This window comes from Girardinichthys multiradiatus, chromosome 17 (genome assembly GCF_021462225.1).
Source record: "Girardinichthys multiradiatus isolate DD_20200921_A chromosome 17, DD_fGirMul_XY1, whole genome shotgun sequence".
NCBI lineage: Eukaryota > Metazoa > Chordata > Actinopteri > Cyprinodontiformes > Goodeidae > Girardinichthys > Girardinichthys multiradiatus.
Window position 1 is genome coordinate 24,201,986 of NC_061809.1, and position 243,099 is coordinate 24,445,084.

The window sequence follows — 243,099 nt, forward strand, 5'->3', positions numbered from 1 at the left end:
GTGCGTTGCATGCTCTCAAGACTGCAAAAACTTACTAAAACTGGGCAAAAAACGGTTATTTCCACTCAAAGCAAATTAACATAATGGCCAAGCAAACAGAGCGGAGTGGAGAATGTCCATAGTGTGGAAAAAACTGCTCCATCAGACTGGAGTATTGGCTCATGATCAGAAAGAAAACCAAAAATAAAAAGAATACTAGAGAGCTCTAGCAGGTTCTCTAGGGGAGTTAAATAAAATGTTTCAAAAATGCACTGGTCTCCAAATTAGTTCAGTGGTCGTCTGAAGTAGCTGTATTCAAGAGTAATAAGCTTCACAGCCGTTACTGGACCTGTACAGGCCGTCAGCCGACACCGCTATTCTTATTACCCGTTAAATACATTCACTTTCTTACAATATCCCAGGGGTATCCTAGGTGACCACTCGGTGCCTCAAATGGAGTACTGTGGTCATCTCAAGTTGAAGTATTCATGAGCAATAAGCTTACAGCCGTTACTGGACCTGTACAGGCCGTCAGCCGACACCGTTGTTCTTATTACCCTTTAAATACATCAACTGGATTTCCAGTATCCAAGCGAATCATTGAGGACATTTGATTCTGATTATTTGTTCTCACTTTGGTGTTTTTAAGCGGAAGACGACGAACGAACTTTGGTGTTTTTGCCCAAGACGGAGTACCATTAAAAATGACAGGACTATTGTCCTAGTGTAATTTGTTTCCCAGCCCTCCTCTCAACTTTCCAGTTAAACAGTGTTCAAAAATAATGTTCAGAAGTCATGGTGAAGATGCAGCTGAAAATGAAGCCAAAATACAATATACAGGGTTGTGGTAACTGTAATAAGTCTGCAACACACCTGACTGAACACAATATTCTGGCTGAGATATGTAAATGTGGTCAATGAGAGTCTGCCTTTCCGTTGTTGGATCCGAGATGAGTTGAGTAAATCCTTTGCTTCCAAACAACTCCTTGATTGCTTTTTTCCCCGGAGAGAGGAGGTCCTCGTTGAAGTCTCCCAATACCACAACTGGCTGAATATCCATTGAATTCAGGCCATCCAAAAGATTTTGCATGTTTTTCAAAAACATAGCTAGATCATAACTTGGTGGCCTGTAAACCGTGGCAATGAGGGCTGTGATCGGAGCATCCACTTTCACAACGTTGTATTCAAGATCGGTAACATTGTGAAAGTATCTCCGCTCCTGGGGTTGTAGAAGACTCCTGCAGTAAGTGCCTACTCCTCCCCCCTCTTTGGTAGACATGTCCACTCGGTTGGAATAAGAAACATGTCTGTTACGTGAAAAGAAACAATAACCCTCCATTTGGCCACAAGCTGGAGCAGAAGATCCAAATAAATGAGTCTCGGTAAGGCATAAAATATCTGCCAATCTGAGTTCATGATGGTGTTTCATGTCCTCAGAATGAGAGATGAGACCTTCGACGTTGTGATGAATAATTGTTAAAGTTGCACTTTGATGACGTGATTGAAAATTCAAGAGCGGTCTGGCGTTTGAGAACGATGCTGTTCTCATTGAATCCATAGCTGCTCTGATATTTTCATCGGCGTAGATCTTATTCTCATCCAAATCAATGATTTTAAGTCCTTCCAGAGAAGTTGTGCGACTGAGGGCGACGTATGCCATTCCGTGTTCAAAAACTCTCTTCAAAGAAACAACTGCAGACTTCATGGTCATCCCTTGTACTTTGTGTGCTGTACATCCAAATGCCAACTTGATTGGAAACTGATGTCGAACAACTCCTTTTATGCTGGTTTGTTCCTCAAATCTCTCGGCTGTGGGACTATCCAGTTTCAGTCCTATTAACTTCACGGTTCTGTTTCCATCTATATTCCTGGTGATGATATCTGCAATAGTGCCAAAGGTTCCATTGACAAGACCATCCTCTACGTCCAGGTTTCTTATGATCATGACTCTGATTCCCAATCCGACCGGTAGATTGTCAGGCAAATGTCGTTTCTTGGCTTTGACGCAGCTACCTAGATTTGTCATGTTTCCTGTTTTTGTATCCCTCTTGTAGTCCTCTGCCTGAACATCAACTATTACTGTTGATAAAGAAGCCACAACTGCTGCATTGTGAGCGTCCACCTCTTTGTTTGTCGCAAAAACATGCAGCACGTCCATTGGACACTCTTTGGGGTCGGTAATAGTTTGCGTTAAGAGAGATCTGTCGTCGTCGCTGAGTAAATCTGCTTTCCCTTTAACTCTAATCCGGTTCAAGAGCTCCGCAAATGCTCTGTCGTCTTTGTCGCATGATTTCCGTCAGACTCACCATGTGGAAATTTTCGTTCCAGATATCAAGGACGCCAGCCTCAGTGACACAAAGAGGTTTTGCTCCTCCCACTGGTGGCAGCTGGTAGAAATCTCCCACAGCCAAAACAGAAATCCCTCCAAATGGTCTTGTGTTTCCCTTGATTTGTTGAAATCTCCAGTGGACATATGAAAACAAGTCTTTGGAAATCATGGAGATTTCATCAATGATTAAGATTTCTACATTGGAAAGAACGGCTCTCACTTCATCCAGTGTATTTCCAAGTCCTTTGTATGGTGGCTTTAAGCTTTTGGGTAGCTTCAAAACTGAATATAAAGTCTTGCCTGAGATGTTGTAAGCTGCAGTTCCAGTAAAAGCTGTGAGGAGTACCGTGGGCTGAGACATGTCACCAATATCGCGAAATCTGGGAAGCTGGCGCAAGAGCTTGGTTGCTTCCTGGTAAACACATTTGATAACATGAGACTTGCCGCAGCCCGCCCCTCCAGTCAAAAAATAAAAGAACAGGTCTGGATTTTGACCAGAGACACGTTGCAGACACCAATGGCGAATGGCGTAAAACATGGACGCTTGAGTCTCATTTAAACTACAGTACATTTGTCTAATAAAATCAGGGCTCAATTTGGGTATTTCGATTGCTGGCATGGCTCCACTGTTGACATCAACTTGGTATTCTGGGACAGGATCTTGTTCTTCATTTTCATCGATTGAGGGTCGCTCTGCTACGCATTCCAAACGGTCCAACTCAACTTCAGGAGCAAAAGTGTTCCAAGCATTGCGAACCGGTCCTTGCTTTGTCAGTTCTTCCATAATCTTGTCAATTTTCTTTCCTTCACCTTCGTATCTTTTGCGGTTCCACTCAACGTATTGTTTAACTTGCCACCTATCACAGAGTCCATTGTCGTATAAGGCTTTGTAAGTTGTGTGTTCCTCATTTTTCAGGTCCTCATCTCTTCTGTGTGGAAAGTACAACTTCAGAAGCCATCTGTAAAACGTTTCTGGTGTTTTCTTCTCTGAGAAACGGGTAAATCTGATAACTGCTGGTTTGCCCATTGTTCTCTTCTGGATGTATCCGGCATCATTTAGGAGGGGTATTGCATTTGGTCCTTCAATTTGTTTTCCATAAAGGACCCTGCATTCTGACACAAATTCCGCCAGGCACATGTGTTGAAATTCTAACGTTTCAGGTCTGTTGAGATATTTTTCAGGCAATCCTGTCATCCAAACATTCTCTTCATCTGGGGCCATGTTCATTAGTTTGCTCATGGGAAGGCTCATTTTCACACAGTCTTCATCAGTTTGGATAAAAATGACACTGCGTGATGACTTTTTAAGGGGTAGACTACATGTACGGGCTACTGACTCTTGAGCACTAACTTCTCTCTGTTTTAAATAGGCCTGCATGATCTTTTTCATCTCGTCCTGTTGGTTGACATCGGACTTCTTTAGATCCTCAACAACGGATTTGAGGAACTGCGCCATTTCATGCTCTGGCTTGGCTATGTAGGACATCATGTACTCAATACAGCTGTACTCATCAATCACATACTGAATGTCCATGTTAGCATTCCAAGCACGCAGGAGATCCGGGTTGTATCCATTCACCCAGCTGTCTTTGGGATCACGCTTCATCATCACTACCATTCCAGAAGTCAGAGCATCCATATAGTGGTTGTATTCTTCTTTGGTCATCTTACAAGCCTGGAGTAATTCTGACAAATCCTTGAAAGAAGATTTTTGATCCATGAGCAAATCCCTTATTGATTTCAGCTTCCTCTTTGCTTCTCTTTGTTGGTTTGAGATGATTATTGGCTTAGATTTTCTGGACTTCTTCTGGACATCCTTTGGTCTGGATTGCTTAGCTTTTTCATCACAATCATTTTCAAAGTCAAATAAGAGAGGGACTGTGATTCTGGTGCGGTCCATGGGTAGTTTGGGAAATCCAAATCTGCATTGCACATTTCCTTTCTTGCATGATTTGCAAGAATGAATGCTTTTTGCTGTGCATTTGAACCTCCGTTACAATTTTGTGGAGCTCAGGGTCTGTGGTTTCATCGGGCAACTGACAGCATATGTAACGGTCGATGAAATTGATGACTTGGTCACAACATGAGGGGTCATCCATCTCAGGTGCATCCTTAATCCATATCACAGAATGTATATGCGGGGAACCCCTTGCTTGAAATTCCACACGATAAAAGTAATCCTCAACTGGTCCGACGGGCTGCGCAGGGGACAAAATGAGATCTGTGAAGAGAGCATCCACCCTCTTGGAGAACATTCTCATCACAGTAACAGGGTTGCTCCTAAGAATGTCACACTTGGTGTTCCAGTCGAGCTCTGAAAAGTTGACTTGCTCTCCGTGTTGAGCTTTGATGGCCTCAATGACTTCCGGCCATCTCATTTCAGCAGCAGAGAAGGTACAAAAGAAGGTTGGCTTTCCCAGCTGCCTCACCATGGCGTGCAAATCGCGCAAACCTTTCTCCCAATAAGCTGGAGTTCCTCTTATGGGCTGCATAAAATGAGTGGCCTCTTTATTTTGAATGAGTTTTTCTAACTCTTCTTTGTCCTGTAGCATCTTGCTGGAAATGTTTTGTCCTTCTTTGCTCCTGGCTTTGCCTTTTCTTGACTGAATTGACATGCTGTTGTTGGCCATATGAGTCTCAGTAACAAACTGAGCAAAGAAAAGATAACTCTGGTCTTTGGCAAATCGAGTGTCTACAGAGAAAAGCCTGACATTGAAATACATACTTGGTGACAGTATAACTCGTCTGGCTTCGTCTAACGTGTTTTGGCCAGCGGGGAACTGCACAGGAAAAGCCTTGGCTTCCAGCCTTGGAACAGTAAAGAAGCCAACGGGTTTGTTTCCTTGGGCGGGAGCGACACTAAAAATTCCATCTCCATAGGAGAGCACTTCTTGTGCTATGTCAAGTGGCTGCATGCAAGTGTCCAAGATCAGACCCGGTCGAAGAGCCTGATGTTCTTCCCCTATGTGGTCAGGTTGGTCTGTGACTGCATCCTCTGCTTGGGTTTCTGATTCCTCAACAGGTTGGTCCTCCTGGAAATCCTCAAATGTTGCACTTTCATTTATATTTACATCCTTGTAATCCGGGTGGGTCTCTTTAAGCTTTCTCAGTGCAGCCAAAACATTTTCCATGTTTACTGTGTAAAAGTATTGGTATCCTTTGTATTTAATTTTCCTTTTCAGCTTAACCTGTAAAAGTTGTGCTTCTGTGCTGGGCCTGGGAAGACCGTTCACGATTGTTTCCATTTCTGAAGGTACACAAACAACAGCTCCATGAATTGCTCTCTGCTGTCCTTTGGGCAATGAAACAATCTAGGCAAAAGGCAGTATTTTTGCAATTAATTGCCTCTCAAGTACATTCAAAAACGAAAGCTCTGTGGGAATAGGTGCCAGGTCCAGGTGATTGGCAGCAGCGATTGATGGCATCTTTCCTCTGTTTACGTAGCTGTCACATGTGTAGCAGATCCTCTCCTGAGTCCACTCTTTGGGTACAGAACACGGGGCGGAGCATGCAGAGTCACACATGTGAACATACGTATCTGTCAGGCATTCGGCCTCCACACGAATGTTCTTGGTATATTTGCCTCTGTTACAATGCTTGACTTGACTCGGGAAAAGAGCTCTGTGACAAACCGTGCAGACATGTGTGGGTCCAAGTTGAATTTTCTCTTGAAATTTCAGAATTGCAGCTTTCATTTCGTTGCTGATCAGAGGCTGTGGAGTTCCTTGGAGAAAGCCTAAAGTCCTTCTGTATTTTCTCCTGATTCTCAGTGCACACTGCAGCATTGTATTTTGAGAAAGTGTATTCTTTGATAGCCTTAGTCTCTTGTTGACAGCACATTTTTTATTATGTTGCACCTGGAACTGTAACTTGCTGTACTTTTTCTTCATATACGTCCTCATAAATGTTTTTTGTCTGGCTGTGAAGTTGGGATCGTTGCTGTATCTTTGCTTCACATAGTTCTTCATAAATGGTTTGTGTCTGGCTGTGAAGTTGGGATCGTTGCTGTATCTCGCCTTTATATACTTCTTCATGAATGTTTTCTTTCTGGATGTGAAGTTGGGATCGTTGCTGTATCTTTCCTTCACATATTTCATTTGTCTCCTTCGGAAAGCAACATCGCGCTTGTATCTAGCAGTGAACTGGATCTTCCTCTCTACATGTTGAAGAAGATATGCTTGTTTCATTACCCGTAGTTTTTGTACCTTAAATGTAGGCGATGTATCATATTTTTCTTTCTCAGATGTTCTTTGTTTCATTTTTTTAACTACATCCTGTCCCAGCTGTGCTTTGACCCTGTCTTTTACTTTTTTCCTCCTGGCTTTCGGCATTTTGGACACATCTGGCACTGTTGGGACGGTTTTCTCTAATATGTTGCCAACTTCAACAAGCCAAGCTGGCATTTCCTCTTCATCCTCTTCATCAGAAGGGCTCTCTGATTTCTTAGCACCTGGGCTTGCTTGTGTGGATCCAGGTGAAATATTCAGATTGCTCAAGGCCGGAGGAGGGGCATCACCAATGTCGTCGCTGACAAACGATACGGGTACAAACTCATACGTGGCATAGGGGCCACGGTTCTCAAAGAGTTTGTACAGATGTTCAACCATGAGCGTTAGGTTGCTAAAGTTCATGACTACTGCAGTTCCGTTAGGATGGGGCAGGCCTGCTGAGTTTCTTGAGTGAGAATCAAAAACTCCAAACCTACCGTCTCTGTCCCGGAAAACTGCAATGCACTCTGGAGTCACCAAAAGAAAAGCATGGGTGACATTTTCAGTCAGATACTCTAGTTGTGAAGCAAGAGGCAATCCCATTTGCCGTGATCTTTGAGGGCTATCATTCTGACACAAAACATGACCAACTCTTACACCCGTTGTGTGTACAGAGTAGATGTTCCCGTCTGTCAGTACTTGTTGGGGCATCTCTTCAACTGTCAAGTGATTATCAACAAATCTACCATCCAACATGAGCTGCTGTTTAATGCCAACATAAAGTGCATCTCCTTGCTCAAGTGCTCTGTCAAGTAACACTGTGTCATACTGCAACCCCTCACTGTGGTAAGCTAAAAATGTCAGAGCCATACAGGTACACTGGTGATTACGGAAAAATGCACCGTATCTGTAGTCAGCCTGGCAATGTGTAGCCCTCACAGTCAGGACAGGTGGACTGCTGGCGCAGGGTTCCAACGAAAAAGCCTGAATCATAATCAGAAAATTGCATAAATTTAGCATTTTTACATAATTATTTGGCTCATAAGTTAATGAATTAAAAATATACAACTGTATTAAACAAAAACTTTTATTATCCTGTTAACAGGTCAAACAAAGTTTAGTTTCCAGGGTGTAGATATTCAAAATATTTGACATTACAACAGTAGATTATTCACGAATGTTACCTGGCAGCTGTCATCCCTCCAGAGTTACGAGAGAGGACTCGGCGGGGACGTCAACCTCCAACGTGGGGGCGGCTCTCCTGGGCTGGCGACGGGCTGGCCTGGTCCTCTCAGTCGGAGCTCCCTCCACCTGAAATCAAGAGGAGCTTTAAATTTGGTGGAAAGTACAGAAGATGCACACAACTCTATATCTTGAGGTCTCTGATTTAGGCTCTGTTGCAAATATATTTTAAATAATTTAAGACAACTTACATCCACTACTATTCAACTATTGAAACTACTTTAAAACACAGAAAACAGTTTGAAATTCTTTCTGTACCAGAAACGAGGCAAGTGTCTCACAACACCGGCTTCAGTAGTTTTTGGTGATTTTGGTGCTGCCATTTAAAAGGTTAATAAAGTTTAGTTTCTAGTATTTACATATTTAAAATATTTGACATTACAACTGTCATTACAGTTGTCAGTTATTGCTGGGTTGAATGTGATCAGCCATGGCAGTTCTGGCCTAAGGTCATGCTCAGAGTCACTCTCTGTCAGAGGAAACTTAACTTCACTGACAGCTGTGTTCTGTTGCTTTGGTAATGAATGAGCTGTGTGATTGACTGCTTAGGACTTCAATCTCCATGTCTGCCCCTTTGATTCGACAGGATTTACTCAAAACAGTAGTCCGAACAGATCCATTGCAATTGAAAGCAATACAGGCTATTGTAAAAATTTTGTAAGCATGAGAGAGGCCAGTCTTTTGTCTTCTTCTTTTGTCTTTTGTACAATCACTAGTAATTATTAAAGATTCAGGCTTTTATTTTGAAAGTTTCAGTAAGCCTTATTTTAAAAGGGCCAACATAGTCCCATTTCCAACACTTGATGAGCCTTAAAAATAGTGTATAGTTTAAAACATAAGACTTTTATTTTGTAGATCATGTTTTGTCTTATTTTGAAAGTCCAGCATGGTTGTCCCTTCAGGTCTGGGTTAGTTCCATTAGTTAAATAGAACCCGCTTGCTATTTAAAAATCATTTTCTATGCTCTTTTCAGCTCACAAAATCCATAGTAACTATGGGGGGTTGAGGCTTTTATTTTGAAAGTTTCAGTAAGCCCGTTTCAAAGGACCAGCATAGTCCCATTCCCATCAATGGGGGAGATCCAACAGTAGTGTGAAGCCCACTCCTGCAATCATCTATTGTTTAAAGGCTTTTATTTTGTAGAGCATGTTATGTCTTATTTTGAAAATCAAGCATGGTTGTCCTTTCAGGTCTGGGTTATTTCTATTAGTTATATAGAACATGCTTGCTATTCTAAAACCATTCTGTATGTTATTATAAGCTTTAAATAATCATTAGTAAGCATGGAGGGTTGATGAAAGAAATTGCCCTTTAGGGTCAATCACTGTTGTCTGGATGTTGGAACAGCAGTACATGCTGTTTAAGTTCCCCACAGAACATGGCCGCCATGTAGTTGCCTCCTATGAAGATGGTCAAAGGGTTAGGGGTCGGGTCAGGTTTAAGCCATAGAAATGAATGAAAATCAATGAAAGTCAATGCAAAGTCCTCAGAAAGATAGTAATCCATGCATGTGTGTGTGTGGGTGTGTGTGTGTGTGTGTGTGGGTGTGTGTCTCAGTGTGAGACACAGAGAGGCAGAAAGAAAGACAGAATCACATCCAGACATATACAGTAGGAGATACACAGAGCTATAAATAGAACAGTGAGGAATGAATCAGCCAATCAGCAAAGAGCGTCAGTGTAACGTGACACCTGCTGTTTCTCACTCACGCAGCACCTCACTCTGTGTCTCCCCTGGTCTAGGCTTTATAACATGGAGGCGCATGCTCCCGAACAACTGGCCATAACTCTGAAACCGTAGGGGCGATCGATGTCATTCTTGGACCGTTTTTATCAGAACGGACAGGGGAACATCAATATTCATCCTTTATTAGTGAAAATATAATAATAAAGACACAACACTGGGTGAAAAGAGAGGGAAAATGGCAAAAAAGACAAAAACGCCTGAACATGCTCCCGAACAAAGTCTAATATCTTGGAAACCGTACATGGTATTTGAATAATTGTTAAACTGTGGGCGAAAGCCATCCCTCGTCCCCAATCGTGGAGATTTTCATAGCTCTATGTCATTTACAGTATAAAATAGTAGGATGGAAATACATGGTGTCACTCATGGATTACTGGTCAAACTGTCATTGAAAATACATGGGAGAAGGCCTACAGAAATCTGCTGACTCTTGGCGATAGAGGGGTGTTTGACAGAAAACTATGAGACTTGGAACAATTTTGAAGTTATTGTGTGAAAGCAGAGGCCCGGCCCTACAATTTGACCGAAAATTGTGACTTTAGAGCGAAATCTGTGGCCGTGAGTGCCAGTTAAAAATCATTTTTTCTTGAAAAAATCCCCTTTGTACACTAGTTAAACTGCCATCTGCAGAGTGCGATTTTCTTGCAAACTTTGTGTCGCTTGGAGTGTAATTTTAGAGAAACCGTAGCAGTTATCAACAAACCGTTTTCACTTCCGAAAAGCCGGCGGATTTTTCTACAAACTGAAAGTCAAACTGTGTTTCTAGGCGAAAGTATGGCGAATTTTGAGGATTCCTCCGCCCCTGACTTCATTCATTCCTATGGGATTTTGGGGGGGGTGGTTTTTTGTTAATTACGTCGCCACGGTAACTCGAAACGCCAATAAAAGTAATAGCACACCTCCCGGGACCGAGCCGGACGTTTTGATGTATATATTGTGGGGTTGCGCGCTGCGGTTCGGGCCGCATTAACGGAGATATGTTTTGACCAGGTGAATAGTAATGCACTGCTCTCCTATGCATTGCATGGCAGGCCCCAATAAAGAGTCCAGTTTAGAGGTGAATAGTAATAGGTGCCTCCATGCAATGCATAGGAGGCATTGAATGCCTCCTATGCATTGCTATGGCTGGCCCCAATAAAATCCTGATAAAATCACCCAATATATCAAGAATACATTTGTGGACCTCATAAATCTGCTTCATCTTTGAGATCAATTCACAGATGCATTAAGGTACAATGCTTATCTGTTCAGTTATAGTATAAACACCATTACAATTATCTTACGGTCCTAATGTTTAGGATGGAGACATTTTCTTTGTCTTGGAGAGGAACGTATTTTTGTGTAAAATGTGCGCATCAACCGCAGAACAAAACCACAGTCTTTAAGATGCTAGCTGAAGGGGGTAAGAGAGTGTTGTTTTCCCCAATGAAACCAATCCTGTGTTGACATGGGCTGAAAGCCCACTCAGCTAAAAAAAGCCACTAGCCAAAGAACAACATGAAATGACAGATTACAGTTGCATTCAGGAAAAAAAAGACCTTATTCTTTGGAGACATGATCTGTAATCTAAATAAACTAGCATTGAGGTTTTTAACCAAATTGAGCATTTTTACATTTGAAAGGAAAAGATGGATTCTTGCAAGCCAGAAAACACCACCACAGCTGTGAAGTACAGCGCAGTGCAGAGGTTGCAGCATCATGTTGGGGGGGTGTTTTGCTGCAGGAGGGACTTGTGGACTTTGCAAAATAGATGAGAAAAAAACAATATATGGAACATTGAGATAACCTTTTAAGATCACCAGACAAAATTGGAAGCTCTCTTTAAAATTAACATGTGATAAACGTAAATAAAAAAACGAGCTAAACCTGTTTTATTAAGCTAGTATACGACTCACCTATGATTCAAATGCCAGTTATGGCACTGCAGACGTTCAGTATGTGTGTATCAGTTTCTATTTTGTTCTGCACTTTGAAGCCTTGCATAGTACTTTCTTTGAGGCAAACTATCCATACATTTGCTGCTCTATTTGTTGTTTGTGTAAAATGTTCTTACGGTGAATGAATCCCACTGAAGTATGATATTATAAGAGGTGCCAATATGATGTGTTTGATTGTCTTTCATTGGAAGATTTTTTGATTCTGAACCACGTTGGTTTTCTCTTTCTCTTGAAGTCATAAATTCAATCTTCATTTCCTCCCAGACATGCTGCACAAATTGAATACTTGTTTTTTTCTCAAGAAAAAAAAAAGGTGTAGAAAAATTACTTTTCTGCCAGTTCCTGGCACTCTCGTCTGTGCGTTGTGTTAGGGAACGATGGGATGAAGAGGGAAAGCCATTGGAATCTGTGGCTGGAATGTGGTGAGTGACTTTGACAGGCTGATTTCATTCTGTTTCATCAGACTCTCACCAAAGAGAAGCCCAGTCACTGCCATTCCTGTTATTGGACTGCCGGTGGACATGTACTGGATGAAAGGTATTACTGAAGCCTAACAGAAGCTTCATCCACAGCTCTGTTCAGACTCATAATGACAGCAGCCAGTTAAGGGTAAGCAAAAGTGAGGCAGGTTCGACATTATATAAATATTGCTTCTATATTCTCCTGATAAAATGGTGCCAAGAACCTGCATTAACTAAGATAATTAACCCTGTGAATTGTGATAAAAGTCAATTCAAGTCTTTGCATAATAGCGGGCTTGAGAGAGTAAGTTGCTTGGTTTTGAGTTTCACCGTGAAAACAACATACCTGCTACAACCGCATACACTACATTTACGTTTGTGGTTGTAATTTAAGTGTGAAAAAGTTAAAGGGGTATGAATACAAAACAGTGGTTCCAATTTGTTGTAAAATATCACTTGAGAAGCTCTGTGGAGATGGTGGTGAAGCAGTTGTAGGTAAGGCTGAGTGGGATTTCAAAATCTATTATGTATGAGTTGATAGGATGAGTGTAGGTTTATCAGCAGGAGTTTATGAGTCATACTAATTACTGACCATCTCTGGGGTTGATGCTGTAATCCCCAACAGTGCATATGTGGAGCTGCACTGTTTAGTACAGAAGCAGATTTATCCCAACATTTTTACAGTTCAGCTTCATAATTTACATCCAATTAAGGTCTTTTGTAATGAGTCTAGAGATAGAAGTAAACAATTGTGTATTTTGCAGTTGAAAAGCAAGTAACTGCCGTTTATTTATTTATTTCTGGAAGCTCTGAAACGTCTTGTTTTTTGATACCATTTCGCCCTCAGTGTCTTATTGTCAAAAATCAGTAGTTTACTCCAGGGTTCTACTTTCATTTCACATTTAATTAAAGGACCTTCTTGGTCAGTTGCACCTTCTTACTCACCATTTCTATGCTCCTGCCATTTTGTCCAGTAAATGTAGACTTTTTTCCACTTTGCACTTTATTTTGCCCTCTTCCAAAAGTACATTCTATTTCTGAAGAACTGAAGAAAAGAAATGTTCACGGAGTGTGACTCATGGCTTTTTTTAACTTTAGGTTTAAAAAAAAACTATGAATGAGTGGAAGCCTCTTGAAATTTGCACTGTCAACTTTCACCCCAATCCTCTTGGTTCTTTATTTATATTATTGTGAAAAAGCCACAAAACTACATGGAAGAAATTTGGATTTTTAGACTTTAAAAAGAAAGTTAATCTACTTCCATGAGACAGAAAATCAAACACAAACATGCAAGAGAAACAAACTGATTAAAGAGAGGCTGAAAAATCTATCTGTGACAATCCCCATTTGCTGAAGGTTATGTGATGAGGTTGTGATTTAGATTTCACTCTCTTTAGTGGAAGGGCTCAGTCAGATCTTTTTGTTGAGAACATTTTAAAGCAAAGTTGAGATGTGGTTAAAAATGAAATACCTTTAGTATCTGATGGAAATAGTGGAGATAGTTAAATTTAAATATTTCTGCTAGTGTATACATATATGATATTGTCAGAGCCTTAGAATGTACTCACTTGCAGAAAAAGCTACAGTTCTCTATGGGAAGAAACTTATGCCATCAGAAACTGAATTTGAATTTTTTTGCAGCAATTTTTAGAGATAGATTTGCAGCAATTCCTCATACTGAGCATGCATGTAGCGACATTGGAGAGGAAAAACTCCCTTTTAACAGGAAGAAACCTCCAGCAGAACCAGTCTTAGTGTGAGCGGCCATCTGCCACGACCGACTGGGGGTTTACACAACTACATTCTCGTCTAGAATTCAAATTCAGTTTCTGATGGCACAAGTTTCTTCCCATAGTTCTCTTCACAATTATTAGCATCCTTGATAAAATGAGGACTAAAGACTTGGTGATCCACCAGATACCACACTTTGCTGTACTTTCAATGGTTACTTTGACAGCAGATCTGTGCAAGTTTAGGTAAGTACCTGTTTTTTGGAAGCTGTTTCTTAAATAACAAGCAACACTCAATCTTTTTTGGTTTGTCACGCTACTCCACAAAGTAGTGCTTAATTGTGAGTAGAAGGAAGAGGGTACTTGGTTTACAAAAATATTTCACAGATACAGATCTTAAATGTGTGGAATGCATTTGTACTCAACCCTCACGAGTCAATATTTTGTGGAACTATTTTTGCTGGAATTACAGCTGCAAGTCTTTTAAGATGTGTATCTTCCAGCTTTGCACATCTAGAGAATGAAATTGTTGCCCATTTTTTGCAAAATAACTCAAGATCAGTCAGATTAGATAGAGATTCTCCACAGATTGTCAATTGGATTTATGTCTGAACTTTGACTGGGTCAATTTAACACGCATCCCTGTCACCCTGCTCAGTGGCACACCTCTAACCCATGCAGTGTGAAGTCATTTTCTTTGCATCAAACTAAGTATTTTTCTCTATTTAGCTCCCTCCATCTTCCTGTCAACTGTGTCAAGCTTCTCTGTCCTTTATGAAAAAGGCATACCCACAGCATAATTCTACAGTCACCATGTTTTACTCTGGAAATATTGTGATTAGGAGGTTGTGCAGTGTTTGCATATGTTGTGACTATGAATCTGAAAATATTATTTAATATTTAATATTAATAATTTAATATTTTATCAAATAATATTTTGGCCTGTTAAGGGTTGTCCTGTGAATACCAGCCCAGTAAGGCGGTGGTATTAGGACAAAATAGAAAGGTGTGAGACGAGCTCTGACATTATTGAACAGCATAAACTCTGCACACATGGAATTAATTCACACAATTTCTTAAAATACAAGAATTTTTAAACAAAAATAAGTCAACTCAAAGTCAAACATATTTCAATCAACAAACTCTTTACTATGCTAAAACAATCCAACTAACTACCAAGCAGAATTAAAGAATAACGAAGACTAATGGGTTATGTACAATATAAACAAGTTGATTAAAGATGGTTGAAAATCATGACCAAAAGAGTGATGCAACATTACCATGCAATGTTTATGTTTGAGAACCAAGGATTATCTTGAAGAATCTGGAAATGAAGTCAAGTTAGTCTGGGAACCAACTTAGGCAATAATTGGCATACCTTTAATTCAATTCAATTCAATTCAGTTTATTTATATTGCGCCAATTCACAACACATGTTGTCTCAAGGCACTTCATAAAAGTCAGGTACATACATTCCAATTAATCCTAACAACAGTGCAGTCAGAGTCAACTTTTTATTCAAATTGGATAAAAAGTTTTTCTATCTAAGGAAACCCAGCAGATTGCATCCAGTCAGTGACTTGCAGCATTCACTCCTCCCGGATGAGCATGTAGAGACAGTGGACAGTCACTGGTGTTGACTTTGCAGCAATCCCTCATACTGAGCATGCATGTAGCGACAGCGGAGAGGAAAAATTCCCTTTTAACAGGAAGAAACCTCCAGCAGAACCAGAACCAGGCTCAGTGTGAGCGGCCATCTGCCACGACTGACTGGGGGTTTGAGAGAACAGAGCAGAGACACAAAGAGAACAAAGAAGCACTGATCCAGGAGTACTTTCTATGGGAAGGAAAAGTAAATGTTAATGGATGTAGCTCCTTTAGTCGTTTCACCTAGAAAGAAAGAACAGATAAACTCTGAGCCAGTTTTCAAGGTTAGAGTCTGAAAGAGAGCACATAGAGTTAGTCACGGTAAAAGCTCAGTCAATTTCCATGTCTACGAGAGAGAAAGGGTTGAACACTAAAAGACAGGGCTAAGTGGATCATCGGTAGAGGGTGAGCATTAAGTTGTTGCCAGCAGAAGCTCGGACAATTCCCCTCTCCAGAAAGGTGTCACAGGCAGACACAGAGTCAGACCAGGTGTAGCTTCTAGGAAGAGAAAAGAGAGAGAACAAGGTTAAAAGCTGCAATAACATCAAACAATGCAAAATTGGAGAGTAGAGTGCGAATGTAGCAAAGAGGGTGAAAGTGGTCATTATGTCCTCCAGCAGCCTAAGCCTATAGCAGCATAACTACAGAGATAGTTTCAGTTCAGATTATTTAGTTAAGCGGCGCTTATTTACAACAATGTCGTCTCAAGGCACCTCACAAAGGGTCCCACTGATGGTCATTGTTATACTAAAAACCACAAGGATTGGGATACCTCCCTCTGTCAGACTGATTATATACATTGGAAAAGAGAAGGGGTCATACAGGTAGCAAAAATGGAGGGTGTGTTTGCACCTCAACCATAACTGAGCCGGTTTAGGTTAAACCTGACTCCCCCTTACTCCAACCAACAGGGAGGGAAGAAGACGGAGGTAAAAAATAAGGAAGATAGCTCAGGATAAACTAAGCCACTCTAACTATAAGCTTTATCAAAAAGGGAAGTTTTAAGCCTAGCCTTAAAAGTAGACAGGGTGTCTGCCTCACGGACTAAAACTGGGAGCTGGTTCCACAGGAGAGGAGCCTGATAACTAAAGGATCTGCCTCCCATTCTACTTCTAGGGACTCTAGGAACCACCAGTAAACCTGCAATCTGAGAACAAAGTGCTCTGTTAGGAACATATGGACCAATCAGATCTCTGATGTATGATGGAGCTAGATCATTAAGGGCTTTATATGTGAGGAGGAGAATTTTAAATTCTATTCTGGATTTAACAGGGAGCCAATGAAGGGAAGCTAAAATAGGAGAAATATGATCTCTCTTTTTAATTTTCATCAGAACTCTTGCTGCAGCATTTTGAATCAGCTGAAGGCTTTTAACTGCATTTTGTGGACATCCTGATAGTAAAGAATTACAATAGTCCAGCCTTGAAGTAACAAATGCATGGACTAGTTTTTCAGCGTCACTCCTAGATAGGATATTTCTAATTTTGGCAATGTTCCGGACAACCCTTCACAATGCAAGATCAGATAAAATATTATTTTAATAAAATAATATTTTAAGAATGATTTTCTGAATATGACCAACCTTCTGGATGACTAATTCTCAATGGTGTCTCATTATATGCCTTTATTTATTAAAATAATATTCAAAGAAATATTATTAAGGAAGTGGTAAAATATTTAAGGAAATATTTTGGAAAAGAGCCAAATCTTTCTGGGGAAATGGGCTTAATGGTGTTTACTTAATTATCACGTTTAGCAAAATAATGTTTAGGGAACTATTATTTACTGGATTGAAAGCTAACAACCTTTCTGGGTAAATATTCTTTAGCAACAAGCACGTGTTCTAAGCTGTTAGCAGTTAAATCTAACAAAAGAAGCTGATAACTTAGCACCAGAATCAAACACACACCTTTAAAATACTGTCAATAAAAGGGTTAAAATGCATAAGCGCGGACGACGCGTTATGATCAATCTTCTGTGTTTAAAATCACCATTTAAATAAAGTTTGTCTTAACTTTAAAAACACACAAAGAACACTAAAAACGGAGCACGTGTGCTGCAGATAGCCTGCTAGCACTAAGATAGGCACAACTGTTAGGCGTCCCAATAATTGCTGCATTGGATTTCTAAAATATTATTTCCCAATTTCAGAATTTTCCTCACTTAATAAATATACATGTTTTTATTGTTAGCTAAGTTAGTTAAGAGGAATGCATCTCTCATTTTTGAGTCAGAGTTTAGAAAACATTTGAACAAATTCTGATAGTGATTAATATTTACATTGTGAGCAGCTTTGAATAGCTCCTAAGAACAATTTTAGTCAGTAATGATTTTTCTCTCTCCTTAAGAGATGTGTTTTATGACTCTCAGAGGCATTCTAATCCAGTAGAGAATTAAAGCACTCAATCAATATCCCAAGGATAGTGAGACAGCCTTATCATGCCATATACAAGGCCATTCATCTTTGTGTGGACTTGAAAGAGTTTATAAAGGCAACCTGACATCAGTATACAGGGTTTTGTGGACAGAGCTAATGGCACATTTTATTGATTATGTGTGGTGTAATCTGTCCATCAGCGCTTTCAAGGCTTTAGCGAAAAGCCCTATAGGTTCATTTTCAACCATCTGCCATTCCCAGCACCCTGAGAGCATCCTGTTTTTATTGGCATACTCCTTTTTAAAATAATCTTTCAGAAGGAATAGGAGAAGATTACGGCAGGAAAAAAATGTAAAGATAGCAACTTTAGATACATTCATGAGTAGCTCACAGTAAGAGATTCAATGAATTAATAGAACTTATCTTATTTAGCTGAAACATCAAAAAGCTGCTAGCTCCATATCTCATCTAATGCTTTGCAGTCTGTAGGCAAAATTCATTGAGTCTTGCCAGCAGACGCTGTATCAGTGACCCAAGTTGTCTTCTCTGTAAACTGCTTGCTTATTCTTTTCCACCCTGGGGCTGGAGCCAGTTTAAACAGTCAACACATGAGAGGCGAGGTTCACCATCAACAAGGGGTGTAATGGGAAAGTGGGACAGGATTTTGCAACATTAAAAAAGCCACAGTATTTAGTGAAGTTGCTGTCCAAAGTTTGTGTAGTGAAATGAGTTTAAACTAATATTATGGAATATAAAGATGTGTTCTTCAAGTTAAACTCTATGTATCTTCTGTATGTTTACTCTCTTATTTTGAAGTTCAAAACAAAGTATTTCTTGAGCTGCTGCCTGATGTTAACAGAGATGACTTATAAAGACTGCTTTTTAGAAGGTTGACAAGTATTGAAGAAGCCAGCATGGAGTCTTTCAGTGTTTATCATGTGCCTTACCCAGGATGGTGAAACCTCAGTGGCTTCTGCCACCAAGTCTTGCTTGCTTTGAGAGTTTATGACCTCCTGATATAACATATTTAAGTGTTCAAATCGCATTTATGTAAATAGTGTAATTTTATATATTTATGACTGATTTCTACAGTATTATGTGTAAGACCAAAAATGTTTTACAACAGGTCCAAAAGTCAAGTGTTAAAAAAATTTACTATTTAATTTACAATTTTAATCACATTTTATCACTATTTTAGAGGTTTTGGATAGTCATAAATATGTCATGTCAGGAAAACACATTGGTTTGTTATTTATTCACTGTAAGAGACCATGTGTAAAATTATACATTAGTAAGATGTATTTTAAGTAAAACTATACAAAAATAATATATTTAACATGACAAAGTAGTTCTGTTTAGTGCTGACAGTCCATATAAAACCTTGAAAAACAAACCAAGAGTCTTGCTGTTTTTTTCAGTTTTGGTCAATATTCTATTGATTGGTTTCCACCCAATTTCCCATGGATCAACACAATATTTTATGTAACTGTTTGGTTTGACTCAATAGGCTCATGCAGCATTTTGTTGTGTTTGCTCACTCCTGAATATCTGCCCTCTCTGTTGGCATTTGGATCAGTGTCCCTCATTGTCTCACTTTTCCTTTTGTTTATCTGTGTGTGTCTCTCCTCCACCAGCTCCTTCTTCCTGGTCCCCATGGATCCCCCTGTGCACTTTTTTTTTTCTCTTGCTGTCTCTCACACTCTCATCCTGGACCTCACATCTTCTCTCCGGTGTCTCGGTGAGTGCCAGGCAGGGTGTCCCTGGAGTGACCTTGGGGGGTAATGAGCTCTTGATCACAAGTCAGGAAACTCAGAATTTAACACCCCACCCCATTACCCTCCCCTCAGCCCATGCAGTCCTAACAGAAAAGAAAGAAACAGCCTACAGAGCCATCGAGTGCTCAGCCCACAAAGAGAAATAGTATTGGAGAGACAGGACAGCAGGGCAGAGGTGTAGATAAAAAGAGACTTGAGAAACCATTGTTTTAAACCCTGACATACAACTACCAGACCTCCAGAGCAAAGTAAGTGGATTCTATTTTTATCTTAGATGCACACATACTGACAGATTGTTTCTATAGGAATGATGGGCTGGTTAGATAGTCACTTGATCAGCCCCAGAAGCAGAAAAGTTCTATGTGCAACAGTGTGTGCAAGTCTTGGGTTTTGCAAATAGTTTAAAGGCTTTCAGTCTGTATCTTGAGGTGCAAACTTTTGAATTTTCAATGTTGCAACTGTGTCCTCATTTATTTAAAGGCTTGCAAAAAGAGAACTTTTGCAAAATTTATACAAGTGAAGTCTTATTTGTTTTGCATTTGTGGATCTGTACTCATATTTTGCCTTTTGGTTAACTATGTGGACATGCTACTAATTGGTTTTTGCTGTTTGTCCATGTCAAGCATAATTTTTCCCTTAAAGCTGTTGATACAAGATAATAAACATATGAAAATATAAAAGATTATTAAGCTTGAATGCTAAAGAATTATGGTTGCAGATAGAAAATGGCTTGTAGACAATTGGGTAAACAACTGGAAAGAGCTAATAATCTGACAGCCATGGGCTAAGGAGTGTTGTGTTAAATCATTAACAGGCCCGTTTTTTTCAGTGATTAGACTTCAAACATCCATATGTTTATTATTGCTATCAGCCAAAAAACGTGAAAACCCAATTAAGTCGGCTTTTGCATGTAAGCCGGTAGATGTAGACCACTTTTATTTTCCCAGGATATTTGTAATTTGGGTCAGGCCTGACTAGAATGACAAACCCTTCTCTTCTGAATTGCATCAGCGCCATGTGATCCAGCAGACCTTCTGCTGGTGTTGCCATGGCGTTATTCAGTGCCCTGTAAAGCAACCCAAGTCAGACTGAACGGGGTTCCTCTCCGTCTTATGAGCATTCCTTCAATGGACAAAAGCTTTCTCCAGTTCATTCTTGCTTAAAATGAAGTGTTCACTTCATTTCTTTAGAATCAACACATGGTGTGGTCCTAATGAAAGGGCAGGGACAGATTAAACATGAAGTGGAGATGAGCTTGAGAAACCCCCTTTGGTCTGCAGGAAGTTGGAGCACAATGTGGATTAAACTGGATGACAACCAGCAGGGTCAACCTCATAAAACTGCTTTATTACAAAGTGGGTCCTGGTATTTTTTCCTCCAGGATGGTCTCTCAAAGGCCTTAAGGTGACATTTTACATAGTCTTGCCTTTTCTCTTGTTTAAAGCTTGCCCCACATACTTTACCATGCAATCTTGTCTATGTGTCACTGTTTTGTAAGCACAAAGCCAGTTCATTTCCTTCTGTATTCTCAAAACCTCTTTGATGAGACTGTTCTCCATGGAGGAGCTGGAGCAATAAGGCATAGAATTGCGCTGCTAGGGGCCAGAAAAGTCCACTCCAGGGGGGAGGGAGGCACTGTGAAAGGAGCCAGTTCTTGTCTATAGGGCATAAGTAAGTGAAAAAGAGAGAGGAAGAAGGGTAGGGGGGCTTCATATATGCACAAAGGTCCTCACATTGAGGGCTGGTTTATTTTTTTTTGGGTAAACACTGACCCTTCACATGTGAGATGAACAGAATAGGCCTTGATGGGGTCTGGAGGGCCTCCACAGAAAAGGAGGATGGGATAAAGCGAAATGGAAGAAAGAAGGAGGAGAGGAACTCCAAAGCAGAGGCCTGTCAATGAACCATCCATCTAACATCCAGTTTCCAAAGACATCCTGCAGAAATGACAGAAAAGCTGAGCTTCAAAAGGCAAGCTGCGTAAAGAATATTTGCCAATATAAGTCAATTGTTACGTTATTTATGTCCCTTTGGCTAAATAGCAAGTTCTCCAATTGTTGAAGGATAAATAAATAAAAAAACAACCATGTTTAGGCACCCATGTTTACCTTAGTTTTATTACAAAGGCATTTTGAATATTTATTTATGATTACATTGTTTGTAAAAGACCTTTAAACTACACAAGTGGAGATGTAAGGTCATTAAAGGACATATGTTACAACTCTTAACAATTACATCAAAAGCAAGCTGCTGATTCATTACTATCAAGTGTAAAACAAAGAGTGTCTTGAACCACAAATGTTGTGTGGTGCTGGTCTTCCATTGTTGGAAGATGTTTGTTGAGAAGGCTCCAAATGTCTTTTTTTTTTCGATGAAAATTTCAACGAGTTATGTTTTTCTGAAGTGCAGGTATTGAAGGTTGTCCATGCCATCTTTTAGCTTTTTGCCTTTTTTTTTTTCTTTTTTTTTTACGTGTCCAAAATGTTCACTTTTGCCACCCTTTATTACATTGTTGGATTTTTCTGCTGCTTGAATATCGTTGGGTGAAGGTTTCAACTATTTGTGTACTGGCTATCCAGAAGTAATAGGAAAAACCCCAATTTAGCTGCAGTGGGGAATAAGCATAGAGGTATTCTGCTCCGTATGTGTAATCACCGTTCACCAGCTCAACCCCAGCTAACCCCTTTACCTCCACGTTGGTCTCTCTGGACTAGCTCGGGGGTGCTTTTTTTCCGTCATGTTTTCTTTCCTCTGTAATGAGTCAGCTCATTAGTGGCTCATTCTGCAGCCCCAGTCTCTGTACACATGCCCAAATCCAGACAAAGACTTCCCAGACCTCCCAATAAATGACTGAAAGAAGACAGAGGGCAAAGGTCTCATGGCTGGATGTAAGGTTCTGTGCCTACTGAGGAAGTGAACACATAGCTACAATTTAATATTTATTTGGATAGATTTGATTGTATTTTTCGGTGAGTCACATTAGGAGCAAACAAATTTAACTCACACTTATCATTTTTTATTCCAATAATGTCAAATAAAACCATTTTGTTTAAGCCTGTTGCATCTTACATCCACAGAAAGCTGACTCAGTGGCCACTGCAGTGGTGAAATTAGATACCAGAAGTAAGATGAACATGCTAGGTTTACTTTTAGTGGAATGACTGCTCTCTAAGAGGTTTTGTGACTTGTCTTTGAGAACAAGCTTGTAGACCCAATTCATGCGGCTCAAAACATAGTTGAGTGACATAGGCTTTCAGACAATAAATAACTTATATTCCTCTCAGATTATTATCTTATTCACCTGTTTTATTCCTTCCATCCAACATTTTGAGGGTGAGTTTTCTTTGGAATTTCTAATTTTTTGTCTCTATAAATCTGAAGGTGGAGGTAGTTTTGATGAGTCATGTGTGTCACATTTCCATATCTGCTTTGCCTCTTACACAGCTTTTAAAGGAGTGATTCCCCAGTACAGATTATATCTGCCAGTTACTGGCACTGGGATCTGGTACCAGTCAAAGCACACAAAACCTCATTCAACTACAGCTGACTGAAAACATATTAAAACTCTGTCAACACAGAGATTTTCCTGTAGGATCTGTCTGTAGCTGTTTGAGGTGAATTGGGAGTATTGACCCTATTGTTTTTATGTAAAGTACAATGAGATGACTTTTGCTTAAATTTGAGAATGTATAAAAAAAAATACATATATCGAATAATTTATTGCATAGGATGCATTTCTCCTACTTTGAACCTAGTATATGAAAGTGTAAGTTGCAGACTTTCTAGAAAGTTCAAAGTTCCCAAATAGTCTGAGAAATGTTCTGCTAAAAGTATTTCAGACTGATAGTAAGAGTACAGAGAGAAGGAAACCAAAAAAGTAATAGTAATGGTGAAAGTGATACTTTTATATATTTTGCAAAACTGTTTGAAGGGGAATATAAGTCCTCAAGGTGCTGCCGTAATTTTTGAGTTTTAAGACTCCAGTGTGTAAAATATTTGGGTTATAGAAGGTACCAAAGTTACAATGGGAGATCAAATTTAAAATATCTGGATTCTAAGAATATTACAAATAAACTGGAATGGTAATTTTAATGGGACCCATCTGATCTTTCCTCTGTGAATACATTTCTTGTTAAAATGCTGCAAAGATATTGACTTTGAAGGACGCAGCGTTTCCTATTGCAGAATCCTGCTAAATTGCTCACAAGTAAACCCTGAAGGCGCTATTCAACAACATAAAGCCAATATTCTGGCAAAACCCTCCATAACTGCTATAATCTATTGGCACAATCAATGCACTCTTGTATAATTTAGAAGTACTCTGTGATTGTTTTTAAGGTGGGGCTAAACAACACCCCACCAGCAGAGTTTGCCTTAAAACCACAACTGTCACAATGAATGTAATATCAAACAAGGATAAGCACAATCAATAAAAAAAGCTGTTTTCAAGAGATGATTTTGGAACCTTTTTTTTTCATAAATCTTATTTTTCTCCACATACACGTTTTTTCCTTCTTTTTAAATACAGTTTTTTGATTTCACCCAGGTTATCTTAGTCTGAAACTACAGTTTGTTTGTGACAAGAAGAAAATGACTAGGAGAAATCTGTGAGGTGCAAACCCATTCTTACAACCCTGTACTTGCAAAACAAGGTCTGGCATGGCCAGAAATTGTACAGTGCTGTGATCAAACCATCCCCATGGTAAAACATTGTGGTGGCAGCATCATGCCATAGGGATACGTTTCAACAACAGAGACTGGGACGTTAGTCAGAAGTAATGGAAAGTTAGTTAAATATAAGGAGGAAAAGCTTTCAGATGCTGCAAAATACTTGAGATTGAGGCAGAAGTTCACCTTCCAACAAAGAAAAAAACCCTAAAACATAAAGAAAAACATTGAGAATCTGTGACCAGACTTGTATATTTCTGTTAACAGATCTTTTATCCAATAATTTGTTTTAGGTTTTTGTAGGTAAAAAATGTAAATGCATAAAAAACAAAAACTGATTTTTTTTTTTTCTCAACTTTTTGTAAGGATCACTGTAAAACGCTGATAGTGTCTCTATCCCTGACTTATTGCTTGTTAAACTAATAATGTTTCACACCACTGTGGCACTTTTTCAGTCAAAATGAACACATGGAAATGAAATATGATTTATAATCTGACTCAAAATTTTGAATATGATTAAACAGCTTTTTCTCCTCATTTAGATTTTTTTAATTAAGCTGGACAGGTGTTACAAGGCATCTTCAGGGGACAAATTTTTATTAGTTAATGCCAAAATGATTAAAAATAGTTTATATCTCCTCCTTGTGCCAAAGGGTGTGTGTAATACCCAGCTGGTTTTAATCATCCCTATCGGGCAATTGCTGTTGCTGTTCGATGTTTTCTTATTCCTGCAGGGCAGCACAAATGATGAGGAACTAGGATTTGATTAGTTAAACACCGAAGATGGATGCAGAGCAGATTAGATGGGCTGATGGTTACCAACAGAATAGATGGCTTTAAGTCCACCCACCAATGAGTGATGAGAGAACAGGACCATCTAACATAAGTGTGTAATTGCTCTGCACTAAATACCCTAAATGTGTGTGCATTTCACAGCATAGTCAGTGGTGAGTTATGTATTTTGAATCCTTGACTTTTAAACACTTTATCCATAAGGAGGCAAATGGAATAGAAGAGCAGCATGAGAGGAATAGGAAATAACATCTGGAAAAATGGAGAGAGAATCATTACTCATGTGCATTAGTATTCCTTCCACAGCTTGTGCTGTGAGAAAGCCGGTCTGTCCAAACAAACCACAAACAGAGGGGGATGCCTCATTATAACGTCCCTTTTTTGTTTCATCCAGAGTTCACATTCCATCTGACCGTGAACACTGGGCCGGAGCTGCGACCTTGCCCTGTGTCTATGCTGGAGTTTAGACTTGTACGAAGAAAGTAAAGCTGCAATTCACATGCTGTTGCGTTCCATGAGGATAACAATGCAGCAAAAGGCAGCAACGAAGGAGAGTGAGGCAAAAACATATTATGAATTTCGATGTTTGAGTCCTTGAATAATTTTAGGCTTGCACTTAGGGGGCGACCAAATGGGATGATAAATGAATCTGAGTGCAAAATTCCCAAAGCCAGTAGCTTATATGTCCACTTAGGTCTGACTCAAAAAGCAAGTCATTTCCTATACACTGTTAACGTTGTAATTGCGGTTTTGAAACTTTTTTTCTGCATTCCCATTTCCCATCAACTTTCCAGGAGTTAGAGTGCCTTGCAAAAGTATTCCACCCAAAAAGTTGAACATATATCACTACTTAATTCCAAAGTAACACAACATTTTAAAATTTTTATTATTAACAAAAAACTGAAAACTGTGGGGAGCATTTGTATATACATGACTTTGTAAAATCCCTTTTTATCTGCAACGTTACAGCTACTAGTCTTTTCGGGTTGTCTGGGAATTTACCAGCTTTGCACATTAGGGGATAAAAATTTAGACCATTCTTCTTAGCAAAATAGTTAAAGAGCAGTCAGATTGTACATAGATTTTGAAGTCTTGCTTCAGATTTTTAGTTTTAGATATGGATCTTAACCAGGTCATTCTAACACATGAAATATTTTAATCTAAATCATTCCATTGTAGCTTTTGCTGTATTTTTAGTGCATTGTACTGCTGGAAAGACAACGTCTGCCCCTGACTCAAGTCTTTTGCAGCCTCTAAAAGGTTTTCTTCTATCATTGAACTGTGTTTAGCCCCATCGACCTACCCATCATTTCTGACTTGCTTCCATGTACCTGCTGAAGAGAATCGTCCCCACAGCATGATGCTGCCACCAACATGTTTCTCAGTGGGCATGGTGTGTACAGGGCTATTTGCTGTGTTAGTTTCCTGCCACATGTTGCAGTTTTGCATGTGGGCCAGAATGTTTTGTTCTCATCTGACAAGAGAACCTTGCTCCATGTATGGTGTATCCCTTACATGGCTTGTGACAAACTACAAACACAATGTGCAATGGCTTTACTTCAACAATGCATTTGTTCTTGCCACTTACATAAATGCAAGGCTTGTGATGTGTATAATAGATTCTCCCATCGGAGGGTCTCTCTGCAGCTGCCTCAAAGTTGTCATGGTTATCTTGGCTGCTTCTGTTATTAATACTTTATTTGGTCTTCATGATGCTGTTTTCTTTTAAATAAAGTTGCTTAGCAGACCTCTGAGGGCATCACAGAACAGCCAGATTTATACTGATTAAATTCTACACAAATGGATCAGGTGACTTCTGTAGGCAGATGATTACACTGGATTTTATTGTTGTAATATTGTAAATGAATCATGATTCTCAATAACTAATATCCCATCAAAATACAATGAAGTTTGTGGTTGTAATGTGTCAAAATATGAAAAAGTGGCATCAATACTTTTGCAGGGCATTGTATATGATTTCCCTTGTAGTCAGTTTTAGATGAAGGTCCTGATAATTATTCTGTGTTCATATTTAACTTTATTTGCAGACCGGTTTCTAATGCATACGAAAGACACATTGGTTGTACAAAAACACACACCTCATGAGAGATGCACAATGCTCAAAATAGGCTCTAAAAATCAACAAACTAGCACCTAAAGCCTGGAGAATGGATGCATTGAAACCAAGGACCTGCATGATCACAAAGAGATAAAAACAGCCAGAACTGAATGCAGAAATATGACAAGAATTGTGACGAAGAATTGAGAACAAAAAGAAAAACTAAACTGATCTTATCTAGGTTTCATGAAGTGTCTTAGGTACCTTTAATTTTTAATGTACAAAGCAAGTATTCAAGTTTGTCTTGAAGATGGGCTTTGTAAGAGGATTTTTGATCAAACAATTTTGCTATAACTCAGGGCAAGTAAGGAAGCCCTAACATATCTTTGCCCAGAGGTCCATTGTTTCTCTTATGTCTCCTAAAACCAGAATATGGACAGCCAAATGGGGAATTCTAGCTGTGTTTATATTTGATGTACAGTTTTTGCATGCACCCCCTGGAGTCTAATCAGCAATCTGATGGTGATGACATTGTTCCACCTTTAAGAAGTAGCTTAAAGCTTATGCATAAAACTTTGACAGTCTTTGCAGATGCGATACTACAAAAGCCTGCACAGAAATATGCTAATCAGTTTGCCTCAATTGCTTTTGCATAAAAATATACATGAGACCATGTCAGATATTTGTTTGCCCTCCATCCCATCTAGAATAGCATTTATGTCTTATAGGACAAGATTGTCCCTTCTGCCCTGAGGTAGTGTTTTCAAATGAACAAGGTTTCCCCTCTGGGACTGAACTGCAAATTTTGATGTGATGAAAGTTGTCTACTTCAGTTTGTGCTTTTTTTTCCAAAAAAATAGTCTTGTACAAAGTAAGCATGGATGTACAAAAGTAGACAAAACAATCAAACATTGCTACAATTATTGCTTCATGACCTGCTTTGCACTCAAGGTGTTGGCATTCCTACAAGGCCTGAAGACTTTAACTAAGCAATGCAAAAAAAAAAACATTTTGAAAGCACTCAAGACATGTAGGTTTTACATGTTTGCATTGTTTAATATTAAAGAATATATGCATGAGTGAGGACCTTAACAAGTACATTACAGCTCATTTCCTTCAAAGTCAACCTTTAAAAAACTACTATATGTAGAATAAAAAGTTCAGATGAGTAGCAAAGTGACCTTATCATCTGAACATTCAGAAGCAAATCTGGGTGCTGCATAAATTTAAATGGCTTCCAACCCTGTGGTCCGTTCTTTCATGTTTGGCTTTAGGAGGCAATAAACTGACCAACCAGAATGACATGTCAGGACTGTGACAAGAACATCTATGCTCTCCGGCTGCTAGCATGCAAACTGCATTACTGCATGGAATTGAACCCAGGGACTTTACTGTGTGACCCCTTCTGTTCATACGCCATTATTTAAAGAGGAACTGATTTGATACTTTTTAATGACTTTGCCAATTTATTGTGGCAGAATGGACTCTTCTTTTGTCTTAACTCCCACTTATAGTAAATGGACTGAATTTATACAGCACTTTTCTATTCATACGGACCACTCAAAGCTCTTTATACTACATCTACGTTCCACCAATCGCACACACACTCATACACAGATACACATCAGTTGGACTCTAGGGGTCAAGTGACATGTGGCAGGAAGATGCTGGAATTGAACCCACAACATTTTGGCTGCAAGATGACTGCTCTACCCTCCCTCAAGACTAAACGTTTAAGTTTTCCCTGTGCTAAAGTTTTATTTTGTTATACTTTAGTTCCACGGAGCCAGAGTTTGTTACAGCTAAGTGTTCTTGATCAATAGTTTTTTTTTGTTTTGTTTACTAAAGCTCTTCAACAGATTTCCATTGTATTTTGATTGCTATTTTACTTATTTTTGGTCCAGTCCTTGTAGCTTACAATGACAGCATATTAGGCTTGTGTAATTAAAAAGTTAGGAAAGTGAACATATTGTGGACAAAAGAAGTACTGAGATAATACAACAAAGACCTGACATAGGACTTGAGAGGTGCATCATCATTTTACTGATAGTTATTGCATTGAGTCATTGAATTCCCAGGATTGCTCTTCCTGAGCAATTGAACAGGAACAAACCTTCAACAGAACTGAGCTTAGCATGAGAGATGATCTGCTTAGACCATGTGTGATTTGAAAGAAAAAAAGAGTTTACAAAGTTAATGGCAGCAGTAACTCCTTTAATACTCCATCACGGAAAGAGACACAGCTTAAGACAGCAGAAGCGGTGGGCCACTTGTACTTTATATGGAAATAACAAATGCAGAATATATACACTAAGTAAGTGAGAACAACTGATTTGTCAATGGCTTCAGTCAGTAAAGAGACACAGCTGAACACAGGAGGTTGAACATCTTTGGAAAACAAAGAAAAGACAAACAAACAGTTCACACAGCTTATGAACATGACTGGAACCAAAAATGGAAATGTTGATCAAGATTTTTTAAATGATTACTACAAAGTGTGACTCATCGGAAGACACATTTAAAGACTTTTAAACTGTACTGTACATATATATTTATATTATTAGTTTTAAGAATAAACTTATCTGATACATTTCTATTTACTATAGATTACTGAAGGTCTCTTAATATTTTATTGTGCAACATTATCTCTATACAGGGAAAACTTGTACTCCCATCAACTGCATTCCAGGTTTAAAAATGTGTCACATACATGGTGAAACTACCTCCTTTACAATGTGAATGAATAGATTTGCTCCTGAGGCAAAATACAATCCCTACCTTATTTAGATTTTCTGTCACATACAATATGAGGTTAGTGATGGTTTGGTAAATAAAGCTGGAGCAAATATTTTTTTGGAGAGATGAATATGGCCGTTAGTGTTACTTATGAGAGGACATACCCTTTTCCAGAGGCATAATAATGGTAAATAGGTCAATTCTGTGAGGTGAACTTTTTCACACAATGCAATGGACTGTGTGAGCAAAGTAGTTAGCTCCTAGAAAATAAGCCATTCCTCATGGTTCATGCTAATTTTAAAGGTTCAAAATTACATCGTAACATGAGGTTTAGAGGTTAGACTTTTCAATTCTTAATACTTAAGTAGGCTCATTAGGTGGAACATTAATTATTTTACAGTTCTGCTTTAGTTAGGGTTGGAATTGATAGAGCTTTCAAACTTATTTAGAAAAAGAAATGTAAAAATTTAGCAATTTTTTGTACAGTCCCCTTAACTTGGATTGCCCTTTATAAAATATAGGGCTATCACTTCTCTTTAGTAGTCAGTTTGTATTTACAAACTGTGTGACACACTGTGTATTTTAGTCTCTGTACATTTGAAGGCATGAGCGATCTGTCAGAGAACATTAGAGAACAGCTTCATAAAGACCAATGAATACAGCAGACAGGTCAGAGATAAAGCTGTGAAGAAGTTTCAAGCAGGATTTGGCTATGAAAAGGCATCCTATTTGAACATTTTGTTAAGGAATTTTGGTAGGGGTTCGTCCTGTAACCGGTGGGTTGGCGGTTCAAACCCCTGCTCCATCTGTCTCATTTAGTTTGTCCTTGGGCAAGACACTCCACCCGCCTTGCCCGCTGATTGTGGTCAAAGGGCTCAGTAGCGCTGATTGTAGCCTCACTTCTGTCAGTCTGCCCCAGGGCAGCTGTGGCTACAACGTTGCTTACCACTGTCAGTGTGTGAATGTGTGTATGACTAATTGTAGTGTAAAGCTCTATGGGGCTAAATCCGAGGACCCCAAGTACAGGACATTTACCATTTACTAAGACATCGTCCATCTAAACTGAGAGCATTATACAGAATAGTAGCTAAGAGCTCCCTGGAGGAGCTGCAAGGATCCATCGCCCAGGAAAATAGGTCCACAACATACCTGTTAGTTAAACGAGTGGCAAGACATTATAAATAAGAATTCCCATTTAAAATTTGCCACAAGCCTTGGATACAGCAAGGAAGAAGGTGTCCAGTCAGACTGAATCAAACTAGACCTACATGCAAAATACTGTGATAAATCCAAGTTAAAATGAGTTAGGTGATATGGAAAATAAACAACCTGAACGCACCATCTCCATGATGAACCATGGTGTTGGCAGCCCCATGCTGCATGGATGCCTTTGTTCAGCAGGGATAGGAAAGCAGATCAGATTTGATGGGAAGATGGATGGAGCCAAATCAAGGGCAGTTGTTGAAGAAAACCTTTAAGAAGCTACAAAAGACTCGAGACTGGAGCAGTGGTTCGTGTTCCAACTGGACAATGACCCTAAACAAACAGCCAGAGCTTCAATGGAATGGTTTAAATCAAGGCCTTTTCATGGGTTTAAATGGTCCAGCCAAAGTCCAGATCTAAATCTAATTGGAAATCTGTGGCAAGACTTGAACATTTCTCCTCACAGATGTTATCCTTCCTATCCGAGTGAGCTAGACCTAATTTGCAAAGAGGAGTGGGCAAAAATTTTATTTGTTTAAAATGCAAAACTGAAAGAGACATACCGCAAAAGAGTTGCTTGCCACACTTTTAAGATTTTATTTAATTTTTTTAAACAAATGAAAACTTTTATTTTATTTTGCTTCCAGTTCACAGTTATGCCTGTGCAGATTTATCAAACAAAATCTGAATAAAATTCACTGAGGTTTGTGGTTGTAAAGTAAAACATAATACAAAGACATATGAATACTTTTCATCCTACAAAATCTATTTTGCTCAACTTGTTGTTACATTTCTAACCTCTAGCATTCAGTGCAATGACAAGCAAACAAGTAACAACCAATTTCATAGTTGCATATATTAGGTGGTATGGAGGCTTTGTATTGAATTCCCATCAGCCAGTCCAGCTGAGGTTAGAGGACCTCAGGCGGTAGGTCTCTGTGGTGCTGCACATGCCTTCCTGGGTGACTACTCTGTTCCTAACTCCAACACGCTCGAAAACAGGAAAACACACAGTCGTTGCATTTCAAAGCAGTGTGCTTAGGTCCTTTGCAGATTTGATGAGTGCATTGTTGTCCACTGCTTGTTTAATCAATGTTAGCACCTTTAATCTTTATCGCATTGTTATTTGTGACTCTACAAGTAATAAAGTGGACTGCATGAAAACTCGGAGAGCTTAGCAATTGGTAAAGCTCCATGCTGGCATTTCAGCTTGATGGCCAAGATATAAACAGACCAAAAGATGATGCAGTACAGTGAGGGATTTTATTTCGCCAAAAAAGCATTAAAAATAAAACAATTTATGTCCTTGACAGATTTATGATGTCCAATGTCTTCCTTTTTATCACTGTTTTCAGTAAATAGACTTTCCTGTTTTTCTGTGTCTGGGAATAAGATTGACACTGAGCTGGGGAATGTAGTGTGTTGCAAGATGTTTGATTCAAGGTCACAAAGAACCTACTGGAAAAATGAAGTGACACTGCCATTGCAAACTAGAGTAAACAAGTTAAAATAGTAGTCTCTTTATGTTGCAGACAAATTCTCCCAAACATTTTTGTTTTTACTCACAGCCCGAAATGATAAATAAATTTAATATTATACCAATATAATTTAACTAAACACATACCATAATACAAAAGGTACAGCATAAAAAAAACAGCCCTTAATAATGAGGAAGTTTTATACACATATTTTTCTTTACAATGCTCAACCATATAATAAACCTGCTAGAAATGTTTTTATTTACAGGATGGTGCAGGGCAGGTGCCGCCATTTATAATAAACCCTCCTGCAGGTTGCAGATTTGTTCATATTGCTACAGAACGATGTCAAAATATCTAACAAATCAGAGCATTGACATAGATTAAAAATGTATTTATAGAACACTTTTCATATAGTCTGATGCAACACAAACTGCTTTCCAGAGGCTACAAACAGAAAGACAGCCAATTAACCACTAGAGACACACTGTAATGAGCAAATTAAGTAATCATCAACAAGCCATTGGTAATAAAACAATGAAGATTTAAAGTGACAGAAATCCATAATTTTTTTATTTCCATCCATCCATCCATCCATCCATCCTTTCCCCCTATCCTCTGGTTTTGCAGGTTCCACATTTAAATCCAGCCCAAAACATCCATAAGTAAAGACATATGGGTGTGGAAAAATAGGGAATTTTTTACAAAGAATATATAGGAACCCTGGAAAAGTTGGTTATGCATACATTTCCTCTAGTGATACTTCCACTGGAAACCGTGAAAAGTATGTAAGAATTCAGTATCACTAAAGGTTTCTTCAGAACAAAACCTACATAGAACATTTAGAGTGATTTTTAATTAAAGTGATGTGATATGTGATTTATGATGCTTTCAAGCAGTGGTATTATATTTATGTTTGAGGAAAACAAAGTTTAAGTGAAGTAAATGTTTCATTCCTCAAATGGAAGAAGCTCTGTGTTTTGACACCTTTTCTAAAAAGGAGTCTGGAGTGTTGACATTTGAGAGATTTTTGCACTTGGCAGGTGTTTCATATGTCTTTCAGGGAATAAATAATGATGGGCTGCTGTGGTCTGGGCATCTTTAACACCGCCGGGAAGCCTTTGTTCTTTCTCTGTTTTCATGTCTGATCCCCAACAGCCCACAGAGGAAATTCTGCTGGCTGTATGCTCTAAAAAACCTGTTTCTGTTTGATCAACTTCTAAAATATTTTAGCAATTTAGGCAGGCATGAGGGGAGATAATTCAAAGCCTGCCAAAAGGGATATTTTTGGGGGAAGATAAGAAGACACCCAGGTTCACAAGGAGTATCGGAGGATCTCGCTTTTCTCATTTCTTTGCAGATGCACACCCTAAATTTTCCAGTCAACATGGATGACAACTTTCAAATGAACCCATAATATGGCTAACATCTCCCATCTACAAAGACTGGTTGAAATTACCCTCAAAATCCCCCTTAAAAATCAGTTTTCTCTGCTTTTATACACTCAGGCTATAACTATTTTCACCCAGTAGAGGCCAGTATGTAGTTGATGAGGTCATCAAGTGAGTTTGATTCCCAAACAAAGATTTAACACACCTTAACCTGGACATTATAGGAAAGAATACTATTAGTATAAAGTTGCAGAAAATCATTGTACAAACTCCAAATACAGACAGGAAGGAAAAAAAAATCTATTGAGAAATCCTCCATTCACTGAAAGAAACTGTTTGAATTTAAAAACATTGGTAACTATTCATAAACATTTTGTTTAAGTTTCTCTTAATATCAATACTTTGGAGCAGAAATTATGTAGGGTGAACAGCTGAAAGACACCTATTACATTTTTTTTTTTTAAATGTATGTTCTCTACAAAATTAGTCAAATTCTAAAATATTTAGGATTTCGTTTTACTCAGTTATGTTAGTTAGGTTCTAAACGTTGTTGAAACTTTAGACATAGGCAAATTTGTCACCATATCAAAATATAACCCATTTTTGATGATATAATTAAAATGTATCATTCAAGAGTCAGCCTCCTAAATACACCACTGAATCTAATTAAATTGGAATATAATGAACAATTCTGTCACTTATTCCATTTAAAAAGTGAATTGTATGATGGCATGGAGGCAAATGGCCTATGGTTCTGCTGAGGTGTTAAGGAAGTCAAGTCCAAGTTACTTTTAAAGTGACTCGCCTACATCGTGTGTTCTGGTGTCTCTCATCTTCCTCTTGACAATAGCCCGTACAGTGGGAAGAACAAGTATTTGATAGACTGCCGATTTTGCAGGTTTTCCCACTTGCAAAGCATGTAGACAGTCTTTAATGTTTTATCATAGCATATCACAGCTGTGACAGAATCTAAAACAAAAATCCAGAAAATCACATTGTGTGACCTTTAGGTAATTAATTAGCATTTTGTAGCATGGCATAAGTATTTGATCACCTAACAATCAGTAAGGATCCTGGCTCTCATGGGCCTGTTAGTTCTCCTTTAAGAAGCCCTCCTGTTCTCCAATCCACAAATTAACTGTATTAACTGCACTTGTTTGAACTCGTTATCTGTATAAAAGACTCTTGTCCACAAACAAACTCGAACCTCTTCACAATAGCCAAGAGCAGAGAGCTGTGTAAGGACAGAAGGCATAAAATAGTAGACCTCCACAAGGCTGGGATGGGCTACAGGAAAATAGCCAAGCAGCTTGCTGAGTAGGCAACAAATGTTGGTGCAATTATAGGAAAATGGAACAGGTCAAGGTTAGTGTTCATCTCCCTCAGTCTGGGGCTCCATGCAGGATCTCATCTCGTAGGGCATCAATGATCATGAAGAAGGTAAGGGATCAGCCCAGAAGTACACAGAACTACTCCTTTCCTCAGTAAGGGCATTAAAGATGGATCGTGGCTGCTGCAAAATTCCTGCTACAGTGTGTGCAAACCTCAGCAAGAACTACAGGAAATGTCTAAAATCTAATTGCAAACAAACGGTTTTGTTTTTCTGATGTATCAAATACTTATGTCATGCAATACAATGCAAATAGTTACTAAACAAAATCACAATGTGATTTTTCTGGATTTTTATTTTAGATTCCTAAGAGTACCTATGATAGAAATTAAAGACTTTTACATGCTTTGCAAGTGAGAAATCCTGCAAAATTAGTAGTGTATCAAATACTCCCCACTGTGGGTCCTTCACTGGGTTTAGATCAGGCCAGTTTACAGTTCTATCAAGCACCATGGTCATTAAAGCAGGCGCTGGTACTTCTGGTACTGTGAGCAGGTGGGAAACATTAAAAGCTCTAAGATTCTTTGGTACAAGCCTACACTGACTTTGGACTTGATAAAACACAGCTGATGACATGGCACCCCATATTATCATTGGTTTTGGAAACTTCACACTGAACCTCAGGTACCTTAGAATTTCTGTATCCCCCCTCTATTACTACACTCTGACACCTTGATTTTAAAATGAAATGCAAAACTGGCAGAGGAAAAGAGGACGATTAACCACTAACCAAAAGTAAAATCCTTTTACCCTTAGCCCAGGTAAGACGTTTCTGAAATGGTTTCTGCTTCAGGAGTTACTAACAGATGCAATGGAACAGTTGTAGCCCGTGTCCTGGATTAATCAATATCTGGTGGCTCTTGAAGCACTGTCACCAACAGCAGTGCATTCTTTGTGAATATACCTAAATGTTTTCCTTCCACTCAACTTTCCAATAAAGTGCTTGGATACAACACTCGGTAAGCTGTTAGCTTTTTCAGCAATGGCCTTTTGTGGCTTGCCCTCCTTGTAGAGGATCTTGGTGGCTGTCTGTATGACAACTGTCAAATCTGCCAGCTGTCAAATTTACTAGCATGCTAGCATGTCTGACCTTAGCAATAGCGATGTTAGAAAGCTATTTGAACTGAACACAAATTTACAGTAAATTCCCAAATTATTCTTACACCTGTAAGATTTACGTTTAGTCCTTTTAATTTCATCAACAAGTTTCTTCTCACCGGAATATTAAGGTTTTAGATTGGTCCAGTCAGACTGCCGACTTGAATCTGAGAGAAACTATGGATGAACCAAGAGATTAAGGTGGTGGCAAAGATGGCTTCCAATCTTAAAGACTTGAAGCTCATTACCAAAAACAAATGTTCAAAATACCAGTGGAGACATGCAAAAAACTGCTCAGCAAATATAAGAAGGGTTTGTTACTGTAATGCTAATACAGATTTTTCCAATAATTATTGAGAAGGGTATGATTAATTTTCAACTTGCCAGTTTTGATCATATTTTAAAAACTAAATATATATATATATTTTTCAAAATAAATACTCCTTTTACATTTTATCATCTTTAGGGAGATGCCTGTGTCATTTTCTGTCAGAAACAAGCTTTTGTTCAAATTATACCGATTTGAAAACTAAAGGCTATAAATAATTTTGGGCTTAAATAAAATAGCTACATTTTAATTGAACATTTCTTTTAAACTACTGTGCGCTAAACTAAAATAATTTTTACAGTTAATGTTTAATGCACATTTCGAGCAGGGGGGAACGGTGTGCAGCAATGACGAGTCCTGTTCAATACTACCATGACTGCATGCTGGATGGCGTGTGCTATTCAATACACTTACCGCAGCAGAGGTCAGAGCCATTACAGATAGATCATGAGAGCCCTCTGCTGACAGTTAAATCTACAGAGACCAATGCAGTGAACATCCAATCCAGCTCCCCTGTTTGTAATGTGTGCTGTACATTAATAAGAAAAATAGGCATTACTGAATGTGTGATAATTCTGCCTCATTAAGTCATCTAAAATAAGTTGATTTTTCACCCTTCATTTGAGGAATTGGTGGTAGGACTGGGAAGTTATTATCTTCACTCGACATTAAAATTGTTTTACCCACCCAACCAGTGTTGTAAAAGAAATTAAATAATGATTTAGTGATGTGAAGAGAGGTGTGGAGGTGATGAAGATAACAGTGAGAATTTTCATTTTGTCTTTGCAAATGACCTGTGAGTCAGTTCTTGCCATTTATTAGTTGAACCTTTGCAGCTTTACAGTTTTCAATTCCAACATAACTGTTTTTTTGCTATAATAAAACATTTCGGCCTTAAAAATTACATGTGATTAAAATTATCTACTGATGTTTTCTTTCAACTTTGAGAGTGTGTTCATATTTATTATGCAGTTTCAGTAAAACAACGTGGGAAGTTGAAATATAATTATTTGCTTACTTTTAAACAGGCCTTACACTTCTGAAAAAGGTGCATCTGGCCAGTTTGGAGACAAGAAACAGTATGAATAGATTTAGAGCAAATGTTTAACTGTCCTAAGAGTTTGTCTTAACATGTTTAGAAGAGGCATTTAGTTTAGAGCAGCGGCCCTCAAACTGGGGTCCGCGAACCATAGGTTGGGGGTCCGTGAAACACGTGTTGTCGAACCCGAGGAGGCACTGGTGTGGATCTTCCGGGCTTGAGCTAATTAACAGAATGGACAAATATTTAAGTCCGTCCACTTCATCAAGTAAGGCAAGAGCCAAATCGGCTAAAATTAGAAAGTATGACAGCAGTTATATCGAGTTTGGCTTCATCGAGAATGAGGATGGAAGACCAAAATGTGTTATGTGTCTTCAAGTGCTAGTAAATGAAGCCAACTAAGCTAAAGCGGCATCTCATCACAAAGCACCCGGGGTTCAAAGATAAAACAAGATAATTTTTCCAGCAAAAGGGTGAGAATTATATGCGGCAAAAAAAACAATTGCTGAACCTGGCCACAACATCAGAAAAAGCTCAGAGGGCTTCGTATCTGGTGGCACAGCGAATCGCAAAAAGTAAGAAGCCACACTCAATTGGACAAGACCTTGTGCGTCCAGCTGTGGTGGACATGTGTGAAGTTCTGCTTGGCACAGATGCAGCTAACAAGGTGAAAGCTGTCCCGCTTTCAGATGACACAGTGAGGAGAAGAATTAAAGAATTGTCAGCTGACATTCAGGAACAATTATTGGACAGACTGCCTTCATGTGAATAGTTTTCTATACAGCTGGACGAATCGACAGACATTTCCAGTGCAGCTCAACTGATAGCTCTGGTACGCTATCTGTGGGAAGGAGACATTTTAGAGGATTTTCTGTTCTGCAAGGAGGTCTTGGGTAGGACAACTGGTGAATAAATATTTAAACTTGTTGATGCTTTTATGACTGAAGCAAGACTGAGCTGGGAAAAATGTGTCGCTGTTTGTACGGATGGTGCAGCAGCAATGACCGGCAGAAAGAGTGGAGTTGCAGCACGGATAAAATCCATCAATCCAAAGGTTAGAGCTACCCACTGTGTCCTGCATTGGCAAGCACTAGCTTCCAAAGACATGGAACCAGATCTTCACTCCATTTTGAACACAGCTATCACTGCAGTTAACTTTGTGAAATCCAGAGCTTTGCAATCAAGATTGTTTGGTCAACTTTGCCAAAATCTGGATGCTGAACATGACGCAATGCTTTATCACTCGGAGGTGCGATGGCCATCGTGGGAAAGTGTTGCAGAGAGTTTTTGAGCTGCACAGAGCAATGTCAGAATTCATGACAGAGGAAAAACTGGAAATTGCACATTTCGTTTTCTTTATCCAGACTGCATTGCCAAGTTAGCCTATCTTGCAGACATATTCAACATACTGAACATCCTCAACCTCTCAATCTATCCTTGAAGTTAGTGACAAAATCACCGCCTTTATGAAGAAAACCGACCTCTGGAGAAGAAGAATACAAGATGGAATAACAGACATGTTCCCCCAACTGACTGAGTTTTTAAACAAAGAGAACTTGTCCGTTGCTATTGTGAGGGATGTTGTAACTTCACACCTAACATCACTGTGTGAGCACTTCAGCTCATATTTCTCTGATGTGAACACCAATGCCTGGGATTGGGTGCGTGATCCATTTTCACCTGCTGCAACAGAGAATGGCCTAACAGGTAAAACAGAAGAACAGCTGTTGGAGTTATCTTGTGACAGAACATTGAAGACCAGATTCCAACAGGCAAGTCATGCAAACTTTTGGACCTCCCTCTCACATAAGTATCCTGAACTGGCTGTTGAGGCCATGAAAATATTGCTGCCCTTTCCTACCACTTACCTCTGTGGATCTTCATTTTCCACTCTGACTGTAATGAAGAACAAATACAGGGCTCGTTTACTAGTGGAAGATGATCTTAAGAGTTTGTTTATCATCTATACCTCCAAGAATAGAGAAACGGTGTGGTGAGACAGGCTCATCCTTCTCACTAATTTTAAGGGGTTATTGGTGTAACTGATGACTGGTTTTACTGTATGCAACAAAGCCTAAAGCAGATATTTTTCTGAAGGTTTTTCAGTTTTCTGCCAAGAGTTTGAATAAGGTGTTCATTGTGTTAAAATGAACCAAATAAGAGCTGTTAAACTGTTTTTTCCAGTTTTCACCTTTTTCGTGTGTGGAAGCTTTAAGATATATTTGAAGAAAACACCCTAGGAGTTAAAATATAACTTAATTTTTTCCTGTTTAAAGTGTTCAAATGTTTTTATTTTTTTTTATTTTTATTTCTATAAAAGATTGGGTGTATGTACATTTAAAAAATAAATAAATAAAAAAATTAAATATACAGAATTCCTACAGTATTTAAGAGTACAAAACGCAGTTTAAAAAATATTATCAGTATGAGGAATCTTAAGGGGTCCTTGGAAAAATTCTACCACTTTTAAGAGATCCCTGGCCCCCAAAAGTTTGAGAACCCCTGGTTTAGAGATGGGGCTCTACATAGATATGACTGAGTACGGTCAGATGAAAGCTATCTTGAAACTAATAAATGTAAAGGGAGATCAAAACCAGTGACTATAGGCTAGAGTAAAGGAGGTTGATATGATTTAATGCAACTGCGATGACTGGGAAACAAGAATGAGGTTTGAAAGAAAAACAAAAGCCATTAAGCTCATTTTCCCTGTCGAAATAAAACATAAGTTTAGTTTCTTATTTCTTGCGTTCCGTTCTCTGTGGGTTTTTGTTTATCCTCTAGATCAGAGTTGGTATATTTTCCCTCTTGAATTGTACTTTCCTTTGTGTCTAGTTTAGTTCACTCTGATATTTATTCACCTTTCCTCAGTTTCCCTGTTTTCCTCTCATCCACAACTGTTTAAAATCCCCCTGATTAGCTTACCTGCATTCAATGTCATTCGTTGTATGTAAGCTCTGTGTGTCATGTCCTGTTCTTCTCATTCCATCCCAAAATTCTTTCTTCTTTTTGTATTAAAATCTTCAACATATTCCAATTTCATGTTTGCATTTTGGTCTAACTCTCAACATACAAAACATGACAGAAGTGGTGTGTTCAAGCATCACCAAAAGGAGGGATGCCCAGTTCTGATTCTCAGCAGCCAGTGATCTAAATCAGTGTTTCTCAACCCTGGTCCTCAAGGCACACTGCCTGTCCTGTCTATCAATCAGCTATCAATTGAAATCAGATGTGCTGAACCAGGGAAACATCTAAAACATGCAGGTCGCTGTGCCTTGAGGACCAGGGTTGAAAAACAGTGACCTGGCTGTTTTAAATATGCCTCTGCTCCACTGCAGCTGATTCAAATGAATAAAATATCTACTTATCATATCAGCAAATTCTGCAGAGGCCTGCTAATGACTCATTCATTCACATGAGACATGTTAAAACATTTGCAGGACACTAGACCACTAAAACATGAATTGCTTACCCCAGTTGTTGATGGAGACATGGTTTAAGAGTTGTAGATACTTTGTGCTTTTTGCTGTACTTCCCCTAGACTGGGAAGGAAAAAGACTGCCCAGGTTCTTTGTGTATAGTATGTTGGAATGAAATGGCAGGAGAAGTAAGGGAGTAAAATAACCTGGGGCAGTTTCTTTGACACACTGTTTCTATCAGGATCTCAATTCCTTTCTGTTAATGCAAATTACTTGTGGCGGAGGAGTTGGAGGATGCATAGTTCCTTCCACTGATGGTGTTTTGTTAGGGTCATGATCTGCACAAACCATATGGGATTTTTTTTCTTCTGTTTATGTTCATTAAGTTTATTACACTCAGTTTAATCACAATAAGACATCATTTCAAATGAGCCCAAATGTTTTATCCATGTCATAATGGAAACTGGCTTCTTTCTATCCCTACGAAAATCTGTCATAATTTGTTGGTATTTGAGTTTGGATCTTGCTCATGATTGTTTGTTTTCCAGGAATGCTTTACTTCATTCCATTTTTGATTTAGCTTCATATGCATTTCTGTTAAGATTTATCTTTGTTTCATTGTCTTTATTTCTCTGTTCAGTTCCTATTGTTTCCACTCTTAGCCACTGCTTCCATAATCAGATTCATTCGGTCCACCTGTTTCATGCTAATCGGTCTCCTTGTTTTCACTTGTGCCAGCTAATTTATATACTCTGCTGTTCTGTTTACCACTTGTGGATTCAATCTGTTTGTTCATGCCAAGCCTGTCAATGTTCATGTCTGCATCTGTTAGATCCTACCTCCTGTGAGTTTTACATTTTGGTAAATTTATTAAAACGTTTTTCTTTTTGACTGCACTGCTTCCTGATTGTCTGGATACTGGGCTCTGATCCAAGAACCACTTCTTGACAGAAAAACAAAAACTCTAAAGAAGAGAACTGTATTGAACTTGCTTATAATACTAAAGAGTTTTCAACAATAAATGCATTATTTTAATTATGAAAACAGAATTGGAGCTTTTGAAAAGCATCTATAATCATTGTGAAACATTAATTAAAAAATATTGAAGAAAACATGTTAAATCTTTAGCAGCATTTCCTGCTAACGCTCACAATCCTGACCTGATGTACTGTGTATTTAAATCTTTTCTTTTAAAATTGTATACAAAGAGATCGTAAATTAATTTTTTGTTTTAACTCTTGACAGGTGGGGCACACTCTTTACTGGTCACCTGAATGTTACACACACTGCAAACACAGACAAATGGAAAATAAAGGGTATATGAAATATAACAGATTAACTTCATCTGCTTGTTTTATCAGCTAAAAGAGAGGAAAAAAACCAAAATCTATATAAAACCCAGACTTGCACAGGGAGAAATAAACATCTCTCAGTATTGGGGGGAAATAAAACAAAAAAACAAAAAAAACAAAAAATGGAGAGAGAGTTCAATTTGCATGATCTGCATTATTTTTTTTTCCATCAAAAGCTTCTCTAGGGTATTTTAATTGAACAAAATGTTTTTATAGCCCTGCAGCACAATTCATTAGTTGAAGGAACAATAATCGGGTAGTTTTTCTCTGTTAAGTTTAAGCAAGAAAGGAAAAAACACCAGACAGAAACAAATCCCTTGATCAAAGAAGTTGAGAAGCACCAGTATTCCATGCAACAAAACCTGCCACATCTTTGTGTAGATACTCCTTCTCATGTGAGTAACACATTACAGCAGGGCTGCCCAAGTCCAGTCCTCGAGATCTACCACCCTGCAACGTTTAGTTGCCTCCCTTCTCGCACACACTTGACTCAAATGCCTGAATTCCCTCATCAGCTGCTCTGCAGAGGCCTGATAATAAGTCATTCATTTGATTCAGGTTTGTAAGGAAGGAATACATCTAAATGTTGCAGGATGGTAGCTGTCATGGACTGGACTTTTGCACCTCTGTATTACAGAATATAAATAAAGCAACATTTTCAAAGTAGAGATTAAAATTAAACCAAGGGTTTAGATGCTTGTCCAGTAATTAATAAAATTCACCTGGTGCTAATTAAAGGGTCCCTGATGGGTGTGAAAAAATAGATGAACATCACCACTCACCAATCACATGGGTTAGTAATTAAGACTCCTCTTACTTGGCAATGGTCACCCTGAAATTCAATGGGTTTTCAGATAATGTAGTTTGTCAAAGTGCTGTAGACATCAAGTCACACTGCAGTTTTAAAATCAATAGGGTGTTTTTGACTCCACATGCAGGGGGCTACTAGTCAGAGATGTGTGACGTGCATTTCACAGATGTTGAGTTGTAAGTTATTTTCCTTTCGCTGCTGGTGTCGTGTGATCTGGGGTGAGCCTTAGCCTGGAGGAAAATTTACTCCTGTTTGCCTCTGTCAAGGTTTTGTAATGCTCAGCCAGGCTTTGTTCTAGTACCACACAATCTTCAGGAGGACCACAAGGTTATGGTGCTTTAGAGATATATACAGGGGTTGGACAATGAAACACCTGGTTTTAAATCACAATTTATTAGTATGGTGTAGGGCCTCCTTTTGCGGCCAATACAGCGTCAATTCGTCTTGGGAATGACGTATACAGGTCATTCTCAAAATATTAGCATATTTTGATAAAGTTCATTATTTTCCATAATGTCATGATTAAAATTTAACATTCATATATTTTAGATTCATTGCACACTAACTGAAATATTTCAGGTCTTTTATTGTCTTAATACGGATGATTTTGGCATACAGCTCATGAAAACCCAAAATTCCTATCTCACAAAATTAGCATATTTCATCCGACCAATAAAAGAAAAGTGTTTTTAATACAAAAAACGTCAACCTTCAAATAATCATGTACAGTTATGCACTCAATACTTGGTCGGGAATCCTTTTGCAGAAATGTCTGCTTCAATGCAGCGTGGCATGGAGGCAATCAGCCTGTGGCACTGCTGAGGTCTTATGGAGGCCCAGGATGCTTCGATAGCGGCCTTTAGCTCATCCAGAGTGTTGGGTCTTGAGTCTCTCAACGTTCTCTTCACAATATCCCACAGATTCTCTGTGGGGTTCATGTCAGGAGAGTTGGCAGGCCAATTGAGCACAGTGATACCATGGTCAGTAAACCATTTACCAGTGGTTTTGGCACTGTGAGCAGGTGCCAGGTCGTGCTGAAAAATGAAATCTTCATCTCCATAAAGATTTTCAGCAGATGGAAGCATGAAGTGCTCCAAAATATCCTGATAGCTAGCTGCATTGACCCTGCCCTTGATAAAACACAGTGGACCAACACCAGCAGCTGACACGGCACCCCAGACCATCACCGACTGTGGGTACTTGACACTGGACTTCTGGCATTTTGGCATTTCCTTCTCCCCAGTCTTCCTCCAGACTCTGGCACCTTGATTTCCGAATGACATGCAGAATTTGCTTTCATCCGAAAAAAGTACTTTGGACCACTGAGCAACAGTCCAGTGCTGCTTCTCTGTAGCCCAGGTCAGGCACTTCTGCTGCTGTTTCTGGTTCAAACGTGGCTTGACCTGGGGAATGCGGCACCTGTAGCCCATTTCCTGCACACGCCTGTGCACGGTGGCTCTGGATGTTTCTACTCCAGACTCAGTCCACTGCTTCCGCAGGTCCCCCAAGGTCTGGAATCGGCCCTTCTCCACAATCTTCCTCAGGGTCCGGTCACCTCTTCTCGTTGTGCAGCGTTTTCTGCCACACTTTTTCCTTCCCACAGACTTCCCACTGAGGTGCCTTGATACAGCACTCTGGGAACAGCCTATTCGTTCAGAAATTTCTTTCTGTGTCTTACCCTCTTGCTTGAGGGTGTCAATAGTGGCCTTCTGGACAGCAGTCAGGTCGGCAGTCTTACCCATGATTGGGGTTTTGAGTGATGAACCAGGCTGGGAGTTTTAAAGGCCTCAGGAATCTTTTGCAGGTGTTTAGAGTTAACTCGTTGATTCAGATGATTAGGTTCATAGCTCGTTTAGAGACCCTTTTAATGATATGCTAATTTTGTGAGATAGGAATTTTGGGTTTTCATGAGCTGTATGCCAAAATCATCTGTATTAAGACAATAAAAGACCTGAAATATTTCAGTTAGTGTGCAATGAATCTAAAATATATGAATGTTAAATTTTCATCATGACATTATGGAAAATAATGAACTTTATCACAATATGCTAATATTTTGAGAAGGACCTGTACAAGTCCTGCTCAGTGGTCAGAGGGATTTTAAGCCATTCTTCTTGCAGGATAGTGGCCAGGTCACTACGTGATACTGGTGGAGGAAAACGTTTCCTGACTCGCTCCTCCAAAACACCCCAAAGTGGCTCAATAATATTTAGATCTGGTGACTGTGCAGGCCATGGGAGATGTTCAACTTCACTTTCATGTTCATCAAACCAATCTTTCACCAGTCTTGCTGTGTGTATTGGTGCATTATCATCCTGATACACGGCACCGCCTTCAGGATACAATGTTTGAACCATTAGATGTGCATGGTCCTCAAGAATGGTTCGGTTGTCCTTGGCAGTGACGCGCCCATCTAGCACAAGTATTGGGCCAAGGGAATGCCATGATATGGCAGCCCAAACCATCACTGATCCACCCCCATGCTTCACTCTGGGCATGCAACAGTCTGGGTGGTACGCTTCTTTGGGGCTTCTCCACACTGTAACTCTCCCGGATGTGGGGAAAGCAGTAAAGGTGGACTCATCAGAGAACAATACATGTTTCAGATTGTCCACAGCCCAAGATTTGCGCTACTTGCACCATTGAAACCGACGTTTGGCATTGGCATGAGTGACCAAAGGTTTGGCTATAGCAGCCCAGCCGTGTATATTGACCCTGTGGAGCTCCTGACGGACAGTTCTGGTGGAAACAGGAGAGTTGAGGTGCACATTTAATTCTGCCATGATTTGGGCAGCCGTGGTTTTATGTTTTTTGGATACAATCCGGGTTAGCACCCAAACATCCCTTTCAGACAGCTTCCTCTTGCGTCCACAGTTAATCCTGTTGGATGTGGTTCGTCCTTCTTGGTGGTATGCTGACATTACCCTGGATACCGTGGCTCTTGATACATCACAAAGACTTGCTGCCTTGGTCACAGATGCGCCAGCAAGATGTGCACCAACAATTTGTCCTCTTTTGAACTCTGGTATGTCACCCATAATGTTGTGTGCATTTCAATATTTTGAGCAAAACTGTGCTCTTACCCTGCTAATTGAACCTTCACACTCTGCTCTTACTGGTGCAATGTGCAATCAATAAAGAATGGCTACCAGGCTGGTCCAATTTAGCCATGAAACCTCCCACACTAAAATGACAGGTGTTTCAGTTTCAGTGTCCAACCCCTGTATATACAGTACAGACCAAAAGTTTGGACACACCTCATTCAAAGAGTTGTCTTTATTTTCATGACTATGAATATTGTAGCTTCACACTGAAGGCATCAAAACTATGAATTAACACATGTAGAATTATATACTGAACAAAATGTGTGAAACAACTGAAAATATGTCTTATATTCTAGGTTCTTCAAAGTAGCCACTTTTTGCTTTCATTACTGCTCTGCACACTCTTGGTATTCTGTTGATGAGCTTCAAGATGTAGTCACCTGAAATGTTTTTCACTTCACAGGTGTGTCCTGTCAGGTTTAATAACTGGGATTTCAAGCCTTATAAATTTTTCTTTTTCTTTTCCTGCTCTTGGTGGAGGTTGATGCTTTTTCTCTGTCTCCCGCACCCCTCCCATATGTGCCCTGCTTCAGCTCTGTGTCTTGTCTTTTTTGGAGCCTCTTTTTGCATATCTTCCAAATTCTTCCAAAATATAGATTTGGTCAGCTGGTCTCTCAATGCAATTGATCAAATTTTCTCGAGGAGAAGACAGGGTGAAGGAGAGCCCAACTTGTCTGGACTGGAAGTTTTTCTCTGGATACACAATGGACTCCTGGCAGAAGTGGAGGATTGTGTGTTTGTCGATAAAGTCAGTTGAGGATGTGGAAGATGTGTATATAATTGGATGTTTGATATCAGGATTTCTGCTTTTTGGAGTCAGCGGTTACCTGGCATATCGAGAAATTCGGAGAATGTCAGCAGCTGTTCTGGCCATTGTAAGGCTTCGTGGCATGTGTGATGGGATCTTCAGGGCGATCAACACTCAGACTGAAGGCAAAGCCTCGGTGACCCGTCCCCCCCTTGTCTTGTGTCATGATGTATGTTTGGATGGGTTGCACTGGAATTCTAATTTCCCCTCAGGGATCAATAAAGTATCTTTGAATTGAATTGAAATGGGGTTGGGACCATCAGTTGTGTGAGTGAGTGAGAAAGCTTTTTGAAGAAAACTTGTCTGAAGGATAGGTATATAAAGCACCAAACTCAAATTGCTTATATTTCCTAAAGTTTTTCCTGCAGTGACAATAATGCTGTTAACAACTTTCTGTTTCCTCCACACAGCTGGAAGAGCTGTCAAAACTGTCCAACAGCATTTGTTTTGCTAAAGTGAGCAAACGAGCCCTACTTTCTTAGTTTTTTCTCTCACGTCGATGTCAGGACATACAAAAAAAGCGTCACATCAAGTGTGCATCTGAGTTTAGCATGCCTCATCGACTGCCTGACTTCTCTGCAAAGGCATGGGAGAAGATCCACATGCAAGTTGCGAGATTTTTGGAATTCTTTGACAGGTTTTTTCCATTTTCGTTCTGGATGATGAGATGGAAGTACCAAACATAGCACTCAATATTAATCATTCTATCCAGGTGCTCTGAAATAAGATGTTTTTGTGAAACTTCCTGCATTTAGCAAATGTCATTTTACATACTGACTGCAGAGAGAGCACCGTGAATAGCACTTTGATACTTAAAGCACTTTTGCACTTTTTAATAAATCAAATTTTGACTGGCTTTAAATTATATATATCACCAAATCACCTTCCTAATTGTTTTTTACAATATCCATCAGATTGACAAAAACATCTGATGTGTACACTCTTCATTGTTTACTTTGAAATCACATCTAGTGGTTTTTCTTGTATGAATGGTGCCTAAGGTAGGCTATTCTTTCTGCCCCTAATTTTATACTTCTCTTGGACTAAAGGCCAAAAATGCATTTTTTTTGTTTTCACAAATATCAACAGGTTAAAAATATCTACACCTTTTTTAACTATTTAGGATTTTTTTAGAATATCCAGGTCATCCATGAGACTTTGGGAGTTTGCTAAAAAAGATTTCAGTGTGAAAAAAGAAAGTGGTTATGCAAAAATCACAGGTATCTAAATGGGTTATGGATTATTAAAGACAATATTTAAAATTCCTTTAATGTGCACGCCAAGTCAAATAGAAGACAAACTGATTGAAATATGAACAAGTGAGTAAAAACAGAGGTTAGTTCTTGAAAAGAGATAAACAATCCATTTGTTTTGCTCTTAATTCAAAGCTTTCAGAATCACGGCCATGTATTCTCACACAGCATCCACTGTGCACAACACATAGGACTGCACACTGCCCATTTAAGGACATGCAAAAAACAGTAAAAAGTATTTCATCTATATTAGATTGATAATTTAGTTTTTTATGTGCTCATGTTGCTCCCTTAATAGACTGGCACCCTGGGCTCTGAGCCATAGGGCCCATATAAAAAAATAAAAAAACCCCACTGTTTATAGGTTAACACTTAAATGCATACATAATCCTGCTACAACATGCTGGGTTACACATTGCAGACCTAAAGAAAAATTACTAACCACAACCCTAACCCACATTGACTCAAACAAGCATGTCCACATTCTCATTATCATTCTAAAGTGTTTCCTTCATCCATCAACAAAACCCTCTCGAAGGATACCTATTATTATTTCCTGTACAGATATATTTTGATCACTAAAGTACCAATTATTTTCTCCAGACTATCATTGTTCATCTTGCATGCAACTATTTTAGGGAAACATGCTGTAAAATCTGAATGCACATTTACCAAGATAAAAGCACTTTAGATTTCATTCACTCAGAAGCTCTTTCACAACTATGTACTACACTTTGCCTCTTCATTATCTTTTGATTTATATTGTGCATTTAAGCATAATTAATATTTTGAATTAAGAACAAAGGTTTTAAATGTGGTTTCTCCAATTTTATTAAAAATTCTTCAGCTCAGAGTGAGGAGAAAAAAAACCTCAAACGCTATTTAGCGCAATATATAGGAAACGAGAGGACAATATAAAGACGGGTATAAACATACCATACATACATAAACAAATAAGCACTTTGTTTTTTATTCATTCAGAAAATTAACATTCACATTTTTATTAGAGCATAAATGCCTTTTTGTATTTCTAATTTGGTAAATATTACACTTAATCAATTTTCAAAATACTATAAAGCAGCTTTTAGTAGTTTTTTGTATGCTGAAATAAATGTTATTAGATTTAAAGATACTTGTTCAATGTTCATGGGGAAATTTAGACTTGAGGACAAAAAGCAGAGGTTTGGATTACTAACCGAATGTGATACAGAGTTAAAGGTGTACTAGATATCATGGATTTGATAAAAATATGTTGAGACTTGACTTGGACTTGGCCCTCAATGACTCGAGACTTGGAAAAAAATTATTGTAAACATCTCTAGTAGACATACAGTACAGACCAAAAGTTTGGACACACCTCATTCAAAGAGTTGTCTTTATTTTCATGAGTATGAAGATTGTAGCTTCACACTGAAGGCATCAAAACTATGAATTAACACATGTAGAATTATATACTGAACAAAAAAGTGTGAAACAACTGAAAATATGTCTTATATTCTAGGTTCTTCAAAGTAGCCACCTTTTGCTTTGATTACTGCTCCGCACACTCTTGGCATTCTGTTGATGAGCTTCAAGCGATAGTCACCTGTAATGGTTTTCACTTCACAGGTGTGGCTTGTCAGGCTTAATAAGTGGGATTTCAAGCCTTATAAATGGGGTTGGGACCATCAGTTGTGTTGCGCAGGAGGTGGATACAGTACACAGCTGATAGTCCTACTGAATAGACTGTTAGAATTTGTATTTAGTAAGTAAAAAGCAGCTAAGTAAAGAAAAACGGGTGGCCATCGTTACTTTAAGAGATGAAGGTCAGTCAGTCCGAACAATTGGGAAAACTTTGAAAGTGTCCCCAAGTGCAGTCGCAAAAACCATCAAGCGCTACAAAGAAACTGGCTCACATGAGGACCGCCACAGGAAATGAAGACCAAGAGTCACCTCTGCTGCAGACGATAAGTTCATCCGAGTCACCAGCCTCAGAAATCGCAGGTTAACAGCAGCTCAGATTAGAGAACAGGTCAATGCCACACAGAGTTCTAGCAGCAGACACATCTCTAGATCAACTGTTAAGAGGAGACTGTGTGAATGAGGCCTTCATGGTAAAATAGCTGCTAGGAAACCACTGCTGAGGACAGGCAACAAGCAGAAGAGACTTGTTTGGGCTAAAGAACACAAGGAATGGACATTAGACCAGTGGAAATCTGTGCTTTGGTCTGATGAGTCCAAGTTTGAGATCTTTGGTTCCAACCACCGTGTCTTTGTGCAACGCAGAAGAGGTGAACGGATGGACTCTACATGCCTGGTTCCCACCGTGAAGCATGGAGGAAGAGGTGTGATGGTGTGGGGGTGCTTTGCTGGTGACACTGTTGGGGATTTATTCAAAATTGAAGACATACTGAACCAGCATGGCCACCACAGCATCTTGCAGCGGCATGCTATTCCATCCGGTTTGCGTTTAGTTGGACCATAATTTATTTTTCAAAAGGACAATGACCCCAAACACAACTCCAGGCTGTGTAAGGGCTATTTGACCAAGAAGGAGAGTGATGGGGTGCTTCGCCAGATGACCTGGCCTCCACAGTCACCGGACCTGAACCCAATCGAGATGGTTTGGGGTGAACTGGACCGCAGAGTGAAGGCAAAAGGGCCAACAAATGCTAAGCATCTCTGGGAACTCCTTCAACACTGTTGGAAAACCATTTCAGGTGACTACCTCTTGAAGCTCATCAACAGAATGCCAAGAGTGTGCAGAGCAGTAATGAAAGCAAAAGGTGGCTACTTTGAAGGACCTAGAATATAAGACATATTTTCAGTTGTTTCACACTTTTTTGTTCAGTATATAATTCCACATGTGTTAATTCATAGTTTTGATGCCTGCAGTGTGAAGCTACAATATTCATAGTCATGAAAATAAAGAAAACTCTTTGATTGAGAAGGTGTATCCAAACTTTTGGTCTGTAATGTACACCAAATGACTTCCAGCTGTAATTCCAGCAAAAGGTGGTTCCAAAATGCATCGAGTCAGTTTGGTTGACTGGAATGCATTCCATTGTTTGTAGACTTTTTATTTGCAAATCACCCATTCTTTTTCTTCCAAATGGCATATGCACTATTGTGTTAATCTATCACGTAGGAGGCCATAAGATAATCTGAACGGATATCATTTGAGACGTCACTTGCAGTTGTCCTTACAACTAGCTAAAGTTGCAAATTCTTTAACGATGACTGGATTTGTTCACAGCATGTTGAAACAACTCATGGCAGAGTATTTTCAGTACAAATAAACTGCATTTTGCACCTCATCTGCTGTTCAGCTCAGAAAATATTTGCTACTGCCTGCTGCAGAATTAGGTTACTTCAGGTTTTTCTAGATATTTGGAAAAAATCCAGACAAGTTTTAAGTGGGTTTGCTGAAACTGTCTGTTTAAAAGCAATCATACCTCAGCAAACAGCTCAAAATCTCTGCTTGAGGCAACCTGTAGAAGCACCGTAGAAAAGGATTCGTGGCACTTTTATTATTGATGGTTTTACTGTATATTTTGAAGTACCTAATCTGGTGTTAACCCCTGACCCTCTCGGCTGTTGAGCATTTTGGGGTCATCATTAAGTGTGCAGAGAGCTCTTCATTTCTCCACCAGCAGCTGCAGTTGTACTTCCACCACGTAATCATTTGAAATGAGCTGAACAGTCCAAACATTTGACTTGTACAGCTGGTTGGCCCAGATGGAAAAACAAGTGTAGCTTAAACCACTTATCTTCAAAGCTGAGTTTTAACATTTTATTCCCAGAACAAGGGTACAGTTCAACGTTAAAAGCAGCAGTTAATCAAAGATTGTAAAAAACACCTAAGTTCATATGGGTGAGTCCTGACTCATAAAACTACGAGAACATCACAGGTACGAATGACACAGCACTTACTCTAGGAGAGCTGGAGAGGGCCATCCGAAGTCCTGAACCCATCAGCAGGGCTGGTATCTGGTCCTTTGTGCAAAGAGGAACATGATGAATACTGCCAGAGCCCTACAAAATGACTGCCAGCAGGCCACTGGTGTGAAAGTCTTTGACCAAACCATTGGCAAAACATTTTTTGAGGGTGACTTGAGGGCCCAACGTCCTCTAGTAGGCCCTGTGCCCCCTGACCTAAACCCAATAGTACATCACTGGGGCTCCATGTTTAGATGCTGCAGGGTTGCACCTCGGACTGTCCAGGAGCTCAGTGAAGCCCTGGTCAGGATTTGAAAGGAGACACCCCGGGACACAGTCACCTCATGAGGAAAATGCCCCAGTGTTGTCAGGCATGCATACAAGCATGTGTGGGGCATACAAACTGAGTACCCTTTTAAGTTGCTCTAATAAAATTTCAGCAAAATGGACTGGCCTGCCGCATCAGTTTTTCTGTTTAAATTTCTCTTTAGATTAAGTCCTTTGTGGACTGATAATTTTTATTTTGATCATATGATCTGGCATAATTTTGTTTATAACACATTACTCATTCCATATTGAGATCTGATTTGTTTTCATAGTGTTCCTTTAAATTTTTGAGAAGTGTAGTTATGCCTGATCTTTGGAAAATACTTCAAGCTCAGTCACACTGAATGGAGAGCATCTGTGAATAGCAACACTGAAGCCTTACCACAGATTTTCAATTTGATTACGGTCTGAACTTAGACTAGGCCATTCTAATACATGGAAAAAATTGGTCTAAGCCATGTCTGGATTTATTTTTAGGGTCATTGTCCTGCTGGAGGTAGCACTTTCTCCCCAGTCTAAATTATTTTGCAACCTGTATGAGGTTGTCTTCCTGGATTGCTCTGTATTTAGCTTCATACATCTTCTTAACTTTGATCAGTATCTCTTTTGCTTCTTTAGAAAAGGATCTGAACAGCATGATGCTGCCACCACCAGTTTCAAACTGGGGAAAGTGTGTTCAGGTGGATGTGGGGTGTTAGTATTCTGCCAGAAGGTCAAAAAGGTAAAAAGGTCACAATTTTGGTTGTATTTGGAAATAGCACCTTGTTTCACATATTTCATTTGTCCCCTACACATTTTTTGGCAAACCACAAACTTGCCCTCCCATGGCTATTTTTTACAAGTGGCTTCCCAGACTTTTTATGGTTCATATAATGAACTGTAGAATGTTTTTTTGAGATGTGCAAGCTTCCAATAATGTTTTTTTTTTTTTACCTAACCATGATATAAACTTTAATTAACAACAACTTTATCTCATACTTGTGTGCTGTATTCCTTGGTCTTCATGAAGCTGTTTGTTCACTAATGTTCCCTAACAAACCTCTGAAGCCTTAAAAGAAGACCTGAATTAATCTTGTGTGTAGCTCACCCAATGACTGCTGGAGATAGCTACCAGCCCCACCAGCACCCTACATCAATCAGCAAATATTGAGGATGGATAGAAGGATGGACGGATGAATTGTTTACCACTCTAACAGATTTCAGGAACTGTAACAAAATTTATCTGCAGCTGCTCTCAGCCCAGTATTTTATTGAACTGATGCAAGTTGTGATCGTTTGATATAGTGTAATAAGTGCGTACACCTCTGGGACCATACACACCTCTGTGGGCGACAATCTACAGAGGATCTGGGAAACCTCGATTTGTGATCATTATTTTTCACCTGTGTCAGATTCATGTAAACAGGTTTTCATCTCCAAGTCAAATCTCGAGGAAAGTTTTTCACTAAACTTTAAAAGACATAAGTCCTGCTGGCTGTGGGGAGCTACAGAATGCCAACATGTACTGTGACATACTGAAGCAGAGCATGATCCCCTCCCTTTGGAAACTGGGCAGTATTCCAGCATGATGACAATCTCAAACACACTTCCAAGATGACCAATGCCTAGCTAAATAAACTGGAGGTAAAGGTGCTGGACTGGCCAAGCATGTCTTCAGACCTAAACCCTATTTAATATATGTGTGGCTTCCTCAAACAGACAGTGGAGGAGTACAAAGTCTCTAACATCCACCAACTCTGTGATGTTGTCGTGGAGGAGTGGGAAAGTGCTGGAAAATAATGGCAACACAAAATATTGACACTTTGGGCACAATTTGGACATTTTCACTTAGGGGTTTATTCACTTTTGTGGCCAAGAGTTTATACATTAATGGCTGTATGACTTATTTTGAGGGGACATCAAATTTACTGCGGTTTACTTTTGTGAGATACTGTATTCAGTTTGCATGAGTTTATTCATAATCACAGACGTATATTTTAGGTTTTAAAGTGTTGTAATAAATGAAATAACAGCCTATTATGTGTGGTAGTATTGCATTGGTTGGTACCACTGAGTTTCATAGAGACCAACTTGAAATCGGAACGTGAAAAAAAATGTAGCCTGCTCTAACAGTGTGACACAAACAGGAGGTAAAACACACAAACATCTATGCTTTCTAAAGCGTGGGAGTTAGACATCACATTAGATCTCGGACGCGACAGCAGGGCATTGAGCTGCACTTCATCTGTTTAAAACAAACATGTTTTGGAGTCAATCAAATCCGTTTATGAATGAGGAAATCAGGAAATTTAACAACTCATGATGTACGGATTTAAAATCATAACAGCTCAGTGAATGCACCAAATTATGGCACATCTTTTGTCTCTTTCAGACATACTTTATATACTCCTACTGAGACTGATTTTACTCCACATTGTTAAAATTAACCTCTCAAACAAACATTTCTACGGGGCTGGCCACATATATTTGCAGTGCTTGTACTGATGTGCAAAATCCTTAAAATCCTATTTTATTACAATAGCATGATATCAAGCACTTTCAACCTGTAAGTTTCACATTAGTGCAGTGCTAAGAAATTGTTTTTTCTTTTCAATCTGGTCATATGTTTTGCATTATATTGCTCTTGAAATAAGTTGTCACTTTGATTTTAAGCTCTGTGTAATTATGAGTTTATTTCTATTGGATTCTGCTGTTTAGTCATATTCCATTCAGTCTTTTCTCATTATTCTTGCATTTGTCTTCTTGTCATTCTTTGTTTTTAAGTTTTAAATTTAGTAGATTCTTTTGGCCATGTTTAGTTATTGCTTTAGTTTTCCCAGATCCCTGTGTTTTCCTTTTCTAATTTTGCTGTACCATATCCCTAGTTTAACTCCTCAGTTCTCAGACTTCATGTCTCCTCTTAACTGCAACCTGTTAGTTAATCACATTCACCTGATTTCCATACCAGTAACCAGTCTTTTTTTTTATATTCTCCAAGTTCATTCAGTCAGTTATCAGTTCTTCTTGCCATCTATCATCCTTGTATCCCTCCCTGTTTGTTCTACCTTCTCTTTAAGTCTCTCTCTCCCCATATGTGGAAGCCTGATCACTGTGACAATATTTGTTTTCAAGTGATGGTGAATTTTTGTATTTATAGTTTAAAAGGAGTAAAACTGAAAGCTCTGTAATATTTAAACATGAAAACACAATAGCACTTTACAAACTCTGTCCTGCATGTTTTAAATGTCCTGCTTTGTCTCTGTTCCAGCACACCTGATTGAAATGATTGCATGACCTTCTCTGCATGCCATCAAGTGCTGCTGCAGCCTGGTAATCACCCAGTTATTTAAGTAAGGTGTGTGGCAGCAGAGAGCCACCTGAAACATGCAGGACAGGGGCCTTGAGGAGCCAGGTTGGGAACCACTGCTCTATAGAAACCCAGGATTTTTTAACCCCAAGGTGTCCTTCTTTGTTGCAATTTCTTTTAATCAATGATCTTAGGTGTTGTTTTCTCATGTGCCACCCTCCTCTTTGTTTATAGAGGCAAGATAAATATGGGTCCTGCATTATGGCCAGTGGCTGCAAAATAGGTGTCTGTAAGTCATATTTATATGTTAGCGCAGGGGTGCCCTAGTTTATTCCTGCAATTTTTAGCAACATCCCTTCCCCAGCACACCTGAATCAAATCAATGGCTCGTTATGAGGCCTCTGCAACGCTGACTGACTGAGTGATGATGAGGGAATTCAACTATTTGATTCAGATGTGTTAGAGCACGGTCACATCTAAAAGTTACAGGATAGTAGCCCCCAAGGAATTGGGCGCCCCTGAATTAAAGAAACTCTAAGTTCCTAGAAACTCATATCACCTTTAAAAGAGTATAGATAAAAAAAAAACGTCTGCTACATTTAATTTAAAGAGTCTTTCACTGATGTCAGTTATCACTGTGATTGTATCACTGGTAATTTTGTGTTTTGGTTATTTTAGTGAATACACCTATTAAAGCTTGGATTTTAAGATTTTTTATACATCTTTACCAGGGGTGCCAATAAATGTGCCAACCACTGTTTTTATGTACTGTAATGGTCAAATGTGAGACGTCTGCAGCTACAATAAGTCTATTGCAACTAGACCAGCTGACAATCGTGCCTGGGACCCCAACAAGATAATCTTAGATGACCCCCCCACCCTTTCTGTAACTAGTAGAAAATTAATTCATATTTACTATTTCAAGACATGATTCATACTGCATTCTAACGCCTCCTTCCATATTCTCCCTTACTCTCCTCTTCCCACCTTTTATGCCCCATATTTGCTTTTTAGTTTTCCTCCTCACAACAGACTAAAGACAATATTCCTGCACATAGAAGGCTAACAGTGACAAAAATCCCCAAATAAATAAATATTATTTTGAATATATTTTAAAAGTCTCAGTTTAATACTCAATTAAATAATTCAACTGGGAAATCTCACATTTGAATCAAATACGGTAAAACCATATATATGTATATCAAGTTTTTTAAATGCTTTTATTTTTCCTGTGCTAAAGTACATAATTAAATAATTTAAACTGCTGCTTTGTCTCACTAAAGAAAAACCTCACATCTGATTGTTATCCTGCACAGCAACTAAACTGTATGCCAATAACTTTTTCTATGGTAGTGTTAGCTCCACTGAGTGATTTGTTAAAGTAAAATAAATTTAAGATGTTCTACAGCACATTACCATAAAGTAAAAATTAAGTATTTATATAGTTTATTTATGTAAGATAAAGAAATATTAAATCATTTTTTTTTTATTTCTCTGTGTTTAAATATCAATTTTGGGACTTTTTAATTGATTGAATTGTGGCACTTTTGACTTTCCAAATCTGCTGGGTGGTTTCAATCACAGCTGTTCACCTCCTGCCACAAAACTGATGTACAGGTGGAGGAGTGAGGATGTGCCTGATGGTAAACTCAGTCTACCTTGGTTTATGAAACACCTCAGCCATTAACGTTTATCAGCCTCTCACCGTTACCCATCGGACCTGTTCTAATTATAACTTCCACTAGCAAAGATACACAGCATGTCTCTGACAGAAATTGCTGAGTTTGTTGGCTTCATCAGGTCACAGAACACAGAAATGAGAGAGGTCCAGCTGCTCATGTGACAGAAACGGTACCGTTTATATCAAAGTGATGGAGCAGCTGCCTGACCCAGAATGGACAGATTGAAGCTGTGTATAAAGTATCAAGCACTTTATACACTTTATGCAAAAAAGCCTATAAAAAAAAAGAAAACAACTTCTTCTTGACCATAATTTGATGGTCCATGGGAGAACTGACCTGGTAGACAACCCCAAACACAAACACAGCTGCTGTCATTGTAACTTTCAAGAAGACTATAAGAATATGAGTTTATTTACAGGTAATATTAATGTAGGGCATCTGCACTGCGATGTCCAAGTGGAGAAGATAGTTGATGTGAAATTCTCAGCTAAATATGTCCCCAGGATTTGAGGAAATGAAGAGGCAGGAGAGGAGGAGGCAGACATGAGGAGAGGGAGGTTGGATGGCTTAATCAAAAGGCGGACACGACTGCCCGCGCTGTGTGAGAAAGCTTTCTCATCCAGCATTCTTTAATGAACAAGTGGCTCAAGGTGCTTTTAGATGGATCCTGGGAGAAACATGCTCACACACACACACACACTTAAAGATAATTGTGCCCACTCAATTAAACAGACACCTATAAATTGGCGCCTTTGGAGAACAGGCAGCAGAAAGCGTCTCAGAGTGGAGAGGCGGGGGTGGTGACTGTTGATGCTAACAGTGAGGGGGTTTTAGGAAGAGAGTGGGATGGAGTTCTGTTTATGGGCTGTCAGTGCGCTGCCGGGGGGGGGGATCAAGGCTGCACAGGTCCACCAGCAAGCCTGTCAGCATCTGAAGGGAACAAGGCCAGCTATTTCTAGGTGGTACACAGGTGTTTCTCTGTAGCTGTGTTCACTGAGAGAAAGGGAGATTAATAGATAGGATGGGAATAGGTGGCTATATGAAAAACAGCATGTTCACATGGGAGTGTTCTAAAATGGTCAAAAAATGTCTGGCAGAAACATTAGCTTTTTTCTAGCCTGTAATAAAAAAGAAATCTTTGTTTACCATAAAGTACATTGCAGCATCCTGCATGCAGAAGGTATATGCTTGTGAGTACTTTTTGTATTTAATGTGTTGATTGTGACGAAATCCTGTTTTTTTGAAAAAGCACGTCCAACTGTGGTGTGTTGATTGTACAATGAATAATTTCTCTTGAAGAGTGATGGAAGAATACCTTCATTTTGTAAATTATTTTGACAAATTGCAACTAAAAACATTTCCATGATGACACTTGGACATTAGCACTTTGCATCAGTTTCAAATGAACTTACTGAAGTAAATTTATTTTTACTGGTTTGATATTGGCTGAAAACACCAGTATTTGTTTTATTTATTATAAAGAGTGCTTTGCAAAAGTAGTCCTTCCTATTGAACATTTTATATCTTATGAGATCACAGTCATTTATTTGTTTCACAGTGCATTGTATTGTAATTTTATGTGATCGACCAACAAGGCGTAGTGCATAACTAAGAAGTGGTAAAACGACACAGGGTTTCCAATTTTTTCCAAATGAAAATCTAAAGGCAAGAATGTGCTCTGATCAGATAAGGTCACAAATTGCCTATATTCAAAATATTAATTGTAGAGGAAAACTGCTAACTTCACATCACCCTGCAAACACTGTCCTCACGGCGGGACATTGTGGTGGCAGCATCATGCTTTGGGCCAGCTTTTCTTCAGCAGTAACAGGGAAGCTGGTCAGAGTTCGTGGGAAGATGAATGGAGATACTTTATGATCACACTTAGCTACGTCCCTGCTACTAACCCAAAGCATTACGGAGTAGTGAAATGTTTTGCTCAAATTAAAAATATGTTTTGATTATTATTATGTTGCTAAAACATAATGTCTTAATGTCTTTACCTAAACTATGCACACTGCAAGGCTTCACAATGTTAGTTTGTCAAACTTGATAATATGGAAATACCCTTCACTGTGCTGATTAAATTTAACTAGGGTGCATTAGAAACGTTGCTAAAATGGCATGAACTTATTTGTATGAGTCTCCCATTTGCCTAAAAAAGTTTTCAAAATAGATTCATATATGTTTAGTTATTGTGCTGAGACCATGCAAAGTCACATTATTCTCAAGAGAAAATACAAAGGCTTATCAGACAACTTAATCTAACACCAAAGGTTGAGGTAAGTTGCTGTCCACTTCCAATATTACAAAGCCATGATCGGTCAGTTTACTCAACAAACATTCAGTCGTCACCACAAAGTGCAAAACCTAATGTAGTATAAAATGTGCCAGTAGAGCATACAAATTTAAATGACCAGAACAAAAACATCCACATTGGATGATGCTAACAAAGGAGATGCTTCAAAAGCTCCAGAAAAAATATCAAAATGTATAATTTAAGGCAGGTAACTGAAGCATTCCAAAACGTCAGCAAAAAAGAAAAAAAAAAAACAGCCCTTCCCTACACAGTTCTCTAGATACAAAAAATCTTTAATACTCTTTTTAAAAGTTTACCCTCTGGGCCTTTAACCCTAAAGTAAGATAACTTTTTTCCACTGACAAAGTATACCCATTTAACAGTTGGATTAATTAGTGACTCTGTCTCTCTTTGTGTATGTTAATACTTTTCATAAAAAAGAATTAAATACAGTAATCATCGACCGGCGGATCATTCTGCGTGCGGGAAAGAGGCGAGGCAACAGAATGCAGTCGAGATGGCTTTTTATTTGAAACTGCAGGTCACATTTTTCTACCCCACCTGTGAACAAAGAAGCTGGCTTTCTACCTTAAGGTAGTTCCAACACTCCTACCAGCTGAAGGGGTGACAAAATAAAACAAGAAATAATATACCACAATAATTCACCCCACCTAACACAAACAATAAATGGTACCAATACATGTTTACATGCATGCAAATCATTAGACTAAACTAAGTTGCAATCAATCAAAAATTAAATTTAACTTAATCTAACTCTGCAGAGCACCTCCCCTCTTAGTTGACAATGGTATGCTCCACCCTACCAAGGAGACACACCCAAAGGTAAGACTCAACAACTAACCTGACATTTCTCCACATTCCCCCTGTCAAAGGATGGCTAGTCCTTCTGCCTGAAATAATGTTTTAACTAAATATCACTATAACTGAAATAAAACTAAACAAACAGCATTTGTTCTATTAATAAATTTAATATCAATAATCACTTATAGGGATGGAGCCCCTAATCTGCATCACAACAGTAATTTGGGATGTTGCAGTTTTAGATTTCATTAAAAAAAGACATTGTCACGGCGTGGAAAAAGACAAAACTCAGGTTTAGTTTGGTCAACACAGGTAAATCCATAGTCTACATAGCATTTCCAGCATTTCATAAATAATACTGTCGTGATCAAGTATTTTGCTTTAAAAAAATATCAGGTTGGCTACTGAGCTTAAAGCTCTATAACCTACTGAATACGTTCTGATGTGCAAAATACAAAATTAGGGAAAATTGTGCAAGAACTAATAATCAAAAATGACATTGAGATGAGTTGGAGGATAAATAAACAAGTGGATATTTGGAGGCTTGGATAATGTGATCAGCAAAATGGAGGCATTCATGCCTAAACTGAACTCTTCAATTTCAGATGTTTCAGCTCTGATGCTCTCACAGACCAATTGTTTGTCATCCATATTATGTTTTCATCATTACCGAAGCCCAGAACTGCTGTTAAAACGTAGCTCTCTTATCAGGACTTAGCCTTCTAAAGAAACACACATACTGTACTAGGAGACTGACACACAGCATGCCACACATGGTGTTTTTGTTCCAGAGCTTGACTCCCTGGGGGCTCCTCAGGGGCTGTTCTGAGAGATAGCAGGGACCCACTCCACCCCCCACTGTCTGACCTTTACAAAACGCAAGTCAGAAATGTGTGGCATTTTGCTCTAATCATCTCCACCTAAACACATGAGAAACGGTGCTGCGCCTCAATTAAGGAATCCTACGGCCCCATGAGAAAATGGTTTTCTTCAATGACAGTCATTACGAACCCTGGAGGCGTTATTGGACTCAGCAGCATTTTCATTGCTTTCACTCACATGATTATAAATACAGTTATTCATATTTCTGCACCATGCCTCTGCATGGCTGTTAATCTATTTTATTTAGCTTTTTTGTTGTTTTTGTCTATGCTTGCCTGCGTTTCTGCCTTTTTCAATAGACCCCTCCACTTTTCTCTTGTCAATACTCTTCTTGTTTCATCTGAGCCAGCTCTGTTCAAAGAAAACACACGAAGAGAAACTCGTGAATAAGTCCTTTAAGTATGCCTTCTATATCTTTGAGGGTTTCTTTATTCTTCTGAATCATAACAGCTGAGATAGGGGAGCTGCTCATAACTAGATGTTTCTGCCTGACTTTTCCCCAAGATCCTACTGCTCTTCTTTGTAACTGAAGATAAACAATAAACCAGAGAAAAACATAAGTTAGTATTTCTTTTCATTTTGTTTTTTCAGCACCTCAGAAGTGAGTTTGTAGGAAGGTGGAGGAAAAAACAAAAGGACCTTTATTTTCAATGTTTTCCACATTAATTTAATCATCACTCTCTAAAGGTCAAGAGATCCTCACAAAAGAAGATAAATGGTATTCCAGTTGACATTTTTAATGAGCCACAGCAACACTAACATACAAAAAATAGCTTAACTAGACTGTGTGTAACAATTATCACATCTAGCAGTCAGTTTGAAGATAACAACCATCTCAAATGTCAACTACCACCTCTCTACAAATTGCCTCAATATTGTTAGGCAAAATTACCTGTCGAGGACAAAACAATCAAGGCCCTCGTCAATCTGAAGACCTTTTGTTTTTTGTCAGCAGCTTCAATAGAACCCACACCAATGTTTCTGATTTTGCCTTTTACTAATACAGGTCGTTCTCAAAATATTAGCATATTGTGATGAAGTTCATTATTTTCCATAATGTATTGATGAAAATTTAACATTCATATATTTTCGATTCATTGCACACTAACTGAAATATTTCAGGTCTTTTATTGTCTTAATACGGATGGTTTTGGCATACAGCTCATGAAAACCCAAAATTCCTATCTCACAAAATTAGCATATCATTAAAAGGGTCTCTAAACGAGCTATGAACCTAATCATCTGAATCAACGAGTTAACTCTAAACACCAGCAAAAGATTCCTGAGGCCTTTAAAACTCCCAGCCTGGTTCATCACTCAAAACCCCCATCATGGGTAAGACTGCCGACCTGACTGCTGTCCAGAAGGCCACTATTGACACCCTCAAGCAAGAGGGTAAGACAAAGAAATAAATTTCTGAACGAATAGGCTGTTCCCAGAGTGCTGTATCAAGGCACCTCAGTGGGAAGGAAAAAGTGTGGCAGGAAACGCTGCACAACATGAAGAGGTGACCGGACCCTGAGGAAGATTGTGGAGAAGGGCCGATTCCAGACCTTGGGGGACCTGGAGTAGAAACATCCAGAGCCACCGTGCACAGGCGTGTGCAGGAAATGGGCTACAGGTGCCGCATTCCCCAGGTCAAGCCACTTTTGAACCAGAAACAGCGGCAGAAGCGCCTGACCTGGGCTACAGAGAAGCAGTACTGGACTGTTGCACAGTGGTCCAAAGTACTTTTTTCGGATGAAAGCAAATTCTGCATGTCATTCGGAAATCAAGGTGCCAGAGTCTGGAGGAAGACTGGGGAGAAGGAAATGCCAACATGCCAGAGGTCCAGTGTCAAGTACCCTCAGTCAGTGATGGTCTGGGGTGCCGTGTCAGCTGCTGGTGTTGGTCCACTGTGTTTTATCAAGGGCAGGGTCAATACAGCTATCTATGAGGAGATTTTGGAGCACTTCATGCTTCCATCTGCTGAAAAGCTTTATGGAGATGAAGATTTCATTTTTCAGCACGACCTGGCACCTGCTCACAGTGCCAAAACCACTGGTAAATGGTTTACTGACCATGGTATCACTGTGCTCAATTGGCTTGCCAACTCTCCTGACCTGAACCCCACAGAGAATCTGTGGGATATTGTGAAGAGAACGTTGAGAGACTCAAGACCCAACACTCTGGATGAGCTAAAGGCCGCTATCGAAGCATCCTGGGCCTCCATAAGACCTCAGCAGTGCCACAGGCTGATTGCCTCCATGCCACGCTGCATTGAAGCAGTCATTTCTGCCAAAGGATTCCCGACCAAGTATTGAGTGCATAACTGTACATGATTATTTGAAGGTTGACGTTTTTTGTATTAAAAACACGTTTCTTTTATTGGTCGGATGAAATATGCTAATTTTGTGAGATAGGAATTTTGGGTTTTCATGAGCTGTATGCCAAAATCATCTGTATTAAGACAATAAAAGACCTGAAATATTTCAGTTAGTGTGCAATGACTCTAAAATATATGAATGTTAAATTTTCATCATTACATTATGGAAAATAATGAACTTTATTACAATATGCTAATATTGTGAGAAAGACCTGTATGTCTGGTGGCCAACAGCTCTATTTGATAAGTTTGATTTTTCATGTGAAAAATAGGTACCAAAAAACAAGTAAATCGTTTTTGAATCCTTAGTGAATATTGTATTTATTTGTCATCTAAGGAAAGAAACAACAATGCATTAAATAAAGCACTAGGAACTATTCAAGTAATAGAAGACTAACACTAAACTGAAAAGCAATGGCCTGCGATGAAAAAGTTGCTTGTCGTCTTCTGCTTCATCCGAGACCGGGTTGCGGTGGCAGCAGGCTCGGTAGAGACACCCAGACGTCCCTCTCCCCAGACACCTCCTCCAGCTCCTCCAGGGAGCCCAAGGCGTTCCCAGTCCAGCCGAGAGACATAATCCCTCCAGCATGTCCCGGGCCTCCTCCCGATGGGACATGCCTGAAACACCTCCCGAGGAAGGCGTCCAGGAGGCATCTGGTACAGATGTTCAAGCCACCTCAACTTGCTCCTCTTGATGTGGAGTCGAGCTGCTCGACCTCTAAGGGAGTGCCCGGCCACCCTACGGAGGAAGCTCATTTCAGCCACTTGTTTTTGGGACAGGTATGACAAAACTGGAGGGGGCCATCCCCAAACTGACCCCATGTAGTTGGAAGAAAGAAAATTACACAAAAGTATTTTTATGCTGCAGGATTAAGACTTCCTTTCACAAGAGCTAAGGGTCCAAGCCCAACATCTGATAAATAACTCACACAATAATCACTTCTTTGCGAAACTTTAGACCTGACACAATGCAGTAGGGTATGTACTGTTCTCCCAGCAGCTGCTAATCCTCACTCACTGATGTGACTGCTAGACAGGGAAGTGTGATTCATCTCTACAAAGAACACATCTCCACTACTTTAAAGTCTCATGGAAGTGTGTCTTACTACATCACTCTATTCAAAACGTTGCATTGCACTTGATGATTTAAGGTTTGAATGCAGCTGTTCAACCATGAAACTCAGTCCATAAAGTTTCTTTCTTCACTGTTTTTGAGCTAATCAAAGGACCATCCAAAGTTTGGAGCTCTGAAGCTATTGACTGCAGATACTTGGTGACTTCTGCACAATGTCTACCTCAACACGTTCTGTCACCGCTAAGTAATTTCAGTTTTTTTTTTACAGATATTTTCAAAGCTGTCTGCATGTTCAGATACTCGATTTTATACATCTCTGTCAATGAAAACAATTGGATCACCTAAATTAAATGATTAAATGAGGTGTGCCTCAATATATTTGGGAAGGTAATGTAGGTTGTTTGGCTTGTCAAAGCAGATTTTATGCCATTACCTTTGTGTTTTTGACATAAGTAGATGCAAACCCCCCCATTTGTTTACAAAGCCAATGCAAACCTGAAAATGACAAACTTGCAGGTGTTAACCTCACTAACTTTGCTTTATACATTTTTGCACAATTATCTGTGTTTTCTCAACATTCTGTGAAGGTTTACTCTAAAGTGATCCTGAGCTTTACCCCCCTGAGAGTTTCTGTGGGTTAATGACAGTTTAACTGTCCAGTTCACAAAACTCACATTGAGAAAGCTTGTAGTGTCTGACATTGGGTGCAGGAGGAAACCAGACATCCCTCTTCTGAGCTGGGGTGTTCCCACAGCATTATGTTGACACCACCATGTGGTTGTTGATTTTTCACTGCATACATTTTTGAATGTTAACCTAAATGTTTCATTTAGGGTTTCATCCGACAAGAACACCTTCTTCCACAGGCTAGCCGTTTTTTGATCTAAGAATCGTTTCAAACATTAAATGGGACTTTTTGCAACTTTCATAAAGATGAGATTTATGGATTGCACTACTGTAGATTTCTTGTCAACAGATTCTTCCACCTGCAGCTCCTCCAGAATCACTCCATAGGCTGCTTTGCTGATTAATGCCATCCAACTCCAAAGATAGCTTGTCATTACTCCTGTTAGGTTGAAGAAAAAATATTTAAAGAGGGGCTGAATACTTCTAGTGAGGTATTTACAATCACTGTAATTTTGTTTTACGTTATCCACAGTTTAAAACATGTATGCACTAAATGATTGTCTATCATTTTCTCTGGGATATTGTGTGTGTTCCTTAGTGTGAGCAGTGAGTTGAACAGAGAGGATGTTCTTGTAGAACCGATCCTTGAATTTTAACGGAGAAGAGTATTTTGTTCTCATATAAACGAACACGCAGTTTTTTTTTTGCTCAACACTCCATGGCAGGGAGGATGGATTTAACAGTAGACTGTTCAAAGGTTGTGATGTTGTTTTATAAACTTCCTTACTTTAAAGTTCTCCACAACTTTATCCCTGACCTGTCTGCTGTGTTCCTTGTTTTTCAGGATGCTCTTTGATTTCTAATGTTCTCTATCAAACCACTGAGGCCTTCGCAGTTGTATTTATACTGAGATTAAATTATGCACAGGTCAACTTTTTTTTACTAATTTGGTGACTTCTGAAGGCAAATGGTTTTACTACATTTTTTTTTTCTGGGGTATGAGTAAGGGGATGAAAAAAATCACTCCACACTTTTCAGATTTTTATATGTACAATATGTCAAAAACCATGCCAAAACAATTTCTCCATTTCATAATTGAGCACTTCTGTACGTATTAAAAAAGATTGAAGCTTGTGGTGTATAAACTGTGATTAAGTTGAGGAGTTTTAATACATTACAGGCACTATAGGTTTGTAGTACAGATAAAAAAAATTACCTTGCGTCCTCTCAATCTTTGAATGAAGTCAAATATAGATAGATGACAGTCTTGGTTTTAAAAATTACATGACAATTATTGAAAACGTACAATTTATCTGCAGCTCAGAAATATTAAATACATAAATCTATATTATATTTGTATTCATCATTAACACATCACAGAGTGGTAGGTTTCATTTCATGCTCCCTATATATTTATATATGTTTATTTATGTTCTGTCACTAAAATGTATTCTAATCTTAGAGCTTAATGGATTCAATTATAAAGCCAGTTTATGCTCAGCCGATGCAGTTAACAGCTCAGGCTCCCTTTTTTATTGGGCCATATAATTGATTCATTAAAGGGGTGTATTATTTCTCATTTACATCTTTACATTTTTATCCTGGGACTCCATTAAAGTAGCTTTATGTCATTCACAGTTCAATAAAATCTATTTTTATGACTTCTTTGTGCAACTCCTCCATAAAGCTGTTTTAGTTTCTCTCTGGCACTTTTTTTTCTCATTGGTCAACTCATTGAGGCTTTTTAAAGGCAGCATCCAGAAACTGTTTCTCATTCATGTGTTTCAATGAAATTAAAAATATTCCAGGAATATCAGATTGTTGTATTTAAATGCTTTTCTTGTCAACATAAATGATTTTGATCATATCTCAATATATCATTCTCGCTGTCTGTGAGTTGTACATTAATTTAAGGATGTCATGATCCTGCAGTTAGCTGTTTGGTTCAAGTTTTGTTCATGTTTCTGTTTCATTTCTCTGTTGTTCATTGTGTTCTATATTCCTCCGACATTTGTTATTCCTTTGCATTTAATTTCTTAGTTCATTCCTTTATTTATTTGAAATTATTATTCTGCGTTAGATTCTTCACAATTTCTCCCCGTTTTGATCCTGCTCACTTTTCTCTTTCCCTCAGCTCCCAGCCTTAATTCTGCTCAGCTGTTACTCATTCCCACCTGATTGCTCTACCTGCTCTCCATGCCTTTTCTCCGTCCTTTCCCCAGTATATATGCTCTCTGCTATCTCTGGTTCTTGCTGGTTTTCTTCTAATAAATGGAGCTATTTTCAGTTTAAAGCAGATATTTAGATACAGTATAAAAATAACTTAATGTTTTCTTTTTTTCTGTTTTAAGTAATTTTTTCTAATTGCCAGAATAATGAGGGAACATTTTGAGTGCAACTTGGATGCAATTTCGAAATGTTTGGAAACATTTTTACTCTTTATATGTAAAAATTTATGCATGTATAAACACCATGGGAATGTCCAGCCATCACACCATTCAGAGCAATATATGACCTCCATCCCAGAGATAAACATGGTTTGGTACTAAATGTGCATATCGACCATTGAACAAGAGCAGAAGACCTTTTTAAGAAGCTAGTTGAAGCTGATTACAGAGTGTTATTTTCACAATGAAAAGGACACTCTGTAACCAGAGTTCTTGGAATCTGTAGTTCTTGGAATCTGGGAAAGAAGACATTGCTCCAAAAGTGACATGAAAAGCCTAATTACAGGTCCTTCTCAAAATATTAGCATATTGTGATAAAGTTCATTATTTTCCATAATGTCATGATGAAAATTTAACATTCATATATTTTAGATTCATTGCACACTAACTGAAATATTTCAGGTCTTTTATTGTCTTAATACAGATGATTTTGGCATACAGCTCATGAAAACCCAAAATTCCTATCTCTCAAAATTAGCATATTTCATCCGACCAATAAAAGAAAAGTGTTTTTAATACAAAAAACGTCAACCTTCAAATAATCATGTACAGTTATGCACTCAATACTTGGTCGGGAATCCTTTGGCAGAAATGACTGCTTCAATGCGGCGTGGCATGGAGGCAATCAGCCTGTGGCACTGCTGAGGTCTTATGGAGGCCCAGGATGCTTCGATAGTGGCCTTTAGCTCATCCAGAGTGTTGGGTCTTGAGTCTCTCAAAGTTCTCTTCACAATATCCCACAGATTCTCTATGGGGTTCAGGTCAGGAGAGTTGGCAGGCCAATTGAGCAAAGTGATACCATGGTCAGTAAACCATTTACCAGTGGTTTTGGCACTGTGAGCAGGTGCCAGGTCGTGCTGAAAAATGAAAGCTTCATCTCCATAAAGCTTTTCAGCAGATGGAAGCATGAAGTGCTCCAAAATCTCCTGATAGCTAGCTGCATTGACCCTGCCCTTGATAAAACACAGTGGACCAACACCAGCAGCTGACACGGCACCCCAGACCATCACTGACTGTGGGTACTTGACACTGAACTTCTGGCATTTTGGCATTTCCTTCTCCCCAGTCTTCCTCCAGACTCTGGCACCTTGATTTCCGAATGACATGCAGAATTTCTTTTCATCCGAAAAAAGTACTTTGGACCACTGAGCAACAGTCCAGTGCTGCTTCTCTGTAGCCCAGGTCAGGCGCTTCTGCCGCTGTTTCTGGTTCAAAAGTGGCTCGACCTGGGGAATGCGGCACCTGTAGCCCATTTCCTGCACACGCCTGTGCACGGTGGCTCTGGATGTTTCTACTCCAGACTCAGTCCACTGCTTCCGCAGGTCCCCCTCAGGGTCCGGTCACCTCTTCTCGTTGTGCAGCGTTTTCTGCCACACTTTTTGCTTCCCACAGACTTCCCACTGAGGTGCCTTGATACAGCACTCTGGGAACAGCCTATTCGTTCAGAAATTTCTTTCTGTGTCTTACCCTCTTGCTTGAGGGTGTCAATAGTGGCCTTCTGGACAGCAGTCAGGTCGGCAGTCTTAACCATGATTGGGGTTTTGAGTGATGAACCAGGCTGGGAGTTTTAAAGGCCTCAGGAATCTTTTGCAGGTGTTTAGAGTTAACGCGTTGATTCAGATGATTAGGTTCATAGCTCGTTTAGAGACCCTTTTAATGATATGCTAATTTTGTGAGATAGGAATTTTGGGTTTTCATGAGCTATATGCCAAAATCATCCGTATTAAGACAATAAAAGACCTGAAATATTTCAGTTAGTGTGCAATGAATCTAAAATATATGAATGTTAAATTTTCATCATTACATTATGGAAAATAATGAACTTTATCACAATATGCTAATATTTTGAGAAGGACCTGTATGTGTGCAAATGCACACAGGGACATGGACCTTATTATTTGGATACATGTTCTGTGGACTGAAAAGTTTTGCATTTGCAGCCAAAAGTGTGTGAAGTACAGGATTGACACCCTCATGTGGACAACCTCATGTGCTTTATAAAATTGTTGTTTTGCAGAGGCCATTACAAAGCCCTCTGTCCTCTTGAAAATTTGTGTGCAGAGCTGAAAAGGTGTGTGTGCGTGCGTACAGGGTGGCCTACAAACCAGACTTAGTTACAACTGTTTTATCAGATGGAATGTGCCAAAACTCAAGCAAATGTTTGTGAGAAACTTTTAAAATGATATCAAAAACGCTTGATCCAACTCATACAATGTAAAAGGAAATGGAAAAAAAGTCCTGAAAAAATCATCTGTCTCATTATTCTGGCATTTAGCAAACTAAAATTATTTTAGCAATATTTACTGACCTAAACATGAAAGTTGTCTGATTTAAATTTTGGACAGTGAATTTTTATAGTGTACATAAAAAAACATCTGTGTATATGTATATAGCAGAAACAGCTGTCTGCTCAAACAAATACTTTGATAAACTGTCTCATGCAAAATTTTAAAGCCACAAATATGGCAAAACATGGTTAAGGTATTTGCAATGGGTGCAATGCAAGTGTCAGTGAAACGTTAACTGCAGTAATATGTAGTTATTTTGTACCAAATACCACAAAAAAAAAAAGAGTAAGTTCAAAAGGCAGAAAAGTTAAGTTCTCCCACTTCTACAGAGGATGCACATAACTCAAATGTGTAAGTGTGCTTTTTCTTTTCCCAAGTACATTCGATTGCCCACAGATGAACAGCACAAAACTAATGTCTCAGCCTCCGGTCTTGGTGGCATGTAAACACCATTCATTAGGTTTCAGACTGTGGCTCTTACTTTCAGAGTAAGCAGGAGAGGCTAAATCTTATTTTTTTTAGTTTTGGTCATTTGTTTTGCTACAGATTATGATCAGAACATCCCCAGGAGTCACAGTATCAGTGTTTTCTTTAATGAGCTTTGGGTTTTTTGCTTGAATCTGCCTCAGACCTGCGTAATTTGCAATATATATACACCACATACACACTGATATCTTTCTGACCAAAGGAATGACTGTTCCTTTGGTCAGAAAGAAGAAAACTAAGTATTAACACATACTCTGTGAAAACTTCTCCAAGCTTTCAATCTTACTACAGCTTCAGGAAACTGAATGACACTTAGTTATGAGTTTTACTTTGCTAAACCTTCAGGTGCAGCAATTTCCTGTAGTTCTTGGAATCTGAGAAAAACTTATTCATGATAAATGAGTGCGGATATCTTGTGTCATGCTGCTTGGGTATCAACTTAGGTAGGTCATTAAGATATCTAAGCAAGCTATGAAATGCATGAAAACCTTCGCCGGAACTCTGAAAAAACTAATAAGCTGAAGTCACTGCTAGAAATCAGGTCATCAAGGTTGTGTAAAAATAAATTCATCCATTATTGGGTGGGATAATTTCGCACTGAAAAATATAGAAAACCTAATCTTTAATTCGAGTAAATTTTTTCATTTGGTAAAAACCCATGCTAAGAAAGAATTGTTGAACTAATACAGTGATAATTGTATTGTCTTCCCCATAGAAACACTTCGAAAATAGATGGAATTGAAGCATTTTTTAATATATAATGCTCAGAGTTATCAAGAATCTCTAGTTGTTAATAAATGACTTTCTGTTTCCCTGGGTGTAACTATGACACTGAGGACTCTAAGCCCCTGGGCACCAGGATGGATGAAAACCCAAATCCTTCTATAGTATAATGTTGCTTTCAGGCAACATATCAATTTCTCACCTGTCACATGTCCACAATCCATCCCTTGGAATGATACAAACCATGGTATTACTTGCAGGACATTTCTTATAAGTGAATTTGTACACATAAACTGGCTTTTTGACTTCTTCCTCACTGAGAGGCCTTTCAGCCCAGATCATCTTCATCTTAACATCTTTTGCAACTAAACATGTTCATCACTGGCACACAGAACCATCTGCATCATTACAATGGCTATTTATTCGTGCGTTTAAGATTAATGTAGATTTTAGTTGCTGTGCAATTTTCAGGCGTCTGGAATATGTACCCAGGGTTAGGACCTACTTGTCAAGGTCCACATAACTCAGATATACAGATCTTATGTGCTTCCCTTTGATTTTTCCCACATTGTAATAAAAAGGAAGCAATGCATTTAGTCTTGCCTAAAACCCATTTATTGGTGTGACTCCATTTAACTCTGATCTATTTTTTTAATTAACCAATCAGAAACTCACAGAGCAGTGACATAATCACCTGGGCTTTCTCTGTTGGCACAGTAACCATAGTGTCTCTCATTATCCAGACATGTAACAAGTAGAAATAATTCTGGTAATACTGACTGACTGAAAAAAGAAAAAAAATTAGACAGTGGGTAGAAATAGGTTACCGGAATGTGTTAATAGATACTTTATATTCAGATGTAAACACATTCTGCAATCCAAACACATTTTTGTGAATATTGGACACATAGATAATGCAGTGATGATATAATGTGATATATTGTGTGACCTTAACTCTGACCTTGTTACTTGATTTAGAAAAAGACTAAAAGCTGTCTTATTTGCAAAAGCTGGTTGTAAGGACAACAACTGAATCAATGTACGCAGAGTGAAAGTTGGACTTTCCTAAAAGTCTCAGTGTTACATTTTACTGGTTTAAATTGAAGACATATATTTTACAAACCTTACCAAAGGTTGCCCTGCGATGGACTGGCGACTTGTCCAGGGTGTACCCTGCCTCTCGCCCATAGACTGCTGGATATAGGCACCAGCTCCCCCGTGACCCACTATGGAATAAGCGGTAGAAAATGACTGACTGACTGACCTTACCAAAGGTGCCAAACAATTTATTGGCTAAATCTGCTTTAAAGGTGGTAAGCCTTTCTGTGAGTAAAGTAAATCAGGCAGAATATTTATGGAACAATGTGTGTCCTTTAAGTTGGCCTTCCTGTGTTTCTTATCAAAGTGTTATAACTAGCTGAGTGTCAAGGGCTCATTCACTCATCCTTTTATAGGGGCCATAAAGCTCCAGATGGAAACTATGTGGTGAATTTCACCAAATTTATTGACTTCAAGAACAAGGGGAAACCATGTCATCTTGCAGGACTCCCCAGCTACAGAAGAAATATGGTGAACTTGTCTTCATTCAAAGTCAGTATCCCTGTCCCTTACTATTCCTGTATTGCACCCCACTCATATTGCTCTGCTTGTGACTAACTGAGGAAGAGCCTTCTTATCTTCTGAAAGACCAAATTCCTTTTTCATAGAAAATTATCTTTATCTGGAGGCTTCATGGGATTTTTTTATATGAAACTCTTAGAAGTCATTGTATATACTTTGTACCACTGGAATGTAAAGCTTTTTCCGTTTTTGCTTATGAAGCATCTGAGCAATTAATCAAAACTGGATTTGCCTGCAAGCTGCCAAAAGTAGAAAAGAATAAATTCCATTATGCGGAGAATTCAAATGATTTTTCTGGGGAAGAAAAAGTAGAGGGGACACCTTTTAGTACATTATGGGTTTCTGAGTTCTAGAGGATGTTAAATTTAATAATAAAGTGTACTAAAAAAAAACTGACTAATGGAATTTGAGGTTTAAATATATGCATAGTCAGTAAGACTGAATCTTTGTAACAAAATGTCAAACGAAATAACACAGGACTGAGAGCCAACTGTTGATAGATTGACAAATGCACATTATTTCCCTGCAAGGCTTAACTGTTCTACAAGAATATGAAAAGAAAAGAGCATTTTTGGTGTCACACACTTGGTAATTGCCCAAGTCCTATGCTGTCTCACTCTCAGAGCACTGTCTACTGGATCATCTTAGAAAAGAATGCATAAAGAAAAAGGAAAGGGCAGCACTGACAAAGGCTGCAGATTCATTTTGGCAGTACAGTATAACAGCTTCCTGGTTATCTGAAAAACAGCAGAAGAATCAAGTAAGGTAGGGAATTTACTGCATGACATCCTAATTTTTTTTATTCTTAATCCTTAAATGATGGATTGTCAATGATTAATACCAGCTGCACTTGGGAGATGATGGATAACTAGGAGACATAAATCCAAATGCACACTGCTTCTTCTTTGAAAGCTTTAATTCTCTTGCGGCCGCTGCCACGACAGTATAATCTTTCCTCGAGCAAACAGTGTCAATGAGTCTTTTGGACTCAAAAGCTGTGAAGTCTCTCAGCACACTTAAACCCTGAGGCTACTTGCACTTAGTGTCAGCTAACAAGAGAAACCAGAGCAATCATTAGGATCGATTGGTGGTTATAATTATGCATATTAAATGTACAGTATCATAAACTTACAAATATTTCACACTCCTATTTGTATTTTAGATTATGGAGGTTGTTAATGGGAGTCTCTACCAGCTACAGACCGACATTTTTGTCTTTGTAAAATACTTCAAGCTCAGTCAGATTGGATAGCTTTGTAAATCCAAATTTCAAGTCTTATAGATGTTTGATTGGATTTGGAGCTGGATGTTGACTAGACCATTCTAACACATGAATATACTTTGATCTAAACCATTGCATTGTATCTCTGGCTGTATGATTAGGTGCTGTAAGGTGAAGCTTAAGTCTTTAGCAGCTCTCTGATGTCTCTCTTTTACTCTGATTATCATCTTAAAGGTAAAAAAACTCATTCTTTTGATCAGCAATTAATTACGCTGACCCATGATACAGATTTGCACACCATACACATTGGACTAAGTTTCGCTGGCTTTTACACAATAGGCAATGCTGACAGTACACCAAGATCCGGGTTTGGAACCTGAGTTTTGTAAGGGACTCCTTTACCAATCAGCTAAAAAATGCTGTGGTTGGACGCTTCATCTGATGCTTGTGATCATACCAGAACATTCCTTAATATCACATCCTCAGGTTGTATTAGCTGCCAGAATGATCTCTGATGTATAAAGAAGTTATATCATTATCAGTACATATGCAAATTATTTATTTTTGTTTGTTTGCAAACAATTGCACTTGTATAAGATGAGCTAAACTTCTACTAATATCTACTAATGCATTTCTGATAATAAGCATTTTAACCCTCTTACACCTAAATCTGGAAATTACATTTCTGGTATTGCAAAGAGTTTATTATTATTTCACATTAGAATTTCTGTCAGTTATGCCATGTGCTGTCATCTACTGATCAATCAGGGGAAGAACAATAGAAAAAGTTGTGCAAAACTGGTGAAATATTTACTTTGAATCTAAACAAATACAGATAAAATGCATGTAGCGTTTTCATGGTTGTTTAGCTCAAAAGCACGTTTGGACACTCCAATTACACTATAAGATGAAAAGGCAAAAGGTAAAACACTCACTTTTCAAGTCTTTATAAACCCTTAAATTGTATCGAAAAAAACATATACCATAGTATTTATCATTATTGCATAAAATGTTTACACGAAAGGACAATTGGAAACATGAAACCAATAAAATTGAATTATTCATGGAGTTTTTAAACTGACTGTTACTCTGTGTTCAGCCAGAGGGGATGCAAGGGTTTTAAATGGAACACGTATGATGGCTTTATTTGACCGTGACATGCTCTCTCTGAGATCAACAGCACATACCCCTGTAACTGCCACTGTAACTGCTGCGCAGATAATCAAAATGTTGATGCTAGAGCCCAGCACAGTGGTGATGGAACAAGATAAGATGGAGAGCGGGAAACGCCCCAGGCTTTTCTCAGGTCTCCAAAGACTGTTGCTTTGCTGTTCACCTCCATGTTTTTCCAAAACACTGACTCTGTAAAGTCCATGTGCATGTTTGAGGAGGCTGAAACAATAACCATGTCATAATACTTTTTATTTATTTACCTGTTTTTAAGAATGACAGGACAGAAGCTGTGGACACAAGTGGCTGTCCTGGCACTCTTGGTGTTGACAGTGATGGCAGCCGAAGGAGGCAAAGCAGAAAAACAAGGTGATTCTTGCAACCTGTAACACTTGCACACTTGTGATATAATAGAGCAATTTGGATCGAGGATCCTGAAATTCAGAAATACACATGCAGGGCTTTATCTTCTTGAGCTATTAATTTAAAAGGATAGAATTAAATTATGCAAACAAAGTTTTAGAGTGAAGTAATTGATATCTTGTGAAAGTTTAGAAAAAAAAACTAATTTGCAACAAAGAGAAAATAAGTCAGATGCATTCCTCCTGGGTAAAGGAAATAACATTTAAGCTGGTTTAAATTCAAGGGAAAAAGTTTATTTGCATTGGAAATTAATGCAAAGACCTAAAGCAATTACAAAAATCCAAGAGAGGAAATTAGTAATGTTTTTATTCTTTTTGTTTGAAAACATAAACATAAAAAATAATGTGACTTAAGAAAAGTTACAGATGTACAAAAATTAGAACTTCAGTCTAAAAAAAAGATTAAAATGAATGGTTTTATTTTAAAGAGAATATCTCTGTATCCAACATCTGTTAACCGTACAGGAAAAAAGGAGCGCAAATCTGACTGTGGGGATTGGTTGTGGAGCGTATGTGTCGCCAACGAGGATGACTGCGGACAGGGCACCAGGGAAGGAACACGCACAGGTACTCACTGTAAGCAGACCATCAAGACCCAACGCTGCAAGATCCCCTGCAACTGGAAAAAGAAGTTTGGAGGTAAAAATGTCCTTAGAATCTAGAAATGTGGACAAATTTGTTGTGTAAAATGTGTAAAGCCCTAAAATAATTTAATCTTTTAATTTGTATACATTTTTTCATTGTGGAAGAATCTTTTGTTAAGAAACAACTGCTTTAAAAAAATCATTGGTGACACAATTGTTGACAGTTTTGCTGTCAGTGCCAACTACAACCTCTTTGACTGGTTGGACATTGATTCGTGTATCCAGTGACATCCTATTTTCATTTTCTTTGGTAGAGGCTAACAGATTTTTATCTAACATGTCCTGGCATTTCATAGCGTTTACAATGCACTCTAACAATATCCAAATGAGACTTGCAAAAAAAAACAACTGGCCCACAGCATCATGGATCCTTTACTATATTGGGCATGAGTTGCTTTTCCCTCAAATATATCCATCTGACCAAAGTATAGAGATCCAGTTATGATTCCAGCAGAGTTTTTCAGATCTGACAGGGTACATATAATTGCTGTGGACTTTAACTCGGCCAACTTAAAGTCTGGTCTGCCTTAATTTCCACAATACGTGAAATGTGCTACCAGAAAAACAAAATATTAAAACATGTGTACTGTAACATCACACATGCTTACAGAACAGAACCTCAGCCCCATGTTGGACAGACATACCTCTGTCTCTGCATCTCATACCAGCTTATAGCCCGCTCAGAAAGAAATTCGGTCCCACAACAAAAACTCCAGCTGGCCAGAAAATGCCATCGGCCAACTACAGGACTGCTTCATAAACACAGAATGGAGTCTGTTTGAGAATCCTAACCAGAGTACACTTGGATTGTATTCTCATGCATCTCCTAGTATGCTGGGAATGTCTCCGTGGAAAGATGAATCCGGGTCTCGCCAACCAGACGTTTCAGAGGAATACAGAAGTGCAACTTCTGATAAAAGAATGCAGAGGAGACAATGGTGGAGACAATGCACAGCAGAGCATTGCCAGGGCTAACCTGAAAAAAGGGATCGAAGCAGCTAAAAAGTAATTCAAGCAGAAAACTGAAGACCACCTTACTGAAAACAACCCAAGACAGGTATGGCAGGGAATAAACCATGAAACCAACTACAGAGGCAACAACATCTCAACTGTTAAAGCTGAAGCTTCACTGGCTAAGGAACTGAAAAGTTTTTTGCACATTTCGAGGTCCCCTCCCCTATCAAACAGAATCACCACACTGTGACTCTCCGTCTACACCAGATGAGGCAGGAGTTTAGGGCAGTGAACACAAGGAAAATGGCTGGTCCAGATGGAATTCCTGGCAAGGGACTAATCGTTGTGCAAATTAACTCTCGTACCCCTTTTCCATCGACCCAGTTCGGAACCCATTCTAGTTCCCAAATGTGATTTTGAACCGGTGACAACTATTTCCACCAATGAAAAGAGGTTCCAAAGGAGGGGATGAGGCTGCCTACAGTACACCTCAAGGTGTTCTCCTTGTGAACACCTAAAAATCCAAGGAGGTTGTTAATGGGGACGAGGTAGAGCTGGTGACCTCATACAGATTTCAGGGATATAAAGATAACGGAGGAGATGACCTGGCCTGCAAACACAGGGGCAAGGTATTAACAAAATGGGCCCGTGGGCCACATCTTATTAATACTAAAGTCATGAAATACCATTTAGAGATGGCTAGAAACTTTGATCAACTTAAAGTAAACTATACATTTGAAGGTGATTTAATTAAACTGTTAAAAGCGGTTGTGTGGAATTTGAGCTTGGTTTCATCAGAGTTTTGTGTTCTCCTCTATTTGTTTGATATTTAACTAAGTTTCTTAGGTGTTGTTTTGAAGTCCTGGTTCTTCCTTGTGTTCTGTTCTTCTTGCATTTAAATACTGTATAACCATTTCTATAGTATCTCCTTTTAGGGTTTTTAAATATGCTTCCTAAATCCTTGTGTGTTCAATGTGTTTTCCCTCAGTCCATCAAGTCAGGTCTCCACTCAGCTGGAGTGCATCCCGTTGATTAGACTCACCTGTTCTAAGTTTTTTTTTTTTTTTTTTTATCAAATCCACAGCGTTTATAAGCTTGCCAGGTTGGTTACTCCACATAGAGACCCTTACTGTTTAACAGTACTCCTTTTGTCCTGCCTGCTTTTCATTTGCGCTGCCTGTTTTCTGTCTGTCTGTCTGTGACCTGTGTTCCTAGTTACTAGTTCCTCTACTTTTGTATTCCTAAATGTATGATGTCAATAAATCATCACCTGCAATTATTTTGCCATGCTGTTCTGCATTTGGGTCCTACACTGAACCTAATAAAACATTCCTAAAGGTAAGAACACTTTGGCCACCAGTGAGGTTTTTTTGTATTATCAGCTCAATAAATGTGCCAATGTATTTTGTCTGTATACATAAATGTATTTTGCGTAGGAAAATACTAAATAATATAGTTCATATAATGTATGACACATTTCTTTATATGATTTTTCATTAATTTTTGCCAGGATCATCAACAAATATGTGCATGTCTGTTACTAATTAGCATTACCAATATGACTTAAGTTAGCATGTACTGTGTATCTAAGAATTCTGTAGAAATCCAGCATTGTATTCATAGTATTATTGACTAACATACCCAGAGAATTCCTCCCTTGTACAAGTACATTATTTCCATTTGTTGCTCCACTCCTCCTCATAGTCCATTGTTGCATGTCATTCAGACAAACAATGGCCTCATTTTCAGAACAGGAATGCATAAGCTAGCTAATTAGAGGTACAGCAGAAATGTCTGCTGAGAATATGATACATTGTCATGGAAATAACAACATCCAACATCGTCATTACCAGCAAAACAGAGTAGCAGGCATTGTTTTTACCTTGTTTGTGGGGGTGTGTAAATGGAGCCATCATAAATATGGTTTGGCAGGTTCATAAATCTCTGAACAAATTTTGTCAATCGCAAAGTTTTACAGCTGTGGAAGGCACATTCACTAAGCTTTTCACATTTCTAGCTTACATAAATACCATGTTCTAAAGCAGAAGTTGTCCAACAAGTCAACCCAGAGAGATCTCATAGCAAGATAGCAGGTTTGCTTTTTTGGATTGGATCTCTGCAGCTAAAATGTCCACCAGTGACAACTCTGGGAGTTTTGTTTCCACGGTTAGACCTATAAGACATGAGTCTCCTGCTTTGCAGCGAGCCTGTCAGGAATGATGAACAGAGTGCAGGATGGTCCTTGCCAACTGGCCAAACAGATTATGGCAGCAAAGGTTTTGAAAGAGTGGCACTAGGTTACATAGATCCAGACTTTAAATAGAGGGAAGCTGCTTGGCAATGTAAAATGAGTGTAGCACGACCATCTCAATTAGTGGCAAAGACACTGCAGTTGCTTGAATACGTTTGTAATTAAAATCATATATTGCATTAGGATCACAACAGCTGGAAGGCCTGTCAACATGATGGGATTCTGACCTGTCAGTTTTCAGCTGTAAAGTTTTGTTACTCAGACAAGTGTGACGCTGTCATCTTGACAAAACATGTCCGCAGACAGACGTATGTTTTCAAATGTGTTCTAAAAAACCTTGCATGCCTGGACTGGAGGTGCCTCCAGGATCAGAATTTACTATGATGTTAACACCATACACAAACACAATGTGAAACCATTGCCACTTACTCTGATATACTGCAACATTTAAGGTCTGCTTGCACAAAAAAATGTATTTGGACTCAGCAATTCTGACTTGGAGCCTGGAGCAGCAGTTAGATTCTGTGCTGCTAATTAAATCATTCTTTATTAAAAGGTAACATACAGCAGTAATGTGCAAAAGTTTTAAACCACCATCATTAGGCCCGAGCAGGAAGCCTGCAAGGGCCTATTGTAATCGTAGGATTTCTTCTTATTATTCTGGTGCCTCTTTGTGGGGCAATTTGGGGACTTTGCCAAGCCCCTAGATGCACACGCTTTAACCCAAAATTGTCCCCTGCGTGAAATTTTTGTTGTTTAATGTTGTCGTCAGTGGGCGAACCTTAAGTCGTACAGATCTGAAATTTGGCACAGTGGTAGAGCTCCTCAAACCTCAAAAACAGTCTCTTGGGGTTATGCCCTCAAATGCACAGGAAGTCGGCCATTTTGGATTAAAGGCAAATTTTTGGCCGTTTTTCACTTTTACTCACCTCAAACTTTAACGAACTCCTCCTAGGAATTTTGAGCTATCAGGTTCATATTTGGTCAATATGTAGATAAGGCAAGGGGGATTAAAAGTTATCAAAATCGTGAGTTTTCGGTCATGTTTAGGGGGCGTGGCCATGGCACGAAAATGGCGTTTGTGCCGAAAGTGAAAAATTGCAATAACTTTACCAAAGAAACACCAAATCACACCAAAGTTGGCATGAAGGTGGAGGACGTTCGGGTTCCCGACAATTCTATGGGGTCCATATGCTGACATCATCAAACCCTGAGAATAGGAAGTCACTTTTTTCACTGGGAAATGTCACTATCTGAATGTCTACACTCAATCTGCTTCAAACTGTGTCAGATGACTGATAACTAGTGGGTCTTATTTCCTTTGAAAAAAAGTGACTTTTTATAAAAGGGCGTGACCGTGGTGGCTCGGCGAAGTTTGACGTCATGCCATGGCCATATGTTTGGCTCTAATTTCCACATAGATCATCTGATCTGCATCAAAATTAACATGATTGATCCTAGTCCAGTCCCCAAAACAGATCTGATGAGATATTTGGGCAGCAGCCTCATCAGTGGCTTTTAGGTGGCGATGCCAGGCTCCCGCGGTCACTGCACAGGCTGAGCTGCGCTGAGCTGCGAGGGCCTTAAATGCTGCTTGCAGCTTTAATTTCTTTATATTTTCCTTCCAAGGGCTGGAAGTTATTATATGAATGGAACCCTGGGAAAGTATCACCCTTTGCTGCAACACATATTACCAAACACACACCGACTCCCATGCCGAAGCCTGTTTTTGGAAAAACAAAAAAAAACAAAAACACTTTTGTTTGCAACATAACAAGCAACATAAACCTTAATTAAATTACTCTCTACTTCTGCATAGATGAAGCAATCTAGCTATGGCTATAGATGGATTTCAACAATATTTATGAAACATCTAAATATCCACCTTTTTACAAAAAGGGTTTCACAAAGCACAAACTGTGTTTTAAAGAATTTTTAATCGGTGTAGAGTAATTCAGTCCAGGTTTAACCAGTTTCAAGAAAGCATTCTATATATTAATTTAATTTTTTCATAAAAACAAAGGTTTTATAGATCTCAAATTGTGTTTTTTCTAAGAATGTATTTAGTGTAATGGTATTAAACACAGTAAAATTTGGACTTATAGTTGGTCAAATGCAGTGCAGACTCCTTTAACTTAGTGTCATGTCAGTAACAGCTAATCAGACACCAGTTTCAGCTGACAAGTGACCTATGTATAGTCACTTTGTTTTACAGTGGCTAACCTGCAAAGGGCCCTCTCATGGTTGAAAGGACATACAAATAAACAAAAGAAAATTATTTGTGGAGCACTTGACAGGTGACATTTTCCCCTTCTCATTTCCTTTTGGTGCATCGTTGAACCCCTCGGCCAAGAGCCATGTTTCTTGAATTTAGAAAATCCCACAGGTGTAGACTCAAGTTACATCCTTCCATCTATCCATTTTCTATACTTGCTTCTTCCATAGTGGAAGTCTTCCATCAGACTACGGGCGAGAGGCAGGGTACACCGATTCGACCCCTTTAAGTCAAAAACACATAATAAAAATAATAACAAAGGAAGTCTTTCACAAATAAAAGGATAGAGCATATAACAATAGAACAGCGCCACACACACAATCAAGCCTGCTGCACCCCCACCCTGCAATTTGCCAGTATATTCTCTTCTTGCTACTACAAAAATCACACTGCATCTACCATGCTGTTTCTTATTTTTTTACAGCATATAATGACAGCCAAGACTTATAGGGTGGTACTCTGATGGTCCTGTCATCCAGCGTAATTAGGGAGGTCTGCACAAAGTGGGACAAAAAAACTGTGCGTGACATCATCCAAACAATGGGTAGGCTTCTATGCAGCATAGATTTATGTACTAACGTTAAGACACTTTCAGTAAGATTTTAAATCCAAACAGAAGTTTCTCAGACCGATTCTTCTTAATTGCAGACCTGGGACAGTGATGTGAGTGCTCCAAACGACTGTATCGACAATTTGTAAGGAATGCCAGAGCTACCATAAATCTTTGGGCATTGTGTTGGGTAAATGCTAAAGGTTCCAAGACACCATGATGTCTTTGCTAAAGTCATAATGGAAGTGTTTTTGCTTAATAAATAAATACATAAATGAATCGAAACAAAGCAAAATAATCTGTTTTAATTTCCCTGTGTTCTTTGTCTATTGTTTAGGTTTAATTAATGTCACAAATACAATGCTTACAAAGCTTTAGTGTTAAAGTTTGGTTTAATGACACTATTATGTTGAAAATTATGTATTTCTTTATTCAACATGGAAATCATTTTTGTTTTGTGTAGAAATTCTGTTATTTTTTATTATGGATCAGTTTGCTCATTATTTTTGATTTTGAAGTTCACTTCCTCTTTCTGGTTGTTCTGGCAAATTAAAACATTTAATGACGTATTTGATCAAAGGACTTGTTTAAGATTCGAAATTATCCTATTGTCATATAGTTGACAAAACAGCCCTGATCCATTAAGGCATAAACTCCACTAGATCCCTGAAGGACTACTGCCACTTTAGATTCAGCACGCTGTTGCAGTGGTTTTTTTGAAAGCTTTAATTGACAGTTAAGGCTTCAAAAGCACAAAACAGCATAACGTTTAAAGAGTTGCTGTCAATAATTCAGAGTCATTGTTTTCAGTAAGGGAACCCAAAATAAAGGGGCACCTTTGGGACCGGTGACAGAGGTCACAAACATTTCAGCTAATGGCTCTGAATATATCATATACATGGAAACCGGTCACACAATGCATCACAATGAATGTTACTATGCATTTTAAAACACAACGTTCAAACTTAAACTTGAATACTTGATGTGATTTATGTCTTGTTGGTTTGTAGTTTCCAAGGTTTTGAGCTATCAGAATATCTATGAACATTGCAATGAACACAATGCTAGGTTCAGTCAAATGATCAATTTTGCTCCTCATACATGTGACCCAGATGTGTAAGTATGGCCATGATAAAAGCTGTTGAAATTCTCTGAACGCTTAGGAAAGAGTTCCAGCACTTCCTTATGGAGTCATTTCAAACCTACTGAACCTTTTACTCTTTTTCACATTTATAGTCCTGACTTCATCTTCATCATTTTATTTGATAGACCAATACAAAATAGGTCCTTATTGTAAAGTACAACACAAATGCTAACTGGTATTCAAATCTTTCTACAAAAATCTGAGAGTGACATTCACCCCCCCTGAGCCAATACTTTCTAGAACCACCTTTCACTGCAGCCACAGCTGTAGGTTTTTCGGGGTATTTCTCTCTGAGATTCACACATCTACAGAGTGACAGTTTTGCCCAGTCTTCTTTGCAAAATGTCTCAAGCATCTCTAAACGGCAATTTTCACATCTTGCAAAAGACCCTTAATTAGATTTATGTCTGGGCATTGAATAGGGAATTCTAACACATTAATATGCTTTGATCCAAAGTGTTCTGTTGTAGCTTTGGCTGTATGTTTACCGTCGATTTTCTGCTGGAAGTTAAACCTCATCCCCAGTCTTAAGTCTTCTTCAGCCTCCAAAAGGTTTTCCATTGTACTTAACGCTATCATTCTTCCTTTTAAGTCTGACCAACTTACTTTTCCCGCTAAAATTAATCCCCACAGCATGATCTTGCCTCCACTATGTTTCTTGGAGAGGATTCTGTCTTCAGGGTGATGTGCTGAGTTATTTCTGTCACACAAAAGATTTTGCATATTGGCCAAAAAAGAAAATGATACATGGTCTTTAAAAGTTGTCCAAGTGAAAATTTGAAAAGGATGACGAGCATATGTATTCAGCCCATTTTACTCTGACACCCCTAAATAAAATAAAATTTCACCCATTGCATTTAGAGGTAGCTAAATAACCTTGTGTTTAATTTAATATAATAACAATTGCAGCTGTTCTGGGAAATGAAAGGTGATAAATACAGGGCACTCCTAGAAAAAAACCTGTTAAAACTTAAAAAAAACTAAGACTTTGGAGGGGATCTTATAAATATCAACCAGAGCGACAATGCATTTCTTTTCTATTAAACCATATTCAAAGTAAATGTCTAGCCCTAAATGAAATTGAAGTATAGATGTTCTCCATCCAATCTGCCCAAGTATGAGCTATTATGCAAAGAAAAATGGAAACAAAAATCAAATCTGTGTTAAGATGTGCAAAGCTGATACAGAAAAATTGCAGCTATGCTGGCAGAAAAAAGTTTTCTAAAAAGAATTGACTTTGGGGGAATAAAAAAAATTATAGTATTACTTTTCAGGTTTGTATAAAAAAATCAAACCATTTCCTTCCAGTTTAATTTATGCACAACTTTGTTGCTCTAATATATGAAAGTCAAGTAAATCAAACATGTCAAAAAGTTCAAGGTGTGTGAAAACCTTTGTAATACAGCATACTGTATGTGACACTTCAAAATGTAGCACAGTTTCCTGATAAATTCCCAACAAGTGGGATATCTCTTGCTGTCTCTCTGACATAAATTATGGTTGTGAAGGGAACAGGGCTTTCAAAGTTGGTTGCTCAGGAAGTCCCTGTAGGATTCCTGCAACAATAGCCCTGTCACTCCCTCTCTCTGCTCTCCTCCCTTCCTTTACCTCACCTCTCCTCCCACCTCTCCCCTGCTCTGATGAGCACTCTGGGATCTCAGCTGCGGTGACACAGGCTTTCATGTGAGAGAAAGCTGACGAATGAGTGTCACAGACCCGAGGGAGCCTGGCTGGACTGGCAGAAAAATAATGCAAGAAGAGAGATGAGAAGCATGGTCTTATAGAACACCAACACTTATGTGCACACCACACACACACACATGCACACTCTGTAAACCCATTTCTATAACATACACCAGCAGCTAATGGCATTTAAGAAGTAATCTCGCATCCCTTTTGACTGTTTAAATGCACCCTCAAATATGTGCTTTCATTCAAAGGTGCTTCCACTGGGCAACATCTGTTTTATATTTCCAGGTGGAGCCAGGTTGATTTTTTTAATTAGATTCATCTGTTGGTAGGTTTGATCATATAGCAAATGTAACATAAAAACATTAAGGTTCCATCTGCTTCTACATTGAGATCATTCTTTTTTAATGAAGTTAAAGCTTCTCATGAAGTCACACTGTTGACATTGGACAGAAGTTTTTAACAACCAATTACACATCAAGCAACTATTAAACATCCATGATTTACGAATCCATGAACTCTGGGTCTTCTTTCGATACGTCACTGCTGGTAAAATGAGGAAAAATCTGCATTCTGTTATTTTACCAGCTTTTCTGCCTGGTTTGCTCTTCAAAATAATAAGATCTAATTCCTGTGTTTGCTACAGGGGAATGCAAGTATGAGTTCGGTGATTGGGGAGAGTGTGACCTGGCAACGGGGAAGAAGAACAGGACTGGGACTCTGAAGCGAGCGCTCATGGATGCGACCTGTGCTGCCACCGTCACGGCAACCAAGCCATGTGGGAAAATTCCCAAGACCAAGCTGCAAGGTAAGCTGACAAAGAAAAATCATTGCTGGATAAAATAAGAGCCCTCAAAGCACATGGCGAGTCTGTCAGAAACTATAAAGATTCCCAGAAATCATGTTGAAAAAAATGTCTGTCTATGGCAGAAAAGAAAATGAGTTTGCTGTTGAGCTTCAGAAGCAAAAACAAAGCTTGGATTGATTATATATTAATGTATTAATGAAGTACAACTAGTAGCAAGTTGAATAAGCTTGTTTTTGCATTTCTTTTGTAATGTTTTACAGCTCTTGGACCTCCAGTGATATAAGAATTACAGGGATTGTACACAGTTGGGGAAAAGTAAGACTAAACTATCGAATTTGACATTAGCATTTTCAGAGTTGGATAAGCATGGGAAAAGTAAATGTAAATGGCCTGTAAGCTTTTTGCTTTTAAAGATAACACTGTTACAATTAACTTCTGAATCTTTATCATGTTATTTTTTAAATAGATTGAAAAGAGATGTATTGGAAGCATCGGTTTGTCAGCTTACACTGGACAGCAGGAAAAAGATTGTTCAGCATTATCAGGCAACTGTAATTTCTGCATCTTGAATGAGAATATCCCTAATATAGAGAGAAAAGCCTATTTATGTTCATTCTCAACACAAATCTATTCCACAAAATTGATTAAATCAGTTTGTCAACCTGTCTAAATGGTTTGAAATCTTAAGAATAACTAAAATAGATTATTTGGAAAATGTCTATAGAAGATAAAACTTAAGAAATGTTTTTTTTTTTCAATTGTTTTCTCTATTTTTTATGTTGACAACACATTAAGAAATATGAGGCTGTTGCATGTTTACCATAGTGTTGCATCACTGTTACTTTGAGCAACACTTCAAAGAGGAACAGAGGAGACTGGCTGACTGTGGCTCTGAAAATATAATATGTTGGGGTATGGGTATAATATTTGACTATATCAGCCTCCTTTGACAAATTTTGTTTTTCATTAGATTCTACAGGGGAAATTATTGATGATATGGATCTGATCTGAAGAAGTTTAAACTCATTAAAACCATAGTACCAGTAACCAGTGTCTATATTAATGTCTAAGTACATATCGTCTTACTATTGTCTTTAAACCAGAAAATGGATATTGTATTTTAAATTAGCTGCCTATACAGTGTTTAAATGTTCTGCAGTGTTTGACATTATTAGGACTAATTTCACATGACGGCTTTGCAACACAACATGCATAGTACATGTTCTGACATGCCCTTCTGACCTTTCTTTGAGTCTAGACTTTGTAAACAACTGACTATCTGACTATTTGAAACAGAACCAATAGAGCAGAGGCAGTTTTTAACATGGACACGACTTTCTGCCCAGGGGAGGCATAGCCTGGTGGTGCCACAGAGCAAAAAGAAAAAAAGCTGTGTCAGCTATGGCCTTAACAGGTATTTTATTACTTATATATGTCGAGCTAGTTGGAAAATACACTCTAAGAGAATAATATAGCACAGCGTGGGCAGTTTATGACGCTGAAGTTGGTATCTGATTCCTAGCTTATGAATTAAATCTAAATGAAAGTGTTGTATTTCAGGAGGTCTAGGCGACATTTAATTGTTTTACATCAAAATCTTTTATTTTTAAACTGGTTAAACCTTAACTGGATTATTATATGGACAGAATTTCTTATTTAGCTATTTTTTTAAACACAGAAAAGGAGCATTTTAATTCTTTCTTAGCATTATTACCAACTAAGATTGAGGCAAGTGTGAAACACTTTACTCTTATGGACTGATCAAACCTGGAGCAAAATGTTTTACAGTAATTACAGATTTTATTTTCTAAAACAGGGTTTTATATTTGTGAAAGCTTCACTTTATACGTGGAAAAGATAATTTATAGTTTTTTCAAAAGTATTGTGGAAAACAATAACTGTCAATCTATATTTATTTAATATATGTTAGTTCTTGATCTTTCAGACATATTAGATGATACAAAAAGCCTATTAAAGCATATTTTTAAACATTTCTGTGGATTTATAAAAAATACATTTACAAACTGAAGTCCCTCCTTTGTTATCTTAGCTGTGTTCTTCAGGTCACGGTCATGTAGGAAGATGAGATTTCAGCTTAACCTGAGATCCAAAGCACTCTGGAGCAGGTTTTCTTAAATCATTTCTCTATATTTGGCTGCTGCCATCTTCTTTTCCAGAAACAGGAACTCTCTGCCAAGTTCTAGTTGCAGAAAAAAATATCCTCACAGCATGATGCTGCCATCACATTGCTTCACAGTAGTAGTATATGAGGTCGCTGGTTCTCATTGTTTTCTGCTGGATCTTCCCATTATTCCCCATTTCCATGCCCGTTTTTTTCCCATATTCTCTCCGTCTTTCAGCTTGTGACTCTGCTCGTGCCTCTTGTCTTGTTTCTTTTGTAAGTTTTTCCATTTTATTATTAAAACTTGACACTTGGGTCTATCTCCAAAACCACTCTGCATGAGATTGATAAAAGATGTACATTTTCAAGATTGCTGGTGGAAAATTAATATTCCAGTCTTTTACAATATTTCCATTACTAATGTGAGGCAAGTTTCTTGCAATGCCCAAGCCTTTTTAAGGCTATGAAGGCTCAGAATGTTTTCCAATTTCTGAAGAAATTCCATTCAAATTGATTAAATTTAAAAAGACAAAAGAGACAAACTGCAGATTTTCAAAAACTCTGTTTTCTATCGCCAGGTGATTGTAAACAGTCTCAGGGGTGGATAGATCAGTGGGTTTGTCTAATTTATCATAGCTAAAGGGTTGTTTACCACTTGGTTGTCTGTTTCTTCTACCAACCTGCTGAGCAAAGCTGTTGATTGCATGTTTTTGATTATGGAAGCAAATCGTTACCATATTTCAAATGAAAAAGCATTTTCAGAAATGCTTTTTCATTTTAAGAATGTGGCTGCATTGTTTGTCTCATAAATGAAATTAGTAATCAATAATCCTATTTGCATTTTAATTTTCTTCTTCAAGACTGCTCATTCTTTCACTTAATTAAAATGAAAAAGAAAGACATTTGAGATTTATTTTTCAAAATGTACCCCAGCAAATAGATACCAAAATTCAATTTGAAATGTAAAATTTGAAAATGAAAAAACATTCCAGAAATGCTTTTTCATTTTAAGAATGTGGCTGCATTATTTGACCCATAAATAAAATTAGTAATCAATCATCCTATTTGCATTTGAATTTTCTTCTTCACGACTGCACATTTTATGCCATAATCAAAAAGAAAACAAAGCAGAAAGTGCTTTTTCGTTTTCGTGGTCTGCCCGCAAAGTACTGCCCAGAACTCGAAAACAAAAAAGCATTCCGAGCGGCGGGCGCAGCAGAGTGACGTCAGCAGCTTGTTTGGTAGGGAGCGCTGTGCACGTCTGCATTGCATTACATTGCAAACGTGCTGAGAAATTGATTGAATTGCAGCAGGGCCGAGCTCAATTTGTGGCAGTGGCAGGCAGAACTGGCAGTTCCGGTGGCAGGCTGTGGCACCCTCGTGGCAGCCTTATGGCCTGGGACATCCAGCGTGTTTTTAAGCATTTATTTATAATTTTCTGTGAGTGACAATTCAGAATAGCCGCTCGTGCTCTATAATAAACCGGCTGTTTGTGCAATAAATCTTCATCATCCTTTCAACACGTCACACATACACATAGTGCTATTTATTTTCCATGTCAAGTAAATACAATCACCTTATGTTATGGATCTAAAGCTGTTTATCAAATAATAATCAATAATGAAATCATTATTTAAAGGTAACAGGCTATAACAATAATGACATCCCGTTTGCCGATAATCAGCATTGGCATCACTTCCGGTGGCAGCTCCACAGTTGGCCCTGTCCAAATACTCGCACTTCCACCCTTGTGTCCCTGAATTGCACGTTCCCGTTGATGGGTTCGAGTGCGTAGTGTGTCCCAATTCTCCAGAGTCGTCCTTAGCCCCGCCCCCTTTGCGCCCCACATCCGCCCTTCGGCGAAGCCCGCATCTAAGTAGACTTTGCCGAAGTATATTACCCACAGTTCACCGCTGCAGATGACGTTCTGAGCAAAAACCAATCACAACCGTCAACGTAACCAGCGATCAAATCAGAATAACAACTGCGTAAACTTTAGAGAGCAAGCCGACAAATATATTTTTTTACTGGTTTTCCAGGCTCAACATTGTAAGATACCAGTGGGTTCAGAGTGAGTCTGGGCAGCCAGTAGCCCATAAAACTGAAGTTACCTTTCAAACAAACACTGGCATGGCAAGAGTCTAGTGTATAAGCCTCCTTCGTTTCCTGCACTTTCTTCTCCTCAAAACAATTGCTTGTTGCAGTTTTAAATAGATTTTTTTAGCAGCAAGACTGTGAAAACAGCGCTGGTTCCCGGACTTTTTAATGTTGCAGTTACGGTGCAGAGGTGCAAGTTGATGACGTAACCCCTACTGTCCCAATTCTACAATTTTGCACGCTTGTAACCTGCGCACTTCAACCCTTACATGCACTTGTATAAAGTACACACTTCATAGAGGGTGTAGTGTGGGTATTGGGACAGGGCCACTATTAACAATAATGACAACCTATTTGCTGATAATCAGCATTAGCTTCCACAAAAACAGCGGCAACCGCATTGGCAAGCTTTTACGGCCGGTCTGGCACCTTCTGGCATCCTCGCGGAATCCCCTGCCATCCTGCGGCAGGCTGTGGCAGTTCCAGTGGCAGCTTAAATTATAAATAAATGCTTAAAAACACGCTGGATGTCCCAGGCCATAAGGCTGCCACGAGGGTGCCACAGCCTGCCACAGAAACTGCCAGTTCTGCCTGCTACTGCCACAAATTGAGCTCAGCCCTGCTGCACGTTTGCAATGTAATGCAATGCAGACGTGCACACCGCCCCCTACCGAACAAGATGTGTAGCTCGGTCAGCAAGGAGCTGAGGAAGAGCAGCTGCTGACGTCACTCTGCTGCGCCCGCCGCTCGGAATGCTTTTTCGTTTTTGAGTTCTGGGCAGTACTTTGCGGGCAGACCATGAAAAAGCAATTTCTGCCTTGTTTTCTTTTTGATTATGGCATAAAATGTGCAGTCGTGAAGAAGAAAATTCAAATGCAAATAGGATGATTGATTACTAATTTTAATTATGGGTCAAATAATGCGGCCACATTCTTAAAATGAAAAAGCATTTCTGAAAAGGCTTTTTCATTTGAAATATGGTAACGATTTGCTTCCATATTTGATGAGGTTTTGTTTTGCTCATAACACTTCGGTCAAAAGAATCCTGGATTTATTTTGGTTAAAATGATTATCAGAATATGTCTCAACTTGTATCAGAATTGAACTTCTATAATCTTTACTGATAATTACTGTGCATGTTCAGTAGATTCTCGCCTTGTCTCCTCAAACATCACACAGTGATTGCATCTTTGCTAAATCCAACAAACCTTTGCAAATGATTTAATCTCAGCCAATGTCATCTGTGATTTGCACTCACATTCAATGCTCCATCACCCTGAAGGAAATCCTCCTACTTAACTGTGAAGCTGAAGCTTTGAGTGACAGTATTAAACCCGGGCTGAGATAGTTAACTCACTATTCAGCTATAATTACAGGCTTTTAGCTTTTCTCAGCCATGTCAAAGTCACTGAACTCTAGAACAATGTGTTTCTACTTGTGATGTGATAAATGGAGAGTAATCAGAAAACTTGAGTAGCAACCAGTATTGACCTAATGGGGAAAAATGTAATCATATGAACACTCAGGTTGCTGAATGGTATGAAGCTGGTAAGAAGCACTTAATTCACTGTGGGTCAGTGCAGCCTATAAATTCTGCAAACAAGGATGTAAATTTCCCACTGTCAATGCCCCATTGTCTAAACAGAATTATTATGAGTGTGTAAATGTTGCCAGTGCCTCTAAGCCAGTTTTATCACACTAAGCAGATGATGAGCGTGAATACAAAGTTTGCACAAAGAGTTTGCCTAACCTTACTGTCGCTTGATCAAACAACCACAATCGGTGAGGTTCATTCTTACAAATACAAGGTAATGTGAACTCTTCTGAGGCAGTTTGCAAAGCTGTGAACTATTTGATGTCTATCCTGAGTTGGATTTTATGGGTACATTGTTAGAGACAGTTTCAAGGACATTTGACCTACCTGCCATCTGTGTACTTTTGCTTTAGATAAAAGTACAACATATGGCAAACTGTAACATTGTTGAAAACGGTAATGGGACAAAAAAAAGCTTCAGTGACTGTTATTTACAGCCATGCTAAAAAAAACTAAGTACACCTATTGATTAGATAGCTTGCAGAACTGCTTTTTTGCATGATGTTCAGATTCTACCTGACAACATTGCTTCAGGACATTAAAATATGCAGTGATTCGTTTTATGCACAGCTCTTTTATGGTCTTCCCATTGTATTTTGATCTTTTTTAAAGTTGAAATCTGGACCTTGTGCAATTGTAAATTGTTGATTTTGAGTGATGATTTTTAAGTGTTTAAGTGAAATATATTCGTAAACCATGCATTTAGGATACGTCTGCCTATTTTGGTCTACCTTGTTGCTTCGCTGGATAGAACATTAGCTTTTCCATTGTTAGTGAGCTTCACTGGGACCCATATTTTCAGATGAACCAAAAGTTGGCTGGTCCGCACCAGAGTTCAGATGACCCTTTTCTCCTGCCCAAACAAAGCAGATTATCAATTGAAACAAATTCTGTTCCTTTTAAAATGGACCATGAGTCTGGTGTGAAAGTAACCCTAATTTTTTTATGTATTCCATAGAGTTTTAGTCTTGGTTTACCTTCGTAGACCTTGATTCCTGTTTTAGTTTGGTATCCACTGTTCCATTTACTTTTCCTTCTTACTACATTGTCTCCAGCTCCCTCAGCTTATTCTGACTGCTTGCTGTCAGGTCTTGCTCCTTACTGCATTGGGATCCTCAGCAGATGACATCACAAGACAGTTGCATTACCTAATTTTGTCGAAGCTTTAGTTGCAACAAAAATGGCATATTTAACTCTAGAACACTTTGGTATACTGAGGAGCTGTGTATCAAATTGATGACTGCAAGATACCCAGGTACAGTGAATGCAAAAAAAGCCAGCATCATCACCCCTTCACCACTGTGCTCGACAGCTGGTTTGAGGAGTTAGAATTCATATTCTCGGTTTGGTTTTTCCCAAAGTACTGGACATTATTGTCATTGTTTAGTCTGATCTGTTTCATGAACATTGTTCCTGAAGTCTTGTGGCTCATTCTGACGTAAATTTGTAAAGCTACATTGTGCTGCCATTTTCTTTTCAGAGAAAACAACAATTTTTCCAGAAATTCATACAACCTAATCATACTGCCTAAAGAGTTGGAGACGTAACTATTATTGTGTAGCTTGTGGATAACCTTTCTCACTGTAGAATGATGGACCTCATAACCTGTCACAGATTTAACTATTGCTTTTTAAGGTCATTGCTAATGTCTTTCCTGCTTGGGATTGTGTTAAAAGTTTCCTGAATGCTTCAGACCAACAAATTGCAAAACAACCTGGCTTTTATAGAGATCATCACAGTTGCTTAGGAAAAACTCAACTCCTTTGAAGAGCAGCACCTGACTGCTAATTTCTTACTTAAATCCAGCGGAAGCAGCAAGGATGTATTTAGTTGTTTAAAGGTGAAGAGAGTGGGATTTTATATATATATATATATATATATATATATATATATATATATATATATATATATATATATATATATATATATATACATACAGTATAGACCAAAGGTTTGGACACGCCTTCTCATTCAAAGAATTGTCTTTATTTTCATGACTATGAATATTGTAGCTTCACACTGAAGGCATCAAAACTATGAATTAACACATGTGGAATTATATACTGAACAAAAAAGTGTGAAACAACTGAAAATATGTCTTATATTCTAGGTTCTTCAAAGTAGCCACCTTTTGCTTTGATTACTGCTCCGCACACTCTTGGCATTCTGTTGATAAGCTTCAAGCGATAGTCACCTGAAATGGTTTTCAGTTCACAGGTGTGGCCTGTCAGGTTTAAGAAGTGGGATTTCAAGCCTTATAAATGGGGTTGGGACCATCAGTTGTGTTGCGCAGGAGGTGGATACAGTACACAGCTGATAGTCCTACTGAATAGACTGTTAGAATTTGTATTTGGTAAGGAAAAAGCAGCTAAGTAAAGAAAAACGAGCGGAAGGTCAGTCAGTCCGAACAATTGGGAAAACTTTTAAAGTGTCCCCAAGTGCAGTCGCAAAAACCATCAAGCGCTACAAAGAAACTGGCTCTCATGAGGAGCGCCCCAGGAAAGGAAGACCAAGAGTCACCTCTGCTGCGGACAATAAGTTTATCCGAGTCACGAGCCTCAGAAATCGCAGGTTAACAGCAGCTCAGATTAGAGAACAGGTCAATGCCACACAGAGTTCTAGCAGCAGACACATCTCTAGAACAACTGTTAAGAGGAGACTGTGTGAATCAGGCCTTCATGGTAAAATAGCTGCTAGGAAACCACTGCTGAGGACAGGCAACAAGCAGAAGAGACTTGTTTGAGCTAAAGAACACAGGGAATGGACATTAGACCAGTGGAAATCTGTGCTTTGGTCTGATGAGTCCAAGTTTGAGATGTTTGGTTCCAACCACCGTGTCTTTGTGTGGCGCAGAAGAGGTGAACGGATGGACTCTACATGCCTGGTTCCCACCGTGAAGCATTCAATTCAATTCAAAGATACTTTATTGATCCCCGAGGAGGTGTGATGGTGTGGGGGTGCTTTGCTGGTGACACTGTTGGGGATTTATTCAAAATTGAAGGCATACTGAACCAGCATGGCTACCACAGCATCTTGCAGCGGCATGCTATTCCATCCGGTTTGCGTTTAGTTGGACCATCATTTATTTTTCAACAGGACAATGACCCCAAACACACCTTCAGGCTGTGTAAGGGCTATTTGACCAAGAAGGAGAGTGATGGGGTGCTGTGGTCACCGGACCTGAACCCAATCGAGATGGTTTGGGGTGAGCTGGACTGCAGAGTGAAGGCAAAAAGGCCAACAAGTGCTAAGCATCTCTGGGAACTCCTTCAAGACTGTTGGAAAACCATTTCAGGTGACTACCTCTTGAAGCTCATCAACAGAATGCCAAGAGTGTGCAGAGCAGCAATCAAAGCAAAAGGTGGCTACTTTGAAGAACCTAGAATATAAGACATATTTTCAGTTGTTTCACACTTTTTTGTTCAGTATATAATTCCACATGTGTTAATTCATATGCGTACATTTCATTTATATACAGGTCCTTCTCAAAATATTAGCATATTGTGATAAAGTTCATTATTTTTTCATCATTACATTATGGAAAATAATGAACTTTATCACAATATGCTAATATTTTGAGAAGGACCTGTATATAAATGAAATGTACGCATATTGTATTACATTTCTATATTTGAAATTGTATTTTGGAAAACCTGAACATTTGTTACAGTAATAACTTTTTTAAGTCAAAATCTTTAAGTGAAGATAGTGGCACTATCTTCACTTTTGCAACATTTCCCGTCTGCAGATTCATTCTTTTATATGTGCAGAGTTTTATGTGGAGGTTGGTTAGTATGTAATTTAGGCTTAAATTAACTCAAAGTTTGAGTGGATGTCAGCATTGGTTCCATAGATTTAAGCTGTATTGCAGTCAAAGTGCAAACCAGCTGTGCATGGAAACTGTTTTTTGTACTGGCATAATTAAGATCATGTTTTGTTAGAACGTTGATTATTATTTTATGTGTTTGTGGCATGCCTCAAATTATCTTTTGAGAAAATTCTGCATCTTCCATCACCAGACAAGCCCAAGTTTTCTCATTATGTTATGTGTTACTGAGCTAAGAGAGTAGTTCATTCCATAGTGCAAGAGTTTTGCAGAGGTCTTGAAGTTGGTCAGTGCATTTTGTACTGTGTGACAGTGATGATGTTCATCTGAATGTCTTTGAAAAACATGGTTGTAGGTGTACTAACTTCACATGTAAACATTAACTGGCAGTTTTGGTTGGAAATACAGCACAACTCTTTGAGAAAACTTCACAGAGCTAATGTATGATTATACTCAGTATGCACCAATTTTTCATAAAAGTAGACCTATATGCCAATAAGTGTGACTGTAGGTTATACTGAATTTGGTGTGTAGCCTTATTTGTTACAATGCAGATTCACCACATCATTTCTAGTGTGGGCTGACTGCATGGATGCAAAGTGACAACCTCAGAGGTATGAGAGCTGAGGTCAAAGGGGAAGCAAAGCAGGAATCACAGATGGCTAGATGAAGGGATGCAGTCGAAGGGAAGCTATCTGCAGGAAGTGTGTTTTTTTTTTTTTTTTTGTAACTGTCTGTTTGAAAATAAGCCATGGGAAGCAGGAAGGCTACTTGGAAAAAGAAATAGGGTGTGATGATGTTACATGTTTTAGAAATATAATCGTGGGAAGTGGGATCAAAAAAGAAAATTTAATGTTTGGCTACTGAGGGACTGAGATGAAGACAGGACATGTCATCCAACCCTCAGCTGGACACAGCTGTGCAAAATCTGCAATTCTGAACAGCAACACTGGGCTTTGGAGATAGGATTCCCCTGACCGCAGCAGGTTGCTGTGATAGGGGGCAAAAATTGTCATTTGCACATTCCAGAGGAGACGATGCTCGGGGGCCCCAAGGGAGCAGTATGAGTCCCAGAGATGTTTGTCTTTACTGCCCATTCCAAGTGAAACACATGGAGGAATAGAGAAAACAGAGAATGTAATGGCAATCTTAAAAATTGTGTAGGGCACTCTTCTGCCTCTTTTTGGATAAACAGACGGTTTTGCTCACAGAGCACCTGGTTTACAGAAGGTAGCAAGCCATGGCCTTGGAAATTGTCAAGAGAAAAAAGAGAAGGTCTTGAGTTTAAGTCTACTCAAATTTAGGAAACTTTACAATCTTCCTTTTGACATTTTAGGCATTTCTTTTCTTATGAATCAAGCAGATTTTGCAGTTACATTTTCAGGAAACCCTTGAGGAAAAATAAAACTCATGTTAAGGCAAGAGTCAGGCCAAAATGTTATCATTTTACATTTATAAAACAGCTAAATTGGTCTTTAATTATATTTGGCATTTGTCCCTAATTTTAGGTCTCTTATCTCCTGCCAGGCCTTTGACAACCCAAACGTGAACAACATGAAATACAGCAACTGCAGCTAGAGCCATGGTGTGTGGCTGTTAATTTAAATTGTACATGTTATCTTAAATAGTTTTTTTCGGCACTCAGCTTGAGCTATAGAAAAAAGAAAGCACCAGGAGATGAGAATGGACATTTAATATCCCCAGTTGGGTCGGCTATAGTTTTGACACAATTATTAATATAGGGGTATTCATGCATCAGTGATATAAAAGGATTTTGCTTAAAGTTGAGGTAGTGGTGAATATTATTTGCACAATACTTCAGAATCAGAATCTGAAAAGGTTTATTGCCAAGTACGTTTTTGGACATACAAGGAATTTGTTTTGGCGTAGTCTGTGCAATACAATACAAATTAAACAGTATACCAAGCTACTGCAAGCAGATAAATGAAATTGCGAAATTATGATTAGGGTTTTTAAATTATGATCTTTACAAAAATCCTTCAGAGAAGCTTTCACAAAAGGTCTAAGAGGACTACTGAATATTTGCTTTGTGGTCAATGTTATGAACTATCGTGTGGATGTATGAATGGTTTAAGGTAATGAAAGCCCCTGGTCTATTCATAATACTAATCAGTAAATTAAAATATTGAAAGTTAATTTGTTTCATTAATTGAAAAAGTGATACTTATTTATTTTTTAAACAAAGTGATATTTTAAGGGTTTGTTTCTGATAAATTTGTTCATTATGGCTCACAGCTAATGTAAACTCAGAAAATTTGAATATTGTGGATGACCAATAAAAAAAGCAATATTAATACAGAAATGTTGTGTTATAGCCTACACAATAATATGGAGAAATGCTGAAATTATGGAAGTCCAGCAGACATTCACTGACCTCTATGCTCATTGCTTTAAAATCCAGCAGGTCAGAGTGGTGAGTCAAATACAGTGCCTTGCGAAAGTACTCGGCCCCCTTGAACTTTTCAACCTCTTGCCACATTTCAGGCTTCAAACATAAAGATATAAAATTCTAATTTTTTGTGAAGAATCAACAACAAGTGGGACACAATTGTGAAGTGAAATGAAATTTATTGGATGTGTCAAACCTTTTTAACAAATAAAAAACTGAAAAGTGGGGCGTTCAATATTATTTGGCCCCTTTACTTTCAGTGCAGCAAACTCACTCCAGAAGTTCAGTGAGGATCTCTGAATGATCCAATGTTGTCCCAAATGACTGATGATGATGAATAGAATCCACCTGTGTGTAATCAAGTCTCTGTATAAATGCACCTGCTCTGTGATAGTCTCAGGGTTCTGTTCAAAGCGCAGAGAGCATCATGAAGACCAAGGAACACACCAGGCAGGTCCGAGATACTGTTGTGGAGAAGTTTAAAGCCGGATTTGGATACAAAAACATTTCCCAAACTTTAAACATCCCAAGGAGCACTGTGCAAGCAATCATATTGAAATGGAAGGAGTATCAGACCACTCCAAATCTACCAAGACCCAGCCGTCCCTCTAAACTTTCATCTCGAACAAGGAGAAGACTGATCAGAGATGCAGCCAAGAGGCCCATGATCACTCTGGATGAACTGCAGAGATCTACAGCTGAGGTGGGAGAGTCTGTCCATAGGACAACAATCAGTCGTACACTGCACAAATCTGGCCTTTATGGAAGAGTGGCAAGAAGAAAAGCCATTTCTCAAAGATATCCATAAAATGTCTTGTTTAAAGTTTGCCACAAGCCACCTGGGAGACACACTAAATATGTGGAAGAAGGTGCTCTGGTCAGATGAAACCAAAATCAAACTGTTTGGCCACAATGCAAAACGATATGTTTGGCGTAAAAGCAACACAGCTCATCACCCTGAACACACCATCCCCACTGTCAAACATGGTGGTGGCAGCATCATGGTTTGGGCCTGCTTTTCATCAGCAGGGACAGGGAAAATGGTCAAAATGGATGGGAAGATGGATGGGGCCAAATACAGGACCATTCTGGAAGAAAACCTGTTGGAGTCTGAAAGAGACCTGAGACTGGGACGGAGATTTATCTTCCAACAAGACAATGATCCAAAACATAAAGCCAAATCTACAATGGAATGGTTCACAAATAAACGTATCCAGGTGTTGGAATGGCCAAGTCAAAGTCCAGACCGGAATCCAATCAAGAATTTGTGGAAAGAGCTGAGGACTGCTGTTCACAAATGCTCTCCATCCAACCTCACTGAGCTCGAGCTGTTTTGCAAGGAAGAATGGGCAAGAATTTCAGTCTCTCGATGTGCAAAACTGATAGAGACATACCCCAAGAGACTTGTAGCTGTAATTGCAGCAAAGGGTGGCGCTACAAAGTATTAACGCAAAGGGACCAAATAATATTGCATGCCCCACTTTTCAGTTTTTTATTTGTTAAGCAAGTTTGACACATCCAATAAATTTCATTCCACTTCACGATTGTGTCCCACTTGTTGATTCTTCACAAAAAATTAGAATTTTATATCTTTATGTTTGAAGCCTGAAATGTGGCAAGAGGTTTACCAGTTCAAGGGGGCCGAGTACTTTCGCAAGGCACTGTAAATATATTCAAAGTTAAGTGGAGGAAGAAGTGTGGTAGGAAAAGGTGCACAGGCAACATGTACAACCACAGCCTTGAAAGGATTGGAAAGCACAGCCCATTCAAGGTCTCAGAGTCTGGAGAAAGAGTGAAGAAGCACAGAATCCAAGATGTTTGAGGTCCAGTGTGAAGTTTTCACAGTCACTGATTCTTTGGGGAGCTATGGCACTTTCTGGTGTTGGTCCACTGTGTTTTATCAAGTCCAATGTAAATCTGTCCAATGTTTAATCTAGATTTTGTAAATAACTTTGTCAAAAGCCTTATGGGTATGCCAAAACCTTCTTTCATTAGACAACGCAAACAGTGTTTCAATCTGAGTATTTTAGGTTACACTTTAAACAAAACAAATTATACAAAACCTAGAGTTGTGTGAAAACAAATTAAACAAAAAGAAATTTAGATATTTACTACTCAAGTTAACAATATCCAATTTTTATTTTGCCTTTCCAAAATGCCAAAAAGACACTGTGTAACCGTTTTTGGCTCACAACAGGTTTGAGCTGTAAAATGTAGCAACACCTTGACTATCACTGTGTTTGAAAAGCAAAGAGATGATGTGACATCCAATGTGCAAATGCAGCAGAACACACTCGAACCTCCTGAATGAGAATGCCTATCTCATGTGGAGTGGAGAGAACAAGTGTGAGAGCAAATCCTTTCCCTCCGTGTCTCTCTCCGGGGAGCAGAATATGCTGACACAAAAACCAGGGGGGGAAGAAAGGGACAGAAAACATTCCAACAAATTAAAGCAAGCAATCAAACGGGACGCCGTAGCAATTTCCGTATTTGCATGCTTGAGAGCACCTTGTGCATCTTAATTCTGCTCCCTACAGGAAAGTTGGCAGCCGAAAAGAAACAATTTCCAGAAAGATATCCAAGTGGCGCACACTGAGAATGTTAAAAGGTTGAGTCACCCCTGCTCAAATCTCATTGACTAAGCATAAGTTGTTGCTATTTGAAACTGCTTGCCAGCATGTTATTAAAGGATTTGCAAGTTGCGGAGGTGTCCTTTCAACATAATCCCTGAATATGAACATTAATTTAAGATTTAAGTATTTACTACCATGTTTCCAGATGATCATCTTCCTTCATAAGAGATTAAAACTCATTAATTAAATCCTTTCAGTTTATTTGACTGGCAGTTTGAAATGTAAAAGTACTATACAGTGACTCTTTTGGCATTTTACTCATCTATCAGAGGTTTATACCAGGTTTGGTGAAAATCCTTTTTTTGTTTTTGTTTTATTTGAATATGTGCAGGTAATCAACGGTATAACATAAATGTGCACATTATAGATAAGCTTCACATATCCAAAAGAGTAGGTGGAAGCATAGACTTATTTTTATTTATCCCACTCCTCTGTGCATCATCATTATTCCGCCTTACTTTTCTAATTATTATAGCACATAGATTAAATATTAGCATTCTACATTATAATACAATAAGTGTGTAAATGTTTTGTCATTCTTATAAATCTTGGTCTTAACATTTAAATAAATATGCTCCTTTATAGAGCACCTGATATGTATACTAATTACTACAGCAGCAATAACAATAACCATTTGTTGTATTATAATCAACTTATTTATGTAATAAACCATGATAATACTTTTACTACCTGTAATAATAGTTCTACTATAATAACAACAATTATCACATATTGTATCCCATATTGACCATATTCTTCTATAATGATTTGAACTGTTTTATATTTGGATCTTGCTTTAGTTTCACATTCAGAGATTTCCACAGCTTTAATCGAGTTATTTAAACACAAAAACTATTTCTGGTGGTTCTAATAATACAAGTTTGACACTGATATTCACCCATTAACTCATAAAGCCCCTCCCTTCTCCTAAACAGTTTTTGAATGTTTTCTGGTGGTTGTTTATTTTTGGCTTGATACAGAATCAGGACTGTCTACACTTTCATTATGTTAATGAATTTTAATAATCTAGATTTGTTTTTTTCTTTAAATCACCCTGAGCGAGCCAAGGTTGCCATTTATGGTAAAACCTCTGCTCTTCCTTGATAACCAACCTTATTAATTGCTTTTATTTTGTGTTGTTATTAGTGCCATTTGCTCTAGTGCTGGTTTTGCTTTTTTCAGCACAGAGATGTGTTTTGATAGTTTACCTTGAACATATTTAATATGAGGTTTCCAATTTAGTTTATGATCAATATTATTGCCAAGAAATGTATTTTCATGTATTTGTTCAATGTTTACCCCGTTTATCTGTATTTTAATTTCTTTATGTGATTAACATCATCTCCAAGACAGAAAATGTTTTTGTCATCAGCAAATTGTGCGGTTTTTAATTATTTCAAATATGTTACATAAATCATTTACATACAACATGAAAATGTTTTGGTTCAATAAATAACCTTTGAGGAACCCCACAAGCAATGTCAAGCATTCGGGACAAACACCTCCCAACTTCACATACTGCTCTCAACCTCTCAAATAACTTTGAACCCACTTCCTAAGACAATGCCTACTATTTCATTCCAGTCATGACTGATGTGTCAAATGCCTTCTTGATGTCCATAAACACTCCAATAGCAATTATTAATGAGACAATATCTGATTTAATTAATAGCTATAAAAAATTATTCAGTTAAATAAAATTAATTAATTAATTTTAGCTAAAAACAAACCAGCCCTTCCTTGACAGTGCAATGATGAAGTTGATATAAAAATGTACAGGTACTTCTCAAAATATTAGCATATTGTGATAAAGTTAATCATTTTCCATAATGTCATGATGAAAATTTAACATTCATATATTTTAGATTCATTGCACACTAACTGAAATATTTCAGGTCTTTTATTGTCTTAATACGGATGATTTTGGCATACAGCTCATGAAAACCCAAAATTCCTATCTCACAAAATTAGCATATCATTAAAAGGGTCTCTAAACGAGCTATGAACCTAATCATCTGAATCAACGAGTTAACTCTAAACACCTGCAAAAGATTCCTGAGGCCTTTAAAACTCCCAGCCTGGTTCATCACTCAAAACCCCAATCATGGGTAAGACTGCCGACCTGACTGCTGTCCAGAAGGCCATTATTGACACCCTCAAGCAAGAGGGTAAGACACAGAAAGAAATTTCTGAACGAATAGGCTGTTCCCAAAGTGCTGTATCAAGGCACCTCAGTGGGAAGTCTGTGGGAAGGAAAAAGTGTGGCAGAAAACGTTGCACAACGAGAAGAGGTGACCGGACCCTGAGGAAGATTGTGGAGAAGGGCCGATTCCAGACCTTGGGGGACCTGCAGAAGCGGTGGACTGAGTCTGGAGTAGAAACATCCAGAGCCACCGTGCACAGGCGTGTGCAGGAAATGGGCTACAGGTGCCGCATTCCCCAGGTCAAGCCACTTTTGAACCAGAAACAGCAGCAGAAGCGCCTGACCTGGGCTACAGAGAAGCAGCACTGGACTGTTGCTCAGTGGTCCAAAGTACTTTTTTCGGATGACAGCAAATTCTGCATGTCATTCGGAAATCAAGATGCCAGAGTCTGGAGGAAGATTGTGGAGAAGGGCCAATTCCAGACCTTGGGGGACCTGCAGAAGCAGTGGACTGAGTCTGGAGTAGAAACATCCAGAGCCACCGTGCACAGGCGTGTGCAGGAAATGGGCTACAGGTGCCGCATTCCCCAGGTCAAGCCACTTTTGAACCAGAAACAGCGGCAGAAGCGCCTGACCTGGGCTACAGAGAAGCAGCACTGGACTGTTGCTCAGTGGCCCAAAGTACTTTTTTCAGATGAAAGCAAATTCTGCATGTCATTCGGAAATCAAGGTGCCAGAGTCTGGAGGAAGACTAGGGAGAAGGAAATGCCAAAATGCCAGAAGTCCAGTGTCAAGTACCCACAGTCAGTGATGGTCTGGGGTGCCGTGTCAGCTGCTGGTGTTGGTCCACTGTGTTTTATCAAGGGCAGGGTCAATGCAGCTAGCTATCAGGAGATTTTGGAGCATTTCATGCTTCCATCTGCTGAAAAGCTTTATCCAGATGAAGATTTCATTTTTCAGCACGACCTGGCACCTTCTCACAGTGCCAAAACCACTGGTAAATGGTTTACTGACCATGGTATCACTGTGCTCAATTGGCCTGCCAACTCTCCTGACCTGAACCCCATAGAGAATCTGTGGGATATTATGAAGAGAACGTTGAGAGACTCAAGACCCAACACTCTGGATGAGCTAAAGGCCGCTATCGAAGCATCCTGGGCCTCCATAAGACCTCAGCAGTGCCACAGGCTGATTGCCTCCATGCCACGCCGCATTGAAGCAGTCATTTCTGCAAAAGGATTCCCGACCAAGTATTGAGTGCATAACTGTACATAAGCTGTATGCCAAAATCATCTGTATTAAGACAATAAAAGACTTGAAATATTTCAGTTAGTGTGCAATGAATCTAAAATATATGAATGTTAAATTTTCATCATGACATTATGGAAAATAATGAACTTTATCACAATATGCTAATATTTTGAGAAGGACCTGTATTGATTAATGTTGCAAATGGGCAGTTCCCGTAGTCTAACATGTTATTTTTCGATTGTTACATTTCTTGATAAAAATGATAATATATGAATGTGCACACTACCCAGGTGAATTGGTTAAGTCTTGAGTCTGAGTTGATTTTTTTTTTTATTACAAATGAAGGGCGAGGCATGCTATTCATGCTAAAACCTCTGCTCTTCCTCAGATACCAATGGAAATTTAAAACTGACCCATACCATAAAACTGCCAACCTATTTTAGGGATTTAATTAGGTTAAACTACAATAACTTTTGTATTAATTTAGATATTTTATTTGCTCAATATATTGAAAGTCAAGCACCACTCAAAATATTTTAATATAATTTTAAAAGAAATACTCCTTTGATGATATCTTGTCATAGAACCGTTGTTATGGAGTCATTTCAGCTGTAATTGAAAGCTGAACAGATTCAGACATTCCTGTTACATGAAAATAGAACAGCTAAAACAAAAGCAGGTGTGTAAACTCTGGTATTATGATATTTTGTTTGGGATTACATATGGATTTTAATATTGCTCTTTTAACAACACCATCTTCTGGTACATAAACAAATCTTTAGATAATAAAATATGATGTCTGACTATTTGACCTGCAGAAAGCTTTGTGAAATAATACACAGCTACTCAAAAGCTAATGGGCCAAGAAGCCGCAGGGCATCATCTGTTTCTGTGAACAAAGAGCTCACAGAGCATAAGACGTCATGGCTGCCAGGTGCCACTCCACATTTTCCCATAATGTTGTATTTTACATAAAGCTACCAAATGAGACTCCAAGAGAGATCAGGATGATGTAGGTCACAGTATAAAACATTCAGCGAGGCAAACTAGCTGATTAAACCCTAAATGGTTATTACGATCAGAGCAGGAGCATGGGTTCTCTTCATGGAGACAATAGGATTTGTTCGTTTTCAAAAAGTGTCACCTCCGGCAGAGAAGATGTTATAGGAAGGAGTATAACTATCTTTACTATATTTGTCTTTTCTTGTAGATGCAAAGAAGCAAAAGAAAGAAGGGAAGAAGCGAGATCGCACCCCAATGGACTGATGGGGTTTGTTTTTACTTTAAGCCAGCAAATGGAAGAAGACTGTGGAAACATGTCCACTGCCCTATTTCAACCTGGTTCCTGTTTATCTGTACTGTAGGCTGACACTGTAGTTTTGATGAAAACAGTAAAAAATGAATTTTAGAGCCAATTAGTTGTATTTTTCTTTTCTAGCACCCAATAAGGAACATCTTGTATATTGCTGTAGTAAACATAATAAAATGCATTAGGGATGGATAATGAGGTGATTTGTTTACTAGAGGTTACACTTAATTATGTTATCTTTTGGATTTCTTTCTAAGGTACAAATTGCCCAGGATTTGTTTTACTGTTCCATATCCCAACTCTAATTTGGAAAGGTTCTTTGGCCTGTGGTCTGATTTAATGAGGCAGTTTGTCAAAAAAGACTAAACATTTTCATTTAACTAATTTGAGCTAAAAAAAAAAAGGTTTTGCGTCTTCAATGTTTAGCAGGCCTAATTTAACTGAAAGTTTTTTGTCTAACAGTGGTAAATTTTCCTCTACAGTTTTGTCGAAAGGCTTCAGTGCAAAAAAATGTCACGTTGAAGTTTATCTCCTTTACCTCTTCTATTGTACTTTAATTTACACATACTGTTAACGCTGTCCTCAGTATATCATGGCTGCTTGAGGTTATCACCTCCTGTGCTTCTTGGTGCATTTCTGATACTAAAAAAGTTAATAAAATGTAGAAGAAAAAAAATACCAAAAGCATTAATCCTTCATGATGTCATTTTGTCAATATAGTGGATTTAAAAAATAAAACGGTCTCAAAAACAAGTATATTTTTGTCATATTTTATTTGAAGCGGTTATTACACAATATTATATCATGTCAGATGAGATCAAAATTGGCATTTGTGACAGAAAAATAATACTGCAATCCATCCCCGCTGTGAAGTATGGCAGTAAAGAAGTTAAATACAGAGCAATCCTGAAGGAACACTTGTTAGAGGGTGCAAAGGACTTGAGACTGGGGTGGAGGTTCAACGTTTCAGCAGGACAACGTCCCTAAACATCCAGCCAGAGCTCCAATGAAATGGTTGTAATCACAGCATGATGTGTCAGAAGTCATGTCGAAGTCCAGACCTTAATCCTATCAAGAAAATGTGGGAAGACCTAATTCATTTACATATATTGTTAACTCTGTCCTGAATGTATAAATGTTGCTTATACCAAAGGCATTGAATCTTCATAATGTGTCAATGAAATACTAAACTAAATTTGGAAGTCACAAAAACATGCATATTTTTATTTGAGTTTATGTGAAGAGCTTATTATACAATATGATGTCTGGTCAGATGAGAGCAAAATTGATCCTTTTGGCCTACATGCAAATTGCTATGTGTGGTGAAAAATAAACAGCGCACATCAGCCTGAAGACATCATCCTACTATGGTGCATGGTGGTGGCAACATCATGCTTTTCTTTCGCAGAGAATGGATACTGGTCAGAGTTGATGTCAAGTTGTCTGGAGGTAAATGCAGGGCTACCATGAAAACCAACCTGTCAGAGGCTGCAGGCTGGGCCTCGTTCTTACTTTTAATTTGGGATGAATAAAGGATTTTTGAATTGAACTAAAATAAAACTAACATATCTTCCGCTTTCTATTACATTTGAAATAAATACGAAACAATACAATTAATAAAAACATACCTATAAACATACAGGTCCTTCTCAAAATATTAGCATATTGTGATAAAGTTCATTATTTTCCATAATGTCATGATGAAAATTTTACATTCATATATTTTAGATTCATTGCACACTAACTGAAATATTTCAGGTCTTTTATTGTCTTAATACAGATGATTTTGGCATACAGCTCATGAAAACCCAAAATTCCTATCTCACAAAATTAGCATATTTCATCGGACCAAAAAAAGAAAAGTGTTTTTAATACAAAAAACGTCAACCTTCAAATAATCATGTACAGTTATGCACTCAATACTTGGTCGGGAATCCTTTTGCAGAAATGACTGCTTCAATGCGGCGTGGCATGGAGGCAATCAGCTTGTGGCACTGCTGAGGTCTTATGGAGGCCCAGGATGCTTTGATAGCGGCCTTTAGCTCATCCAGAGTGTTGGGTCTTGAGTCTCTCAACGTTCTCTTCACAATATCCCACAGATTCTTTATGGGGTTCAGGTCAGGTGAGTTGGCAGGCCAATTGAGCACAGTGATACCATGGTCAGTAAACCATTTACCAGTGGTTTTGGCATTGTGAGCAGGTGCCAGGTCGTGCTGAAAAATGAAATCTTCATCTCCATAAAGCTTTTCAGCAGATGGAAGCATGAAGTGCTCCAAAATCTCCTGATAGCTAGCTGCATTGACCCTGCCCTTGATAAAACACAGTGGACCAACACCAGCAGCTGACACGGCACCCCAGACCATCACTGACTGTGGGTACTTGACACTGGACTTCTGGCATTTTGGCATTTCCTTCTCCCCAGTCTTCCTCCAGACTCTGGCACCTTGATTTCCGAATGAACTGCAGAATTTGCTTTCATCTGAAAAAAGTACTTTGGACCACTGAGCAACAGTCCAGTGCTGCTTCTCTGTAGCCCAGGTCAGGCGCTTCTGCCGCTGTTTCTGGTTCAAAAGTGGCTTGACCTGGGGAATGCGGCACCTGTAGCCCATTTCCTGCCCACGCCTGTGCACGGTGGCTCTGGATGTTTCTACTCCGGACTCAGTCCACTGCTTCCGCAGGTCCCCCAAGGTCTGGAATTGGCCCTTCTCTACAATCTTCCTCAGGGTCCGGTCACCTCTTCTCGTTGTGCAGTTTTTTCTGCCACACTTTTTCCTTCCCACAGACTTCCCACTGAGGTGCCTTGATACAGCACTCTGGGAACAGCCTATTCGTTCAGAAAGTTCTTTCTGTGTCTTACCCTCTTGCTTGAGGGTGTCAATAGTGGCCTTCTGGACAGCAGTCAGGTCGGCAGTCTTACCCATGATTGGGGTTTTGAGTGATGAACCAGGCTGGGAGTTTTAAAGGCCTCAGGAATCTTTTGCAGGTGTTTAGAGTTAACTCGTTGATTCAGATGATTAGGTTCATAGCTCATTTAGAGACCCTTTTAATAATATGCTAATTTTGTGAGATAGGAGTTTTGGGTTTTCATGAGCTGTATGCCAAAATCATGCGTATTAAGACAATAAAAGATCTGAAATATTTCAGTTAGTGTGCAATGAATCTAAAATATATGAATGTTAAATTTTCATCATGACATTATGGAAAATAATGAACTTTATCACAATATGCTAATATTTTGAGAAGGACTTGTACATTTCTCCTTCATAATGTGCCCTCTGTCAATGAGATGCCACTTGAACAAAATAACTGTCTTAAAAACATGTATATTTTTATGTCAGTTTTATTTGAAGAGGTTATTATACAATGTAACCACCTAAAGGAGTCTGTCTGACAGTTTTATAGGTGGCCAGTGATGAAAAACACTCAAGATTCATTGTTCAGAACAAATAATCAAGAATGCATTAAAACAGAAATCAATACCAATGTTACTGTACAAAAGGGATCATAGCAGGGGGGGAGGGATAGGTGAGGAAGGGTTGGGGAGACATTCAAATAGCTATACCATGTGTACGTACATATCAAATGTACCGCATCAGAGTTACATATAATGTACTGTCATATAGAAATATATACAAGGCAAACAACAAACTGCTGCATTATTATTTTTTTCCTATTGCAATAGAAACCACAAGCCACAGTGATTGAATACACAATGAACATCCAAATACAGAGGAAACATGGAAAATTAACACTTGAATGTATGCTGAACACTTGCAGCAGGCTATGGATTTATTTGAAGATTTATGTAAGTTCCATTTCAAATCCAGATTGGTTCTGTGCCCCCTCCTCCTTGAAGTTCAAATAAGGGCACACAACCACTTAAACTTCTCTGGAAGATTGACAAATAAATTATATATATATAGAATTATATATCTATATATATATGTAGTGTGCCCATTGAGTAAACCATCTTCTTCCCAGGGTAAAAATGAAGCCTCAAAAATATGCAGGTGAAAATCAAAATGAAAGCCATTGCCTCTGGGTTTTAGGGCCACACTGAAACTAGTTTTAGCCTTTGTCATCCTCTGGGGTTTTCACTTTCTCCCCCGCTTTTTTTTGGCTGCGGAAATCATTCTTAAAGTCCCTCTGGATGTTTTCTATCATGTGAAATAGTTACTGTACAGTGTTCATATTGCACAGTGAGAATCCTTTTTTGGCAAATCATGAAACTTCAGAAATGCACCTATAGTCATACCCTCTTTATACCCTTTATACCTTTCATAATTCACAATATTCATAGATTGTGAATAACGTTTTCTCAAAAAAAAAAAAAAAACAACAAGCTGTACACAGATCATATAATAATTTGCAGTACTACACTCTGTACAATGATAAAAGTTGCAGATTTACAAAATGTGATAAAAAAATTTACAATATCATGTAACTACATTTATTCCTACAGCACAGAAAATGTGTCTGAGTCTTTGGAAACATTTTTACTGAGGAAACATTATTTTAAAAAGGCAAAAATGAGGAAAAATTACAGATCTTCCTTGATTTCTGTCTGGTTATTTCGTCCAATTTAGTTAAAAATGACCAAAAGTGGAGAAAACTAAAAATATTTTACAGCGAACAATGTGCACACACAGCCACACACACTTGAATTAATGACAGCACTGTTTCGTAATGATGACAGACACACACAGGCTAAACAGCACATTTTTCAGTGCAACAATTGTGAACACAACAAAAACCAGCCCATCATATTACTGATATTTATCACTGCCATGACTGTTTATTGTTTTAGTGATGATAAATTAACTTAAAGACATTTAGATTATTAATTTAGTTCAGCCTTAACTTTTCATTTCCTCTGCAATAAGTTAAATTGAAAGTAAAGAATAGGAGCTCAGAGCTGGAGCAAGAAAAATACAATGAGGTTATATTTGGGAAGATTGGGTTGCATTTTTCTTAAATGTGCACAGTCTTAACAAACACACTCCAAAACTGTGCCAAGAAGTCATAGATAAAAAGAGCAATTTATTCATGTCATTCTGGTTAAGGCACTTCAAACTGCTCTGTACAATCTGGCGATATATCCATCATTAAAAGTAAAAAAAAAAAAAAAAAGTCTAAATTTGGAGAAGGCGCTTTTCCATCAGAATGTGCTCAGCAACACCCACACCTTCTAGAATAAAAGCCAGAGAAGCCATCAATTTGAAGTTGTCTCTGATTACCATTACATGTCACGCGTTCTCCATAAAAGGAGTGCAGTAGCCCTTTGATATAGGCCGTATGAACAGGAGCCCAGCTAGCTCTCACGGCACATGATGATCTGATGATTACACATACCAAGTTTATTTTTGTCCAATTTGACATAAAAATGAATACACAGCCATTTTAGTGGAATCATAAAATGCGAAGGTTGTGACCATAAAACCACAAAACAGCAAATTCTGTTTGTACGGGCCACAGTGAACGGAGCATGAGGGGATAGTAAACAGCAGCTTAACATACACCAGATGGTGGATTTTGTCTTAGAACATTAAAATTCTTGGCTGACCTATCCAAAGCGTAGCTAAGGCTTCTCCAAACACGGTCCACGTGCCTGTAGAGTTGGATCTTGTTTCTAACAGACCCCACTTGTCCCCACATTTCCTGCTCATCTGGTTCATTTGTATAGTACCTTGCAGTATTCAAATCCTATTTACATATTTTGTTTTTTCATTAAGATCTTATGTGATAGACCAGCACAAAGTAGTGCATAAGTGAAGTGAAAGCAAAAGCTTTTATGGTTTTGAGTTTGTCAAAAGTGTGTTATACACATCTATTCAGCCCCTTTTGAAAAACTATCCCTTAAAAAAATTAAATTAAATCAATTGCCTTCAGAACTCACCTAATTTGTAAAAAGAGTCTGCCTGTGTGTAATTTAATCCATTACATGTAAAGTGCCATAGGTGGTGGAAAACTAACACTGTACTCCACAAAAAAACAAGACAACTATTTAGTGGCCCATGGTGGTGGCAGTATCATGCTGTTGGGGTGTTTAGGCTGAGGCAAGAAAGCTGATCAGAGTTGATAGAAAGATGTATAGAGCTGAATACATTCAGGACAATCCTTCAAGAAAAAATTTTTTAGATTGCACAAGTGTTAACGGTGTGGTGGACATTTGCCTTCCAGCAGTTCAGCAGGATCCTAACCATACCCCCATGTTTTCCATTTCAGTTATGCACTACTTTGCGTTGGTCATTCAAGGCGGAGGGATGGATATAGTTTCGAACATTGTGTAATGCTATCAGATTTGTTTCTGCTTTGTATGCATGCAAAGAAGAAACAAATCTAATAGCAGTGCACAATGGTAAATATATTTTATACCATTGTGTACTGCCATCAGATTTGTTTCTCCTTTGCATGCATGGCAGCCATACTTACTGTCACCAAACAATACTCTCATGTTTTGCCATTATCTTCCAATATCAGTTCCACACAAGACCTTACGCAACACCTCTTTGTTTTCATCTACACCACAAAGTGAACAAAATGGTTTACAAGAGTGCTGGTCCCTGCTGTGAGCACCTCTGTTTGTTTGATGCAACTTGCCCCCTTTAAACCACCCCAGGAAGTGATAAAATGCCATCACCTTTCATCATGCACCCCTCAAAGTGAGACCCTCGGACCACCACTTACTCTCCTGCTGGTATTTGTCAAGCAACAGCCAGGCTGAGATTAATCGGATGTTTTTGGAAAGCTTTTTAGTTTCTGTTTGGATGTGTGACAAATGACAGACAGGCATGGCTCCACTCCTCCATGTGATGGATGTGAATTGATAGGACAATTTCTATTACATATTTAACTTATCTTTTCTGTTACCTTAAATAAGCGTGCGTCATTTGGTTTGAACAATTTTATTAGTACTTAACTTTTTCGGTCAGTAATTACCCCTGACATTAATAAATAATTCTAAAGTTTGCACACATACAATTAAAATATGGTGCAAACAATGATCTTCAGAATTCCTCCAATTAGTAAATAAAGTCCACCCGTGTATAAACTCCATATAAACACAGTCAAGAGGCCCATGGTAACTCTTGATGAGCTCTGGTTGGACTATCCATTAACAGCACAACTATAAGCCCTACATTTCACTAATCTGGCTTTAATGAGAAAGCCATGACAAGTGGCTATTTGCAGTGTGCCATAAGTCACGTGGGGGACACTGCAAATGTAGAGGAAGGTGCTCTAGTTAGACAAGACCAAGAATGAACTGTTGAGGCAAGTCTGAGTTGATAGGACAATGGATGAAGCTAAATACAAAGCAATCCTGGAAGAAAACCTCCTGAAGACAAGGACAGAGGTTCACCATTCAGCAACACAACAACCCTAAACATGCAATCCAAGCTAGAATTGAATGAGTTAGATCAAAGCATCTTCATGTGTTTGAGTGGCCCAGTCAAAGTCCAGACCTAAATCAAATTGAAAATCTTAGCAAAACTTGGAAGTTGATGTTAAGAGATGCTCTCCATCTAATCTGACTGTGCTTGAACTATTTTTCATAGGAGAATGGCAACCACTTCTCTACATGCAAAACCCTCAAGACATGCTTTTTTCCTCTCAACAGCAGCTTGTGGTTGTAATGTGACAAAATTAGCAAATTTTCAAAGAGAATATATTTTATTCTATGCAATGTGGTAAAAATTTTAATTAGCCAGTTCACTTGAAAAGATAAATGGACTGGGTCTTTGTGAAAAGTTTCGAAAATAATACTGGTAGATCAGAAATATAGGCACAACATACAGAAAACGTTAATAAATAATGGGGTGCTCAACAAAATCGTACATGTAATATTTTTATGTTACACTCATGACCTTAAGAGAATTAGAGACCATACAAAGATAACGAATCACGAGAAGAGCAAGGCCGTAAGTGGGGCACTGGCTTGTAGCGTCCAACCACAAGCTGAGCGTGTAATGGGCAGCCTTTAATTTAAAATGTAGGTGTTCCACATCGGCCCGTAATCTGATCAGCCTCATGGGGAGTTTTCATTATAGGATCTGTCCCAGATCTCTCTTTAAAGCCGACAGCCTTAAGGAGCTATCCGGTGCAGGCGTAAATCTCAGCAAAGCCCCCCTACCAGCCACTGTGGCAACCTCCTGATGGCAAATGCTGCTGCATATTCATCACTCCAACGAGCAAGCTGCATTACTGTAACTGAGAATGGTCTAATAGGCTGAAATGATGGATGACATGCATGAAAACACGGAACATGCCTCTTGGTAAATTAATATTTTCTCATTTCTTCTAGCACTAAAATAAACACAGCTACTCATCACATTTAATTTAACTACGATGAGTTAGAATCAATTACAAGATAAAACGGAGGAGTCACAACAAGTGTATGGAGACATAAAAATAGCCCTTTTTTAAGTCACGAGGCTGAGACCTGTGATCAGAAGTAAACTCCACACTTGGAGAACACAAATGTACATCAGCACGTATTCCCACACACATCTAGAAGTTGACAAATTTTATCCATGCAATACATGTTGTGATGTCCATCAACAAATCAGAAAGATCAAACAAGGTCATCCACTCCTCTGCACACACACAAACACAAACACATACACCACAAAATGCCCTCCCACAGACCCTAAAACAGGACAGCTCCGAGCTCCTACCTCCTTTTGACTCACTGTGTTCTTAGCAACTTGACAGCAAAAAATAAATAGCTTAATAGCTGCCATAAAAATCAACACCTGACATCCTGTCAGCAGCAAAAGCTGAAGTGATGAGAATTGCGGCAAATGAAAAAGTGCGACTGAACGATTTCATGCCATATATAAATATATTTTCTTTTCTTTTACGGTTGTCTGGTCTGTATGCCTTCATTTAGTCACTTTTATTTTCAGGTTAATAGTACATGACAGGTTGTATTCACTAAATTCTTTTAAATAATAGCCTCACAAAATAGAAATGTGATGAGGTGATAACAGAAATAAGAGTCCCTGTCATAACCTCTTAGTATAATCCTCCTCATTATATTTATAGATTAATTTGATTGGTCCAAATTAGGCTTTGTGTTTCAGTATATTCTTGTTTTTGGCAAAATAAAAAGTCACACAAATAAGGACTTTTCCAAGCCTTAATTTGTTTTTATCCACAATTAACACATTTTCAGTAGGATTTGAAAATTCAGGACATTATATCACAAATGTGCTATTTTACAGGTGTGCATGCTGTGACCATCTAGAGAAAATGATGATCTTCTGAAGAACCATTGGGATAGTGTTGATGAGTTTCTGTCCTTTAGGGCCAGGAGTGCTGCATCTCTTTTCCTGGTTCAGCACAAGTTGTGATTTTGCTGAATTTTAATTTCTTTTTAATTTCACATCTAAAACATGCTGGATTTTGGCCCCAAGAATGGAATTTGAACACTGGTCAAATGTAAAGATATTCCAACTCCAGTAACTTGCTGATTTCTTGCTGCATCTCTAATCTTGATTGTCTTGAACAATCAGAAAATGTTTTTGAAACCTTAAAATCTGATGTTCTTTGCCAATTTGTCAAATGTTTGGTGTCATTTTAATAAAGAATATGCACAGAATATGATATTACTATCGAGAGACTTAGATGGGAACCTTGTATAGTAATCTTCTTAGACTGTCTTCTAGAAGGATCCAAACACCCCACAAATGTTAAAGATATATACTGCAATGATTTAGCTTAAAAAACTCATACTCTTTTGAACTAATATGAAATCATTATAGCTATTTGGAGTAATATTTCAGAATTAGAAATGTTTCATTTTGGTAGACCAGTTCTTCTAGTTAGTGTGCAAATTTGACAAGTGAAACTTTATTGCATTAATATTTGGTAATTTGTGCCTACTGATATTTACTGACGCTTTTTGTTAGGTAGGATAACTACCAATCAGGATGAGAACCTGTCAGCAGAAATCTAACATTATCTATTGCTGGTAGGAAGATGAGGATGATCACATATAGAAACAAGGCAAATAAAAACACAAGTGGGCGTGCACACAGACAAGAAGCCAGCACACACCCACATGTGCACACACAAATAGAATATACACCAATTATGTACAGTTATCTACAAGTATCTTTACTGGATTTCAAACTTGTAAGGTTTGAAAATTCAGTCAGCCCTATTTTCCCAATTTGAAGAGTTTTCCATAGAGCGCAGATCATCCTCTGCCTTTTATCTTTCTTTTTATTCAATCAGCTCAGCATCCTTTACTGTTACTCTCCATGTGTTAGCTGATTTTTTTCAAGGTAAAAACTGTAAATAAGTTTTTACAACCCTCCGTATATACGTTGCTTCCAAAAACACATAACTGAATTCAGTTGAATAGGAGTAAAGTGCTACAACAAGTTATTTAGAGAGACTGGAAAGCTAATGATAAAATGATAGAAAGTGATTTCCAAATGTTCTTGTCTCATTCTCACACATTTCTTTCACAGAAACACTTATGCATGGATACCAAACAACACCCACAGGCAACTCATACCTCAATGCCTCCTCCAAAGGGAGCTTGTATTTATCTGGCTGATCTTATGTTTTTATATTGGCAGAGAAGAAGATGTTTGAATGTCTTTTTGAAGGTGACATTACACAGAGCGTAGCAGGCTGGATTGATGGTGCTGTTAATGTAGCACAGCCAGTAACCAATAGTCCAAACAGTGCTGGGAATGCAACTGGAACAAAAAGTATTAATGAGCACCATCACATTATATGGAGTCCAGGTGGCAACGAAAGCCACCAGGATGGCCATGATTGTACGGGTCACTTTTTTCTCCCGTGACGGAGCCCCTTTCTTCTTCTTGTTTGGAGGCTGCTTTGTCATCTTCACGATCTTCCTCGCCACATGGTTCTGACGTTCCGTGGTTGGGACAATCTCAACTGTGGTATTTGATGGTGTGTAGTAGTCACCCTTTGGGGACTTGGTCTTGATCTTGATGCAGGTCAGTTTGGAGCCCCCTGCCTTGGCTCGCTGCCGTGGAAGCTGCTGGGTGGGCTGGGCACTAGAGTTTGCTGTGGACGCAGCTTGTTCTTCATCCTTCTGATTAGAAGCCGGCACACTGCCGGATGTTGAGTCATTTGAGCTCTCTTTCTCCTCTGCAGGAGCGCAGTTCTCTTTTGCCACACTGTCACCCTCAGTTTCTACGTCAGCAGCAGAGGATGAAGGTCCTTTGCCATTTTGCAGTTTTCCATCATGCTGGTTGGCCCCATTATCTGCACTCTGGTTCTGGGAATGCACTCCATCCTCCCCAGGTACATTGTTATTGTTGGGTTTCGGAGTGCTCTCTCTCCTCTGGCCAGATAACAAGGGTTCTGGGTTTGACCCTGATGGCTTGCGGTTGTCCTTCTTCACTCGACTTTTGCTTGCTCTTGAGATTTGCCAGTACAGCTGAATCATGATAATGACAGGCAAGTAAAAGGCGGCAATGGCAGTTCCAAAAGTAACTGCAGCATTGGAAAAAAACTGAATGTAGCACTCTTTCTCAGGCACAGTCCGCCCACCAACAATGAACTGCCAGAAGAGGATAGCCGGTGCCCAGAGGATGAAAGAAAGGACCCAGGCTGCAGCAATCATCATTCCCGCCATTTTGGTGGTTCTCTTTACAGGGTAGCTTAGGGGCTTGGTAACACAGAAGTATCTGTCAAAGCTTATTATGAGGAGATTCATGACAGATGCATTACTGACAACATAGTCCAAAGCCAACCACAAGTCACACACAACTGGTCCCAGGGGCCAGTAGCCTATTACTATGTATACTGTATACAAGTTCATAGAGCACAGTCCAATAATTAGGTCAGCACATGCAAGGCTAAATAAAAAATAGTTGTTGACAGTTTGTAGGTTCCTGTTCACTTTGATGGAAAGCATGACTAGGATATTGCCGATAATGGTAACCAAACTCAGGGAACCAGCCACCAACACGATGAATACTACCTCCACAGTCTTGTAAGGGCTGTCTTTTTCTTCCAAGACTTCTGTCTCATTGCCTTCGGAGGCATTCCAGTATGTAAAATTAAAAACATCCATGGCATTTGGTTTCTGTGTTGCCACCTACAACTCAGATGGAACCTGCAAGAGAACAAAAGACAAACGAGAATGTTATAGAATGAGCTAAAGACTGTGACAGCCTCAGCATTTTAGTTATGTGCAGTTTTGCATTGTACACACAAATGGGTTGCGGGTAAAATAAAGGAATGAAATAAGCTTTCCTAACTAGCACTGCTTCTGGTATTCTGGTGAATCCATTTAATGTTCCTCTAAAGCTGTCATGATACTATTTGACAGGCAATGGTGTCAGTCAAATCAATATCCGGAAGACGATAACAAAACCAAAAAGTGTTTGTCATCAACCACCCGCATTAGCACTATGCCTTGTTCTGCTTTGGGGTTATAGACCTTTTAATTCAACAAATCACAAAAATAAATTTGCCCTTTACACCAATTATAGCAACGATGATTAGAGGCACATTTATCTGGCACATTTTTTAGAATCACTGCAAATAACATCTCACCATTATTCAGCAGCATCATTATAAATAAAACAAAAGGAAAGCTAGGAAAATAAAGGGGTATTATCTAAACGGATATAAATAGATAAAAAAATAAAATATATATTATGCAAAGTAATTTAAAACATCGGGTCATATTTGGATGAATGGTCTTGACATTTTATTACACATCTAAACACAAAATGCATTTCATTTTTCTAAAAAAGTTGACACAAAAGGATGTTTACATATTGAACATATGAACAAATAAGAAAAAAAAATCCTTTTGAAAATAACTTTCACACAGGTATTAAACAGTTTTCATTAAGCATACATTCTCTATTAAAAATGTTTTTTTTTTCATTGGTCAGATGTAATAGCTTAAACTTACATCTTGCGTTAGCTGTTAGAAGAAAATCCTCATAATTAACACAAAGAAAGGCTGGAAAACATTAGTCTATGTGAAATTAATCTATATACAGTAATGTGTTTTACTTAGTGAACTGAGTTAAAGAAACATTTCAAAAATATTTTAATTTACTGAATTTTTCTGAATCTGGCTCCCCTGCACGGCCTTGATGGCTGGCTATCTTCAACTTCTCCTGGAAGTTATGTAAACATGACGCTCTGCTCCCTCTGCCCCCTCCCTTCCCTGAGGACATCTGTGGACCTGCTCAGAACTTGGCCGGTTGATGTATTCCAACGAACCTTCAAGGACAATGGCCTCTGTGACAGTGCTTCATGGACTTACTTGCACACACTCACTTACACACACACATGCTCAAGATAAACATATGCACCCCTCACACCACCTTCACTGTTCCCAGCATGATGTTGTTTTGTAAACTTGTTGCTTCTTTGTGCTGAGGTTTTTTGCAATCTCAAACTGTATCCTGCTAAGGATAAAGTGTGAAATATGATTTGTTTTCCCTCTACTTACCTAATGCCTCGGTGACCCGTCCCCCCCTTGTCTTGTGTCATGATGTATGTTTGAATGGGTTGTACTGAAATTCTAATTTCCCCTCGGGGATCAATAAAGTATCTTTGAATTGAATTGAATTGGATATGATTGTATATGTTTAGCAAACTAAATTTACCACACCTACCACACAGCATTAACTAATAAATTTGCATGCCCTGAAAAATAAATTTTCATGGATAGAAATCAAAAGTAGAAAAATCTTTTTTTCAGTAATTTTTTTATTTATTTAATTTTATTAAATAAAAACAGCAAGACAATGCAGTTTAACAAAAAATTAAACATCAAAAAAAAAAAAAAAACACAAATCAATATTAATTAAATGCCATTAAAAGCCGAAGAAAAGTAAAAAAAAAAAAAAAAAGAAAAGCAGACTTAGCATATTTAAACGTATCCCTATTGCATTCTTTACAACTCTGTTTGACCTATAAGCGAACTGGAAAGGATCAAGTTTATCCTGTATCGATTACAGAGGTCTTAATGACATAACGTTTAAGAACCGTTATTCACTCCCTCTGATGAACTCTGCTCTTGACCTTATTCAGGGGGCCAAGTGCTTCACTAAACCGGATCTCCAGAAAGCCTATCACCTAGTCCGCATCAGAGAGGGGAACAAATGGAAGACCGCATTCAACACCCCTAATGGACATTACAAATACCTCGTAATGCCGTTCGGATTGACCGATGCTCCAGCAGTGTTCCAGCATTGGTCAACGACGTTCTCATAGACATGGTGGGACATTATGTATATGTTTACGTTGATGACATTCAGATTTTCTTTCTCCAGAACCCATTTTTGTGAAGGCTGAGAAATGTGAATTGCACACTTCTTCTACCTCTTTTCTGGGATTTGTTATTTCCCCTAAACAAGTCACCATGGACCCTGCTAAAACCAACGCAGTTTCGGAGTGGCCCATTCCATCTGACCGTAAACAAATTCAAAGGTTTCTGGGCTTTGCTAACTTTTATCACCGCTTCACCCGCAATTACAGTCAGGTTGCTGCTCAAGAGGTAGGGACCAAGCTCCGCATCCTGTGTGACGGTGATCGCACCAAATGGTCGCACAACTTACCGTGGGTGGAGCATGTCATCAACTCTCTTCCGTCAAGCACCACTGGTTTTTCCCCTTTTTAGGCCATCCATGGATTTCAGCCACCGGTGTTCACCCTCCAAAAAAGGGAGGCCAAGGTCCCGTCTGCTCATGTTGCTGCAATGAGGTGGCAACAGGAATGGAGAAAAGCTAGAACCATGTCAGCAATGTCGGAGGTGCAATACAGAGCAGCTAATTGTTGACGCACTCCGGCACCAGCATACCGGCACCAGTTTTGCTCTCCACCAAGGATCTTCCTCTAAGAGTGGAAATAAGTTGGCACCTCGTTTTGTTGGACCTATCCCCATATCCAAGATGGTGAACTCGGTGGCAGTCCGCCTCCAATTGCCTCGCTCCATGAGAATCCACCCTATGTTCCATGTGTCCCGGATCAAGCCCTACGTCACGTCCCATCTGGAACCCTCCTCAAGGCCCCCTCTACCCACCTGGCTCCTGGATGGTGAGTCTGTCTACACAGTGCATCACATTCTCCGGTCTAGGAGAAGAGGCTGGGATTTCAATATCTGGTGGACTGGGAGGGTTAATGACCTGGGGATTGCAGCTGGATCCCTGCGTGCTTCATTATTCACCAGAGTCTCATCAGGACCTTTCATGGGTTATCTCTTTGCTGAAACTATTCTGATGATTGCTTTCACCTGTTCCTTCCCTGCCAGCTCCCTAATCACGCCTCACCCGCTCCACGTGTTCACCAGGCCTTATGAGCAGCATGCTGGCAGACAAACAGCACCAGATTATTGAAAGCCCCAGCGTGAGTACATGTCTAGCATTCCTTCCTTGTCTGATTGCCCGATCATGATCTCGTTTTTGCCTCCTGGATTCCCTCGCTCTGCTTTGCCCACGTCGGATATCTCCCTGGCTTCTGATTTCTGGACATCGACCTTGCTTCTGCCTCTTGACTACCGCACTCTGCCTAAAACTCTGATCCACCTGCCTGAATCTGCCTCCATGTGTATAACATCATTTATGTGCCCTGACCACCAATTCAAGCCTTTCCCTCGGATCCTGTCACCTGAATCAGTCTTCCCAGCTCTTACCCGGTTTCTGTCCTCTGACCACCGCACTCTGCCTATTCCCTGGGTTTGTCTGCCCACAGAGGTTCCTGAGCCTGCAGCTGGCGGTTTCCTACTGAATGTTACACAGAGCTTTCAGTAAGCCTTTTGATGTTGATCTGTTTTGATCTGGTTTGTCCGGCTGAAATTTCAGGTCCTCTGTAAAATCCGTTACAGTATCAGGTCCAACAGTATCTCCTTTAATACATTTTTTAAAAACATCCATAACCAGGGATTTTAAAGCTACTGGTCTACAATCATTATTTGATTTTGGTGTTTTGTACATTTGGAATAGGGATACCTATTTTTAGTCATTCAATAAATGAGGGAGATTGTGCAGTTTTAGGGACATTTGGACGAAAAAACAGAAAACATCTGCAAGCTGAATAGGTGAATATATAGCTGAATATACAGAGTTTTAAAACTCTGTTCTCATCAATAGCAAAATTTTTTGGTTTTTAGTTAAAATCAGGATCACTAAAGACACCTCTTTACTAAAATTATAGGAATTAAAATCACTATAAAAGACATTCAGTTTATTAGAGAGGTCCAAGTCAGTTTGTCCATTCAAGGAGAAAACAGATTTTTGGTCTGCATCCCCATCATATTTTTGACTCCGATCCATGCTCCTATCCATTCCCTGTGCTGTTCCATGTTCTCCTAATTGAAGCAGGTGTTGCTCTGAATAATAATATTCATAACTGCAATAGTAATCTAAGGTTTTGTGTTAGAATAAAGAATGGTGGATTTTTTAGGAATAATCAATTCCAAGACCAGCCCTTCTCCAGGGGTTGAGTTACTGTACCCAAGCTGGGAATAGAGATGAGTCCAACTATTTCTAGGTGGTACCTTCAACCTCACACACTATCTCTGGCTCCTAACTCACCAGTGAGGTTACATTCCATTCTCATACCCGTACTCAGGACCAGGGGCAGCAGACCTTACGACCACAGCTGCATCGGCATCATTGATAATAGACGCGGAGAACATGGTCCACTCGGAATCTATGTCTCTAACCTCCTCCAGAATATCTCTCGACCTCCCCCACAAGCTCAGGCTCCTTTCCCACAAGCAAGGTGACATTCCACGTCCCTAGAGCCAGCCTAAGCATCCGGAGATCGGGCAGCGAACGAAAGTGGAGACCTCGGTGGCCCGATCTTCTCTTTGCACCGGTCCCTCGTGGTTCCTCCTGCAGGTTTTGGGCCCACTGAGGGATGGTCAGGTCCTGCGAGGAGCAACCCGGCCACCAGGCGCTCTGTGTCGAGTCCCGACCACAGGCCCCGGCTCCGTTGTACCGGGCGACGTTACGTGCCTCGATTGTGTGGTCCTCGTGAAGGCGTCTTGAACCGCTCTTTGTCTGACCCATCACCCAGAGCCTGTTTGCCATGGGAGACTCTACCAGGCGCATTCAAGCCCCAGACAACATAGCCTCTAGGATAATTTGAGCACTCAAACTTCTTCACCACGTTAAGGTGGCGGCTCAAGCAGAGGGATTAGATTGCATGCCCCTAAAATATAAAATAAATAAAAAAATGTAATTGGCTGACATGTAAAATAAGATCTGAAGCCAATTAATTTCATGACTATGGTAGGGGGTCACAGAATGGAGCCTTGAGCATCTCTGTGATGAAAGATTTCAAGAAACTCCATTGCTAGCCACAAAACTTAAACTGAAATTACAAATCATCACTTGAAGAAAGGTTTTTTGAAAATCTTTGGAGAAATCTCCCAGTATGATACTTTTTCATACTAAATTTTGAATCTAAAAACTTTAAAGATGGGTAATAATTTCTCAAAAGGTAGAAAGAGAACGGACAACTTACATAAAAAAAGACCAGGTTGATGGTCGGATTAAGTATAATAGCATGTACGTTTTTACTGTTAAAGACAAGGTATTTATTTTCTTATGCAGAGAGCTAAAACAAATGAATTTTACCATGCTGTCTCATGGAATTATATTAAAAAAAAGGGCTTCTATTTTATCTTCACAGGTCCATTCCCCCACCTAACTTGACAATTCTCTTCACACAGCACTATTAAATAATTTTAAACCCCAGGGACCCTGCAAGTTTACTTCTTTCACTGGTTTGGGTTGTAAACTTTGCTTTGATTTACGAAGTACTGCCATGTTGACAGGAAGTTTTAAACCAAAGAGCCTAGTTGCTGAATAACTAGTGAGCATTCACTTATCTGCGTTACCAGAAATCCCTTATTCTTGCATTAGCCATGGAGCTAAACTGGCCTAATCCCCATAAAATGCTTAAGTCCAGTGATTAACATACAAAAACATGAACAATACCAATGGGACACACTTGTGGCTCACTTGAGACACATGGATTAGAGAAGTAAAGTGGATCACTTAATTCCTCAACTGCTCTATATCCAGCTACATCTTCCATAAGTCTTGTCCCACGCCTGAAATCTCTGCCATAACTCAGAGAAAGCACAAACACTCAAATCCTATTTAAGCTAAATGCAGGCAGCTGTAAATAAAAATAAAAAAACTAAGCAGAATCCATACTTTGTTTTTCATTCAAATAACATGAATATCCAAGCACGGGACACCCCAGCTTTCAAGGGAGGGCAGTGCTCTGATTTTCTTTAGCTGTCAAGCCCTGTTTTGCCTGTGATTCTGCAACTCATAAAGCTGTTTTACTGGATCTAAACAAAATCATCCTCACTTTAAGTTTGGCTGGTGAAAAATACTGGCACTGAAACCTGCTGAGCTTGAGTGCAAGTTTAATCACCTGCAGAGAACAGCAGCAGTGGAGCTCTTAGTATTGCTATCAATCATGGAGCTTACCCTAAAGTTCTAGCACAACTCCAGTGAATGCCTTTGCATATGGCAGAGAACAATCAGAGAATGAGTGCCATCACGATTAATATTCAACTCTCCCAGAATAAAACAGAATTCAGTAGAGTTGATGAAATACAACCAGTGGGTTACATGTTTTCGTAAACCATCCATCACACAAAGCTTTCACTCCAAAAAACTAATTTAATTAAATTTGAGTTCATCCATACAGTAATCCTAAATTCAGCATTTTTTGTTTTGAGTAAAAATTGTGACAGTCAGCTGTTGCCATGGGAGGATGTGAATAAATGAGCTTGAATATTGTTCTGTGTTCAGTGTTGGGTATTCCTGGAGCGGGCTCACCAGAGCTGAAAATTGCCTATGCCCTCAGGGAAACAGAAAAGGCCAACTTCACCATTTTTTAAAACTTCTGTCCTCACTCAGTCTATAGTAATGTAGCCCAGGCTGGTCAGATGGAATAGAACATCCAAGAAGCTTACATCTTTTAGAAAAAAATATTTCTTATGAATATCAGCAGTTTTGTCAGAAAACTATGGTTGACGATGTTGCTTTAAGCATTTGTAGGTGTTAAACTATCAGCAACAGTAGAATCCATGGTTTTTCACTTTATTGTATGCACTTCACTGCCTTTCATATCCTATCTGTCACTGATGAACAGGTAGTGCCCAGAGCACCTGCCACTGCTTTTGATGATTACATACATTTTCACTTCTGGCATTCTCCACAATAGTGTACAGACTTGGACCCTCATGTAGCTGTTGTGTTTGATGCAAAACAAATCATTGTTGCTGAACAGGATCTCTGCAGGGGAGTTTACCTTTGACTGATTTTAACAGTGCTTGAAAGGTGTTAATCATTACTTACACAACCTTGGCTCAATGCATATGTCATACTAAAAGTATACATTTATATTTTTGTTCAATAAAATGTGAGTTTGCAGATAGATAAAATATAGTATCTTGAGAAACAAAAATCCCCATCCCTTGAAATTTCTTTACATTTTCATTTTTAAATTCACAATATATTTTATTAGAATTGTATTTGATAGACCAAAGCAAAGTAGAAGATAGTTGTAAAGTTGAAGGTAGATGAGATGTTTTTCAAAAGTATTTACAAATAGAAATTTAGAACATTTGGCATCAGTCAATTTGTATGTTTTCTCTAAAACCCCTGAACAAAAATCAGTGCAACCAAGTACCTTTAACAGTCTACTTAATAAGTAACCTTAGCATACATCCAGCTTTTATGTGAAGGCCTCAGGTTTTTTTTTTAGAAAACAATAGTGATAAAAATGTATCATCCCAACAATATGCAAAGTTTAAAAACATTTTCGGAGCACTAATTAATCAAAATGGGAGGATACTGGCATAACAGCAAGCCTACCAAAGCATAGCTATCCACCTAAAGCGACAGATCAGGTAAAGGAAAACATGAATCAGAGAAGCAGCCAAGAGGGAACCTTGGAGGAGCAGATATAACAAATAACAGGTGAGAAAACCTGTTGGCAGGACAACCATTAATTGTGGACTCCACAAGGATGAAGAGAAGAAAGCCATGGTTGAAAGAAAGCCACAAGAAGTCCCATTTGCATTTACCCAAAAGCCATGTAGGGGACAAATATGCATAAAATGCTCTGGTTAAATGAGACCAAAATGTTACTTTTCGGTCTATGAGCAAAACAATGTGCTGAGGAAAACTAACAATGCATATCACCCTGAACATACCATCTCCATAGTGAAAGATGGTGGGGATGCTTTTCCTTTCTAGGGACAGAGAAGCTGGTCAGGGAAGATGGATAGAGGACAACCACCCTAAACATACACCCAAGTAACAATAGAATGGTTTAAATCAAACCTAGTATCAGTTTCCTTCCACTTTACAAATATTATGTGGTGTTGGTCAGTCACATACAATCCTAATAAAACACATTGAAGTTTGGCATTGTAATGTGAGAAAATGTGAAAAGACAACCAGTGCTGTAAATCATAGCTAGATAATAATCATGGCCTGTAAACACTGTTTAAAGACATTTTCTTACTTAATTGAACATTTAGGTTCCCGCTTGTAGAATGTTGTTTCATTCATTTTAAAATCTTCTGAACTACCCTCAAGCTGGCCTGTCATGCAGACAAGAATTCAAACTAAATCCAAAAGGAGCACTGAGGCATCCAAGTGCATGCAAATATTCTGAAAAAATACTTGACAGGAAATTAAAGCAGTCTTGATAACCAACAAAGTAGGGAAATAGTATCTCACCAATACTCTACCCATCTCTGTGAGGTGGTGAAACATGGTTAAACAATCTGAATCTTTAGGTGGAGAGTAATTACAAATTTGCATTCATTTCCTTAGACTCTCTGTTCCATGAGTTTTAGATCATGAGAGATGCAAGAAGAGCTTCAGTACATATTTGCAATGAGAAATGTCACAACACTTTTTGAATTTGCATTTACTCGTTAGTTTGTATAAGATCATTTTGATTCGGGGTGTGAATGAGATGTATATCTTTCCTGGCCAACACCTTGACCCGACATGTCATTTTCTGTACAGAAATAATATTTAATCCCCCCCCCCCAGCAAACTCATGAATCCACTACCACTGACACATCTATGTCAGAACAACTGACACCATTGAACTTGTGATCCTAAGATAGGTGAGCTTTACTGTGTATTTTTTTTCGCCTGCCACTTTTGACTAGTTTCCTAAAATAACTGAAAGTGGAAGTTAGTCAGTAAGCATGTCTAAGGTATTACACAGAGCTATAGCATAGGGTAGATCCACAAATATTTTTACAAACAAACTTCATCTTCATTGTAGTCCTTTGAAATATTGAGGTTTATAAGCTTAAACTTATTACGAAATGGTAAAATTGTAAAGGAATCTATTATGTTGTTTATAATTTTGGACAGCCATACAGACTACAACAAGGAGACCTATAACAAAATATTTCAGTAGAAGAATAGTAGCATTTGAATGCTATCCAGCCAAGTACCAAATTGGCTTCTGCTCATATGAACAAACACTGAGGCTGGAGATGTCCACACCTACTCCAGATAGTGTAATCTAACACCCCTGCCTTGCATTATAGTAGGATGATACACTACCTTTCAAATTATACACTCAATCATTGTCTTCCTATGCATCTGATACTGCAACATAAAAATATTCATATCGAGCCACACCAGGCAATCCTGGATTTTTTGGACAAGTTGAAAAAAAATACACACTTATGAGCCACTGATTCACTGATAAGGACTTGCTAACCTGCGCCGTATGCTTGGAGTGGATACAACCTGCGATGGCTCAACCTACTTTCTGATTAATTAATCTAATAATTGACCACTTAGGGGCACTCATAGACAAAGCATTGAACTGTCAGCCTTAGACGTCTGGGCACTCATTAAGTGATGAAAAACATAAAATGACATCACAGCAAAGATAACATATCCTGTCTTAATTCAATAGAACGCATGAAATTTATGCAATTCATTCCAATACATAGGCACTATACAAAGTGGGTGTGCATCAGTAGCGATGCATATATTTCAAAGACATCACAGGACTTGGCATTCCACAAAATTAGCTTCATTTTCACTTTCACACCTAGGGAAAACAAGTCTTCCAATAGTTCAACATACAGGGGTTGGACAATGAAACTGAAACACCTGTCATTTTAGTGTGGGAGGTTTCATGGCTAAATTGGACCAGCCTGGTTGCCAGTCTTTATTGATTGCTCTTACTGGTGCAATGCGCAGAGTGTGAAGTTTCAGTTAGCAGGGTAAGAGCACAGTTTTGCTCAAAATATTGAAATGCACACAACATTATGGGTGACATACCAGAGTTCAAAAGAGGACAAATTGTTGGTGCACGTCTTGCTGGCGCATCTGTGACCAAGACAGCAAGTCTTTGTGATGTATCAAGAGCCACAGTATCCAGGGTAATGTCAGCATACCACCAAGAAGGACGAATCACATCCAACAGGATTAACTGTGGACGCAAGAGGAAGCTGTCTGAAAGGGATGCTCAGGTGCTAACCCAGATTGTATCCAAAAAACATAAAACCACACGGCCGGGCTGCTATAGCCAAACCTTTGGTCACTCATGACAATGCCAAACGTCAGTTTCAATGGTGCAAGGAGCGCAAATCTTGGGCTGTGGACAATGTGAAACATGTATTGTTCTCTGATGAGTCCACCTTTACTGTTTTCCCCACATCTGGGAGAGTTACGGTGTGGAGAAGCCCCAAAGAAGCGTACCATCCAGATTGCTGCATGCCCAGAGTGAAGCATGGGGGTGGATCAGTGATGGTTTGGGCTGCCATATCATGGCATTCCCTTGGCCCAATACTTGTGCTAGATGAGCGCGTCACTGCCAAGGACTACCGAACCATTCTTGAGGACCATGTGCATCCAATGGTTCAAACATTGTATGCTGAAGGCGGTGCCGTGTATCAGGATGACAATGCACCAATACACACAACAAGACTGGTGAAAGATTGGTTTGATGAACATGAAAGTGAAGTTGAACATCTCCCATGGCCTGCACAGTCACCAGATCTAAATATTATTGAGCCACTTTGGGGTGTTTTGGAGGAGCGAGTCAGGAAACGTTTTCCTCCACCAGTATCACGTAGTGACCTGGCCACTATACTGCAAGAAGAATGGCTTAAAATCCCTCTGACCACTGTGCAGGACTTGTATATGTCATTCCCAAGACAAACTGACGCTGTATTGGCTGCAAAAGGAGGCCCTACACCATACTAATAAATTATTGTGGTCTAAAACCAGGTGTTTCAGTTTCATTGTCCAACCCCTGTACTTGTCAAGATAAAAAACTGTGACAGCAGCTTAAGCCATTACACTGGTGTTTTATTAAAATGCAGGGCTTTTGCAAAAGAAACGTTTTGCCATTAGTGCTGAAGGAGACAAGTGAACATTCACAGAGGATGGGAGGTTTATGGACTTAGGTGCCAATAGTCATGACCTAGAGCACCCTACTTCTTTTTTGTATGTAAAACACATACTGATCCTGTGTAAGCTCACCCTTTCTAAATGTAGCCGGTCCTAAAGACTTGTCTTTAAATCAAAACAAAAACTTTTATGCAGCAATACCACTGTCAATGTATGATAAAATTTGACTCACTAACAGCGTTAACTCTTACAAATTTATGTCTCAGGGGACGACAAATCCTTGATAAAGCCTGAGCTCTTTTACGTGCTCGTGTCAAGTGGGTATGACGTAAGAGACGTTAATGGGGAGTTAACAAGCAGGAAATGACATTCAAGCAGGTGGGAAAAAACAAGCTTTAATTCGCAGAGCCAATGAGTTGTTTTCTCAAGAGAGCCTGTAGGTGGCCTTATGTTACATTACTATCAAAACATCAACAAGACTCTTACGTTAGAGACCAAGACAGAGAATAATTGTGAAGTGGAAGAAGAATGATACACAGTTTACATCTTTTTTTTTTTTTTTAACAAATCAAATCTGAAACATGTGGCCAGCATTTGTCCTCATCCCCTTTACTCTGATAACACTAATACACATACAGTGGCAGTCTTGTGCAGCCTCTGAAAGATTTTCTCCCGTGTTTGCCCTGTCTCTGCTGATGAAAAGTATCCCTACACTGTATGATGCTACCACTACTATGTTTCTACATGTGTTTTAAATCATCTTTATTGGTCATTGCACATCACAACGAAATGTGTCCTCTGCAATTAACCCATCCCTTATAGGGAGCAGTGGACTGCCATTGTGTGGCGGGGAGTATTCTGGGGCTAAGGGTCTTGGTCAGGGACCCAGAGTGGCAATCTGTGGGATACGAGCCCGGCCCCTTGTGTCCCCTCCGCAACGCAAACCTCCTGTTCTAACCACTAGGCCACCACTCCCCAAAACATACTCCCCAGCAAGTTTTGTGTTTAGGGTTGGGTGGAGTGTTAGTTTTCTGCTACACATAACCTTCTACTATGTTTGTTGGGTTACCTGTATGACTTGCTGTTACTTCTCATATTCTCTCTCCTTGAACAGTCCTCTATGAGATGTTGATGCTTGTGATATAGTTTTGTGACCAAATCTTGTATTTAACTTTTTCACAAATATATCCTTGAAATGTTTGGTGTTCCTTGGTCTTCAGCTGTTTGTTAACCAGTGTTCTCTAACATATCTCAAGTCCTTCACAGAGCAGCTCTGTTTATACAGAGAATGTTAGGTACAAATGTATGCCTGTCATGATTTATGGGTGTTTTGTTATTTTGCCTTTCCAGATACAGTTAATTTCTGTGTTCATTGTTATTGTTCAGGTCCTGTCACTATAGTTCATCCTTTTGCGTTTAGCTTACTTACTTTTGATGTTGTTTGTGCATTTAGGATATTCTTTTATGCTAGTGTTAGTCTCGTCATTCCTTTGTGTTTTGGTTTATCTCCCTCTGAGTTTATTCGTTTTCTTCCTTCAGTTTTGTCTACTCAGTACTCTCCTCTCACAGCTGTTCCACATTGCCCTGATTAGATTCACCTTGTTACTATGTTGATCACATCTCTGTATATAAACTGCCTGGTGTTCATTGTTTTTTGATTATTTATTTCATTGCATACTAGCTGGTTCCTAGTCCTGGTCTCCTTGTGCACGACCACATGCTTCCAAGCTCTTGTTTGCATTTTGGTCAAGCTTCAAATTCACAATATCTGACAATGCCTCACATTTCAGACTCTTATATGAAAGAACTTTTGAACACCATGCATAATTTTCCTTCCACATCACACAGAATTTTTACATTGTGTTTGTCTGTCAGACAAAACCAGAATAAAATGCATTTAAGTTTGGGGTTGTAACATTACAAAACGTGGAAAACTTCAAGAAGTATAATTACTTTTCCAAGACACTGTGCATGCCCATTTAAAGTCTTAAGATCCCCAGGAATGCAAGTTTAAGTCCCACTCAAACACCTTTAGAGAATACTGAGTGATATCTCTATTGATTTTTAAGCTTTGTAATGGTGGACTCCACACCACTTGTTAAACGTAATAGTGTTGCATTCAACCAGTTCTGTTCTGCTAAGCAATCAAACTGGAAAATATGTAAGATAAACATATCTGAAGGCATGTTCTTGCTGTCTGTGGAGAAGAGATTAAAATAGCCACGAGAGCTGACTTATTTTTGAACATATCCAGCTCAATGAAAAGATCATATATTGTTGTAACCTCTGCTGACAGTTCAGAAGCCACCCTGTCTGGGAAATATCACAGGCCTTCTGGAATGCAAAAATTAAAAAAGCGAACCTGGAGTTCAGCCAGTAATGAATGAACAATGTCCTGAAGCTAGCTGGGATAAGGTAAAGAGGGCAATGACTCAATTTTCCCTTGTCAAGGGAAAGAGAGCCTGCAGCTGCTATATGACTTGACAAACACCTCCATGCCGCCTACTTAAAATGCTCACTTCTGCCTCTCACTTCACATTAAAGACTATTTCATACAAATAGTTTACCCATGGATGGAATATGTTATTCCTGTTGCTTTAGCCTTCCTTGGCAGATTTCCGTATATCAATCCAAACTGTTTCTGCATGCTAAAACTGAGAGCTAGCTACTTCCTTACCTACAACCTTCTCATTAGTATGGATCTTTGTAGAGATCATATTAAGTTACATCAGATGTACTTCCAACATCGACCATCAAAACAATCTTATGTAAAACTATCTTGATGTATCCTTCCTAACTAAACATCTCATTTTTACTTTTGTGGAATTTTTCCCATGTGTCTCTTTGCTGATACATGACCATTTTTTTTTAATGAGCACCCAAGGACATTTGCAGCAACCTTGAAGCTTTTTCATGATCAGACAGACACATTAGGCAACATCTGGTCGTCGGTGTAATGTCTCTGGAGAAATTCTTCGGAACAATGTCAGTTTGCAACAGCCTGCATATTTGTGTGAGCCTAAAGGCATATAAGTAATTTAATGATGTAAAAAAAATGTCCAGTCGTCTCTATCTACATTAATTCTTCCACACAGTGCATGTAAACTCCTTTGAGCTTGGATCAATGTATTGACATTTCCATTTGTTCTACCATAAGAACATGCCCACTTTTGATTATATAATCTGTGTCTCGTGGGCAAAAACAGAACAGCAATGATTGTTTGTGCACAATGTGGTGCGTCCATTCCCTTCCATGGCCCTCGAAGCTCTGATTCACAATACTTTTGGAAAACTTTTATTCACTAAATGTTGCTTGGCCATCAGGACAATTATGAGCATTATGTGGCAACATTATGCCATACATTATTGTTTCTACTAGCTATAATCTTCTTCCAAATTTTGAAAATGATAAACCAGTTTGTTCTGACTCAGGAAGCGCTTTTTGTCCTAATTTATTTAATCTGTCTTCGATAAGATGTGGACTGGCTTGTTTCTTCTGACAGTTTCTGGCACTTTGCCATTTTCACATAAAATTGAATGCATAAAAGTGCTCTTCAGAGTTGGCTCATTTAGGTAATGGTTCTTTAATCGTCTCACTCTAATCAAGTCTAACCCTTTATGTGCTACACTGAGCTTGTGTTTGGACATTCTGTTTAATTAAAATCTGCTTGTAAAGTGGCACCAGTAAACTAGAATAGTTATGTTTGTATATGACTTAAGAATACCTCACTTATGTAACTTTATAGTACATTTCAGCCAGTGTTGGGTGATAGGGTTAGGGTATGGTAGGATTAGGCATAATTTAATGACCAATATGGGTACCCCGATTTGTCTTTGACTATGAAGCCTTTTATGCAATTTACAGTAATACAGAATATATTCTCAAACCTGTTTCTCAGACCCAGCATAAACTTCTTCAGCCGGCTGAGCTGCAGTAGCTTGTCTGTTGGATCAGACCACAAGGGCCACTCTTATCAACATGTCATGAATTGCGGTGTAGAAGGACCCAAACATAAGCAGCAGGTAGGTAGGATCATATTAAAAGTAATTTAATGAAAAGCTAAAAGTATCACATAGGAGAAACGAGTGATAAAAATAATGTCAGATGTTAACACAAAGCTCCAGCAAGGATTTTCTGAAAACAGGGAGCCTAGATTACTGGAGAAGGAAAAGGTGAAACTTATTAAATGAATGTGCAACAGCTGTGGAGAAACAGACAATGAGGGAGTAAAGTGGCAAAGCATGTGAAGATAAGCAATAGCTACTAGTAAATATGGCTGAACACCAAAGTAGCACAAAATACAAGGCCAGATAAGACAAAACGACACAGGAACAGGTGGTAAAAAAGTGAATAGAACATGGTGCAAAAGAGCAACTAGATTATCAAAAACAAAATACATATCAAAAGCATTTTCCACTATTCCTTTCTTTAACAAAATATACATTAGGTAATTCACAAATGCTTAGCTGGCTGAAAAGACAACAGTGTTAGTTTTACCTTGATAATTCATTTTGTTTTACTTTAAATATGTCAATATTCCTTCATATAAATATATTTTGTGGAACTCTTGGCTGTGGCAAAACTTTTTGACATTTCCATTTTGGAGATTTTATAGAACACTACTTCAGCTGCAGTTATTTAAATGAAAGCAAAGGACAGATATGCACACTTCAATTTTGATCTCTGGGAGATTTTGAGACTGCGTGAATGAATTAGACATACATTATACTGCTCTGAGTCGGCTGCAAACAAATGGAAAGGTCACCTTTTATTAATGTGGTGCAATGTCGCCTCTGAGTAATGAGATTGTGTTATGCAAGTGAGCATTCAGACTTTGTAGTGTGAGTGGTTCTGACTTTATGACCAGACCTTTATAACTTCGGCCAATAAACAATTATAGCTAATTCTACCTCTAAAGTGTGCTTAGCTGTATAAACATAATGTCACTCATGTCACTCTCAGTAGTTTAGAGGGTCATATGAGGGGTGATGTCATACAAATTGGGTAGTTGAGACTATTTCATGTGATGACACAAAGGCTATTCTGCTTTAAATATGAGAACATATTTTATAGTTTCAGAAACATTCAATAAACCCAAAAAAACCTCATGTTTCATCATGTTTTTGTTTCGTTTCTAATTATGCATTATTTGCAAATATTGTTACTATTAACATGTTCTCTATCTTATTGATTCCACATAAGATATGCCCAGTGTTTCTATTTTAAGCTTTGTCTCTTTCCTGTTTGGAGCCATCGGAGAAGCTAATTCTGCCATTAACTTTGTTTATGGTTCTCGTGTGTTTTTCCCCTACATAGAAAGTCTTTTTGACCCAGTGCATCTTTGTTTAGCCTTGTCTCTTTTCTGGAGACCAGCAATACCTCAGAGTGGGGTATTGCCATGTCAATGACTCGATTGCAATTAGCTGGGCTTCTTTGGACAGGCAACTTGGTATTATTGGCATAGTTTCACCAACTGAATTTGGTTTGATACTATTATAATTAAACATAATTAGGTCTGGATCTGAATCTGACTAAATGATTGGATTGTATTGGAATGGATTTTGAATTTAAATTCAATGTAAACTGAATTGGATTCTATATATTTGGATGTGAATCGCTGTAAAGTGCCTTGAGATGACAATTGTTGTGAAGTGGTGCAGTATAAATATATTGAAGCAAATTGATACAGAATTATCAGCTTATAACACTTTGAAATACTACTTTTCTAGCATGTTTCAGTGAGCTATGTCACCTCATTTTACAGATTACATTCAAAAGAGACATATTAGGATGTTTGCTGTGTTTTTGCAACAGGAAATTCCAGTAGGAATTAGGTGTCAGTTTGGTCTGGTGTTTCTTATACAAGACCTCCTCTGCCTTCTAATTTTTATTTTTTTTATTCAACCTTTTGTTTTTAAAACTGATTCTCTGAACATGCACACACTCTGTGTCTTTGTCATTTTCCACTGAAGAAAAAAGAATGTCCACCTCTGCCATTTCCCTAAGCATGACGGTGTTCTTTTGCCCACACTCTGAATCAGCGGGCCTATCTAAGCACTCCTAATCCTCCTGGCAGCATCACTGTCACCCTACTACTGTCCTGTCGTCGCTCCTTGGTATGTGTCCTGCTTGTGATGTATCGCACTGGCACCATCCCTAGATAGAAAGCTGCGGTGCTCATTAAGATAAGGGAAGATAGCAAAAAAAAAAAGCGGAGAAAGCAGAGTGAATGAGATAAAGCCTTGTGCCTGTTGGATTTGTTCCACTTCATTGTTTCTGTATTTCTCTGCCCTCTCCTTCCTCCATTCCCCATTGTGTCCCTCTTTCTCCAGTGATTCAGAGTTTATAAATAGAAAAGCAGCACCATGTCGCCCTTCGATAGGTTGTGCAATTGACAGTTAGTGATTTAGGTTTCCACATTATACCAATTACATGCAGATACACATTTATTTGAGCAATAGAGAGTTTAGTATTACTGAAATGTACCACCGAGCCAAAAGCCACAAGACTACAACAAACTGTCAAATTCAGTGGGGTGTTATGGGAATTGCAGTCCTAGAACCACTGATGTATGAAGACTCTCTGTGGTTTTTCACTTGCCTAAAAAGAAGTTCAACTCTGTCAGATGAGACAGGGATGCAATGTACCAGAGCCAGTCACAAGTGGCCATCAGCATCCCAGGCAGTAATCAGAGTTCTGAAGCCTCATGGTGTCGCTCAAAATAAAGCTGACAAGCTAATCCATGGAAATCAACCTTGATCCCAGTAACAGATGTGCCAGGACCAAAACTGGTAATGTTCAAACCTGACAGCCTGTAAAACTGGGCTGTTAAAGATAGACAGGGAATTTTAACAGGATTCACTTATATGGATTTCCTGATTAGATGAGCATGTCAGTTTCTCTCATTTATGTGCTGATGAAAAGGGATTAGTGTTGAATGTAATATGATATTTCATATCTTCTCTTACCCTTATACCCTCTCTAAAGTAGGTCTACACTGTTTCTGACAGCCATCCACATAATTTGTGATTCTAGAGCAACGCCTATGGACTGGCAGACCAAAGTGGTGTTCCCACATTTTTACAAAAGGGAACCTGAGAGTTTGTTTCAACCATGGAGGGATTACACTTCTTAGCCTTTCTGAGAAAGCTTACTGTAGGGCTGTGGTCTAAAACTCCAGTCCTTGAGAGCCACTGACCAACAACTTTAGATGCATCCCTGTTCCTACAAGACAATGGCTAAACCAAATGTCAAAAAGCAAGCCTCAGATTCAGGAGGAATAGTGTTAAGTTTAAGTGTTGGACAGTGGATCAGATTTATTTATTTATTTATTTTTTTTGCTTAGAACTGCTGAGGCTGTGGAAGGTGTAGTAGGTGAATGAGGTACCTGGGCTGCTTTTGAGGACCAATCGGTCCTTGTATACCCAAAGCTTAGAACTGTGTTCACATGCTTGGCAGAAAATCAAGTCTGCCCCCAGTGTAGGTTGGACTCTGCCAAGGTTGCCCTTTGTTATCAATCCTGTTTGTGGTATTCATGGACAGAACCTTAAAGACACAGTCAAGGACTGCTTCCTTCATGTCAGCATCAGCTTATGCCCCAAGTGGAGGAGTTCAGGTTTCCAAGTGTCTTGTTCATGAGTGAGTAAGATGAAACTGCAAGATGGATAGATGGATTGGAGCCTTTTCTGCAGTAATACTGACATTGGTCCTGTCCATTGTGGTAAAGAGAGAGTGGAATCAAAACACATTGCTCTGGATTTACCAGTCTAAACCCAACCTTTGGTCATGAGATATGGATGATACAACCAGCTGTTGTTTTTTTTTTCCTAATGTGGCTAATATGAGCCTGAAAAATAGCGCAATAAACTCATCTGGAGGCAACTTAAAGTGGAACTGATGCCCTTCCTCATCAGGAGTCAGTTCAGGTGGTTCAGGCATCTGACCAGGTTGCCTGATGGGTATCTCTGTTTGGATGATTTCTGGGCATGGCCCAAAGGAAGGAGTCTGCTCGAGGAACCATATAATGCCCCCTCCTTATCTTAATATTTGGTCCCACATGGAATTACATGTCATGATTGGAGCTGCTCAGATAAATAATGTCTGTGAAGTTTAAAAGAATAGTTAATGATCCCAGGGTCAAATTTTCTGATTGAAGGGTCCACTGTAAGTGCTGCTAGCATCCTTTCAAAGATTTAGATTTTTTGAAAAGAGAAAATTCATGAGGCAAAAAAGTTAGTTGGTCATGACATGGGATTGATCATGCATTGATCTCTGTGGCACTGTTCTCAGAGGGAATAACTGCCTTAACTTTGCATTGCTTACTAAATATAATCACAGAGTTTGTAAAAATCCAAACAAAAACAGTGTTGTGGATTTAGTGAGGAAAGAGAATGTGGAAAAATGCTCTGCAAAGGATTTGTGAAAGGAAGTAATGTCAGCTATGTAATTAGCCCTGTTTAGTATGTCCTCCCTATACTTTCAGCATTATATTCCCATGTGTCCTGACTGACAGCTTTATTTTTTGTGGAAAGCATGCCGCTGGACTTTTGTTCTCCAAAGCTATTCTCTCTGCCATTAAAACTTGGCTAATTGGTGTTTCTCATCTGGCTCAGCAGAAAACACTGGACCTAACCCTGCATCTCATGAAAACACTGTGCCTTGAGCAAATCAGATCCTCTCATTTAAGCATTCATTGGCAGACCTGACACCTTAACAGCTAATTTGTTAAAGTTAGCTTATGAAAAGGAAAGAAGCCCAAAGAAGCCTGCTTATGTCCAGCTACTGTAATTCCTAGAATTTCATGTCTTTTGCCTGCAGCCAAAATATATGGAAACAACAAATCTTTCACCAATGTTTACCCAGTATAATATAACTAAGCAGATCATATTTAATACTGCTAAATAAAAATGTGGAATATATACTTTGGTGGCAGAAAACTCTCTGAAACAAAAAAGCTTTTTCTATAATTTTATTTAAAACATAATCTTTTAGGACTTTGCAATGTCTGTATATTTACTGGTGATCTAAAATCCCATATAAAATCAGACTATTTCATAATATCATGTAAAGGACATTAAAATTCAAGGTCTTAATATAAAAAAAATATCTTTTTTTGTCCATGGCTTAAAAAAAACAAATAGAAAAGAAAAACTGATATCTACCTATTCCTTGAAGCCACAGTTGCAAAATTTGCATGGTCTTCCCACATAAATTATCTCATCACATCTTCTCAGAACAAGAGAACAACTTTCCATGTAGTCATTTGTGTCAAAATTAGGCAAACTGAATTCATTAATGATCATGCATGATTTTGCTGCTTGACTAAAAGTACTGTTTTATGCTGAAGCATCACTGTTCTGCCATTGGTGAAAGAGACAACTTTTGGACCAGAATTCTTACATCTACACATATGGTGTCTAGCAGGGCAAATAAAGATTGAATGAGAGTATGAGTTTTACTTAAAACAGAATGACACTTAAATAACTAAAACTTCGTCTCTCAAAAAAACATCTGAAGTAAATGCCTCTGATACCGTATACTAGTATATTTGGATGCCATATCAACTACATTGCTACTGACAGAAAGGATATAATTTCATTTCATTTTGATCAGGCATTTGCTATGCTTTTAAAGCACTTGGAGCACATAGATTTTGCATGTATTTATATTTAAATGTAAATGCTCTGCTGTAGTTTGAGAATGTGTCCAGAAATGGATATTCTGAGATGTCATGCACTGATAAGGTATTACTTAAATCACTGTCGTAAAAGGACGTAATTACATAACCTATTATTTCCAAAACCAAAAATTACATCTGTTCTTAGCTGTGCTGTTTTTCCTTTTCAGATGCATTTTTTTTGCCTTGGGTGGTCATTCAAACCTAAACCACAACGGGGGTTAAGCATTTTTCTCCCCTTTGGACTTTTGTGTTTTGGTGGTTGCTTTAGATTTACATTCTTCTGCCTCATTCATCTTGATCCCACATCAGTTTACTTTGGCTGCATGTTCCACACACACCTGAAGGCAAATGTGGCTCAGTGGGAAGAGTAGTCATCTTACAATCCAAAAGTTGTGGGTTTGATTCAGGCTTCCTTCTGCTACATGTTGATGTTTACCTGGGCAAAACATATAGTCTCAAGTTGCCTCTTGATCTGCGCATCGTGTATGAATGTGTGCATCTGTGAGTGCGATTGGGTCAATGTGGCTCTATTTACCTGTTGAACCTGCAAGTTAAACTTCCTCTGGCTATAGGTCCAACCTTAAACAGTGCAACCAGTAGTCATGTTCGAATATGCCTATGTCATGATTTGGGACCTGGCTGCTCTCTGACTCTTGCCATGCCCTGCTGCTTTTTGCAATTGACCTCATGTTGCAACAGTTTCTATTTAGGATGCTCTTCTGTCCACAGTCCTTTGCCAGATATTCAGAGACTCTAACTAGTAGATATCCAGTGTTCATTCTATGTTTCTGCCTGGTCTCAAGATTTTGACCTCGCTTTTGTGCCCTGGATCTTCCTGTCTTGCCTTGCCACTTGAGTTTCTGATTTCTGGACAACGACCCTGTTTCAGTGCCATGACCCGTTCTGACTATTGTTTGGATTTGTAAGCCTGCCTTTGCTCTTTCGTGTATGACTCCTGCTTCCCTATCGCATTTTGGATTATGTCCTGCACCACCATACGGATTAAAGCCACACTTCCCGTTCACTTTGTCACCTGCTGTGACGTCATCGCCTTCACCGGCTTAATTCCTGGATCCCTCTGGAGAGGAAGGGATCAGAGTAACAGGATTGAGCTCATCATCCTGATCCTGAAAAGGTTAGTGGCTTTCCCCTTGGGTTTTTCTGAAAACACTGACTCTTTAACAGCCACTAACCTGTCCTTTCCTCTTTCAGAAGTTTCTGTCTGTTTCTGTGGAGGTTTATTGACTCCCACCAGTCTTTCTGTTATAATAAATCTTTTAAATCGCTCTCAATGTCTGACTGAAATTTTGGGTCCACAGTCTGGTGCATTACAGCCTGAGCTTTGCAGGGTGCATGCTTGTCTGTGATTATCAAAAAAGACAAAGAAGAAGCTTCTGCTTGACGGGCTATGACAGTATTAACATATTATCTACATGAAAATCAAACAAACAAATTTGAATATGAAATCATATAAAATTCTGTGTTTATTAAGCATCAATTTGTCAACCAAAAGGGGAGGGGTTAGATATAAAGCACTACATTTGCTCACCATTGATTTCTGTGCTAAGAACCACAACAATGTTTATTGTTTGAGGTGTATACTGCTACTGTTCTGAAGTTGCTTAAATAATAAAGTATATAAATTACAAATGAACAAAGAGCAGGCATATTTACATAACACCTTCTCAGAATCTGTCATAATTCTCTTCTAAATCCACCCAGTCATATAAGATTCTGATTTGTTTTATAAGAAATCAAATTACTCCATTATATTTAATCTTGGCTGAATTTTTTTTTTATTGTTAAAGCTCACAGAAATCATTAAAATATAATTGCTAAGGTCTAAGCTAACACACTGATAACTAAATTGCAAAAAGAAGGACATTGTTTGCTGCACTCTTGTTTGTTGCGATCCCACAGAGTAATTCCCCTTATCTTGATTGGATTTGTCAAAGTTAATGAAGCTAGTGACAGTATATTAAAGGGATTATTTGCCAAAAAAAAAAAGTTTAACATCCATTGCTGTTTCCAGTCTGCAGGAAAAACCTCACAAAGAGCCAGGCATATGCCTAACTGATCCTTGTGATTTTCTTACAATATGCGCTTAGTAGATTTAGAATTGATATGACCATAATGATTTCTCAAATCTGTGGTCAGAAAGAATTTCAACTTGCTTGTGAAACATCAGTAATGAACAAACATCGTAAGCATCATCATACGGATCAGGAATGCAGAAATGTTTAATAAGGGCTGCCATTCCATCCTTCTCTGTTGTTTAGGGACTATTTCCAAAAATGCTAATTGTATAAACTTAATGGGAATATGAAAAAAGTTCCCAATCTGTGGTTTGTGTATTCAACTATTAATATTAAAAGTGAAAATAAATCACTTCAATAAATACTATGACTGTTGTGCTGCATGCAGTAATAGCCCATCACTTTGCTACTATCTGCTCCATCCGAACATCTCATTTATAAAGCAAATAGTAATAATAATTGTATGGCAGCACAAACACATCAATTAAAGTAAATGAGAGGAATATACAGTCCTATTGATTAAATTTAAATATGCCTTCCAATGATGCTTATTTGTCAGTTAAAACGTATCTTTTGAAAATAACAACTTTGAACCAGGTATTAACCATATTTTTTACTAGGCCCACATTCCAGTAAGAAGTTTCTTTTCTTTTGGTCTAATGTAATATGCTGATCTCAAATGTCATGTTTTCATTAGCTGTAAAAAAGCAAATCATCAGAATTAACAGATATAAACGCTTGAAAACATCAGTCTGTGCGTAGTTAATTTATATAATGTTTGTGAACTGGGTTAATCAAATAAATGAACTTTCAATAACATTCAAATTTATTAAATATGACTGTATACTCTTTTTGCTAAAGGTTAAAGCTGACCATGATTTGAAGAAGTGTCATAAATTGCTAGGAAGGTTGACATCATCATTTTTAAATAACATTCTTATTTTAACAAATATGATCCATTTCCCTAAATGATAGTTTTTTTCTTTTTGCCAAATAACACAAATAGGTGTCAGGAGAAATGAATTTATAAAACTGGTTTATTAGCTTTGTCAAGTCTAGAAGCGAAGATGTTAAATTGTTATCTAAACCGGGTCACAGTTGATCAGAAGCTTTGCTAGAATTTATTGATTTGTAGACAGGTGATCTCAGTTGTTTAACCCTTCAGTAACTTTTTGAGCATGCCCTCCTTGCATTAACAAAACAGCTGTGAACAAGTGGGCAATTGAACAACCTCTAAACCATGTAGACCAGGAGAATGAGAGATCATCGGCGCTGTGTAAAAGTGACCTTGGTGGCTGTCTGAAGAAGTGCTCTCCAGTGTCTAGAAGTGTTGCTAAGCCAAAGGTGCGCTTAAAAAGGAAGTCTCACATCCATAGGGATATAGTAAGTAGGTAAAGTATTTATAATTAGTGCGTTTCGCAGAAAAAACCTTCTCAAAGTGACATCAATAACTGTTAGAAATATGTGTCATAATAGCCAATAAAAAGATAAACAACTTAAATCAACAGGTAAATTAGATTCTCAAAAAAAAAGGTGATAAACCAAGTAATATTTTAATCCATTAACTCCACAGAGTCAGCTAAATGCAGCTGTAGCAGTAGACTGTGCCACAGCCTTAGTGCCACAAACAAATTTTTTGTTGTGTGGAACAACTAACAACTCTGAGCGAATACGGCATAGAGCAGTGTAATTAGTGAGAACCTGCGATAAATTATTTGTGCCTTTGCTGTTTAGTGCTCTGTATGTTAACATCATTTTTATTTTATTTTGTGTTACTAGAAGGTCAACAGGCTGGGACTCAAACTCGTGATGGCTGCGTCGAGGACTGTAGCCTCTATACATGGGTCGCACACTCTAACCCTGCGCAACCGCTGTGCCCCGCTAATATACTAATTTTAAAAAAAATCCTAAAATCTACTGAAAGCCAATGAAAAGTGCATGAAAGGGGGGTGATATGAGCTCGTTTGCTAGATTATGCTGGTCCTGTGGACCGAAAAAGAACCTTCCCTTTTGGTTGAAAAGAGCACCAGTTCTATTCTGACTCAATCAACATGTGTTTATAATAACTTGTTTATTGTTTGCTTGGATTATTAAGATTCAAGCTGGCTTTATTTTATTTAGTTTAGTCTAACAGGATTAAACAAATTTAATACATTAATATAAATGTATGATATTTTTCCCTGTAAACTTTTGTGAGGTGTTGCATGAACAGGGAAAGTCTTGCCGATGTTAACGATTGAAATGAACAGAAATCTTTTTTTTCTTTTTCACTGCAATTATTAAAAACTCAAAAGAAAGGCATAATAAAATTAAGAAAAGTCTTTTTATTTAGAGGATCTCACAAAGATTAAGATTACTGCAGGACATGCAGTGATAACAGGATGTCCAGTCCTCACGAGCTACTACCTGAAACGTTTAGATCGTAGCTCCAACCCACCTGAGCCAAATGGCTGAATTCCCTCATCAGCATGCAGTCAATAAGCTCTGCAGAGGCCTGGTAATAAGCCATTCATTTCAGTCCTGTATGTTGCATTTAAAAGTTGCAGGATAGTAGCTCTCAAGGACTGGACTTGGGCATTGGTGTTTATAGGGTTTAAATTTAATTGTAATGAGTGGTGCAAATTCAATATACCCTCGAAAGTCGTTTTACTGCAGTAAAAAAGGTTTTTAATTGCTACTAGGGTTAAATAGAAACAATGTTCCACAGAACCATTAAAAACCTATCCATTAAGAATAAATGTCAGAGTTGGTGTTCTTTTCACACATATAGAAGGAAACTTTTCTGCTCCAAGTCTAATGGAATAAATCTGACCCTAAAATCATATGAAGTCTTTTAATATTCAAGACAAAGACTTGGCTCCATCTCTAAGTATTAAAATGTCCAAGTTTGACAGGGACAATAAAAAATTCATATGAACCTCCGTGAGCTAATCTCACTTTTTTCATGGTCAGTACTGTACAGGAAAGGGGCTCATTTGTGGTATTTCCTTTTTCAGACTGTTACCAATGTCTCACTCACTCTCTCCCTCACTTAAACACACACACACACACACAATATAATTGATTAACGTGAAGAAATTATCCCCATCTCTGGAGAATAGAGTCAAATCTGCGTCAGCTCATCATAGTACTGCAATCACGATGTCAATCAAGCTGAAAAGTGCAAAGAAGTAGAAGCAGTCTTAGAAAAATAACATTAATAAATCTTACTTCCTGCACTTGTGAACGTGTATTTTGGCACTTCTTCCATGGTATTCATAGTAAAACTATTTTAATTTGTTTAACTCATTTAGTCTTGTTTTGTACTACTTGCATTTAAACTAACAATAAGAAACTAAAAAGCTTCAGAAAGCAGAGTATAAAATAATTGGGTCAGTGTTGCAGCCTGTTACATCTAATCAGCCATTTCTTTATTAGGTTGAAAAGAGAAAAGTTGTTAGCAGCAAGAAATGATGAAATGCTGAGAAATGACTATTGCACCGAATTGAGTTTTATTGAAATATTTCAGCAATATTTTTACTCAAGTAAATTGTTTACAGGAATGTATCCCTTTTTAAATTAGGTTTTAGTGTCACCTTGCATTCTTCACTAATTAGAAAGTATTGCTACTCCTACAATCAGAACTAAACTAGATTTTTAATCTAATGTGTTAACTGGATTCTAAGTCACAAAATTAGATATTAGAGCATTAAGATCTTTTGCATTTTGTCCATTTTCAGTGGTCGGAAAAGGATTGAGGGCTTTTCTTATTTATTTTTAGAATAACCTTCACATTTTCTATAGTGGTTTTCAATCTATTCATTTGAAATGTCATCCTAGAATACCAGATATGTGCTGCACTCCGATTTCTGATTGAATCTAACAATGCATAAACACAGCTCAGTCTTAAGTTTCTGGAGAGCCTTTAACAGCAGAATGAACATAAGTCAATAAAATAGATGTAATTTAAGGGTAAAAAGAAATAAGATAAGAAAAAAACCTCCATGTGTAAGGTATTTTTTTTATTCAGTAAGGGGAAAATTTGTCACATGCCTTTCAAGCTTTTCTGAGTGCACCACACTATACACTATACATCTGATCTGAACACACCCACCATTTCACAGCTGCAGTCATTTAGTCATTAGATAACCCAGCTGAACATGAAAGCATGAGACGATACAAATGCACCTGAGCTACTCAGTCATGGCTTTACTTTCACAAAGAACAGAAACATTAAATAGACTGTACATGCTGCATATTATTTTGGCAAAAAAAAAGTCCTTATAAAGCATGTTCTGCATCATGGATGCTCAGTAGTGAAATACATTAATCTAGAACTAATCTCTGCAGAAGCAAATTGGGTGGAGATAAATAATATAAACAGCTGGAAGTTAAACAAAGCTGAATCTCACTTGATTTAAACATGTACTCAAATAGAATATTTAAATACTTGGGTCATGTTTAAGGGCAAAAGCTTATATTTCAAAAGAAATATATATACATTTCTAAGTCTAAAAATAATGCTCTGAAATTTAATATGAGCCACAAGGATTTAGAGTACATTATCTTTAAACTTTGTCTGCAGAAATTACCAAAATTCAAATCAGAGGGCAAATCATAGCTTTTTTATTTAAACTAGCATTTTGTTCTTTCAGTTATTAATCTTGAGGCAACTTTACATGGTTATTTATGTTCCCTGTAGCCCACATGGCCATCTTACTAGCACATCCTAAACTACACTAGTCAAAAAGTGCAATTTTAAACATTCAAACAAAACTAATACAAATCCATAGAAACCAGTGGTTAATGTGCAAGAGGCCAAATACATGCTGGACAGGTCAGCAGCCAATCACAGCGCTGTACAGAGACACACAGAAAAACCAACCATGTACACACACTCTGACCTAATGGCCACTTAGAGAGGCCATTTAACCTAAGATGCATGTTTTTGCACTGTGGGAGGAAGCTAGAATATCCAGAGAGAACCCACAAATTATTTGGGACAATATGCAAACTCCATTTAGAGGGCCCCAGCTAATAATTGGACCACCCTGAAGCCCCATGCCTAAATATGCTTAAATTACACAAAATCATCACATAAATATAAGCCACATGGTGTTTATATTCATACAGGTAATACTGTTGAACAAAAGAGAGTCACCTTCACAGATCTAAGAATAACCAGACTATTTGTGGGGGCCCACAATTCTCTTCTGAATATCTTGGCAGATTTCTTTAGATTTTCACATTCTAATTTGAAACATGTGCTTAGTATACCTCCTGCAACATGGAAAAGAGTTGAATGAAAAAAATATTTAATTTCAGGTGGATAATGGAGGTTTAACGGTCCCTAAAAAAGCCTCCTATGTTGTGTTTGCTTGGTTTAATGCTTTTGATTTGTTTGTTTATTCTCTCTCTGTGTCTTTGTGTGATTTCCCATGGCTCCCCTGTGGTGCAGTGCTAAATGAAGTGAGATCTCCACACACAGACATACACACACAAAGTGCCACTCTTGTCTCCCAGCAAGGCGTGGGGGGAGGATGGCATCATTCACTGCAGCTTCCATCTCTGGGGAGATGATTGATTTTTGGGCTGGTCTGCATCATATAAATGTCACATCTGAGTTACATTATTTGGAATTTCTTTTAGTTTGAAAGAGTTTGGAAACATAACATGTGAAAATGAATTTCACTTTTGTCCTATATTTTTGGTGTACTAGGTTATTCTATATTAATGCACCTAGATCTGCAACCATGACATCAAAACCTTTTAGCAAATACTAAAATGGGCACTTTCAAGAAATGGCTGGACATCCAGATCTTTCTAATTTGCACTTTGAGATTCACTAGCAATGAAAACCAATTTTGTTTCGCTAGCTCCCTCCATGCCCATCTCCCACTCATCTGTGTCCATCGCCTAATCAGATTAGAACATTATATTTGAGGTTGCTGGCTTAATCAGCGTAATAAAGGGTCACTTGGGATCATTGCTGCCCATTAGTGTCATTATGGCTACAGCTGAAAAAGGGGATTTACAGATGCTGCTTGATCACCGCTGTTAGGAGAAGGTGAGCATCCACGTCTCAGGTGAGACTATTGATCTGTTTACTCTCATATGAGTCGGCAGGATGCAATGGAGCTTGCCAGCACACAAGAGCTGTAAAAGGGTACAAGTATTCACTGAAAAGGTTGCAGTTGTGTTGTGTAACTGATGAGCTTCTTCTCCTCTTGCTCTTGAGAGCACTTTGCTATTCGTCTTGTACTCTCAATGACAAGGCTTTGGCTTAAATGTTCACTTGCAAAGGTATTTATGCCCATTAAGCTTTTCACATTTTTGTCATGTTACAGCCATAAACTTCAATGTGTTTTTTTGTGGTTTAAATGTGTAGACCAACTCCAATTCGCACATGGTTGTGAATAGAATGATTGATGGTTTTCAGCACTTAATCTGAAATGTAACTGTGTTAGTTGAGATTCAGCCCCAAAATACAGCTCCAAAGGTACACAGATCAGGTGTGAGAATCTGACGAAAACACGGCTATTAATCTGCCCTTTATGGAGGAGCAGCCAGAAAAAAGCCATCATTGGAAACAAAAGGCATAAGAAGTATGTTTGTAGTTTTCCTGTAGGTGGCCAGCAAACGTTGATAAAGATGCTCTGGTCAGAAAAAAAACTAAAGTTGAACTTCTCAGCCTAGATGGAAAATGCTGTGTGAGGAAGAAACTAACATTTAGCCTCATTCTTAACATACCATCCGAAGGGAGGTGGAAGAAGCATCATGCAGTGGGGATACTTTTTATCAGCAGTGACTGTAAACCAAGTTATAGTTGATAGGAAAAATGAAGGATGACAAATTGTTAGAAGATGCATAACTCTTGAGACATTAACCCTAAACATACAGCCAGAGGTGCAATTGAATGGTTTTGACCAATGAATGTTTATTTGAAAATGGCCCAGTCAAAGTCCAAACCTAACTGAAAATCAGTGGCAAGCAGTGGTGATTGCTCTAAGACTGCAAGAGAAGCTCAGCTTCCCCTAAAATGTAAAAAAATAAGTGATCAAACATATACTGTTGTGTGTTCATGTCATTGACTAAATATGCGCTACAACGCGCTCAACTTTTGTTCAGAATCAGCTTCTTATCACTGGTAATGACGCGGCTTTCCTCTCACTCCTTCCCGCAGCTTCACAATGCTTTAGACAGTGAGTTCAATAGCGAAGCAAAAATGCTGGGCTTCGTCCCACCCATCGGACACTCACCGTCTCTGGAGCTCTATGGGGCAGCCTCGGCTGCAGTGAAACGAGACGAGTCATTGGATAAATGCTAGCTTTGTCCCGCCCATCCGACGCTCAGCGTCTGTGGAGGTCTATGGGGCAGTGGGCTGGCCTTGGCTGGCCCGGACGCTCAGCTACTACATGATGATTGGATGATCTGTTTGAGGCTGAATCCCTTTTTAATTGACAGCAAAATGAGCGAATTAACGATCTTGAAATTGAGCTTCCCCTCCTTGAAAGACCAGCATCCGCCACTGGTGGCAAGATATGATTATCAACACTCTCCACCCAATTTGCTTGAGCTGTTTTGCAGAGCAGATTCAGAAAAAGTCTCTAAAACGTATTGACACAGGAAGGCTGAATAAAACTGTCCCCACCACACTGCAACAACTTTTTTTTTAGCAAAAAATTTATAAACCTTCATCAGAATCAGCTTTATTGCCAAGTTCGTACATACAAACAAGGAATTTGACTCCGGTACACTTCATGCACTTTCTTTCCACTTCCAATTACACACTACTTCGTATTGGCCAATTACCTAAAATTAAACGCACTGAAATTTGTGGTTGTAATGTGACAAAAGTTCAAATGATGAACACTTTTGCAGATCACTATAGTTCTCGATGTCCAAAATATGGGGAGTGCTAAAACCAGAACTTATCAAATATGGATGAGGGCTTAGTGTTACAGTCGGGCACACAGACTGGCCATGTCCCAGAAATATGACTTTTGTTAAATCTGCTGTTGTGGGGTGTATTTAGACTTCTTTTGCAATGTCAGAGCACTGAGTGGTTTTAATCTACAGGACTCACGCTGTCATCCTTTCACAGCACAGTGGGTTTGATGAGCCCCTGCTAAGCCCTCTGTGCCTGCGATGGCAGGAAGCGACCAGAAGCACAGCTAGGCGTTGGTCCAGTTGGACGACTGTTACCACACTCCAGGGGCTGGCATCAATATGCTTCACTCAGCTATGCTGCTTTTATGTAGGACTGAGGATGAGAGGGAGTGACTCTGCCAATTTGATTTACAGGCCCAGATTAGCAGCTGCATTGAATGCTGGAGGCTGTCATCCTCTTGTGCATCAAAAGAGATGTTCTTTAAGAAGGACTTTCACAAACTTGCAAGTAAAGTTTTTAGCTCAAAGCCAGGACAATATGTAGAGCCTCATTATGCATGTCAAATTCCTCCCCTCTGTGTTAGCAAGTAAAGTAAAATGAACAACCACATGGTCTGTGAGCATTGGGCAGACCTCAGAAACATTAACGAAAGGGCTGTAATCTATGACCCCTTCGGTAATAAAAAAAAAAAAGTAGCGTTGTGCTTCAGAGACAGTAGAGGCCGCCTTATGCAGAAAGTGAGGCCAAACTTTAGTAATGGGTCAATGCACAGCCTTTGCAAAGCGCTCCTTAGTGTATTTTCTTTTCCCTTATTCCTCTATCCAAGGATGTTTTTCTCACTGCAAAGGTTTCTCCTATATCTGGTTCAGAAGGGTATGATTTGATACAATAAAAAATTGGCATAGAAAAGGGGAATTTCAGTAAGATATCATTCTGACATTGGAGCTGTGCCATTTCTATTATTTTCAGAGTCAGTTGCTTTATACTGCCGATCAGTTTTAGTAGGGCTTCTCTAATTAGTTTGTCCGAAGACACAGTTCAGAAGGTATCTGCACCTAAATAAATGTCAGGTTTGACATAACAGAAGCATAAATCATTACAAAACCTGTTTAATTTGGACAGTCCCAAATTCTCTTCAATTTGTTTCTCGACAACTGAAAATTCTTTCTGGCAGATGCAATTCTGTGCTCAGAAAAATATTTGACAATTCTTTTAGTTACAATAAAACAGCTGCTCAATTCCATCTTTTTTTTTTTTTTTGCTAAAATCTGATTTTTTGCGTGGTCATTTAAACCACTAATTAAATCAAACGTCAGTCTAAACAGTTCACAACCATAAAGCGATCCAAATGCGCAGAAGGAGATTGTCGACGTAACACTGCAGCACACTGTTTACAGAAGTAACAATGGATGTCAGCGTCTCTCTGTTATCATTAAGTTGTTGAGCAACGGGAGCTGCCAATATTATGACCACATCATAACAAGACCAAGAAAGGTCAGGAAAAAGAGAGAACAACTAATTACAATGCCCTTTTGTAGAGAAGTGAACACTACTTATATGTAGATGTATGAGTGGTGGCATAGTCAGAGTCGTATGACGTGAAAGCCAGATGAAATGCGACATGACTGTTCAGACTGCGGATGCAAGATATGTATCCGATTTAGTACCACAAATGAAAGTGCCACAATTTGGATTGTTTTGAAGGTGAAAAGTTCGAATATAGGCTGCATTTTCCTGCAGTGTGAACATGCAGGAAATATACAGCTTGCTAGTATAAAGTTACACCTTTTTTTTCCCACAAATGCCAGATTTCTGTGTGGCATATTCTCAACTAGGTCTAGGAAAAAATCCTCATAGGTTTTTGTGCATATAAACATGACAGCATCCTGCAGTTGCTGCAAATATGTCACTTGCAATCACATCCTACAAGGTGCTCTATTGTATTGTGTTGACAGAGGCAGCTATTGGAGTATAGTGAACTAATTGCAATGTCCAAGAAACCAGGTTGAGGTAATTTCCATTTTGTGATATGGTGCATTATCCCGCTAGAGGTAGTCATCACAAAATCTCAGTAGATCAGCAGTCTCTGAAATACTCAGCCAAGTCCAAATGGCCTCAACAACTATGCACTGTTACAAGTCACTTAAATCTCCTTTCCTCTCTATTGTGACGCTCCGTTTAAACTTCAAGTCATCTTCAATATGTCTGGATGCTTAAACTCAGTTGCTGCCATGTGATTCGATAGTCCACTATTGGTGTAACAACCAAAGGACAAATTGTACCTTCTATTGTGACCAGTCAATTCATATGTCATAAGAAAAAAATAACATGTTAATTTGAGTCATTTTTAAAGCTAAACTGGATGCAATATATTATTAAAAGGTTGGAATTTATGATGTGTAAGACAGAGTTTGCAACAGTATATCAATAACACATTTCTCCTTGATCACCTATGCACCTGCTGTGTTTGAAGCTGAAGTGAGGGCATTCTGTGTCCTGAATTTAATGTAGAAATAAAAGCTTATGCAAAACCTGAAGCAATTATAGTTTTAGAGGTTATCACACAAACTATATGTTCATCTCTGAAATCCTTGTTTTTCTTTATATTATTGTATTTGTACACAGCTTAAACACATCCGCATGAGGTATCTCTCAAACTCAAAGGAATATTTCCTCTAAACTTCTGTGTCCTGCATACCATTAAGGTAGTACACTTAAATGATGTATTATTGCTAATAACATTTAATCCCCTGTGGTGCTATTTTGTCACAGACAGAAGGCAATTTTACAGATCCATTTAGGACCATAATTTGCAATTATGCTGTGGTTCTGGTGTTATGATTCTGTCTGTGGCCTCCGATAGTCATTTGACAGCAAGAGAATGATTAAAGCCACCAATCAGCTTGTCATTTGAATTACTCACCCCACAGACTGCTAAAGTAAGGCAAAGAGGACCTCATGTTTTTAAAAACAGAAGCTGGATGACGGTGAAATGTTCATTGTCTGAACTGTTGGTAACACAGAGTGATGGGAAATAGGCTCTAATCTTGGCCTGTTGACAGGAGCGTAATCATGGTTTATAATAGAAGTTGTAATTTTAACTGAAGTGAAAGCTGGTGGAGTAATGACACTAAGCATTATTTCTGGCATCCATTTGAAACTCTGAACGTAACAATCGCTTTATCACAAAATGTTTGAACTCTGGCTTATTGAATACCCAGAGAATTAAATTCTGAAAATGGAAATTAAAGGTGATGCAGTGATGATCATGTTCAATTCCTGTTAAGGAAATGACACAAAGTCAGGCTAGGTTATTCTGATGAATGTCTGAGATGTGTACATGTGACAGCACTCTGTGCCTCTCTTGGAATATTGATTAGATAGAAGATTCTTCTCTTTGTTGGCACTTAAATTGGCTGAGATGAACGGGACTGTAAGGATAATAGCCAGGGAAACCGTAATTTACATTAAGCTGAAGCAAAGGGATGGGAGGAAGGCCTGTGAGAAATGACCATGCTGGGCAACGTTGATCACATCTAATTAATGCAGCTTGCTCGTTTAGTACCAGCAGCAACCCTAAAAGGCTCCCGATGTAACAGAAATTCAACAAAGGACACCAAGAGGTATCATTCTCTGTGCACTGATTGTCATTCTCAAGCAAGAATCCTTATGCTGACCAACACAAATGTTTTCTGCAATTATGTGTTAAATGTCCCATTTAGGTGTAACCAATTTAGCTGGTAATGGCCTAACAACCAGCATCATTAAATCTGTAGAAGACCAAAACAGGTTTTAGTGTCCATAATTTAAAAAAAAAAATCCCTTTTTTTCCTTTTTTCTGAAAGTAGTTAACATAGAAAAAGTACATGAACAGAGAATAGTGTTTTCTCATAGAAGTCTAATACCTTCCCTTCCACCTCTAGTGACAGCAAGGTTTGACGAGCTCTTACTTTCTGATTTTACACTCAGGAGTCACTTTATTAGGTACACCTGCCAGACAGAAAGGTCTGCCTATCTTCTGGGTTTTTCATGCATAATAATCTATTAAAATGACAATGAATGGTCTGAAAAAGAGAGTTCCCGTGAGCAACATTAGTGTTGATGAAAAAGCCCAATTACTGGCAGAGATGAGAAGAAAATGGGCAGACTAGTTTGAGATAATAGGATCGCAAATGTACCTTAAATAACCACTTCTTAAAAGCAAGATATGTGGAATACAATATATGAGTTAACAAGTCCAGCCTTGAAGCAATTTGACCACTGGAACAGCAGACAACACAGGCACAGCTCCTCTAATCTTAAAACAGTTTAAATAGGTTCACCAAAATTGCACAGTAAGAGACTGGAAAAATGTTGGCCAACCAGATTAATCTTGATTATATCTACAACAGTTTTATGGTAGGGTAAGAATTTAGCCTAAACAACATGAAAGCATGGATCCACCCTATCTTATTCAGGTTCATACTGTGGGTGATTGTTTGGGCTTTTTAGTACCTACTGAGTATTGTTTAAGTATGCAAGTGTGCTGTGACCATGTCCGTCCATTTAAGACCTTTATATAACCGTCATTTTATGGTCATTTCAGCAGGATAATGCACCATGTAATAATGCTCAAATCACCTCAAACTGGTTCCTTCAACAGGAAAATGGATTCAGTGTGCTCCTGTGGCTTCCACAATCAACTTATCTCAATGCAATAGAGCACCTTTAGGGATGTGGTTGTATGTGCAACTTTCGATTTCAACACAATACCTTTCGGATTTGGCAAAATGGGATTTGCAACATGGTTAACAGAAATCTCAGAGGACACTATTTTTCAGAAGCCATGAAGAATTAAGGCAGTTTTGAAGGCAAAAAAGGTCCAGCTCTGTACTGAAAAAGGCATATCTAATAATGTGGCCAATAAATGTTTATTAGATTGTTGAAAACAAAAAAAGGACTTAAACAAAGGAAGTCCTTTTTAAATAAGGAGCTGACCTATACCTCTGTGTAAAATCCGTCTGTACTACAAGAAGAAATAATGAGTCAGTAGTTACTTTCAATCTGCAATTTTCCGTGGTATCTTTACATCAATGAATCAGCTAAAATGTATTGTCACAGAATGGGGATGAGGTCAAAGATCAGTAATGACCATAACCTGTAAAGATAAGAAGGGGTCATGGAATAAGGTTTAAAGATAATACAAAATTAATCAAAACAGCAGCCTAGTCAGCAGGTGAAAGCAGAGCACCACAACTTTGAGACCCCCCAGTTTCCATTTTGCATGAGAAATGCGTTGTTCAGGCAAATCTGAAGAAGAAATATTCATGTTACATATATCACAGCACAAGCTTACTTGTATTTGATTTTGGACAAGCATCCTGAGGATTAGGATGCAGAGCTTGGTCAGATATTCGAAATATGGGAAATGCCTTTTTATGCATGAGTGAAATGTTGCTGGGCAACATTTTACACATAGTTCACAGCTGACTACTGCAGAGTTATATATCCCACCCCCTTTGTTCTGCAATCCCAGCTGCAAGCTCTGAAAGCACAAACAGCCTCATGATCTCAGTAGTTCAGCTTGTATATCTTGCATGATCAAAGTGCTATGTTAAGAGGTGGCTGTGGTTGCATGTTTACCTTTTATCTGAAAGAGGGTAATATAACATGCTCCACTCACAAACAAACTAACAAATGAAGGACACCGGGCTACTTTTGGATTGCATATTTGCAAAGATGTTAATTAGCAGATCAACTCATGTGCTTCAAATAACAGCATTTTCACAGGAATGGAAAAGTGCTTTTACACATTGGGTTTTGATGATGTCAGGTAATACCATGCACTTTTGGTCATGATTATTTTTAGAAAATGTCACTCTTAAGGGGGGACTAAATTTTGTGACATTTAAAGACTGCAATAAAAATAGATATGGTTAAGCCACATATTATTCAAAACCCCAGCAGATTTAGATTTTTTTGTCATTCAACCAACAAGCTTCTTTGTGATAGGACATCTCTCAAAAGAAAATAAAACTAAAGTGGGTATCAAATAAAAAAGTTTAAACTTGCATTTCATTAGAAAATGGTAGAAAATTATTTATACCCTTCTCATATTCAATGGAAAAACAGCAATCAAATCCTTCTCATATTTGCAGACCAGCTTTTGGCATGCTTCCACTTACATTTTGACAATTTATTTTTGGTTGTCAGCTCCACCCTAATCTTTGATTTTCTCCACAGATTCTCCATCAGGTTCAAAATGGGACTCTAACAGGGCCACTCCAAATGGTTATAGTTACTTCCAGTCAGAAAAAACATGTTGGTAACATTACAAGATTAACTGAAAACCAAACCTGCCAGTTGTGTGAATTATTTTGACTAACTGTATCTATATTACTGTGATATTATTTTTTTAACAGAAACAACTACTTGTCTATACATTGCACTTTTAAACCATTGAAGTTTAGAGTAATCTTTCAAGGGACCCCTGTTTTATTAGACTGCAGTGCACTTCCTGTGAGTCTTTGTTTAGCCATCTGTAGATACAGATGGCTAAACAAAGCTGCCCTTACTATTTTAAGACCATGTTCTGAACTGATTAAAAGGCTATTAATTGCTACTCAAACTGTCAACTCACTCAAACCCGATCAAGGTGAATTGACATTGAGTTGCAAAAATTAGAAAATGAAGAAGATTGAATAGGATAATTTCTGGCATGTTGCCAGCGTAAGAGTCTTTGAAAACATTACTGAACAATGCCCTGCTGCAGTAGTGGGATTGCTTAACACAATTACCAGCAAATCAAGCTCTTTGAAAGTAGCTCATAATTTTACAGTGAGCAAATGAGAAAGGTGTATAACAGAAATTAAGAATAGGAGAGCTGCAGTGAGAGGTACACAAATAATGCTCCAAACATACCACCTGTGCTTATTTTCATAATGATCCTTTAGACTGTAGCCTGTTACATTTGTCAAAGAATTCTCCTTAAAATGGGGACCATCCATTGTTTTATTGTTTATTTTTATTTAGGAGACAGTTTACCAGTATTAGTTTATGTTCAAACCTCCTACTGTAAGAAAAGATTTGCAATTGTTTTTATGTACATTTTGATTTAACATTTTCTGCTGACAAATGTTCAATTTTTACATTGTTTTAAAAAGCCTTTTGCCTGTCTTCATCTGCAAAATCCTCCACTTTGTAATTACATAACACTCTGTTAGTTGTGGACTTTATGGAGATCCCAAACCCTACTGTTTCGGTTCACCATTAGATCAGGGACCTTAACCTCAAAGCAGGATCTAAAGCCTGCTTTTCGGTCTGCCAAATCTCACTCTTGTTTGCTAATTTCCTCAACCTGCAGTGAGACAGTGTTACCCTTGTTACCCTATTTTAATTGGAACTAATAGTAGTTTATAGTATAAACCAGGTATTTACACACCCTGTTTGACATTACATAACCCTAAGGTTTTCCGGTTTAAGGTCAGTTAGAAATATCAAACTTATTTCAGTTTCTAAATACAAAGAAGATGAGAGATTTTTAAACTTAATTTTAGAAGTTTACATATATTTCCTTACTATTTGTAAAATTGCCTTTTAAACTGCATGAATTGGGTAACTTTCACATGTTTCTCACCATAGTTTGTTGGATTTCTGGCCCTGATGATTGCATCTACTTTGTGAAAACAGCAACCTCGTACTTCACAGTTGGGATGGTGTTCTCATGTTTGCAAGCTTTGCCGTTTTTCCTCCAAATGTTATCAAGGTCATTATGGCCAAACATCTCAATTTTAGTTTCATCAGACCACAGGACAAGTCACCAAAAGTTAACTTCATTGTTCTTAAGTGGAACTGGAAACAAATCTGGCTTTTATGTTGCATTTGGAATAATGGTTTCTTCCTTTCTGAGTTATCTTTCAGTAGGTAAAGGACTTGCTTCACTGAGGACAATAACACCACCTACAAAAAAACAGGGCAAATAAACAATGTCCTTCCTAAGCAATACAATATAAATACATTTTCATGGTGTTTTTTTCTTGCACATAATTATTTAAATCTGGGACTTTCATGTATCTGGAAATTCCTGTTATGTTGGCTGATTTCTTTTTGGTATATTATTTATTACAATGTATCATAAATTACTTAAATGCAAAAACATCTCAATGGATGTAAACTGTATGATGTTTAAACAAAGGAGATAACTCATTTAATTAAAAGACAAAAGCTGTGCTATTATTTCAGCTACACTTCACTCTACAATGTGAAGTGACTGAATTAATTTGTGACTTAATTCCTCTGTTTCTTTTGTACCTGCAAACTCTTATGTCTGCTTACATTATACTTCCATTCAGTAAGAACAACGATTAGGAGCATTTTAGATAGTGAAAGAATAACTCGTTATTTACATTTAAATAAAAGAGAAATATGTTGTAGTCAGTTTATCCCTCCCAATTTAAACCTATCAATCAGCAGCAGGTCCTCAAAGAGACGGATACATGTGCACACAGCAGTCTGAACCACACAAGGCACAGGGCACAACCGCTAACAAATGCATAGAAAAACCAGCAGTCACCAGGCTCTTACCTTTAAGGGTAAATGTCACAAATATTTTCTGTATAAAAAGGTTACCATTTGTCCAGTTTACAGTTTACGTTGTGTATTCTCTTCCAAATAGAGTGCCTTTTAATGAAGATGTTGATAGCTACACTCAATACATGTTCCTAATGTCAAAAACAGCATTGTTATATTTAAAGTTCTCCAAGAAAAAAACACTGCTAATTAACAGTTTTGGAATACACTATAAAAAAGGATACTGGAGGATATTAGATATTAACAATTGACATTTTTTACCTAAATCATGCCAATTTCATCTGATTAATACAAAATAAATTGAAAATATTTTGCCTGTTGTCAAAGGTTTAAGTTAATATAAAAACAGAATACTTATATCTTATTTGAGTACAATGATCTTGTAAAAAGGTTATAACTTAACTAATTTTGTTGAACGTACATTTTCAAAATTGTTGAAATTCAACAGATTTTATGTTTTAGCTGTTAAATAAATTTCGTACTAAAATATTTTTTAAGAGACACCCAAATAAAGTGTGTGTTAATCAGTGCACCAGCTTTGTTTGTTAAATTCTAATGGTTTGTTTTATCTTTAAAACATTTGGACAAAAAATAAATACAGAGAGCCCAGACCTGTATGTCTGACTTACTGTTGGATCAAACATGACAGTCAACTAAGGTTGTACTATAACCTGCTTCATGCCTTTCTCAATTGGTAGCAAAGCATTAATTTTCTTAACGTGTCACATCCCATGTTGACAGTTAATTTGCTCAGTTTCACAGGTAATCACCTTTATTACTTCACCCTAAAATACCAAGACGATGGGGTAAATCTTCCTAATGGGCATGCTCTTAGGGTAAAGGAAAGTAACCTTACATTCTTTTGAGGTGGTGTTGTGGTGACTGGGATGTGTAGAGAGGGTGGAAGTGGCATCCCAAATATATTTTAGTTTGAAGAGATGAAAATTATAATCAGATGTGGAAATTTCTCCGAATTTGAATGAAAGAACTAACTTAGAACATGCTTGTCGCGTTCTGTGGTTTAGAGTGACCAACGTGCAGACAAGAGCTAGGCAGCAGCATGTTAAAGGAGTCGTCTTACTTTATTCAAGAAAAGTTCAAAAAAATGTTCCCAAAGCGTAGCAAGAACGTAGCAAAAATCACTGCAGGTAAAAAACTCAAGTCGAAACTTCAAAAACTTACAGCATAGATTCTGCAGGAACATAATACAAAAAGCACGTAGACATGGGTGGAGACCGGGGTAGTGAATGGAGGAACCAGCAAAGTACAATGAGAACCAGAGAGGTAATAAACAGAGGGGAGTGAGGTATGGACCAATGAAACAGAGGCAGGTAATCAGATGAGAATGGAAATCAAGTGTGGACCAGGCTATAGAGAACTGAGGGAATCTGGGTGGTTGCTAAGGTGACCAAACTAGAAGACAAAAGGGAACATGAGGAAAGCTAGACAATAACATAACCAAAGGGACCTGACTATAAAAACAAAACTATAAATAACAAAACTCAGGGAAACAAATCTAAACAAAACTATGGATGAAGATAATAAACCAAAAGAAACCCTGTCCGTAAATAAACAAAACCTAAACTACAGAAAGGGAACCAGGACGCGAAGGAACAGAGAAAATAAACTAGTAAATAAACACAGATATACTAAATGGGAAACTAAACTAGAAACTACAAGGAAGACAAGGGAACTAGAATAACAACAAATATAATAATAATCATAATCATAAGAAAACCATAACAAGCAATAGGAAAGCATAATAATAATAATAATAATAATAAAAACCATACAAAGTAATAAGAAAGTAACCATAAGGAAAACTTAAGAACGAAAAGGAAAGAAAATGACAACACACTAGGAAGTGGTAGAAGGAACAAAACTTACATGGAACAAAAGAAAATAAACATGACTACAAAACCTCAAACTAAATAAACGGTTGAAAACACAAGACCACAACAAAGTCCAAAATGTCACACCACGACAATGCTGATGTATGATTTTGTTTAGGTTATATATTTATGATTTACCTGACAAATGGATCAAGGAATTATCTAAGTTGTCTGCCTTAAAGAATATCAGATAAGCTTGTCTTAATTATCCAGTGATTTTGTTTAGAATTTTAAGCAATTGATATATCCGTGATATTGTGTCCATAAATTTTTATCTGGCAAATTGTCCTCTTAACAGAAAACATTATTTGCTTAAAAAACCACTTTAGGCTCTTTGGAACCCAAATGTTTCATGTATTTAAGTGTAAATTATGTGCTAAGTCCCTTAGCAATATGCAGAGAAACAACATGCTTCTGTTGCCTTCGACATACTTCTGGTGTGATTCTGGGAGAATATTTAAACATTATTTTTGCCAGAATTAGATGAACTCACTTCAGGAGGTTGGTTTCCAGGAATTAACCCAGTTTTTGAGCAAAATTCATCAATTTTCAATAGAGTTGAGATTGAAGACATTGTTTAAACTGGACGTGAATGATTTGAGCGTGTCAATATTACAGAACAGACTTCTATCCTGGTCTTGATCATCTCCTTTCCTGATCTTGACCACAAAAACTAGCTACAAAAACTAGCTTCAATGTAAATTGTGAAACTGGTGTTCCAGCATTAAATGGCAGCCTTGATTGTTGGTAGTTTCCAGATTCTTCTTGAACATCCTAACCAAGTTCCTTTTAAGTTGATGGTGACAGCTGGATTGGATGTTTGACACTAGGACACAGTAGGGTCTTCCACCAGGACAATGATTTCAAACACACATCAAAACTAATTCTGGAATGGAATATAAGCTAACATTAAGATTCTGGTCTCTTCAAAGCTTCAACCTCGGCCCTGTCGAAAATGTGTGGACTAAGCTTTAAAACTGTGGTAGTGAAAATAACCCAGACAATCTAAATTAATTCTACAAATTTTAATCAGAAGAGTGGTCGAACGTCTAGCCAAAATTATACCAGAAGAATAATTCTACAAAAAGTGTGTGGTTGAAGTCTAAGTTGCTAGGAAACATTTAACCAATCTCTCTTGGGGGTTTAAACATATATTTGAATCTGTACGAATAACTTTGATCCAGTATGGGTAAAAGAAAATATACAAATTTAAGCATTATCCCCGTTTTAATTAATTTTGTAGTTGTATGTTGTACACCACCACAAGGAACTGGTTAAAAATAAATCAGCAAACATTTTTGACATTAAAGGCCATGGTGAGTGTATGTAAACGTTTGACTAGAACTGCATAGTTTATCATTTTGCCATTTGCAATCTTACCCTGTTTTTTTGTGACAAGCTGATTGTGTTCAATTTTGACCCTCATCCAGTGTTTATTATTTTATGAAAAAGTGAAGTTAAATGGGTACCAAGACGCTGGATTTGATGCATATAAAGGTTTTAATGTCATAATTGAAATCTGCAGGACGTTTCTGTGTTACCTGCTTGCCCAGGAGAAAAATAGGCCCCATCAAGGAGGAAGGTGGCCAGCTATTTCTCATAGTTTAGCTGCTTACTCTACTTAAAATGTATAATGATGTCAGGCCTTAATCAAAACCTGACACATTCCAAATGGAGACATGTATCATTTTCATTCATTGCCCTAATGTAGCTCATTGGCTGCATATTGAAACTTCTTTTCATGCTCTATGCAACATTAGCCATTTCCCGTTAATTTAGTTTTCACAAATTCATTTAAGAAGTGTTTTTAGAAGCTTTCCTTTAGCAAAAGAAAGACAGAAAGTTACATTTTACTGTATCACTGTGTGCCAGGAATATGTAACAGGATGTGAACTTATTGTGACTTTAGACTTTATCTCTTGTTCTAGAATCCCTACTGGCCACTCATTCATTCTGTTTAGAAATTTACTGAGTGCTATTGATGTGTCGAATCGAAAACCTCCTAGGGGTAAGGGCTGTCATAAATTTTAACATCTTGGACACAGTGTGGCTGTCTGCAACTCTCGGTGGGTCTGTATCCGTGTCAAAACATTGATCTAACACAAGCAGTCGAAAAGACTTCAGCGAAGCGAACAGCATCTGTCACTGATGTAAATGTATTGTAATTCTGTGAAACAAGGGCCTTTTATTTATGTGGTTGCCACGAAGCCTTTGAAGAAAAGGATTTTTTTTAAGATGGTTTAGTAGCTGGACACAGATTAAATGAGAGACACGTGATTGTGGTCTCATTCCAGTCATTTCCTCTAGGAATGATGCTATTGTCAAAGGATGATGTTATTTTTTTTCTGTTAGTAGAACCTCATTCTTCCTTAACTTTTATGTTCACAGCAAGAACATAATTAAAAAAGGAAAAAGTTAGAGTAGTGTTACTTTAAAAGGAATTGAACGCAACAGTTAATGGAGAGCAACAATTAGGAAGGCAACAAGTTGGACATAGCAGGAAATACCGAGATAAGTGAAACCACCACTAGGTTCATATTTTTTAAACAAGTTATAGGCTAGATTTGCTTGAAAATGTAAAGACAAGGATAAGCTAACTGAACAAGAGTGATACAATTTACTGTATCTGTCCTGCAAAAATCCTTTTTTTTTCTAAGAATGTCAAATATTGACTTTATATAATATGAGTTTGTTTAGGTTTGACTCTTATAAACAATTTGGAGAACTTTCTCCACATCTTGGCAAAATGGCCAATGTGTAGCATATAAATGGGGTAAAAACACAAGATATGTTCTGACCTGGTATGGGGATGGACCCAGGCACTGCCTGAGTTTGTCCAGGATTTGAAGGGCAAATATCATAATTTTTACATTTTCTTTTCAGTTGTGCTCAGGTTTGGAGCTCACGATTGGTATATTCATTCCCAAGTCCAAAGTTTAAAGAAAAGTAAATACAAATGGTATTAAATAAAGAAAGCTTCGTATAGTTAGATTCCATTTTTATTTTTTTTTCCTGGGGCAAAAGTTTCAATAGATATCCTTTTTTTGCTGTGTGAAGAAAAGTGAACCCTCCTTTGAAGAATTTCACCCATTTTTCTTGTGTAGAATCATCTTAGGTAGAGTAACAGCGCTCACTCCATCCTTTTCTGTGCTTCCAACAGCCTGCCTTATCCAGTCAAAATGTTTCATAAAAATGTTCTTGTATTTTTAACAACAGCAGCCAGTCTCACTCTTCCAGATGGCATGTCATCATCTATACAGTATATGGTAATGTTTTTGCAGGACTATTTTTGTGGTTGTTAGGTTTTCTTTCCCCAAAATATGCTTGCCCATTTACAATGACCCTATAACTAGATTTAGAAGATGTGGCTCAATCACTCTTTATTCTTTTTCTAAAAAAGGGGAAAAAAGGTGAAAAAACTTTCTTTTCCAGCTTTTTAATGAAAACTAAGTGTATGGAAAAGTGTCTCTTCAGCTGAGGTTTGACCCATTTTAGGAAGCAAATGTAAGTCTACCACCAACAGTAAACATTATAGGCTTTGTCCGCCGCAATGCAATTACAGGTAAAGTGGCACGCACACTGATATCGGGTTCTTGTAGAGCAGAAAATTGCATTTTACATTTTACTGACAAACCAACTCCCTGCATCATGTATGTAAATACTCCCTTTTGGGAAGCCACCCATTCCAAATTTGTAAGAAATGCAAAATGGGTTGTACTAAATGATTGTTGGTTGTTCAAAATATGTATAGTATACATAATATTGTGTGCACACTGAAAGGGAATGTGTGCCTCTTCATGAGAATATCTATTTGACTGATAATGGCTTCCATGAATGGTAATGATCTGAGACACCAACCTTATTTTCTTCCTACTACTAATGCTCAGATGACTAGTCACACATTATGTGTTTCTTAACCCCCTGCAAGCAAATGGTGTATGACTATAATACCTTTAGTCATTATGCTACTAGAATGCAGTACAGATTGATAGGCTGCTAATGTCCTTTTCTGGTTGTTGTTTTGTGTTGGAAAAGCAAAATTCATAGAGCTTTCTCTGATTCTGTACATTGTAAGAAAATGGATACAAGCCATACTTATGCAGTCTTTTTGAAATTGTTTTGTCATGAACTCACCAGCCACTTTATTAGGTACACCTTGCTAGTACAGGGTTGGACGCCCTTTTGCCTTCAGAACTGCCTTAATCCTTTGTGGCATAGATTCAACAAGGTACTGAAAACATTCCTCAGAGAGTTTGGTCCATATTGACAAGATAGCATCACACAGATGCTGCAGATTTGTCCGCTGCACATCCATGATACAAATCTCCCGTTCCACCACATCCTAAAGGTGCTCTATTGGATTGAGATCTGGTGACTGTGGAGGCCGTTTGAGTACAGCGAACTCATTGTCATGTTCAAGAAACCAGTCTGAGATGATTCGTGCTTTATGACATGGCGCGTTATCCTGCCGGAAGTAACCATCAGAAGATGGGTACACTGGGGTCATAAAGGGATGGACATGGTCAGCAACAATACTCAGGTAGGCTGTGGCATTGACACAATGCTCAATTGGTACTGAGGAGCCCAAAGTGTGCCAAGAAAATATCCCCCAAACCATTACATCACCACCAGCCTGAACCGTTGAGACACAGCAGGATGGATCCATGCTTCCAGGTTGTTGAACGCCAAATTCTGCTGACAGGAGTAGCACCCGGTGTGGTCTTCTCCTGCTGTAGCCCATCCGCCTCAAGGTTCGACGTGTTGTGAGTTCAGAGATGCTCTTCTGCATGCCTTGGTTGTAACGAGTGGTTATTTGAGTTACTGTTGCCTTTCTATCAGCTCGAACCAGTCTGGCCATTCTCCTCTGACCTCTGGCATAAACAAAGCATTTGTGCCCACAGAACTGCTGCTCACTGGATATTTTCTCTTTTTCGGACCATTCTCTGTAAACTCTAGAGATGGTAGTGTGTGAAAATCCCAGTAGATCAGCAGTTTCTGAAATACTCAGACCAGCCCGTCTGGCACCAACAACCATGCCACGTTCAAAGTCACTTAAATCACATTTCTTCCCAATTCTGATGCTCGGTTTTAACTGCAGCAGATCATCTTGACCATGTCTACATGCCTAAATGCATTTAGTTGCTGCCATGTAATTGGCTGATTAGAAATTTGCGTTACCGAGTAGTTGGACGAGCAGGTGTACCTAATAAAGTGGCCAGTGAGTGTATGTCCAGGAGTCTTTGGGTGACAGGCAGAACACACCATGGACAGGTCACCAGTCCATCACATGGCAACACAGAGACACACAGAACATACACTCACACCTAAATAGAGAGACAAATTAACCTAACTAATGTTTTTTGTCCTGTGGGTAGATGCCGGGGTACCTTAGGAGAATCCATGCATGCAAGGAGATAACATCTCCAGGTTGGAGGTGTTTTCTGGTCGGGAATGTTTGTCAAATCTGTGACAATGTAAGCCTGTGTAAGGTGTAGTAAGAAGTCATATATTTGTTTAAATTTTCCGGTTAATATTTGTATTTTTGGATGTCGCCACACAGCATTTTAACAAGGTTACTTAGGCTCTCTCATTAAGCTTTGAGTGGGGGTGTTTAGATTTATAGATTTTTCCATAGTCAGTCAATTGAATATGCTGGCCACCTTCCTGTTTTGACCATATATGTGTTACCGCTGTCACAAAACATTTCTAGCAGAAACCCCCAAAGACCCTCTGAGCTTACTCTGTCCACTGACCATGCAGGACAACAGGGGTGTAATGCAGCATCGACTTCAGCACTAAGCATAAATTCTGGCAGTTTCTCCATGTCATTTCTGTCAAAACAACAATGGCAGGAGAACCTAATGTCTTGATCCTGCTGTTGCCTGAGCAATGCTTCAATCTTACATTTTATTACTCACTTTTGTACTTGGAAATGATTTCTGAGCCTCATTTACTATTTTAAATCATGCAAACTATGTATCATTACATCACCGGACTTGCAGATTCAGCAATTTGTATACAAGTCAGCTGATGCTGGCCTGTAGAGGTTTGTTTTGTTTTGAACCTACACCACAGCATGTACACTCACTGACCAGTTATTTAGGTACATCTTGCTTTTACCTGGATGGACCACATTTTGCATTCAAAGCTGACTTAATTCTTTAGGGTACAGATTCTACTATTTCTGTCTATAAAATAGTAGCATCATGAACTCAGTGCTATAGCTGTGTGTGGGAAATCTAGATCATCAGTTTCTAAGATGCTTCAGAACCAGCCTGTCTGGTCTCAAAAACCCTGCCACGTAAAAGTCACTAAGGTCCCCCTTCTTCCTTATTTTGATGCATTCATGGATTTTGGGAAATTGTCCTTACCATGTCTAGATACCTTAATGCACTGAAACTGTGATGGTCCCTTTCCTTTAAACATGTGGGGCATCTGTCTTTAATATGATCTCTTATGTTATGTTGTGTTTCTTTTTCTAAGAGGTGCACCTGAAGTCTCAGCATGCAGGATCCGCTAGTGAGGGGTTGGGTTCATGCTTGTTCCACCTGGTCCATGCAGCAGCCATGCCAGCCACTGTGGGCTGCAATCTCGACTAGCATATTATTTGATTTTAGCATCTTGAACACTGCTTAACATTTCATAGAGTTCATTCAAGGCACACATCTACATGCACCTACATTAGCTCAACATATATAGTGATCACGCACACTGATCACTAATATTTGTAATGTTTTGGCCAAATAATGCTTCATTGGTTGCATCCGTGTCTCCCCGTGCTTTTGTTATGGCTAAAATAGCCGAACCGTAACAAAACATTGTAATATGATTGGCTGCTCAGCTATCTTTGTTAACAAACAATTGAATAGGTGCACCTAATATTGATTGGTCATGCACATAACTTGTTTCTCTGAGTGTGGAAAAGTGAAACAAAATTAGCGATCTTGTTTTTTTGTTTCCAAAGAAATATGCAATATGATTTAAAAATGTTTGCCGTTACACCATGTTGGACCAAAATGTTATTAGAACTCTCAAAACTGATATTGTCATACTTGTGTTTTTGTAATATTACCTGGTCTGGTCTTTTGTTTTCTGTCTCCTTGCACCCCAAGCCCACACCTATTCTGTGTTTTCCCCTGATTGTCTTGTCACGTTTGTCATTGGTTCCCCCTGCTGTTCAGTTTTGTATTTAAGCCCGTTTGTTTCCGTTGTTCCCCGCTGGTTCCTTATGTTATGTGTATATGTGATCTCGTATGTTTGCTACCCTGTCGGCATCCTGTCATGGAAAATAAAGACTCATCTTACCTGAAAACCTCGAGCTTCAGGAGTTCTGCCCCGCATTTTGGTCCAACAAAAATCCACTTTATGACAGATATATGAAGAAGCTAATCCATATTCAGTGTTTGACATTTTTTTATTCCTTAACCGGTGATGAGGTGGGTTTTATTATTAAAATTGGGTTAGTACTTGATTAACTTTTATTTTAGACTAGCATGTTTTCCATTTTAGAGACATCTTTGTGTAAATTCTGTTGTCTTCTTAAGGTGGCTGGAGCTTGCATATTGATGCTTTTATGCTTTATGTAACAAAAACTGCAAAAATATATGGCAGGCATAATCCCATAGCTATTATAATCTATTCAGTGGATTTGTCACAACACAATTTACACTTATCTCTGAAAATACAATATACATCAGTCTGTATCGGTGGATAAAACAGGATTAGGCAACACGTGTGCAGCTGAAAGCACAGTAAATACAGTCTGATGAAAATTCAAACTTGATTAATTCCATCACAACACAGTCTCAAGCTATTATTGTTTCAAGATATTTGCAACTCACATGGGTTACAAAGCTGTAATTACTAGTGATAAATGTTTTCAGCTGCTAACTGTTTCCACAGTTTTTGTTACATGTATATTTTCATGGTAAGGTTATGTAGTCCTAACCACTGGTTGCCACAACAAGCCTTTGCCACTTCTGTTGCAATGCACTCAGAGAGTGATGAAGGCCAGGAAGTGAGGATCGCCTCAGGTAGCTATTCTTGGCCTTAGCTTTGGGCCATCCACATTCTCTAATTGTCCGAGTCAACATGTGACAAAGGAACAGCACTCCTTCACCCATGCTGCACATGGCGGAAGAGAGGAATTCATATGTTGACATTTACAACCTAATTAAAAGCAAGAAAGGAAATGACCTCTGTGGGGTCAGATTTTCACTACACGCAGGTAGATACACTCTGTTAAACATAATGCATTTGCACAATCAGTGGTTTGAGACATGATTGAGCTGACCATCACTACACCAGCATCACCACAAAGATGGAAAACCTGCTGATATCCATCTCTGCTTGAATTTGGAGAGGGTCAGAGGAACACAATGGTCTCACAAAAACGTACTGTATCACAGATGGACTTGAACCAGAACATAGATGATGTATTACACATATATTTGCACATCTGGGTGGTGTTTGTTCAGCAGCCCAAACTTAAGTACCCTGGGCTGAGCAGGCTGCTGTCACATTGCACTCATCAAACACAGGGATGCCTTTGAGCAAAGTGTTTTAGCTTTTCTGGCAAACAGTGGACATCAACTGTGCTGTTTCAGCGTGAAGGACATTGTAGAGGGTGAACTGTTTTGTACATCTAATCTATCATTGTCCTTCACTGACATTGTACTGACTAATTTTGCAAAAGCATAGTAATGATAGATTATAGATCTAATCAAGTTAAGGTCTGCAGAGGATTTTAGCTAGTGTGAACTACTTTTTTGTTTTCTACCTGCCAATTTACAACCACACACTTCAATGTATTTTATTTAGATTTTGTGTAATAGACCGATACAAAGTAGAAGAAAAATCATGCATCATACATACAAAATATGGCATGCATTTGTGTTACGTTTTATTGTGATTCTGAATAAAATCCAGTGCAAACCTATCAGGATTTTGCTATCTAACCAAAATTGACAGGGTGAGTAAGGGGAGAATTATTCCTAGAAGCATACAAGAGGCCTAAGGTAACTCTTTAATGCACATTGTATTTTCCTCACTTGAGCCAGCCACTACATTTCATAATCTTTATTTATTCAAATGTCCTTTATGTCCTTCCTTGCAAAGCCCTAGATCACAATACAATCATCCCGTATGTAGCCACATGTGCAATATTGTATTGGTTGTGATAAGCTATGCAGGTCCTCCTGTTATGGCAATCTGAACGTTCGGTGAAGAAAAGTCATTTCCAATAAAGCTGTTGCTTGGCTTATTGTTGCTCTTGCAGTCTTTCCATGCACCATTATGAAAATTAATTTACTACCTGTCTTTTCAAGTGCAGCCCCATTTCTGTGACTAGTGCATTTGTTTTGTGTGTGCTAATAATTTTCAGCCAAATATTCCAATCTTATTTTCATGGGTAATCAGCTATGCAAGCCATGGAATCAGGGACCTGCAGGCAACACAGTGGAAAGGCAACACGGGGATGGAAGAAACTGCAATCACTGAAGCATGTCAAACCTTTTTTCTTCTCTCCTTCATTCAGTGACTGCATGTGATTTATTAATAATTTTTTGTGCTTTCTTTCCATTCAAAAATGCCCATAATCTTCTGAACCATCTTTTTCTATCTTTTTTGGGCTTCTTTGGCTGTGCAGTCGCTTTCCTCCATCAGTCTTGTCGTTCTTTAATTTCCCTCCTCGCTCTAACTCCTAACTCAGCCTGAGAGTGCACCCATATCTCGATTACACCTCTGGAAAAGCCTGTGCAATTTCCTGCAAGATTATAGTGATGGATTTACACAATATCAATCAGAGCAAATGTGGGTCTCCAAATGGCCCTCCACTACTGGAAAAATATGTTTTTGAGTAGTGGTCAAAAAGTCCCACCACAAATGAGGGCTTTAAATAACAATTTTCAGTTCAATTAAATAGGATTAGAAACTGACTTTGCAGCATGACTGACAGCCTGCCTGATAAAGATGATCAATTTCCCACTGGCTCCCTATCTTATTCAGATAATATTTTTACTTACTGCCGAGAAACAGGTCACATCCCTCTGACCTCAGGACATTATTACCCTGTAATCATGTGTTGCTCTGCATGGCTGCATTTGTCATTTCCCTTTGACAGCCTAATGTTAGAAGAAAGCAATTTTACCTGATTGATGATCATAAGACCAGGGGAGGCTATATCAGCATCATGCCTCACCGCTGAATCATGCACAACAAAATCCCAGAGATGCCTGAATCGACTGGCCCCGCAATACCTGCCTCCTCAAATAAACTACCACTTTGTGTGCTTCACACGCTGGGTATAATTGCCAGAGCTGCGAGGACTCCTCTGCTTGTGAGATGGTACATGAGGTCGATTCATTACCGTAGCATTTACTTGTCCTCTTAAATCAAATAGGCTGTCAGTTCTTATCACAGCGCTATGAAAAATTGGTGACTTATTCTTTGAGCTGCATTGGCTTGAATGACTGATTCATGGGTTTCAGGCCATTCATGATCACAGAATGTGATCAATCAGTGCGGCTCCTCAGGCCCACACTTCGTCTGTTGGCGGCAGCAGGGATAACGTGTCAAAGTGGGCCTCCTCAATCTTGTCACTTTAAGTGCGATCAATACTGCTTCCCCACCAACCGAATGCCTCTGAATATCAGCCCCCCGTCCTCACTGCTGCTCTCTACTCACACAGGAGCTGAACATTTTGATCAATATTTGACTGTAGGCCCAAACACATCTGCAGAGGCAACAACAACCAAAAAGTGAGGAAGAATTAAATGCCTTACAATTTACTGAAGACAACAACTAACTCTACAGGAGATGCAAAGCAAGTAAACTGAAATGAAATGTATGCCTTGCAGACGTTCTTAGATAGATAAAACTTTTCATATGGTTCAACTAAAAACTTCACAATATTTCATTAAGATTTAATGCAACATACCAACAGAAAGGGATGCATTATTGTGAAGTTGAAGAAAAATGACACATGATTTTTCAAACTTTTTCTACAAATCTGAAAAGTATAGAGTGCATTCGCTTTTAGCCCACTTTAATCTGACAGTCCAAAAATAAAATCCTGTGCAACCCAAAAATCTAGCCTTTATGACCATTTTCAAGAAGAAAGACAATTTTGAAAGAAAAACATCAGGAACCTTGTTTGCCACAAGCCAGGTAGGAGACACAGCAAACGTGTGGAAGAAGGTGTGCTGGTCACATGATAACAAAACCTAAATTTAAAAACCCTATGCGCATGCTCTGAACAAACCATCCCTAGGGTTAAACATGGAGGTGGCAGCATCAGACTGTGTGAATGCTTTTCATAAATAGGGATGGTAAGGCTGGTCAGAGATGATGGGTGGAGCTAATTCAGGGCGATCCAGGAAGAAAACCTGTTTGATGCCACAAAAGAGTTGAGACTGGGGCAGAGGTTCACCTTCCACCTGGAAGGTGACCCTAAACATAAACCCAGAGCTACAATAGAGTGATTTAGATTGAACCATCTTCCTGTGTTGGACTAGCCTTGTTAAAGTCTGTATCTAAATGCACTTGAAAATCTGTGGCATGACTTAAAAATTGATGTTCACGGATACTTTCCATACAATCTGACTAAGTTTCAACTATTTGGCATGGAAAGTGGACAGGAATTTATGTCAATAAATGTGCAAAGATATAAGAGACAAACAAAAATGTGTTGCTTTATTGCAGTAAAAGGTGGTCTCTATAAAGTATTTAGTCAGATGGGCTGAATACAAATCCATCACATACTTTTTAGCTTCTTAATTGGAAAAAAATCCCATTTCCTTTTCTTTGCACTTAAAAACTAGATAATACTGTTTTGTTCTATTTTATTAAATCTCAAAAAATACATTGTGTGTGTATGTAAAATAAAAAAGAAAACATTAGGTACCGTTTTAGCAGGGGGCGGTACCATTAATTGAACCACAATTACAACTGAGCCTTCAAAGGTAAAGTAAGGTAAGGTAAGGTAAGGTAAGTTTATTTATATAGCGCTTTTCAGCAACAAGACACTCAAAGCGCTGTACATACAATTACAATACAATCACAAAGAAAAGAAAAACAGATACAGACAGAAGAACAAATCAAATGATAAAATCAAACAACAGAGGTAATTTAAAAAAGTAAAATAAAATAAAATAAACAGAATAGAATGATGGACAAGAAAATGAAAGGAAAATTGGACTGAAAACACAACTAATCATGCCTAAATGGCACAGTCGAAGGCCATTCTAAACAAATAAGTTTTTAATCTTGATTTAAAGCAACTTAGGGTTTCGGCGCTTTTACAGTTTTCTGGGAGTTTATTCCAGATTAGTGGAGCATAAGAACTAAAAGCTGCTTCTCCATGTTTAGTTCTGGTTTTGGGTATGCAGAGTAGATTTGAGCCAGAAGACCTGAGAGGTCTGGGTGGTTGATACACTGACAACAAGTCTGTAATGTATTTTGGTGCTACGCCATTCAGTGATTTATAGACTAACAGAAGTATTTTAAAGTTTGTTCTATGAGCTACCTGGAGCCAGTGTAGGGACTTTAGAACTGGGGTGATGGGCTTCACTTTCTTAGTTCTAGTGAGGACGCGGGCAGCAGCGTTCTGGATCAATTGCAGCTGTCTGATCGACTTTTTAGGCAGACCTGTGAAGACACTATTGCAGTAATCAATTCTAATAAAGATGAACACATGAATTAGTTTTTCAAGGTCCTGCTGAGACATTAGTCCTTTAATCCTGGAGATGTTTTTTAGGTGATAGAAGGCCGACCTAGTTACTATCTTTATGTGGCTCTGAAGGTTCAGGTCTGAGTCCGTCACTTCGAGCCTGACTGGTGGTTTCTAGCTGTATTAACTGAAGCTGTGTGCTAACTTTTAAACGCTGTTCCTTTGGTCCAAAGATTATTACTTCAGTTTTGTTTTGATACCGCTGAAGAAAATTGTGGCCCATCCATGCATTGATTTCTTCTAAGCATTTACCAAGCGCTTGAATGGGTTCATAGTCGTCTGCATAGTTATGATAACTTACGTTGTTGTTTATTAAAATCTGAGTTAGGGGGAGCATGTAGATATTGAAAAGGAGGGGCCTGAAGATGGAACCTTGGGGAACGCCACATGTGATTTTTGTGCTCTCTGATGTAAAGTTACCTACTGACACGAAAAAGTCCTTGTCCTTCAAGTAGGATTTAAACCAATTGAGTGCTTTACCAGAAAGGCCGACCCAGTTTTCCAGGCGCTCTAATAAAATGGAGTGATCAACAGTATCAAATGCTGCACTAAGGTCCAATAATACCAGCACTGTGGTTCTTCCACAGTCTGCATTTATACGGATGTCATTGAACACCTTGACAAGAGCAGTCTCTGTACTGTGGTGAGCAGGAAGCCTGACTGGAAGACATCGAAGCAGTTGGTCATTGTTAGGAAGTTGTTTAACTGTTGAAACACAGCTTTTTCAATAATCTTACTGATGAAGGGGAGGTTTGATATAGGCCTGTAGTTCTGTAGTAGCAGCTTGTCCAAATTGCTCTTTTTTAATAGAGGTTTGACAATTGCGGTTTTTAGGGCCTGGGGGAAAACACCTGACAAAAGGGACGTGTTTATTATTTGAGTTAAATCAGATGTTATTACAGGCAAAGCTTTCTTAAAGAAAGCTGTGGGTAAAACATCGAGACCGCAGGAAGAAGAGCTTAGTTGCTGTACAATTTCTTCTAAGATTTTGCAGTTTATTTGGTGAAATTAGGAAATTTTGTCAAAATCGGTTCTAGTTGGAGACAACATTGGTACTGGAGTTGATGTGGATGTGCTGACTGCCCCTCTGATCTTTTGGGTTTTTTCAGTAAAGAATTTAGCAAATTCATTGCAGGCCCTGGTAGAGTGGAGTTCAGATGCTACAGTTACAAGAGGGTTTGTTAACCTGTTGACCGTGGCAAATAATGCACGAGCATTGTTAATGTTTTTGCTGCTGATCTCAGAAAAGAAAGATTCCCTTGCATTTTTCAGTTGTAGGTTATATCTATATATTGTCTCTCTTTATAGATAATATAGTGAACCTGGAGTCCAGTCTTTTGCCACCTGCGTTCAGTTTTTCAACACTCCTTTTTTTCACTTCTGACTGGTGGAGCACTTCTCCACGGAAACATTTTCTTCCTAGAAACGACTTTCACTTTAATTGGAGCAATTGCATCAATGATGTCTGAGATTTTAGAATGAAAGTTATCTACCAACTCATCTACAGTGTTACAGGGCAAAGTGGAGGTAGAAGAGTAAATCTGGTTAAAGGTTTCAGCATCACCATCCTTTAAAGATGCGTTTTCTTATCATGTCTCTTTGGCAAACTGAGTCATATAAGATGATGCTTTCAAAAATAACAGAAAAGTGGTCAGATAGAGCAACATCAGTTACAGACACCTTGGAAATGTTTAGACCCTTAGTGATGATCAAGTCCAAAATGTGTCCCTGTTTGTGCGTTTACTGTTTAACATGTTGAGTCAAACCAAAATTTCTAAGAGTGTCACATACTGTAGATCTATTGCACTTCTGTCTTCAGGATTGTCCATGTGAATGTTAAAGTCTACCACAATAATTAAACAGTCATAATAAACACAAATCACAGATAAAAGCTCATTAAAATCACTGATAAAGTTTGTTTTGGACTTAGGAGGCCTGTAAATATTCAAGAACATGGTTCGGACCAGGCTCTTTACCCGCAGAGCCAGATATTCAAAAGAGTCAAATTTGCCCAGAAATACTTTTTTACACTTTAGTAAATCTTTAAACAAAGTGGCCACCCCTCCACCTTTTCTTTGCTGTCTGCTCTCAAAAAGAAAATTGTAGTTCAGAGGTGTCGACTCTATCAGAATGGGAGCTTCATTAAATTCATGTAACCATGTTTCTGTTAAAAACAGAACATCAAGATCATGGTCAGTAATGAAGTCATTGATTAAAAATGATTTTCCTGATCTAATGTTCAGTAAAGCCAGTTTATAAGACTTAGTTGCTGATATTAACTCTGTGTCTGGTTATACCTAACAGTTTATGGCTTTTGTTGATTGTTTATTACTGTCTCTTATCCTTTTGGCTTTGTTCTTTCTGTCACGTATAAGCACAGAGATTTTACAACTATCTCCTATTAGGGACCCAAGTTTTTCCTGGACATGCTCATTTCTGATAGAGTTACCACTGGGGCCCAGACTGTATCACAGAGAAGTGATTTGAAGGTCCTGATTAGGAGGAGATAGATTAGGAGGTGGTGGAGGTTAGCGGCATTTGGAAGATGTTGGTTTAGTAGCAGGGCCTCGGCCACGGGGGGTGTTGAATGGAAAAGATGTCAGAGCCATTTGGGTTCCGATTTTAAGAGCTCCTTTCATGTTATCAGAATCCAGTAAAGCAAAAAGCGAGCTCAGTGGGGAGATGGGAGAGTTCTGTGCGGTCTGGGTCGGGGTCTGGGTGAGGGGGGTTTACCGGAGGTGTCGGTCTGGGTCTGGGTTTGGGGGTATAATGGGGGGGTCCACTTTTCCTGTGGATTTCAACGGGGAGACCTTTTGTGATGACCTCTCTTTCTCAGCCAACTGGCCGATTGTTTCTGCTGGAGCTGTTGGAGGCAGCGTTATCATTGTTGTTGATACTCCATGCTCTCTGCCGAAGCTCAAAGCTGATGGCGGATTATTTACTGAATAGAAGAGATTAGATGTGAGACGTCTGGCTCCTGGCTTGTTCAAACAGAAACCATCTTGCTTAAAGAGTTGTCTTTTTTCCCAAAAAATATTAAAGTTGTCGATGAAGTTCACAGGTGTGGTGGCACATGTTTTTTTCAACCACTTATTAATCATCAGAAGTCTGGAAAATACCTCATCTCCACAGAAAATCGGTGCAAAGGGTCTGCTGAGAAACACCTTGAAATTGAGACCTCCAACAATATTCAGAAGACGAGTGAAATCCTCCTTCAGTCTTTCTGATTTTTTCTTAGCCACGTCATCCATGGCTCCACAGTGTATAATAAGGTTTTCTAGAGACGGGCGCTTTTCTGTGATTGTAAGAATATTCTCCGAAATATCAGAGACCACGTTACTGGTACTAATCATAACTTCTGTGTTCAGAAGTTTTTAATCCCGCCCACAGCTGTGTTGCCCACTATTAGGGTTCTTGGTCCGGTGGGTTGCTTTTTCTCTGGCAGCTTAGAAGAAGACTGTTTAGAATGAATGTTGTTCTCAAACCTTTTATTGTTCTCAGAAGATGGATAGTTTTCCTGGTTTTCATTCTGTAGTGGAGCAAATCTGTTTTGGAGGAGAACTCCATTATTTCCAGCTGTCTCACTCCTATCAGTTGTTGTGACAGCAGCTTGCTGTCGAAGTCTCCTTTTCCCAGGGGAAACTGGGGCATTTCTCTGTAATTCTGGCCATTCTAATTTATTTAATTGCTGAGATCTTCCAGTGAGTCATCCACCTTGATTTTTTTGGGCATGCCCCTAAAACATGCCAGGGGGTTCTGCCGGTAGGTTTATTCTCAGTGTTCTGTTTGCCGGCTGAGTCGTTGAGCTGGCTGTCACTGTTTGGGATCACAGGCAGAGTTGAATCATTGTTGTACCCCATATTCACCTCCACATTCACTTCTAGTCGATGGATTTTCATCTCCAAAACAGCCAATTTCTGTAAAAGTTTGTCAAAGTCCTCTGTGGTGAAGGGAGGCATTTTGTGCTGATTAGCTGGCGTCAACTTGTCCTGCTTTCGAGTTCGATAAAAGATAAAATAATAATAATAATCCTTGGGAGTTGCTGGTAAGAAGTTGTTTTAGACCAATATTTCTGTAATTTTGGCTAAGAGATAAAAAGTTAGGAGTAAAAGAATGCAAGCAAGCAGGGAGCTTAGGAGAAAAGCATCTGAAAGGAGATTTAGGACATGCATACTTGTCAATTCTGCCCTCTTGTGTTAGTCTTTGCCCAGGGGTTTCAGCTTGGTTGACACTGAGCTGACCAGACAGGTCACTGGGTTGTCATTGAAAAAAATATATAAATACTGTAAAAATTTGTTAGAGAAATATCTTTTCACCCATATCCAACACCACACAAGTGACATTAAACTCTAATGCAAATGAGACAGAGATATGCAGTCAGAAAAAAACACACACATCTACATAAAATCTCAGTTCAAAGAGCAGCAGCTCCATTTGAGATATGACTCTGGACAGCATCAGTATGATGAAGAGGGAGCGCTCTTGACAGTGTTGTTGGTGGAACAGCATCAAACAGTGTGAGTGTGTGTGTACGTGAAGATGTCACAGCTGCTGATAAATCCACACATGACACGGTCCTCCAGTGAAAAGTGAAGTTGTTCATATCAAGTGTCGCTTGTAGCTATACATGGTATTCCTTTTTTTCTGCAGAGATTGTCTGGTGCAGCAGAGTGACATCTGATCTGATGGCTTTTGAAACATCTGAACCTGATACACAGTGTCAGGAACACATTTATGTCATGTCAAATATGTAAATATGTTAAATGACACAGGCTGACAGAGTCTTTGAGTTTTTAAATGCATTGCAATAAATTAACACTGACATTAGCAGAACATGTCGACTGCATAAAGAACAAAAAAGGACTTAACTGAAAGCAGTTGAAAGGAGCTATACATTACCCGAGATGCTCTAGCTTTTAAAATGACTGCTTTTTTTTCAGCTGTTCTTTTAATATGTATGCGGGCATGCAAAAATTGGGAAAGTAATAAAACCCAAACCCAGAAGGGAGTTTTATCCCCCAACACACCGATGAAACTGCACCCGAGGAGCCTAAAATGGCTTGTTAATTTGCTGGACTTTTCCACTTCCACTTTCCAACATGAGCAAGTAACACTTTTGAAATGTTTCCCTACTGGATATGTTTGGCTATTCCTACAATAAGTATAACAACAAATGTTATACCATCAACTGACAAATTAAAGCAGAACTTTGCGAGAGGTCCCAATTAACCTCCTGAGAGAAGGTAACAGAATGTTTGGTAGCCATTAACATTATTAGAATATCTTGTATGGGGAATAATAATGCACTCAAACTCATTCTAACAGCACTCAGGATGAAATAATGATACTAAAAACATCCATAGGCTGAGCGGTGAGCAAGTTTTCTTTTTATGAAAATATCTTAAAAAAAATATTTTCAGAGATTTAAACAATATTCTTCAGATCTTGGTCCTGCTGCATAGCCCAAGTGTACTTAAGCTTAAGGTCATTAAATTAGAATTAATTTAGTTATGCTGGACACTCCCAAGAAGGTTCCCCACTCTTCCATATTTCCTCCATTTCTCTCAGTGTGGTTCAGCTGAGTCCCGACGCCATAGAAATGGCACAGGGGGTTGGCCTACTTCATGCTGTCATACTGGCTGTTTCTTAGAAATTTCCTCAGGTCTGGCGCTAGTGAGATTAAAATGTGCTGCATATAAAATGTTGTTAATCCTGCCATAATCCTTGAGATTTTTATGTTATGCTGAAATTACTTTTTCTTTATAAAGTGCCTTGACACAATATTTATTGTGAACTAGTTCTAAATAAATGAACCGAATAGAAATTATTTATCAGTTTTTGTGTCCTCAATTTGGTTCATTCTTTAAATTTGATATATATTTTTAGTTATTGCTGTGTTTGACATTTACTCTGTGTTCATTTGTGTTTCTTGTAGGTCCAGTTCTCGTGTTTCGCAGTTACTCCCCTGTCTTCTTGCATTGTTTTCATACATTTGTCTCAAATTCCCTCAGCCTCTTAGCCTTGCTCTCCTCTCTGCTGGTATTCATCCAATTGATTAGACTCACCTGCCAATAGTTCCTACTAATCACCTCCCCAGCATTTTTAAGGCCAGTCGGTCTCTTAGTCCATGCTGGAATGTCTGCTTTAGATTCTTACTTTCTGGGACTTTAGAGTTTGGAGGTTTTTCTATTTATTTGTAAGGATTTGGACTTTTTTTGCAAAGACTTTGCTAGCATGCCTATTTGCATTTGGTTCACCCAAACTGCACAAACATGAAAATCACAGTCAGTCAATTTGGATTTCTAAATGCAGGTTAAAATGCTCAAAAACAGCATGAAATAAATTAATTCGACACTTTACTCTTAGCCTATCGTCCCCTTCCATTGAACTGGGCTGGGTCTCTTGACCACTCCTCAGCTCAGTGGATGGAAAATTGTCCAAGCTAGCATGAGATTCTCCTTCTCTCTAAGGAAGTACCAGCTCTTTTCATCTTGGCACAGGTTTTGGAGGTTCATTTGTTTCATTCTTTGGAACTGAATTGTAAGCAATGTGAAAATGTTTCCTACTAAAATACTGAATAATAACAATACAACCAAAATTGAAACAAGTGGATCAAACTTAGATTTCTTGGTTCGGTGTGTCTCGACTGGTCAGTCCATAATTGTCCATCTGGCTCTATCTTATCATTTCTCTTCATCATTCCTGCACTACTTACTCAGCTCTCACTTGAACACAGAAAAATGAGATTGCTTTTTCCACATCTACAAGGATAACCGTTAGAAGAGATATATTCAACAAATTTTTTTCTACATTTTGTTTAGAGAACAGGCCTTTTCAAAACACTAAGATAAGAATATGACTGTCTGAAGGCAGTGTTGTCCTTCAAGGTCTTACTTACACTGAAATGTTATTGGTAGAATAAAATATAATTAACTTTAAAGAGCATTTAAGTTGAATAAAATGTTTTCAACATTTTGTTATAATAGCTTTATATTCTTCACATTGCATTTAGACAATCTCAAGTGTCTTTAGAATTGAATTATTTAGTACAGCATATTGTAACCTGATGGCCTTTTCAATAGTGTTTTTCAACAGTCAGAAAAAAATAGTGTTTACATCTTTGTACTTATAAGTACAAGGGTTGGACAATGAAACTGAAACACCTGTCATTTTAGTGTGGGAGGTTTCATGGCTAAATTGGACCAGCCTGGTAGCCAGTCTTCATTGATTGCACATTGCACCAGTAAGAGCAGAGTGTGAAGGTTCAATTAGCAGGGTAAGAGCACAGTTTTGCTCAAAATATTGAAATGCACACAACATTATGGGTATCATACCAGAGTTCAAAAGAGGACAAATTGTTGGTGCACATCTTGCTGGCGCATCTGTGACCAAGACAGCAAGTCTTTGTGATGTATCAAGAGCCACGGTATCCAGGGTAATGTCAGCATACCACCAAGAAGGACGAACCACATCCAACAGGATTAACTGTGGATGCAAGAGGAAGCTGTCTGAAAGGGATGTTTGGGTGCTAACCCGGATTGTATCCAAAAAACATAAAACCACGGCTGCCCAAATCACGGCAGAATTAAATGTGCACCTCAACTCTCCTGTTTCCACCAGAACTGTCCGTCGGGAGCTACACAGGGTCAATATACACGGCTGGGCTGCTATAGCCAAACCTTTGGTCACTCATGCCAATGCCAAACGTCGGTTTCAATGGTGCAAGGAGCGCAAATCTTGGGCTGTGGACAATGTGAAACATGTATTGTTCTCTGATGAGTCCACCTTTACTGCTTTCCCCACATCCGGGAGAGTTATGGTGTGGAGAAGCCCCAAAGAAGCGTACCACCCAGACTGTTGCATGCCCAGAGTGAAGCATGGGGGTGGATCAGTGATGGTTTGGGCTGCCATATCATGGCATTCCCTTGGCCCAATACTTGTGCTAGATGGGCGCATCACTGCCAAGGACTACCGAACCATTCTTGAGGACCATGTACATCCAATGGTTCAAACATTGTATCCTGAAGGCGGTGCCGTGTATCAGGATGACAATGCACCAATACACACAGCAAGACTGGTGAAAGATTGGTTTGATGAACATGAAAGTGAAGTTGAACATCTCCCATGGCCTGCACAGTCAACAGATCTAAATATTATTGAGCCACTTTGGGGTGTTTTGGAGGAGCGAGTCAGGAAACGTTTTCCTCCATCAGTATCACGTAGTGACCTGGCCACTATCTTGCAAGAAGAATGGCTTAAAATCCCTCTGACCACTGTGTAGGACTTGTATATGTCATTCCCAAGACGAATTGACGCTGTATTGGCCGCAAAAGGAGGCCCTACACCATACTAATGAATTATTGTGGTCTAAAACCAGGTGTTTTGGTTTCATTGTCCAACCCCTGTATGTGACACTCTTAGAAATTTTGGTTTGACTCAACATGTTAAACAGTAAACGCACAAACAGGCTGTAAAGCCACAAACAACTGAGATGATGGATAGATAGATAGATAGATAGATAGATAGATAGATAGTAACTGAAAATCTTGCAATCAAAAACTGACAGTGCATTCTCACAGCAAGCTTTGTCTCTGTTTTATGAATATACAATATGTTTGAATTTCCAACTCACTTTTACATCTATTGATTAAGATGTCATTCACATATATTTGGGTAAGCACATAAAATAACTTTTAAGCACCAAAATGATGCCATAAACATGCTTCAATGACGAGTCTGGGAAGTCATCTAAGGGTTAGTGCACAAAACCGCAAAATAATAGTAATAAAAAAAACGTCTGAAGAAATAACCTACATGACACTTGATGTGTCAAGTTTACACACGTTATTGAAATTAATGTTGGGTCTTTACCCATTGTAGCAGAGATTAATCATCATCAAAGACATGATGTTGCTGTTTTAGAAAAAAATCTTAACTGTGTACACCTAATTGGGAAATGATTCACTTAGAAATAAAAAATGAGGTTGAGTTTATCTTTTATGGGACTTGGCTTGGTCTGAGTGTCATGAGTAAACACTCTGTTGCTGTGAAGTGTTTGTACTTACAAAGAGCATTAAGCAGTCCGCAGGGCTTTCTTGTGCTTCGCTGGCATATTCAGAGAGTCTGCACTGAGTGTAGCACCAAAGGGACTTTTCTCTGACAGAAGGAAACTATTGGCATATCTGGGTCCAGCTGCATGGTTAATAGCCATGGCCACTGTGAGAAAAAGAGATAAAGCAGCATGAGCAACGGATACATGGGCTTGAGTACTACCTTCATCAGCTCTTACTAACATTTAGATGAAAAGGTTAATACCAGTCTTAAATATCTTTTAAATAATAAACAGCCAGCAGATTGGTAATTCAGCCTGCTATAAACAGAAGAAATGACATGGGTTAAAGTAAGAAATTTTTGACAGGGCAACAATTTTAGTTGTATTAACTGTCTCACAGATGATCACAAAAAGAACTTCTTTTAAGAAACGTGGAACACAGCCATGCAAATACTCATTATTAATTACACTTTTCAAATCCATTCAACAGGGTTATTTCCACTTTTGCTATATATATTATATATACACTCACTGCTCAAAAAATAAAGGGAACATTTAAACAACACAATATAACTCCAAGTACATCAAACTTCTGTGAAATCAAACCATCCACTTAGGAAGTAACACTGATTGACAATCAATTTCACAGCTGTTGTGCAAATGGAATAGACAACAGGGGGAAATCTTTGGCGATTAGCAAGACACACTCAACAAAGGAGTGGTTCTGCAGGTGGGGACCACAGACCACTTCTCAGTATCTATGCTTTCTGGTTGATGTTTTGGTCACTTTTGAATGTTGGTGGTGCTTTCACACTCGTGGTAGCATGAGACGGACTCTACAACCCACACAAGTGGCTCAGGTAGTGCAGCTCATCCAGGATGGCACATCAATACCAGCTGTGGCAAGAAGGTTTGCTGTGTCTGTCAGCGTAGTGTCCAGAACCTAGAAGCGCTACCAGGAGACGTGGAGGAGGCCGTAGGACGGCAACAACCCAGCAGCAGGAGCACCGCCAGAGCCCTGCAAAATGACCTCCAGCAGGCCACAAATGTGCATATGTCTGCACAAACGGTTAGAAACCGACTCCATGAGGATGGTATGAGGGCCCGACGTCCACAAATGGGGATTGTGCTCAAAGCCCAACACCGTGCAGGACGTTTGGCATTTGCCAGAGAACACCAGGATTGGCAAATTTGCCACAGGCGCCCTCTGCTCTTCACAAATGAAAGCAGGTTCACACTGAGCACATGTGACAGACGCGACAGAGTCTGGATACACCGTGGAGAGCGATCTGCTGCCTGCAACATCCTTCAGCATGACCGGTTTGGCAGTGGGTCAGTAATGGTGTGGGGTGGCATTTCTTTGGAGGGCTGCACGGCCTCCATGTGCTCGCCAGAGGTAGCCTGACTGCCATTAGGTACCGAGATAAGATCCTCAGACCCCTTGTGAGACCATATGCTGGTGCGGTTGGCCTGGGTTCCTCCTAATGCAGGACAATGCTAGACCTCATGTGGCTGGAGTGTGTCAGCAGTTCCTGCAAGATAAAGACATTGAAGCTATGGACTGGCCGCTCGTTCCCCAGAGCTGAATCTGATTGAGCACATCTGGGACATCATATCTCACTCCAGCCACCAACGTCACGTTGCACCACAGACTGTCCAGGAGTTGGTGGATGCTTTAGTCCAGGTCTGGGAGGAGATCCCTCAGGAGACCGTCCGCCATCTCATCAGGAGATGCTCTTTGGTTTTGTTTTTGCATTACAGAATATACATATATACAATCTACAAATATACACATATATAAATACAAAGGTGCATTTGCAACATCTGTATGCTGTTGTTTTGTACTCTATTGAATGTTCAACAGAGAAACAGTCTGGGGGAAGAAACTCTCTCTGTGGCGGCTGGTTTTAGCGAACAGTGCTCTGTTCTGTAAGGACATTACATCAAAGTTGGATCAGCCTGTAGTGTGTTTTTCCACTTTAGTTTTGTGTGAGACTCCAAATCCAGGCCTCCGTTGGTTAATAAATTTGATTTCCATTGATGATTTTTGTGGGATTTTGTTGTCAGCACATTGAACTTTGTACAGAACTAAGTATTCAATGAGAGTATTTCATTCATTCAGATCTAGGATGTGTTATTTGAGTGTTCCCTTTATTTTTTGGAGCAGCGTATTTATTAACTTTAGCTTCGGCAATGCACGTACATGTACTACTTGCAGGTGCACATGCTCTGTGTGCACTTGCAGCTGTAAATAATCCACCTTGTCACCAAGGGGACTGTTTCAGACAAATAATCACACAGCACCATTACAAAGATTCTGCCTGGCCAATCTATCAAGCCTGAACAACTTGTTTAAATTTCTTCACATGTGGTAGAGAGAAAACTCAGCTTATTCAGGAAGATAATCTTTAATCCTTTTAACCATTCAGTCTGGAAGTTGGAGAGGAATCTTACTCATAAAGATGCCTTCCTGACACAAGCAAAGTATTATGCCACAGGGGTGGACTCTCTTGGGTGACTGATTTAATGTCTCTTGACTCCCACTAGCCAAATATAAGTACTAGAGGATCTCTTAAAACACAATTTCATATGCCTGTGTCACCACATGACCACAGTACATTATATTGACTGAGTCAGTGTGTCCATCATATTAATGCACTGATAATATATTTATTGTAGAGCTTTGACTTGTGGCCAAGGTTCATGGTAAGTGCACACCATGTATGATGAGAAACAGCAATCTAACTATTATCTCAGAGTGTTGCAACCCTCCATTTTGCCAGGGGAAGCTCTATCTGTTGTATTAAAGATGGCTTTAGTCATTTGCAGGAACAAAATAAATCTTAGACAAGTTTTTGACAGTTATTAAAAGAGTACTGTTAACAAGCTGATCCAGCATATGACGAGCAATAATAATTCTGTGTCACAGCTGCTTTTACAACTGTTGCAGAACTTGAGAGCTCTTTCAGTGAAAGACTGCTGCACCCTAAGTTCAAAAATTAGCATAATCGCAGGTCCTTCCTTCCAGCAGCTGTTAGACTTTATAACCATTACTGTTCCCAACAAACTCAGTACATGTTTACATCCCAGCTGTATGGCTACATGGTTTTTTTAATTTCTTGTTAATAGTCTGTTGTTTTTATGCAAACGTTTACATGCACATTCTAAGTATGCTACTTTTAGTAACTGTACAGGATTGTTCTTATTTTTATATTTTTTACTTTTTACCGTCGCACTGCACTAAGCCGGACTGTGCTGGTGAAAAGATCCACTGTTATGATAACAACGTCTCATGATATGTTATTCTGTGTTGGGACAGAAGATGTTGGCTCTTTACAAAGTGTAACTCACTAATGGGTCTAATCATAGAACAGAAAATTGAAGAAATCACACAGAGCACAAACAAAAACATGCCTGAATAATAGGAAAGGTATTGTAGAAAGTGACCACCAGCACGGTTTCAGGAAGTTAAAGACTCTGGCAAAGCTGTCAGGTTAAGCACATTCAGACTTTGAGGAACATCCCTTTAATCTCACATAGTTAGACTGCACATTGTTCAAATAATTTCCCCGTGGAGAAAATTTGCTCAATGATCTTTGTCTCTGGTGGACTAATTCATTTATTATTCCAAAGCTGCCAGTCTGATCAGATGCCACATAATCTTAAGTGTACTTCAGAGCTCTAATCATGTAAGAGGACGATGTAGAAGCTCCCAGCAATTCTGCTGCAAGATGATGAAAGTTATTCATAAAGTTTTAAGATTATGATAAACGCTTAAAAGATCTCATAGGTAGCTTTGGGTTTAAATCTCCTTTGCCCACCGACTGTTAATTCCCTCATGACCATATCTGCTCCATGTGTTGAGCCATACAGAACATTTACTCCTAATTCTTGTAGACTGATTGGCTGTTTGGTAGCACATCCTGAGATGAGTATCTTCTATGCTGTAAGCAGTGGATTTACTGTGGATTTAGTGTGTGTGTGTGTGTGTGTGTGTGTGATGTTAAGGAGAAAAAAAGATGAAGTTTAGAAAAAAAAAACAGCTCTTGAATGGCAGAGCCTGGCCCAAGCGTTAGTCTTTATCCACACTCTATCACCTTAATCTCCCCCGAGGAGGACCTCTGGGGAGAGAAAGTCTTATTTAATAAAGAGGCCAATCTGTACTGTAGACTATCATCACTAAGGAGCACTAAACGCTTGGTGAAAAGTATTGTCACAAACTTACTCAAAATGCTTTGTGCCTTAAACCTTTTAGAGAGACAGTAGATAAAGAAAACTGAGTGCAAGCAATGCTTCATTAGCTTTTTTGAGTTTGAACCAAAATCAAAAAAGAACATCTGATTTGGTCCAATACTACAAGCATTAATTGTTTTTTAAATATTTAATTAATTCAGATCATAACACATTGAAAAATCTTAGCTAGGGTCATTCTTTAACTGACATTATTGAGTGCGCCTATAAGGTTTTCTCCAAAACTAATGACACACAGAAAAATCACTTTATGACCTTTATAAACTTCAACAGAAATAAAAGATAAGAACAGATAATATTATTATATTAAGCTTGTTAGGAAGACTTGTTAAGACCACTTGAGATGCTGCTTGAAGCTGGTAAGAAAGGGTCATTATCAACTGTGAAACAAGTCCTGTACAGACATGGCAGGGGGGATTTGGAGAGGAAGAAGCTATTAGTCCAAAGGTAAAGTAAAATGGCAGATTACAGTTCGGACAAAGATCTTAATATGTGGAGAAAAATCTTAATATTTGTAGACATGTCCGGGGTCTGATGGAATGTTTGACAGTAATGACCGTTTTTACATTTGGGAGAAAATGGGGGCAGCTTGGAAGCCTAAGAACACAATACCAATTGTGAAGCACATGGGGTAGCACCTCATAACATAGATATCATATGGAAAAAAAGAAGTATAAATATTGAAGCCACATCTTAAGATATCACCCAGACAGTTAGAGCTTAGGTGCAAATCGGTCTTCCAAATGAAAAATGACCCTTAGCTTATTGCCAAAACAGTTACAAATGGGCATAAGGACAACAAAGTAAATCTTTAGCCCTGATCTCAGTCCCATAGAAATTGTGTGGTGTGTGCAAGGCAGCCTACAAACCCTTATTTTTGAAGGCCAAAGGGACAAACGTCCTGCATACTACAGTGAGAAACATGTGGAAACGTATCCCCCAAAACAATCCATTAAGTCTATTATTAAAGGCAATTCAACCTTAAGCAATAGTGATGGATCCTAAAGCAGAGTAATAAATGCCTTATTGAGGTTTAAAAGAGAAACGTGGGCGAGTCTGCCGCAAATTACATCAATGTAGTCAAGAAAAGAGAGAAAAAATGCTGTTATGATTCTTTTCCCCATGAAACAGAAGACTGGATGTATTTCTCAAAAGAAAACCTTATCCTTTTATCTAGGTTTAGACATTAAAAAGTAAATTTTTCAACAACCCAAACACAAAAATTGTTGCAGTGTGACAATCTTGAAACTCAGTTGTTATTAATGGAAAGGATTACTAGATTTTTATCATGTTTATAGAGTTTTGAACAGCATTCATCTAGTTTTGGATCAGTTTGAAGCCAGTTTTAATTTAAAGATGTATTTTTCAAAGTAGGTAAAGATGTTAACTGGTGGAATGAATAGTCTGTACAATTATAAAGAATAGTCTCATCAGATAAAGGTATACTTCATTATTGTATAATAAAGGTGTCATGTTTTTACAAACAGAATTAGCCCAATGACTGAACCCTTGGGACTCTTGGAAATGGAAAAAAGGGGCAAATTTTGAGGAAAGATAGATAAGCATTGATTATTTTGTTTTCAGACATTTACATCTAAAGCTGTTGCACAAATTAGAAAATAAAACTGAAAATAATTTCAAACTCCTGCAAATAATATATTTGCTTTATTCTGTTGCTGTTTGATTTGTTTGAAAATTGTTTTATTTTGTGCTTTTCTTCTATAATTGGTAGATTCTTTTTGGAGATTTTTTCACTCAGACGTTCTCTTCGACCGTTTTAAGAGATGAGCCAATGCACAAAAGTACACATAAAAGCTGAAACGTCTCTTTTGTTTCATAGTCCCCCTCTGTCATACCCAGATATTTTTAAGTGCTGTCAAAAAAAAGAATTGTCCTTGGAGTTCCATTAGTTTTTGAGAGGTCAAAATCCCATTATTATTATTTAGACATGCTTAGAAACTGTAAAAATTAGTTAGTTTTTAACAGGAAAGACTGTTTGATTGTGCTGTATAAGCTCAAAAATGAAGAGCTTTGACTTTGCTCCAACAGTTGATAAAATCTTCTTTACAAATATACATAAATGCTTCCGAGCTTGTTGTTTGTAACAGGTTATTGTCAGTCTTAATTATTTTCAGTTGACATCTGAGCTGTGGATCTCTGCACCTATTTTAGACATTTCATCGGCAACTTAGCTGCTTCTAAGATGAATGCTTTCCTTGTGCGACTTGTGAGTTTAGATGGAGGGCTGTGTCTTAATTGTGCCATACCGTTTCCATTTTGGCATGGTGGATTGAACAGTAATATGTGAGGTCTTTTTTGGAAAGTTTGGAATTTTATTTTATAATCCTATTTTAAACCTCTCCACTATCTTCACCCTGACCTGTTTGGTGTCTTTATTTGTCTTCATGGTGCTGCTTATTCACTAATGTTCTCTAACAAACCACTGAGGTCTTTATAAAACGGTTGCATGTAACAGTTACATGTGAACTGAGAAAAGAATTGCACACAGATTGAATCTTTTTACTAATTGAGTGACTTCTGAAGGCAGCTGGTTAAACAGAATTTTGTTCAGGGGTATCAGAGTAAAGGGAGCAAAATATATTGACATAACGCACTTTTCAGTTTTTAATTTGTAAAGACAAATATGTAATCATCCTTACACTTCTCAGTAATCTGTTACTTTCTGTGTTAAACCACTTATTTGTGAAAAAATGTTTCAAGGGACATTTGCAAAGTCTTTTATTTTTGTAGAGTTAGTTGGCTTAAAATATTACTCCATCTGCATTTCATTAGTTGTCAAATTAGCTAACATCTAATAAAAAGTGAGGCCAAATAGATTATATTAGTGGATCATTATTTTCAGCCATTTATCAACAGTAGTCAAATTCATAAGTGCATGTATACAAATCTAAGATTAATTTATATTTGTAGACATTTTAATGAATATGTGTCACTTTTGGTCAGCAGTGCATAAAAATCTAACACAACTCCATTAAGTAGAGAACTGAGCAGAAGGATGTGTCATGCAGGTGATGGAAAATGAGGAAAGGTGCTCGCTTGCTATATTTGATATCCACAGAGATGAAACCAGTCCTTTTTTTTTTCACATATCCCTACTTCACCTCAGAATACTCTTCTGTGAAATTGCTGTTTTATCTCTGATGACTTCTGCATCTCTCAAGGATCTCCTGAAGAGTGCTGTTTTAACCATCTAATAACAAAAACATGTTCACAATGCTATGAACTGTAGAAAGCGCTTTGGAGAGAGCTCATCGAGAGCATGGGCAATGACTTCTAGTGTTTCCATTTTTAAAACTCCAAAGGGAATGTCTGTAATGCAGTTTCCTAGTACTTTGTGTCTCTTGACTGCAACTGCTTCGGGGCCCCCCACCCTTCAACTGTGGGCCGCTGCTTTATTGCAACATCAGCATCATGCCAAGAGGCAGGATGGGTTGCTTATACAAGTCTGAACCTGGTCATAGATCTCAGCGGACATCTCTTCTGGCTTTTCATTATCTGTTCCCAGCGAACATCCCAGCAGGGGGACATGTGTCTGGATAAAAAATCTTGATTATGTAACTGTCTGAAAGGCTGCCTATGTAAGAGTCGATGCATCAATGCTCTGCTGCCTCTGGCTCTCTTTAGAGTATCTGAGACTTATGGATCCAATATAGGAGACTGATCTATGGACATGATCTTCTAGTATATATCATTTTCTAACAAGAAATCAAAATACTAACACATTCATGGACAAGTGTCAAACCTATTAAATCCTTACCTTGACAATTGTGGCTATCACTTCTATTTTCAGTGGGCTTTTGCTCAGATAACCACATATTTGAGAGTCACCAGCTCTCTGCAAACTCTAAGATGCTCTGAACTATGCACATATGAATTCACAACTCCAAATGAGCAAGAGACAAAGAGGGATCAGTGGATCTGTTTAACCTTAGGTCAGAGCAACAAGGAATTAAAACAAGTTGTTTTGCTATACACATTGTCTGTTTTCCTCCTGTCCATTCCCCCGAGCAGTACTGTACAGTGTGTCCCAGCATACCGCAGCTCAGAGCTTACAAGTCTAAGTATTCTGCCTTAAATGGGAGAAACTTTTCACAATTTTCACAATTCAAAACTGATAAGGTGACGTTATGTGTACTGGCCATTCTTTTAAATCTGGAATGTGTTACTCCATACCTATGTCATTGTGTTCATATCCATTGATGTTTTTTTCACATTTTGTCATGTTATATCTACAAATGTTCATGTTTTTTTTGGGAATTTATGTGACAGACCAACAGAAAGTTATGTAAAGTTGGGCCTTTGGAAAACATGGATTTAACCCCTTAATTATGGCTGTATGTTTACGGTTGCTATCATGCAAGAAGGTGAACTTCTTCCCCAGTTTTAAATCTTCTGCAGCCTTTAGCTGCATTCCTTCCAGGATTTGTTTCAATTTAGCTTCATCAACCCTCCTCTTAACTCGTTCCCCACAGCATGATTCTACTCCCACCACCACCATGTTTTAATATTTGGATGGTTATGTCTGTAAATTATTTTGAAATCCATTTACCTTTTTTTTTCCTTCTACTGTCATGATCATAAGTTGTTTTGTTTTGTTTGTCCTTTGGTTTTATTGTGTCTTTACATCTCTGTTTGGTTCCAATCATATTTAGTTTCTACTCTCAGCCACTGCCTCCATAATCAGCTTCATTTGGTCCACCTGCTTTATGCCAATTAGTCTCCCTGTCTCTCCTGCGTGTGGCACCATACATACTTTTCAATTCTGTTGGTTCCGCACTGGTTTATTTTGTTCTGTTTATGCCAAGCCTACTCATGATCATGTCTGTGTTTTGCTCACTCTCCATGCCTTGTTCTTCTTGCGCCTGCCTGTAAATTTTTACCATTAATTTATTAAACATTTTCTACTCACCACGCAGCCTCTGCCTGCCTGTCTGCACTTGGGTCCCACTCCAAGAACACTTCCTGACATCTACTTAACATTTATGCACAAGTTCAAGCATAAATTCCAACCAAAACACAATGATGCTTGTGCTTGTAATATGAAAAAAAATGTAAAGTTCATTCAATATGATTACTCTTTGTAGGTCCATTTAAGTAAAAGTTCAAACCATTTTTTTCTGAGTTGTGAATGTTATTACATCCTTGATTAAAATGGTGCTTCTCACACTTTACTTTTCTCTTGAGAAGAAAAGAATATCATCATGTCATAAAACAGACTTGCAGTATCAGCTGTGATAAATTACTTTTGGAACCTCAGAGGTAAAACAAAAACTGAGTATACAAGACAAGTGGATTCTACACTAAATTGAGAAGCAGAGTTTAATGTTCATTTTATCCTAGCTAAGTTTGAACATTTAAACAGAAACAAAAACGGTTGAAAATAAAATTACAATTATATTATATATACATGTAGTCCAATTGTATTTAAGGACATATCAGTTTTAGGGCTTTTAATTGATGACTTTTAATAATTGAAAGTATTCTCTGATGCACACAGAAGCAAAAAAACATTTAGCAGACACAGCAAACAAGTTTACAGTTAAATGTTCAGAGCAGTAATAGTGGCATGTGTCACTAAACCTTAAATAAACTGTCCATTAAACTATGTTGTTTTCATTGGATATTTGCTCACAACTTGGTTAGTTTTAGGGAGAAACCTTAAATGCATACCTTTCAACATAAAAGAGAGTGGTGGACATTTTGACTTGGGATGGTTAAGATTGCACTAAGTTTAATTTAATTTGGTTTATTTATATAGCACCAAATTACAACAGATATTTCGTGAAACATTTACAAACAGCTCAAGCTCTTACACAGTTAGAATCTAATTTCGTCCACATTCTGTTCAGAGCAATTCAATTCATATCATTTAAATCATAGAGTCACATTCATATCCAACTACATATTATGAATCCTTTTCTACTGTAGAATAGTGGCAAAATACCGTGGTGATAGGCGAATTTATTGCAGTGGTGTATAAATCTTAAGGTTGCTCAACTAGAATAAAGCTTGTCTGCAGATGTTTGGTAGCATTGTCCGTTTCTAACCGGATGCCTACAGTTAAGTTTGTAATGCAGCCAGCAATTCAATGCAAAGAAAGTATTTTTTGTTATTTAAAGTTCTCAATACAATATCGGCACTTTGTACTTAAATAATATTAGCTAATGCTAACAGAGAACATATAAATTATCTACTAACATGGTGACATGCTGTTGAAACAGTTTTTTGTTCAAAACACAGTTGGGTAGCAAAAAAACTGTGGAAAAACTTTTTGTTTCAGCTAATCAATATTAAGGCCCGTACCTTTTTGCTTAAGATGAGAGGATTCTTCTGATTTTCTTCGAGTTTTTTTTAGCAGTTGGTACCTTCCGATCAACTCAGCGTGAGAGTAGTGTACTTTAACTTCACTAAATCGAACTGTATGGATTACAGAAATGAATTGTACTAGAATCAGTTGGACTAACCTGAGCTGATTTTGGATAAAATAGGTTTTTGAATAAAATCAAAATCACTTGGGCCTGTTTCTCTTAAAGTGCCTTGAGATTGCATGTTTTTTTAGAAATTGGCACATTTAAAATAAACTGAATTAAATCGAAGATATTTTTCATGGCTTGAGATGGGGGTGTGTGCTTTAAACAACTGCATTTATTCCTTCACTAACTGTATAGACAGGACTCTAATTATCAATCTTTATGCTTGTATTCTATTTGTGTACACAGCTTTTATGAGCTTGCCTAGGGCTTCCCAGTGGAACCATCATCTTCTCTTCTTCATCCATTGTGTAATCGCTGCATCTTTTGCTGACAGGATTTTTTGTTTATTGGATTTTGCCAGCTTATTTTGACTTCACCTCTAGAAATCAAGGCCAAATTTGTTCAACAATCCCACCGTGTCATCTTGACCACTTTGGTCCCTTTGCCATCTTTTTTTATCATTTTTTTAAATCATTTATTTAAAAATAAAGGGAGTATAAATGGGTACCATCGCATTTTGGGACATGAGAACATCAGATAGTACATCTCTAGAAAACAAAACATGTCACTTTGACTGAAAAAGCCCATTAACATGTCAGTGCAACTAAAAATCAAACTGTTTTACAGTATTTATCTAATGTCACCGCAGTATTCCTTTCTTAGTCGAAAAAAGAGTCAACATGTTCATTGAAACTGATCACATATCTTAACCTGCTTTATTGTCTTTTGAATTGTATTTTTCACACCTTTGTCCAACAAATTTGCATTTTAAATTTCAGAGGTTTTAATTAAAGCAAGACAAATGAATCTAACATGTAAAGCAGTCCGTATAGTCAAAAGGCAAAAGATTCAAAGAGGTAAAAACATCCTTAATTCCTTTAGGAATCTACAGAGTCAATGCCTTGAATCTACAATTCATCTTTTCTGTAGCCAGGGACAAAATCCTATCAAACGAGTAGACATATTTTTGTGAAAAAAGTGCAGGGCAATGTTTCAAAGTAAACAGAGCAAGACTTCTGAGAACAGGGAGCCTCATATTAGACTCAGGCAAGGATCAAAGCAAGGCTTGCTTAGATAAAAGGTTCACAGTAAAATGCCCCCAAGAAACAGGGATCAGATAAAGCTCAACAGTTCTTTGATTTAACAATAATTCTGAAGACGACTGACTGAACCTTTTCATATGATGCCACTGAAGGTTATAATCATGCATGTCTGGAAATGTCCTCAAAAACAGAGAGAAAAAAGGTGGACTTACGAGACACTTGGTTGCTTTTTATTTTCCAAAAGGAATAACAACCTCTAAACCTCCAACTTTTGAAGAGTACTTCCAAGAATTCAGCAAAAGTTGCAGCAATATTTATTTCCAGTTTTTATATAACTGAGCCTAAATGACACTGTATAGATTAGAGAAAATCTGCAACAAATTCTAACTTGTGGATCTTTGTATTGTATAATCTAAAAGAATCTAAAAGATTCTCCTGCTTCCTTACAAAGGATGTAGGGCAAACTAACTAGATGCTAAATAAATCACAGATGCCATTTTTTAACTCAATCATTTTGTATTAATGTTTTACCTCCTCAGCATTTGCCAAATCCCAGCACTTCAGCACTTATTGCGGATCCTTTTTTACATTATTGATGGATGTAAAAAAAAAAAACAATTGAGCATTGTGTGCTTGTAAAGATGCAAGTTACTGTTATGGGCTCTGAATATGAAGGTTGGTGTTTTAGGCTTGACACCATGTTACATGAAAGTTTGAGAGTATTTAAAGAAAGAAATTTAATAATTCTTAAGTTGCTTTGTTGTGTTGACGGAGTCACCTAATAACGTCTCACTGACAACACTTTATTACATTACTATTTAAAAAGCCTCTACCAATTTTAAATCACTTGTGAAACATTGATTTTTATTTTATTTTTTCACTGGAAACCCAAACGTTGTCAAATATGGTAGATTTTATTTGTAAGCATTGCAAGAATAGCACAACTGGCTAACCATGAGTCACTAATAATGCTAAAATTTGATTATTTTTTTGTTTAACATTTGAAATACTTCGAGTGACCCAACCTGAAGTGTGGATAGTTCTGACCTGAATAGAGATTCCTTACCTAGTTTGAGCTTTATGAAACCTTTATTCTAGTTGTAAAAACACCAACAGGGAAAAATTTCAATATTTATTTTTTGGCAATGCATAAGACACATAATATATTGACTGGCATATGCTACAACTGTTGTTCTCATATCATTGTACATGAGATACTTTTAGCACTTTAGCTGCCTTTAGTGGAACTCAGAAGGAATATAGGATTACTGTCCTATATGGGAACAAATTAGAGCACTTAAGCATGAACTGCCAAAAAATGGTGAGCTGTGTAAGCATACTAAGCTTTGCTACAAACAGAAAGGAGTAGTGTGGAGAAAACTTTAAGAACTCCTTGGAAAAACTGAGGCAGACAACACAGACGAGGAACAAGTTCTGATGTTTAAAATTGCATTTATCTGAGATCTGGGAATGACATCTAATCCAATACAACCATGTTCCACTTAAAAGTTTGAGAATCAGTGGGATACTCTGACTATTACTATACTATTACTCAGGGACCAGTCTAACTTCGACTAGCAATACGAGCTAATGAAAATATATTTATCTGTATTTTGCAGTAGCAACATGTTCAATAGTGTAATTGTAAAAGATTGAATATGATTATATTGAATAATAACTGTTATGCTTGTTTTTTTATGCTATAAAACAACAAAATTAAAAAGTCCTGTTGTAATACTGTTTTACAATGTCTTTTGATGTACTTTAAGGTTTCGAGAACCAGTGACCCTTGTAAAACTTGGTATTTAATGGGGCAACCGATATTCCACAATGATTGTACACTGCTCAAAAAAATAAAGGGAACACTCAAATAACACATCCTAGATCTGAATGAATGAAATATTCTCATTGAATACTTCGTTCTGTACAAAGTTCAATGTGCTGACAACAAAATCCCACAACAATTATCAATGGAAATCAAATTTATCAACCAATGGAGGCCTGGATTTGGAGTCAAACACAAAATTAAAGTGGAAAAACAAACTACAGGCTGATCCAACTTTGATGTAATGTCCTTGAAACAAGTCAGAATGAGGCTCAGTATTGTGTGTGGTCTCCACGTGCCTGTATGACCTCCCTACAACACCTGGGCATGCTCCTAATGAGACGGTGGATGGTCTCCTGAGGGATCTCCTCCCAGACCTGGACTAAAGCATCCGCCAACTCCTGGACAGTCTGTGGTGCAACGTGACAGTGAATGGAGAGAGACATGATGTCCCAGATGTGTTCAATCGGATTCAGGTCTGGGGAACGGACGGGCCAGTCCATAGCTTCAATGTCTTCATCCTGCAGGAACTGATGACACACTCCAGCCACATGAGGTCTAGCATTGTCCTGCATTAGGAGGAACCCAGGCCAACCGCACCAGCATATGGTCTCACAAGGGGTCTGAGGATCTTATCTCGGTACCTAATGGCAGTCAGGCTACCTCTGGCGAGCACATGGAGGCCGTGCAGCCCTTCAAAGAAATGCCACCCCACACCATTACTGACCCACTGCCAAACCGGTCATGCTGAAGGATGTTGCAGGCAGCAGATCGCTCTCCACGGTGTCTCAAGACTCTGTCACGTCTGTCACGTGACAGAGTCAGTTGGGCTGTGAGCACAACCCCCATTTGTGGACGTCGGGCCCTCATACCATCCTCATGGAGTCGGTTTCTAACCGTTTGTGCAGACACATGCACATTTGTGGCCTGCTGGAGGTCATTTTGCAGGGCTCTGGCAGTGCTCCTCCTGTTTCTCCTTTCACAAAGGCAGAGGTAGTGGTCCTGCTACTGGGTTGTTGTCCTCCTACGGCCTCCTCCACGTCTCCTGGTGTACTGGCCTGTCTCCTGGTAGCGCCTCCAGGCTCTGGACACTACGCTGACAGACACAGCAAACCTTGCTACAGTTCACATTGATGTGCCATCCTGGATGAGCTGCACTACTTGAGCCACTTGTGTGGGTTGTAGAGTCCGTCTCATGCTACCATGAGTGTGAAAGCACCACCAACATTCAAAAGTGACCAAAACATCAGCCAGAAAGCATAGGTACTGAGAAGTGGTCTGTGGTCCCCACCTGCAGAACCACTCCTTTATTGAGTGTGTCTTGCTAATCGCCAAAGATTTCCCCCTGTTGTCTATTCTATTTACTCAACAGCTGTGAAATTGATTGTCAATCAGTGTTACTTCCTAAGTGGATGGTTTGATTTCACAGAAGTTTGATTTACTTGGAGTTATATTGTGTTGTTTAAGTGTTCCCTTTATTTTTTTGAGCAGTGTAAATTTGTGAGACCTTATTTAAAAAAACAAACGGTGATTACCGGTATTTGTTTTTTTTCTTATTAACCCAAGTAAATGTATTGTCTGGTCTGTCTAATGTCAGTGTATCTTTAACTGCCAAGTTATTGTCACTACACTAAAGTATATAAGTATGAAATATTACATTTAAATGTGTCTCTGAAATCGTTTTTCTTTTATTTTCTCCTAAGTGAGAGGATTTCTCTAATAATGGCTAAACAAACATGCCTGTTAATAAAGCAACTGAACTGTAACTGAAGCAGGGGCTAACAAGTTATTTCTTTTTAAAGTTGTTTTATGTGAAAAACTTCAAGGCTCATCTATAATTGCACAAGTTTAACAATGAAGTAAAAAGAATTTATTTTAAAGAACATTACTAGATAACTTTTTACAGGCCATGAAACATCTCAGAAATCCCGCTGCAAATCAGCTTGCAATCCCCTTGGAGCTACCATTCTGTGGTCTGCTCTAGATTAATACCCAGGCATTTCTTTGGAATTGATTATTTAACTTTTTCTTTTTCCACCGTTACATTTTATCTCATGCCAGCAGAATGGTTGTGCGCTGTCACAGAAGTCTTTGCTGGTAAGCTGAAATCCTTCAGAGCAGGTATGAAAAGGGAAAAAAAAATGGTGGAAGGGCTCTTTCACTCCTGCACTCCACTGATAATTTTAACATTTGACCACGCATTGTGTTCAGCCAGCTGGTTTTATGAAAGCATGCAGTGATGTTTCCACCCAAATAGATATTTGTTCTCAGTTGACTTTGAGTTTCGTTTTTCAAAGGAGAGCAAACTCCTGAAAGGAAAATAGATGGCATGCAGCTTACAACGGCCTTGATAAATGAGCTTTCCTTATCAGTAATCTTATTTTCTTGTTAGCTTTAAAGAAATTGAAGAGGTCATGCTAGGAGTTGAGTGAATTCTTAACAAGATCTTTTCCAATTACCTCCAATTTGAAATTACTATTCTCGATTATTAACACATTCTGTGTTTTAGATTGAGGTTAGAAGAACTGCAAAAATTCAAATGGCGTTATAATAAATTAGTCATAATTGGAAATAAACATATCCACTGTCAGCAGGATGGCATTCAGACCTGTTTGCGCTGCTGCTACCAGAAGAAAAAAGATGAGGTGCTTGCATGCTGATTTTCTAACTAGGTTACTGGTCACTCTTCACTGCTTTCTTGCTCTCTTTTCTTCCACTTCCTCATCTTCCTCTCAGCCCTAAGCCTGGTAGTATTTGTTGGGTCCCATTTGCATGTATTTTCATTTCTTTAAATGACAACTTTGAAAATAGAATGATGAGAACATTTTATTAATCAAAACGTGGTGTTTCATTACCTAACTCTGACCTTGTTTCTGTTATCAATGGCAACAACTAATGAACCATTTCTGTCCATCCACCCGAACACAGTCATGATGTTTTTCCTTTTTCTCAGCGCAGCTATTTTCCAGAGCAATTTTATATACAAATGTCACTAACCTATCTGCTAGATAGTGAAAACTGTGAAATTGAGGTGGCTTCATTTTAACACAATAGGAGTCTCATGACACGACCTCAGTAGCTGACTGACGGGGCAGGTGTATGTTAGTTCCAGAGTGGCATAGTGCTAGAGTCAGGACAGCTTGATTAATAGTCATATTACAGCAACTGTGTGGCATGCTTATTCCTACAAAACAAACAAACACTTTTCACAACTATGCAAGGGTGAGTCATTCTGACCATGCAATGTTTTGTTAAATGGACTAAATAATATTGGTTTATCTGCAAGTGCTTTTTTTCAAAGTACTTGTAAGCTTGAACACAGTATGTCCTTTTTTCACACAGTATACAAAGGAGTTCCTCAGAGCTCAATATTAGGACCCCTGCTCTTGCATCTCTCGATGAGTGATATTCGTGATAATTCATGAAATGCAAAATTCTTTTTTTTATGCAGATGACACAATTATCGTTTTTCCTTCCCTTTAGTAATTCAAAGCCTTGAACGTCTCCCGTCTTCCCTTCATGATGATAAGTTTAGTTTAGCACTACTTAAGTTTGGAGAGTTTCAGGGGTCTATTTCTAAATATTTGGGCAGAGATATTAACAAGAATTTAAACCTACATTTAAAACCCACATTTAAAGGGTTGCTTCTTTGCTGAAAATTCTTATTTTTTTTTTAAATATGTAGTTTCTCACTTCAGGTAAGGATCACATGGTTTCTGTAACCTTTTTTGGCTTTGTTTGATTGAACTAATCAGCTCTTTATGAATGAATGATCGTCTTTATGTTTTAATACTGGATGTGGAAATCATATACATCACCGTTCTCTGTAGGCAGCTGCTAAATGGCTATCCATTTATGTCCAGACATTTTGTAATTGGATGGGTTTTATACAAATAAAATCTGCTCTCGCACCGTCTTATCTATGTATTTATATGTATAGCTACTACAGCCAGTATAGTCTGCTCTGCAGGAATTTTACAATTTCTACTGTCAAAAAAAAAAATAAAAAGGATTTATGTATGCAATGTTTGTTTCCTGGAAGAATATAGGAAATGATGTCAAGTGATTTTGATATTAACACTGCTGCTGTTTTTTTGCGCATGGTTTGGCTGTTCACTCTCTGCATAGTAGTTGCAATTATTTGGTGTGTCTTCAAACATTATTGTATTTTTATTTGTTGTATGTTTATAAAATGTACTGTGTCTAAGCATCACTCAGAAATATCTAGTCCACCAAAGAAAAGAACAAATTTAGAAAGACAGCAAAGACAAAAACTGCCTGGAAGACACCACTGAGAGTTGGTTGGGTTTTGTGTGAGAATTGAGTCATAAATTATGAACGTGGGCAAGTGAAGGGACACAATAAATCTCTGGAGTTTGGGTACAGCAAATGAGTGGGATGGATGTTAGTGGAACTGTCAGTAAGACCTAAACATAAAGAATACATTATAATAAATTAACTATATACTTTCAAAAGGAAAAATCAGCATTATCCATTTGACACTTTGCCTCTTTTAATTAATTCTTCCTCCACCCGCTGACATTTTACATTGAGCCGTTATGGGTTAAGTCCCGCTCCTGTATGAAAAGTCAGATGCGAAAAACAATTATAGGTGACCAAGGAGCTCGGCTTAATTGGATATTGATTGAATTGACCATGTTACACCGGATTTGATAACATTTCACATTCCCCTTCCACACGGAGTTGCACTTTATTTTCAATAAGTAACTCCATAGGAGCAGAACTTTTTCATGCTTGTGTTTTTTTGTGGTGAAAAATAGTGTGGCTGAAGCTGTGTTGCCACAGCAGATCCGAAACATTACTTCAAAGAGACAGGGTGGAGATGATCTTTGCATGACGGATGCAGCTTTCTTGGCTGTGGATGCAATGGAACGAGTGGCCCCTCCTACCTATGTTTCATATGTTGCTGACAAGCAAACCGCTACTCAATCAAGCACAATGCATTCAAATAGAAAAACAAACCTCCAGCTCTTTTCCCATGATGTACTCCTGCAGCTCCATTACATCTTGTATAAAAGAAAAACTTTGACATTTAATGTAATGTCAATAAAATATTATCAGTGTCAAATCAGATAAAATTTGTTTCAGGTATTGACCAGGTTTAGAATAAATGCACTGATTAAGGCATTCTCAATCTAAGCAAAATGACTATTGAATCATGCACAAATCATTTGTTTCCAACTGGGTTAACTTCATTTTAATTTCCATAATCTAATTATAATGGTAGTTTTGTTACATCTTTATACTTTTCAACTACAAGCCACGATGTACTGTAATTTGTTGTAATTTTATGTGATAGACCAACACAATGCAACATTATGGTGACAGCATCATGCTGTGTTTTCTTTTATGAATAAAAATAGGAAAAATGGGGTGTACATTTGTATTTAACCCCATTTACTTTGATATTACCAAATAAAGCCCGGTGCAACCAATTGCCTTCAGAAGTCACATAATTAGTGAGCAATTTAGTAATATAAACACACTGTAAATACATCTGTTTAGTAAAGTCTTCAGAGATTTGTTGGAAAGAAAAAGGACCAACGACTGCAACAATAGAATTATAATAATTTTTCAACAATTGGAATTTTATTGCACAATTGCAAACCTAACATTGCCATCTACTTAAGCTGGCAGGCAAGGCAAGAAGCATATTAATCACTAAAGCACCACACTTTTCAGAGTTCTATTTGGAAAAAGAAAACAAGACATTTATCATTTTTCCACTTTGAAATTAACCACTATTTTTCTGGAACATAAAATCCCATTAAAGTGCACTAACGTTTGTGTTAGAAAGTGATATTACATGAAAAAGGAGCTTAAAACCTTTGCAAATATGTTTTCTAAGCAGAAGCCATCGATAAAGATTTACAGTTTTAATCTGTCAAGTAAAATATTATTAAAAAGTTCATTGATATCAGTAACTCAATTCACTGAGTGAAACACATTAAATAGATTATTAACACATAGACTAATGTTTTCAAGCCTTTATCTTTGTTATTTTTGATGATTGTCAGCTTACAGCTATTTAAAACATGACATTTAAGATTAGAATCAGACCGCTAACAAAACATATTTAATACAGAAATGTGGGCTTAATGAAAAGTATGTTTAATATCTGCTTAAAGGTTATTTTCAAAAGGTATTATTAATATGTCATTGGAACACATATTCAAATTTATTTAATATAATGTTATACCAATTTAGGTCAGCATAATGGAAGTTAATGTTATTTGTTTATGTATCTGGATTGTATTTGATAATGTTTTCTTATATTCTTATATGTGTAATAACTAGGTTGCCAGCTCTTGTGAGAGTGAGCTGCTGGGACACAGACAGGGAAGTCTGTATTCAGAATATAGGACACTAGTCTTGGCTGGCATTTCGTTTTCATACCCCCGAAATCACTTTCTTTGTCATCTTCGCAGTGTGCAACATTTCTATGTCAGCAAGTTTGTTTTTTTCAGCACAGTAAACTGTTTGTTTGAGTTTTTTTGCAGTTGTGTGTTGAGCCTATTAATGCGAATAATCACAAAACAGGTGCAGCACACATTAAATGCCCTTTTTTTTGGATGAACATTTAAAATGCAACAATTCACTAGAGTTTAGGGTGGCGATTGTGGTCCTGGACAAGCTCTTAAAATTTAAACGTTGAAGTTTCAACCTCTCATCTGCCACTCATCTCCTCTTTCTTTTAATCAGTAAAAGTATAGTTAAGCCTTTTATCTGACAGCCTGAAAAAGACATCTTGAATCCAAGTCTGCAACTCTTTTTGGTCGCTTGACAGCTGGAACCAAACTTGAGTACAGTTTCTGCATGGGTATTATCCTCCCTGGTATCTTATAAGAATGCACCTTAATGAAATTTTCCATTTCATTTTGCAGGAGAAAATGTATTTGTCAGCACGCTTAATTCAGTAATGTCTAAATATTTATACATTTTATTTACCTTCTTTAGTTAATTACAAGTAATTCCAGACACTTTACATAAAATAAGTACATAGCCAGTCATTTTTCAAAATGTTTTGTCTTAGAATGCTGTCACCGACACTTTTCAAGCCACTGTCCAAACTTGGGCTGACACTTTGTTGTGTACTTGAGAAGTAAAAGTAAATTTTATACCTCCCAGTCTGTTCTAACACTAAGCGAAGTTGATTTCTTCATCTGTACCCAGCCATTAGGGTCCGCCAGCGGTATCTGCAGACATCCATGCACATATCAGAGTTTATGACTGTGCGAGCCGACAGAATGATTAAAACTTCGAATGAAATGGTGTCCCCTAACATATAGTGGATAAAGAGCAACAAAAGTTAAAGTACGAACAGAAAAGAAAAAAATAACAAAAGAAATATGGTGAGGAGAGATCTAGACATTTCCATTTTGATAATTTGTCTCTCAGGGGAAAATATACACAAAGCAACTACAGTTATATCTTGAAGGTAATCTTTCTTTTCAGCTTCTTCTTCTTCTTGTCTTCTGAGGAGATAGTCAACAAACCAGTGCATCATCACCCCCTATAAGGCTGGAGTGAAACATGTGTATCTCTTAGTGCCTTTGGTTTAACTAAGCAAACCAAACAGTGAAGTCCAAGTGGAGTACATATTCAGACTTTAAGCATATTGAGACCTTAAGTGTGGCTTCAGCAAGTCAATACAGATTCAAATGCTGCTTAAGAACTAATCCTGAGTGTTTTACTTTGGACAAAGCAGCATTCAGAACAGATAGCAGTAAATGGATCCATGTGCAAACATCTAGCCCAGGCTGACACTGCCCAGTCAAAGTGTTAAAACCTCTTGAACCTATTCTCATTTTTTATGGTACAACCAAAAACGTCAGGTTACTTTGGGTGAATTTTGTGTGATTCACCAACACAAAGTAATGCATAATAGTGAATGAAAAGGATAACTGGTTTTCTGTTTTCTTTTCACCAGACACCTGACAATCTTTCCTGTCCATGCTAAAGGAAAGCATCCCCACAGCGTTATGGTCCCACCACCTGGTTTTACTGTGGGGATAGTTTATTTAGAGTGATATACAGAATTAGTTTTTCAGCACATACAGTGTTCTGTATGTAGACCAAGTAGATTGACTTTGCTTTAACTTGAGAATCTTATCGATATATTTGCTGTGTCCCCTGCAAGGCTTGTATCAAACTTTAAACAGGACATCTTATTGCTTCTTTTTCCCAACATATGTTCTTGCCACTCTTCTGTTTGTAGGTTGCACAACTAATAGTTCTCCTATTCAACATATTATCCCACCTGAGCTGTGGATCGCTACAGCACCTTCAAAGTTACCATGGGTCTCTTCTGCTTCACTGATGACTGATATCCTTATGCTATCCTTATGGACTTGTTAGGTGTGCTAGTTTAGGTAGACGGCCAAGTCTTGGTAGGTTTGTAGTTGTTCCATATTTTTCCCATTTCGGATGATGGATGGATCAGTGCTTCATAAGATGTTGAAAAGGTTGGGATATTGTTTTATAACCTAAAATTGCTTTAAATTTCTTCACAACCTTCTCCCTGTCTTGTCTGCTGTGTTTCTTGGTTTTCATTATGTTGTTTGTTTACTAAATCTCAGAGACCTTGACAGAACAGCTGGATTTACACTGAGAATAAATTACTCACAAGTATAGTCTGTTTACTAATTAGGTGACATCTGAAGGTAGTTAGTTGCACTGGGTGGTATTTAGAGCTGTCACTGGGTGGCATAAATGGGTTGAATAGAAAAGTACACCACTGTTTTCAGATTTCCATTTGTAAAAAAAAAAAAGCTGAACATTATGTATCATTTTCCTTCAACTGCACAATTATTTTCTACTTTGTGTTGGTGTTTGACATAAAATTACAAGAAATTACAATAACATTTTTGGTTGTACTGAGATAAAATATGAACAAAAAAATAAAGGGACATTGTACTTTTCCAAACAGCCATTATGGTGGACCCCATCATTAGGGTTTGTCTCCGGATAGACCATGAATGACAGCAGGAATGTGGGAACAACAGAACTGGGAATCTCCTTTTATGTACGTCAACCTGGGTCATTGGCACGCCAATCCGCACTCGCCCGACGGACAGACGCGCACACCTCTTCATGAACAGTGCACATCTCTCCCTGTCAGATCAGACCAAAGAGGGCAATGGAGGTCAGGATGCCAGAGCAGAAGCTGACAGACAGCTTGTCAATGCTGCCGACAATCACATGGATGGACCAATACTTCGGGCATCCAGCACTTTTCTTTCCCTATTATTTACATGCTATACTACTGCACTGCTCATTCTGGTTGCATATTTACTATGAACATATTGTAACAGCTCTGTCAAAAATTTCTTGATAAGTAAATTTGAGGTGTTTTTGTTTTGTTTTTATGACACTAATCAGTCTGCAAAACATTTGAGCTTCCAAAACTCAGCTTTGGTTCTTTCCATGTTATTGCTTTGCCTTTGTTGGCTCTAGCTGATATATTCATTTGTCACTTCTCTGTATCTTGCTGTACAATCTGATACCACGGTCCACATTAACATGGCTTTTCTAGGACAGCAGCTTCATTACTGAGGCCTGCCATGGTGAACCACGCCATTACTATTCTGGAGATGGAAACCGAATATGGTGAGCAGAGGGGAGATGGAAAGATGAGAGGAGCAAGGGTACAGGATAAGCGGAATGATAAAGTAGAGGGAGGGCACGTGGAAGAGTGAAGGATGCCGGTGTGGGAAGTAAGGGAAACGAGGTGACCAGATGAATCACCGGCCAGCAGATAATTGGAAGAGCTGCACTCAAGAGAGCATGGCTGCACTATGAAAAGTGACACGATGATTTGCAATTAACTGCAAGAGGTGGAGTGGGGATTTTGTTCCCTTTGGATTTCATCCAGGAATTTCATATCTGACAAGGTGTTTGCTGTAATGATGCTGTTGGGCTGCAGGAAATATAATTATCATTTAACTTATGTGACCGTAGTGCTCAGTAAGGACTAAATTCCCCATTTCAAGAGGCTGAAAATTAGTGGAACGCATCAAGAGGGGCAGCCCTTCAGTGATCTATCTGGTCATTGCATCATCTTGACATCTGAGGCATCTGAATTCCTAATGACACAGGCCAATTAACATTTATGACTGCAACAGGACTGCTCTCGAAATTTGGGCAGCTTTGACAACTGTCTGGTGAGCTGTTTGCAAACTGAACAGCATGTATTAGTGAGTTACAATGCCTCTCGTGTTTTGATGAACACTCTGACTTGTGTGTTGAGAGGGATTTTAATGTTTAAAATATACTTCAATGACAAAGAAGCTTGTGCAGAGCAAAGACTACCTTCTAATCTAATACATTATTTATTTCGATTACAGCAATCAAGCAAGATCTGTTTTTTCGCAAGTTTTAAATTGATTTTCTTTTCATTTCTTCTCTGTAATCCATTCCCAGTTTTTGAAAGAATGGTTAAAGTGGAAAACTTAAGAAATACCCAATGGCTGTATAGGGCTAGTAAATAGTCAGTCGAGGACCCCTGTTTTAATAATTTTAGTAGTTTAAAAGATGAAAAACTGAAAATTAGGGATGTGGCTAATAATTATTTTAGTATTCTGACGATTAATCAAGTAAACAGATAAAAAGTTGCCTCATTCTCCAGATTTATTACACATTTTTTAAGCTTTTTAAATGACTAATAGAAATACATGGAAGAGAAATGCATGTAAACAAATAATTGAATGTCTTTTAAAAACATAATTCAACATTTGAGAGCTTAAGGTGTTCAAGAAGGTTAAGAGTCAGGACTCTGCAGGCCAGGCAAGTTTCTCCACATCAACCTTTATATGCATGTGGCCATGGAAGTGATTGTAACACCTGAATTCATTGATTTGGTGGTGTGACCCAATACTTTTGGCAATATAGTGTACAGGCAACCTATTTAGTTCCTACACTGGCAGCATGTCTGGTGACAGTAGGGTAACAGTCATAAAATGGTGAGAGATTTAGTCGGAGAGATGCGCAAACTGTCTACAGTGAATATTTCCACATATTTTACATTTTATTCACAATATTCACATTTTTTTCACATTTATTCAAAGGTTAAATCTCATAGAACAGAATGCATGTTTTTACCATTTCTATATAAGTAGAAACAAGAATCAAATTATCAAGCATGGTCATCTTAGTGCCTAATACTGCAAATAAAACTTGAGCAATAATTGCATAACATTGCTAACTGAACGCCTGCTAAGGCCTTTACTTTTTTCTATTGACACCGAGCAGGAATATCATTATTGTCAGAAATAATATTGGTAATAGAAATATGTAATGTATTGGAAATATTTTATTTTTAAAAGGCAAGTATTTATTGTGAAAAGGAGGCTGGATATGGTTGGTGTGGATTTCGGAAGGAGAATAAAGGTTTGACATTGAGAAAGAGCTCAATCGTGTCTGTGGAATATTGCAATGGATAATCACAGTATCTGGACACCCACACTTTTTACATTATTATCATTATCCAGCTATCTCTAAACCATGTAGAAAACAGTAATAGGCTTAATGTTTTTTCTAACATTTGTTTTTGACCATGAGTAATGTACCCGACTTGAAATCTGTAGTGCCTTGAGACGACGTGTTGTAAATTGGTGCTCTATAAATAAACTGAAGTGAAGTGAATATTAATTTTGTAATCTATTACAAAACGTTAATTATATCACGTAAAATATTGGGAAATAAAGTCCATAATTATAACTGTCTGAAATACTGGGGAAGAGAATGTACAAGAGAACACAGAAGAATGAGATAAAGGGTATCCTGAACTGATTCACCATGTTGTTATGACATGACTTTGACTCTGCTTTACAGTCACTTAATGTGTTGTAAATGTAGCCAGTAAGGATGCTTCTGCAGTTATGTCCAGCCTCATCAAAGCTTCACATTCTCCACCAAGTTAATGCAAATATTTAGAGCAGGTATTCATCAAGCTTTTTAAATTAACAAATTGTGTGCTCTGAATCCAGGTGTCACTGTGATTCCCCACGTGGGCGTTGAAGTCCCCCAGCAGAATAATGGAGTCCCCGGGAGGGGCACTATCCAGCACCCCCGACAGGGACGCCAAGAAGGCCGGGTACTCTGCACTGCCACTCGGCCCGTAGGCTGAAATGATAGTCAGAGACCTCTCCCCAACCCGAAGGCGCAGGGATACGACCCTTTCATCCACTGGGGTAAACCCCAACACGAGACGGCTGAGCTGGGGGGCAACAAGCAAACCCACACCAGCCCGCCGCCTCTCCCCGTGGGCCACTCCAGAGTAGAACAGAGTCCAACCCCTCTCAAGGAGATGGGTTCCAGAGCCCACGCTGTGCGTGGAGGCGAGCCCGACTATTTCTAGTCGATATCTCTCGACCTCCCGCACAAGCTCAGGCTCCTTCCCCCCCAGCGAGGTGACATTCCACGTCCCTAGAGCCAGCCTAAGCATCCGGGGATCGGGCCGCTGAGGTCTCCACCTCCGTCCGCCACCTTCGTCCGCCACCCAATCCTCTTTGCACCGGTCCCTCACGGTTCCCCCTGCAGGTGGTGGGCCCACTGGGGGATGGCCTCGCATCTCTCGTTCGGGCTTGGCCCGGCCGGGTCCCGCGAGGAGCAACCCGGCCACCAGGCGCTCTCCGACGAGTCCCGACCCCAGGCCTGGCTCCAGGGTGGGACCCCGGCTCCGCCGTACCAGGCGACGTCACGTGCCTCGATATTTTATTCTTCATGAGGGATTCTTGAACCACTCTTTGTCTGACCCATCACCTAGAGCCTGTTTGCCATGGGAGACCCTACCAGGGGCATTTAGGCCCCAGACAACATAGCCTCTAGGAACATTTGAGCACTCAAACCCCTCCACCACGTTAAGGTGGTGGTTCAACGTGATCGGGAGGAATGGCCTCCCCGATCTGAATCCGAGTGGTGTTTTGTTATTGGACTTCTGTGCTAGTCACGGATTGTCCATAACGAACACCATGTTCAAACATAAGGGTGTCCATCAGTGGACTTGGCACCAGGACACCCTAGGCAGGAGGTCGATGATCGACTTTGTTGTCGTATCATCAGACCTTCGGCCGCATGTTTTGGACACTCGGGTGAAGAGAGGGGCTGAGCTGTCCACTGATCATCACCTGGTGGTGAGTTGGATCCGCTGGAGGAGGAGAAAGTCGGACAGACTTGGCAGGCCCAAGCGCATAGTGAGGGTCTGCTGGGAACGCCTGGCAGAGCCCTCGGCCAGGGATGTATTCAACTCCCACCTCCGGGAGAGCTTCGACCAGATCCCGGGGGATGTTGGAGACATAGAGTCCGAGTGGACCATGTTCTCCGCATCTATTGTCGATGCTGCTGCCCGTAGCTGTGGCCGTAAGGTCTGCGGTGCCTGTTGTGGCGGCAATCCCAGAACCCGGTGGTGGACACCGGCAGTAAGTGATGCTGTTAAGCTGAAGAAGGAGTCCTATCGGCTGTGGTTGGCTTGTGGGTACCGTGAGGCCAAGCGTGCTGCAGCCCGGGCTGTGGCAGAGGCAAAAACTCGGACCTGGGAGGAGTTCGGTGAGGCCATGGAGAAGGACTACCGGTTGGCCTCGAAGCGATTCTGGCAAACCGTCCGTCGCCTCAGGAGGGGGAAGCAGTGCTTCGCCAACACTGTTTATAGTGGGGGCGGGAGACTGCTGACCTCGACTGAGGACATTATCGGGCGGTGGAAGGAGTACTTCGAGGATCTCCTCAATCCTGCCATCACGCATTCCGTGGTGGAAACAGAGGCTGGGGACTCGGGGTTGAACTCTTTCATCACCCAGGCTGAAGTCACCGAGGTGGTTAAAAAGCTCCGCGGTGGCAAGGCTTCGGGGGTGGATGAGATCCGCCCTGAGTACCTCAAGTCTCTGGATGTTGTAGGGCTGTCATGGTTGACACGTCTCTTCAACATTGCGTGATGGTCGGAGACAGTGCCTCTGGACTGGCAGACTGGGGTGGTGGTCCCCCTTCATAAGAAGGGGGACCGGAGGGTGTGTTCCAACTACAGGGGGATCACACTCCTCAGCCTCCCTGGTAAGGCCTACGCCAGGGTATTGGAGAGGAGAGTCCGACCGATAGTCGAACCTCAGCTTCAGGAGGAGCAGTGTGGTTTTCTTCCCGGCCGTGGAACACTGGACCAGCTCTATACCCTCTACAGGGTGCTCGAGGGTTCATGGGAGTTTGCCCAACCGGTTCACATGTGTTTTGTGGACCTGGAGAAGGCATTCGACTGTGTCCCTCGTGATGCCCTGTGGGGGGTGCTCCAGGAGTATGGAATCGGGGGCCCTTTACTAGGGGCCATCTGGTCCCTGTACGATCGGAGCAGGAGTTTGGTCCGCATTGCCGGCACTAAGTCGGACCTGTTCCCAGTGCATGTTGGACTCCGGCAGGGCTGCCCTTTGTCACCGGTCCTGTTCATAACTTTTATGGACAGGATTTCTAGACGCAGCCAAGGGCCAGAGGGGGTCGGGTTTGGGGACCAGTGGATTTCGTCTCTTCTTTTTGCAGATGACGTGGTCCTGCTGGCCCCCTCTAGCCAAGACCTACAGCATGCGCTGTGGCGGTTCGCAGCCGAGTGTGAAGCGGCTGGGATGAGGATCAGCTCCTCCAAGTCCGAGGCCATGGTACTCGACCGGAAAAGGGTGGCTTGTCCTCTTCAGGTTGGAGGGGAGTTCCTGCCTCAAGTGGAGGAGTTTAAGTATCTCGGGGTCTTGTTCACAAGTGAGGGAAGAATGGAGCAGGAGATCGACAGATCGGTGCGGCTGCCACAGTAATGGGGGCGCTGTTCCTTTGTGGTGAAGAGAGAGCTGAGCCGAAAAGCAAAGCTCTCAATTTACTGGTCGGTCTACGTTCCTACCCTCACCTATGGCCATGAACTTTGGGTCATGACCGAAAGAACGAGATCCCGGATACAAGCGGCTGAAATGAGTTTCCTCCGTAGGGTGGCCGGGCACTCCCTTAGAGATAGGGTGAGGAGCTCGGCCATCCGGGAGGGGCTCGGAGTAGAGCCGCTGCTCCTCCACATCGAGAGGAGCCAGTTGAGGTGGCTTGGGCATCTATACCGGATGCCTCCTGGATGCCTTCCTCGGGAGGTGTTCCAGGCACGTCCCACCGGGAGGAGGCCCAGGGGACGGCCCAGGACACGCTGGAGGGACTATGTCTCTCGGCTGGCCTGGGAACGCCTTGGGCTCCCCCTGGAGGAGCTGGAGGAGGTGTCTGGAGAGAGGGACGTCTGGGCGTCTCTGTTAAGTCTGCTGCCCCCGCGACCCGGTCCCGGATAAGCGGAAGACGACGAGTACGAGAGACGAGAATCCCAACAAAGTGCCAAACAGTGTTTCTGTGCTCAAGCCACTTCCCCCTGGCACCTGAAATTGCAAAACCATATCACACTCAGGGTTTTTTAACCCAGACCATTTCCAGTGCTGAATTGTACTGTGTCTTTTTTGGTGTCAATTCGTTGCTACCTCAACACAAACGTCTCGCTGGGCCTGAGGTCCACTGACCTAGGCTCAAGCTTATGGAGACCAACAACCAATCAATTAACTCCAAAGTAAGTTGAACTTGTAATCTGCCTAATAAAAAAAAAAAAAAAAAAAAAAAAAACTGAGCTGTATCAAAAAATTAAGTCAGTTTGGCACTGGAATAGCATGAGCTCTCTTTCTCTTGTCCTCCAATTATTTTGATTTAATACAGTCAGTCCTGTAGTAAAAACGACTAATCTTAATCACCATTTCCAGCCAAACATGTAAATAACAAATTCTAAAACCATGCATGAACACTGTTGGTATTGGCAGTTTTCATAACGGTGTAATTCCTGTTTGAAGCGCTACAGATAAAACACATTAAAACAACATTTAGGCAGGATTGTAGGGAGCATCTAAAACACACCTATCATTTAAGCAGTGTTTATAAAGTGCTATGTGCTGTTTAGACATCTGTTTGCAGGCGTACTGCAGTAAATAGGATGATTTGTGCAATTAGTTTGCTTGAACTTTGATGAACAGGGGAAAGATTAAATATTTACTAGATGAGATATTTTAAGTGGCATAATGGTGTGTCTTCAAGCTGACAAAAATATAACATGCAATAAAAATTCTCCTTTTTTGGTCATGCATACTGTATTAGGGAGTGACATAAAGAAAAGAAATGTAGACATCCTTAATTATGTGCTGTTTTATGGTTCCAAACAGCACAAGGGTTCTACAATATTCTGATACACCCAGAGCCAACAATTGAATCATTTTATGGTAACTTACAAGTAACAATGGCTCCTACTTTGACCTTTACTGACATTACAATGCTAATTGCAACAAGACATTTCCAAGCACTCTGTCCTGGAATCAGTCATTACTATACTGTAAGTAATCGTAGCTAGCTAGCTAGTTGACCTTTCCTTTATACTAGCTTCTAGTGTGGTGCTAATTACAGAGTTTGCTATATAAAGATATACAGGCTATAAACATGTATTTTTGTGTAAAATCACGACATATGGCAGTACACCACATAAGCTGTCATACTTTAGAGGGGCATAAAGTTGTTCTACAGGAGACTAACAGATTTAAACAATTTAAACCTCTTTGGAGTCTTCAAGTGTAATTTTTCTTCTATGTAATTTCTTGTAACTTTTTATGCGTACGTTTATCATTTATATGTTTACTCATCCTTTTGTGATGATGGTTTTATGTTTCTGTGCATGTTATATGTTATGTATGCTAAGATGTTTGTTTTGTGAATCTTTGCAAGGCAATGGGTCAATAAAAGTTAAACTACACAATGGCTTACATGACATCTTTGAATGTTGACAAAATAAAAACGATGGAATAACCTGCAAAATGTAAGATGCAAATTAACATTATATTAATATAGCCATGGATTTTTAAATTGTATTTATATACAATTGTATTTATAATTCTATTGTATAACTGTATAATTGTATTAGAACTAAATTGTATTTAAAACTCAACAATGACAAAAGAATATTGCAGTTAAAAAGGAGCATATTACTGTGTTTAATTAAGGGCAGAAAAGGTCACTGTATGTAGATGTATGTTCTGCATGACCTTAAAACATTGTTTGTTTCAACAAATGCCTTTTTCACCTTGGCTTCCTCTGTCTGCTGTCATTTATTTCCCTCTATAATACATGTAATTAATTGCACTCTTTAAAAATAAAGATTTTTCACATGAATTTGGCAAACTGTTCATTGACGCAACAATTGTGTTTCTTAAAAAATAGAGAAAAATGTTTTTTAAACGGTAAAATGTTGCATATTTAAGTGTGAAAAGCAGCTCAATATCTTTCTCTCTCCACCTATTTGCAACAGTATTGAACAAACCAGAGAAATGTGTAAAGCTGCAGAGAAGTGGGACGACCTTGTACTCTGGTCCTGATTGACAAAGTGGAGACTGATGCACCTGCATAGCAACGCAGCCTGTTTGAGCTGTCAGACTGTCAAGTTAAAAAGTATTAAAGACAAAGTGGACCAGGAGTCAGAGAATCTTTAGCTGGCAGTGGAGGACTTGGCACATCTCTGTCTTTGTTAACATTGCCAACACATGTAAAATTACAATATGGCCCTATGATCACAATGACCAACAACTTAACAATGTCAGCTCAAGTGTGCATATATCTTTTACTGTAACTTTATGACATATAACCAAATACATCAAAGAAATGCGCCCAAAAAGAAGTCACCTAGTAGATAAAGAAATGCTTGAATGAATTCACTTTCAGTTTCTTAATTGTATTAAAGTGTCTGAGTGTGAATGTTAACCTTTCTATGATTTTCTTTTAAAGTTTCAACTAATGATGTTATCAAGTGAGAACTGCTTGTACAATCCCAGATTACCATATGATTTGTTGCTTCAGATTTATCTGATTAAAAGAGCACTTTTACTTTTTAACTGCTGAATTGAAAGATTTAGATGACACGCTAACAGTTTTTTTCCACATGAAACAGCTGTGAGCTGATGTTAGAACTTTATAAGTTTACCAGCATGAACAGTTGTTGGATATTATTTCTTCTGTAAATCATCTAAGAAGAACTGCTGCTAGGTTTAAAATTAATTAATCATTGCTTTCAGAAATCTCACAAATGTCTATTTACTCCATATTATGTCCATTATTATTTTTATTTTGTGTCCTTTAGATGGCCAAAGATTGTATAGATGTATGCAACTTTCAATTCAGGTTGACATGTTTAGTTTGAAGAGAATGTGAGGGGCTTGAGGGAATGAGATATGTCTGGGTGGGGTGGGGATTTGGGAAGGTTTCTCTATGGGAGCTCCCTCGTGGTGTCTTTTGGTATCTCTGGGGGGTCCCTGGCCTTGGTCGGCACTGAGCTTGTGTGGGCGTTGGCAGGACAAGAGTGGTCCAGTTGGGGAGCTGGCCCCTAAGTGGGGAATCATGCTGGTGCCTTAGCAACCACACCCTTCTGGGGTGTGAGACGATAGGCCTTGTGGACATGGGGGGAGCACCATGCAATTCCCTCCCCTCTGCTATATTTGACTTAGGGCTTTGAGGTTGGGCAACAGGAAGTGGGAACTCATACATGGGTTTGACTGGGGGTTTAAGGTTAGCCTGTAGGTCTCTGATGGTGCCATACGGGGGCCCGGCAGTGGGCTGCCCGCCTTGGTGGGGTGTTGTCTGCGTGGGTGCTTTGACCATGTCCCGGAGAGGTGGGCCCCCGTCTGGTGGCCTACGGCTCCCGGGGGTCTCTTGGGCTAGTTGAGAGCTGTGGGCCATGGGGACTCACAAACTCGCCCCAGGCAACTGTGGCTGAGGCGACTGTGGCTCATTGAGAAGTTGTGGGTTCAATTCCAGCTTCCTCCTGCCACATGTCAATGTGCCCCTACAGATCTGCAATCGGTGTATGACTGTGTGCTACACATATACTCACCCCACCACACACACATCCATATTTTACTATCTTTATGGGGACTTGTCATTGACTTCCATTCATTTTTATTCATTACTATGGCATAACCCTGACCGTAACATTTAAAAAATATTACCACTGTGCCGGTAAAATATTAAAAAATGGATCTCACTCAGCAGTAAGTACAAGAACACATGCGCACCAACACAGGTCAGAGCTTCTCCAAAGCCTTACTTATCCAGTTAAGCATCTTTACTTCATGTCCCTAACCTTCTGAGCACCTGAGGTCCTTTAAAGGACTGGAAGTCAGCTGAAATGTAAATAAATAAATCAGACATGCAAAGTAAAAAATGTATGTTGGGCTTGTCATGAGAGTAGAGCTTGCAGCACACACGAAGCTTGTACATAGCCCCAGGAGGCAAGAGAAAGTGGTTACAACTGGTATGCAGACACAAGCAGGGCAGGGAGGAGGTGCACACTTTTCTGCATGTTTTGATTTTATTTTTCCTACTTAAACACACTGGATATGACCTAATCTGTCAATAAGGGTCCTCTGCAAACCTTAATAACATGTGGGGACATTATTTAAAACATTTTAACCACATACGTTGCAGCAGACAGTAGAAACTTATTGCAACACTATATAGAGCAATGGATGCAGAGCAACCATCCAGAAATGCAACACATCATGTGCATGTTAAAGATATACACTTTAAATTCTTTAAGACCTAAAATAATATCAATTTCATTTAATTTCCCAACAGCTTCTGCCATTACTCTTCTAAACTTCTTTTTATTCTCTGGAGTTTATAAAAATCTAATGCGGTTTGAACTATAGCAGTATTTTCCTATTTTTGCTTCATTTATTGGGAGTACGATGACGGACCTCACCAGACGGCAGGAGTGCTTGTTTGTTTACAATTTCTACGCCCCTAAAATGGCCACGCCCAGTTTAATGGCACCACAAAAACACTTTATAGGTCTGTTTTCACAATCTGCAAAACTATAGTTGACCCGAGCCCTGTTTCTCGAAGTATAATTTGTACGCTAGGTAAAAAATCAAGTAGGAACCGTATTTTTAGCAACTGTACCTTTGTAAAATCTTTGCATATATTGATAGTAGTAACTGGCCCATGCCTATTATTGTGTAATAATTGCGTACGATGATGTATGGGAATCAAATTGTCGTGCTTCAATTGCCTACTATAATGAATGCTTAAAGCAATGTGTAAAGTGCCATTGCAATTAGAAAACCAGTCTTCCAGTGAAATGTTACAAGTGCTGCAAACACAATTGGACAATAAAAAATGCCATTGAACATACCATATTTGTATTAGCAAATAATGCAGAATATAAAAGTAGGAAATTGTTTGGTTTCCCAACCTTTGAGGTGTTTCATATGATCAGTCCAGTCTCTGTTTTGCTTTGTCTGTGAGAAGCCTGTCAATGAAGCCCATCAGAGAGTGTGAACACAGGGGAGGCAGGTGCCTCACACAGTGATTCTATCCCACACTCTGTTTGTGTTCCACTGATACAGCTCAGTCTCTGGACTCTGTCAAGAGTCCTGTTCCTGTCAAGTCAAATAAAAGCATTTTTTGCTCTGACACGGTGAGGCCGGCTCAACAGAAGGCCAAAGGGGTTCAAAAAACGAGGTTGTAAAATGCACCAATACTAAGGGTATGTCCACAGCAGAATGTAAATAGAATAGTTCAACAGCTCACAGGCAACTCTAGGCTCAGACAATGTAAAAAAGTGGCCATTTTATTTTCTTACTGGCATTACTTCTAAATGTCAAATTATTCACTTGGAAATATTTCCACAGACCTTCAGGGATTGTCTTTAAGAATGTCAGACTAAACAATCTCTATGTATAAAGCTTTGGATGGAGTACAGTGTCTACAGATCTCTAGTAGTGAAGCCTGAGGGAAGGTGAGACATCCAGGTCTCAGATGACTTTGTCGCGCTGCACTTTGCACGTATGCAAGTAATTTCTGGCTATGTTTTGTCTTATAAACAATGGAGTGCTGTTTATCCTATGAAAGTGTTGCTTGACCCTATTTCCTCTGCATTATCAAATAATACTGTCCTCTTGCTCCAGTGATTTTTACAACTGTCTCCAAGGGAACCTCAGAAGTGGGGACAAGAGTGTTTCCTTACAGGAAAAAAGACAGACTTCCACAAAATGCCATCAGACAAGTCAGTCGTATTTACTACCATTATCTGGGCTTTGTCTCAAGTTTACTTTAAAAGGACAGTTCTGACAGATTCAATGAATTAAACTGGCCAACCACATAAAAGGTAACCATAGTTTATAAAGCTTGGGAATCTTAAACAAACACTAGGTGAACTCAGTTACACCTAAGGGATAAACAGGTCCTTTACTTGCAAAAAGAAGACCTGTCACACTTTGCAATAACAGTGACAGTGATTGTTACAAAATTTAATAATGTTAACCCCGGCTCTCTTCCACCAGATGTCTAACATTATGCTCTAATGTCTCATGGTGAGAGGAATGTTTACCGTTTGATTTTATCCACAATAACCAAGGTCAAAGCAAGAGTTAATCTGATGAGTGTGCACACAGTGCTAAGCTTTGTGACAAGTCATCTGCCTTGTAGGCAGCAGCTTGAAGGCAGCTTTGATATCACACATGCTCTATTGTTGCACTGGAGATGTGAAAATCATGACTATTTCACACTGTGTTGGGCGATTTCTACAGCGGCTGGAAAAATTTCAACTACATTTTTTTTCTCACTCTTATTTTGACTTTGAAGAAACCAACATTTGTTTTAAATAAATGATCATCTAAGCATCAGGAAAAATGTTACAGTGGATATAAAAAGTGTATACAGCCCAGTGAAATGCCAGGTTTTGGTGATAATGTACCAAGATAAATAGTTTTAGAACTTTTTACACCTTTACTGTGGTCTAAATGTAGTATTATTTAAATGAAAAACTTCAAACCTGTTGGACCAGAAAATGTAAAAACAAAAAAACCTGCAATAATCTAGTTGTATACATGTCCATATCCTTAAACTAACCCTTTGAAAAGTCACCTTTTAATTAAGTTAAGTGCATTCAGTCTTCTTAGGTACTCAGTGTCATTAATAAAGTCCAACTGTCCATGTAGGGTCTTCCGGACAGTTCCTCATTTACTTACCTTAAGATTAGAAAGTAGAAAGGACTAAAATAATGTCAAAGGTATCAGTAAGGAGAGAGGAACAAGTATTATATGTATATGTATATATCAGTGATTTGTTTCCTTCCTCTGGGAACTCCTTCAAAACCATTTCAGGTGACAACCTCATGAAGGTCACACTTCTTCAGTGTCAAATGGTTTTTCACTGCAACTACCAATAGAGCTACCTGTAATTCTTTATGAAGATCTTAGACACCGTTCTAAACAGCAGTAGGTTAAAAGCTACTGAGATAATGTTTAATTTTCCATTTGAGAAAATATATCCCTCCAGAAAAACATTACAAACTGTAACAAAAGGGTGAAATATCCATGATGTGTGGCATCGTATTAATGACTAGCAAGAAGTCTCCAGCTTTATTTTATTCAGTGTTTTAGATGCACTTGGTTTCATTGCACATAGTGCTATTGTTAGCACAGTTTTATGCATTCCAAATCATGTTTGCTAACTACTTTCACTATCTCTGTTTATACTGCTTACATTTTTTATCAATGAGATGCAATCATAATGCCCAAATGAACATAATTTCCTACAGAAAGTATTGACAATTTATCCAAAACCCACGGGGGTTCCCAAGCTGAAGGAAATAAATAGCATCCAGGCAGAACAAGCGAATGCATGTGATGAAACAGAGATAAATTATTAACATCAAGTATGTGGTGCCTTCATTTGGTGATCTTTCCTGTTTATCAGTTTCTGCCAGGATTGTCATTACAACAGCAATACCTCCAGGAAGACAGTTTGACTGTTATTGCCTTTTCAAAAGAAATCAACATAGCAATTCATTGGCTTGCACTTAAAGTGAATTGACTAATATTGGGATATTTCTAATGCATCATAAATATTGTCAAGTAATCTGTGGTGAATTCTCAAAACTCATAGGTACAGGGGTTGGACAATGAAACTGAAACACCTGGTTTTAGACCACAATAATTTATTAGTATGGTGTAGGGCCTCCTTTTGCGGTCAATACAGCGTCAATTCGTCTTGGGAATGACATATGCAATTCCTGCACAGTGGTCAGAGGGATTTTAAGCCATTCTTCCTGCAGGATAGTGGCCAGGTCACTACATGATACTGGTGGAGGAAAACGTTTCCTGACTCGCTCCTCCAAAACACCCCAAAGTGGCTCAATAATATTTAGATCTGGTGACTGTGCAGGCCATGGGAGATGTTCAACTTCACTTTCATGTTCATCAAACCAATCTTTCACCAGTCTTGCTGTGTGTATTGGTGCATTGTCATCCTGATACACGGCACCACCTTCAGGACACAATGTTTGAACCATTGGATGCACATGGTCCTCAAGAATGGTTCGGTAGTCCTTGGCAGTGACGTGCCCATCTAGCACAAGTATTGGGCCAAGGGAATGCCATGATATGGCAGCCCAAACCATCACTGATCCACCCCCATGCTTCACTCTGGGCATGCAACAGTCTGGGTGGTACGCTTCTTTGGGGCTTCTCCACACCGTAACTCTCCCGGATGTGGGGAAAACAGTAAAGGTGGACTCATCAGAGAACAATACATGTTTCACATTGTCCACAGCCCAAGATTTGCGCTCCTTGCACCATTGAAACCGACGTTTGGCATTGGCATGAGTAACCAAAGGTTTGGCTATAGCAGCCCGGCCGTGTATATTGACCCTGTGGAGCTCCCGACGGACAGTTCTGGTGGAAACAGGAGTTTAGGTGCACATTTAATTCTGCCGTGATTTGGGCAGCCGTGGTTTTAGGTTTTTTGGATACAATCCAGGTTAGCACCCGAACATCCCTTTCAGACAGCTTCCTCTTGCGTCCACAGTTAATCCTGTTGGATGTGGTTCGTCCTTCTTGGTTGTATGCTGACATTAGCCTGGTAACCGTGGCTCTTGATACATCACAAAGACTTGCTGTCTTGGTCACAGATGCACCAGCAAGACGTGCACCAACAATTTGTCCTCTTTTAAACTCTGGTATGTCACCCATAATGTTGTGTGCATTTCAGTATTTTGAGCAAAACTGTGCTCTTACCCTGCTAATTGAACCTTCACACTCTGCTCTTACTGGTGCAATGTGCAATCAATGAAGACTGGCTACCAGGCTGGTCCAATTTAGCGATGAAACCTCCCACACTAAAATGACAAGTGTTTCAGTTTCATTGTCCAACCCCTGTAGATCCAATGTTATATGCATCAAGATGTAATGTCTGGTGATTCTTGTTTCCCACTGCCTTATTTTTCTTTCCTAATGACTTTAGTTCATTTTCTGGATCTGCAGTCATTTCTGGCTTCCAAGATCAACTCAAAGCTTCTGTCAAAACTAAACAAGATGTAGCCCAAGACTTTGTATGTTTGGCTTTCGTCCCCTGAGATACCAAGCTCTCTTCCTGTTAGCTAATTGCTTGTTAGTGCTCCTGGCCAACAAGAAGTAAAAGTCACACAGGGCTACTTCAAAAACACCCACAAACCCAGCATATGCAGCTGCTTACTGAGATATTAAGGTGCTTTGTTATGTTTGTGCCATTTATGTTACAAGACCTTGTGACAACCAGTTGGACTTTCTGTTGCTAAGATTTAAACAAGCAAAATTAGACAGAAAAAAAAGCCCTATCTTACCTTATTTGTCTATTCTTATGTTTTTGTCCTCATAATCAAACTTTTGTTGAACTAAAAAGCTTTTTGTGTGAATGTTGTCATTTAGAGGACAAACTGTTATCTTTTTAGTCTCCAATTGTCAGGGTTTGGACATTTTGGACTTTGTTTTTGGTTTTGTTTACTGTTGGCTAGAGGTTTCTTTTTTATGGTTTTGTATTCATGGTTTATTGTTTTCTTTTCTCCTGCAGTTCTGGTTTTATTCTGCCTCCCAGTGTGCTCTCCTCTCGTCATTAGTTTTCCTCTTTTAGTTGATTATTACTCAGTTTTAGTTCCCTTTATTCTCCAGTCCCTCCTTTTAGAGGTTAGCTTTAGTTATTGTTTAATTTTATTCCAGTCCTGGTTTTCCTCCGCTTCATCCTCAGTTTGTTCTATCAGTGTTGGCTTAGGTTTGTTTCCTTTCATAATCAGGGTTTCTTTATGGTTTCTATTTTGCTAAGTTCTTAGGTTGTTGTGTTCCCTCCAGTTTCTCAGTTTCCTCTAGTTTATGTTTATTCTTGTTTCTATGTTTTATTTATCCTGGTCCATAGTTTTCGTTTAGGTCTGTTTCACTGTTTTGTTGATTAGTTCCTTTCCTCATGCTTTAGTCTCTGTATTAGTTTCACCTGTTCCTTCAGCCTCCCTGTTCTTTTGATTACTTGCCCTTTGTTACCCTCTGTATATTAGTTAGTCTAGTTCCTTTGCTCAGTGCTGGTTTGTGCGTCACCTTCCCTGCGCCAAGTTCCCTTTGTTTCTCGTGCTCTGTTAGACCTGGACTTCTGTTGACTCTCTGATACACCCTGTCTGCCTGGCTTCTGTTTTGCCAGAGTTTGGACTTAAATAAATCATCGTTTTTGCTCAGCATGCCGTCTCCTCGCCTCCATCTGCATTTTGGTCCGCAACAAAAACCTCAACATATAACACAAATGTCTTTAAATGTTCTGTCATGGAGATATTTGGCCCTCTAGCAATTTGCAATAGCATTTCCCTGTCAAGCGCAGGTGATTGTAGATTGGTATTGTATAATCTGAATGCTTCATGGAACAACTGATAATGGCCCAGCCAAATACTTGAAGTGGCTGTCTGGAATTTTCTGGCACTCTCTTGAGTAATTGGAAACTGGGAATGGAGGCCCGACTAATGCTGGATGAGTAGCAAGACTGAGGAACACCTGAGGCTTTTAGAGTGTGCATCACATTTGGAGGAACCTCCAGAGATCTTTAGGACATTGCTATGAAACCTGCCTCTGCTACTGCTATAATTAAACTGCAGTTTAGATTTTTATACAGAGAAAAAAATGCTGCAGTGAAAGGACGATCCAATACAGCAAAGTTACTCTGCCAAGGACGATCTGCTTCAAGTTTGATTAAAAAGAAAGTGGTGCTCTGTGATGTGAATAATAGGGGCAAGCAGATTATAGTGTTTTGAAGCTCTAGGACATGTTCTTTTTCTATGAGGTACTAAAGTACTATCAATTCATGTTCTGTAGTTCAATTTCACTGCAGAGAAATGGCTTTATGATTCAAAAAAATGCTTTGAGCCATTAGCAAGTCTGCAGTTCTTGGTAGACAAATACACACAGATATACTTTGTGTGTATCATAATACATGTTTCAATAAATTAAACTGCTTAAATTCAACTTTACATTATAAACTGCACATTTATGAACAAGATAATTTAATTGGTTTTATGACACTATGTTTTCTTGTTTTATTAGAGGTGTTTAATGACATTATCATAATGTATTATTGATCTGCTTTGTAAAGCACATTAATTACCTTCTCTTTTTTTAAATGTTCGACTGAAATAAACTGGGAATTGACTTTTAAAGAAAATGATGTGTGAATAAATATGGACATTGTGGTTATTATCTCCTTTCTTCAGGTTAGTTATATAACGCTGTTTAAGTAAATAGTGTTTCTAACTGATGTACAGGGGTTGGACAATGAAACTGAAACACCTGGTTTTAGACCACAATAATTTATTAGTATGGTGTAGGGCCTCCTTTTGCGGCCAATACAGCGTCAATTCGTCTTGGGAATGACATATACAATTCCTGCACAGTGGTCAGAGGGATTTTAAGCCATTCTTCCTGTAGGATAGTGGCCAGGTCACTACGTGATACTGGTGGAGGAAAACGTTTCCTGACTCGATCCTCCAAAACACCCCAAAGTGGCTCAATAATATTTAGATCTGGTGACTGTGCAGGCCATGGGAGATGTTCAACTTCACTTTCATGTTCATCGAACCAATCTTTCACCAGTCTTGCTGTGTGTATTGGTGCACTGCCTTTAGGATACAATGTTTGAACCATTGGATGCACATGATCCTCAAGAATGGTTCGGTAGTCCTTGGCAGACCCCCATGCTTCACTCTGGGCATGCAACAGTCTGGGTGGTACGCTTCTTTGGGGCTTCTCCACACCGTAACTCTCCCAGATGTGGGGAAAACAGTAAAGGTGGACTCATCAGAGAACAATACATGTTTCACATTGTCCACAGCCCAAGATTTGTGCTCATTGCACCATTGAAACCGACGTTTGGCATTTGTATGAGTGACCAAGGGTTTGGCTATAGCAGCCCGGCAATGTATATTGACCCTGTGGAGCTCCCGACGGACAGTTCTGGTGGAAACAGGAGAGTTTAGGTGCACATTTAATTCTGCCGTGATTTGGGCAGCCGTGGTTTTATGTTTTTTGGATACAATCTGGGTTAGCACCCAAACGTCCCTTTCAGACAGCTTCCTCTTGCGTCCACAGTTAATCCTGTTGGATGTGGTTCGTCCTTCTTGGGGATATGCTGACATTACCCTGGATACCGTGGCTCTTGATTCATCACAAAGACTTGCTGTCTTGGTCACAGATGCGCCAACAAGACGTGCACCAACAATTTGTCCTCTTTTGAACTCTGGTATGTCACCCATAATGTTGTGTGCATTTCAGTATTTTGAGCAAAACTGTGCTCTTACCCTGCTAATTGAACCTTCACACTCTGCTCTTACTGGTGCAATGTGCAATCAATGAAGACTGGCTACCAGGTTGGTTCAAATTAGCCATGAAACATCCCACACTAAAATGACAGGTGTTTCAGTTTCATTGTCCAACCCCTGTATCATGTTAATGGATTAACTGGTCATACATATCCCAAAGAAATTGATACAGTTCCTCTCAGCTCTATAAAACATTTGAGACAATCTAGTCATATTGAACACTAAATTAACATAAACCCCTACAAAGTTGCATTGTGAGACAGTTTATTGCCCTTTTCATTGAAATCACTATGCCAGCATAGAAACAATACCAATATGTGGAAAATGTATTGTGTTGCAAAGGTGGATGGACTTGGCAGGAAATGGTGGTGAAGCAACTGCCTTATGAAATGGTCCTGAATGAGACTGTTGTTCTGATGACTGGTGTTTCTCTAACTATCTCCACTTGTGTTTTCATTTTGTCAGCTTATTAGTTAGGTGTACACAGTGCCTTGCAAAAGTACAAATTTTCCTTGAAATTTTCAAGATTGGTCAAGTTACCACCACAGACTTAATGTGTTTTGGGGGGTTTTAACATGAAGTAGTGCATATTTATGAAATTGCAGGAAAATAATAAAAGGTTTTCCTTTCCTCACTGAAATCACAGCTACAAGGCTTGTGTGGCATGTGTTTCCCAGCTTTTCACATCTAAACAAAGGTTTAGGCAAGCCATTCTTCTCAGCAGAAATACCTCAAGCTCATTTGGATTGGATGGGGTGCAACTGTGAAAATTTATGTTCAAGGTTTCCCACAAGTTCTCAATTGGATTTTATTCTGAACTTTGAGTAAGCCATCCTAACCCGCATAGGCTTTGTTTTAAATCATTTCATTGTAGCACTGCATATTTAGGGTTAGTGTCCTGTTGAAGAGATCTTTTTTTTCCAGGATTGCCCTTTCATTTACGTCCATCAATCTTTCCACCAACAATTTACCACCTCTGCTGAAGAAACGTCTCCCACAGACTGTAAAAGTCCAATCTCAAAAGCCTAAATAAAGATTAAACATATAATGGTCTTGATTTCTCAGCTGTAAAGGTACTAAACCATTTTCATTTTTGATGTTTATGGAACATATTAGGGGTTGATGTGTAAATTATATAGGGAGAGCCAATTTGAGTGAAAAGTTCTCTTTTTTTTTTGTGCAATGAGCATGAAGAATTTCAAGGTGCTGCTCAATCACGGTATTCTACATCACTTAGGGAGGGTAAAATCCAACATGTAAAGGAACATATGGTGACAAAATCAAAGAACAATATTGTACCAATAGCTGTGACATATTCACTGATGACACATCCTTAATCACAATGGATCATAAATGTGAACGTGGGTTTGATAGAATAGTTCTTAGACTTCTGAATGGAATTGAATGAGAAATTAGAGATTACATAGCTTAAAAGTAGTATTATTGTGGAATGTAATATACTAGAGGCTAAGTATTATTGTTGAATCTGAATAAAGTTAGACAGAATTACTGCTTATAAATTTATTAAATGTGTTCATAAGGTATTTTTTGCAAGCATTTCCTGAAAAAGTATAAGTTAAAACAGGCCATTTTGTTTACAATTTGCTTCTGTTGTTCCCATGTTGAATCAAAATCTGCGAATGTGGGTTGAATTAATGAGAAAGTATTGATTAACGAGGTCTGAATAGTGAATTGGGCCAGAACCATGAATGTCATTTTAATCATAAAGCCAGTTCCTCATCTCTAATTTGATTCAGAGACTAATGGTAAATAATATCTTAAGCACCATTCTGAGAAAATGTTTTACATTTTTTACAGACTAAATATTCGGATATGTCTGATCTGAGCTTGAAAAATTAGTCCATCCAGACCACAAACTTCAGCAGATGCTGAACTGTTCTGAAAGAAAAGATATTGAGCAATTATAGCGTCACTGAAAATATTCATATGTTAATGAAATATGCTGACTGAGTGCTTTAAGTACTTCTTATTCCTCCAATTCCAAGTCTTTTGTTACCAATGCAATTACTTGGGCTTGTTTCATCTAACGTTCTGTCTGCAAGATAATGTAAGGAGGAATTGCCCTCCTCCCATCCTTTCCAATCAATGCCACTTTATGCAGTGGTTTAGTGGCACCTCATACTGTATAGCTCTGCAGTCTTTCAGCATCTGATAACGAGGATGACAAAAGGGTATAGTGGCAACTTGTCCTTCTAGCTGAAAATACAGCATCAGCATATGGACACCTAAATGCTTTGAAGCAAAGCGTTTGCACCATATGCATATTTAGGATGAAAATATAATTTGCAGTTCTGATCAGAGGTACACAAACAGTCGTCATTGACATAAATCTTATGGGGCTTTGAAATTATGTATTCAAAACGTTTTTCCTACTGCGTAATGATAACAACAGACAACTTAACTGAATTTTAAAACCATGAATTGACGGTTCAACATTTAGTTCTTTGTGAACATAAATATACAGAGCAATGAAAAAGTGTTTGCCCCCTAAAAAATGTATCCTGCTTTTGATTCTTTTGGCACTTAAATGTTTCAGATCATGAAACAAATTATTTGTATCAGAAAAAAGAAAACCTGAATAAATATAAAATGCAGTTTATATCATATCAAAATGACTCCAGGGGAGAATTGACAACTCATCCAGAAGGTCACAAAGTAATCCAGAACAATATCTACAGCACTGCAGGCTTCACTTGCCTCAGTTAAAGTCAGTGTTTCAACAAAAAAATGTTTCAACAATAAAAAGAGGCTAATCAAAAATGACATCCATGGGAGAAATCCAAGGCAAAAACAACTGCTGACAAAAAAAACCCCAAAACAATAAAAAAAAAAAAAAAAAAACACAAAGGCATTCTCACATTTGCCATAAAAGATCTATATGACTGTTAGGGAAACATTAAGAGATAAAAGTGAGCCCTGTTACATCTGATGCAAAGCTAACAAGGCAAACTTGAAAAAGAACAAAATGCCAACAATCAAATGATGCCAATAATGTTATGGTTTGGGGCTGCGTTGCACATCAGGACTTGGATGACTTGATGTTATAGATGGAAACATGAACTTGGCTCTTTTGGAATAAAACGCTGTAGAAAAATATCCAACCAATGCAGCAGTTAAAATAATTCTTGAAAGACTATGTGAAATGACCTCCAATGTGATAACAAACACACTGTAAGTTAATGGTTGAGACAGTTGTTGCAACCAAGGATGGCACAGCCACTTATTTTATAGGGGGCAATTACTTTTACACAGAGTCAAGTAGAGTTGGAGAGTTTTGTTTTGTTAATAAATGAAATCATTATTTGAAAACTGCACTGTGTATTTACTTGGGCTATCTTTTTCAGATTTTAGAATTTGCTTAATGATTTGAAATATTTCAGTGACAGAAAAACAAATACACAAATAATCTGTAAGGGTCAATTGCTTTTCCACAGCCCACTGAATATGTTCAAGTATACAGACTCAAATATACACAAAATCACAACTAATATTTGGTTAAATGCCCTTTAACAATTTGAACCTCAAACACAAACTTTGTGTAGCCCTCATAAAGATGTCGACTGAAGGTATTTGACTGCTCTTTTTGGTAGAGTTGGCAGAGCTCATTTATGCTGTTGGACTTCCTGTCACTCAGCTGGTTTTAAAGCATTGTCCACAAACCAAGGCTTACAAAAGTCTAATTATATACTGCTTTATCTGTTCTAAAGCCCGTCTTGTTATGTGTTTTGGGTCATTGTCCTGTTTGAACACCAATGTGTCAAAGTCTTCACGGTCTAAATCAAATTGTAACAAAAGAATAAAACTGATTATGACTTTCAGGAACAACCCAAGACCTAAAAGCATAAACTAGAAGATGCTGAAACATCAGGGCCATTGCCCATACTAAGGTAAGTCTAACATCAGCCTGGACTTGTCATTATCTTCGCAATAGATCTGACCCACATACAGAGAACACTCTGGAGAATATAATGAGTAAAAAGGTTGTTTATTTGGAAGATGATAATCACGAACCTAATGGTCAAAAATCTCACTGTATGGAGAGAGGGGAAGAGGTTGAGTGAATACAGGGAACGGAAAGTAAACGAAACTAAGAACAATAAACAAGTCACTTGAGACTACTGGCTTTATCTGGGACACATGAAATGTAGGATGGATATAAGACTTGTAGGCAAACGGAGACGAACAGCCAACGGACTAATTATGGTCTCAATCTCATAGGGACCGATAAAACGAGGCAAAAGCTTCCGTGACATAGACTTAAGGGGTATATCTCGTGCAGACAACCATACCTTCTGTCTAGGCTGGTATTCAGGTGCAGGTCTGCATTTACGATCAGCCAAATTGTTATTCTGATCAGCAGTATGGTGTAAGCTCTGGACAGTAGAACTCCAAATGTTCTTGCAGCACGGATATGTTGTTGGACAGATGACACAGTGATATCTTTTTCGTCGGCAGCAAACAGGGGTGGCTGATAACCAAGAGAGGCCTCAAAAGGTGAACGTCCAGTGGCAGAGGAAATGTGAGAATGCAATGCATATTCAACCCAAGGTAGGTATGAGCACCAATCAGAGGGTTTAGTGGATGTGAGACATCGTAAGGCAGATTCCAGCTGCTGATTTAGTCTTTTCGGTCTGACCATTAGACTGAGGGTGGTAACCTGAGGTCAATGAAACCTTAGCTCCGAGAGCTAAACAAAACTGTTTCCAAACCTGCGAGGTGAACTGTGGGCCTCGGTCTGATAGGATGTCCTGCGGAATTCCATAGAGGCAAAAAACATGTTTTGTGAGGAGTTCGGCTGTTTGAAGGGCTGACGGAGGTTTTCTGAGGGGAATGAGATGACATGCTTTAGAGAAGCGGTCCACAATAGTGAGAACTGTTGTCATACCTGTGGAGAGGGGAAGTCCAATAACGAAATCCAAAGCTATGTGAGACCAGGGTCGACTTGGGATGCTCAGTGGTTGGAGAAGACCCGCAGGAGACTGGTTACAAGATTTATTTCTGGCACAAGTAGCACAAGCCTGAACAAACTCCTTCACATCTTTGTGTATAGATGGCCACCAAAACCTTCTTTGAACTAATGCTATAGTTCAATTAACATCAGGATGAGCAGAAAATGTTGTTGTGTGTAGCCAATCGATTATTTTGGAACGTACTTTAGATGGGACATAGATGCGGTTAGGCGGTCCATTGCCAGGGTCAGGTTCCTGTTGTTGAGCCTTTAGTTCAGTATCCTCAATCTCCCATTGAAGTGCGCCAACTGTCAAACTGGGTAGCAAGATGGGCACAGGTTTCTTCACAGAATCGTCTGTGGCAAACTGTCTGGAGAGGGCTTCCGGCTTTGTATTTTTTGGACCGGGTCTGAAAGAAATGCATAAATCAAAACGAGAGAAAAATAAGGACCAACGAGACTGACGTGGGTTAAGTCTTTTAGCTGACTGTAGGTAGGCCAAGTTCTTGTGATCAGTCCAGACTTGGATGGGATGCTCAGCCCCCTCAAGCCAGTGGCGCTACTCGTCAAGGGGCAATTTTATCCCCAGCAGCTCTCTGTCACCCACGTCATAGTTCTTTTCAGTATTACTGAACCTGCGAGAAAAGAAAGCACAAGGATGAAGTCTCCCATCTTCTGAATTTTGCGATAGCACCGCTCCGACACCAATGTCAGAGGCGTCGACTATCAGGACGAACTGTCTTGAGGGATCTGGATGGACCAAGATGGGGGCATGGGAGAACTTCTCCTTGAGAGCACGAAAAGCTGCTTCACAGAGCTTTCTTCAAACTTCGTCGTTGCCCGGACAACTGCTCAGCAAGGTTCATACGAGGTTAGGTGTTTGGGCAGAGTAATAGAGAGTTATTTAGGATGAAATGATCTAAACGTTTTTCATTTTATGAAGTTTGGTTTTGTTTGTGTTGAACTGTTCTATCTTGGTGCTAGCAGGCTATCTGCATCACACATGCTCAGCTTTGTGTTCTGTGTTTGTGTGTTTTTAAATTTAAGACAAACTTTATTTAAAGGGTGATTTTAAACAAAGAAGATCGGCCATAACGCGCCGTCCACGCTCATGCATTTTAACCCATTTATTAACAGTATTTTAAAGGTGTGTGTTTGATTCTGGTGCTAAGCTATCAGCTTCTTTTGTTAGCTTTTACTGCTAACAAGCGAAGAACACGTGCTTGCCTGCTAAGGAATATTTAACAGAAAGGTTGTTAGTTTTCAAGCTAGTAAATAATAGTCCCTAAACATTATTTTACTAAATCTGATAACTAAGTAAACACCATTAAGCCCCGTTTCTCCAGAAAGATTTGGCTCTGTTCCAAAATATTCCCTTAATAATATTTCTTTAAATATTATTTCAATAAATAAAGGCAGCTAATTAGACACCATTGAGAAATGGACATCCAGAAGGTTGGTTTTATTCAGCAGATCATTATTTAAAACATTATTTTATTAAAATAATATTTCATATGATCTTACATTGTGAAGGGTTGTCTAAAGGTATGCTGATTATTGCCTAAGTTGGTTCCAAGACTAACTTAACTCCGTTTCCAGATTCTTCAAGCTAATCCTTGGTTCTCAAACATAAACATTGCATGGTAATATTGCATCACTCTATTGGTCATAATTTTCAATCATCTTTAATCAACTTGTTTATATTGTACATAGCCCATTAGTCATCTCTATTCTTTAATTCTGCTTTGTAGTTAGTTGGATTGTTTTAGCATAGTAAAGAGTTTGTTTGTTGAAATATGTTTGACTTTGAGTTGACTTATTTTTGTTAATAAATTCTTGTATTTTAATAAATTGTGTGAATTCATTCCATGTGTGTACAGAGTTTTGCTGTTCAATAATGTCAGAGCTCATCTCACACCTTTCTATTTTGTCCTAATACCATCGCCTTATTGGGCTGGTATTCACAGGATAACCCTTAACAAACCGAAATATTATTTGATAAAATATTAAAATATTAATATTAAATAATATTTTGAGATTCATAGTCACAACTGCGTAGATAGGCTTGATTATTCAGAGTAACCTCCGGAGACGTAGTCAGTACACAGTGATCTAGATTCAAAGCTTAGGCTTTCAAAATCTGCGAAAGGAGCAAAGACAAAGTTACACGAGGTCGAAGAACGAAGCATAAACTTAGTGTTTGGCTCGAGCTTGTACCATTGGTGGCAAAACACTCTGGCATCGAAGTGCTGGCAGCCTCCTGCTTAAATACTCCTCAGAGTAATCAGTGAAAATAAGTCGCACCTGTCACCCAGCATACCTGAGAGCTCCAGCACCATCTGAAAATGAGCACATGTAGCAAGCACAAAAACACAAACACAACCCAAATCCTGACAGGACTAAGATGATTCAGACCAATAAACAACTCCCTGCTCAAACAAATCAACACATTTAAACCAAAATTTGCAGCTCCCCACATAGTCAAGCCAAATGCCTTCTGGATAGTCATACAAGACAAAGATGGAGTTCTTTGGACACACTGCCGAGAAGAGTGTGGAGAAGTGAATGGTGGGCTTTCATACCTGTTAACACTTAACCAACTGTCAAGCATGGTGGTGGCAGCATCATTCTGTGGGGCTGCTTTGCTGCTTGTGGTGCCTGTTAATTGCACAAAAGTGGGTGGAATAAAGAATATGAAAGGGTTACTTAAATATGAAATCCATGGCTCGGCAGCTGGAACTTGGACATAATTGGCTCCTCCAACAAAACAATTATTAAAAACATTCATTAAAACGTGTTTTAGAAAAGATAAAACAGGGTAACATAAGCTTTTACAAATCCTTGAAATTAAAAGAAATGGTAATTTGAGGACCATTTTGTGACAGGAATCCAATTTAAATGAACTACATATTCTGATAAGGAGAGTGGTTAAATGTCCAGCCAGATTAATGCCACTGGCTTGTTGATGGCTTTAAGAATCTTGTGATCAAGGTAAACCTTTTAAGGGACATCTAACCACATATTAATTGGAAAAAAAACAAGAAAAGAAAAACAAATATATATATATATATATATATATATATATATATATATATATACATACATACATACAGGGGTTGGACAATAAAACTGAAACACCTGGTTTTAGACCACAATAATTTATTAGTATGGTGTAGGGCCTCCTTTTGCAGCCAATACAGCGTCAGTTTGTCTTGGGAATGACATATACAAGTTCTGCAAAGTGGTCAAAGGGATTTTAAGCCATTCTTCTTGCAGGATAGTGGCCAGGTCACTACGTGATACTGGTGGAGGAAAACGTTTCCTGACTCGCTCCTCCAAAACACCCCAAAGTGGCTCAATAATATTTAGATCTGGTGACTGTGCAGGCCATGGGAGATGTTCAACTTCACTTTCATGTTCATCAAACCAATCTTTCACCAGTCTTGCTGTGTGTATTGGTGCATTGTCATCCTGATACACGGCACCGCCATCAGGATACAATGTTTGAACCATTAGATGCACATGGTCCTCAAGAATGGTTCGGTAGTCCTTGGCAGACCCCCATGCTTTACTCTGGGCATGCAACAGTCTGGGTGGTACGCTTCTTTGGGGCTTCTCCACACCGTAACTCTCCCAGATGTGGGGAAAACAGTAAAGGTGGACTCATCAGAGAACAATACATGTTTCACATTGTCCACAGCCCAAGGTTTGCGCTCCTTGCACCATTGAAACCGACGTTTGGCATTGGCATGAGTGACAAAAGGTTTGGCTATAGCAGCCCGGCCGTGTATATTGACCCTGTGGAGCTCCCGACGGACAGTTCTGGTGGAAACAGGAGAGTTTAGGTGCACATTTAATTCTGCCGTGATTTGGGCAGCCGTGGTTTTATGTTTTTTGGATACAATCTGGGTTAGCACCCAAACGTCCCTTTCAGACAGCTTCCTCTTGCGTCCACAGTTAATCCTGTTGGATGTGGTTCGTCCTTCTTGGGGATATGCTGACATTACCCTGGATACCATGGCTCTTGATACATCACAAAGACTTGCTGTCTTGGTCACAGATGCGCCAGCAAGACGTGCACCAACAATTTGTCCTCTTTTGAACTCTGGTATGTCTCCCATAATATTGTGTGCATTTCAATATTTTGAGCAAAACTGTGCTCTTACCCTGCTAATTGAACCTTCACACTCTGCTCTTACTGGTGCAATGTGCAATGTGTATACAGTACAGACCAAAGGTTTGGAAACACCTTCTCATTCAAAGAGTTTTCTTTATTTTCATGACTATGAATATTGTAGCTTCACACTGAAGGCATCAAAACTATGAATTGACACATGTAGAATTATATACTGAATGAAAAAGTGTGAAACAAGTGAAAATATGTCTTATATTCTAGGTTCTTCAAAGTAGCCACTTTTTACTTTGATTACTGCTACGCACACTCTTTCCAACAGTATTGAAGGAGTTCCCAGAGATGCTTAGCACTCGTTGGCCCTTTTGCCTTCACTCTGCGGTCCAGCTCACCCCAAACCATCTCAATTGGGTTCAGGTCTGGTGACTGTGGAGGCCAGGTCATCTGGCACAGCACCCCATCACTCTCCTTCTTGGTCAAACAGCCCTTACACAGCCCGGAGGTGTGTTTGGGGTCATTGTCCTGTTGAAAAATAAATGATGGTCCAACTAAATGCAAACCGGATGGAATAGCATGCTGCTGCAAGATGCTGTGGTTGCCACGCTGGTTCAGTATGCCTTAAATTTTGAATAAATCCCCAACAGTGTCACCAGCAAAGCACCCCCACACCATCACACCTCCTCCTCCAAGCTTCACGGTGGGAATCTGGCATGTAGAGTCCATCTGTTCACCTCTTCTGCGCCGCACAAAGATACGGTGGTTTGAACCAAAGATCTCAAACTTGGACTCATCAGACGAAAGCACAGATTTCCACTAGTCTAATGTCCATTCCTTGTGTTCTTTAGCCCAAACAAGTCTCTTCTGCTTGTTGCCTGTCCTCAGCAGTGGTTTCCTAGCAGCTATTTTACCATGAAGGCCTGATTCACACAGTCTCCTCTTAACAGTTGTTCTAGAGATGTGTCTGCTGCTTGAACTCTGTGTGGCATTGACCTGTTCTCTAATCTGAGCTGCTGTTCACCTGCGATTTCTGAGGCTGGTGACTCGGATGAACTTTCCTTTCCTGGGGCGGTCCTCATGTGAGCCAGTTTCTTTGTAGCGCTTGATGGTTTTACGACTGCACTTGGGGACACTTTCAAAGTTTAGCTGCTTTTATCTTGCCATAATACAAATTCTAACAGTCTATTCAGTAGGACTATCAGCTGTGTACTGTATCCACCTCCTGCACAACACAACTGATGGTCCCAACCCGATTTATAAGGCTTGAAATCCCAGTTATTAAATCTGACAGGCCACACCTGTGAAGTGAAAACCATTTCAGGTGACTACCTCTTGAAGCTCATCAACAGAATGCCAAGAGTGTGCGGAGCAGTAATCAAAGCAAAAGGTGGCTACTTTGAAGAACCTAGAATATGACATATTTTCACTTGTTTCACACTTTTTTGTTCAGTATATAATTCCACATGTGTTAATTCATTGTTTTGATGCCTTCAGTGTGAAGCTACAATATTCATAGTCATGAAAATAAAGACAACTCTTTGAATGAGAAGGTCTGTCCAAACGTTTGGTCTAAACTGTATATTATATATATATATGCATATATATATATATATATAGTCAGTCAGTCAGTCATTTTCTACCGCTTATTCCATAGTGGGTCACGGGGGAGCTGGTGCCTATCTCCAGCAGTCTATGGGCGAGAGGCAGGGTATATATATATATATATATATATATATAGCTTGTACATACCTATAGTTTTGACTCTGTGAGCTCTTCAGAAAATCCACAATAAATTCATGAACATGACATTCATGGTCATAATGAGTGTATGTACACTTCTGAGTGGAACTGCAGGTAATTATGCATCAGAGACATTCTTATCCAGTCAATGTTCCACATATATGTGCACACCATGTTTATTATTACAAAAACCACTTCACAGAATTTCCTTTCATGTCTCCCTTTGAATTTCTATACCATATTCAAGCCATTCTTTTGCGTCATTCAACATTCAATCAATAGTGAACAGACCTCCCAACTCATCCACACAAGGCAAAAAATAAAAATAAAAAATGTAATTATGTAAAAAATAAAACAAGGGTGTAATGATAGCAAAAGAAAGCGATTAGAACAGGAGCTCAGTACCAAATAGAGGAGCCTGCTGTGGTTGAAAGCGTGATAATTAGACATTCCTTTCTGTGAGTGCCAGATACAAAGATTCACTAATGTACAGTGAGCACAACCGGGATGCTTGTGTCCATGGAAAATGTCTAAATTTAACTTTTGCAAAAGCAACCTGGTCTCGAACACTGATTCCACGGCTGCCAAAAACACAGATTTAGAAATATGTGTTCAATGTGCATTCGTGGTGAGTAGCAGCTTTGGCATGAGCCTCCTCCTTCTGTCTCCATTCTCTCTGTATTCCATTTAAGTGTGGCCAATAAAGCTAGTAATTTGCACTCTTTACATGTTAGCTATTATGAAGCACTATGATGGCTGATGTCACGATTTCAAATGATAAGGACAACAAGAAATTTGAATCAAACCTGCTAACATGTGATCTGTCCACAGGGGGCAATGTGCTCCATATTTAGGCTGTATTATTGTTTGGCTCATAAACAGACAAATTATGACGACCGTCACCTTATTTTGATCTGTGATAATCAACGTATTTAGTCATTATTACCAGCTTAGCACAAACTACTCAGAAATCTATTTGCATTCACTGTATTCTTCAGAGTAGACCATGTGCATGGTAATATTGCTAGAGATAGTTGAGGAGGTCTGAATTACGGCAAGTAGGTTTACCAAGTCTGTAACAACAAAGACAGAAAATAATCCAACAACTCTACAATCAGGCAGCAAGTAAACCTAATCCATCACTATCATGATAGAAAACAGGATGATAAGTGAAAATAGACAGCAAGAAGTCCAGGACACCTCTTGAAAGTTGCGCAGAGAGAAAGCAGCAAAGAAACACATTGCTGAGACATGGGGCCGACAGTAGCATAGGCTTACAGGGCAGTAGTCCATGGCAGACAGGTTTTTGGGAGCAGCAGAATGGTTGATGATGTGAGTGCTCAATTTCTAACTAAACCAAAACCAAGCAAAATTTATTTGAACAGACTGAGAAAAGATGGTCTTTTGCCTTTTGTCTAAACTTTGTATGTTTAAAAAGTGAAAGGTGAAAAAAAACAAAGAAAGATGTCTACCAATGTCTATATGAGACTGAAAGGTTGTTGGGAATGATCAATTTTCCTAACCTTATATTTAGCATCTTTGTTTCAATGATGGACTTATTGTGTTGTGTTTTAGAGACTTTGTTACATCGCCACATAAAGACCTGATGTAGTTACTTCAACATTTTTTGGTAATTTGTTTTTAAGGATGAATTAATTTTAGAAATGATGGTGCTGTTTTAATAACAAACTTTGTATAAGGGACAAATAAAAATACTTTTTAACAAACATTTTGGTCTGGGCAATGCCTTGAAGTTGTACATCACTACCAAACTATTTTATTTTGCATGTGTAAAATAAATTTGTCTGGGCGGGGCACCAACCATAAAAGGCCCTTGGCTCTAGCTCAAGGGCTCTAATCCTCCTAAATGGCCCTTCCTAGGCTGGTAGGCTGCAAGACTACAATATGAATGCTGTCATTTTGGTCAAAAATGCAATGTGAATAAAGTAATTAGACAAGTTTGTGCAGGGGTGTCCAAGTGTCTTGCATTCAAACGAACCTTAGGCAAACTGAAAAGCATCAGATGATATGACACAAAATGTGATAGTCATTGTTTTATGTGACACTGTGGGAACCAACTGCAATATTTTAACCCAGTCCATTACAGAAGAACAAACGTACATTGTCCACATATCCTTTTTCAACAATGGATAAATAAACTAAGACACAAAAAGTATGACCATCAAAATGTATTTCCATTGCACCAACCTAAAGCAGTGAGTGCCACATTTTTGTCACATGAACTTTAGGAAACCTGGCATGCAGATTTGCACCTCTTAGTCTGATCAAACCTGAACTAGATAATTCGCACTTTAATAGGGTTTTTTTAAAACAAAGTTAGAGATTTTTGACATCTTTATTGTATTTGTAAAATGACAAAAAGTAATCACTTTAAATGCTTTTTACAATTTATTTTACTAATTCATGACAACACACTTTATAATTTTGAGGCCACACACATGTTGAATCATGATCCTAAGTGGGGTCCCATCCCAACTTTAGAACCACTGTTCTAAGTTACAGCAGATGTGATTTCTTGATTATAAACTGCATGTAAAAAAAATTGAAAATCTGGATTCCAAAACACACGTCCTATAATTTTCTCCATGAAATAGCAGATCTGAAACTCTGAATCTGAAACGAACTTCCCACATGACGTGCAGGCATAAGACACTAAGACGACACCACGCAGCTCTTCAAACATGACCAATTATAGCTGAGAACTCAATTAAGGTCAAGCCAAAGAGCTCATTCGAACATGCAACACTGAGTAAAAGTCATCATAGTGGCTTTGCTTTACAGCTGTTCTAAGCATAATATTATTACCTTCAGTTCTTGAAATTCACTCCAACAAAGTAGACTCATCTTGCCAGACACGAGGGTAATGGAATAATTTTCCTTCTTCTTAGCACAAGTACAAATGATTTCCTCCCCACATCCATCCATCCAGCAACAAGAGAGCCAAGTAAAATGGTCAGACTATATCCTACCTCCAGCCATCACAAGTCTTTCCACTGCTCGGATGATCAGTGCAAACACTGCGAGAGAAAAATCTGCCCTCTTTTGCCTTATACAGAAACCATAAACTGCTCCAATTTGATTTTCGGGTTGAAAAGAAGTAAAACGCTAAGAGCAGTGAAGCTAAAGAGAGATAAAAAATGTGTAAAAATTAATACTGCTGTCTGCTGGATTTCCATATATTTAGATCAGTGCATGACTTTTGAGATCCGCGTCTGAATAAACTCTATTTATAATAATAATAATAAATCAATAAGACCGATTGTTCCAAATACATTCTTTTGCGCCGTTTTACGCACATTTGGCGCGGCTGCGGCGCAAATCCACTCTTTTTATCGCATTGTAAAAAAAATAAAAATAAAAAAACCGAGCATAAAGATTATTAGTGCAACATTTTCAAGTACTGTCCAATATATTGATGATTTCACCATTTGGGTATAACATAAACTATAGTACCTCCACGTCCGTTTGAGGCGAAGACGCACGCTTGGGACTATAAAATACATGAAGCTTATTAAAAATAGTGAGCATTAGGCTATGTATTTAGGTTTAATCACACGGATGACGTGAAATGATGAAAACTTGATTTTGATCATTTGGATTGTGACAAATTTACATTTAGGCTACTGGAGAAAAATAAGTTTATTTTCTGCTAGAAGCGACGTGGAAGGCGCGTGTATCCAGAGCGCAGTAAAAGCGCAAAACTGCTGTACATTTTCGTGCTTAAAGTAAGAGAAGGACACATTTTGAAAGGAGTTTTAAGCAAACTGGTTAAGAATATCCTGAAAGATTATTGCAGAGCCTGCTTCAAACAATTGGTATTTAGGATAGCGAGCAGATTTGGCGCAGAGAGATTCGCGTTCCATTGAGAAAATACGTATTTACATCCCTATAGATTCACAAAGTGCATCACATCCTTCGCTAAAGTCCTTTTGCTTCCCTGAAGAATAACCATATGTTACAGGCAGCTGAGGATCAGGCATGAAACACTTAATTATCTTCACCACACCAAAAAAAAAAAAAAAATCAACAGTCGCGGATTTGTTTTTTTTTAAACCTGGTAATCCTTCAATTAAAGACTGCAGTCAATTATTTGAAACTTGCACACCTTTATATATTCTTCTGTCAAGTTTTAATTGAAAAACAGTGGTCTATGTTGAAGAACAACAACTTTCTGAAATACTACAAACGATTTATTCACGTTTTTGGCTGTTTGCGCACAACAGACATTATTAAAGGTGCTAATTGGACTATATGTGAAAGGTGGCGGTCAAATAAAAACTGAAGTCTAAGCTTCAATGTCTGGGGGCAACTAGATGTCCTTGACCGTCATCTACTCTATCTGTGACAGAAAAAAGCGCTCAATTTGGAGCTTTTAGATGAACCTGCTTTAGAAACCACGGTCTCTGATGTGCCAGGATGCACACCGATTATTGCACTTAAGTAAGGGAGAATAGATCGAAGCTTACCTGAGCAAATGGTGTCCTGGTGGGGTCTTTTGGGTCGCTTCATGCCACCGTGGCAGCGTGTCTGAGGACATGCTTGTGGAGACGAGGTTCTGGAGACGAGAAGCGCATCGGCTGCACCGGAGAAAGTGGGGAGTGGGGGTCGGGGGTGTTTGAGGCAGTGAGAGAGCGCCGGAGGGTGGGGGTGGGGGGGGAGTGAGCAGACATTTCTAAGACTACAATGAGTCGTTTATTGTATTTTATATTCCATTAACTAGTGACAGCATGTGATTAAAATAAACACAAATTAAAAGGTTATGTGGATATGAATTGAAAGCTCATGACTGCAAAACCAGAGGCATATTGCTCGCATTTTAAACGGAAAATGAACTTGTTTTAGCCCTTCACGCCATAAAAACAGCGCACACTGCAGGAAAGCACTTAAATGTGTTATTTTAAATTATTCTTCATGCTAAAGTAGTCTATATTTCCTTTGGTCTGATTAAACATATGCCATCAAGTTGATGTAAAAGACAATTGAAGATTGATTTTATTCCTTCTTACTCTTTTAATTCTTTAAAAACTGTTCATATCAAGACTAGTAGTAAAACAAAATCAGAATGTTTTACTGACATCTACTGGCATAGATGTCTATAGGTTCCAAGTTTAGCAGAACTGCAAGTTCTGCTAAACTTTCATTTTTCACTTTAATAACTTTGCAAGGCAGTATACAGATTTCACAAATTAAATACTCTTTGTGTAATTTGAAGTCTGTAATCATTATAAATGGTCCAGTCTAGGTTTGATCATTCAAAATAATACATTTTTCATGCTAGTCTCAAACTAAGGCGTCAATACTGCAGAGACAGCATTGATTACTTTTTTTTATTTTCACGACAAGAAAAAAGTTTCATCAGTCTAATTTATTCAGTGGAAGTTTAACTCATCTGCATTTGCTACAATTTGAACAGGAGATTATGTAGAAGTGAAGAACGTTTCTTGCATAAGAAAGGAGTATTTGCTCTGGTATTTCCACATAGCATGCAAGTCCGGTTCAGGAACAGTTAAGGAAATGTTCTTTGCATTGGGAAATATTAATTGTTTATTTATTTTAAATGAGCACTTATGTCTGTTTAGAAATGTACCAGCTGTGGCAATAATCATTACATCCTGCAGCTGCTCTGGTCAAGCTGAACCATAGTGTGACTTGGGGAATTCATCTAGTTTCAGAAGATAAATTATAAGGATTGGTTAGGAATTCTCAAATTCACACCAATTAAATAATTTTCAATATATACACCCTGTATGTCTGTCATTGAGACTCAATAGAAGTTCTTCCGAGACTGGCTGAAGGAGGTTATTAAGTCTCTAAGAAAAAGCTTTAATATTATCAGCCATGCGTGTAGTACCTGGGAAAACAAATCTCACAATGAACGGTTGCCGTATCACTTTTCCAATTGGAAGCCCCGAGCCCATGAATAGTTGGAGATATTAAGATGTTCAGGAGAATGGCAGGATTTAATGCAGACTTAAAGATTAAGCAGAAAAAACAGCACCACTCAGAGAAATTATGAAACAATCAGGAAATCATTCTTTAAATCACCTGACTCATCGCATTACAGTGCTTACCAAAGACAAAGCGAAAATTGACCTTGGTAAATAAGATGAGCAGAAAACGTGCAGCAATGAGACTGTTATTAATGAATGTTCAACTGTGGATGTTGGTAAAAGTGGTGTAACGAGCAGCAGTGAAAGGAGAGACGAACTGCCACAACCTGCAGATGGCTCCGCAGGACCAGCCAACTCCAGCCCAACGAAAAGTGAAGGTGAGTGCCAGAGGCAACAAGGTGCAGAACCAATGGCATCCAGCAGGGGAGATGCACAGTCACTTAATGACGACACAACATATTATAATCCAGACCAGTTCAAGTCAGTGTTCTTACCAGCAGAAGTAGAGTTAGTACACCAGGCAGATGCTTCAAACATTAACATCTAACAGGCTTCACGAAACAAAACAGGTGTATGCAGAATGGAAGAGGTAAGCTAGCATAACAGACACTGAATTCTATACAAGATTCGGGACAGAAAACGAAGTGCATGTAAAATCAATAGTAGAAGATTGGACGGCATGTTAAAAAGGACAGTACAGAATATGGTGCAGACCAGTGCTCCATTGTTTTAAACATAAGAGATGATGGTTTCAACAAAGAAGTATCTCATTGGAGTGAAGACAGTAACTATAAGTATAACATGATGGTGAGGAATCCAGATACAACTGCTCAATGGGAAGAAGGTGACTTGGAGCGAATAAAATATATGGAACAAAATGTTGGACTTGAAATGTCAGGAGAAAGAATTAGATTAGAAGAACATCAGAAGGACTAACGAATGGGGCCTCCTGGACCTGTTGGAGCTGAGGGTCTGTGCAGTTGACAATTGGGTTAATGGATTTTGAAAAGAAACCATGCGACTGAAGTGGACCAGACTGCTAGGAAAGGAATGCACCACACCTGCCAGATACATGTCAAAAGCCAATCACAGACTGAATGAACTTGTTGCCTTCACAGATATTGATTCACATACTCATCTGATACGGAGCAGCAATGAACAGGCACTGGAAAACTCATTTGGCTCACAACCAGCAGAAAACATTTTGCTCTGTGACCACCCCCCAGGCTTTGCCTCCCTGGGCACAAAGCCATATTGGCCTTATGATGGACCTTTTGTACAGTTGGCGGCAGTTTCAAACGCCAAAACTAATAATCCCCTTAGTTTTATTCTTATGAATCTACTCCTCAAATTAATTTAAAAAACGCATCTCTTCACTCAATCGTTTTACTCTATGTGTTGAGAATTAAAAAGGAGGTGCAATTTGAAATGTGCCATTCTGTATCAGCAGTCAAAAATATATCAGGTGGAAATAGTTTAAGTTTAGCAGGTGCACTTTAGTTGAATTATTTAGCAATGTGTTTCCTGCAAAATCAAAGACATGAGTTTCTGAAATGAAGACAGCTTGGATGCAAAATAGAAAAATGAAAAATTAAATAATTTACGAAGTACAGGTTGTTCTCATCTTGTCACAGATGTTTGACGCATTTTGATGTGTTTTCACTGTGTGAAAACAGCTCCAGGAAGGGTGACGCTAAATGTTATAAACACGACAAAAAGACTTGTCTGTTCTCATTCCGAAATCTTAAGAGCAGAGCCAAAAGCATGCTGGATCACAGCAAAATCACCCACCACATCCTATTCGCAATGCATCTGCAGCACATGACTCACTGTTTAGGCGCACCAAATGTTCATTACTCATTTAAGAGTGTGTATGTGAGCATGTTCGTACTGAAAACAGTCACCTAAATGGCAATGGATGGATCATGTGCTGCACCTGTATTATGCTGATGAACAGGATGGCCTCAAAGGCCGGTTTGAGTGCACTGCAATTAGTTACAAAAAAAATCACAGTTTTAATGGACTCTGTTTTTGCCAAATTAAGGGAGACACAGTGTACAAAGAGTCATCCTGTGTACTATCATGTAAATGGGAAATACATCAGATATGTGCATATGTAAAAGAAAGTGCTAATGTACCTTTCTTTTATGACATCAGAATTGCTCGTTTTATCTGAACAGATGAAATCTATTGTGCATTTAGCTTGAAACTCTTATACCAGCGTCATTTGCTAAAACTGACCTCAAAACGTCCGATTTCACACCAGGGACATGCTGATCCATAAGGAACAAAAGTACCAAAAACCTAAACAAATGGAGAAACCGCTTTTTTTACATTTTAATATCAAACCATCTTCTCCTAATATATTATTAGCTAAGAAGTTTAAAATCTATTAGAAGAAATGAGCTTTCATAAAAAGACTTGAGCTGTTTGTAAGAACTAGTTTTAGTTTCACTGTAAAAAAGGACTCAAAAGGAGAAGGCTGAACACTTTTTGTATAATTTGTTTTGCATAATTATTTTATTAACAATAAATGATGTAAATGTTACATTTACATATTAACCAAAAAAGTACACCAATTTGAGTTTTTGTCCAAAAATATTTTCATGGAGATGTTTACATTGTTCGGTATGTCTCCAACCTGAAGCCCTGTGAGCACTTTTGATGTACAATATTGTGCAAACGTATTTACCCCCTTACCGAATTCTTCTGCTTTTTTTGTCACAATTAAATGTTCCCATTAATCCATACATGTTTTATATCACACAAAAATGACCTGGGTAAATATAAAATGTGGTTTTCAAATGATTATTTCATTTATTAGAGGAACAACTATCCTAACCAGCATTGTCCTATTTAAACAAATAAAAACATAATAACCACCCTTGGAAGCAATATGCCATGAAGCATTTGTAATAATGAATCTTTTACATCACTGTGATGGAATTTTGGCCCAAAACCTTTGCAGAACCTTTAATTCAGCAGAATAATTGGTTGTTTAAGGTTCTGCCTCTGCATTTCTATCAGATTTTTGAGGTGTAAAAAGTATCTATATATGACTGCTTGAAACTAAAAACAAACTTCAACTTATTTCAAGCATTTACACTCACTTAAAAAAAGAATTAATAAGTGAACATTTGCACGTGTTCCTTAATATGCACAGAAGGCTCAATCAGATATTTTTTATCATTATTTTTGTTCTTTTCCATTTGCCTCTGAGTATTTTCAGCTATGCATAAATGTCACCAATCTTTGAGTTTAACTACTTGAAATGTAGTTAAAGTCTGCTGTCAGTCAAAATGACCACTTTAGAGTACTTATTGACTACTGGGTTGTCCATCAATGCACAGCCGTTAAGGGGGTTCTGACTTACAGCTGAAAAGCATGAAGTGCTCATTTATTTAACACCAGGAAATAATCCCCATCAAGTCTTAGCGCAGCTCTTCAACATTAATGGTTTAGTACGCTGCAGGCTGATTCGCTCCAGACAAGGAGCATCTTTTGTTGTAGCATGGCAGACTGGTCCGTCATTGTCCTTATTTTGCCCAGCAATAAACTGAATGGTACAAATTAGACTTATGTCTTTTCCAAATTTAGATAATGAGAGTCAGACTTGATTAACCTATTTACTATTGTCCAGATTCAGCCCACACAATCTTAATGACACAATCCTAATGACTTTTCAACTAATTTTGACATGCGAAGACATAATCTTGAAGACATTGTAATCTTTTAGTTTGTAGAGTCAATGTTCAGCCAAATTTGATTGTTTTTTAGATGGATTATATCTTTTTGAATATCTTTTTAGTAAAATTTTGCTGGGGGTGTAGAATAGTACATGTACTAGTAAGGTTAATATTTTAGGTACCAATAACTGGTACCTTAAACTTTGAAACAATAATTCCCTTGAAAATTGAGTTCTTAAGTAAACTTTAATTAAACTGTCCCATGTATAGTCCAAACAGTTGTAAAAAAAAATATAGTTATATAATTAGCATCTAATGCATGGATATTTATATATATTGAGTCATAAAGTTAACATGTCCTGGAGCATTATGTTATTCTCAGAACAGAAGGGATACTTAGTCCCTTTAGCAGGT

At 38.7% G+C, this 243,099-nt stretch overlaps 3 protein-coding genes across 4 annotated transcripts; 1 reads left to right on the forward strand and 2 right to left on the reverse strand.

Moving 5' to 3' along the window:
• Positions 1-668: 668 nt before the first annotated feature.
• On the reverse strand, positions 669-1,791 carry LOC124883231. The gene is made up of 2 exons (XM_047390228.1): positions 772-1,791; positions 669-733 (listed from the first exon to the last, which is right to left on the reverse strand). The coding sequence occupies exon 1, from the start codon at positions 1,688-1,690 to the stop codon at positions 773-775; it is 918 nt and encodes a 305-aa protein (XP_047246184.1). The 5' UTR covers positions 1,691-1,791; the 3' UTR covers positions 669-733; position 772.
• Positions 1,792-19,411: 17,620 nt separating this feature from the next.
• ptn (pleiotrophin) lies at positions 19,412-106,471 on the forward strand. 2 transcript variants are annotated; one of them, XM_047390374.1, is made up of 6 exons: positions 19,412-19,679; positions 75,871-75,965; positions 76,484-76,657; positions 86,172-86,333; positions 86,594-86,648; positions 105,620-106,471. In XM_047390374.1, the coding sequence occupies exons 2-5, from the start codon at positions 75,872-75,874 to the stop codon at positions 86,614-86,616; spliced, it is 453 nt and encodes a 150-aa protein (XP_047246330.1). In that variant the 5' UTR covers positions 19,412-19,679; position 75,871; the 3' UTR covers positions 86,617-86,648; positions 105,620-106,471. The 2 variants fall into 2 exon arrangements, with proteins under 2 accessions (XP_047246330.1, XP_047246329.1); XM_047390373.1 differs by lacking the exon at positions 86,594-86,648 and having other exon boundaries at positions 19,427-19,679.
• A 2,569-nt stretch (positions 106,472-109,040) lies between these two features.
• On the reverse strand, positions 109,041-237,684 carry chrm2a (cholinergic receptor, muscarinic 2a). Its single transcript, XM_047390383.1, has 3 exons — positions 237,575-237,684; positions 180,947-181,097; positions 109,041-117,824 (listed from the first exon to the last, which is right to left on the reverse strand). The coding sequence occupies exon 3, from the start codon at positions 117,780-117,782 to the stop codon at positions 116,274-116,276; it is 1,509 nt and encodes a 502-aa protein (XP_047246339.1). The 5' UTR covers positions 117,783-117,824; positions 180,947-181,097; positions 237,575-237,684; the 3' UTR covers positions 109,041-116,273.
• Between the last annotated feature and the right edge of the window lie 5,415 nt (positions 237,685-243,099).

Coding starts and splice junctions, on each gene's coding strand:
- LOC124883231 (XM_047390228.1), bottom strand. CDS start 1,690: ATGACCATGAAGTCTGCAGTTGTTTCTTTGAAGAGAGTTTTTGAACAC.
- ptn (XM_047390373.1), top strand. CDS start 75,872: ATGACAGGACAGAAGCTGTGGACACAAGTGGCTGTCCTGGCACTCTTG. Junction 75,966..76,483: donor AGGCAAAGCAGAAAAACAAG/GTGATTCTTGCA, acceptor TTAACCGTACAG/GAAAAAAGGAGCGCAAATCT. Junction 86,334..105,619: donor TCCCAAGACCAAGCTGCAAG/GTAAGCTGACAA, acceptor CTTTTCTTGTAG/ATGCAAAGAAGCAAAAGAAA.
- chrm2a (XM_047390383.1), bottom strand. CDS start 117,782: ATGGATGTTTTTAATTTTACATACTGGAATGCCTCCGAAGGCAATGAG.